At 39.5% G+C, this 225,919-nt stretch overlaps 1 protein-coding gene across 2 annotated transcripts; it reads left to right on the top strand.

Annotated features, from left to right (window-relative positions):
* The first annotated feature begins 11,370 nt into the window (after nucleotides 1-11,370).
* Nucleotides 11,371-135,945, top strand: TTC21B (tetratricopeptide repeat domain 21B). 2 transcript variants are annotated; one of them, XM_055398931.2, is made up of 29 exons: nucleotides 11,371-11,513; nucleotides 17,435-17,564; nucleotides 17,654-17,764; nucleotides 23,912-24,078; nucleotides 26,386-26,508; nucleotides 29,300-29,457; nucleotides 41,028-41,112; nucleotides 42,194-42,292; nucleotides 43,692-43,884; nucleotides 44,278-44,375; nucleotides 44,644-44,844; nucleotides 55,887-56,016; nucleotides 61,989-62,146; nucleotides 64,116-64,340; nucleotides 65,411-65,649; nucleotides 67,675-67,747; nucleotides 75,615-75,725; nucleotides 76,381-76,519; nucleotides 78,968-79,074; nucleotides 80,469-80,657; nucleotides 83,426-83,536; nucleotides 84,434-84,515; nucleotides 104,156-104,306; nucleotides 104,474-104,635; nucleotides 108,622-108,817; nucleotides 122,732-122,956; nucleotides 126,921-127,041; nucleotides 132,404-132,471; nucleotides 133,878-135,945. In XM_055398931.2, the coding sequence occupies exons 1-29, from the start codon at nucleotides 11,493-11,495 to the stop codon at nucleotides 133,953-133,955; spliced, it is 3,951 nt and encodes a 1,316-aa protein (XP_055254906.1). In that variant the 5' UTR covers nucleotides 11,371-11,492; the 3' UTR covers nucleotides 133,956-135,945. The 2 variants fall into 2 exon arrangements, with proteins under 2 accessions (XP_055254906.1, XP_088685974.1); XM_088829848.1 differs by lacking the exons at nucleotides 104,156-104,306; nucleotides 104,474-104,635; nucleotides 108,622-108,817; ... (2 more) ...; nucleotides 132,404-132,471; nucleotides 133,878-135,945 and adding an exon at nucleotides 85,993-96,563.
* The last annotated feature ends 89,974 nt before the right edge of the window (nucleotides 135,946-225,919 follow it).

Here is a 225,919-nt window from a genome sequence, read left to right as displayed (position 1 = left end):
ACAAGGAGACTGGTGGGATACAGTCCATGGGGTTGCAAGCGTCAGACATGACAGCAACTAAACCACAACAGATTCAAATATCAAACCAATGTTGAATCTTTTTCTTACAAAGCACCTTCTCATTCTCTTCAATGTTCTCAAATCTGATTCTACCTCCAACCAGTCTACAGTTACTCAAATAAATTATCTTTATTCAGCCTTTATCATATTTTTTATAGATTTTTAGAATTTGATGAAGATGGTCATCACCACCTCCTTCACTGAACTGCATCTTCCCTTGCCTTCCATAAAAACTAAGCTTTTCTAGGTCTCTTCTTTCTTTAGGATCTTTGCCTTCACTTTTTTATCTTTTCCTCTCCTATCAGATTTCTTCTGCAACATCAGCCTCTTTTTTTGAGTTACAATTCTAACTTGCTGTTGGTCTTTTATACTTGCATATTTGTCTATCATCTTCAATTTCATACATCCCAAACTGATTTAACCAAGTTCCATTCCTCTCAACCACCAGGAAAACTAGCCAGAAGTCAACCTGCTTTCTTAATCTGTTACTCTTTGGGGTCTTCCTTCAGGCTCAGCAAAAGTAAGTACAAATTACAGAATACATAGAAGAATGGGTGAGTAACTCTACAACCTTGGATTGGAGGGTTGGAAGGAGGATTCAGGGACAGTTATAACTGTAAACTCTGACGTGGATTTGATGAATGAGAAGGTGGGGCAGTTCAGATAGCAGAAATAGTACAGAATAGTGGTCAAACTGTATATTCTGCAGATTGCCAAAAAGCAGGGTCATAATTTGAGAAGTTGCTGGAAGAATGCAGGTAAGCAATGATGGAACATAATCCTTGACTGCTTCCTCATTTGTCTTTCTACCTCTGAAATCAAACCCATCCTTCAGGATTCAGTGACATTTTCCTTGTGTCTTATTACTGGAAGAGAATTTTCTCTCCTGTGATCTTCTATGGAATTTTGATGTATATGTTTACACCTGGACAGTTTTGAGAGCAAAGGGAGAGACAATTAATAATTATGCTAAAGCAACAAGCATCAGTGAGGACTTTCCTGGGCAAAGCAGGACATAGGATCACCTCCATGTTCCCTTTGTATGGACTTAAACTGCCATGACACCGTGGTTTAAAATAGTTTTCTTCCTCTCATCATCCTTCTCCTCCACTTCTGCCATAAGAATACACACACCAGAAAGTGTACAATTGGCAGAGATTGGCCTTAAATACCATTGTATCCTCTATAGTAACTTTTTACAGAGAAGGTGTTCTCTAGATATTTAGTAAATGGGCAAATTAGCTAATTTTTAGCACTGTTCTAAGTAGTTCTATTTTTGAAAGCATTATTTACCACTCTGGGATCCTTCCCTCTTATATGTTCTTTCACAGGGATATCCTTATATGCAAGATAATATAAAAGAATAAAACATCACATAAGTTACAAATGAAAACTGGCCTTGGTACTTTATAGTAATATTGGATTTATATAATAAATATTTAAACGGACATATATTACATCCATAAGAGAACATATACTGTTTTTGTTACTTATAAAGAAAGAAATATAGATATGAGTGTAGTTATACATATTTGTATATCCAGAAATGTTTGCAAGGTATAAAAGTAAAAAATAAATTGACTTTTGGCTCTCTAGAACTCAAGGATTACATAATATTCACCTCGTTCTGTGCTATGATGGAACTATTGAGCTTGCCATTTAAAATTTAATCTCTAAAAGGAATTAGGGCTTCCGGACCATGTTTTTTCTTTAATATCATTTGGCCTGACTCTTATCTGCATTATTAATGTTCCTCATTCACCAAGGATGGTGAAGAAATGTCTTATTCAGCAGTATTTCTTGCAGTCACAGAAAACACATGTTTCTAAAGGCAAACAGATTGTGCTTGTGATCAACCTCAGTCATAAATGCAGCCATTTGCCCTACCGCAGGAAAAATGTCTATTGAGTTATACTGACTGATATCCTCAAGGTGATGCAATGCTAGAGCAAAATATACTAAGTGTAAGATTTCGATCCGATAAACATGCAAGGATATGGGAAATAGATTTATGGAGAATGGCTAAATTATTATGAGACAAGGAGAGTGAGGAAGAAATTCATTCAAATACAGCAGAGGTCGTCCTATTTGTAACATGCTGCTGCTGCTGCTGCTGCTAAGTTGCTTCAGTCGTGTCCGACTCTGTGCTACTATTTGCTAAAGTAAAACTCATTAGGCAGTTAATTGCATGAAGTTTAGTGTAAATGTAGTCAGGCACATCTTAGAACTTTATGATTCTACTCTTCTTTCCCCACACCCAAATCTTGGCATTTCCATGGCATTCTCTCTGGACTATGCCTTAAATGGCGAAATCAACCCAAGGGTAACTTCAGTGTGGTGGGCTCCAAGTCTTTGGGCCTACTAGATAAACTCTCTTACCTTTCAATAATCTTAGGACATTAAAAAAATAAAAAAAAACTCATCTAAAAGCCTACCAGGACAATGGTTAAAAATTTACTTCTAAGTCTCACCTCAAATTAAATGAGAATCATCAGGAAAGGGCCTAAAAATATCTATTGAATTGTGCTGTTAGAAAGAGGTAGAAGAAAGTTATAACAAACTTCCCAGGAGGGTCTTACAAGCAGCAAGTCTGAGAAATCCTGTCTGAGTGATTGGTAGCTGGGTAAGGTTCAGGCCTTTAGGAACTCATCATTAGTTGACTGTAATACTTAACTAATAAAATACTCAAAAGTCAGAATGGACACATCACTAAGTAGCATCTCTGAGTTACAGAGTTTGATTCAGTATGGTCTTATTATGTATCTAAAGACTTCCCAGCAATCTGGGCTGAATAATAACAAGGCAGCTTACATTTCAACCTATATGATTTAGATTTACTAAAAGAAAAGGAGTTCTAACATCAGGGACACAATTAGCTCATATCAGTTCAGTGCAGTTCAGTTGCTCAGTCGTGTCTGACTCTTTGCGACCCCATGAATCACAGCACGCCAGGCCTCCCTGTCCATCACCAACTCATGGAGTTCACTCAAACTCATGTCCATCGAGTCAGTGATGCCATCCAGCCATCTCATTCTCTGTTGTCCCCTTCTCCTCCTGCCCACAATCCCTCCCAGCATCATATAGGCCTTTGTGAAAAATTAGGGGAAAATTCCCTTTTCTCCTCTGGGGGAAACAACTCTGTGCTGGGACAAGGGATTCAGTAAATGAATTTCAACAGATACTGTGTAGGAGCTTCTCTTTGAAAGGATCACAGGATACTCTTGAACTTTTCATCTCTCAACATATCTTCCAGGACAAATAATTCTACAACCATAGCATCTGTAACGGGAGGAAACGTGCTCACCCTACATGGTATGGAACAGTGCCTGTACTGAACTTTTTAAAAAGTTGAATAAATGAATAACCTACCACCTTGAATAGATATTGCAAACTGCACTAAAAGCATCCTTCACAATATCTTGAAATTTAGGATCAACCACACAAAGCCAATAATACTTTCTCTTTTTTTTGCAGGGAACCTAACACAATCAGCCTGTATGACAGTGTCATATTTCAGATGGTGGGAGCTGCATGACCTACTATTATTATTCAAAAACAATGACTGCCAGAGAATGAAAATGGGGAGGTATGCCAAATACTATTAGCCCATCTGATGGTATTTAATTCTTATATATTCTATGAATGATATACAAAGAGTGCAATTTAAATTATCTTTGAAAAATTATGTGTATATATATATTTTTTCACTGTTTTCACTAATTTTTGCATTGTAGGTGGATTCTTTACTGAGCTACCAGGGAAGTCTTCACTAAATTTTAGATGGGCATGGAACAAGAAATTTCTACCTTTTCTTTTAAATCTAGTAAAATTCAAAGCTGAGCATCAGTCCCACTGGATTGCCAGGAAATTAAATCTCATTTAATATTACAGTCTTCTCTCCCAGGACTCAACCGGAATCCCAGAGGCTTATAGAGTGTTCAGAAAATGGGAAGTCCATCATAGCTTCTAAGGGCAACCTTATTGGCCAAACTGGATCCCTGAGGTCAGTATTTTAGACTCAACTCTGCTGGGCACACCATGCAAGCGTTTTTCTGAAGCTTTGCCTCCTTCTGGGTACACTGTCACAGAAGAGGGGGTGTGGCCCTAGGAATCACAGGACCCTATTGCTTTGGGGCCCTGTCCCAGCTCCAAGGACAAACTCAAGTGCTGAGTTTTTGCAAATTCAGCCCTTGACATTAGCATGTATTGCCTCCCTCTCTTGCCTTAGATACAATTCTCTGGCTCCTCCTACCCACCAAGAAACCCAGACTCATTTCTTTAATAAACTTATTCCTCTACAGAAGACCCAAGAGCTTTTAAAGTGCCATAAAATAGAATTTCCTGAAATGATGCAAATGACCTCTGTGCTGTCCCAATCCAGCAACCACTAGCCACATGTGGCTACTGAGCATTTGAAATGTGGCTAGTACAATTGATGAACCTAACTTGTAATTTTAGTTAACCATCATGAAAATGTAAACAGCTTCATGTAGCTAGCAGCCAGCTTTCTAAAGGTTTTTACTTCCACCCTGCTACAAAAAATACTAATGGTGCAACCATCCACACAAATCAAGGAGAATGGAAAATACGAAAAGCAGTAGGATACAGCATCTCAGAAAAGTTCTGTGGTGGTGAGTAGAGGGGTGTTAATTGTGATGTTCAACTTTTCTGTATGTTTGAAAATTCTCAATAATTTGCGGACAAAATCCGGCCATAAATTAACACACAATTATCCATGGATTTATGAGCAGGGATTTTGAGGGAGAAGTTCCAGCCATTTTATTCTTTTTCAGAATTTATTATTTGTTTATTTGGCTATACACTGAGTTTTAGTTGCAGCACTCAGGATCTTTATTTACAGCATGTTAACTCTTGGTTGCGGCATGCGGGATCTTAGCTCCCGACCAGGGATTGAACCTGCATCCCTTGCATTGGGAGCGAGGAGTCTTAGCCACTGGACCACCAGGGAAGTCCCTTGTTTTAATTCAACTGATTCAGACAAGCAATAGGGCTAATAAGGAGGGCCCAGTGCCTGAGAAACCAGGAGATGGATGTAAGGAGAGAGAAAATCTGGATACTTTGAGGTGAGAAAAAATATATATTAACTGTTGCTGCTGCTAAGTCACTTCAGTCATGTCCGACTCTGTGTGACCCCATAGACGGAAGCCCACCAGGCTCCCCCGTCCCTGGGATTCTCCAGGCAAGAACACTGGAGTGGGTTGCCATTTCCTTCTCCAATGTGTGAAACTGGAAAGTGAAGTCGCTCAGTCGTGTCCGACCCTTAGCGACCCCATGGACTGCAGCCTACCAGGCTCCTCCATCCATGGGATTTTCTAGGCAATAGTACTGGAGTGGCTTGCCATTGCCTTCTCCGATATTAACTGTTAGGGAAAGCAAAAGCTCTGCCTCCAGGCTTACCTCTGAATGGAAGGGTTCTCCTCCCCAGGGAGGTGGAGGCAGTGTCTTTGGGGCGGAGGCATTTTCACGTAGTCATTGTGGGACTCCAATGAGCTTCTGGCCTCATCTGTCATGGAGAAAGAAGTCAGGCTGGCACAGGGAGAGGTTATTTAGGGGCAAGCACGTCGGAATCACAAGCTAGGAGGCAGCAGCAATGCTGTGGAACAGAGGCATCACAGTGGCTGCTAACGCAGAGATGCTGAAATTTATTCAGAGAGGGGAGAGACCAAGAGGAAAGCTGAGAGAGGAGGATGAGTGAGAATTTTGATGTACCCAAAGAAGATCATGCTACAGCAAACCATCCTGCATGACCAAGTCGACTGGGCAGGCACAAAGTCGCTATTCGCTCCTTTATCTTTGCAAACTCAGCACTTGACCTTTAGCATATTTTGCCTCCAAGGAGTGTTGGGACAGCTTGGCAACACGGCCATAAACAAAGTCCTCCAGAATCAGATTCTTAGAAAGCTAAGGCTGATTCTTCTCAACCTTAAGATAAAAATTAGAACAGAGATCTGCATCTCATATTCATAAATAACAGAGTGTCTAGGAAGATGTGCAGTGTGAATTTGATGTTGAGGAAGACTTTTCAGAAGTGAGCTTGGACCTAAGGGAGTAAAATCTAAAGCAATGTACTGTCTACCTAATGTCACACCAGGCAGAGGGAGAATGATTGCTATTCTTTGTTCTTATTCTATCAATCAGAAAAAGATTCTTTAAAGGAGTAGAAGACAGATGGCATCTTGTCAAGATATTCAGTGTATCATGGTTTTAAACATTTAAATAATTCATTGTTTCTATTTCAAAATACCAAACTCTTCTGAAATGTATTTTTCTGTTTTCTCTCTCCTACTTTTACATAGATGAAATGTCAACACATAGTCAAGAAAAAAAATAACTCCTGGTAAATCTCTGTCATGGTATTTGAGTAGAAACATTTGTTACATCAGGTGAGCCAGAAATAAATTTCTTAGCCGTCAGTTATCTGAGCTTCTCAGGTATTTTAAAAGAAAAAAAAAGTTATCATTCAGTAGTCTAAAAGAAGTTAATTGAAAGAGTTGAGTGGAAGGATTCCTTGGACTACAAGTGATGTGAGTTTCACTTCATTCTTGGTATATAAATCCCTGTAACTGCACAGTTTCATCTGTTTATTGCACTTACTAAAATAGCTATTAAAGCTGTCACTGCTTATAATTTTTCCATTTCCTTTTGTGAATATTTATTCAATATCTGTCTACCTTTCAGTTCAGTTCAGTCGCTCAGTCGTGTCCGACTCTTTGCGACCCCATGAATCACAGCACACCAGGCCTCCCTGTCCATCACCAACTCGCGGAGTTCACCCAAACTCATGTCCATCGAGTCGGTGATGCCATCCAGCCATCTCATTCTCTGTCGTCCCCATCTCCTCCTGCCCCCAATCCCTCCCAGCATCAGACTCTTTTCCAGTGAGTCAACTCGTTGCATGAGGTGGCTAAAGTATTGGAGTTTCAGCTTTAGCATCAGTCCTTCCAAAGAACACCCAGGACTGATCCCCTGTCTACCTTTACTAGATTTTAAATTCTAGGAGAAGAAGACAAGAATTTTATTCTCTGTCACTGGTATTCATTAAACATTTGGTGAAGGAATGCACGAATGATTAAGCAACACATTGTTAGAACTCAGATCACTTCCTCAACTTTCTCCATGATATCACTTAGAAAGGAAATATGAAAGATAAGTGCCTGATAATTAACATCAACTCCCTAATTTACGTAAATGAGTAAAACTGGAGAATTTTAAAGGGATGAGTTATGACAAATTTAAAGGGATGAGTGACAAGTTGTCTTATTTTTGCATCAGCAGACACCATGCTTCATGCACAATTCAAAAGAATGGTACTGTGTGTACTGTGCTAACTGGAGAAGAAAAGAGCACTAGAGAGCACACGGAAGTCTGGATCCTAGCCTCAGAGAGGCAAGACAGCTTGCCCCATAGTTAGGTAAGGAGCCTTCCTGTAACTGTGCTATGAAGTTTTCTTATAAGCGTGCTATGAACTTTCACAAGGTGCTTTTCAATTTTTGAAACACTTTCACATAATCTCATTTAGTCTACACACTAACAAAACAAATATTACAGTCCCATTCCCAATTATCCATTGCAAATGTATAAACTAAAGCAGAGAAAAGCAAACAACTTTGCCCAAAATTGCAAAGTTATTAACTTTAAGGAACAGAGCCTTAACTCAGATTCAGCAGTTCTGACTTCAGTTAACTTTTAACTTTTCTATAGTGTCACCTCTGAGACTAACTGTGTGCCGGTTTATTTGGATAGTACATATTTGTCCTCTACATTTTCTTGCTCAACTTTATAGTAAAATAGCCTTAAGAAAACACAAACACATTATCTATTATTCATAACTTCTTTGAAGGCTAGTTTGGGAATAGAAAACTGGGGGACTTTGGGTAGATTTTTCACATTTTTGGGCTTCATCTGTAAAACACAGAGATTGGATAATTGATTCTAAAGTTCTAATTTAATTAGAATTTATAATTAAATTTATAGTTCTTTCTAAAGTTCTTTCTTTCTAATTTAATAATGTCATATGTTTATCTTTTTTATTTTTTACATACTTAACCTTTACTTTTGTCTTTACCAGAACTACCTATTTTTCTTAAGCGTTTTCCTTTAATTTCTCAAATATATCATAAAATAATATAGATACAAGTGTATTGATGTAGGAATCGGGGAGAAGAAAGCCAAACAGAGGCACAACCGAAGGGCTTTAATAGTCCTATTTATTTTTTGAAGTCACTCAGTCTTGTCTGACTCTTTGTGACCCCATGGACGGTAGCCTACCAGGCTCTGGGATCCATGGGATTTTTCAGGCAAGAATACTGGAGTGGGCTGCCATTTCCTTCTCCAGGGGATCTTCCCAACCCAGGGCTATAAGATGTGCTAAATGATTATGCAATCAATACTGTGTTTGGAGAAGTTGAGAGTATAATTAATTAGAAGTTATTCAGCGACTACTATATACCAAACACTGCTGCGTTCATTAAATATTAACTCATTTAACCTTAACAGCATTCGGAGGTATTAGTCTCACTTTACAGCAGAAGCACAGGAAAGTTAAATAATTTGTCCAAGTAAACAACTAGGGAATGGTGGTATCAAAATTTGATTGCAGGGGTTCCCTGGTGGTTCAGTGGTAAAGAATTCACCTGCAGTGCAGGGGGTGCAGGTTCGATCCTTGGGTTGGGAAGATCTGCTGGAGAGGGCATGGCAACCCACTCCAGTATTTTTGCCCAGAGAATCCCAAGGACAGAGGAGTCTGGCAGGCTACAGTCCATAGGGTTGCAAAGAGCCACACACATCTGAAGCGACTTAGCACGCACACATGGCCTACTCCAGGGACCAGGGACCAGGCTGATCCCCACTTCACTATACTGTGTGGCTTTAAGGTACTCCCCATTCAGTAGAAAAGATTAAATAAACAAAAAATGCACCATAGGTATAATACAAATATATATATAAAAGTGTGTTAAGTCTTACAGAACACTACGTGTTTTATAGAATGTCTATTATGTGTCAGGAAATTTTTGTCTATTATTAGGTATTTAGTTGCTTTAGTAAATATGGAAAATTAAGCTCAGGAAATTAACCTTCCCAAGTCATGAAAATAATAGCACACCAGGAGTTTCATCACAGGTCTAGGAGACCATGTTCTTGCCACTGTACCATGCAGTCTCACACATTCAATCAGTTATGGCAATTCATTACAGGCTTTTTCAGATGGAGAAAGGGCTCAGAGCAAAGTGAAGGAAAGTATTCTCAGAAGGAATGGTTGTCCCATCTGCCTGGAATAAAGTGTTAGTCACTCAGTCGTGTCCCACTCTCTGTGACCCCATGGACTGTAGCCCACCAGGTTCCTCTGTCCATGGGATTCTCCAAGCAAGAACAGTTGAGTGGGTGGCCATTGCCTTCTCCAGGGAATCTTCCCGACTTAGGGACTGAACCCAGGTCTCCCATTTTGCAGGCAGATTCCTTAATATCTAAGCCACCAGAGAAGCCCATGTGAACAAAAGATCATGTGACCTTACGCAAGGAACAAGTTACCAGGAGTGTCAAAGCAAATTTCCAAAGCAGTTTTAATCCAAAAAACACTCATGGAGTGCCAGATATGGTGATTTGTGCTAAATACTTTAACCTTAGAACAAAATTGAATGAAGGGGATTTTATAAATTAAAATGGTCTAAGTGTGCAGCCTTCCAGTGGTCTGACAGTCCAAGTTTAGACTTTAAAGATCTCAGAAAGGTACCTTGATCATCTGCTCCTTTAACTGTAATCCTCAGAAATTTTCTTCCAGATGGACTCTTTACTTGAAACTAAAAGCGTACAGTTTAAGATTATATATGCTGACCGGGACCTTGTTGTTCAGTCGCTCAGTCATGTCTGACTCTTTGTGACCCCATGGACTGCAGCACGCCAGGCTTCCCTGTCTCTGACCATCTCCCAGAGCTTGTTTAAACTCATGTCCATTGAGAGGGTGATGCCATCCAACCATCTCTCCCTCCATCTTCTCCTTCTCCTCCTGCCTTCAATCTTTCCAAGCACCAGGGTCTTTTCTAATGACTCAGCTGTTCGCATCAGGTGGCCAAAGTGTTGGAGCTTCAGCATTATTTGATGAGGACCTTGATTTCTGGTATTCTCTGCTGCATACCAGCTATGGATTAATCCACAGACTCTGAAAATCAGACCAGCAGGTAATACCAGCTGTACATCACCACAAACATTTAGCTTGACTATAAATGATGGAAACAAACAAGAACTAGTCTTTATGAAATAACATGTGCCTCTTTGAGGAGAATGCACTCTTAAGGAAAACCAGTGAGAAATATTACCTCGCATTGGAGCCTGTTATCTTAGTGATTCTTTCCCACAAGATTGACATTACCTAAACTCCTGGCATATAAAAAGGTTAATGTTTTTTGACTGCTTAACAAACTTAAGATCTGATTAAGACAACTTTGAATTATATCAACTAAATTAAAATAATAATAATAATTAGGATTGAAATTTGGAATCCGTGTAAAAGATTCTACAAAGATTACTTAAACCTCAAATCTTACTTTGAAAATATCTTTAAGCAGAAATACGAAATCTCTTAGTTCATTATATTTCCATTTAATTCACTAAAAAACAAGAAATCTATCAGCAACTGACAGCTGCCTAACTGGTAGAAACATAAATGTTTGCGTAGGGATTAAATCTGTTCTCAGTTTAAAATCGGCAATATTATTTTTAACTGAAAAACTAGGTTACTTTATTAGTTCCTCTCATTATCAGGGAGTAAAAAAGGGCTTTTTTTTAAGGTCTAATTTAATGTGCATTCCAACAGGAAACGCGAGATTTCCAGCAACGCTTGCAAAGATGGGCCCAAGAAGCTCATCCGTTTCTGTTAAGAACTTGTGATTTTTCTGCGCCACCTTGTGGCCATAATGCAACTACTACACGTGAAAGTTAAATGCTTTTCCCTGAGCTGGTCAGGCCTTCTAAACAGCCGCACTGCGGGAACCTGCCTCTACTCCAACATGCAGAAAATGGTGTCTTTCTTTGCAGTCATTGATGGGAAACAGACTTGCCCTGACCCCTCCGTTCTCCTCCATTTCCTTCATTCTTTAATTCCTTACCCTGGGACCGCGCTCCCAGCGCCCTCCCGGGGTCGTTTCCGCGTGTGACCTCCTCTGCCTGCCGGGGCATCGGTGGGGACGGCCGCCTCCCCGGCCGCAGCCCTCCCCGCAGGTCCCCGCCGGACCCGCAATCCCTGCCGCGAGGGCCCGCCCCCTCACACGGGCAGCCAATGGCGGCTCGGACGCGCCCCGCTCCCGCCGCGTCCCGCGCGAGCTCGGGCCTGGGCGGCAGGGCGCGAGCCCCGGCTCTGCTGTCGGGCTTCGGCAGGCGCCGGGTCGGGAGGCCTGCGGCCCGGCCTTGGGGAAGCCATGGACTCGCAGGGGCTGAAGGTGAGCGGGCAGGACGCGGCCGCCTGTGGCCGGCGGGGATGGCAAGGGGCCGGGGGCGTGGGGAAGCGCGCGGGCCGACCGGGCGAGGCCGCGGTTACTTGCGGGGCCCGCTGCCGTCTGGCGGGGTGTCGGCGTGCGGGGCGCCGGCCTGTGGCTTCCGTCACCTGCCCTCCCTCCGCCGGCCCCGCTTAGGAATCTTCCCGTCGGGCAGCCTTCCCCACGCGCCGCTTTCCGAGTTGCCGTTACTGTGCTTGTCCCACCCCGTTGGTCGTGTTTACGTTTACTTTATGACACCGAGTACGACTCCGGGGTGCGATTTTTAAGGACTCCAGCAAACTAGTATCAACAATCAACCTGCGGTGGCAAATGGAGCAAAAAGATTTTATGAAATCAATTAAAGACATAGGCTTGAAAATGGAGTATTTTCGGGTGATGGTCGGACACGACTAAGCGACTGAGCGACAACTTCTCTGTTTATCAGTGATGCATCTCTTCGGCAAATATTTAATGACGATCCACTTAAGAAATGATGATACGAAAACAGATATGAGACTTGGAAATAAAAGAAGTTACTTTTTAGGATCATGATCTCCATTCATTTGTTCACGGATTCCCTTGTTCAACACATGTTAAAGGAGGGCTCACTGTGTGTCCACTGAAACTGAGGATGGTAATTAATAGAACAGGCCCCGCCTTCACCCATTTTATAGTCTATTGCTGGCGAAAACCTTAATTAAATTAATTCAACAAATGTTTATTGAATGTGTCCCATGTGTCTAGCATTGTTCTAAGCCCTGAAGATGATAAACCCTGCAGATAATAAGCCCTGCAATAATAAAGCTAAGAAAAACACTCCCAAATCTTTCTACATTTGACGGGGGGAGGAGTTAGTCCATACAGGTGATTGCAGTGTGTAGCGTATATGCTGATGATGCGTGGATGGAGAACACTTAGCCAAGTGATAGTGTCTTTTGCTTTTTTGTGTGAAACTTTATTTTCCTGTGGAGCTTTCCCCGTCCCGTTAAATTTGTTCTTCATATTGCCACCTAAATGAACTTTTCAATAAAAACATTTCTCATGCTAAAAAGTGTTGTTATTAGCATGTTCTAGTCTAACACTTAGAGTAGAGAATCAATTCAATAGGAGGTCCTTCTTGACCCCAGCTTTTTCTCCAACCTCCTCTTCCAATTATCCCAGTTCTACTCAAGCCTCTAGAAATGGCAAACTTTCTCTATAATGGGCCAGGTGGTACACATTCAGGCATTATCGACCATAGGGCCTCCGTGGTATTGAGTCTGCCTTCATAGCATGAAAACAGCCATAGACAGTACTTAAGCAAATGAGCGTGGCTTTGTTCCAATAAAACTTTACTTACAGACACTGAAAATTGAATTTCATGTAAGTTTCATATGTTATATTTTTCTTCCCTTTTTTTTCCTCAACCATTTGAACATGTTAACTTGCTGGATGTGTGAAAACAGGCAGAAGGCCAGATATGGCCCATAGGCCGCAGTGTGCCAGTCCCCGCTCTAGCATACGAGGATGGTTTAGTCCTCTCCATCCTCACTGGATCCCGCTGAGGTTCAATTCTGCCTTCTGTGTTGTTTGAGTTCCTTTTTTGGCCGACTGCCTTATGAATCATGAAAGAGAAATAGGTAAGAGTATGTATGTAGGCAGTAGGAGTTTGTGAATAGAATCAGTTTCTAAGTCCTCCCCAAGAATTTTACTCTTCCATCCTCCCATACCCCACCCTCACTCTCCTGCATTCCCAAAGCAGTTTATAAGCTCTTTTCTTGCATTTGCTGCACTACATTTCAGTCTTTTAAAAACTTTGCTTTACTGAAGTATGCTTGATTAACAATGTTGTATTTCTAGTGTACAGCAAAGTGACTCAGTTATCATTAACTGAGTTAATTCTTTATAATTAAATGAGTTAATTCTTTTTCATATTGTTTTCCATTGTGGTTTATCACAGGATATTGAATGTAGCTCCCTGTACTATAGTAGGGACCTTGTTGTTTATCCATTCTCTATAGTTTCTGCCAACTCCAAATTCCCAATCCATCTCTCCCCTATCTCCCTTCCTCCCTGGTTACCACCAGTCTCCTCTCTGTCTGTGAATCTGTTTCTGTATCATAAATAAGTTCATTTGTGTTATATGTTAATTCCACGTATAAGTGATATCATATGTTATTAATCTTTCTGACTTCACTTAGTATGATAACCTCTAGGTTTATCCATGTTGCTGCAAAATGGCATTATTTTCATTACTAATATTCTGTTATGTGTGTGTGTGTATATTTTATATACACGACATTTTCTTTATCCATTCCTCTGTCGATGGACATTTAGGTTACTTCCATGTCCTGGCTATTGTAAATAGTACTGCTGTGAACATTGGGGTATATGTACCTTTTTGAATTACAGTTTCCTCCAGATATATGCCCAGGAGTGAGATTGCAGGATCATATGGCAACACTATTTTTAGTTTTTGAGTAACCTCCATATTGTTTTCCATAGTGATTGCACCAACTTACAGTCCCACCAACAGTGTTGGAGGGTTCCCTTTTCTCCACACTCTCTCCAGCAATTGTTATTTGTAGATCTTTTTAATGATGGCCAGTGTGAGGTGATATTGTAGTTTTGATTTGCATTTCTGTAATAATTAACGGTGTTGAGCATCTTTTAATGTGTCTGTTGGCCATCTGTCTGTCTGTGGAGAAATGTCTGTTTAGGTCTTGTGCCCATTTTTCTATTTGGGTTGTTCGGGGTATTTTGTTGTTTCTGAGTTGTATGAGCTGTTTGTATATTTTGGATATTAAGCAAATATTTTGCAAATATTTTCTCCCAGTCCATAGGTTGCCTTTTCACTTTGTTTATGATTTCCTTTGCTATACAAAAACTTTTAAGTTTGATTTGGTCCCATTTGTTTATTTTTTCTTTTATTTGTATTGTCTTGGGAAACTGACCTAAGAAAATGATTGGTACGGTTTATGTCAGAGAATGTTTTGCATCAGTTCTCTTCTCGGAGTCTTATGGTGTCATGTTTATTTTTTAGTTTTTAAGTCATTGAGTTTTTTTGTATATGTGGTGTGAGGTTGTGTTTAACTTCATTGTACATGCCACTGTTCAGCTTCCCCAGCACCACTTGCTGAAGAGACGGTCTTTTCTCCAATGTATCTGTAACTCCAACATATTCTTACCTCCTTTGTTGAAGATTAATTGACTGTAGATGTGTGGTCAAACAGTCTTTAGATTATAGTCTCAGTTGAAAATTTTAAGCATTTCTGGGGCTTTTCTGGGACAAGAACCATGTCTTGTTCATTTTTATGGTCACTGTACTTTGTCCAGTGCCTGGCACTCAGTAAATGTTTTTGGACTGGACAGCCTAACCTGAACCAAGACAGTACAAATTGGTACAGGGAGTGGGAAGTAGACTAGAGCAACAGAGGAGCTTACTGATTGGTTAGACTTAGGGGGATATGCAAACAGGAAGAGAGAATTTCTGACTAGGTGTCTGGCTTGGGTGGTGGTGGAGAAACTGAAAATAGAAATCTGGAGCTGCGATGAGAGGTCTTGACACGTTTTTCTGTTTTTGTTTTTTTTTTAATATCATCAGCATATGGAGTTTGGAGGAACTTTTTTCCCACCTGAACAGGAGGAATTGAATATGATAACTCAATTAATTATGAGTTATGTAAATGGCTACCAGCATTTTATCATTTGAGCAAACTGAGGTGCTGTCAGATAGACCAGAAATTTGAAACCAGGTCTTTTTACTTTAAAATCCATGTCCTTTTTATGTTATCATGCCCCTGCCTTTCAGGAGAGTTATACAGGTGCTTAGCGATACTGAGGAGAAGGCAATGGCAAGCCACTCCAGTACTCTTGCCTGGAAAATCCCATGGATGGAGGAGCCTGGTAGTCTGCAGTCCATGGGGTCGCTAGGGGTCGGACATGACTGGGCGACTTCGCTTTCACTTTTCACTTTCACACATTGGAGAAGGAAATGGCAACCCACTCCAGTGTTCTTGTCTGGAGAATCCCAGGGACGGGGGAGCCTGGTGGGCTGCCATCTATGGGATCACACAGAGTCGGATACGACTGAAGTGATTTAGCAGCAGCAGCAGCGATACTGAATGCTAGACAGAAAATCAAGTAGATGATATTAAAAGTGTCCAATTCTTTGCTGTCCCGTGGCCTGTAACCCACCAGGCTCCTCTGTCTGTGGAATTCTCCAGGCAAGAATACTAGAGTGGGTTGCCATGCCCTCTTTCAGGGGATCTTCCCAACCCAAGGATCCAACCTGAGTCTCCATCTGAGCCACCAGGGAAGCCCCCAAAGTGTCCTTAGTTGTGGCAAACCAAAAAGTCACTTGCAGCCTTAGGGAAGAGGCTCTGGAGGAAACGGGCACTTTTCTGAGATGTGCTGTGGGGGTCTTGGAAATGGCATCTGAATCATGCTTTGAAGAAACTGTGGCTTAGAGGGGGCTGATGCTGCTGCTAAGTCGCTTCAGTCGTGTCCGACTCCGTGTGACCCCATAGATGGCAGCCGACCAGGCTCCCCCATCCCTGGGATTCTCCAGGCAAGAATACTGGAGTGGGCTGCCATTTCCTTCTCCTATGTGTGAAAGTGAAAAGTGAAAGTGAAGTCGCTCAGTCGTGTCCGACTAGTAGTGACCCCATGGACTGCAGCCCACCAGGCTCCTCTGTCCATGCGATTTTCTAGGCAAGAGTACTGGAGTGGCTTGCCATTGCCTTCTCCGGCTAGACGGGACTAGAGAACAGCAACCAGAGGAGAGAAGCATAGTGGAGGTTACAGAGGACGTTTGCCTGACTATTCTAGAAAAGCACTCAGACTGTAATCCTCCAGAGACAGTAGACTGTGCGGGAGGGGGCTGAAGCTGTATAGACACTCATTTTAACCCTGTCAGTGAGTGCTTCGTGTTTCTCACAGATGAGCCAGCTGAATAGTCATACTAGATAGGTATGGAATGGCCTTTGAATTGGTTCGTGGAGGAAATCATGTATATCTCAGTGATGGGGAGTATGGAATATGGTTTCCCTCTTTGATTAGGTTAGCAACTAAGCCTTAGATAAGATCCTGAGAAAAATGGTATAAAGCATAGCTGATAGTGGGCTTCCCAGGTGGCACTAGTGGTAAAGAACCTGCCTATCAATGCAGGAGACATTAGAGACACAGGTTTGATCCCTGGATTGGGAAAATCCCCTGGAGAAGAGAATGGCTACCCACTCCAGTACTCTTGCCTGGAGAATCCCATGGACAGAGGAGCTTGGGGGGCTATAATCTATGGAGTCCCAAAGAGGCAGACACCACTGAAGCGATTTAGCAAAGCTGATAGTTTTCTGCCTTGTATATGAATAATATAATTTTGAAAAAAGCCTGGAAAGAGTGATTTCCTTTAAAAAATAGGTTCTTTGTTTTACTGACAATTATTTATTTATTGTGGAACTCAGAAAACATAGTCTTTGACAATAAATTGCTGGGTTTAATAGGTCGTTACTTTGTGATGCTACAAAAACAAAATAGCAACAAAGTGTTGTTTGTTTTCAGTTCAGTTCAGTCGTGAATCATCTGAACTGAACTGAATGGTCTGGCGATAGAAACCTCTAGTCTTTCATTAACTTTTTTTGTAATTGAAAATACTCTGACTTCAATATTGTTAAGAAAGCGTTTAGGAGGAAAAGATTGAAATTATTAGAAAATATTGTTATTTTAGTAATCTTATGTTCATTGTGTTCTACATTTCTTAGTACTAAGTGCTAGCCTTGAACAACATTTTAAGGAACTTGGAAGAAAAAATACAGTAAGTTTTAGATTATTCAAGATCTTAGATTAATGCCCGCTTGTTAGAGTATTTCAGAACATTGGAATCTCTCTTTATCTTTATTTCCTTTTAGGCTTTGATTAATTACTACTGTCAGGAGAGGTATTTCCACCATGTGTTGCTTGTTGCCAGTGAGGGAATGAAGAGCTATGGCAGTGACCCAGTTTTCAGGTTTTATCACGCCTATGCTACATTAATGGAAGGTATGTGCTAATTATTAAGCACTTCCACAGGTTTTAAGTTCTTGTTTTGCACCAAGAATAATTTTTCACTTTGTGGTTTTGATTTTCAGGTAAAATTCAAGAAGCTCTTCGAGAATTTGAGGCTATTAAAAATAAACAAGATGTATCACTTTGTTCTCTAATTGCACTGATATACGCTCATAAAATGAGCCCTAATCCAGGTATAGTATTTAAGTATAATGCTTCCACAGTTTTTTCTACTCAGTTCAATTTGATTTTTGTCAATTACCTTAACCTTCAGTCTGTTCATACTGTATTATATATTGTCCGTGGATACTATTAATATCAATATTTGTTTTATCATCCTAACAAGACCTTAAGTTTATTAAGCACAGGAAATATGAGTCTTCTCTAGCTTTCATATTTCTTATATCCTATGGCAGAAGTTTCATTAGTCTGTAGGAATTGTTGGAATTAATGCAAAGGTGAACATGTATTAGCAATGGTTAAACCGAAAAAGGACAGCTCAAAACAGGCGTATACCTAAATTACTCTGTAGCAGCCAACTTTAACTTGTGTGCATATATAGTTAAATGCGTTTCCTCTCTTCTACTATATCATAAGCTTCTTAAAAGCTCTTATATCCCCCAAGGGGGCTAGCTCTTTTTAAGATATTCAGTAAATTTTTATCCAGTAGTAGGTTGGGAGATATGATTAGATTATATAAGGAACTTTATACGTAAACCAGCAATTAAAATTATGTGAACTGTCTTAATATTTAGTGTGTCTTTGCCAACCAAGGTCCGTCTAGTCAAGGCTATGGTTTTTCCAGTGGTCATGTATGGATGTGACAGTTGGACCGTGAAGAGGGCTGATCGCCGAAGAATTGATGCTTTTGAACTGTGGTGTTGGAGAAGATTCTTGAGAATCCCTTGGACTGCAAGGAGATCCAACCAGTCCCTTCTAAAAGAGATCAGTCCTGGGTGTTCATTGGAAGGACTGATGCTAAAGCTGAAACTCCAATACTTTGGCCACCTCATGCAAAGAGTTGATTCACTGGAAAAGACTCGGATGCTGGGAGGGATTGGGGTCAGGAGGAGAAGGGGACGACAGAGAATGAGATGGCCAGATGGCATCACTGACTCGATGGATGTGAGTTTGAGTGAACTCCGGGAGTTGGTGATGGACAGGGAGGCCTGGCGTGCTGTGATTCATGGGATCGCAAAGAGTTGGACACGACTGAGTGACTGAACTGAACTGAATTGAATGGCTGAGGCAAAACAGTATTAAAATTTTAGGTAATAACAAAGAAATAATATAGTATTCAACCATACATATCTAGTAACAGCTAATAGCATCATAAAAAGAGATCTTGTTTCAAGTAATTAGACACTTACCAAATGTCATAGAATTTTTTAAAATAATAGAAAACAGTTTTTTCTTAATCAGAGTATCACTTACATCCTTCCCACACATATACATATCAATAAAATGTTATTTAATATGTTTAGCTTGTAAGCAGATCTAACAACTAGATACTTTCTGCAAGGGACTATATCAGATAAAGCAAGGGGTTCCCAACCTTAGGGTGGTAGACCAGTACCTCCTGTCAGATCAGTGGTGGTATTCAGTTCAGTTCAATTCAGTTCAGTCACTCAGTCGTGTCCGACTCTCCGCGACCCCATGAATAACAGCACGCCAGGCCTCCCTGTCCATCACCAACTCCCGGAATACACTCAAACCCATGTCCACAGAGTCGGTGATGCCATCCAGCCATCTCATTCTCCGTCGTCCCCTTCTCCTCCCGCCCCCAACCTTTCCCAGCATCAGAGTCTTTTCCAGTGAGTCAACCCGTCGCATGAGGTGGCCAAAGTATTGCAGTTTCAGCTTTAGCATCAGTCCCTCCAATGAACATCCAGGATTGATCTCCTTCAGAATGGACTGGTTGGATCTCCTTGCAGTATAAGGGACTCTCAAGAGTTTTCTCCAACACCACAGTTCAAAAGCATCGATTCTTCGGCGATCAGCCTTCTTCACAGTATGTAATGCACTTGAATCATTCCCAGACCAGCCCCCTCCAAGTTTGTGGTAACATCATCTTCCTGGAACTGGTCCCTGGTGTTGAAAATATTGGGGACTGCTGAAGAGGAGCCACAAGAATTGTAAAAAGTGATCTGCCATATCAGTTTATAATTTAGTTGGGAAAGAAAATGTTAAACCCACTAAGATTAAATACTAATGTTATTATTAAGTAAAATGATACAAAATAAAACAGATGAATCCATAAGTAATTGAAAATGTCATGTACTGTTTATCCATAGCAGTAGGCAGAGAGGGCTTTGTGGAATTGGAGAATGATCTTGTCTTGGAAGGATAGCTAGGGTTTGAGTATAAAGCATATCTGTCAGGAGAACTTGGTGGGCAAATATGTCAAAATGGTTCAGGATTAGGATCCTCTCTGGATCCCCCTTTCTCTGTACTCCAGCAGGAGTGTGTATGGCTGGAGCAGAGTTTGCATAGGAAAGCTAATGTAGTCAGTAAGACTAAAAAAAGAAAAGTAACAAAATATTTTCTTCCTTGAAACGAGTTGTCATTTAATTGGTTATTCCCAAGAGTACTGGTTCTGTTGCAAAATGTGGTTTCTAGGACACTAAAAATATGGAGGCAGAAGTATTGTTTAGACACCTGAGTCCTCCCTCGACTTTGCATAGATGATCATGAGTGGGCTTGAACTCAGGAGAGGCCCAGAAGCCTGTCAGTCTCCCTGAGAAAGGGCCTAGATTGTTCCTGTACATTCTTCCTGATTATTGATGAAAGCCCTGGTTATGAAAAGGCTGTGATGCATTAAGAACTGGAGCTGATATCTGGCAAGAGCCAGCTTTGTGAGCTAACTGATTCTCCGCTTGATGGAAATGTAGGCAGGAAGGTGCAATGCCTGCTTCTGCCCTAATAAGTTCTGTTTCTGTATCGCGACTCTGATGAAAACTTCTGAAGGTGTTCCATGGGTGTGCTGGGCAGAAGGGATATCTTGCCAAGCAGTCTGGCCCTCCGGAATGCGATTTTGTTTCCTAAATTCAAAGAATTGTACCTTGTCAAGTGGGCCTTAGAAAGCATCACTACGAACAAAGCTAGTGGAGGTGATGGAATTCCAGTTGAGCTATTTCAGATCTTGAAAGATGATGCTGTGAAAGTGCTGCACTCAATATGCCAGCAAATTTGGAAAACTCAGCAGTGGCCACAGGACTGGAAAAGGTCAGTCTTCATTCCAATCCCGAAGAAAGGCAATGCCAAAGAATGCTCAAACTACCACACAATTGCACTCATCTCACACGCTGGTAAAGTCATGCTCAAAATTCTCCAAGCCAGGCTTCAGCAATACGTGAACCGTGAACTCCCAGATGTTCAAGCAGGTTTTAGAAAAGAAAGAGGCACCAGAGATCAAACTGCCAACATCCGCTGGATCATGGAGAAAGCAAAAGAGTTCCAGAAAAACATCTATTTCTGCTTCATTGACTATGCCAAAGCCTTTGACTGTGTGGATCACAATAAACTGTGGAAAATTCTGAAAGAGATGGGAATACCAGACCACCTGACCTGCCTCTTGAGAAACCTGTATGCAGGTCAGGAAGCAACAGTCAGAACTGGACATTGAACAACAGACTGGTTCCAAATAGGAAAAGGAGTACGTCAAGGCTGTATCTTGTCACCTTGCTTATTTAACTTATATGCAGAGTACATCATGAGGAACGCTGGGCTGGAAGAAGCACAAGCTGGAATCAAGATTGCCAGGAGAAATATCAATAACCTCAGATATGCAGATGACACCACCCTTATGGCAGAAAGTGAAGAGGAACTCAAAAGCCTCTTGATGAAAGTGAAAGAAGAGAGTGAAAAGGTTGGCTTGAAGCTCAACATTCAGAAAACAAAAATCTGGTCCCATCACTTCATGGGAAATAGATGGAAAAACAGTGGAAACAGTGTCAGACTTTATTTTTTTGGGCTCCAAAATCACTGCAGATGCTGATTGCAGCCATGAAATTAAAAGACGCTTACTCCTTGGAAGGAAAGTTATGACCAACCTAGATAGTATATTAAAAAGCAGAGACATTACTTTGCCAACCAAGGTCCGTCTAGTCAAGGCTATGGTTTTTCCTATGGTCATGTATGGATGTGAGAGTTGGACTGTGAAGAAAGCTGATCGCCGAAGAATTGATGCTTTTGAACTGTGGTGCTGGAGAAGACTCTTGAGAGTCCCTGTACTGCAAGGAGATCCAACCAGTCCATTCTAAAGGAGATCAGTCCTGGGTGTTCATTAGAAGGACTGATGCTAAAGCTGAAACTGCAATACTTTGGCCACCTCATGCGATGAGTTGACTCACTGGAAAAGACTCTGATGCTGGGAAAGGTTGGGGGTGGGAGGAGAAGGAGACGACAGAGAATGAGATGGCTGGATGGCATCACCGACTCTATGGACATGAGTTTGAGTGAACTCCGGGAGTTGGTGATGGACAGGGAGGCCTGGCGTGCTGTGATTCATGGGGTCGCGGAGAGTCGGACACGACTGAGCAACTGAACTGAATCCTGCATTTAAGTGTATATCACTAGAGTTACACTTAAGTTGTACCTTACCTTGGTAGCCATTTCCAAGGTAAGATAAGATAGTCTGTTAGAATCTTAACCCTCAACTTTCACATTTCTTTTTCCTGTTACCTGACTGATTCACACTCTGATTCAACCCAGGATTTGGATCTAACTGACATTTGTGTCCTAAGCACATATATTACAGATTAATTAGAAGTGATTAGAGTTCTAGAAGTCACTCAGTCATATTGGTCTCTTTTGTGACCCCATGGACTCTAGCCCGTCAGGTTCCTCTACCCATTAGATTCTCCAAGCAAGAGTACTAGAGTGTGTAGCCATTCTCTTCTCCAGGGGATCTTAGCAACCAGGGATTGAACCCACGTGTCTTGTTTCTCCTGCTTTGGCAGGCAGATTCTTTACCATTAGCGCCACCTGGGAAGCCCATTAAACTCTATAAGTAGCAGTAATTATACCACTTTTCATTGGCCTATGACAGCAGCCTGACATATGTTTTAGAATTTGATTAAGAATTAGGGTAATTTGACTACTAGTTCTGGATTTTCCCTTAATAATTGTCCTATATTAGAGTCATTACTAACTTATTTTTTATGTCTTAAGAATGATATAAACTGTAGAATGGCAGTGTGGTCACAGTAGTTGTTAGCTCCACATGGCTGTAGAGAATTTGAAATGTGTCTTACTTGAGGATATGAATTTTAAATTTAATTAATTTTCTTTTACTGGTAGTTGATTCAGTTGTTAGAAATATGTTTTTGATGAATATATGATTGTGTTTTTTCCAAATAAATTTTATGAAATCTAAGTATATATTAAGATTTTCTGAAGAAAATTTAGCATCTTAATTGAGGTGTGCTTTGTGTAAAGTGCATATCAGAATTTAGAAAGAAGGGAAAAAAAGGAAATTATCTTCTTAATTTCAAATCCAAATGAAATGATCATTTGGATATAATGGGTTAAATAAAAATATTATTAAAGTCAATTTTGCGTCTTTCTTTTTACTTCCCTGTAGCTACTAGGAAATTTTAAATTACTTAGTTCAGTTCAGTTACTGAATTGTGTCCTACTCTTTGCAACCCCATGGACTGCAGCATGCCAGGCCTCCCTGTTCATCACCAACTCCCAGAGTTTACTCAAGCTTATGTCCATTGAGTTGGTGATGCCATCCAACCATCTCATCCTCTGTCATCCTCGTTTCCTCCCGCCTTTAATCTTTCCCAGCATCAGGGTCTTTTCCAGTGAGTCAGTTCTTTGCATCCAGTGGTCAAAGTATTAGAGTTTCAGCTTCAGCGGAAAATCAGTCTTTCAGTCTTTCCAATGAATATTCAGGACTGATTTCCTTTAGGATGGACTGGTTGGATCTCCTTGCTGTGCAAGAGACTCTCAAGAGTCTTCTCCAACACCACAGTTCAAAAGCATCAATTCTTCAGTGCTCAGCTTTCTTTATAGTCCAACTCTCACATCCATATATGACTACTGGAAAAACCACAGCCTTGACTAGACGGACCTTTGTTGGCAAAGTAATGTCTCTGCTTTTTAGTATGCTGTCTAGGTTGGTCATAACTTTTCTCCCAAGGAGCAAGCATCTTTTAATTTCATGGCTACAGTCACCATCTGCAGATTTTGGGGCTTGCATATTTCTTGCGTTTATTTCTACTAGTGTTGCTATAAAGAGGAGAACTATATTCTCTGCCTTTAATCATCTGACCTATCATAAACTCTTGATCTAGAATTTAATTTTCACTTAATGTGTTTTTTCCCTCTCCCAGATAGAGAAGCTATTCTCGAGTCAGATGCCAGAGTAAAAGAGCAGCGTAAAGGAGCTGGACCAAAAGTTTTGTACCATGCAGGCTTGTTTTTGTGGCACATTGGTCGGCATGATAAAGCGAGAGAATATATTGACCGAATGATCAAGATATCAAATGGGAATAAAGAGGTAGCTGATTTTCATATTTTGAAATAGTATCATTAAAGAAAGCTTAATGTTATTTATATATTCAGTGATATTCTTTGTTATTGCCCACTCTATGCTCACTTTATAAGTAACAACTTTTTTTTAATATTTTATAAAATTCTGGTTTTCTTAGGTAGCTTTTTTTAATGCAGTCTGTTAGCTCTTGACAAGATCCCTTCCTGCTTCCTTCCCTCCCTTCCTTCCTGTCCTTTCACATACCCAGTTAATATTATGAGAAAATTGACAAATGGAATGAAAAGTGTGATTACAATGTGCAGGGAAATATTAATTAGCATTTATTGCTCATTTACTTTGTGCCTGGCACTGTTCACCCATTACATAAATGTTAGGAGAATGAAGAAGAATGTCTTGAAGGAAATAGTATTTCAGCTAAAATTTGAAAGATGGATACAGTTTCCACCAGCATAGATTATGGAAAAGGGAAGTAGATATCCCCAACATGGGAGATAATATGGAAATAAGGAAAATAAGGAGACGTGTAGGTTCTGGGTACAGTGAGAACCTCACATCTGACCAGAGTTTAGGGTAAACAGAAGAGAATGGAAGAAAAGGTTGGAAAAGTAGATTGGGACAGATTGAAGGATCTTGATGGATAGATACAAATATTTGTATCTAATTTGGTATGCATTAAGGGTCACTGAAGATTTTTAATCATGTCAGTGATACTTTAAAAATCAGAAAATTCAGAATATGAATTTAGGAAAGGTTTACAGGATGAACTGGCCTGGGAAGAAACCAGAATTCAGGTCCCTTTGCAAAGGTAGTACTTTCTGCAAAAGGTTTTAAGGACCTACACTAAAATTTTACAGTGAATAGGACCTTGAGAATTATCAAATACCTACAGGAATTTACAACTTATTATAAATAGTGCAGGAAAGATACTGAGGTGTCAGATATCAAGGATGTCTCTCTGAAGTTTTAAGCCTGGACAATTCAGAGACCAGTTAATGCGGATAGAAAATACATTGGGATGAGAAGGTAGTCTTGGAGAGAGGTGATGTGTTTGCCTTTAGACATTCTATATTTCAGGCACTGGTAGAACAGTGAGATGGAGACAGTAGATGAACTTTTGGAAAGAAGAGAAAAAATTAGAAGAGGTGTTGGACTAGAAATAAAGGTTGGGAATCATCTACAAGTTTGAAACAATTCAAATAAGGACAGTGATCTAGTGAGTAGAAGTAGCAGTGTTTAAGAATTCTTACCTGTCTTTTCAGGTGTAATACAGGGACATAAATATGATCTTAGTTAAAGATTTAGACGGTTTAGTAATTCACCTAGAATTTTTTTTGACAGAGGAGCAGATTTCATAATTTTTATATGGCATTAAAAAGAAAAATAATATATGAGTATCCATCTTATTTCTAATCCTATAAACCTTACAGCCCATTGGCTTACTAACATTTTTGAAGGTAAGTGTTCATGACTGCTTCATTTTTAAATGGGGTCGCGGAGAGTCGGACACGACTGAGCAACTGAACTGAACTGAGGCCATTTTATCCTTTTATTTGACTCTCACTGGACTAGTCACAGAGAATGAGATAGCTGCCAAATTATCTTAATATTTAATAAATGTGAAACAAGGAACTAATTCCTTTTCTTATTTCATTTGGTCTGTTTCCTCCAAAAAAGTAACAAATTCTTATTTATGTACTGAATTACATGTTTAACAATTATTAATAATAGTTTATTAGCAAAGCCCCATGTAAAAATATTGGTTATTTAGCATTAATGGAAGAGAAGGCAATGGCAACCCACTCCAGTACTCTTGCCTGGAAAATCCCGTGGGCGGAGGAGCCTGGTAGGCTGCAGTCCATGGGGTCGCTAAGAGTTGGACACGACTGAGCGACTTCACTTTCACTTTTCACTTTCATGCATTGGAGAAGGAAATGGTAACCCACTCCAGTGTTCTTGCCTGGAGAATCCCAGGGACAGCAGAGCCTGGTGGGCTGACGTCTATGGGGTCACACAGAGCCGGACACGACTGAAGCAACTTAGCAGCAGCAGCATTAATAGAATATTTTACAAACTTCTTCATATTAATACTGACTATAGTAGTAATCTTAAAGACTGAAATTAATAATGGTTCTCAAGACTCTAGGCTGGCAAGGGCTTGAAAGTGATTTTATTGTAGTTTTATTTTTTATAAGATTATTCAATAGAGAGATTTTTGTTACTGATTCCAAATAAGAATGATGTGGAGTTTAGCTCCAGCGTTTGTTTCTTTCATTTCCAAGAAAAAATGAAATATTAGAATTATTTGTTTTACAGGGACAGGTTTTGAGAGCATGGCTTGATATTACAGGAAGAAAAGAACCTTACACTAAAAAAGCATTAAGATACTTTGAAGAGGGATTGCAAGATGGGAATGATATTTTTGCTCTTCTGGGTAAGGTGAGTTGGAGTTAGATTAATAAAATGATGTTTTAAAATTTATTTGTAATATATCTGAAACCCAACAAAACTAAGTAGCTCAAAATGATGGTTTTAAGTGTTACTTTCAACTCTCAACTGCATTTGTATGGGATGATGAACAGTAAACGAGGGAAAAGCACTTCCAAATTCTTGAATCCTGGGTCAGTTTCAATTATTTTCGTTGTTGCTCTTGTTAGTTGTCGGGTTCCTATATTATTTACTCACCAGACATCTGTGATGTGTCTTAATATGTGTGAGGCATCACTACACACTAGGGACACCCTGAGCAAGATAAAATGTCTTTCTTTTATGAGGCTTATGTTCTACTGGTGGAGAGAGACAGTAAACGAAGTGAGTTATGTAGTATATCAGAAGGTGATAAGTATAATGGAAGAATATGGAGCAAGAAGTACAAGTGGGGTATGAAAGCAGTTTTAAATGATGTCGTCAGAGAAAGTGACATTGGAGCAAAGATGTATAGGAGGTGAGGTTTAAAGGCATGTGGACCCCTAGGGAGAGCATTACCAATAGATGAGTAGAGAGTTCATATACCTCAAGGCATGTTCCTCTAGTCTGGAGGCTGAAGCAGAATGAGTGAAGGGGAGAGGAGTGAAGGAGTGCGGGAAAGAAGGCGAGTGTCAGGGCAGGTGGGCGTGGATGGGATGGGACGAGAGGCTGGCTGCTTCTGTAAAGCCCTTGGCTCTTGCTTTGAATGGGGCAGGTTGGCAGCCAACGAAAAGAGAAATAACACGATCTCTCTTACCCATACATTGGGAGGGATAACCAAGTGGCAAAGTCATTAGAAATCATTGGGTGGAAGTGTTTAATTTGGACTCTTTTTTCAATCCCATTGATGACCTCGAATGCCTTAAATTTTTTTTTTTAAATTTCAGCAAAAAGACACTAAATTTATATGATGAAAGTGAAGTGAAAGTGAAAGTCGCTCAGTCGTGTCCGACTCTTTGCGACCCCATAGACTATACAGTCCATGGAATTCTCCTGGCCAGAATACTGGAGTGGGTAGCCTTTCCCTTCAGTCTATTAAATTAGCAACTAGGGGGAGGGGATAAAAAAGAAAAAGAGGATTATTAGTGTCTTGGCTACTGCCAATGTCCCTACATTGCTCTTGTCAATTTCCATGGCTAGTGAGCTTGTTCAGATGCTTGTCATCAGGACAACTAGAGTTCATACTGATTGGACTCCGGTTTTGCCTAATGGCACTGCTAGAGCTTATGGGTATATAGCGAGGTGTTTTGTTTTTTTTTTAAGTTTTTCTGTATCATTTCTGTTCCGCTCTAGTCCTTAAAGCAAAGCTAGTAGATAATCTTCTCAGGTAGGGCTATTTCAAGTGTTAATATAAGCAACTTAGGAGGATTTTCCCTTTTCCTCTAATACTTTTTAGACTGGTTTAAATTCTTTTTCTGCTATAACCCGTTCCAATTATGTATGTATTTTTCAGTTCATTCAGCCAGAGGCTCGCATTAGTTGAATTCCAACCAGGAATGATATAAACCAATTATATAGCAAATTTAGTTTCATTTAATATGGTATGTTGCATTCATGTGGGAGGTAATGGTCTAAGGAAGAACTAGATGTGCTCTGTTGGCATAATTTTGTTATTTTAAGTTACCAGCTATTCAGACAGATTCCAAAGGTGTCTATATATTTTTAAAAATTATCTTTATTCTTCTTTGCTATTACTGTATGCCATTGAGAAGTTTAAATACTTTATTTTGATGCAGTCAATGGCATCATTGGATGGTTCTCACACTTTTCTTTTAATTCTGTGGGAATATAATCTCAAACTGATTTCAGGAATGTATTGCAGTTATACTGTGCATCTGTTGAGGCAGATGCTCATTTTGAACTGAGATATTCTAGGACTAAATTTATTCCTGAAGGGGATTCAGTAACACGTTTTTAAAAATCTGATATATGATAAATAGGCCTCATCATCTGTTCTTAAAGCACAGACTATATTTGTAGATTTATATTTTCTGACCATGAAAGTAATTTAATGTACATTGTAGAAAAATTTTAGAATACAGTAATACCTGAATTAAAAATAAATATCAGCATTGGAGATAACCAGGTAAACTTATTATATTGTAAATGACATCTCTTTGTTTCATAAATATAGATCTACAAATTAACATAATGACCTTTAATGGTACCTGAAATCTTATTGAATAAATACGCTGTCATTTAACCCTATGTGGCCAAATTTTGGGTTACTTTAACTTTTTCTATTGTAAATAATTCTGCCATAAATATCCAGTTATGTCTTTAAGGTAATTCTTAGAAGTGAAAATATTGAGATAGTTTCGCAATTTATATTGCTTCTCTCTCAAATTTTCTTAAGGCTGAAGGTAATTTTTTTAAAAAGATAAAAATTTCTTAGTTTTAGATGCTACTGACAGATATCCTGGAAATATTTTATTCTAAAAGATAATTTTTCTGTTATTAATACATTCTTTTTGATATATGCTTCAAAATTTTTATCCTATAATTATATTTCTGTTATTTAAAAGTGAATTTTAAAACAAAATCACATTGTATAAAATATTCTGATTCTGTGTGATGTTTCAAAATTTTGTTTGATTAAAACTTACTTTTCTGAATATAGAAGTGATAACTATTCCTTACAGAAAGGTCAGAAAGCAAAAATATAGGAAATGTTAAATACTAGAATTCTACCTCACCTGCTGTGAGAACCTAAGTGTATATGATCACAGTTTTGATGTCACTTTTTACTTTTTTCTCCCATTAGGCACAATGCCTTGAGATGCGCCAGAATTATTCAGGTGCTCTGGAGACTGTGAACCAGATCATCATGAATTTTCCAAGTTTCCTTCCGGCTTTTGTAAAGAAAATGAAACTACAACTAGCCTTGCAGGACTGGGACCAGACGGTTGAGATAGCACAGAGGTTAAGTAACACAAGATCTCACAGATATCTTTGAGTCTGGTTTTAATTTCAAGAAAAAAAGAAAATCTATGTGTACTTTTCTCTTATATTTTCAATTTGATTTTTTTCAAATAATATAGAATTGAAGAAAACCTTGATATTGCATTGTTGTTAAGGACTGAATTTATTGATTTACATAAATATATATTAACACCTGAGTAGCTATTCTAAGACACTCTTTAAGGTTCAGAAGGACAATAATTACAGACCTCATGAAGCTTATATTCAAATGAGAGGAACCATGTAATAAGTAAACAAATAAGAAATTTTGTAGTGTGCTAGAAAATTATAAGCTCAATGGAGCAAAAGTAAAGCTCTAAAGTGAAACAGGGAGTTGGGGGAAGGGCTTCAATTTTATCAGCTGATCATGGAAGGCCTCTGAGAAGATGGCCCTTGATAGAGGGAGCAAGCTTGCAAACATTCCAGAGAAGGTTGCAGACAGAGGGAAACGCAAGTGCAAAGTCCCTGAGGCAAGAGTCCATGTCATATGGTTAAGGGTGGGAAGGAGCAAGATGACTAGGCGGTAACCTCAGAACAGTGGGTGGGAAGGAGAAGGGGTGCCAGGCTGTGAAGGGTTGTTCACCATTGTAAAGATTTTAGTTTTTCTTCTGAAGTCTGAGGGCCTTGGATGGTTGCCTCTCTCTTCTTCCCTCTCTGCTTTTCCTTCTTTCTCTCCAGCAGTCTCTTCTTTCTCTTCTTACTGTTAAGTTAATGAAACCAGGATTTTTATCCAGCAGGTATTCCATGATAGGAATTGTATTGATTGTGTGCCGTATTAGCGTATAACTTGTTGCTTATACTGTTTTTCCAATAAATTGTTGATGGATCCAGAGGCCTGGTTAGATTCACATTCAATACTTGTTTTTGTCTGAGTTAATTCACAAGTATTGATGTGTTCTTCCATCAAACAGACATAATCTCTGCTTGCCTCTTTTTTGTGTGATATTAGTAGCAATTCATGCTTAATACTTAGGTACTTGGTTTAGGCTTATAGTAAGATTATCTCTTTCTTTCTGCATTTCTTAGTTAGAATACTCGTATAAAGAAAAACTTCTGCTGGTTCATTATCTAATGTTACAGTTCATATAGGAAAAGTTGGATAAATGCTTGAGTCTTTGACCTCATTCCCAGGTTTCAGAAACAAGCAAAAAAGGCCCCTTGCAGACCTGGCATTCTCCAGTGGTGATTAAGGATTTGGGTTTGTTTGTTTATGTGATATAGATTAAACTTGAGTGTTTCTAACCATTTTGTTTATTGTAGTTGCTCAGATTGACTTGTCTTTGGTCATTAGTAGCTTCTTCAAGTCCTTATGACATTATCCTAGAAGTCTTTCATAGTGTCCGTACTGTTGCATATGGCGAGATATACCAGGGTTATTTTGTGTATTTACTTACCCATTATTGGTATCGGCCATTGTACAGGGCAATCTAATTCCTTTTATTGAGAAGTGGTATTTGGAGGCCACAGTTTGTGCGTAAATAAGTTTCTGATGTTTATACTTTTCAGATTTTTTTCCTAGGCACTGTTTGTGGGCTGGGAGTTGGAAGTATCTACATAATAATGTGCAGAATATATGTTTGTATCGTGGGGGCATTTAAAAAATGATAAACAGACTTGTTATATAGTTTTTAAACTTGATTTTTCTTTAACTTAGTATTTCATTAGCCATGAATGGTGTCTATAAAGTGAACATAAATATAGTTTATTTTGTCTTTCCCCATTGATAGGCATTTAGGCTATTTTGAATTTTTTGCTATTCTAATTATTGTAGTGAACACAACCACCCACTCAGCCACACACACACGCGTCTTTTTACACATGGAGAAGTATTTCTGGAGGATGGTTTCCCAAATGACAAATTACTGATTTAAAGGGAATTTTAATTTTTAGGGTAAGCTAAGCTCCTGTGAAAAGCAGATACAAACATATCTTTATTTTTGTCATCTGTAACTGTTTTGAGTGGGTGTAAGACTTGATCAGTCAGCCTTTCTCCACATTGTCTTTAAGAAACCTAAGTTCTTTCTGTTTTACAACTCTGCCTTTTCCTAAAACCTCATGATGTTGATGTACAGCTGGTAAGAGAGGGAAGAGTGTGGAGGAGTCATTCTGCTCTTCTTGAAAGTCCAGGCCCAGACATGGCACATACTGCTTGCTCTCACATTGGCCACAGCTACCTGCAGAGATGGCTGGGAGACTGGGTAACCCAGAGCCCAAGCAGATAAGGGGGAAGTGATTTTGAGGAGAGAGTGCAGTCCCTGCCTCAAATATACACATTTGACATTGGATAAATACTACTGTGTTGTGAGAAACTATACTAACTTGTACTCTCATCATTAGTCTATTGAATGTCCCCTCCCCTATCCTCAGGAATTTTGGCTATTGTCAGCGTGAGGTTTTTTGTTTTGTTTTTTAAAAAAGCAATCTAGTAGGATAAGAATGGTACCTTATTTTTATTTTCACTTCCTTGTTTGTGTTGAAATTGAGCATGTTTTTAATGCTGAAAGCTATTTTTTTCCCCCCGTATAGTCACTGGTCCTTTTTTTCTTATTAATTAGATCTGTTTGTTCCTATATTTCTAATGGATTTTGACATCTTTTAAGAAGTTCTCCATCATGTTTCTTTTCTGATGGTTTTCTTGGCCTTTTGCAGTTGACAATCAGAATAGCTTGTTAAAAAAAAATTACTAAAACCTTATAAGATGTTGGGTTGAATTGCATGAAACCTGTAGATTATTTGGGGAGAGTTTCTTTAATCCCAAATTAGTATCTTTAGGCAGCTACTGATGTGCAGCAAACAGCCACACTTCTCAGGGCGTGTGATAATACATGCTCATTTCTCACTTTGCTGTGGATCATCTAGGGTCACTGACCCAGTCGAGATGTGGCTGGGGCTCTGCTTCAAGTTTCATGTCCAGCTGAGAGGTCATGAAACCTCGCTGCAGTTTGGACTCAGGTCAGCTCTAGGGTGTTCTTCTCTGGGCTCCAGCCAAATAGCACCAGCTTCTTAGAGAAAGCCCTTCTCCTGGTGATGGCAGAGATGCAGGGGACAAGCAGAAATATGCAATGCCTCTGAAACAGGGGTGGCGCACTGCCATTCTTGTCCACATCCTGTTGGCCAAGAATAAGTACAAGTTGTAGTCGGAGGCAGTGAAGTACAAGCCTTCATTTGTAGTAGGAACTGCTCAGTTACATGGCAGAAAGCGTGTATCAGGGAAAGAGAAAAAGCTGCAGCTAATAACGTAGCATGCCATGCATTATAAGAAACCTAATGTGTTACCCTGTTTGTTCAGTTCCATCAGTTCTTCAGTGCTCAGCCTTCGTTATGGTCCAACTCTCACATTCATGTATGACTACTGAAAACACCTTGGTTTAACTATATGGACTTTTGTCAGCGAAGTAATGTCTCTCCTTTTTATTTTATTTTTTTAATTTATTTATTTATTGGAGGCAAATTACTTTACATTAATATATTGGTTGGTTTTGCAATACATTGACACGAATCCGCCCCGGGTGTACATGTGTTCCCCCTCTTGAACCCCCCCTCCCACCTCCCTCCTCCCCATATCCTCCCTCCAGGTCATCCCCATGCACCAGCCCCAAGCATCCTGTATCATGCGTCGAACCTGGACTGGTGATTCATTTCACATATGATAATATACATGCTACAATGCCATTCTCTCAAATCATCCCAACTTCACCCTCTCCCACAGAGTCCCAAAGACTGTTCTATACACCTGTGTCTCTTTTGCTGTCTCGTCAGCAGCAGCAGCATACAGGGTTAAGGTTACCATCTTTCTAAATTCCATATATATGCATTAGTATGCTGTATTGATGTTTTTCTTTCAGGCTGACTTCACTCTGTATAATAGGCTCCAATTTCATCCACCTCATTAGAACTGACTCAAATGCATTCTTTTTGATGGCTGAAAAATACTCCATTGTGTATATGTACCAAAGCTTTCTTATGCATTCGTCTGCAGATGGACATCTAGGTTGCTTCCTAGATGTCCTGGCTATTATAAACAGTGCTGCAGTGAACATTGGAGTACATGTGTTTCTTTCAGTTCTGGTTTCCTCGGTATGTATGCCCAGGAGTGCGATTGCTGGATCATATGGCAGTTCTATTTCCAGTTTTTTGAGGAATCTCCACACTGTACTAGTTTGCATTCCCACCAACAGTGTAAGTGGGTTCCCTTTCTCCACACACTCTCCAGCATTTATTGCATGTAGACTTTTGGATAACAGCCATTCTGCCTGGTGTGAAATGGTATCTCATTGTGGTTTTGATTTGCATTTCTCTGATTATGAGGGATGTTGAGCATTTTTTCATGTGTTTGTTAGCCATCTGTATGTCTTCTTTGGAGAAATGTCTGTTTAGTTCTTTGGCCCATTTTTTGATTGGGTCGTTTATTTTTCTGGAATTGAGCTGCAGGAACTGCTTGTATATTTTAGAGATTAATTCTTTGTCAGTTGTTTCATTTACTAATATTTTCTCCCATTCTGAAGGCTGTCTTTTCACCTTGCTTATAGTTTCCTTTGTTGTGCAGAAGCTTTTGATTTTCATTAGGTTCCATTTGTTTATTTTTGCTTTTATTTCCAATATTCTGGGAGGTGGGTCATGGAGGATCCTGCTGTGATTTATGTCGGAGAGTGTTTTGCCTACGTTCTCCTCTAGGAGTTTTACAGAATCTGGTCTTATATTTAGATCTTTAATCCATTTTGAGTTTATTTTTGTGTATGGTGTTAGGAAGTGATCTAGTTTCATTCTTTTACAAGTGGCTGACCAGTTTTCCCAGCACCACTTGTTGAAGAGACTATCTTTCCTCCATTTTATATTCTTGCCTCCTTTGTCAAAGATAAGGTGTCCATAGGTGCATGAGTTTATCTCTGGGCTTTCTGTTTTGTTCCATTGATCTATATTTCTGTCTTTATGCCAGTACCATACTGTCTTGATGACTGTGGCTTTGTAGTAGAACCTGAAGTCCCTGCAGGTTGATTCCCCCAGTTCCATTCTTCTTCCTCACGATTGCTTTGGCTATTCGAGGTTTTTTGTATTTCCATACAAATTGTGAGATTATTAGTTCTAGCTCTGTGAAAAATATCATTGGTAGCTTGATAGGGATTGCATTGAATGTATAAATTACTTTGGGTAGTATAGTCATTTTTACAATATTTATTCTTCCAGTCCACGAACACGGTATATTTCTCTATTAGTGTCCTCTTTGATTACTTTCACCACTGTTTTATAGTTTTCTATGTACAAGTCTTTTGTTTCCTTAGGTAGATATATTCCTAAGTATTTAATTCTTTATGTTGCAACAGTGAATGGAGTAGTTTCCTTAATTTCTCTTTCTATTTTCTCATTATTAGCATATAGGAATGCAAGGGATTTCTGTGTGTTGATCTTATATCCTGCAACCTTACTGTATTCATTGATTAGCTCTAGTAGTTTTCTGGTAGGGTCTTTAGGGTTTTCTGTGTAGAGGATCATGTCATCAGCGAATAGTGAAAGTTTTACTTCTTCTTTTCCAATTTGGATTCCTTTTATGTCTTTTTCTGCTCTGATTGCTGTGGCCAAAATTTCCAGAACTATGTTGAATAGTAGTGGTGAGAGTGGGCACCCTTGTCTTGTTCCTGACTTCAGGGGAAATGCTTTCAGTTTTTCACCATTGAGGATAATGTTTGCTGTGGGTTTGTCATATATAGCTTTTATTATGTTGAGGTATGTCCCTTCTCTTCCCACTTTCGGGAGGGTTTTTATCATAAATGGATGTTGAATTCTCTCGAAGGCTTTCTCTGCATCTATTGAGATAATCATATGATTTTTATTTTTCAGTTTGTTAATGTGGTGTATTACGTTGATTGATTTGTGGATATTGAAGAATCCTTGCATTCCTGGGATAAAGCCCACTTGGTCATGATATATGATCTTCTTAATATGTTGTTGGATTCTGATTGCTAGAATTTTGTTAAGGATTTTTGCATCTGTGTTCATCAGTGATATTGGCCTGTAGTTTTCTCTTTTGTGGGGTCTTTACCAGGTTTTGGGATTAGGGTGATGGTGGCCTCATAGAATGAGTTTGGAAGTTTCCCTTCCTCAGCAATTTTCTGGAAGAGTTTGAGTAGAATAGGTGTTAGCTCTTCTCTAAATTTTTGGTAGAATTCAGCTGTGAAGCCGTCTGGACCTGGGCTTTTGTTTGCTGGAAGATTTCTGATTACAGCCTCTAATTCCGTGCTTGTGATGGGTCTGTTAGATTTTCTGTTTCTTCCTGGTTCAGTTTTGGAAGGTTGTATTTTTCTAAGAATTTGTCCATTTCTTCCAAGTTATTCATTTTATTGCCATATAATTGCTGATAGTATTCTCAAATAATCCTTTGTATTTCTGTGTTGTCAGTTGTGATCTCTCCATTTTCATTTCTAATTTTATTGATTTGGTTCTTCTCCCTTTGTTTCTTGATGAGTCTGGCTAGTGGTTTGTCAATTTTACTTACCTTCTCAAAGAACCAGCTTTTGCCTTTGTTGATTTTTGCTATGGTCTCTTTTGTTTCTTTTGCATTTATTTCTGCCCTAATTTTTACGATTTCTTTCCTTCTCCTAACCCTGGGATTCTTCATTTCTTCCTTTTCTAGTTTCTTTAGATGTAGAGTTAGGTTATTTAGTTGACTTTTTTCTTGTTTCTTGAGGTGTGCCTGTATTGCTATGAACCTTCCCCTTAGCACTGCTTTTACAGTGTCCCAGAGGTTTTGGGTTGTTGTGTTTTCATTTTCATTCATTTCTATGCGTATTTTGATTTCTCTTTTGATTTATTCTATGATTTGTTCATTATTCAGCAGCGTGTTGTTCATCCTCCATATGTTGGCATTTTTAATAGTTTTTCTCCTGTAATTGAGGTCTAATCTTACTGCATTGTGTTCAGAAAAGATGCTTGGAATGATTTCCATTTTTTTGAATTTACCAAGGCTAGATTTATGGCCCAGGATGTGATCTATCCTGGAAAAGGTTCCATGTGCACTTGAGAAAAAGGTGAAATTCATTGTTTTGGGGTGGAATGTCCTATAGAGATCTGTTAGGTCTAACTGGTCTGTTGTATCATTTAAAGTTTGTGTTTCCTTGTTAATTTTCTGTTTAGTTGATCTATCCATAGGAGTGAGTGGGGTATTAAAGTCTCCCACTATTATTTTGTTGTTGTTAATTTCCCCTTTCATACTTGTTAGTAATTGTCTTACATATTGCGGTGCTCCTATGTTGGGTGCATAAATATTTATAATTGTTATATCTTCTTCTTGGATTGATCCTTGATCATTGTGTAGTTTCCTTCTTTGTCTCTTTTCACAGCCTTTGTTTTAAAATCTATTTTATCTGATATGAGTATTGCTACCCCTGCTTTCTTTTGGTCTCTATTTGTGTGGAATGTCTTTTTCCAGCCCTTCACTTTCAGTCTGTATGTGTCCCTCGTTTTGAGGTGGATCTCTTGTAGACAACATATATGGGGGTCTTGTTTTTGTATCCATTCAGCCAGCCTTTGTCTTTTGGTTGGGGCATTCAACCCATTTACGTTTAAGGTGATTATTGATAAGTATGATCCCGTTGCCGTTTTCTTTATTGTTTTGGGTTCGAGTTTATATACCCTTTCTGTGTTTCCTGTCTAGAGAAGATCATTTAGTATTTGTTGGAGAGCTGGTTTGGTGATGCTGAATTCTCTCAGCTTTTGCTTGTCTGTAAAGCTTATTTCTCCTTCATATTTGAATGAGATCCTTGCTGGGTACAGTAATGTGGGTTGTAGGTTACCTTCTTTCATCACTTTAAGTATGTCTTGCCATTCCCTCCTGGCCTGAAGAGTTTCTATTCAAAGATCAGCTGTTATCCTTATGGGAATCCCCTTGTGTGTAATTTGTTGCTTTTCCCTTGCTGCTTTTAATATTTGTTCTTTGTGTTTGATCTTTGTTAATTTGATTAATATGTGCCTTGGGGTATTTCGCCTTGGGTTTATCCTGTTAGAGACTCTCTGGGTTTCTTGGACTTGGGTGATTATTTCCTTCCCCATTTTAGGGAAGTTTTCAACTATTATCTCCTCAACTATTCTCTCATGGTCTTTCTTTTTGTCTTCTTCTTCTGGGACTCCTATGATTCGGATGTTGGGGCGTTTAACATTGTCCCAGAGGTCTCTAATATTGTCCTCATTTCTTTTAATTTGTTTTTCTTTTTCCCTCTCTGTTTCATTTATTTCTACAATTCTATCTTCCAACTCGCTTATCCTGGCTTCTGCCTCCGTTATTCCTCTGTTTGTTCCCTCCAGAGTGTTTCTGATCTCATCTATTGCATTATTCATTGTATATTGACTCTTTTTTATTTCCTCTAATTCCTTATTAAACATTTCATGCATCTTCTCAATCCTTTTCTCCACTTTATTTATCTGTAACTCCATTTTGCTTTCCAGATTTTGAATCACTTTCACAATTAAAATTCAAAATTCTTTATCGGGTAGGTTCCCTATGTCTTCCTCTTTTGTTTGTGTTGGTGGGTATTTATCCTGTTCTTTTATTTGCTGGGTATTTCTCTGCCTCTTCATCTTGCTTATATTGCTGTGCTTGGGGTGTCCTTGCCATCCTCTGGCAGTTTGTGGAGTTCTCTTTATTATGTAGTTACCTCGTTGTGTGTGGGGTTGGATGGGTGACTTGTTAAGGTTCCCTGGTTAGGGAAGCTTGTGTCGATGTTCTGGTGGGTGGAGCTGGATTTCTTCTCTCTGTTCTGTCCTGTTGTGGGGAGGGAGTGCTGCTAACAAATATCCCTGGCGTCTGTGGGGAGTGCTTGCAGTGTCTCGACTACTCTGGGAATGCTCCCGCTCCCGGCATGTGTGTTTTCCCTGTTTATGCTGCTCAGGCTCTAGGTTGCTCTGCTGGGAGCTGTCCACGGCTGGCACTGGGTTGCATGTGCTTCCCAGGTCTGAGCGGCTCAGTTTCAGGTCCTCGGGTACTCCACAAAGGTGCAGACTTGGCTGGGCCTTCGTTTTATGCCTTCCCCGGTCCAAGCAGCTCAGGTGACCAGGCATTTAGCAAGCACGGTCGCTGCGACTTATCGCCTCCCTGGTCCCTGCCACTCGGTTTTTTGGGTGTATAATCGGCGCACTTTCTCAGGCGGATATCGACCGGCCAGAACCGAGAAGTCTTGGTTAGCCAGGAAGCCTGCCTGCAGCTTGGTATGGGAAGCCTCTCTGCTGGGGGATGCGCCACCCGCAGCCAGCTCGCTCTGCTCAGTCCTTTGTTCTGTGAGCGGGGCTGGCGGAGTCCCAGGTTGGGGCTTTTCATGGCACAGTCTTCTTCGCTCTCGTTAGCGTGCTCAGCTTGCCCTCGGTCCTCTCTCTAATCGCTGCCCACGCCTCCCTGCCCAGCCCCCACCTGCTGGTAGCGGGTGCGGGCATCTGCGCCGCTTCTCTGCTGAGAGTTTCCTCTGGGCACTTAGTCTGTGGGTTTTAATTATTTATGTCTTTTTTCTCCCAGTTATGTGGCCCTCTGAGGTTCCAAGGCTATCCATAGACTCGCCCGTGTTTCCAGGTGTTTGGAAACTTCTCTTTTTTTTTTTTAGGCCTCCCTTCCCGGGACGGAGCTCTGTCCTTCCCTCTTTTGTCTCTCTTTTTATCTTTTATACTATTTCCTATCTCCTTTCGAAGACTATGGGCTGCTTTTCTGGGTGCCTCATGTCCTCTGCCGGCATTCAGAAGTTGTTTTGTGGGATTTACTCAGCGTTCAAATGTTCTTTTGCTGATTTTGTGGGGGAGAAAGTGGTCACCCTGTCCTATGCCTCCGCCATCTTCCCGTGCTCCTTGTCTCTCCTTTTTAATATGCTATCTAGGTTTGTCATAGCTTTTCTTCCAAAAAGCAAGCGTCTTTTAATTTCATGGCTGCAGTCACCATCTGCAGTGATTTTGGAGCCCAAGAAAAGAAAGTCTCACTGTTTCCATTGTTTCCCCATCTATTTGCCATGAAATGATGGGACCAGATACTATGACCTTAGTTATGTGAATGTTGAGTTTTGAGCCAGCTTTTTCACTCTCCTCTTTTCACCTTCATCAAGAGGCTCTTGAGTTCTTTGCTTTCTGCCATTAGGGTGGTGTCATCTGCATATCTGAGGTTATTGATATTTCTCCTGGCAATCTTGATTCCAGCTTGTGCTTCATCCAGTCCAGCATTTTGCATGATGTACTCTGCGTATAAGTTAAATAAGCAGGGTGACAATATATAGCCTTGATATACTCTTTTCCTAATTTAGAACCAGTCTGTTGTTCCATGTCCAGTTCTAACTGTTGCTTCTTCACCTGCATACAGGATTCTCAGGAGCATGTAAGGTGGTCTGGTATTCCCATCTCTTTGAAGAATTTTCCACAGTTTGTTGTGATCTACACAGTTAAAGGCTTTAGCATAGTCAATGAAGCAGATATTCCTCTGGGATTCTCTTGCTTTTTCTATGATCCAGCGAATGTTGGCAATTTGATCTCTGGTGACAGAGGCCTGGTGTGCTGTGATTCATGGGGTTGCGGAGAGTCAGATACGACTGAGCGACTGAACTGAACTGAATCTCTGCCTTTTCTAAATCCAGATTGAATATCTGGAAGTTCTTGGTTCACATATCATTGAAGCCTAGCTTGTAGAATTTTGAGCATTACCTTGCTAGCATGTGAAATGAGTACAATTGTGTGGTAGTTTGGACATTCTTTGGCATTGCCCTTCTTTGGGATTGGATTGAAAACTTGGAATTGATTTGGAATGACCTTTTCCAGTACTGTGGGCACTGCTGAGTTTTGCAGATTTGCTGGCATGTTGAGTACAGCACTTTCACAGCATAATTTTTCAGGATTTGAAATAGCTCATCTGGAATTCCATTACCTCCACTAGCTTTGTTCGTAGCAATGCTTCCTAAGGCCCACTTGACTTTGCATTCCAAGATGTCTGGCTCTAGGTGAGTGATCACACCATCGTGGTTATCTGGGTCATTAAGATGTTTTTTTGTATAGCTCTTCTGTGTATTCTTGCCACCTCTTCTAATATCTTTTGCTTCTGTTAGGTCCATACTGTTTCTGTCCTTTATTGTGCCCATCTTTGCATGAAATATTCCCTTGGTATCTCTAATTTTCTTGAAGAGATCTCTAGTCTTTCCCATTCTGTTGTTTTCCTCTATTTCTTTGCACTGTTCACTGAGGAAGGCTTTCTTATCTCTCCTTGCTATTCTTTGGAACTCTGCATTCAGATGGGTATATCTTTTCTTTTTCTCTTTTGCCTTTTACTTCTCTTCTTTTCTCAGCTATTTATAAGGTCTCCTCAGACAACCATTTTGCCTTCATAAACATATTAAGATAAAGATCCAGAGATTCTTTTGTTTTTAAATAATGAGATTGATAATTTTTATAAAGGAGATGTCATTTTACTAATGAAAATTACTTACTTAAACCATGGAGCAATCAGACCAATAAACCAAATTTGCAAGTTGTCAAATAATAATACATAATTTATTTCAACATTAACTGAAATTTTTTTACAGGTTGATGCTGCAAGATAATCAAAATTTGGAAGCACTGAGAATGCTGGCCCTTTACTATTTGTGTCGGGAGGGGGATATAGAGAAGGTAAGTTGTATTGTACTGTATAACTTTCCTGTATTAAATATATATTTAGTTACACACACATGCACATACTAAAGAGTCTTGAATTGCTTTTAGAATGTATATCATGGCAGTTTTTAGTTGAGTCCTAGAAATATACCTTAACAAAGGTGGGTATCTTAAATCACCTAGTAAAGCAAAAGTATCATATAGTTAAAATTACCCTTGAAAGCTTTAAAAATTAATTACAGCAGATGCTTTTTCTATGTAAAAGTCATGTGTCATATGATATATAATTAATGTAACAAGTGGTACTGGTTATGGAAGAGAACATACAAAATTTAATTCATAGTACTTTTATAATTTTATTGAGTTTGCATAAGTTAAATGGGTTAGGATGAAATCCCATTGAACCTTATAAGGCACACATTTCTCTGGTAGTGAACACATTGACTATGTATTTTGGTTTATGGGATGTCAAAATCCACTCTGAAGTCAGTAATATTATAACAGATAATAGATTTAGACTCTCATTTAGGGTTAAATGGGTTAATGTGATAGTACCTAGTAAGTACTTCAGTAAATACTAGAAGAATCTTAGTAGGAGCAAATCTAGGGTAAATTTTCCAGGCACTGAAATTATTTTTCAAGTACCTGATTTTTTTTGGTCTCGAAAATATTTTAAATATAAACCAGGCTATGTAGGTAATCCAAGGACTGACCTCATATAATATTAATGTTTGTAAATAAGTTATCATTCATATCTCATATGTGTCATAAATTATTGGAGAGGTGGCTTGGCATGGATAGTTAACTGGATATTATAGGTGTATTTGAATATTTGGATATCACCCAAAGGTTTCTATTCAGTAACAACTATTAAAGAAGCACATTTTATAATGCAATTTTTACTTATAATCATTGCACTTTTTATGGAAGGATCCTTTACCCTCTTGCATCATATGATTTCATTGGAAGAAGGGGAATTGATAAAAGCAAAGATTTTTTTAACATATAAATACTAATTTACTAATGTACATGTCATGTGTTACGCTATTTTTATTCTTAGTGTATTTTAAAATTATACTGAATACTTTTGTTTTAGGCTGCCACCCAGCTGGAAAACTTAGGAAATGTATTGGATGCCGTGGAACCACAGAATGCTCAACTTTTTTATACGATCACAATAGCCTTCAGCAGATCTGTAAGAGTACAGCAAAGCTCTGTTATTTGTAGCTGGAAATATAAAATTAGTCACAAATGTTGAGGCACCAAAAAGCATATGGCCTAGAGTGAAAATACTAGAAAATTCATAGATGTGCCTATGAATATGTGATACATTCTTAAGCGAGGTAGTTCAGAGGAGATACAGTTTCCAGCTATAAAAAGCCATCATGGAGGGTTCATGGAGGAAGTGGCACTTGTGAATCCTTTAAGAATAGGGAAGTGCCTTCCAGACAAAGGAAATGGAAAGTAATTTATTTTAACCAGAGCATAGGATTTATGACTAAGGTTGTTCTTTGCTTTATGTTTTTAAAACTGTTTTTTAAATGTTTTAAAGTAAGTAATAGAATATTTGGGTTGAGGAAATGGTTTCTCTCTTACTTTTTGTAATAGTAAAGAAATGAATTTTATGACAAGCACCCATAAAAAGGTAATTGGAAATGGAATAGATAAATATAGCAGAATCTTGAAACTAATACAAGAAATGAGAGGATTGAAACTATGCTAGAAAAAAATAAGAAAAAGGGCACCCTAAGTAAAATAATTATTAAAATAAAGTTGAGAGAAAATAATTAAGTTTATTAATTGTTAAATGATATGAATAAACTGAATTCTCCTAATTAAAAACAAAGGTTGTCAGATCATGTGAAATTTAGGGAAACTGCTCCCCATTACAGAAATTTGAGTTAGTGGGGAGTATTAACATCTTTTATTTACCTACTGCAGACACATAATTGTTACTAGTTTACAGCAAATCAAACAATTTAGTAAGTAACAATTCTTTCAAAGTAATGATGTTCAAAAAGTATGTACTTAATTCTGACAACATTGCCATTTCTTGAAATATTTTTGAAGGCTTTTTTTCAAGAAGATTATAAGGCGTGGTTCTCACTAGTGACACACTTGTCTTTAGGGGTAAATCAGATTCTTATCCTAGTTTTCAATGCAATAAAAAAAAAAGTTCAATAAAATATATACATCTCTATATATTATGCTATATTTACACACACACATATGTAAATATATATAAAACCTTAAATAATGATTTTCTTCTCTAATTATAAGACAGTCATAAGACAGTTTAAAAAACGAGTTATAAAAAATATACTTGTGGAGTACCATAGAAGCAATACATTTTTCAAGAGAGCTGTTTTTTAAAAGCACTACTCATTAGGATGTTTAAGTTCTGGTAGGATATAAACTCTTGATGTACTATCTAGATAGTAAATACAGTAGATTTATTATTCTTCAGTTATGAAATAATTTTCCTGTATTTTTCATCTGTGAAATACAAATTATTCATATGTACATTTAGAAAAAACAAATTCTTCCATGTTAGTAGACTTGCTTTAGTTTAACTTAATTTTTTTTCTTTTTAGTGTGGGCGTAGTCAACTCATTCTTCAGAAAACCCAAACATTACTAGAAAGAGCTTTTAGTTTAAATCCTCAGGAATCAGAATTTGCTACAGAGCTTGGATACCAAATGATTTTACACGGGAAAGTTAAAGAGGCCTTGAAGTGGTATAAGACCGCCATGACACTAGATGAAACCAGTGTCTCTGCTCTAATTGGTATGACAACTGTATCTGTGAGTGTTCCTCATACAGATGCAAATGATTGCCTTTAATACATGCCTTTAAAGAAGAAAAGACATATTTTGTAGTTTTCTACTATCTACAGCAGAAAAAAATCATGTATCTTTAAGAATAGAATTTTTGTTTCTTAAAAACTATCTGCAGGTAATAGATTTTTATGAGATAATTCCCATAAATTAAGAATTCCTTAGTAACTGATTTTATGTGGGTACAGAGCTACCCATTTCCTTTTACTCTTTTTCTTTTTTTAATCTAACTTTGTATTATGGCCCCCCAAAAAAACCTTGTTTAATATTGTTTGTGTTAACTTGAGATGTACATGCCTGAAATGATGTGGATTTTTCCCATTTTCATCTGTTTTCTTTTTAGGATTTATCCAGTGTCAATTAATAGAAGGGCAACTACAGGATGCAGATCAGCATCTAGAATTCCTTAGTGAAGTTCAGCAGTCTATTGGAAAATCAGCGGTATAGTATTTTATCAGGGTAGATTCTAACTACTTATATGAAATTTTAAATGTTTAAAAATTTAGCAATGGGATTAAAAGACTAATGCACTAATTTTAATATGTAATTACATTTATTAATTTTCCACATGATTTTAAAAATCCAGGTAAAATTTAAGTTTGAACAAATAGTGACTATAAATATCTCTTCATATACATTTGAAATCTAAGTAGAAATAAATGGCTTTATAACTGTATGGAGTAATTTATGAAAACTACTTATTTTCCAGGAATTAATCTATTTACATGCAGTTCTTGCTATGAGGAAAAATAAACGACAAGAAGAGGTTATTAATTTGTTAAATGATGTCCTGGACACTCATTTTTCACAGTTGGAGGATTTACCTCTTGGCATACAGTATTTTGAAAAGTTAAATCCTGATTTCTTGCTAGAAATTATTACAGAATATCTGAATTTCTGTCCAATGCAGGTGTGTATTTCTGGGACTTATTTTCAAAGATGCATTTACATGATGTTTTATAAAAGGTACTAATAAATTATGTTCTACAGATTAGACTATAAAATGAAAGTATTTGTATCTATATTAGTTGAAATAGTTTTTAATGAAAATATTTAATGATTACTATCAACAAATGTTTTGGTTTATAAATATTCATTTGTAATTCATAAAATCTTAAAATCTTGAATTTAAACTATTAGAAGTCATTTAATTTAGGTACCCACCTTGTATTAGAATCTACTCCGTAATATCATTAAGTGTCCCTCCCATCTTTGTTTTTTTTTTTTTTTTCCTCAGCTCCAGCACTGGAGAGCTCTCTTACTTAGGGCAAGTTTCTTTGTTTCTCCAAACCTCAGTTTATTTTTATTATTTTATTTTATTTATTTTTTTTATTGGAGGCTAATTACTTTACAGTATTATATTAGTTGGTTTTGCCATACATTGACATGAATCCACCCCGGGTATACATGTGTTCCCCTTCTGTAGCCCCTCTCCCACCTCCATCCTCCCCATATCCTCCCTCCGGGTCATCCCCGTGCACCAGCCCCAAGCATCCTGTATCATGCGTTGAACCTGGACTGGTGATTTGTATCAAATATAATATACCTGTTTCAGTGCCATTCTCCCAGATCATCCCACCCTCACCCTCTCCCACAGAGTCCCAAAGACTGTTCTATACACCTGTGTCTCTTTTGCAGTCTTGTATACAGGCTTCGGAGAAGGCAATGGCAAGCCACTCCAGTACTCTTGCCTAGAAAATCCCATGGACGGAGGAGCCTGGTCGGCTGCAGTCCGTGGGGTCGCTACGAGTCAGACATGACTGAGCAACTTCACTTTCCCTTTTCACTTTCACACATTGGAGAAGGAAATGGCAACCCACTCCAGTGTTCTTGCCTGGAGAATCCCAGGGACGGGGGAGCCTGATGGGCTGCCGTCTATGGGGTCACACAGAGTCGGACACGACTGAAGTGACTTAGCAATAGCAACAATACAGGCTTAAGGTTACCATCTTTCTAAATTCCATATATATGCGTAAGTATAATATATTGCTGTTTTTCTTTCTGACTTACTTCACTCTGTATAATAGGCTCCACTTTCATCTGCCTCATTAGAACTGATTCAAATGTATTCTTTTTGATGGCTGAATAATACTCCATTGTGTATATGTACCAAAGCTTTCTTATCCATTCGTCTCCAGATGGACATCTAGGTTGCTTCCATGTCCTGGCTATTATAAACAGTGCTGCAATGAACATTGGAGTACCTGTGTCTCTTTCAATTCTGGTTTCCTCGGTGTGTATGCCCAGGAGTGCAATTGCTGGATCATATGGCAGTTCTATTTCCAGTTTTTTGAGGAATCTCCACACTGTTCTCCATAGTGGCTGTACTAGTTTGCATTCCCACCAACAGTGTAAGAGGGTTCCCTTTCTCCACACCCTTCCAGCATTTATTGCATGTAGACTTTTGGATAGCAGCCATTCTGACTGGTGTGAAATGGTATCTCATTGTGGTTTTGATTTGCGTTTCTCTGATTACGAGGGATGTTGAGCATTTTTTCAAGTGTTTGTTGGCCATCTGTATGTCTTCTTTGGAGAAATGTCTGTTTAGTTCTTTGGCCCATTTTTTGATTGGGTCGTTTATTTTTCTGGAATTGAGCTGCAGGAGCTGCTTGTATATTTTGGAGATTAATTCTGTGTCAGTTGTTTCATTTGCTATTATTTTCTCCCATTCTGAAGGCTGTCTTTTCACCTTGCTTATAGTTTCCTTTGCTGTGCAGAAGCTTTTGATTTTCATTAGGTCCCATTTGTTTATTTTTGCTTTTATTTCCAATATTCTGGGAGGTGGGTCTTGGAGGATCCTGCTGTGATTTATGTCGGAGAGTGTTTTGCCTACGTTCTCCTCTAGGAGTTTTATAGAATCTGGTCTTATATTTAGATCTTTAATCCATTTTGAGTTTATTTTTGTGTATGGTGTTAGGAAGTGATCTAGTTTCATTCTTTTACAAGTGGCTGACCATTTTCCCAGCACCACTTGTTGAAGAGACTGTCTTTTCTCCGTTTTATACTCTTGCCTCCTTTGTCAAAGATAAGGTGTCCATAGGTGCATGGATTTATCTCTGGGCTTTCTGTTTTGTTCCATTGATCTATATTTCTGTCTTTATGCCAGTACCGTACTGTCTTGATGACTGTGGCTTTGAGCAGAGCCTGAAGTCTGGCAGGTTAATTCCCCCAGTTCCATTCTTCTTCCTCACGATTGCTTTGGCTATTTGAGGTTTTTTGTATTTCCATACAAATTGTGAGATTATTAGTTCTAGCTCTGTGAAAAATATCATTGGTAGCTTGATCGGGATTGCATTGAATGTATAAATTACTTTGGGTAGTATACTCATTTTCACAATATTTATTCTTCCAATCCACGAACACGGTATATTTCTCCATCTATTAGTGTCCTCTTTGATTACTTTCACCACTGTTTTATAGTTTTCTATGTACAAGTCTTTTGTTTCTTTAGGTAGATATATTCCTAAGTATTTAATTCTTTTTGTTGCAACAGTGAATGGAATAGTTTCCTTAATTTCTTTATTTTCTCATTATTAGTGTATAGGAATGCAAGGGATTTCTGTGTGTTGATTTTATATCTTGCAACTTTACTGTATTCATTGATTAGCTCTAGTAGTTTTCTGGTAGAGTCTTTAGGGTTTTCTGTGTAGAGGATCATGTTATCAGTGAACAGTGAAAGTTTTACTTCTTCTTTTCTAATTTGGATTCCTTTTATGTCTTTTTCTGCTCTGATTGCTGTGGCCAAAATTTCCAGAACTATGTTGAATAGTAGTGGTGAGAGTGGGCACCCTTGTCTTGTTCCTGACTTCAGGGGAAATGCTTTCAGTTTTTCACCATTGAGGATAATGTTTGCTGTGGGTTTGTCATATATAGCTTTTATTATGTTGAGGTATGTCCCTTCTCTTCCCACTTTCGGGAGGGTTTTTATCATAAATGGATGTTGAATTCTGTCGAAGGCTTTCTCTGCATCTATTGAGATAATCATATGATTTTTATTTTTCAGTTTGTTAATGTGGTGTATTACGTTGATTGATTTGCGGATATTGAAGAATCCTTGCATTCCTGGGATAATGCCTACTTGGTCATGATGTATGATCTTAATGTGTTGTTGGATTCCGATTGCTAGAATTTTGTTAAGGATTTTTGCATCTATGTTCATCAGTGATATTGGCCTGTAGTTTTCTTTTTTTGTGGGGTCTTTACCAGGTTTTGGGATTAGGGTGATGGTGGCCTCATAGAATGAGTTTGGAAGTTTCCCTTCCTCAGCAATTTTCTGGAAGAGTTTGAGTAGAATAGGTGTTAGCTCTTCTCTAAAGTTTTGGTAGAATTCAGCTGTGAAGCCGTCTGGACCTGGGCTTTTGTTTGCTGGAAGATTTCTGATTACAGCCTTTAATTCCGTGCTTGTGATGGGTCTCTTAAGATTTTCTATTTCTTCCTGGTTCAGTTTTGGAAGGTTGTACTTTTCTAAGAATTTGTCCATTTTTTCCAGGTTATCCAATTTATTGCCATATAATTGCTGATAGTATTCTCTAATAATCCTTTGTATTTCTGTGTTGTCGGTTGTGATCTCTCCATTTTCATTTCTAATTTTATTGATTTGGTTCTTCTCCCTTTGTTTCTTGATGAGTCTGGCTAGTGGTTTGTCAATTTTATTTACCTTCTCAAAGAACCAGCTTTTGGCTTTGTTGATTTTTGCTATGGTCTCTTTTGTTTCTTTTGCATTTATCTTGCCCTAATTTTTATGATTTCTTTCCTTCTACTAACCCTGGGGTTTTTCATTTCTTCCTTTTCTAGTTTCTTTAGATGTAGAGTTAGGTTATTTAGTTGACTTTTTTCTTGTTTCTTGAGGTGTGCCTGTATTGCTATGAACCTTCCCCTTAGCACTGCTTTTACAGTGACCCAGAGGTTTTGGGTTGTTGTGTTTTCATTTTCATTCATTTCTATGCATATTTTGATTTCTCTTTTGATTTATTCTATGATTTGTTCATTATTCAGCAGCGTGTTGTTCATCCTCCATATGTTGGCATTTTTAATAGTTTTTCTCCTGTAATTGAGATCTAATCTTACTGCATTGTGTTCAGAAAAGATGCTTGGAATGATTTCCATTTTTTTGAATTTACCAAGGCTAGATTTATGGCCCAGGATGTGATCTATCCTGGAAAAGTTTCCGTGTGCACTTGAGAAAAAGGTGAAATTCATTGTTTTGGGGTGGAATGTCCTATAGAGATCTGTTAGGTCTAACTGGTCTATTGTATCATTTACAGTTTGTGTTTCCTTGTTAATTTTCTGTTTAGTTGATCTATCCATAGGAGTGAGTGGGGTATTAAAGTCTCCCACTATTATTTTGTTGTTGTTAATTTCCCCTTTCATACTTGTTAGTAATTGTCTTACATATTGCGGTGCTCCTATGTTGGGTGCATAAATATTTATAATTGTTATATCTTCATCTTGGATTGATCCTTTGATCATTATGTAGTTTCCTTCTTTGTCTCTTTTCATAGCCTTTGTTTTAAAATCTATTTTATCTGATATGAGTATTGCTACTCCTGCTTTCTTTAGGTCTCTATTTGCACGGAATGTCTTTTTCCAGCCCTTCACTTTCAGTCTGTATGTGTCCCTCGTTTTAAGGTGGATCTCTTGTAGACAACATATATGGGGGTCTTGTTTTTGTATCCATTCAGCCAGCCTTTGTCTTTTGGTTGGGGCATTCAACCCATTTACGTTTAAGGTGATTATTGATAAGTATGATCTCGTTGCCATTTTCTTGTTTTGGGTTCGAGTTTATATACCCTTTCTGTGTTTCCTGTCTAGCTGGAGAAGATCCTTCAGTATTTGTTGGAGAGCTGGTTTGGTGATGCTGAATTCTCTCAGCTTTTGCTTGTCTGTAAAGCTTATTTCTCCTTCATATTTGAATGAGATCCTTGCTGGGTATAGTAATCTGGTCTGTAGGTTATTTTCTTTCATCACTTTAAGTATGTCTTGCCATTCCCTCCTGGCCTGAAGAGTTTCTATTCAAAGATCAGCTGTTATCCTTATGGGAATCCCCTTGTGCGTTATTTGTCGCTTTTCCCTTGCTGCTTTTAATATTTGTTCTTTGTGTTTGATCTTTGTTAATTTGATTAATATGTGTCTTGGAGTATTTCGCCTTGGGTTTATCCTGTTAGGGACTCTCTGGGTTTCTTGGACTTGGGTGATTATTTCCTTCCCCATTTTAGGGAAGTTTTCAACTATTACCTCCTCAACTATTTTCTCATGGTCTTTCTTTTTGTCTTCTTCTTCTGGGACTCCTATGATTCGGATGTTGGGGCGTTTAACATTGTCCCAGAGGTCTCTAATATTGTCCTCATTTCTTTTAATTCGTTTTTCTTTTTCCCTCTGTTTCATTTATTTCTACAATTCTATCTTCTAGCTCGCTTATCCTGTCTTCTGCCTCCGTTATTCCTCTGTTTGTTCCCTCCAGAGTGTTTCTGATCTCATCTATTGCATTATTCATTGTATATTGGCTCTTTTTTATTTCCTCTAAATCCTTATTAATCATTTCATGCATCTTCTCAATCCTTTTCTCCACTTTATTTATCTGTAACTCCATTTTGCTTTCCAGATTTTGAATCATTTTCACAATTAAAATTAGAAATTCTTTATCAGGTAGGTTCCTTATATCTTCCTCTTTTGTTTGTGTTGGTGGGCATTTATCCTGTTCCTTTACCTGCTTGGTATTTCTCTGCCTCTTCATCTTGCTTATATTGCTGTGCTAGGGGTGGCCTTTCCGTCTTCTGACAGTTTCTGGAGTTCTCTTTATTATGTAGTTTCCTCGCTGTGTGTGGGGTTGGACGGGTGGCTTGTCAAGGTTCCCTGGTTAGGACGCTTGAGTTGGTGTTCTGGTGGGTGGAGCTGGATTTCTTCTCTCTGGAGTGCAATGAAGTGTCCAGTAATGAGTTTGAGATGTCAGTGGATTTGGAGTGGCTTTGGGCAGCCTGTGTATTAAAGCTCAGGGCTATTCTCCTGTGTTGCTGGAGAATTTGCGTGGGATGTCTTTCTCTGAAACTTGTTGACCCTTGGGTGGTGCCTGGTTTCAGTGTATGTATGGAGGCCTTTGATGATCTCCTATCAATTAATGTTCCCTGGAACAGGAGATCTCTGGTGTTCTCAGGATTTGGACTTAAGCTTCTGCCTCTGGTGTCCAGTCTTATTCTTGCAGTAGGCTCAAGACTTCTCCATCTGTTACTTTCAAGGCCGTTCCTTCTGTTGAAAAAGCTCTTCTCTTTGCTGGTCTCTTCAGTGTCTAATTCCCGTCCTGACACAAAGGGGCGGTGGAGGACACATTTTTCAGCTCACCTGTTCAGTCCTGCCCCTTTCGAAGACAATGGGCTGCTTTTCTGCGTGCCTGATGTCCTCTGCCGGCATGCAGAAGTTGTTTTGTGGGATTTACTCAGCGTTCAAATGTTCTTTTGCTGATTTTATGAGGGAGAAAGTGGTCACCTCGTCCTATTCCTCCGGCATCTTTCTGGTCTCCCCCCTCCCATCTTTGGATGTGCTCAAAGATACAGTTCTTATGTGTAACTGTGATTATTAGACTGTATTTCCTATGTTAAGTCAGATTTTGCTTTGTGTTAAAAAAATCAGCTATTTACTGGTCCTTCTTTTGCTCTCTGCGGTGACATGGAGCAAGTCCGGTTACTTAGAACAGACCTACAGATGTTGGAAATTAATTTCATGTTTCTGAACAATTCCAGGTTTCCAGCCATTTCTTTTTTTATGACATAGTTTGAGATCCCTGGTTGTGAGTCTGAGGATATTCTTGATTTTATCAATGCCTGATTAAGTTCACTATTCCAAATATGGATTTGGCCTGCAAAACTTAGATTCTTTGCTTTCTAATTCTGGATGTCCATCAGTTTCTTTTTTGTGAATCACATTACATTATCGACCCCTGTTGATTTAACAGTTAACCATAGTCCTTAAATCTGTTGATCACTGTTACTTTGGACCAAAGTGTAGGACTCTGCATTCGTCCCTATGAAATTTTATCTCCTCATACTTATCCCATAATTCCAGATTATTGTATCCTTTGGGGTCCTAACTGTCATCTGTTTTATATGGATCTTTGTTTTCAAACATCATCTGCCTATGTGTTTCCAAGTAGAACTGGGAATGGAACCCTCTGTTGTATTACCACAGAGTTCATTCGAAGTTGACGTTATCCACTCAGTTCAGTTCAGTCGCTCAGTTGTGTCTGACTCTTTGCAACCCCATGAATCACAGCACGCTAGGCCTCCCTGTCCATTACCAACTCCCGGAGTTCACTCAAACTCATGTCCATCGAGTTGGTGATGCCATCCAGCCATCTCACTCTCTGTCATCCCCTTTTCCTCCCGCCCCCAATCTTTCCCAGCATCAGAGTCTTTTCCAGTGAGTCAACTCTTTGCATGAGGTGGCCAAAGTATTGGAGTTTCAGCTTTAGCATCTGTCCCTCCAATGAACACCCAGGATTGATCTCCTTCAGAATGGACTGGTTGGATCTCCTTGCAGTCCAAGGGACTCTCAAGAGTCTTCTCCAACATCACTCTTTTATTATAGGCAGTAAGCAGATAACATAACTTTGTTAGACTCAACTCACAATTCAGCATAGAGATATCATGGCATGTCATGCTCAAAATTCTCCAAGCCAGGCTTCAGCAATATGTGAACCGTGAACTCCCAGATGTTCAAGCAGATTTTAGAAAAGGCAGAGGCACCAGAGATCAAATTTCCAACATCCGCTGGATCATGGAGAAAGCAAGGGAGTTCCAGAAAAACATCTATTTCTGCTTCATTGACTATGCCAAAGCCTTTGACTGTGTGGATCACAGTAAACTGTGGAACATTCTGAAAGAGATGGGAATACCAGACCACCTGACCTCCCTCTTGAGAAACCTGTATGCAGGTCAGGAAGCAACAGTCAGAATTGTACATGGAACAACCGACTGGTTCCAAATAGGAAAAGGAGTGCGTCAAGGCTGTATATTGTCACCTTGCTTATTTAACTTATATGCAGAGTACATCATGAGGAAAGCTGGGCTGGAAGAAGCACAAGCTGGAATCAAGATTCCTGGGAGAAATAGCAATAATCTCAGATATGCAGATGACACCACCCTTATGGCAAAAAGTGAAAATGAACTCAAAAGCCTCTTGATGAAAGTGAAAGAGGAGAGTGAAAAGATTGGCTTGAAGCTCAACATTCAGAAAACAAAGATCATGGCATCTGGTCCCATCACTTCATGGGAAATAGATGGAAAAACAGTGGAAACAGTGTCAGACTTTATTTTGGGGGGCTCCAAAATCACTGCAGATGCTGATTGCAGCCAGGAAATTAAAAGACGCTTACTCCTTGGAAGGAAAGTTATGACCAACCTAGATAGCATATTAAAAAGCAGAGACATTACTTTGCCAACAAAGGTCCGTCTAGTCAAGGCTGTGGTTTTTCCCGTGGTCATGTATGGATGTGAGAGTTGGACTGTGAAGAAAGCTGATCGCCGAAGAATTGATGCTTTTGAACTTTGGTGTTTAGAAGACTCTTGAGAGTCCCTTGTACCGCAAGGAGATCCAACCAGTCCATTTTAAGGGAGATCGATCCTGGGTGTTCATTGGAAGGACTGATGCTAAAGCTGAAACTGCAATACTTTGGCTACCTCATGCGATGAGTTGACTCACTGGAAAAGACTCTGATGCTGGGAAAGGTTGGGGGCGGGAGGAGAAGGGGACGACAGAGAATGAGATGGCTGGATGGTATCGCCGACTCTGTGGACGTGAGTTTGAGTGAACTCAGGGAGTTGGTGATGGATAGGGAGGCCTGGCGTGCTGTGATTCATGGGGTCGCAGAGAGTCGGACACGACTGAGCAACTGAACTGAACTGAACTGAACTGAAATATCAAATACTTCATTCCTGAAAGCATAGTTTTTAGTATTCTTCCTGATTTTCCCCCTGAAGTTACAGCTTCAGTTAACAACGAAATGAGAATAATGACCTTTCCTTAGGGAGCTCACGCTGCGTTTTATTAATCATCATATCCTTTTCCAGATTTTCATGACCAATTTTTTTGGTCTAGGTAGGCCTCATTATGATGGTAAAATTTGAACAAAAACTTCAAGGTCACGTGGGAATATAGAATAGAGTGTTTCAGGCCAAAGGAGCCATTTTGCAGTGGCCCAAAGGGACAGAGGAGAGGAGGATGGCTGGGACCAAGGGAGGAGGCAGCGAGTGGTCACGCAAGGTCTCAGCACAGGAAACTGAGCTGGTGGTAACTTCTCTGACTTCAGTCCTGAGAGCAGTGGGTAGCCACCAGAGGGTTTCCCATATGATCCAGTTCAGCATTTTAAAAGGCTTTTTCTGGCAGCTGGACTGAGAGTAGACTGTAAAAGGAGCAAGAAATAATCTGTTAACTTGTAGTTGGGTCCCCTAGTGCACAGACATTCTATTTTTCCATAATGTAACCTTCATCAGCATGACAGAATCTAATTAGCACTTAAAATGCTGTTTTCCGGGGAAATATTGGAAAGGCAGACTTGTCTCTTCAGCTCTGTTTCTATTACATTGGCCCTTTTACATATACATACTTTTTTAAAAAAATCAAGCAGATATTATCTTAGAGATTGTCTTTATAAGCTCTTGATTTTTTACTATGATTAGTTCTGAAATTAGAGGAAAAATGATGGTTGTTTTCAATGAGTAATTTTTAGCAAGGGGCAGACGACATCAGAACCTTACCCTATTACCTGTGCTTTCATTATTTTCAAATTGCACTGAAAAAGTAAATATATTTTAAAAATATACACTATACTCATTAGCGTGTAAAGTTTTAAAAGTCTTACCTTTAAGACACATAAGGACCCTTGCTCTATAAAAGAGGCAAAACTAAAATATGAAACTACTGTAGGACTAATAAGACAAAGAATGCTAAAAAAAAAAAAAAAGAAAAAATTACCTAGATAAGTGCTTTAGAAATTTCAAGAAGTTGAAGTATTCTAGGCACCAATAGTTGTACTCTGAAAATTCTTTTGAGCATACATTTTTTTGGTTCCTCAACATCGAAGATACCCCACTTTTCTTGTTAGTAACAGTGGCTCCTTGTAGGGTGAGTTGTCAGTAAGAGACTATGCTTCAGTTAAGAGTCTGTGTCTGTGGAGTCTGAGGTTACGGGGATGGGAGGATCGTCCTTCAGATAAAGGAAGGAGCATTAGTAAGGTAAAGCAGGAGAGTATATGTTGGATATTTAAAATCTAATACCACATTTCTAATTTGTGAGCGGATAACTGCTGTATAAAGATTGAGTAGATAGCCATTAAAAGAATAAACAACTGGTCTGGTACTACTTTAGTTATTAAATTCATTATTAATAAAAAGAAAAAGTGAGGGCCTATAACATGTCAGGCAGAAAAGTGGGGAATATGAGAAATTTGGTGTAGTGTACATGTGTGTGTTCTGCCATTGGATTTTTACTAGGATGACAAAATACGAATTCTCTAAAAACTAATTTCGCAGTATTCTCGAGGGTGGTGCAGGTTATTGAATTGAGTAAAATCCCAAGACAGGTTTAGAATTAGAACTCACATTCCCTTGACTCTCAGTTCCAGCAAGAAATTCTACCTCTCTTGAATCCTTTGAACAGGTGTGTTTCCTTGATAAAGCTTTTGAACATAAATGCTCCTTTCATATGTAATCAAATTAGTAACTGTATAGTAATTTCACAATTATTTTGCTGAGCAAAAGCCATCATTTATATAGTCTGTTCATAGATCCCAGGGAGATAAACTAGTAATTGTTATAGTGAGAGATTGGGCAATAAATAGAATAAGAGAAGTTTTAGAAAAGCATGTGGGTTTTGCTCTTCACATTACAATTAATAATGTATTTATTTTTAGCCTAATACTGTTAAAAACTTATAAAAAGTGACTTGCTGATTTGTTTTGTTTAGCCTGCAAGTCCTGGGCAACCTCTTTCTCCACTTCTTAGACGTTGTACCTCAATCCTGGAGACGATAGTCAGAACCGTTCCTGGTCTTCTGCAGGCTGTCTTTCTGATAGCAAAAGTGAAGTATTTGTCAGGTAAGGTGTACATTAAAAGTTTAAAATAACCTTTATATTCTGATGTTGATAAGAACAAGTATGAACAAACTAAGCACTCCTCATATATGAAGAATAGTCAAACAAAATACACATTTTACATATGCACAGTTAGTTAATTTTTGTGCAGAACAATATTGTACTACTATTAACTATTTAGTTCTTTAAAAAAGTTTACCATAAACTTCTGTGAGTAAAATGAACTTCTGGAAAAATATAGTTCTACCACTTTAAAAAAAAGTCCATCAGATAGTACTAAAGCCAGGCAGTAAAAATTTATACTCTTTAATCTCTCCTTTGAACAGATCATAATCCGTCATTATTAATTGATTGGCATAATCAGTTCAGTTCAGTCGCTCAGTCGTGTCTGACTCTTTGCAAACCCATGAATCACAGCACGCCAGGCCTCCCTGTCCATCACCAACTCCCTGAGTTCACTCAAACTCATGTCCATCGAGACGGTGATGCCATCCAGCCATCTCATTCTCTGTCGTCCCCGTCTCCTCCCGCCCCCAATCCTTCCCAGCATCAGAGTCTTTTCCAGTGAGTCATCCCTTCGCATGAGGTGGCCAAAGTATTGGAGTTTCAGCTTTAGCATCAGTCCTTCCAATGAACACCCAGGATTGATCTCCTTTAGAATGGACTGGTTGGATCTCCTTGCAGTCCCAGGGACTCTCAAGAGTCTTCTCCAGCACCACAGTTCAAAAGCATCAATTCTTCGGCGATCAGCTTTCTTCACAGTCCAACTCTCACATCCATACATGACCACGGGAAAAACCATAGCCTTGACTAGACGGACCTTAGTTGGCAAAGTAATGTCTCTTGCTTTTTAATATGCTATCTAGGTTGGTCATAACTTTCCTTCCAAGGAGTAAGCATCTTTTAATTTCATGGCTGTAATCAGCATCTGCAGTGATTTTGGAGCCCCCAAAAATAAAGTCAGACACTGTTTCCCCATCTATTTCCCATGAAGTGATATGACCAGATGCCATGATCTTTGTTTTCTGAATGTTGAGCTTCAAGCCAACCTTTTCACTCTCCTCTTTCACTTTCATCAAGAGGCTTTTGAGTTCCTCTTCACTTTCTGCCATAAGGGTGGTGTCATCTGCATATCTGAGGTTATTGATATTTCTCCCAGCAATCTTGATTCCAGCTTGTGCTTCTTCCAGCCCAGCGTTCCTCATGATGTACTCTGCATATAAGTTAAATAAGCAAGGTGACAATATACAACCCTGACATACTCCTTTTCCTATTTGGAACTAGTCAGTTGTTCCATGTACAGTTCTGACTGTTGCTTCCTGACCTGCGTACAGGTTCCTCAAGAGGCAGGTCAGGTGGTCTGGTATTCCCATCTCTTTTAGAATGTTCCACAGTTTATTGTGATCCACAAGTCAAAGGCTTTGGCATAGTCAATGAAGCAGAAATAGATGTTTTTCTGGAACTCCCTTGCTTTCTCCATGATCCAGCGGATGTTGGCAATTTGATCTCTGGTGCCTCTGCCTTTTTTAAAACCTGCTTGAACATCTGGGAGTTCACGGTTCACATATTGCTGAAGCTTGGCTTGGAGAATTTTGAGCATGACTTTACTAGTGTGTGAGATGAGTGCAATTGTGCGGTAGTTTGAGCATTCTTTGGCGCAAAGAAATGCAAAAAAGTAAAATGGCTGTCTGAGGAGGCCTTACAAATAGCTGTGAAAAGAAGAGACGGGAGAAGCAAAGGAGTAAAGGAAAGATATAAGCATCTGAATGCAGAGTTCCAAAGAATAGCAAGGAGAGATAAGAAAGCCTTCCTCGGCGATCAATGCAAAGAAATAGAAGAAAACAACAGAATAGGAAAAACAAGAAATCTCTTCAAGAAAATTAGAGATTCCAAAGGAACTTTTCATGCAAAGATGAGCTCGATAAAGGACAGAAATGGTATGGACCTAACAGAAGTAGAAGATATTAAGAAGAGGTGGCAAGAATACACCAAAGAACTGTACAAAGAAGATCTTCACGACCAAGATAATCACGATAACGTGATCACTGACCTAGAGCCAGACATCTTGGAATGTGAAGTCAAGTGGGCCTTAGAAAGCATCACTACGAACAAAGGTAGTGGAGGTGATGGAATTCCAGTTGAGCTATTTCAAATCTTGAAAGATGATGCTGTGAAAGTGCTGCACTCAATATGCCAGCAAATTTGGCATAATCAAATCTGATGTTAATCAGGTTTCAGATACCTAGGAAATCTATTAATTAATTTGTATCTATTTTCTGTGATTGGTAATTCATAGCTTTAAAAAAATAACCTCAGTTGTAACCTTAGTGTTTTAGGACACACACATGTTTGGCAATATATATATAAGTAGACCATCATAAGGGCCTTATATATATCTTTGCTGGCTACATGCTATGCAGAGCAAATTAAGTTTGTAAAGTCCTGTAGGGCAGAAAACATCTTAAATGTATTCATTCTCATGAACAGTTACTTCCTATGTATAATAGAGTTAAGAGATTGACTTCACTAATTTTTTGGGTCTTGGTTTTAAAAAGAACCAAATTATCAAAAGAGTTTATTTCACCTCTAAAATATTCTAGTTGTAAGAAGATACCTTCTCCTAAGTGAGTTCTGTTGAACCACATGATATTTCTACTTTTTTTTCAGTTAGAATGGGTGTCACCTACTAGATATTCAGATGGGACTTTGAGTTCTGTGATTAATTTATTAAACATTTATTTTGAATTTTTATATAAATCAGTCTCAGTATATTAATACTTCATTGCCAAAGTCTCTAGGAATGAAGTGCTTCCCTTGTGGCTCAGCTGGTAAAGAATCTGCCTGCAATGCAGGAGACCTGGGTTCGATCCCTGAGTTGGGAAGATCCCTTGGAGAAGGGAAAGGCTAACTACTCTAGTATTCTGGCCTGGTGATAGTCCATGGGTTGCAAAAAGTGGAACACAACTGAGCGACTTTTCACTAGAAATGAAGGACTTCCCTGGTGACTCAGACGGTAAAGAATCTGTCAGCAATGCAGGGGACCCAGGTGCAATCTCTGTTTCAGGAAGATCCCCTGGAATAGGAAATGGCAACCCATTCCAGTATTCTTGCCTAGAGAATCCCATAGACAGAGGAGCCTGGTGGGCTGCATTCCATGGGGTAGCAAAGAGTCGAACACGACTAAGCAACTAACTCTTGCTGGGAATGAAAGTCTTGTACATTAACCCCATTGTTAAAAAGAGCAGCCTGAAATAATGTGAAATAGTGCTGACACAGTAGTATTCTTGCTAAGCTGCCAACTGCAGTGACTTCTGGTTCAAACTACCTGGAGTTGGACCAAACTTACAGGTTAAGGGCACAGTCTCCATCACACTGCTGCCCTAGCTGTAGACAGCAGCCACAAGCTCAGGGGTTCCCAGAGCCATTTGCATGTCTGACTTGCTGGCTACAAACTTAAGGGTTCTGACGACTCCCATCAGGTTCAGTAGTTTACTCGAAAGACTCACAGAAGTCAGGAAAGCACTATAGCTAGGATTAGAGTTTTATAGCAAAAAATATCCATCTGAACTAGCAAAAGGAAGAGATGCAGAGGTTGAGGTCTGGGAGGGTCCCTTGTGTGAAGCTTTCATTGTCGTTTCTTTGTGGAGTCAGGACACATCAACTTTCTGACACATCAACATATGACAATACCTCTAGAACATTAGCAGCAGGGAATCTCACCCAGGTTCAGTACCCAAGAGTTTTATTACACAGACATGATAATTAAACTCAGTCTCCAGCTCCCCTCTCCCCAGGTCAGGCTGGTATGGATGACTCAGAGTCCCTACCCCTCTAATCCCATGGTTGGGATGTCTGGCCTGGCCAGCCTTTAGTCATATTAGCATATGTTATCAGGGCCTACCATGAATAACAAAGACACTCTTATTGCTCGGGATATTCCAAGATTTAGAGATGGTCTCCCGGGAACCAAGGCCAGCCAAATTCTTTATTACAGAAGACCCTGACAAAGGCAGAACTGCAGGACAGAATTTTCTTTCATTTTTTCCTCAAGAGAATTTGAGCTGATCTCAGATAAGAATGTGATATTAATGTGATATTTGTCTGCATGGCCTTTTTTTTTCGCAACAACAATGACCTGTTTCTCCGCTTTTGAGTCATTGGTGGCCTTCTAAAGCTAACTGGCCATACTCCTTCTCTTTACCTTTAGAAGAAACAAAAGAGATCTCAGTTATTCACATAGTTCTCTTTTTTTTTCAGGGTCTTGTTTGCAAACCCTTCTTTTGGGAAATAATCTTTCTCTTCTTTAAAATATATTTATTATTTGGCTGTGTCAGGTCTTAGTTGCAGTATGCACGATCTTCTCTGAATCACGTGGAATCTTTCACTGTGGCGTGAGGGCTTAGTTGCTCCATGTCATGCAGGATCGTAGTTCCCTGACCAAGAATCAAACCTGTGTCCCCTACCTTGCAAGACAGATTCTTAACCACTGGATCACCAGGGAAGTCCCAGGAATAATCAATTTTTTCAGGTTATCTCCGTGATCCTTCTCTTTCCTAAAAGAATGTGGGGGTGGTAATTTGCTTGCAAATTTATTATGCTTAATCATCCTTTCTATTTTTGCCTGTAGAGTTCTGAATGTTGGATTGCGTCAGAATGAAAACTCTAATATTTATTAAGCTTGACGGTTAATTGACATATTTTGACACTTCATTTAATAAGTTATTGTACTAACTCAGACGTATTTTTGTTTATTAATCTCCTGTTTTTAAGAAGAATGTTTTCTGTTTAAATGGATATATCTGTTATAAGAAGGTTGAGCCTTTGGGACTGAAGGCCTGACTGTAAGCCTTATTTTGTTTGTTGAGGTGTCAGGTAAGGTCACAGAGTTATTTAAAAGATAATAATTTAGCAGAGTTACACAGGGCTCTAGTCTGTCTGTACCTGCTTAAGGCCAGTTTATGAGATGGCTGAATGTGAATCAATGTGGGTTATATCACGGAACTTCTAGCATCTAGAGTCTGTGCTGGTGTTTCTGTGAAGAGCCTCTTCCTCCCTTAGCTGTCAGCCCAAGGTAGAATCCAGTATTCTGATCATTTTCATTTTGATCATTTCCTTCTGTTTTAAGACTCCCAGGTGTAGTTAATATCCTATAATGGAATATAATCTGTAAAAATACTGAGTAAATACTACTTATACCTGAAACTAACACAGTACTGTAAATCAGCTACGATTTAAAAAAAAAAAGACTTCTAGATGTACAATAGATGTGTTTCCAGAACATTTGAATATTTCAGTTAGTATTAAGAGGCATTTAAAATCTGTAACTCACATTTCTAAACTTCTGGACTATATTCCTATGCTTTTTTTGTTGTCTTTTGTGCAGTAGTAACATTTCTGGCCAAGAATGATTGCTAGACTAAATCTTTCTTGTTAATGTGGCACTGTAACATTCTAGTTATTTAAATTTCTGTGTTTTACATATAAAAAAAATTAGACAAGGAAAGTAAAAGTACATTTATAGGACTGTCAGTAACAGTGGTGATGGATTCTGATCTTTTCACATACTTGCTCCTTATTATGGCTTGGCTTTGGATATATTCTTTCATGCAAACTAGAAAGAAGCGGACGGTGGCACTAGTGTTAAAGAAGCTGCCTGCCAGTGTAGGAGACATAAGAGATGGGTGTCCGATCCCTTGGTTAGAAAGATCCTCTGGAGAAGGGCATGGCAACCTACTCCAGTATTCTTGCCTGGAGAATCCCATGGACAGAGGAGCCTGGTGGGCCATAGTCCACGAGGTCGCAGAGTCAGACACGACTGAAGCGACTTAGTAGTGCAGGTAGAGTTTAAGCTGAGGACTTCAGGTTCAAACACCTGAACTATCCACAGACTACTTTTCTCCCTCTTCTCTCAGATTTCCTCTTAATCTTTTTTTTTTTTTTTTTTTTACTGTAGTAATGCTTTGTTTCCTCACCAGGTAATATTGAAGCAGCTTATAATAACCTGCAGCATTGCCTAGAACACAGCCCTTCCTATGCTGATGCTCATCTCCTGATGGCTCAGGTTTATTTGTCTCAGGAAAAATTCAAATTGTGTTCTCAGTCTCTTGAACTATGCCTGAGCTATAATTTTAAGGTAAGTGTTCCAGACTCAGGTGGATAAGTTATATCGCTGTCCTTAAACCTTTAGCAAATGTTTACTTGTTAAACTATTTTGTGTTTTAGCCTGTAACATTTTGCTAATAAATGCATTTTTTTAGTGGAAAATGTTTTGAACTCGTTAGCAATAGAAGGAAAAAATGGAGGCACCTGTGGTTTAGTTTAACAAAACTATACGGACTTGGCAACAAAAGACCTGAAATTAGTGTCTGGTCTTTCCACCTCTCAGTCTCTGAACCTCAGTTTTCTTTTCTATAAAACTTATATAATGATACCCTACAATTTTAATGAACATTAAATGTACTGTGGATATATCTAAGAGAGTCAATTATAGAACATTGTTGTTATTCAGTCATTTAGTCCTTTCCTACTCTTTGCCACCCCACGAACTGCAGCACGCCAGTCTTCCCTGTCCCTCTCCGTCTCCCAGAGATTGTTCAAACTCATGTCCATTGAGTCGATGATGCCATCCAACCATCTCATCCTCTGTCGTCCCCTTCTCGTCCTGCCTTCAATCTTTCCAGCATCAGGATCTTTTCTCATGAGTCGGTTGTTCTTATCAGATGACCAAAGTATTGGAGCTTGAGCATCAGTCCCTCTAATATTCAGGGTTGATATCCTTTAGGATTGACTGGTTTGATCTCCTTGCAGTCCAAGGGGCTGTCAAGAGTCTTCTCCAACACCACAGTTCGAAAGCATCGATTCTTTGGCACTCGGCCTTCTTTATGGTCCAACTCTCACATCCATACCTGACTTCTGGAAAAACCATAGCTTTGACTATATGGACCTTTGTCAGCAAAGTGATGTCTCTGCTTTTTAACATAGAGCATTGTGCCAAATATTTTTATGTTTTAGGATTTTTATTTTATTGTTTGTCTCTTTCTTAGACCTTGATTTTTAATAACTTTGGATACATCATCACAGAATGCCTAGTCATTTTGAAAGTTGGTATGTTGTTTGAGAACATAAAGACACTAGATTTCTATCCAAGATGTTCAGTGTAAAGATCCCATATCCCCGAGCATTACAGAAAATCCTAGGTTCAGGGGCTTCCTGAAGTCACGTTAGGAGCTCCTCAGACTTTCTCTTTGTCTGGCAGTGTCTTTGACTCTTTGATGTGAGAACCCTTTAGTTAACTGGAGAATTCAGGTTGCAGGAAAGGTTTGCAGAAAGTAACCTGGTAGTTCTTAAGTAGTGGTACATCACAACCCCGGTGCCAGCACCCCACCCAACGAATCAAGATCTCTGAGATCAGAGCATAAGCGTAATTGTTTACACAAGAACAACAGGTAAACTTGATGCCTAACTCTGGCTCAGAACCCAGCCTTAGGTGGACTGTAGCCATCCTAGAGGTTAGGTGGCTGCCACATCATCTCATTCTGTACCATATTCTTTTCTTGACTCCTTCCTCGTTGTCTGTCATTCTCTTATTTTTTCTGTATATGCTATTGGTAGCCAAACTAAAGCCAGAAGCTTCAATAGTACACATTTCAGAGTAGTATCAAAGGGTAAAAACCCATATTTGATTAACATGCCCTGAAATGTTTAATCTTAAAATTAGAAAATAAAAAGAAACTGTAGAAATCTGATAACTTATATTTCAGTAGAAGAAGTCTCAGATAAAGAAATCTCATTTTCTGAAAACTAAAATAATCTCTTCAAATATACTTGCTGGCCTTCTAAACTCTGTGTGCAGTTTCTCTCCTATCATGGTAGCAGCATCTGTTTATCAACCAGGGGAATACTAGGTAGTGGCAGGTTACCTGAATTCTGAATTTTCAATAAATGATCAGAACATGAGGAAGAGGACAGAAAAGGACCTCATGCATTCACAGGGTAGAACGCTGTCCTCACCGTTCCTATTATCATGACATTTTATGGATTGTAAACTATGTGTTGATGTTGTAAGCACTCCAAGGAAGGATTTCTGAATATTATTTTTTTAGGTGAGAGAATATCCTTTGTATCATCTGATAAAAGCTCAGTCACAAAAGAAAATGGGAGAAGTAGCAGAAGCAATTAAAACTCTGCACACGGCAATGAGTTTACCAGGAATGAGGAGAATTGGATCTTCCTCAAAGTCAAAATACAGAAAAACTGAAGTTGATGCAAGCCATCGTTTATCAGTCTTTCTTGAGTTGGTAGAGGTTCACCGTTTAAATGGAGAACAGGTAGGTCAAACTTAATTCAGTTGCTCAGATCTGAACTTTGTTATCCAAGTATATATAGCCATAGGAAATGAAAATGCAAAAATTATTCCCTTGACAAGTGGTTAAGTTTAGAAAATTTGTTTCTCATCACTTGGCACCAGATGGAAGCAAACATGAATGTAATCCTGAGAAAAGAATTAGCATCTTGTAGAAAATGAGGAACTTATCATTTATATCTGTTTTTTAGGTTACATTAGTTGCTAATCAGTTACTTCATATTTCATATTTAAGTGGAAATTAAGGCTGTGTCTAGGTACTTGCCAAATCTCAAAGAATTTCTCCTTCACTAACAAATTAACATAAAATGCATTTTAAGGAGAACCAATTCTATTATAGATTGATTCTACGATGCACAGTTTTTTTTCTTGGTTTAACATTTCTTAAATCAGAAATTTTTTTAAATCTCCTAAGTTGGGATGAATTAAAATAAATGATATTTTAGGTTCATTGAGGTACAGGTTTGGAAATTAGGAAATACATTCACCTGGGATATAACAAAAATGATGTCCTAGTGTAGGGAATAACCTGCTATGTAATGAAGAACCATCTGGTCCAGAGGGTGACTGTGGACTGGATCCCACTGAAGATGCAGTAATGAACATGACAAAGAATTTAGGCGTTGGAGTCAGGCTGGTTCCATCATTTGTTAACTCTTTAACTGTCTGAGTTTTATTTTACTTATTGCAAGCTGGGAGGTAATTATAGAAACTACCTTGGAAGATTTTCATAAGAAGTGATGGGTTAATACAATGCTGGATGCAAGGTAAATGTTTATTAAATTATAGTAGCAGCAACTTTTATGTAGCAATTGCTCTTGTTATAGTTATGAGAACACTTTTCAACTAACAAATACATCATCTTAATTTGGTCTCTGAGTTTAGTTTTAAATTTTTGTGCTTTTCAAAAATCGATCAATATATCACAAATATCAAGACTGTGCTAGCATTTATTGTTCATTCTGTATTAGAAGACCTTCATTTGTAGAGTGATTTGTTATAGTTTTGAATGTTATTTTGATGTCACCCTTACAGCACGAGGCAGCCAAAGTTTTACAAGATGCCATCCATGAATTTTCTGGGACATCTGAAGAGTTACGTGTCACTATCGCTAACGCAGATCTAGCTCTGGCCCAGGGAGATGTGGAGAGGGCTTTAAGCATGCTTCGGAATGTTACAGCTGAGCAGCCGTATTTCATAGAGGCCAAGGAAAAAATGGCAGATATTTATCTGAAGCACAGAAAAGAGAAGATGTTATATATCACTTGTTACAGGTAAATGGTTCTTTCGGCCCATTATATTTTGACACATTTATCTCCTAAAATTAATCCCCAAATTTCTTTCTTCCTTTTAACTGCTTTTCGTATACTTTATTGATCCCTTCCTTAATGTGTTCTTGCTTCCTTCTACTGCGACCAGCCACAAGCACTCTAACCAAGTTACACTCTCCCTAAAACCTAAATCACAGTAATTAGGATTTATTTCAACCTGTGACTCCCTTCAGGTTGTCAGCTCAGTCTCCCTCCTCAGGTGTTATTTTTGGACCTTGAATCTTCCTGGGTGGGAAGGAAAAGAGCAACAATTACGTGTGTTCTAATAGCTTAAAAGCATTATATAATGTAACGATTGAGGGACTAAATAGTCATGTTTAACGCTGTCTCATAGCAGAAGAAAATTATGGCTTAGTATACCTCACACTAAGGTATGGATTACAGAAATGGCAGGGGTTTAAAGTAGCATATGCAGATGCCTTAGGAGTTAGTGGGATACACAGCACACATGCACACTCAGGTTGCTCTTACACTTCTCCCCAAACAAAAAGATAGAGATACAAGCACACAGTCCATGTGAAAGAAAATCTGTGTTTTTATCCTTAAGAAAGTCATGTTGATTCATCTATATTTTGTAAATATCAAAGCCCAGAAATCTGTTCAGATTCTTTGTAGTTACCGAGTGATGCAAAGAACTGAGAAGCACCCCCTGTATAGTTGAATGGGCTGGAGTTTCCTAAATTATGTTTTCTATGATGTTTCTAAAAGATCAGCACCATCTTCTCTGATGATATGACAGTATTTTAACACTGAGTACATGTATTTGGATGCACTATAGTGTAATAGTTAGAAGCGTAGTTTTTTATTTAAGCAAATCTGACACATTAGCTATACAGTAAACTCTTAGCATTATCTGCTGCTGCTGCTGCTGGTGAGTCACTTCAGTTGTGTCCGACTCTGTGTGACCCCTTAGACGGAAGCCCACCAGGCTCCCCCGTCCCTGGGATTCTCCAGGCAAGAACACTGGAGTGGGTTGCCATTTCCTTCTCCAATGTGTGAAAGTGAAAAGTGAAAGTGAAGTCGCTCAGTCGTGTCCGACCCTTAGCGACCCCACAGACTGCAGCCTACCAGGCTGCTCCATCTGTGGGATTTTCTAGGCAAGAGTACTGGAGTGGCTTGCCATTGCCTTCTCCATAGCATTATCTATAAAGTCTTAATTCTCTTTTCTCATTAGTTTTTGGACCAATTAAATGAGATGTACACTAAAGACTTAGCATCACATTATTTGAGCAACTTTGGTATTTTCACCTTTAGCAGTTTACATTTTGTAGATAAAAAGAAGCAGCAAATATTGAAGTAGAAGATTTTGTATTTTTATTGCTGTATATGACTTATACCATGAATATCAGAGCTCGAAACGCATAGGATGACAATAAGTATTTGTCATATTTTGGAACTTCATTTCCACATCATTTTTTTTTTTTTTTACGTTAAAGCCCTATTCATCTCTATTGATGTTAGCTCCTATCAACATTTTATTTTATTTTTTTATTTATTTTTTATTGGAGGCAAATTATTTTACAATATTATATTGGTTGGTTTTGCCATACATTGACATGAATTCACCCCAGGTGTAGGAGAGCAAAACATATTTGTGGATAATGAGAGCTTACAAATTTACTATCTTGTCAGTATACTTCTACCTGCTATTCAGGAAATGGAAAAATTTAATGAAAAAAATTGTTGACCTAGAATAAACAATCTGGGTATGAGTATTGGTAGGGTTTTAATAGTATGTATTACACAGTGGGATATAAAAAGAGTACTCAAAGGCTATTCAGTTCAGTTCAATCGCTCAGTCATGTCCGACTCTTTGCGACCCCATGAATCACAGCACGCCAGGCCTCCCTGTCCATCACCAACTCCCGGAGTTCAATTAGTTTATTGAAATAAGTGAGCTTTTCTTTTGTTGGCTTAGAAGAAGAAATTTGTATTCAGTATATTAAGTAAACTTCATCTGATTTCCAGAGAAATGGCTGAAAGGATGCCCAGTCCTCGGTCTTTTCTTCTCCTTGGTGATGCATACATGAATATTCAGGAGGTAAAGTTTTTGATACTAATGTACATAGATTTAAAAACAAAACAAAAAACCCAAAATTCTTCTTTGTGATTAGTATAATATCCTACTGAAAGGAATTTGGGCTTTTTTCCTCCATTTTTAATGAGATATATTTGACATGCAGCACTGTGAGTTTAAGATACAGCATAATGATTTAACTTATATACATCATGCAGTGATTATCACAATAAGTTCAGTGACTATCCATCATCTTATATAGGTACAAAATTTTGGGGTTTTTTTTTTTTTTTAGTTTCTTATTTTTTTTTATTGCAGGCTAATTACTTTACAATAATATATTGGTTGGTTTTGCCATACACTGACATGAATCTGCCCGGGTGTACATGTGTTCCCCTTCTGGAACCCCCCTCCCTCCTCCCTTCTCCCCATATCCTCCCTACAGTTCATCTGCGTGCACCAGTCCGGAGCATCCTGTATCATGCGTTGAACCTGGACTGGTGATTCGTTTCACATATGATAATATACATGCTTCAGTGCCATTCTCCCAAATCCTCCCACCTTCATCCTCTCCCACAGAGTCCCAAAGACTATTCTATATACCTATGTCTCTTTTGCTGTCTCGTATAGAGGGTTAAGGTTACTATCTTTCTAAATTCCATATATGTGCGTTAGTATACTGTATTGATGTTTTTCTTTCTGGCTTACTTCACTCTGTATGCTGCTACTGCTGCTAAGTCACTTCAGTCGTGTCCAACTCTGTGTGACCCCATAGACGGAAGCCCACCAGGCTCCCCCGTCCCTGGGATTCTCCAGGCAAGAACACTGGAGTCGGTTGCCATTTCCTTCTCCAATGTGTGAAAGTGAAAAGTGAAAGTGAAGTCGCTCAGTCGTGTCTGACCCTTAGCGACCCCATGGACTGCAGCCTACAAGGCTCCTCCATCCATGGGATTTTCTAGGCAACAGTACTGGAGTGGCTTGCCATTGCCTTCTCTGATATAATAGGCTCCAATTTCATCCACCTCATTAGAACTGATTGAAATGCATTCTTTTTGATGGCTGAAGAATACTCCATTGTGTATATGTACCAAAGCTTTCTTATCCATTCGTCTGCAGATGGACATCTAGGTTGCTTCCATGTCCTGGCTATTATAAACAGTGCTGCAATGAACATTGGAGTACCTGTGTCTCTTTCAATTCTGGTTTCCTCGGTGTGTATGCCCAGGAGTGCAATTGCTGGATCATATGGCAGTTCTATTTCCAGTTTTTTGAGGAATCTCCACACTGTTCTCCATAGTGGCTGTACTAGTTTGCATTCCCACCAACAGTGTAAGAGGGTTCCCTTTCTCCACATCCTTCCAGCATTTATTGCATGTAGACTTTTGGATAGCAGCCATTCTGACTGGTGTGAAATGGTATCTCATTGTGGTTTTGATTTGCGTTTCTCTGATTACGAGGGATGTTGAGCATTTTTTCAAGTGTTTGTTGGCCATCTGTATGTCTTCTTTGGAGAAATGTCTGTTTAGTTCTTTGGCCCATTTTTTGATTGGGTCGTTTATTTTTCTGGAATTGAGCTGCAGGAGCTGCTTGTATATTTTGGAGATTAATTCTGTGTCAGTTGTTTCATTTGCTATTATTTTCTCCCATTCTGAAGGCTGTCTTTTCACCTTGCTTATAGTTTCCTTTGCTGTGCAGAAGCTTTTGATTTTCATTAGGTCCCATTTGTTTATTTTTGCTTTTATTTCCAATATTCTGGGAGGTGGGTCTTGGAGGATCCTGCTGTGATTTATGTCGGAGAGTGTTTTGCCTACGTTCTCTTCTAGGAGTTTTATAGAATCTGGTCTTATATTTAGATCTTTAATCCATTTTGAGTTTATTTTTGTGTATGGTGTTAGGAAGTGATCTAGTTTCATTCTTTTACAAGTGGCTGACCATTTTCCCAGCACCACTTGTTGAAGAGACTGTCTTTTCTCCGTTTTATACTCTTGCCTCCTTTGTCAAAGATAAGGTGTCCATAGGTGCATGGATTTATCTCTGGGCTTTCTGTTTTGTTCCATTGATCTATATTTCTGTCTTTATGCCAGTACCGTACTGTCTTGATGACTGTGGCTTTGAGCAGAGCCTGAAGTCTGGCAGGTTAATTCCCCCAGTTCCATTCTTCTTCCTCACGATTGCTTTGGTTATTTGAGGTTTTTTGTATTTCCATACAAATTGTGAGATTATTAGTTCTAGCTCTGTGAAAAATATCATTGGTAGCTTGATCGGGATTGCATTGAATGTATAAATTACTTTGGGTAGTATACTCATTTTCACAATATTTATTCTTCCAATCCACGAACACGGTATATTTCTCCATCTATTAGTGTCCTCTTTGATTACTTTCACCACTGTTTTATAGTTTTCTATGTACAAGTCTTTTGTTTCTTTAGGTAGATATATTCCTAAGTATTTAATTCTTTTTGTTGCAACAGTGAATGGAATAGTTTCCTTAATTTCTCTATTTTCTCATTATTAGTGTATAGGAATGCAAGGGATTTCTGTGTGTTGATTTTATATCTTGCAACTTTACTGTATTCATTGATTAGCTCTAGTAGTTTTCTGGTAGAGTCTTTAGGGTTTTCTGTGTAGAGGATCATGTTATCAGTGAACAGTGAAAGTTTTACTTCTTCTTTTCCAATTTGGATTCCTTTTATGTCTTTTTCTGCTCTGATTGCTGTGGCCAAAATTTCCAGAACTATGTTGAATAGTAGTGGTGAGAGTGGGCACCCTTGTCTTGTTCCTGACTTCAGGGGAAATGCTTTCAGTTTTTCACCATTGAGGATAATGTTTGCTGTGGGTTTGTCATATATAGCTTTTATTATGTTGAGGTATGTCCCTTCTCTTCCCACTTTCGGGAGGGTTTTTATCATAAATGGATGTTGAATTCTCTCGAAGGCTTTCTCTGCATCTATTGAGATAATCATATGATTTTTATTTTTCAGTTTGTTAATGTGGTGTATTACGTTGATTGATTTGCGGATATTGAAGAATCCTTGCATTCCTGGGATAAAGCCCACTTGGTCATGATGTATGATCTTCTTAATGTGTTGTTGGATTCTTACTGCTAGAATTTTGTTAAGGATTTTTGCATCGATGTTCATCAGTGATATTGGCCTGTAGTTTTCTTTTTTTGTGGGATCTTCACCAGGTTTGGGGATTAGGGTGATGGTGGCCTCATAGAATGAGTTTGGAAGTTTCCCTTCCTCAGCAATTTTCTGGAAGAGTTTGAGTAGAATAGGTGTTAGCTCTTCTCTAAATTTTTGGTAGATTTCAGCTGTGAAGCCATCTGGACCTGGGGTTTTGTTTGCTGAAAGATTTCTGATTACAGCCTCTAATTCCATGCTTGTGATGGTTCATTTAAGATTTTCTGTTTCTTCCTGGTTCAGTTTTGGAAGGTTGTACTTTTCTAAGAATTTGTCCATTTCTTCCAAGTTATTCATTTTATTGCCCTATAATTGCTGAGTGTGTTCATTGGAAAGACTGATGCTAAGGCTGAAACTGCAATACTTTGGCCACCTCATGCGACGGGTTGACTCACTGGAAAAGACTCCGATGCTGGGAAAGGTTGGGGGTGGGAAGAGAAGGGGACGACAGAGAATGAGATGGCTGGATGGCATCACTGACTCGAGGGACATGAGTTTGAGTGAACTCCAGGAGTTGGTGATGGACAGGGAGGCCTGGCGTGCTGTGATTCATGGGGTCGCGGAGAGTCGGACACGACTGAGCGACTGAACTGAACTGAACTGAACTGAAGATTTATGGCCCAGGTTGTGATCTATCCTGGAAAAGGTTCCGTGTGAACTTGAGAAAAAGGTGAAATTCCTTGTTTTAGGGTGAAATGTCCTATAGAGATCTATTAGGTCTAACTGGTCTATAGTATCATTTAAAGTTTGTGTTTCCTTGTTAATTTTCTGTTTAGTTGATCTATCCATAGGTGTGAGTGGGGTATTAAAGTCTCCCACTCTTATTGCGTTGTTGTTAATTTCCCCTTTCATACTTGTTAGTGATTGTCTTAACATATTGTGGTGCTCCTATGTTGGGTGCATAAATATTTATAATCGTTATATCTTCATCTTGGATTGATCCTTTGATCATTATGTAGTTTCCTTCTTTGTCTCTTTTCACAGCCTTCATTTTAAAATCTATTTTATCTGATATGAGTATTGCTACCCTTGCTTTCTTTTGGTCTCTTTTTGTGTGGAATGTCTTTTTCCAGCCCTTCACTTTCAGTCTGTATGTGTCCCTCGTTTTGAGGTGGATCTCTTGTAGACAACATATATGGGGGTCTTGTTTTTGTATCCATTCAGCCTGCCTTTGTCTTTTGGTTGAGACATTCAACCCATTTATGTTTAAGGTGATTATTGATAAGTATGATCCTGTTGCCGTTTTCTTTATTCTTTTGGGTTCGAGTTTATATGCCCTTTCTGTGTTTCCTGTCCAGAGAAGATCCTTTAGCATTTGTTGGAGAGCTGGTTTGGTGATGCTGAATTCTCTCAGCTTTTGCTTGTCTGTAAAGCTTTTGATTTCTCCTTCATATTTGAGTGAGATCCTTGCTGGGTACAGTAATCTGGGTTGTAGGTTAATTTCTTTCATCACTTTAAGTATGTCTTGCCATTCCCTCCTGGCCTGAAGAGTTTCTATTCAAAGATCAGCTGTTATCCTTAGGTAATCCCCTTGTGTGTAATTTGTTGCTTTTCCCTTGCTGCTTTTAATATTTGTTCTTTGTGTTTGATCTTTGTTAATTTGATTAATATGTGCCTTGGGGTATTTCGCCTTGGGTTTATCCTGTTAGAGGCTCTCTGGGTTTCTTGGACTTGGGTGATTATTTCCTTCCCCATTTTAGGGAAATTTTCAACTATTATCTCTTCAAGTATTCTCTCATGGTCTTTCTTTTTGTCTTCTTCTTCTGGGACTCCTGATTCGAATGTTGGGGCGTTTAACATTGTCCCATGGGTCTCTAATATTGTCCTCATGTCTTTTAATTCGTTCTTTTTCCGTCGCTGTTTCATTTATTTCTACTATTCTGTCTTCTAGCTCGCCTATCCTGTCTTCTTCCTCCGTTATTCTACTGTTTGTTCCCTCGAGAGAGTTTCTGATCTCATCTATTGCATTATTCATTGTATATTGACTCTTTTTTATTTCCTCTAATTCCTTATTAAACATTTCATGCATCTTCTCAATCCTTTTCTCCACTTTATTTATCTGTAACTCCATTTTACTTTCCAGATTTTGAATCATTTTCACAATTAAAATTAGAAATTCTTTATCAGGTAGGTTCCTTATATCTTCCTCTTTTGTTTGTGTTGGTGGGTATTTATCCTGTTCCTTTATTTGCTGGGTATTTCTCTGCCTCTTCATCTTGCTTATATTGCTGTGCTTGGGCTGGCCTTTCCGTCTTCTGGCAGTTTGTGGAGTTCTTTTTATTATGTAGTTTCCTCGCTGTGGGTGGGGTTGGACAGGTGACTTGTCAAGGTTCCCTGTTTAGGGAAGCTTCTGTCGGTGTTCTGATGGGTGGAGCTGGATTTCTTCTCTCTGGAGTGCAATGAAGTGTCCAGTAATGAGTATGAGATGTCAGTGGGTTTGGAGTGGCTTTGGGCAGCCTGTGTATTGAAGCTCAGGGCTATTCTCCTGTGTTGAGTGGTATATCTTTCTCTGAAACTTGTTGACCCTTGGGTGGTGCCTGGTTTCAGTGTATGTATGGAGGCATTTGATGAGCACCTATCAATTAATGTTCCCTGGAACAGGAGATCTCTGGTGTTCTCAGGATTTGGACTTAAGCCTCTGCCTCTGGTTTTCAGTCTTATTCTTGCAGTAGGCTCCCGACTTCTCCATCTGTTACTTCCAAGGCTGTTCCTTCTGTTAAAGCTCTTCTGTTTGCTGGTCTCTTGAGTGTCTAATTCCTGTCCTGACACCAGGGGGCGGTTGTGGACACTTTTTTTTTTTTTTTCCGGCTCACCTGTTCAGTCCTGCTGTGGGGAGGGAGGAACGCTGCTAACAAATATCCCTGGCGTCTGTGGGGAGTGCTTGCAGTGTCTCGGCTACAGTGGGATTGCCCCCGCTCGCGGTGTGTGTGCTTTCCCTGTTTTTGCTGCTCAGGCTCTGGGTTGCTCTGCCGGGAGCTGTCCGCACCCGGCGCTGGGTTGCATGCACTTCCCAGGTCTTAGCAGCTCAGGTTCAGGTCCTCGGGTACAACACAAAGGCGCAGACTTGTCTGGGCCTGTGTTTTGTGCCTTCCCCGGTCCTAGAAGCTCAGGTGACCAGGCCTTTGGCGAGCACAGTCGCTGTGACTTATCGCCTCTCCAGTCCCTGCCGCTAGGTTTTCTGGGTGTACAACCGATGCACCTTCTCAGGCGGATGTCGCCCAGCCGAACCCGAGAAGTCTTGGTTAGCAACGAAGTCTGCCTGCCGCTTGGGATGGGAAGCCTCTCTGGGGCCAGGCTGCCCCTTTCGGCACTGTCTGCTCTCCCTGCCTGTCCCGGCGGGGGATGGGGGATGGGCCACCCGCAGCCAGCTCGCTCTGCTCAGTCCTTTGTTCTGTGAGTGGGGCTGGCGGAGTCTTAGGTTGGGGCTTTTCATCTTTTCGCAGGCTTTTCACCTTTTAGCTGCACAGTCTGCTTAGCTATTTCCCCGTTAGCGCGCTCAGATTGCCCTCGGGGCGTTCAGGCCCAGTCCTCTCTCTAAGCGCTGCCACTGCGCCTCCCTGCCGGGCCTGGTTGCTAGTGGGGGGTGCGGGCGTCTGCCCTGCTTCTCCACTGAGAGGTTCCTCTGGGCACTTAGTCTGTGGGTTTTAATTATTTCTTTCTTTTTTCTCTCGGTTATGTGGCCCTCTGAGCTTCCAAGGCTCATCACAGACTCGCCCGTGAGTGTTTCCGGGTGTTTGGAAACTTCTTTTTTTTTTAGGCCTCCCTTCCCAGGATGGAGCTGTGTCCCTCCCTCTTTTGCCTCTCTTTTTATCTTTTATACTATTTCCTATCTCCTTTCGAAGACTATGGGCTGCTTTTCTGGGTGCCTGATGTCCTCTGCCGGTATTCAGAAGTTGTTTGGTGGGATTTACTCAGCATTGAAATGTTCTTTTGCTGATTTTGTGGGGGAGAAAGTGGTCTCCCCATCCTATTCCTCTGCCATCTTCCTCGAAGCCCCCTCCAAAATTTTAAAAATAGAAAAAAATATTTGTCCTGTGATGAGACCTTTCAGAATCTACTCTTTCAACAGTTTTCACATATAATGTACCTCACTGTTAATTATTATGTTGTACATCTGTAATACTTTTAACTGGAAGCTTCTACCTTTTAACCACCTTTATCCAGTCCCCCCCAGTCATTTTACTAATGTTTACTTAATAGTTGAAGATCGGGTCCTCACAGTAAAAAGGAGACAACCATGACAGTTAAAAAGTTGTAGTTATTTTTTTCAAGTGAAGATCCAGTTACTCAACACAGTCATTTGAAATAGAGATGATACCAGAAGTAAAGTGAGAGTCACCTTTAAAAGGGTGAAAAGAGATACTGGCTAAGATAGAGTTTTCTTCAAAGGGAAGCAGTCCTCTGACCCTCTGATTCTGTCTTCTCTAATGACTGCCAGATGAGAAGTCAAGAAGCTCTCTCTCAGTTCTCATGTGACTACTTATGAGGACCCGGGCCTACTTAATATGGTTGGGATTGTCCTAGTAAGTTATACCTGCACTAGTGACTGTCATTTCCCTGAAATTGGTAATGTTTCTGGAATTAATATGTGCTTTATTAGTCTTGTTAAGTTTTCCAGATAGAGAGCTTAGTTATAGAAGTGTTGCCATTTAATGGGAGCCAACTAAGCTGTTATTTCATTGCTTATTTTTTGTATCTGCCAACATTAGCCTGAGGAAGCCATAGTAGCGTACGAGCAAGCACTAAATCACAACCCAAAGGATGGAACATTGGCAAGCAAAATTGGGAAAGCTCTTGTGAAAACTCACAACTACTCAAAGGTAAATACTTCACATTTTTAGATACATCTGTTGGATCAAATGTGTGAACCCTGCTCAATGAGAGATCTTCGGCAAGCTCTATTTGTGTCTCAGATTCTCCTCTGCTTCATTTTGCAAAGGATGTTAGGACCCTAAAGTTCACGTCAGGCTTCATCTTACACCCAAATTTTGCCATCAAGTAAATTAAGATATGTTTACTGTTAACATCTCTTTCATTATATGCCAAAGCATAATAGATATCCTTTCTGTTGAACCAGTTTTGAGCCATGTGCTTTGAGAATTTTATTTTTTCTGTTTTTTGTTTTCTTGTCAGGATAATGGATTTTCCTCTAGTTATATTCTTGCTCTACTCCTTGTAACTGTTGAACATATATATAACACCTAGCAAAGAATTTTCAGTCAGTAAATTTCACTAACTTTTGGAATAAAAATTTTGAGTACTTTTATTTTGTTATTTGTTAAAAGAAATACTAGTTGCCTTCTGTGATGTTTGACTCTGAAAGAAAAATGGCATACTTAACCAATAGTGCAAGTCCATGTATAAGCTGCTTTTAGGTTACTTCCAATTGCTTTAAGTCATAATGTGTGTAGGATATATGCTTTAATGCCACTCTCACTGCCTTTTCTTTTCCTAACTGAAATGGATTCTGTTTAGGCAATCACTTATTATGAGGCTGCTCTGAAAAGTGGACAACAAAATTATCTCTGCTATGACCTGGCTGAGCTCTTACTAAAATTGAAGTGGTATGATAAAGCAGAAAAAGTTCTTCAGCATGCTCTAGCTCATGAACCTGGTATGAAAATCTAATTTGAAAAAGTATACCTGATATATCTGATCCTTTTTATTTTGATATTATATTAGTATGTATACCTCCTTAGTATATGTGAGGTTGGTTTCATTTGACAGAATGTCAATCTACTAAAATAAGATATTTAAAAATATAGACAGATTTATGAAAGTTAATCATGTTATAGAAAAACACTTTACTTTCCAAAGTGACATAAAGGAAGCTTTTTTAACTTAATTTTTATTTCTATTACAGTACAGTTGATTTACAGTGTTGTATTTTAGGTGTACAGCAAAGTGATTCAGTTATACATATATAGTATATATGCACATACAATATAGCCATTCTTTTTCAGATTCTTTTCCTATATAGATTTTTAGAGATTACTGAGTAGAGTTCCCTGTGCTATATAGTAGGTCCTTGTTGATTATGGTGATGTGTATTTGTTAATCCCAAACTCTTAATTTATCCCTCCCTCCAACTTTCCCCTTTGGTAACCATAAGTCTGTAAATCTGTTTTATAAATAAATTCATGTGTATCTTTTGTTTCCACATATAAGTGATAATCATATGATATTTGTCTTTCTCTGAATTACTTCATTTAATGTGAATCTCCAGGTCCATCCATGTTGCTGTGAATAACACTATTTCATTATTTGTAATGGCTAGTTAATAGTCCATTGTATATTTGAAGTTGATGCTTAACGCCTACTAAGTTGAATGCATTTTTTAATTCCATAGAAATACTTGCTTGAGTCTTGTCAGACCTTGCTTAAAACACTACAGATGGCCTTAAATTTGGATGTGCATTTTTAAAAAGGTTTTAGAGATTAAAGGAGTATGTTTTACTTCCATGGGCATAAGCATGTTACATTTATTCAGTATAAATACTTTCATTTAGTAATTATTTGCTTAGAACATCCAGTGGTGTACTTAGATGCCTTAGTGCTTACATTAGTTTTTGAGGCAGATAAAATTACCTCCATTTGTAAATTAACAATCTGACACTCAGTTTTCTTGATGTTTATAGGTTCACCTAGCTGATAAAGAGTAGCACCAGGGTTCTAATAAACATCTTAAATTTAACATGTCTGAAATTGAATTCCTTATCTGCCTCCCCACATCTGTTCCCTGTGCGGCCTTCATCTCGGTGACTTCATCTTTTCTTTGCAGTTTCAGAGAGCCAAAGTCCTTGCCTTCACCCTTCTTCTTGTCCATTGGAAACCCTCTTGGTTCTTCCAGATATATTAAATTCTCTTGTGTCTCCTTATTTCTACCACTGTCACCCTGTCCTTGCTTATGTAGATTACAGCAGTAGCCTCCACTCGGCTTCCCTGTTTCCACCTTCAAGCCCACACCCTGACACAGTCACTCTGAACCAGCAGCAGTATTGGACCTTTCAAACAGTGGAAGCCCGGTCCCGCCTGCTCAAGCTCCCCCTTGTCTCCCCTTTCTCTCAGAGTTAACTGGAGTCTTACAGGGGCTTACATGGCCTCCATAGGTGCATGCTGCCACCCCTCTGACCTCTCCTTCCAACCTGCTCTCACCATTGTCACAGCCTCCTTGTGGTTCCTTGTACCACCTTTTCTTACCTGTAAAATAGCAATAACAAAACTTGCCTCTCAGGTTGAAAGTTTAAAGAAACAATGTACGTAAACCACTTCAGACAGTATGGCGCACTTGATAAATGGTGGAAGAAACAACTCTGTGTTATCTAGAGTTCTTTTAATACTCTTAGATTTATAAAATATTGAAAGAGCACTTGCCATGTATAAGACTTTGTTTTAATTGCTTTTCATCTATTAACTTATTTAATAATTTATGAACCTGAAATTTTACAATAATTCTGTGTGATAGGCACTATTATTTCCCATACTTTACAGATAGATGAAAGGGAGGAACAGAAAGGATACATACCCTATTCAATTTGTATCTTGTTAACTAGCAAGTGCTAAAGCCTTGATCTGAAACCAGACAGGTTGACATCAAAGTCAGTGTTTATTATGTATATGTGTGTGTGTGTGCTTGTGTGTGTGTGTATCAGTTCAGTTCAGTTCAGTCGCTCAGTCGTGTCTGACTCTCCGTTTATTAAGTTCTACTATTAAAAAATAGCAGTTATCTTAATTGCATGTACCAAATACCCTATCTTGTCTCTGAATAACTTCGATAAACAGAAATGCTTACACACTTAATGAAAATTGAAATTCTGAGTGTGTTGTTGTAGTGTTCTTTTATATGCCTTATATGTCCAGTTGTTTTACAGTTCTTTAACCTTTCTTCAAGCCACTTTTTAATCATAAATCCTTTCCCCTCTGCCAAATTTGGCCATTCTTTAACTTACTGAACATTATTAAATTTAATTCACTATTTTTCAGAATCAAGTTTAAGAACTTGTCGGAAAATGTAAACATTTTAAATGAATCATAATTTTTCCCAATATATTTTCTTTCATAGTAAATGAACTGTCAGCCCTCATGGAGGATGGACGTTCTCAAGTTCTTCTAGCAAAAGTTTACAGTAAAGTGGACAGACCTGATGATGCAGTCACTGCATTGCAACAGGTAAGGAAAATACCTTCGTTTGTGAAGGAATGAGGGTGGGTGGTGGTCTCAGAAGGAAATATACCACATATAAAAAAAGACAGTCTTTTGGCCCAGCTGTTCTGGAAAATAAGGCAAATAGAAATAAGATTTGAGTGCCCGTGGATTGTACTGTTTAAAAATATCATTGCTAATTGTTATATAACAATTAGGGACGGTTGATATTTTTAATCCTGTTTTACAACTGAAGAAGCTTGGTTTAATAACTTGCAAGCTCAACTAGTGTCACAGGCAGGAGTTAAACTCACTTTTCTTCTTCTGTTTATTTCTTCCATTTATTTGTATCTTCTTTAATTTCCCTTAAGATTTTGTGGTTTTTCAATGTAGAGGTTTTGCACATGTTTCCTTAGATGTATTCCTAAATATAAGTAGCTGATGTGTTTTGATGATTTCTTAACTTCTAGTTTGTTAACAGTATTTTTAGTACATGACTTAAATTTTATCTAATGCACTCTCTGCATCTGTCAAGATGGTCATGTGACTTTTTTCCATTTTTTTTCTGTTAATGTGGTATATTAAATTGATTGATTTTCAAATATTAAACCATCCTTATATTCCTGAAATAAATGACACTTTGTGATTTTTTTTGAAAAAGATATTGCTGGAATTTAAAGATATTTGCTAATATTTTGTTCAGTGTTTGTGCACGTACATTCAAGAGAAAGACTGTTCTCTAAGACATGCTATTTCTTAATGTCTGGAACAGTTCAGTATTAGCATCTTTGAGACCTTGATGCTTCTTTGATGGTAGCTTTTTATATATGGATTTAAAATCTCTAGATTTCAGACTCATCATTTAAAATTTTTTTTCCTTCTAAGTGATATCCTTAATACCTTCCCAAGAATGGAACAGCTAAGTTCAATAGCCTCAGTGATTTTAGAGAGTTAGCATGTTTTACGAGGATACTCCCCTCAGAAAGACTAGACTGATATATATGCCATTGACAGTATGTGGATGTACTTACTCCCTGAAACTAGCCAATATTTGATTCAATAACTTTTAGGTACTATTTTATTAATGTAATAAACATTTATAATTTTTAATGATAGTATCTAGATATATTTTCTAAATATTTGTTCCATGGTTGCATTTCCTCCTGAGAGAGTGCATGTAAAAGACTCTCTACTTTTATTATACTTTTATAGTTTCAAAGATAATTGCATGGCTCATTTGCAGACAAGTACCTTTTGAAGACCTCAATTAAGACATTTTCTTTGGATCAGGCTTTGTTAGATTGAAGACCAATAATGCTTAAATAAATCTGTAAAATTATGTTACATATAAATTATTGAGAATTGTTTCATTTCTTTTCTACTTCTTTTTTTAATTGCTTTTTATCCTTACATTTTACTAGGCTCGAGAATTACAAGCTCGAGTGCTAAAACGTGTTCAGATGGAACAGCCAGATGCAGTTCCTGCACAGAAACATTTAGCAGCTGAAATTTGCGCAGAGATTGCAAAACATTCTGTTGCTCAGCGAAACTATGAAAAAGCAATTAAGTTTTATAGAGAAGCTCTTGTTCATTGTGAGACAGATAATAAGGTCAGTACCTTTATAAAATTTTCAGTACCTTGTATTCCAGATGTCATCTCATTTCCCCAAATGTAAACTTAACAGCTTATTTATAAAGATTTGAAAAGAAATGTACCAAAAATACAAGTTAAAATATTAATATTTGTTTTATAAATACTGTAAAATACATGATGGCTTGAATTAATGTTAGAGTCTAAAAATTATTATGGAACAAATGATAAAAAATAAATCTGTAAGCTTTTCTTTATGTTCATCTATGTTTTAATAATTACTGTAAAACAATTTCTCAATGTCAAATACCTGAATCTAGAGGATTCAGTTCAGTTAACTGAATACCTATTGTATATCCATCACTGTTTAGTGCTGGATATTCAAAAGTGGCTAGATTGAATCTCTTAACCTCAATTGGCACAATGTTAGAATAAATATAAAGATAATATTAGTGCAGAAAACATACATGGCCAGTATTTTTTGAGAATTTTATTTTATTGGCCTGTATCATTGATTTATAATGTTAGTTTCAAGTATACAGTGAAGTGATTCAGTTATACATATATTCATTCTCTTCCAGATTCTTTTCTCACATAGGTTATCACAGAATGTCGAGTAGAGTTCCTGTGCTATACAGTGTGTGTTTGTGAAAGTCGCTTAGTCATGTCCAACTCTTTGCAACCCCATGGACAATACAGTCCATGGAATTCTGCAGGCCAGAATACTGGTAGAGTATTGAATACTGGTGGAGTGGGTAGCCTTTCACCTCTCCAGGGAATCTTCCCAACCCAGGGATGGAACCTAGGGTCTCCCACATTGCAGGCGGACACTTTATCAGCTGAGCCACTGGGGAAACCCTATCTTGTATGCAGTAGTATGCATATGTTAATCCCAAGCTCCTGATCTATCCCCCACTACCTTTCCCCTTTGGTAACCATAAATTTGTTTTTGATATCTATAAATCTGTTTCTGTTTTGTAAATAAGTTCATTTGTATCATTTTTTAAAAATTAGATTCCACATATGAATGATATCATGATTTTAGTTATTCTGAGTTCACTTAGTATGATAACCTCTAGGTCCATCCATGTTGCTGCAAGTGGCATTATTTCAGCTTTTTTGTGAGTAATATTCCATTTTAATATGTACCACATCTTCTTTATTCCTCTGTTGATGGACATTTAGTTTGCTTCCATGTCTTGGCTGTGGTGAATAGTGCTGCTATGAACGTAGGGATGTATGTATCTTTTCCAGCTATAGTTTTTCCAGATATATGCCCAGGAATGGGATTGCTGGATCATATGATAGTTCTATTTTTAGTTGTTTATTTTTTTTAAGAAACCTCCATAGTGTTCTCCATTGCGGCGGTACTAATTTACATTCCTACCAAGAGTATAGGAGGGTTTCCTTTCTCTATACCCTGTACACCTTTTGATGTAGAGTTTTTTCTTTTTTGAAGAAGAATTGTTTTTACAGAGTTTTTTGTTTTCTGTTAAACCTCAGTGTGTGGCTCAGCTGGTAAAGAATCTGCCTGCAATGCGGGAGACCTGATGTAGACTTTTTGATGGTCATTCTTGACCCAGTGTGAGGTGACACCTCACTGTAATTTTGATTTGCATTTCTCTGATAAGTAATGACATTGAGCATCTTTTCACCTGCTTTTTGGCCATCTGTATATCTTCTTTGGAGAAACGTCTGTTTAGATTTTCTGCTCATCTTTTGGTTGGGTTTTTTTGCTTTTTTAATATTGAGCTGTGTGAGCTGTTAATTTTGGAGTTTAATTCCTTGTTGTCACGTTGCTTGCAAATATTTTCTCTCATTCTATGGGTTATCTTGTTTATTATGGTTTCCTTTTCTGTGCAGAACTTTTCAGTTTAATTAGGTCCCTTTTTTTTCCCCCATGACTCTAGGAGGTGGATCCAAAAAGATACTGCTGCAGTTTATGTCAAGAGTGTTCTGTGTTTTCCTCAGAGCGTTTTCTAGTGTCCAGTCTTACATTCAGGTCTTTGATCCATATTGAGTTTATTTTTGTGTGTGGTGTTGGAGAGTGTTCTAATTTCATTCTTTTACGCGTTTCATATACTTTCGCGTGTGTGTGTCTTCCTTCACACCTCTCTCTCGACTTAACCTGCCGGAAGGGAGCGGGGAATGGCGGCAGCCAGTCACCCACAGGAGCCGTCTGGTAGTGCTGGTAGTTTGCAGGCAGCATCTCTAGGATTTTCTACTCTCAGGTCTTGGTAGATGATTAATATTTTTTAAAAAACAGTCTAGTAAAAACACAAGACAACCATGTTCTAAAATTTTAAGACTGAACATTTTGAATTAATATAGCTCTTTCAGACATAAGGCAAAAATAAATGTTTATTAAGTCACAACCAAACAGGTGCCCTGTTCAGTGATGGCTACAGTGACTGAAATCATAGTTGTAAATCTGGAGCGTATCTGCTCTAATTTTATTGATATTATACAAATGAGGAAACAGGTTTAGAGAGGTAAAGGGACGTGGCCCCATCATGGAGATGCTTAGACTAGAATCTTAGCTGCTAATTTTGGACCTGTTCTTTTCACAATGCTTTGTCTCTCTCTACTTCTCAAGTGAGTTACAGCCTGTTTTTCCATAATTTTTCCAGTATAAGAGAAACTAGAGAAGAGCAAACCTATAGCTTTACCTGCCTGTCATGGTTGGCATTTTTATTGTACTAACTTTGGTCAAGTGACATCTTTGCTCTAGACATTTTCCCAACTTTCTACTCTAGACTGTTTCTGATTAACCTTGCCCTTCTATAGATAATGCTGGAGCTGGCCCGATTATACCTGGTACAAGATGACCCTGACGCCTGCCTGCGGCACTGTGCTCTGCTTCTCCAGAACGACCAGGACAATGAGGCCGCCACCATGGTTAGTCCAGGACACTTCAGTGCCAGCAAGGCGGTCGTGTCTTGTATTTATTCCACGTGGCAGTTTCAGATTTTACCTGATAAAACTAATAGTAGATGTGAGGCCTGGCTCTTGTTGGCTTTTGGAAAAAATAATATTTTTAAGATTATTAGTACATTTTTAGTTTTTCTGTATGACTAAAAGGATGCCTGGTCAGGAATGGCTCATGTGGTCAAGTTATAATTTCCTAAAGACTAAAGTATTTACTTAAATATGCTGGAGTTTTTAACAGTTTCAGTCAGACTTTCTGAATTACAGAGAAAATTCTTCATATAACATTTTAAGACACTGTGTTTTAAATAGTTTTGCTTGTCTTTCTCAATTTTATGAGGGTTGAGGTTTTTGTTAGCTTTTCAAACAGCTTCATAGATGACAGTTTATGAGGTTCATTTAATAATTTGACAAATGAGTCACCATAACTGAAAAATACAAGAACTCTCCCTTTTAAAACACATAATAAGAAAATCTCAGTGAGTCTTGCTCATTTTGAATTCCTTTGAAATATTATTTGGGGTTTTTAAAAGATTTTCTTGTTGTTTTTACAAAGTCCCAGTGAGGTGTCTTCTCTATGATAACACATAGAGTGCAGTTTCCTTCAAATTTCTGTTTTAAAAATAACTGCTTAAAATATATTTTCTGCTACAAATAGTTTTTGTGAACAGAGAGATCTGTTTCACATCTTCATGGATCTCAGTGCTAATCTGCTTAAGATGTACTTGAATTTTAAATGGCTCTGTTTTGTAGAACTTTGCCCTCATGTTTCTCCTACATGTTTTCATACCAGTCAACCTTGACAGGAATGATATGCTTTGTAAAATACATGGCTGTATTTTTAGAACCAACTTTTTATCTTTATAGATGATGGCAGATCTCATGTTCAGAAAACAGGACTATGAACAAGCCGTGTTTCATTTACAACAGCTTTTAGAACGAAAACCAGGTAAATATCCGCTGATTTTATCTTCAAATGCAGTTAACGCCCTTTCTCTTTTTGGCTGTTACACTTCTTGGGAAAACCACAACCTTGGTCAAATCCAGCACTGCTTATTCCACACCTGCCCTTGAGCAGCTCAGATGATTATAAGGAAAATGACTGGTCATAAAGTCACTGGTCTCATTTTAAGACCACCAACCCCAAATGTGCCCTCAGATGCTACCAGGCAATCCTACTGTATCTCTCTGATGAATTCACTCACTCCATCTCTCTTTTACACTTCTTCCTCTCACTTCAAACCTCCAATAACCTTTCCCCTTTCCTCATCCTCAGCTAGAAACCTTACCTCCTGGCTCACTGAGAGAACACGAATACCCAGAAGAGAAAGTCTCCCTCTTCCTGTCCCCAAGTCGGTCTGCCAGCCCACCTGCAGCACGGCTCCCTGTGGGCACTGGACGCTTCCCCTTGCTTCCTGAAGGGTTTGCCCTCTGGCGTCTGTGTCTCCTGCACCATCATTTTCTTTGCAGTTGGCACGTAAATAGGCTGTGACATCTCCCCACCTGAAGGCATCAGTAAATACATAAAAACCAGCTCCCACCTCTCCATTTACTCTCCCCTTCCACTTCCTGCTCCATTTCTCCGTTTTACTCTCAGGGATTTCTGTCTGTGCTGTCTTCACTGTCTCCTGCACTCCAGGGAGGCTGTGTCAGCCGGGTGGCCAGTGACCTCCATGTTTCCAGATCCAGGTCTAGTTCTTGTTCTCTGCTTCCCCAGGTCTGACAGTGTATTTAGCACAGCTTATCCCCACTCCTTCATCAAAGACTTTCTTCGCTTGTGGGATGCTGGGCTTACCTGGTTTTTCTTCTCCCCGCTGACCATTCTATTTCACTCTCCTTTGTTAGGTCTATCTTTATGCTTTTAATTTTTCAGAACGTTTTAGACATCTGATCTCAGACTTTTCCCCATCTTTAATACCTTCCCCACACTCTTATGACTTCATCCAGGTCCGGTGTCCTTCATGTCCGGTGTGCAGTCTTGACTCATCCACTCAATTGCCTGTTTGTACTGCCACTCGGGTGCCTGGGAGGCTCTTCAGCGTGACCTGTCCAAAGGAGAACACCGGGTCTTTTCCTTCCCTCCAGACCTGCTCCTTCTAGTAAAGGGCATTATCTATCATGCGTTTGCTCTGGTCCCCAGCCTTCTAGTTACCTTTGTCTCATCTTTTCCTCGTACACCACATCCAGTGTGTGAGCGAGTCCCTGTTAGCTCTACTTGCAGAATAATCTAGAGTCCCATCACTTTACCACCTCTGCTGCTGCCACCCTGGCTCAGCATCTCTCACATCTTCTTGTAATTCATCTGTTTCTACTCCTTGGCTCCAAATAGTTTAGAAATGCTTTCAGCTCAAAGTAGCAGAGGTACCCCATCCCCCCACTAAACTCCTAGTGACCTAAATAATTATGGCTTTTATTTTACTCTTCAGTTCATTTCAGTCGCTCAGTCATGACCAAGTCTTTGCGACCCCATGAATCACAGCACGCCAGGCCTCCCGGATATCCATCACCCACTCCCGAAGTTCACTCAAACTCATGTCCACAAGTCAGTGATGCCATCCAGCCATCTCATTCTCTGTCGTCCCCTTCTCCTCCCGCCCCCAATCCTTCCCAGCATCAGTCTTTTCCAGTGAGTCAACTCATCGCATGAGGTGGCCAAAGTATTGGAGTTTCAGCTTTAGCATCAGTCCTTCCAATGAACACCCAAGATTGATCTCCTTTAGAATGGACTGGTTGGATCTCCTTGCAGTCCAAGGGACTCTCAAGAGTCTTCTCCAGCACCACAGTTCAAAAGCATCAATTCTTCGGCAATCAGCTTTCTTCACAGTCCAGCTCTCACATCCATACATGACCACTGGAAAAACCATAGCCTTGACTAGACGGACCTTAGTTGGCAAAGTAATGTCTCTGCTTTTTAATATACTATCTAGGTTGGTCAAAACTTTCCTTCCAAGGAGTAAGCGTCTTTTAATTTCATGGCTGCAATCAGCATCCGCAGTGATTTTGGAGCCCAAAAAAATAAAGTCTGACACTGTTTCCCCATCTATTTCCCATGAAGTGATAGGACCAGATATATCAGTAAAAGAAATTTAAAAGTAGATTGTTCCAGCAGTGATTCAGACATTCCCTAGTATCATCAGGAAGTCTGAGTCCTTTTTCTTCTGCTATCATTAGCCAAACTTTCATTCTAACATTTTTATCCAAGATGACCACCACACCCCCGGCATTTATATTTCTGGATGGGGAACATGGAGGTGAGCCATAGGGCTTACCTCCCCAGTGAATCATCTTTTTTAAAAAAGAAAAATATTTTCTAGAAGCACCTCTGTGACTGCAAAAGAGTGGGAAATGTCTTCTTATAGCTGAACACAGTGTCACATAGAATAAAATCAGAACTCTGATAGTGAAGAAGAAAAGGATAGTAGATATGTGGTAAGCAACAGCCCCAGCAGGTTATGACCTTGAGACTTTTCACTTCCTGTCCCCTCTTCACAGAATACGTTCTGCTTCCTCCCTCTCAGGACTTTGCTCCCGTGCTGCCTCTTCCTGACCATACCCTTCCCCAGCCATCCTACACCACTGACACCTCATCATTCTCCATCCTCTTATCCTGTTCTTGGTTTTTTTGTTTTGTGTTGCATTTGTAGAACAAAACCAAAACTGTGATCTGTTATTTACAAGCATCAGGTGGCCAGGAACTGTGCCTTCATTGCTGTGAAGATCTAGAACAGTATCTGGCTGAGTATAAACTTTGAATGAAATGAACGAATAAATGAAAAAAGAGGGGGAAGGGAAAAGGAATGGAGGGAGATGGGGAAAGGGAGAAGGAAAGTGGGATCAGGGAATGTACGTTGTTTATGTGTAAAAGAACTTGCTAAAGAATGTGTGAACTTAGAGAAATCCTTGAACTGTCATTCAGTTCTTCCAGCCCCCATGTCTCAGGATGATGCCGTGGATGGTTAGCACTCATGACTATAGAAGTGGCTGTGCCTCAGGCAGGGCAACTCAGAGGGCCAGATAAACTCTGCATGTTGTACTTACTAATGCTTTTAGTTACTAAAAGTTTGGATTTATAGAACAATACTTTCTGCTTACAAATAAAACATTCCTTGTTAGGGCCAAGATTGAAAGGGAAAAATCTTGTTTTTATGGCGACATCAGCATTTTAATTTCGTTTTATTTTTATCATCTTTGAAAGTTTTCTGCCACCTTTGGACTTTTCAGGCCCTGTCGTTTCTCCCACTGTCTGCTCCAGCTCCTAATCAGATGGTGTTTCAAAGAGTGCTCTTAATCACTCTAACTTCATGCCCCTTCTGCCCACTCCTAAGTCCACAATATGGGCTACCCTTTCACTTCATTTGCCCAAACCTTACTCTCTTCAGGCTAAGTTGTTTTTTTTTCCCCTGCCATGGCTTCTGTCTTGGCTTCTAGACTCTCTTTTGTCTTTCCTTCTCTGAACTACTGTTTAAGGTAATATGCATAATGCTTTCATTCTGTCCCAAACTTTTCCCATATGACAGCATTTCCCTCTGAGCCAGTTATCCAACCTGATTATTTTAAAAAAGCAGACCTCTTCCCTTGTGAATATTTTTGTAAGTCTTTGGTGGCAACATTGCCACTATGTAAGATCCAAAGAAGCCCTCATCTGTCACAGGAATTTCGTATCACCCAGGTTACTTGGCACCAACACTTTTTTCAAATAGATAATAGTGTTGCTCTGGACTGTCTACTTAAAAACAAACAAAAAGTGGATTATTATAAATTCAGTCGAAGAACCTGTTACTCCAGAAATACTAAACAATATACAGTCACCAGCATCAGATATATTCCAGGTACATAGATGCTGCAGAGTAAATGTTTACTGGTTAAATGGATCAATGAATGACTGTGAAATACCAAGTTGTTTAAAAATACAAAATTTTAAGTAAACTTTTATTGTCTATGTGATATTTTATGCTTTTAATCTTGCATTCTATGCTTTATTCCTAATAGGACTTTATAAACTTATCTACTAGTCAGTTTTTTCAGAATTATTCTAAAACCTGCACAATAATTCTTGTGTGTTATAGATCATTCTCAGTAGAATGTCTTATACTTTAATGTTGTGTTTGAGCTTACTTCAGAAATGTACTACTTTGACTTAACCTAGCTAGTGGAAAATTCTCCTTACAGATCTAATTATTGCACTCTTAAAAGATTGCAAACCTTTTCTCTCTCAAAATCTCCAGATCATCCTGAGTTTTCCCCCTCCCTCACACTGATTGGTTAGCAAGTCCCATTAGTTCTCTCTGCTTAACAGTGAACTGTCACATCTATCTTCTCCTAGCCCCCTGCTCTAATTAAGGACTTTATTAACCTGACGCTAGCCAAGAAGGAGACAAGTTCAATCCCTGGGTTGGGAAGATCCCCTGGAGTAGGAAATGGCAACCCACTCCAGTATTCTTGCCTGGGAAATCCTGTAGACAGAGGTGCCTGGTGGGCTACAGTCCATGGGGTCCCAAAGGGTTGGACACGACTGAAGCGACTTTGTGCGTGCCTCTCACATGGGCTAATGCAGTTTCCCAGCTAATCTTCCAGTCTCTAGGCTCTTGCTCTTCCAGGCTATATTACAGGACTATCATATTCATTCTAAAACTATTCTTCTGCTTAAAAAAGTCTACAAGTCTATAATAGAGCATTATTTTGATAATGATATATGCCAGGGTTACCCTTCCGTCTTTATTTCATATCCCACTTCCTCTGATTCAGAATACAGCACTCTCCATTCTGTTATCGGTCCTGTCTTTGCACATGCTGTCTGCACTTTGAATAACAAGATCTCCCTCCTGCCCTTCAGGCTGCTCGAAGGTCTGTCCAATGTGAAACCTTTTCTTCCTCCCCCAGGCAATGTTAAGAATTGCACTGAAATTCCATAGCACTTCACTCCTCATTATATCACTCTGTGTGGTTTTTTTCTGTTTTTTTTTTTAGTAAGTCCTCACTATTCATAAATAATCATGAACTAACTTTTCAGAATATAATACATTTCATCTTTTGACAGATTTCTTAAGTGTACAGTTTGTCCTCTGTCAAATTTCATGGTTAACCAAAAGACAAGTTAATTCAGTCTAACCTATCAGTGGTAATTATAACTTCAACTAATAATAAATGCATTTCAGTAATATTTTAAGGTGACAGTTATTCAAGAAACCTGGCTAAGGTTGACTTTAGATTATGTCAGCAATATCATACATCACACACATTAGCAAAGTCATATAAAAAATTGGAGGCCAGAAATTTCAACCTAAATTTGCTTCTTGTCCAATCCAGTCTAGCTTTTAGATTCTATGGCTTTTTTATAGGGTAGTCCTAGTTTTTATTACAATATTTGGCATTATTTATATTACTATTGATGTTTGTAGTTATAAGCTCTGTAATACTTTTATTTTATTTGATTTCCAGTATTATAATACAATTTTAAGAAAGTGAGTGATCCCAGACTCAGAGAATTTGAGTAATTTGATTGAATTTGCATAGTCAAAGAAAGAAAGAAAGTGAAGTGGCTCAGTCGTGTCCAACTCTTTGTGACCCCATGGACTGTAGCATACCAGGCTCCTCCATCCATAGTATTTTCTAAGCAAGGGTACTGAAGTGGGTTGCCATTTCCTTCTCCAGGGGATTTTCCTGACTCAGCAATCAAACCCAGGTCTCCCACATTGCAGGCAGATGCTTTACTGTCTAAGCCACCAGGGAAGCTGAGTTTCATAGTCTAAGGACAATACAAATATCCGAATCTTCTTTCTGAAACTGTGTTCATATCATATGCTCTTTTTAATGATGCCAAAGGCAGAGGCAATAAAATTATGAAACCAAACATTATGGGTTAAGAAAGGCAAATGTGGGTGGGGGGTGTGGTCAAGATGGCAGAGTATTAGGACATGAAGTTTACCTCCTCCCACAAATACATCAAAAACATACCTACATGTGGAATGACTGTCATAGAATACCCACTGAATGCTGGCAGAAGACCTCAGACCTCTGAAAGGACAAGAAAATCTCCACACAACCTGATAGAACAAAAGAAAAGCAAAAAAGTGAGAAAGGAATTAGGGGTGGAACCTGCCCTCCTGGCAGGGAGCTGTGAAAGAGGAAAGAGTTCTTGCACTCTGGGAAGTCCCCTCACGGGGAGATCAGCTGGAACAGAGAGGGAGCTTTGGAGCCTTGGAGAATGCAGCAACTGTTTTTGCCTCAGCTAGAACGGAGAGAGACCTGCACAGTCAGTGCCACCACACTGCACTCACCACCCTGAAACACGCGTCCACCAGTGTGGGTGGGGGCTTGGTAGAGAAGCTCAGGCTTCAGAGATCAGATCCAGGGAGTAAAGTGGGGTGGGCTATGCAGAAACCTCAACATGCTAGAGTCTGCAGCTGCACCTGAGGATGTAGGCAGAAGAGGCCTGGTCTGCTTTAGAGGCTGGGCGTCACTGTGTGGATGGTGTGCAAGGGGAGGGATGGAACTCGCCATCACAGCCTTTTTTCCTTTGTGAGCTCTCAGATGTCAAGATGCAACCTGCATGAGCTCCAGGAGCAGTTGTAAGCCACTACTGCCCCTAGGGCTTCAGAGGTGGTTGTGAGCTACCACCATGCCTCCTCTGTGCTTCAGGACAGGTCTCGAGCCAATGACTCCGTCCTTCTGGACTCCCTGTGCAGTCACGAGCTGCCTCTGTTCCCATTGCGTGTTCTAGGGATGTGTATGAGCCACCACCACTGCTGAGAACCCCATGACTGGGCACCAGCAACTGCATCTGGATACCCTCTTCAAGGGGGTAATGACTAGCCCACACTAAGGAACGAGACAGCAAGCATCCATACAATAAACAGCCCTCACACCAAAAATATTAATCCCACATGAGCTACATAGGGATGCTCCCACATACAAATAGTCCTCCAAGACCACAGTACATAACTGTTTCTCCTAAACTCAGAGTAAGAGAAATAGAAGTACAATGAAGCAGAGGAACCACTCCCAGTTAAAACACTAAAAGAACTCCCCTGAAAGAACAGGCAATGCAACAGACCTCTTCAGTTAATAGACACCAGTCTCAAAAAGAAGATAATGAAAATACTGACGGAATTAAGAAAAGCTGTCAACAGAAATGCAGAGTACTGTAGAAAGGAACTATAAAGTGTAAAAAAAAAAAAGGGAAAATTAGAAAACTCATTTACCAAGACAAAAACTGAACTAAAGACAATGAATAACAGAATAAATAATGCAGAAGAATGAATAAATAACCTGGAAGATAGAATAATGAAAAACACCCAATCAGGACAGAAGGTCAATGAAAAAAAAAATGAAAGCAATATATGAGACCTTTGGATAATTTACTATGCCAATCTATGCATAATAGGGATTCCAGAAGGGGAAGAAAAAAAGAGCTCAACACCACATATGAAGAAATTAAAGCTAAAAATTTCCCAAAACCTAAAGAAAGAAAGAGACACTCAGGTCCTACAAGAAGCACAGAGGTAGGAAATCATTCACACACCAATATGATATCAAAACCAGCAGTCGTGAGGAAAGTACAAATGCAGGATATTGAAAATGCACTTGAAATTAAAAGACCAGCAACTTAAAAGCAATCTTGTTTATATACAGACTGCTATATCAGAGCCTCATGGTAACTGCAAATTGAAACTCTCTAATAGATACAGGAAAAGAAATCCAGACACTGAAGTTAGTCATCAGATCACAAGAGAAAAAAGGGGAGGGAAGGAAAAACACCTACAAAAACAAAACAATTAACAAAATGGCACCAAGGACATACATAATGATAATTATCTTAAATGTGAATGCATCAAATGCTCCAACCAGCATATAGAGACTGGCTGAAAAATAAACTTAAAATGTATTAAAGACCTAAATGTAAGACCACTTAATACTATAAAACTCTTAGAGAAAAACACATTTTTGACATAAATTGCAGCAATATCTTTTTGGATCCATTTCCTAGAGTCATAGAAATAAACACAAATAAAATCGGGTAAACTCTATGTAAACTCTAAAGCTTTTTGCACAGTAGAGGAAACCATAACAAAAAGACAACCCACAGAATCGGAGAAAATATTTGCAAATGATGCGACTGACAAGATTAATCCTCAAAGTCTATAAACACCTCATGTAGCACAATATAAAAAAAAAACCAAATCACCCAATCTAAAAATAGGCAGAAGACCTAGATTGACATTTCTACAAAGAAAACATACAGATGACCAAGAGACACATGAAAAGATGCTCAAATCTGCAATTATTAGAGAAATGCAGATCAAAATTACAGTAAGATATCACCTCACACCACTCAGAATGGCCATCATCAAAAAGTCTACAAACAGTAAACACTGGAGAGAATGCAGAGGAAAGGAAACCCTACTACCCTGCTGATGGCAGCGTGCATTGGTACAGCCGCTATGGAGAACAGTATGGAGGGTTCCTGAAAGCTAAAGATAGAGCTAGCATATATATGATCCAGTAATCCCACTCCTGGGCGTATATCCAGACAACGTCTTGGTTTGAAAGGATACACGCACCCAATGTTCATTGTAACTGTCTACAATAGGGGAAACATGGAAACAATCTAAATCTTCATTGATAGATGAATGGATAAAGAAGATGTAATACATATGTACAATGGAATATTACTCAGCCATTAAAAAGAATGAAATAATGTCATTTGCAGTAACATGGATGGACCTGGAGACTATCATACTAAGTGAAGTAAGTCAGACAAAAACATATATATCACTTATGTGCTGAATCTAATGGAGAAGGCACTGGCAAGCCACTCCAGTACTCTTGCCTAGAAAATCCCATGGATGGAGGAGCCTGGTAGGCTGCAGTCCGTGGGGTCGCTAAGGGTCGGACACGACTGAGCGACTTCACTTTCACTTTTCACTTTCCACTTTTACACATTGGAGAAGGAAATGGCAACCCACTCCAGTGTTCTTGCCTGGAGAATCCCAGGGACAGGGGAGCCTGGTGGGCTGCCGTCTATGGGGTCACACAGAGTCGGACACGACTGAACTGACTTAGCAGCAGCAGCTGAATCTAAAAGCTACAAACGAACTTATTTACGAAACAGGAACAGATTCACAGAAATCAAACTTATGGTTACTAAAGGGGAAAGTCAAGGAGAAGGGATAAGTTGGAAGTTTAGGATTGATATATATACATACTACTATACTTAAAATAGATAACTGAGAAGGAACGACAGTGTAGTACCGGGAACTCTGCTCAATATTATCTAATAGCCTAATCAGGAAAAGAATGTGAAAAAGAATGAATACATGATTATGTATAACTGAGTCACTTCACTGTATACCTAATTATACTCCAGTATAAAGTAAACATTTTTAAAAAAAGAATAGCTTTATTTTCATGTACAAAAAAGAATTTCTTAGACAAGTAGAAACTAGAAGAAACAGCATTACTAAATCCTAGAGGAAATATCAGAAGTTCTTCTCTGAATAGGAAAGAAGTAAGGATATATAGGAAAGAGAAAATCACAATTAGAAAGCAAATCATCCTAATAAGCCAGGACATGGCTTAAAAAAAAAAAAAATTCAGTGAAACTAATGATAACCACAATGAACAGTAAAAGATATGAAAGAGGACATCAAAATTATAAAATGTGTATTAGGAGAGTAAGAAAAAGTAGATCTTATTTTTTCATATCTTCAAATGTGTTTGAGCCTATATGACTACCAGTCTAAGGCAAGTAGATAGAGGATGTGATTAACATACTTGAAAAACAGGATAACCACCCATCAAAAACATAACAGTAGATTCATAGACACCAGAAAGAAGAGAACATAAGTATAATACAAGAGAAAATCATCAAGCCACAAAAGAAAACAAACAGAAAAAGGAATAAAGCAGAAATATAAAATCAACGGGAAAGTAAGGTTAAAATGGCAGTAGTTAGTTATCTGTCAATAATTACCTTAAATGTCAATGGACTAAATGCTCCAATCAAGAGAGACAAGAGTAGCAAATTGGATTAAGGAAGAAGAAAAAAACCCCAAGAGTCTACAATATGCAGCCTGCAAGCGATCCACTTTAGGTCAACGGACACACAGATTGAAAGTGAAAGGATGGAAAACATATTTCCCGGAAATGAGAAGAAATCAGGGGCAGTATTGCTTGTATCAGACAAAATAGACTTTAAAAGGAGAAATTCACTGATTCAGTTATACATATATTTACTCTTTTTTCAAATTCTTTTCCCATTTAGGTTATTAGAAACATTGAGCAGAGTTCCTATGCCGTAAAGAAAGTTAGAGAAGGACACTATATAATGACAAAAGAATCAATACAAGATTTTACACTTGTCTACATATATGCATAGGGGATTGGAGTGCAAAAGTAAAAAGTCAAGAGATAACTGGACAATTGGCAAGTTTGGCCTTGGAGTACAAAATGAAGCAGGGCAAAGGCTAACAGTTTTGTCAAGAGAACACATTGGTCATAGCAAACGCTGGTTTCCAACAAACCAAAAGATGCCTCTACACATGGACATCACCACATGGTCAATACTGAAATCAGATTGATTATATTCTTTGTTGCCAAAGATGGAGAGGTTCTATACAGTCAGCAAAAGTAAGACCTGGAGTTGACTGTGGCTCAGATCATCAGCTCCTTATTGTGAAATTTAGGTTCAAATTGAAGACAGTAGGGAAAACCATTAGACCATTCGGGTGTGACCTAAATCAAATTCTTTATGATTACACAGTGGAAGTTACAAATAGATTCAAGGGAGTAGATCTGGTAGACAGAATACCTGAAGAACTATGGACAGAGGTTCACAACATTGAGGAGGAGGCAGTAACCAAAACCATCCCAAAGAAAAAGAAATGCAGCAAGGCAAATTGGTTGTCTGAGGAGAGTTTTCAAATTGCTGAGGAAAGAAGAGAAGCAAAGGCAAAGAAGAAAGAGAAAGGTATGTCCAGCTGAATTCAGAGTTCCAGAGAATAGCAGGGAGAGATAAGAAAGCCTTCTTAAGTAAACATTGCAAAGAAATAGTGGAAGACAATAGAATGGGAAAGACCAGAGATCTCTTCAAGAAAACTGGAAATATCAAGGGAATATTTCATGCAAAGATGAAAATAGAAACGGACAAAAGCAGTAAGGACCCGACAGAAATAGAAGTGATTAAGAAGAGGTCAAGAATACACAGAACTATACAAGGAAGGTCTCAATGAACCAAATAACCATAATGGTGTGGTTACTCACACCTGGAGCCAGACATCCTAGAGTGTGGAGCCAAGTGGGCCTTAGGAAGCAGTACTGTGACCAAAACTAGTGGAGGTGATGGAATTCCAGCTAAGCTATTTCAGATCCCCAAAGATGACGCTGTTAAGTTCTGCACTCAATGGATCAACAAATTTGGGAAATTCAGCAGTGGTCACAGGACTGGAAAATGTCAGTTTTCATTCCACCCCCAAAGAAGGGTAATGCCAAAGAATGTTCAAACTACCGTGCAACTGCACTCATTTCACATGCTAGCAAGCTTTTGCTCAAAATCCTTCAAGCTAGGCTTTAGCAGTATGTGAACCGAGAATTTCCAGACGTACAAGCTGGATTTAGAAAAGGCAGAGGAACCAGAGATCAAATCGCCAACGTTCATTGGATCATGAAGAAAGCAAGATTTCCAGAAAAACATCTGACTCATTGACTGTGTGAATCACAACAAACTGTGGAAAATTCTTAAAGAGAGGGGAATACCAGATCACCTTACCTGCCTCCTGAGAAACCTATATGTGGGTCAAGAAGCAACAGAACTGGACATGGAACAATGAACTGGTTCAAAATTGGTGGAAAGGAGTATGTCAAGGCTGTACATTGTCACTCTGCTTATTTAACTTCTATGCACAGTACATATTGTGAAATGGTGGGCTAGATGAATCACAAGCTGGAGTCAAGAATGCTGGGAGAATATCAACAACCTCAGATAAGCACATGGTACTGATGCTAAAGCTGGAACTGCAATACTTTGGCCACCTCATGCGACGAGTTGACTCACTGGAAAAGACTCTGATGCTGGGAAAGGTTGGGGGTGGGAGGAGAAGGGGACGACGGAGAATGAGATGGCTGGATGGCATCACCGACTCTGTGGACATGAGTTTCAGTGTACTCCGGGAGTTGGTGATGGACAGGGAGGCCTGGCGTGCTGTGATTCATGGGGTTGCGGAGAGTCGGACATGACTGAGCGACTGAACTGAACTGAACTGACTGACTACCCTAATGGCAGAAAGTGAACAGGAACTAAAGAGCTTCTTGATGAGGGTGAAAGAGGAGAGTGAAAAAAAACATGGCTTAAAACTTAGCATTCAAAAAACTAAGATCATGGCATCCAGTCCCATCACTTCATGACAAATAGAAGCAGAAAAGATGGAAACAGTGACAGATTTTGTTTTCTTGGACTCCAAAATCACTGCAGACAGGGACTGTATCCATGAAACTAAAAGACACTTCCTCCTTGGAAGAAAAGCCATTACAAACCCAGACAGTGTATTAAAAGGAAGAGACATCACTTTGCCAACAAAGGGCAAACGATAATCAAAGCTATCATTTTGCCAGTAATCATGTACGAATGTGAGGAGTGGACCATAAAGAAGGCTGAACACCAAAGAATTGATCCTTTTGAACTGTGGTGCTGGAGAAGACTCTTGAGAGTCCCTTCGACAGCAAGGAGATCAAACCAGTCAATCCTAAAGGAAGTCAACCCTGAATATTCATTGAAATGACGGATCCTGAAGCTCCAATCATTGGCCACTTGATGTGAAGAGCCCACTCATTAGAAAAGACCTTGATGCTAGGAAAGATTGAAGGCAAAAGGAGAAGGGGGTGGCAGACAATGAGATAGTTAAATAGCATCACTGACTCAATGGACATGAGTTTGAGCAAACTGGGAGATCATGGAGGACAGAAGAGCCCAGCATGCTGCAGTCCGTGGGGTAGCAGAGAGTCACACACAACTTAATGACTGAACAGCAGCAGCAGCAACATATATGCACTTAATATCAGTTCAGTTCAGTTAGTCGCTCAGTCGTGTCCGACTCTCCGCGACCCCATGAATCACAGCACACCAGGCCTCCCTGTCCATCACCAACTCCCGGAGTTCACTCAAACTCATGTCCACAGCATCGGTGATGCCATCCAGCCATCTCATTCTCTGTCGTCCCCTTCTCCTCCCGCCCCCAACCTTTCCCAGCATCAGAGTCTTTTCCAGTGAGTCAACTCGTCGCATGAGGTGGCCAAAGTACTGCAGTTTCAGCTTTAGCATCAGTCCTTCCGATGAACACCCAGAACTGATCTCCTTTAGAATGGACTGGTTGGATCTCCTTGCAGTCCAAGGGACTCTCAAGAGTCTTCTCCAACACCACAGTTCAAAAGCATCAATTCTTCGGCGATCAGCTTTCTTCACAGTCCAACTCTCACATCCATACATGACCACTGGAAAAACCATAGCCTTGACTAGATGGACCTTGGTTGGCAAAGTAATGTCTCTGCTTTTATATTAAAAAGGTTGGTCATAACTTTCCTTCCAAGGAGCAAGCGTCTTTTAATTTCCTGGCTGCAATCAGCATCTGCAGTGATTTTGGAGCCCCAAAAAATAAAGTCTGACACTGTTTCCACTGTTTTCCATCTATTTCCCATGAAGTGATGGGACCAGATGCCATGATCTTTGTTTTCTGAATGTTGAGCTTCAAGCCAACCTTTTCACTCTCCTCTTTCACTTTCATCAAGAGGCTTTTGAGTTCCTCTTCACTTTTTGCCATAAGGGTGGTGTCATCTGCATGTCTGAGGTTATTGATATTTCTCCCAGCAATCTTGATTCCAGCTTGTGCTTCTTCCAGCCCAGCGTTCCTCATGACATACTCTGCATATAAGTTAAATAAGCAAGGTGACAATATACATCCTTGACGTACTCCTTTACCTATTTGGAACCAGTCTGTTGTTCCATGTACAGTTCTGACTGTTGCTTCCTGACCTGCATACAGGTCAGGATGACCTGCACACAGGTCAGGATGACCTGCACTTAATATAGGAGCACCCAAATGTCTCAAACAATACTAACAGACATAAAAGGAGAAATCGACAAGAATACAATAATAGGAGACTTTTACACCTCATTTAAGTCAATGGACAGATCTTCTAGACAGGAAATGAATAAGGCAGCAGAGATCCCGAGTGATACAATAGTACAGTTAAGACTTAATTGATATGTTCAGATCATTAAAACCCCTATCCCCCCAGAGTACGCATTCTTTACACGCACCTGAAACGTTCTCTAGAATTGACCACATACTAGGGCACAAATGGGCCTCGGTGAATTTTAAAAGTATAGAAATAATCTTAAGCATCTTTTCTGACCACAGTGGCATGAAACTAGAAATCAGTGACAGAAAAATAAATAAGAAAAAATTATTCCATGGAAACAAAAGAACATACTACTAAAAAAACTAATGAATGAATAGTAAAACAAAGAGGAAATTAAAAAATACCTTCAGGCAAATGAAAACACAGCCATACAAAAATCTATGGGATGCAACAAAAGCAATTCTTAGAGGGAAGTTTATAGCAATGCAGGCCTTCCTCAAAGTAACAGGAAAAATCTTGAACAACCTAATTTGCCACTTAAAAGAATTAGAAAAAGAAGAACTAATAAAACCTAAAGTCAGCAGAAGGAAGGAATAATAAAGATCAAATAGGGAATAAATAGAGATTTAAAGCAATAGAAAATATCAATAAAACTAAGAGCTAGTTCTTTAAAGAGGAAAGCTTCTGCACAGCAAAGGAAACTGTAAACAAACTGAAAAGATTCAAAGAATGGGAGAAAATATTTACAAATGATGCAGCCAGCAAGGGCTTAGTTTTCAAACTATACAAGCAGCTCATACAACTCAACAGCTAAAAAGGAAAAAAAAAAAAAAAAACACTTTAAAATGGGCAGAAGACCTAATTTGACATTTCTCCAAAGAAATATAAAGGGACTATAGGCACATGAAAAGGTACTCAACATAGCTAATTAGAGAATTGCAAATCAAACTGCGATGAAATACCACCGTACACCGGTCAGAATAGCTATTATTAAAAACTCTACAAGTAACAAATGCTGGAGAAGATATGGAGAAAAAGGGACCCTCCTACACTGTTGTTGGTGGGAATGTAAGTAGGTACAGCCACTATGGAAAACCATAATAAAAGTTCCTAAGAAAACTAAAACTAGAAATACTGTTTGATTCATCAATCCCACTCCCGTGTATATATGCAGACAAAACTCTAATCTAAAAAAGAAATGTGCACCCTTATGTTCATAGCAGCGCTATTCACAATAGCCAAGACATGGAAACAACCTAAATATCCATCAACTTAGGAATGGATAAAGAAGTAGTAGTACATATATACAATGGAATATTACTCAGCCATGATAAACAGAATGAAATCATGCCATTTGCAGCAACATGGATTAGGGATTATCATAATAGGTGAAGTAAGTCAGAAAGAGAAAGACAAATAGCATATGATATCACTTACATGTGAAGTCTAAAATATGACAGATGAACCTATCTACAAAACAAACTCATGGATGTAGAGAAGAGCTGTGGTTGCTGTGGGGAAGAGAGTTCAGGGAAGGATGTAGTGGGAGGTTGGGATTAGCAGATCTGAGCTATTACAGAGGGAATGGACAAACAACAAGGGTCTGCTGTATAGCACAATATTGTATATTCAGTATCCTGTGATTAACCGTAGTGGAAAAGGATATTAATAAAAGTGTATATTTGTATAACTGAATCACTTTCTGTACAGCAGAAATTCACATACCATTGTAGGTCAACTATGTGTCAATAAAAACTTTTAAAAAGACAAATGATTACATTGTAACCTGGATTGTGTTCAGTTCAGTTCAGTTCAGTCGCTCAGTCGTGTCCGACTCTCCACAACCCCATGAATCACAGCACGCCAGGCCTCCCTGTCCATCACCAACTCCTGGAGTACACTCAAACTCATGTCCACAGAGTCGGTGATGCCATCCAGCCATCTTATTCTCTGTCGTCCCCTTCTCCTCCCGCCCCCAACCTTTCCCAGCATCAGAGTCTTTTCCAGTGAGTCAACTCGTCGCATGAGGTGGCCAAAGTATTGCAGTTTCAGCTTTAGCATCAGTCCCTCCAATGAACATCCAGGACTGATCTCCCTTAGAATGGACTGGTTGGATCTCCTTGCAGTATAAGGGACTCTCAAGAGTCTTCTCCAACACCACAGTTCAAAAGCATCGATTCTTCGGCGATCAGCCTTCTTCACAGTCCAACTCTCACATCCATACATGACCACGGGAAAAACCATTGCCTTGACTAGATGGACCTTGGTTGGCAAAGTAATGTCTCTGCTTTTTAATATACTGTCAAGGTTGGTCATAACTTTCCTTCCAAGGAGCAAGAGTCTTTTAATTTCATGGCTGCAGTCAGCATCTGCAGTGATTTTGGAGCCCAAAAAAATAAAGCCTGACACTGTTTCCACTGTTTTTCCATCTATTTCCCATGAAGTGATGGGACCAGATGCCATGATCTTTGTTTTCTGAATGTTGAGCTTCAAGCCAGCCTTTTCACTCTCCTCTTTCACTTTCATCAAGAGGCTTTTGAGTTCCTCTTCACTTTCTGCCATAAGGGTGGTGTCATCTGCATATCTGAGGTTATTGATATTTCTCCCAGCAATCTTGATTCCAGCTTTTGCTTCTTCCAGCCTAGCGTTCCTCATGGTGTACTCTGCATATAAGTTAAATAAGCAAGGTGACAATATACAACCTTGACGTATGCCTTTTCCTATTTGGAACCAGTCTGTTGTTCCATGTCCAGTTCTAACTGTTGCTTCCTGACCTGCATACAGGTTTCTCAAGAGGCAGGTCAGGTGGTCTGGTATTCCCATCTCTTTCAGAATGTTCCACAGTTTATCGTGATCGACACAGTCAAAGGCTTTGGCATAGTCAATGAAGCAGAAATAGATGTTTTTCTGGAACTCTCTTGCTTTCTCCATGATCCAGCGGATGTTGGCAATTTGATCTCTGGTGCCTCTGCCTTTTCTAAAACCTGCTTGAACATCTGGGAGTTCACGGTTTACATACTGCTGAAGCCTGGCTTGGAGAATTTTGAGCATGACTTTACTAGCGTGTGAGACGAGTGCAATTGTGTGGTAGTTTGAGCATTATTTGGCATTGCCTTTCTTTGGGATTGTGTTGACATCATGTAAAAGAGTGGATGCAAAGCCCACAGAGGTTCCTGTTTTTTAATGATTTTTTTTGTGTGTTCGTTAAAACATACATAACATAAAATTTGCCATGTTAGCCATTCTTCAGCGTGTGGTTTAGTGGCATTAAGTACACTGACATTTTTGTGTAACCATCACCATCATCCATCCTGAGAACTTTATCATCGTTTCAAACTGAAACTCTATACCCTAACTCCCCATTTCCTGCAGGCGCTGACAATCACCATCTACTTTTTGCCTCTGTATTTGATTCCTCTGGATACCTTTTATAAATGGAATCATACAGTACTTGTTCTTTTTTTGTTGGCTTATTTCACTTAATTCCTGTTTTTAAGGGTTATCTATGTTGTGTGGGGCACATCAGAATTTCCTTCCTTTTTAAGTTGAAATAATATGCCTTTACATATATATACCATGATTTGTTTATCCATGCATCCACTGATGGACATTTGGGTTATTTACACCTTTTGGCTGCTGTGAACACTGGTGTACAAATATTTCATTAGGTCCCTGCTTTCAGTTCTTGGGGGTAGATACCGAGAAGTGAAAGAGCTGGATTATATGGCATGTTCTCTTTCCTTAGAAAATAGAATCAGGATAAATTGCTTTTAAAAGTCTTTATTTGTATGTGTGTACTTTAATTCTAGGAATTCAGTGACCCCATGGGTATAGTCCATGGAATTCTCTGGGCTAGAATACTGGAGTGAGTAGCCTTTCCCTTCTCCAGGGGATCTTCCCAACCCAGGTATCGAACCCAGTCTCCCACGTTGCGGGCAGATTCTTTACCAGCTGGGCCACAAGGGAAGCCCAAGAATACTAGAGTGGGTAGCCTATCCCTTCTTCAGCGATTCTCCCCAACCCAGGAATCAAACCAGGGTCTCTTGCATTGCAGGTGGATTCTTTACCAACTGAGCTATCAGGGAAGCCCCATCAAAATGATCAGAGTAGCTTTTATAAATAAGGAATTTTATAAATCCCCTGCTGTGCGTCCTGTGCTAACAGATACTTATAAGATCCAATACCTAAAAAACATAACTATACAGAAATAAAGTATGAGCCATCGGTGTGATAGACAAGAGTGCAGTGACTAAAATGTTTCTGAATACCATTTTGTGACAGTTGGGAAATGTTTACTATACAATGTTGAGTCAAAATCAGAATCCCAGACATGACTCTAACTTTTATATATGTAAGCAACATATTTGTTTGCATTTAAATATTTATAAATTGATTTCCACTCATAAACATAGGAAATGTACCAAAATGTGGTAATCTCTAGTTGGTGGGAATATGAGGGATTATTTTTCTCCTTTATACTTTTCTATTGTTTTCCAAATTTTCTGAAGTGTCCATGCATTATTTTTATAATCTTAAAAAATACGTATTAAAATGATTCTCAAAATTTAGTATTTTAGTGATTAGAAAGGACTGAATAGATTTAATTTCTGGCAGAGCGTGCCAGAAAATTATACCCAAGACTAAATAACTCTTTTTCCTTAGAAGAAGATAAAATAGGATTAAAATACTGGGATTAATATGTTAAGGTTATAATACGGCAAGTGGATATCTAGTGTTTCAGGTACATACACACATTAAGGCATGTCTGGAGTAAAATTCCTAATTGTCCACCCGAAACGTTATCATCAAGATGTTCTCACCTGCTTCCTAGCTGCCTGCCTGTTAAGTCTCTTCGTTCGTGTTCAACTCTGTGCAACCCTATGGACTATAACCTACCAGGCTCTACTGTCCATGGGATTCTCCAGGCAAGAATACGGAAGTGGGTTGCCATGCCATTCTCCAGGGTATCTTCCTGACCCAGGGATCGAACCCACGTCTCTTACTTTTCCTGCATTAGCAGGCAGGTTCTTTACCATCGGCACCACCTCAGAAGCAGAAGTCAGAAAGCAGACCTCAGAGACGGACTTGTCCTGTGCAGTCAAATTGATCCTCCTGAATTGTACCTCTAAGAGTTTAGATTGTGCAGAGGCTGTTTCTTTCTAGAAGGTTTTGGTCCAAGGAATAATGACTGAAAAGTAAGTCAAAACGAACATGCATTTTATAGATTTGCCTATAATGAACATTCTCTCACTGTGACCAGACCAACCCCACCTTTATTGTTTGAGAAATCATCCACTGTCCATACCGTCTCTTTAGGGACTTAAAACCCCTAAGGCACTTCTTTTGTTTAAATTGCACTTCATTTGAATCAAACTATACTTTAATAAAGTAAGATTTCAACCATCAAAACAAAAGCTGTAAAATATTGTCCGTAACTGAAATGTTCTTTGTTTCTAGATAATTATATGACGTTATCTCGTTTAATTGATTTCTTAAGAAGATGTGGAAAACTTGAAGATGTTCCACGATTTTTCTTAATGGCTGAGAAACGAAACTCCAGAGCAAAACTGGAGCCAGGATTTCAGTACTGTAAAGGATTATATCTTTGGTAAATCTATTAGCAAATAAACTCTATATAATGTTTTTTTTCTCATTGAATTACAAAATTTCTGCATTTTAAAGTGATAGTTTTATTTACTAAATAAAATAAATTATAAATGATTTAAAGTTTGTAGTGATTGAAATAAGTAATTTTTTTTTTTAACATCTAACAAGGTATACTGGAGAACCAAACGATGCCCTTCGACATTTTAATAAAGCTCGGAAAGACAGTGACTGGGGCCAAAACGCCCTTTATAATATGATAGAAATCTGTTTGAATCCAGATAATGAAACTGTTGGAGGTGAAGTATTTGAAAATCTGGATGCAGATCTAGGGTGAGTAGTAGTTGATAAGATACACTTTAAAAAAAAAAAAAAGAAACACTTGTTGGGGCAAATAAGCAAGGGTATTTTATAAAGGAGAACTAAATTCCAGGATAGCACTAATGAAAGTTTAGTGAATAAATCATCTGTAATAACTCTTTTCTGAAACAAGTATGAAATGCTTATGGAACGTTTCCTAAATCAGAATCAGTTCAGTTCAGTCGCTCACTCGTGTCCGACTCTTAGAGACCCCATGAACCATAGCACGCCAGGCCTCCCTGTCCATCACCAACTCCCGGAGTTCACTCAAACTCATGTCCATCGAGTTGGTAATGATATCCAGCCACCTCATTCTCTGTCTTCCCCGTCTCCTCCTACCCCCAATCGCTCCCAGCATCAGAGTCTTTTCCAGTGAGTCAACTCATCGCATGAGGTGGCCGAAGTATTGGAGTCTCAGCTTTAGCATAAGTCCTTCCAATGAACACCCAGGATCGATCTCCTCTAGAATGGACTGGTTGGATCTCCTTGCAGTCCAAGGGACTCTCAAGAGTCTTCTCCAGCACCACAGTTCAAAAGCATCAATTCTTTGGCGATCAGCCTTCCTCACAGTCCAACTCTCATATCCATACATGACCACGGGAAAAACCATAGCCTTGACTAGAAGGACCTTGGTTGGCAAGGTAATGTCCCTGCTCTTTAATATGCTATCTAGGTTGGTCATAACTTTCCTTCGATGTTATTAAAGAGAGCCCCCCAGTTACTCTGTAAAAAATGGGATGAATTGTAGAGTTTGATTACTTTGGAAAAAATTGTCCACATAACAGAAACTTCCTAACGTGATAGCTATCTGCCAAACCCTGTGCCCTATACTTTATTAACGCACTGTCTTATTAATATTTATTCCCTATTACAACATTGTGAAAAAGCTCCAAGTTAACCTGTCTGATGTGATGGAGTTAGAATATGGCGGAGGCAAGGTCTAGGTTGAGTCCTACCTGGCCTCAGCACATCTGCTGCCAGCCTTGTGGTGCGCCACTGGTCAGTGGCTATATTTCTCTCAGGGTGTGTTTGTTGCTTGTCCTTTCCTCAGAATCGAGGAGGCAGGGAGGGGAGCGTATAAGGATGTAAAGGGAATAGAAGAGACAGTTTCTGCCTCCAGGAACATGCATTTGACCTGGTAGGCAAGACAGTATCTGAAACCATTCAATCTCCAACAAAACAGAAATGGGTTAAGTTGATGTTAAGTATTGGAGGAATTCGTAGAAATCATAGCAGTTGGGGGAAGCTGCATAGAGTGGAAGAAAATAGGACCCAGTTGCTGAGATGTGTCAGGGACAGCTTTGAAGGCTTGGATCATAGAGGCCCATGGAAGGATTTACAGGAAGGGAGAGGTTTGTTTTAGAAAGGTTAGAGTATCCTACTGTTGTTATGAAACTAAAGGCTGTCCACATGGAAATCTTCAGCCATGGGTTGAACACACCAAATTCAGAGTACAGAACTCAAAAGGGAAGTCAGAGCTGGAGATACAAATTTGGGGGACCAGTGCTGAGTGGGTAGTCGGGACCCCATGAATGACCTGTTTTCAAGTATAATGCAGTAATGGAAGTCTAAGAACTAAATTTGGGGTGTGCTAACACAGCAAATTTGGAAAACTCAGCAGTGGCCACAGGACTGGAAAAGGTCAGTCTTCATTCCAATCCCAAAGAAAGGCAATGCCAAAGAATGCTCAAACTACTGCACAGTTGCACTCATCTCACACGCTAGGAAAGTCATGCTCAAAATTCTCCAAGCCAGGCTTCAGCAATATGTGAAGCGTGAACTTCCAGATGTTCAAGCAGGTTTTAGAAAAGGCAGAGGCACCAGAGATCAAATTGCCAACATCCGCTGGATCATGGAGAAAGCAAGAGTTCCAGAAAAACATCTATTTCTGCTTCATTGACTATGCCAAAGCCTTTGACTATGTGGATCACAATAAACTGTGGAACATTCTGAAAGAGATGGGAATCCCAGACCACCTGACCTGCCTCTTGAGAAACCTGTATGCAGGTCAGGAAGCAATAGTTAAAACTGGACATGGAACAACAGACTGGTTCCAAATAGGAAAAGGAGTACGTCAAGGTTGTATATTGTCACCCTGTTTATTTAACTTCTATGCAGAGTACATCATGAGGAACGCTGGGCTGGAAGAAGCACAAGCTGGAATCAAGATTGCCGGGAGAAATATCAATAACCTCAGATATGCAGATGACACCACCCTTATGGCAGAAAGTGAAGAGGAACTCAAAGGCCTCTTGATGAAAGTGAAAGAGGAGAGTGAAAAGTTTGGCTTGAAGCTCAACATTCAGAAAACGAAGATCATGGCATCTGGTCCCATCACTTCATGGGAAATAGATGGGGAAACAGTGGAAACAGTGTCATATTTTTTTGGGCTCCAAAATCACTGCAGATGCCGATTGCAGCGGAAATTAAAAGATGCTTACTCCTTGGAAGGAAAGTTATGACCAACCTAGATAGCATATTAAAAAGCAGAGACATTACTTTGCCATCCAAGGTCCGTCTAGTCAAGGCTATGGTTTTCCCGTGGTCATGTACGGATGTGAGAGTTGGACTGTGAAGAAAGCTGATCACTGAAGAATTGATGCTTTTGAACTGTGGTGCTGGAGAAGACTCTTGAGAGTCCCTTGTACTGCAAGGAGATCCAACCAGTCCATTCTAAAGGAGATCAATCGTGGGTGTTCATTGGAAAGACTTATGCTAAAGCTGAAACTGCAATACTTTGGCCACCTCATGCGACGAGTTGACTCACTGGAAAAGAGTCTGATGCTTGGAGGGATTGGGGATGGGAGGAGACGGGGACGACAGAGAATGAGATGGCTGGATGGCATCACCGACTCAATGGACATGAGTTTGAGTGAACTCCGGGAGTTGGTGATGGACAGGGAGGCCTGGTGTGCTGTGATTCATGGGGTCTCAAAGAGTCAGACATGACTGAGCGACTGAACTGAACTGAACATTCAAGGAGATTAGAGGAGGAAGAGAGGTAAGGAAAGGACAATGACTTTGGTGGAAAGAGAAGGAAAACTCTAATCTTAAAAAACAAAGAAGAGGAGCTTGGGAGAAGGTTACCAACAGTGTAAAACGTTTTAGAGAAGGTAAAAGCCTGAGAAGATCAGGGGCTTCAGTCATTATTAGGCTTTGAGAATGTAATTTCCTTTTGTTCATTGATTTACTAATACATTATATTCAGGTGTGGTTCAGTATATAAGAAAATTGCTATTGCACAAATTGTTATTGCACTTAAAATGTACAGCCTTTTGACAAATACAGAATTTATTTTCTTAAAAGTCTTAATAGGCAACAGGGTGAGGAAAATTAAGTACACTTTATATGTCTGGCAAACTTAGATTCAAATCCTAGGTTTAATATAGATATGTGACCTTTGGAAAATTATTAATACTTTCTCTGTTGGAGCCTTGGTTTTCTCATATATAAAATGGATTCAGCATTGATTGAATGAAGTAATACAGTGCTTGGCACATAGTAAGAACTTTAACATAGTTACTTTCTGCTCCCTCCTTTTTAAAAATTAATTTTTTTAAATTGAAGTACAGTTGATTTACAATATTTTATTGTCTTGTTTTTTCAATATCTGAGCGAATATGCTATTTGATAATTGGATGATTCTACTTATCCTAAATTCAGTTTTGTATTTGTGAAATGAATACACTTAGCACAGGTGGATAGTATCCAGTTTTTGTTTTCAATTTAAAGTGAATAAATGTCTAATGATGTTTGATTGAAGCTATGTTAGTTTTGTTTTTTAAAACTAAGTGTGCTTTAATTTATATTAGAAAAGAATAAATGATATTCTTCAATAGGATTAGTTTTAAATTAGTTAGAAAAGTAGAAACCAGTATACGCTCAAGCTCATTCTAATCTCAATGAATTTTGTTTCATGAGTAATAGATATTAACAGATTTATTTTTAATTGTATACAGTAAATCAACTGAGAAGCAAGAGTCTGTGCAGTTAGCAGTGAGAACAGCAGAAAAGCTCCTTAAAGAACTAAAACCTCAGACTGTTCAGGGTCATGTACAGCTTCGCATAATGGAAAACTATTGCCTAATGGCCACCAAACAGAAATCTAATGTGGAGCAGGCACTGAATACCTTCAGTGAAATAGCAGCATCTGAGGTTAGTAGATTTTCTTTTTCAACTTCACATGTTACCTTTCCTTGCTGTGTTTAGTCGCATAGTTGTGTCCAGCTCTTTGCAACCCCATGAACTGTAGGCTACCAGGCTTGTCTGTCCATGGGGATTCTCCAGTCAAGAATACTGCAGTGAGTTACCATGCCCTCCTCCAGGGAAATCTTCCCAACCCAGGATTCAAACCCAGGTCTCCCACATTGCAAGCAGATTCTTTACCACGTACTCCACCAGTACCTTTCCCTGGTGGTGTAGATATACGTGTTTTTATTAGTTGTTTATTTTCTGAAGATGGACTTCATTATTTACAATTATTAAAAATTAGGAATACAGCTTGGTATGATTTTCCATCAGGCACCTTTGTTTTCAGAGGAGGCATTGTTAAATGCGCATTGTTAAATGCTGATGTGTTGCTATCAGTTCAGTTCAGTCGCTCAGTCATGTCCAACTCTTTGCAACCCTATGGACTGCAGCACACCAGCCCTCCCTGTCCATCACCAACTCCCAGAGTTTACTCAAACTCATGTCCATTGAGTCGGTGATGCCATCCAATTTATCTCATCCTCTGTCATCGCCTTTTCCTCCCACCTTCAGTCTTTCCCCGCATCCGGGTCTTTTCAGATGAGTCAGTTCTTCACATCAGGTGGCCAGAGTATTAGAGTTTCAGCTTCAGCATCAGTCCTTCCAATGAATATTCAGGACTGATCTCCTTTAGAATGGACTGGTTGGATCTCCTTGCTGTCCAAGGGACTCTCAAGAGTCTTCTCCAACACCACAGTTCAAAAGCATCAATTCTTCGGCAATCAGCTTTCTTTCTAGTCCAACTCTCACATCCATACATGACTACTGGAAAAGCCATAGCTTTAACTAAACGGACCTTTGTTGGCAAAGTAATGTCTTTGCTTTTTAATATGATGTCTTGGTTGGTCATAACTTTTCTTCCAAGGAGCAAGCATCTTTTAGTTTCATGGCTGCAATCACCATCTGCAGTGATTTTGGAGCCCCCCAAAATAAAGTCAGCCACTGTTTCCCCATCTATTTCCCATGAAGTGATGGGACCAGATGCCATGATCTTAGTTTTCTTACTGTTGAGTTTTAAACCAACTTTTTCACTCTCCTCTTTCACTTTAATCTAGAGGCTCTTTAGTTGTTCTTCACTTTCTGCCATAAGGGTGGTGTCATCTGCATATCTGAGGTTATTGATATTTCTTCTGGCAGTCTTGATTCCAGCTTGTGCTTCATCCAGTCCAGCATTTCTCATGATGTACTCTGCATAGAAGTTAAGTAAGCAGGGTGACAATATACAGCCTTGATGTACTCCTTTCCCGAATGGAACCAGTCTGTTGTTCCATGTCCAGTTCTAACTGTTGCTTCTTGACCTGCATACAGATTTCTCAGGAGGCAGGTAAGGTGGTTTGGTATTCCCATCTCTTTCAGAATTTTCCATAGTTTGTTGTGATCCACACAGTCAAAGCCTTTGGCATAGTCAGTGAAGCAGATGTTTTTCTGGAACTCTCTTGCTTTTTTGATGATCCAGCAGGTGTTGGCAATTTGATCTCCAGTTCCTCTGCCTTTTCTAAATCTAGCTTGAACATCTGGAATTTCACAGTTCATGTATTTCTGAAGCCTGACTTGGAGAATTTTAAGCATTACTTTATTAGCATGTTAGATGAGAAAAATTGTGCAGTAGTTTGAGCATTCTTTGGCATTGCCTTTCTTTGGGATTGGAATGAAACCTGACCATTTCCACTACTGTGGCCACTACTGAGTTTTCCAAATTTGCTGGCATATTGAGTGCAGCACTTTCACAGCATCATCTTTCAGGATTTGAAATAGCTGTGGGGGAGCCTGGTGGGCTTCCGTCTATGGGGTCACACTGAATCGGACACGACTGAAGTGACTTAGCAGCAGCAGCAGCAGCAGTACTGGAATTCCATCACCTCCACTCACTTTGTTCGTATGATGCTTCCTAAGGCCCACTTGACTTCACATTCCAGGATGTCTGGCTCTAGGCGAGTGATCACACCATCCTGATTATCTGGGTCGTGAAGATCTTTTTGTACAGTTCTTCTGTGTATTCTTGCCACCTCTTCTTAATATCTTCTGCTTCTGTTAGGTCCATACCATTTCTGTCCTTTATTGTGCCCATCTTATATGAAAATTCCCTTGGTATCTCTAATTTTCTTAAAGAGATCTCTAGTCTTTCCCATTCTATTGTTTTCCTCTGTTTCTTTGCACTGATCACTGAAGAAAGGCTTTCTTATCTCTCCTTGCTGTTCTTTGGAACTCTGTATTCAAATGTGTTGTTATACTCTGTATTCAAATACGTTGTTATATTTATCTCTATTACAATGGTGAGTTCTTGAGAAGGGAAATTCTACAGGAGGGCAAAAATTAATTCTCAAGGGAATGATTTTATCATGTGTTATAGGTATAGCCTAGGTTAACCTACTAAGTGGAAATAAATACCAGAGTGCCTTGATATCACCTTTTCACTTATGTGAACCTGAAATTTTTCCAGCTCTAAGGACTAAGTGAGATCAGTACTGACAACTTGTAATTCAATCATGCAAATAATATTATTCTTTAGCAAGACTGTAATCACCCCCTGCAACAGTAATAATAATATTTAACAATAATGAATTTTTATTGTTAAATCAAAGGCTTTCTCTTTTCACCCCATTCAAACCCACCACCCTCATTACCCTCTGGGCCATCTATTTACCCTTCGCTGGTACAATGCTCTACTGTCCAATTACTTGTTATTAAGGAAAGAATCCTAGGTACCCACTCCATCAATGGGCTTCCCTGGTGTCTCAGTGGTAATAATCCACTTGCCAATGCAGAAGACATGGGTTCGATCCCTGCTTCAGGAAGATCCCCTGGAGAAAGAAATGGCAACCTACTCCTGTATTCTTGCCTGGGAAATCTGATGGACAGAGGAGCCTGGTGGGCTATAGCCTGTGGGGTCACAAAGAGTCCCACATGACTTAGTGACTAAACAATAGCTCCATCAACTGTTGGTAATAGCTAGTTCTAAGTATACTGGCATGTTGTGATTCATGGGGTCGCAAAGAGTCGGACACGACTGAGGGACTGAACTGAAGTATACACTAGTTATGTTCTTCCACCATGAAAGACTAATAATTTGGGAACTCTCAGAGGATATACAGAATTTTGCTGTGTTTTCTTCTGGTTCAAAGATCACAGTGACAACAGTAAATCAAAACCCTATGCTGAAATTGTCTTATTTTTCTCTCTTATTTTGGTTCATTTTGTTTTGTCTTATTAAAATTTGGGGCTCTTTCAGTTATCCTAACCCTTATGAACTTTTCATTTTAAGAACTTTCTTTGGGGAAAATAAAATCACAAAGCATCCAAAAAATTACTATATATTTTGTAAAATATATACAAAATATGAAAAGTAAAAAAAAAACAAAACCCTATGCTGACGCCTTCCCCTGCCTCTCAGGATGCTAGAGGGCTTTGGAAAACCTGCAAGTCCTGTTGGTGCTTGGGTGCAGGTATCCCTGGTGGCATTTGGCCACCACCGCCAGCCCTCCTGGGAACAAAACAGCAAGGCAGCAGCTACGAGCTGCTGCTGGCATTGAAATAGTGTTCTCAGGAGTTGTGCTCAGTAGAATCGACTATGTGGGAGCAGATGGATGACAGCAGCTGATCCAGAAATAGGACTGTCCTACAAGTCTAAGACAATCTGCAAGAACATGATGAAGCACCATTTCAAGTAAGGTGTCATAGCTACTGAATGTTGTGAAGTAATGTTCAATCATGTAAGGTGGTTTTGAACTGTGAGGCTTAAGAGAGAACCTTAAAAAAGCACTAAGTGATATCACAGCTGTTTCCTTGAAAGACTGTGCCAGTTTTTTTGGGTTTGTTTTGGTGAGACTGCCTCATGTTTTGTCATTCTCACACGTGTGGTTAGTAATATTCTGTCCTCAGATCTGCTTGCTGACCACACTGTCCAAAGACTGCTATATGAATTGAAGTTTCATAAGTGAATTTTATCTTGCATTTTTCCCGTGTAACTCATAGGCTGTATATATTAAAGATAATGAATATTCATTGAGTAACCAGTGGGTGCTAAGCATAGACTCACAAAGAGAAGCCACATATAGTTCCTGTCTTCAAGTTTCTCATAACCTACCGAAGAAGAGGCGAGCATGCTGACAGTACTGTAAAGCAAAACCTGTTACATTCTGTTCTAAAGTTGCAAATAAAAGTGCTATAGGGGACAGTATAAGAGAGCTGAGAGACCTTTTCTGTGGAGGAAGTTATGATATAAGAAAAACCAGGATAAACTGCATTTTCACAGGCAGAAATGGGGAAGTATATGCTAAGTTAAGGGGAAAATGTTAACAAAGGCAGGGAGGCCATGAAGCTTGGCACTCAGGTTGATTGAAAAACAGGGATGTGACTGGAAGACATGGGAGGAAACAGTGGAAGATGCATTAAGCCCTAGCTGAAATGGTCCACTTCCTTTCTTTCCCTCCTCTTGGACTATAAAGGTACATCATTTATAACAGAGCTATAGCGCCTTTTGTGCTATAAAGTTGTTGCACTTTAGAGTGATAGAGAGAGAGAGAGAAGGTGGTACAGACATCCTAAGAGAGAACATCTTACGGTGTCTGCACCAGAAAAGGCATCATGGGTCCAGTGCAGGGGTTGGAATGCAGGTGTGCAGTATTAAAAACCATTCTTCAGTTCACTCAGGAGTGATCAAGCTGTGAGGAATTGATTGCTTCTAATTAAACTCAAGGAATGTAAATTTTAAATCAGGGAGCTTACTTTAAATGTTAGTATGGCATATTTTTAGTATGTGAATAGATCTCGGCATTTTTTCAGGGCCCTTCTCTTTGTGAGCTGTCCTAGGATTTGACTGACAAATACATATTAAGTCTCTATTATACTTTCCTATCTAGCCCACCTGGGATAAGGGTACAGTTCAGTAATTAATAATATCCCACATGTCTTCAAAATCCTTACCAAATTGGTTATATTTGGCATTCAAATAAAACCCTTTCTGTCACTCCTTAATTAGAACAAATTACACATTGGAACTTTAACAGAGTGTCTGAAGAACTATGGAGGTTCATAACATTGTACCGGAGGTGGTAACCAAAACCATCCCCAAGAAAAAGAAATTCAGCAAGGCAAAATGGTTGTCTGAGGAGGCCTTATGAATAGCTGAGAAAAGAAGAGGAGCAAAAGGAAAAGGAGACAGGAAAAGATGTACCCATCTGAATACAGAGTTCCAAAGAATAGCTGCTGCTGCTGCTGCTAAGTCACTTCAGTCGTGTCCGACTCTGTGTGACCCCATAGACGGAAGCCCACCAGGCTCCCCCGTCCCTGGAATTCTCCAGGCAAGAACACTGGAGTGGGTTGCCATTTCCTTCTCCAATGTGTGAAAGTGGAAAGTGAAAAGTGAAAGTGAAGTCGCTCAGTCGTGTCCGACCCTTAGTGACCCCACGGACTGCAGCCTACCAGGCTCCTCCATCCATGGGATTTTCTAGGCAATAGTACTGGAGTGGCTTGCCATTGCCTTCTCCGAAAGAATAGCTAGGAGAGATAAAAGAGTGTTCTTAAGTGAACAATGCAAAGAAATAGAGGAAAACAATAGAATGGGAAAGAGTAGAGATCTCTTCGAAAAGATTAGTGATACCAAGGGAACATTTCTTGCAAATATGGGCACAATAAAGAAGAGAAACAGTAAGGACCTAACAGAAGCAGAAGAGATTAAGAAGAACTGACAGGAAAACACAGAAGAACTATACAGAAAAAGGTCTTAATGACCAAATTAAGGTCATTAAGATAACCACGATGGTGCGGTTACTTACCTAGAGCCAGACACCCTAGAGTGTGAAGCTAAGTGGGCCTTAGAAAGCATTACTGTGAACAAAGTTAGTGAAGGTGAAGGAATTCCAGCAGAGCTATTTAAAATCCTGAAAGACAATGTTGTTGAAGTGCTGCACTCAATATACCAGCTATTTGGAAAACTCAGCAGTGGCCACGGTACTGGAAAAGGTGTGTTTTCATTTCAATCCCAAAGAATATTCAAACTACCACAGTTGCACTCATTTCACATGCTAACAAGGTAACACTCAAAAACCTTCAAGCTAGGCTTCAACAGTACATGAACTGAGAACTTCCAGATATACAAGCTGGATTTAGAAAAGGCAGAGGAACGAGAGATCAAATTGCCAACATCTGCTGGATTATAGAAAAAGCAAGAGAATTCCAGAAAAACATCTACTTCTGCTTCATTGACTATGCTAAAGCCTTTGACTGTGTGGATCACAACAGACTGTGGAAAATTCTTAAAGAGATAGGAATACCAGACTACTTTACCTGGCTCCTGAGAATCCTGTGTGCAAGACAAAAGCAGCACATGGAACCAGACATGGAGCAATGGACTGGTTCAAAATTGGGAAAGGAGTGCACCAAGGCTGTATATTGTCACCCTGTTTGTTTAATTTATATGCGGAGTACATCATGTGAAATACCGGGTTGGATGAAGCAAAAGCTGGAATCAAGATTGCCGGGAGAAACAATCTCAGATATGCAGATGACACCACCCTCATGGCAGAAAGTGAGAGGAACTAAAGAGCCTCTTGATGAAGGTCAAAGAGGACAGTGGCTTAAAAAAAAACCTGGCTTAAAACTCAACATGCAAAAACCTTAACATCATGGCATCTGGTCTCATCACTTTATGGCAAATAGAAGGGGAAACAATGGAAACAGTGACAGAGTTTATTTTCTTGGGCTCCAAAATCACTATGAACCATGACTGCAGTCATGAAATTAAGATGCTTGCTCCAGAAGAAAAGCTATGACAAACCTAAACTGTGTATTAAAAAGCAGAGCCATCACTTTGCTGACAAAGGTCTGTATATGCTTTGGTTTTTCCAGTCATGCACAGATGTGAGAATTATACCATAAAGAAGGCTGAGCACCAAAGAATTGATGCTTTTGAACTGTGGTACTTGTGAAGACTCTGAGAGTTCCTTGAAGAGCACGGAGATCAAACCAGTCAATCCTAAAGGAAATCAACCCTGAATATTCATTGGAAGGAGTGATGCTGAGGCTGAAACTCCAGTACTTTGGAATCAAACATGTCCAGGAAGCACAGAGAGTCCAAGACAGAATAAACCCAAGAAAAATACACCAAGGCACATGATAATCAAACTGACAAAAATTAAAGACAAAGATAAATTATTAAAAGCAACAAAGGAAAAAAGACGAATAACATCCAAGGAAAAACCCATAAGGTTATCAGCCAATTTCTCAATTAACATCCAACATAGGAGCACCTCAATTTGTAAGGCGAATACTAACACATACAGGGAGAAATCGACAATAACACAATAATAGTGGGGGACTTTAATACCCCACTTTCATCAATGGACAGATCATCCAAACAATAAGGAAACACAGGCCTTAAAATTATACTTTTCACGAGTTGGACTTATTGATATTTATAGACTATTCTATCCAAAAGCAGCAGACTACACATTTTTCTCAAGTGCATGCAGAACATTCTCCAGGATTGAGCTCATGTTGGGCCATAAAGCGAGCCTTGGTAAATTTAAGAAAATCAAAATCATATCAAGCATCTTTTCTGATCACAATGCTACGAGATTAGAAATAAATTACAAGGAAAAAAAACTCTAAAAAACACAAACAGGTGGTGGATAAACAGTATGCTACTGAACAACCAGTGGATCGCTGAAGAAATCAAAGAGGAAATTAAAAAAAAAAACTAGAGACAAGTGAAAATGAAAGGACAGTGGTCCAGAACGTATGGGATGCAGCAAAGGCAGTTGTAAGAGGGAAGTTTATAGCAATACAGTCTTACCTCAAACAAGAAAAATCTCAAATAAACAACATAACCTTATGCCTAAAACAACTAGAGAAAGAAGAACAAACAAAACCTAAAATTAGTAAAAGGAAGGAAATCATAAAGATGAGAGCAGAAATAAATGAAACAGAAAAGCAAAAAGCAATTGCAAAATTCAGTTAAACTAATAGCTGGTTCTTTGGAAAGGTAAATAAGATTGATAAACCTTTAGCCAGACTGATCAAGAAAAACAGGAAGAGGACTCAAATCAGTAAAATTAGAAATGAAAAAGGAGAAGTTACAGTTGACTCCACAGAAATACCAAGAATCATGAGAGACTCCTGTGAACAACTGTATGCCAAACAAATGGACAACCTGGAAGAAATGGACAAATTCTTAGAAAGGTAGTCCCCCTAGACTGAACCAGGAAGAAACAGAAAATGTGAACAGACCAATCACCAGCCTTGAAATTGACGCTGTGATTAAAAACCTCCCAACAAACAAAAATCCAGGACCTGACAGCTTCACAGGTGAATTTAGAGAAGAGTTAACACCTATGCTTCTGAACTGTTCCAAAAAGTCTTGGAGGAAGGAAAACTTCCCAACTCATTTTATGAAGCCACCATCACCCTGTTAGAAAAACCAAAGATACCACAATAAAAGAAAATTACAGGCCAGTATCACTGATGAACATGGATGTAGAAATTCTCAACAGAATACTAGCAGTCCATATCCAGCAATATGTTAAAAGATCATACACCATGATAAGTAGGATTCATTCCAGCGATGCAAGGATTTTTCAACATCTGCAAGTCAATCAGTGTGGTACACTGTATCATCAAATTGAAGAATAGAAACCATATGATCATCTCAATAGATGCAGAAAAGGCTTTTGACAAAGTTCAGCACCCATTTATGATAAAAAATACTCTTCATAAAGTGGGCATAGAGGGTACATATATTCAACGTTAAGAAGGACATATATGACAAACCTACAGCTAGCATCATACTCAGAGATGAAAAGCTGAAAGCATTCCTTCTAAGATCAGGACAAGACAAGGATGTCCCCTCTCACCACTTTTTTAAAAATTTGTTTATTTTAGTTGGTGGATAATTCCTTTACAATATTGTGATTTTTTTTTCCCAAAAGTCTGTTCTTTACATCTCTCTTTTGCTGTCCTGCATATAGAATCATCATTACCGTCTTTCCAAATTCCATATATATGTGTTAATATACTGTATTGGTGTTCTCTTTCTGACCTACTTCACTCTGTATAATGGGTCCAGTTTCATCCACCACACTGGAACTGACTCAAATGCATTCTTTTTAATAGCTGAGTAATACTCCATTGTGTATATGTACCACAACTTCCTTATCCATTCGTCTGCCGACAGACGTCTAGGTTGCTTCCATATCCTAGCTATTGTAAACAGTGCTGCAGTGAACACTGGGGTATGTGTGTCTCTTTCAGTTCTGGTTTCCTCAGTGTGTATGCCCAGCAGTGGGATTGCTGGGTCGTATGGCAGTTCTACTTCCAGTTTTTTTAAGGATTCTCTACACTGTTCTCCATACTGGCTATGAAAAGTGAAGTGAAAGTCAGTCACGTCCAACTCTGTGACCCCATGGACTGTACAGTGCATGGAATTTTCCAGGCCAGAATACTGGAGGGGTAACCTTTCCCTTCTTCAGGGGATCTTCCCAACCCAGGGATCAAACCCAAGTCTCCCACATTGCAGGCAGATTCTTTACCAGCTGAGCCATAAGGGAAGCCCAAGAATACTGGAGTGGGTAGCCTATCCCTTCTCCAGTGGATCTTCCTGGCCCAGGAATCGAACTGTGGTCTCCTGCATTGCAGGCAGATTCTTTACCAACTGAGCTATCAGAGAAGCCCATACCAGCTTGCGTTCCCACCAACAGTGTAAGAGGGTTCCCTTTTCTCCACACCCTCTCCATTATTTATTGTTTGTAGACTTTTTGATGGCAGTCATTCTGACTGGCATGAGATGATGCCTCATTGTGGTTTTGATTTGCATTTCTCTAATAATGAGTAATGTTGAGCATTTTTTCATGTGTTTATTAGCCATCTGTATATCTTGTTTGGAGAAATGTCTGTTTAGTTCTTCAACCCACTTTTGGATTGGGTTGGTTCATTTTTCTGGTATTGAACTGCATCACTCTCACCATTTTTATTCAACATAGTTTTGGAAGTTCTAACCATAGCAATCGGAGAAGAAAAAGAAGTAAAGGTAATCCAGGTTGGAAAAGAAGAAGTTAAACTGTCACTGTTTGCTGATGACATGATACTATACATATAAGATCCTAAAGATGCTACTGGAAAATAACTAGAACTCATCAGTGAATTTGGTAAAGTTTCAGGTTACAAAATTAATACACAGATATCTGTTGCATTTCTATACACTAACAATGAAAGAGTGGAAAGAGAAATTCAAGAAGCAATTCCATTTACCATTACATCAAAAAGAATAAAATATCTAGAAATAAGCCTACCTAAGGAGACAAAGGATGAAATGGTTGGATGGCATCACCAACTTAATGGACATGGGTTTGGGTAGACTCTAAAGCAGTTGGTGATGGACAGGGAGGCCTGGCGTGCTGCAGTTCATGGGGTCACAAAGAGGCGGATATGACTGAGCGACTGAACTGATGATGATGAAAGAGACAAAAGACCTGTACTCCAAACACTAGAAGATTCTGATGAAATCAAAAAAGACATAAACAGATGGAAAGATGTACCATGTTCGTGGATTGGAAGAATCAATATTGTCAAAATGACTATGCTACCCCAAAGGGAATCAACAGAGTCAGTGCAGTCCCTGTCAAATTACCAATGGTATCTTTCACAGAAATAGAACAAAAAAGTCTCAAAATTTGTATGGAGACACAAAAGACCCCAAATATTCAAAGCAATCTTGAGAAAGAATAACAGAGCTAGAGGAATCAGGCATCCTGACTTCAGACTATAATACAAAGCTACAGTCATCAAAACAGCATGGTTGCTGCTGCTGCTGCTGCTGCTGCTAAGTCACTTCAGTCGTGTCCGACTCTGTGTGACCCCATAGACGGAAACTCACCAGGCTCCCCCTTCCCTGGGATTCTCCAGGCAAGAACACTGGAGTGGGTTGCCATTTCCTTCTCCTATGTGTGAAAGTGAAAAGTGAAAGTGAAGTCGCTTTCGACTGGTAGGACTGCAGCCTACCAGGCTCCTCCATCCATGGGATTTTCTAGGCAAGAGTACTGGAGTGGCTTGCCATTGCCTTCTCCAAACAGCATGGTACTAGCACAAAAATAGAAGTACAGATCAATGGAACAGCATACCAAAACACCAGAGATAAGCCTATGCACCTGTAGTTAATTAATCTGTAACAAAGGAAGCAAAACTACACAATGTCAGAAAGACAGTCTCTTCCACAAACGGTGCTAGGAAAATTGGACAGCCACATGTAAAAAAAAAAAAAAAATGAAATTAGATTATTCCTTAACTCCATACACAAAAATAAGTCAAAATGGATTAAAGACCTAAATGTTAGACTGAACATTTTAAATCTATTAGAGGAAAGCATAGGCAGAATACTCTCTGACATAAATCACAGCAATATCTTTTTCAGTCCATCCACCAGAATAGCGGAAGTAAAAGAAAAAAATAAGTGGGACCTACTTAAACTCAAAAGCTTTTGCATAACAAAGGAAACAATAAAGAAAATGAAAAGACAGCCCACAGATTGGGAGAAAATATTTGCAAATGATGTGACTGATGAGGGATTAGTGTCCAAAATTTGTAAACAGCTTATGACACTTAATAGCATCAAAGCAAACAACCCACTCAAAAAATGGGCCAAAGACTTGAAGAGACATTTCTCTAAAGAGTATATACAGTAGACCAATAGGCACATGAAAAGATGTTCAACATTGTTAAGTTATTAGAGAAATGCAAGTCAAAACTACAATGAGATATCACCTCACACTGGTCAGAATGGCTATCATCAAAAAATTCACAAATGCTGGAGGAGCATGTGGAGAGAAGGGAACCCTCCTGCACTGTTGGTGGGAATGTAAATTGGTACACCCTCTATAGAGAACAGTATAGAGGTTCCTTAAAAAACCAAAAACGGAGCTACTATATGACCCTGCAATCCTATTCCTGAGCATATATCCAGAGAAAAATGCACCCCAGTGTTCTTTGCAGCACTGTTTACAATAGCCAGGACATGGAAACAACCTAAATATCCATCAACAGAAGAATGGATAAAGAAGATACAATGGAATATTACTCAGCCGTTAAAAAGAATGAAATAATGCCATTTACAACAACATGGATGGACCTAGAGAGTGTTGTACTGAGTAAAGTAAATCAGAAAAGAAGAAATATCATATGACATCCATTATATCTGGAATCTAAAAAGTAATGATATAAATGCACTTACTTACCAAACAGAGACTCACAGATTAGAAATGAACTCATGGTTGCAGGAGGGGGAAGTGATAGTTAAGGACTTTAGTGAGGTCATGTACACTCTGCTATATTTAAAATGGATAACCAACAAAGTATAGCACATGCGGAACTCTGCTCAATGTTATGTGCCAGCCTGGATTGGGGGAGAATGTGTCCGACACTTTGCAACCCCACCAGGCTTCTCTGTTCATGGGGATTTTCCAAGCCAGTATATTGGAGTAGGTTGCCATGCCTTCCTCAAGGGGATCTTCCCAACCCAGGGATCAAACCCAGGTCTCCTGCCTTGGAGGCAGATTCTTTACCATCAGAGCCACCAGGAAAGCCCAAGAATACTGGAGTGGGTAGCCTATCCTTTCTCCAGGAGATCTTCCTGACCGAGGAATTAAACCGGTGTCTCCTGTGTTACAGGTGGATTCTTTAGCAGCTGAGCGATGGATCCATGTATATGTATGGTTAAGTCCCTTCACTGTTCACCTAAAACTATCACAACACTGTTAGTCAGCTATACCCAATACAAAATGTTTCTGGTGTTAAAAATAATAATAATGAAATTTTTTAAAAAGTTAAAGGGAAAAAAAGAACTGGCAAATTTGTGCACACACATACAAAAAAAAATCATCATCATCCCTCTGCTGAAATTTAAGAAGCACTTTAGCTTTATCATATACATACTCATTATTATTTTGGTATGTTAATTTTCTGCATAGATGGCTAGAGCTGAAATTCTCCAGGCAAGAGTACTGGAGTGGGTTGCCATTTCCTTCTCCAGGTTATCTTCTCAACCCAGGGATCGAACCCTGGTCTCCTGCACTGCAGACGGATTCTTTACCAACTGAGCCACTAGGGAAGCCCCTCTCCATTTTATACCAGTTTTTATTAGTTTGTTGATTTCACAGAATGACATTTTCTAACTTTGAACTCAGTCTTTAAAATGATAACATCTCTCTTACAGTCAATGTTAAGGATCTGCAGAGTCCAAATCTAAAGGCATCTTTTAAGGCATGAGTTTATTTCATATAATTTCCAAGTGATTAATTCATTGCATGCCTTAATAACATTTCACTGGTCACACTTTATTGGAAGATAAGGCTTTTGAATAAAATGAAAAGGGATAGGGAAAGGAGCAATAGAAGTCAGTGTAGGTAAGGAATATCATTTGTAGGTATATCATTCTGTTGGTTATGTGATTTACAGGTGAAATAACTAAGGAACCAGAATGATAAATGTACAATTAGGACTACATTGAGATAGAATTTTATTTTTTTCTATTTCTGTACAAAACCAAAATAGTCAATCCCATTAAAGATCAAGTTGTCCTTATTGCCTGGGATTGTGTGGTTATGGCACTTGCCTTCTTACTGAATTCCCTTGACCAGATGGTTCTTCCTGGTAGCTTGAGGTTAGTTGATGGGCTAAATAATGGCCATATCACAGTATTTAAGTGAAGCCAGAGATAGAATCCACAGGCTAGTCCGTATATTATGTGGCACTTGCTACTTTCCATGTGTTTCTCTTTGAAACATGAGACATTTTATGTTTGTGTATCTGGGGGTCTAAACGCCTGTTTTCTTACAGAAGGATCATGTTCCAGCACTTTTGGGAATGGCAACAGCTCATATGATCTTGAAACAAACTCCCCGGGCCCGAAATCAGCTGAAGCGGATTGCAAAAATGAACTGGAATCCTATTGATGCTGAGGACTTTGAGAGGAGTTGGCTGCTGCTTGCTGATATTTATATTCAGTCAGCAAAATATGACATGGCCGAGGAACTGATAAAACGGTGCCTGCGGCATAACAGGGTAGGTGCTGTGCTGCGCTTAGTTGTGTTCAACTCTTTGTGACCCTGTGGACTATAGCCTGCCAGGCTCCTCTGTTCTTGAGGATTCTCCAGGCAAGAATACTGGAGTGGGTTACCATGCCTTCCTCCCGGGGATCTTCCCAACCCAGGGATTGAACCCAGGTGTCCTGCATTGCAGGTGGATTCTTTACCATCTGAGCCACCAGGGAAGCCCAAGAATACTGGAGCAGGTAGACTGTCCCTTCTTCAGGGGATCTTCCCGACCCAGGAATTGAACCAGAGTCTCCTACATTGCAGGCAAATTTTTTACCAGCTGAGCTACCAGGGAAGTCTACAGGGTAGGAGACTGAGGAAGAAAGAATGATTGTTAGCCTTGGTTGTATAAACATTCTATAATAGTCTTTAGAGAGGTCCATTTCTAGAAATTTCTCTGTGTTTTTGGAAAATTAAATGTTTATTTCTACCACAATCAGGATATAAACATTAATAATAAAAAAGCTATTTGCCCTTGAAAATAAAGATGTATGCAGTTTCAAGTTTCAGCTGTGGTTTGCCCTACTTACCAAAAGTGTTTTGGAATGTCAAGCATTTGCCTGTGATTATCCATCTCATCCCAGAACTAATGAAAATTACTGAAGAACATTAATTGCGGACGTCTGTCCCTCCTAGTAAATACTCCTGATGAATTTACTGCAGCTGCATGTTGTTTTCGCATTATTAGAATACACTCTGCATAATATATTTTATGGGGGGAAGTCTTTTCAGTATTTAATTTGATTTGTTTAATAAAATGTTATCATTAGGTATAAAATTGAAAATCTTGAAGTCCTTAGAATTTAAGGCTCTTTACTAACAGTGCATTTTGGTGTTTAATTGCCCCCAAAAGGATGTCTTTTTATGACCTTTGTTAAGAATGTTCCTATTTACTGAGAAATAATTGTGCTCAACTTAGAAACTTAAGGGTATTTATCTTTATGGACTCTTATCAGTTACTTCAAAATCTTAATCATAGTAAATCTACGTTTTATTCTCTTTGAGCCAATTAGAATTCAAAATGGATCATTTGTTTTTTAAAGAGATGTCATGATCACCTAATACTATTAAGTTACTTTTTTAGGGACTTGAAAAACTGAAAGTATTAAGACATTTATCAACTTATGGTTTGTAAATGTGATTTAAGTTACATTGGCCTTAAGAAAACACAATACTTATTAATAGACTTTAAAAAATCTAAAGTGCCAAATAACTGACCTCTGTAAGTAATTAATTCATGGGAATTAAGGTTTCTATACATATAGAATTTCAATTTGCCAGAACTCAGACAGCAGTACCTTGCATGGTTGAATATGATGGCTGCTTTAGAGGTTGAACATGATGGTTATTTAGGCATATGGGAAGCATGAGATTCAGGAACTGGAGCTTAGAAACTTTGAATTATATAATTTAAAAATGGAGATCATCCAGATCTGGGGCAGGAAATGTGCAAGATGCAACTAAACCATCCTGTCATACCAGATGGCGAGGAAGCTATCAGAGATGATTGGAGTCATGTCAGGGACTCAAGAGCCAACTTGAGGACATTCCCACTAGCCGAAGTTGAGATACTTCAGCCATCAATAACGACTGCATTAAATAACACACCAAATATGTTTAAATCCATGAGTTTACAAAGATATAAAAAATAAAAGAAAAAAAACCTAATTGGTCACCACTGAAATATGCTAATAAACTTATCTAAAGCTGGCAAGTAAAGGGAAAGAAGTATCTCTTCTGCCTTTTCTGTGTGAATAATACTGCTGGGAAATGAAATGATGGAAAAAGAGATGTTTCTCATTATAGATGTTGTCCAGCTAATGAAGAAATGAGGAGAGAATGATAGAATGCCACTATTTTCCAACCATTATGATTTAATGAATGGGTATAACATCACGTTATGTGCCTCCTGAATGAAGAACACACTATCTGACAGAGTCAGACTGGGGGTGAGACAAATGAAACACTCACTCTGGGTCCAAACTTTAAAGGGACACTTAATGTAATTATCTTAAGTGATCCTGCTATAACAAAGTATCAGAGACTGGTTGACATATAAACAACAGAAGTTTATTCTCACAGTTTTGTTAATAGATGCTGGAGTCTACGATGAGGGTGCCAGTATGATTAGGTTCTGGTGATGGCCCACTTCCCTGTTGCAGACTACTGAGTTCTCATTGTGTCCTCACAGGGCAGAAAAAAGAGTAGGAGCTCTCTGGGCTCCCTTTTATAAGGGCACTAATTCCATTCAGGACTGCTCCACCCAAATGACCCTCCCCAAAGCCTCACTTCCTAATACCATCACATTGGATGTTAGGATTTCAGCATATAAATTTAGGGGGACATAAACACTCAGTGTTGTCCCCCTAAATTTATATGCTGAAATCCTAACATCCAATGTGATGGTATTAGGAAGTGAGTGGGCTTCCCTGGTGGCTCAGAGGTTAAAGCGTCTGCCTCCAATGCGGGAGACCCGGGTTCGATCCCTGGGTCGGGAAGATCCCCTGGAGAAGGAAACGGTAACCCACTCCAGTATTCTTGCCTGGAGAATCCCATGGACGGAGAAGCCTGGTAGGCTACAGTCCACGGGGTCGCATAGAGTCGGACACGACTGAGCAATGGAACGGAACGGAAACACTCAGTACATCACAGTAATCAAGATGAATGACATTTATATGCAATATTTTTTAAAAATTTTTAAAAAAGTATTAAAATGTGAAACAGGATTTTACAGTGCTGTGTTGAGCTATATGGAGGCCTTAAGCAAAAGGGTAAATGTGTATGTACCCTGATCCAGTGTTTATATTTTTTAATGGTTAATAGTTTTCATGAAAATATTAGTGGTGTATCTTCTTAAATTAAAGGAAAGTAAAATTACAGTAAATAGAAAAATAACATATAAAAATAAACAACATATGAGTTTTAATATACCTATTTTTCTGTTTTTCAAATTTTTTAAAATTAACATTCTGGGGAAAAAATAGCAATTATAAGATACCGAAAAACATGTATACAGCATTGTGCATTTTTGCTTTTTCCTGAGGAGCAGTGTGGCTTGGCAGAGCAGTGATCTATGAAGTAAGTAGCTTCATCTCTTTCTCCCAAATCAAAATCAGATCCAAACCTCTAGATCTAATACAATTTCCAGGAAATATCAACGACATAGGAATGTATTATATAACTACCACAAGGATGCACTCAACTAAATCTGGGCTGTAAGAAAATCTAGGATAAACATTCATATTTTTTCTACATTTAATTGCAAGGAAAGAGAGAGAGACAGAGGAAACCTCTAGATCAAAAGGAAGCTTAGGGACATTTCAAACCAGTCACAGTGTCTGGGCCTTATTTAGATCCTCATCCTGACAAGCAAACAAAAAATTATGTTAAGGCTATTTGAAATTTGATTAGTGACTATATATTTGGTAATGTCAAGGAGTTGTTATATTTTAGGTATGATAATTTGTGGTTATGATTAAAGAAAGTCCTTAAAGAGATAGACTAAAATATTTATGAATGCAATGATATAGTATCTGAGGATTTTTTATCTGACAATACAGAGGGACAAATATGGGGTAGAAGTGAGACAGTATTAGGTGTTAATCGTTAAAGAAATGGATTCATGGGGTCCATTATACTGTTTTTTCTATATCTGTTAAAATTATTTGTAATAAAAAGTGTTAAGTATATGTATAAAACATGTCCTTCCCTCTCACTCAGAAATCCTGATTCTGTAGGTTTGGGATAGGGGCTTGGCATCAGAATCTTTTTAAGTCCCATAGACGATGTGATTGCATAGCCAAGATTGAAAACCACTGTTTTATGGGCCATTTAAATAAGTTAATATGATTGACCTCTATAGTCATGAGCACTCCATAAAATCTTAGTGATATCAAGCTTAATCTATTGACACAACCTGTATTTATTTTTAGTCATGCTGCAAAGCTTATGAATATATAGGCTACATTATGGAAAAAGAGCAAGCATATATGGACGCTGCCCTAAACTATGAGATGGCATGGAAACATGGCAACCAGACAAATCCAGCAGTAGGTGAGTTTAAAATTTGAACACATGGTTTTCACCGAAAACGTGGGTTTTATGTGTAAAGGTTCATTTAAATGAATTTGATTTTCTTGTTAAGGACAAAATATACATTAACAGCCAACATCCTTTGTCATTCCTAAGAAATAAATTTTACATTCATAATAGATTATTGGCTACTAATGTATTAGGTATAGTTTGCTGAGATTCAAACTCGACCTCAGTTGCCTTCAGTTCAGTTGCTCAGTCATGTCGGACTCTTTGCGACCCCATGAATTGCAGCACGCCAGGCCTCCCTGTCCATCACCAGCTCCTGAGATTCACTCAGATTCGTGTCCATCGAGTCGGTGATGCCATCCAGTCATCTCATCATCTGTCGTCCCCTTCTCCTCCTGCCCACAATCCCTCCCAGCATCAGAATCTTTTCAAATGAGTCAACTCTTCGTATGAGGTGGCCAAAGTATTGGAGTTTCAGCTTTAGCATCCGTCCTTCCAGTGAAAACCCAGGATTGATCTCCTTTAGAATGGACTGGTTGGATCTCCTTGCAGTCCAAGGGACTCTCAAGAGGCTTCTCCAGCACCACAGTTCAAAAGCATCAATTCTTCGGCGATCAGCTTTCTTCACAGTCCAACTCTCACATCCATACATGACCACTGGAAAAACCATAGCCTTGACTAGACGGACCTTTGTTGGCAAAGTAATGTCTCTGCTTTTTAATATGCTGTCTAGGTTGGTCATAACTTTCCTTCCAAGGAGTAACGTCTTTTAATTTCATGGCTGCAATCACCATCTGCAGTGATTTTGGAGCCCAAAAATAAAGTCTGACATTGTTTCCCCATCTATTTCCCATGAAGTGATGGGACCAGATGCCATGATCTTAGTTTTCTGAATGTTGAGCTTTAAGCCAACTTTTTCACTCTCCTCTTTCACTTTCATCAAGAGGCTTTTTAGTTCCTCTTCACTTTCTGCCATAAGGGTGGTGTCATCTGCATATCTGAGGTTATTGATATTTCTCCCGGCAATCTTGATTCCAGCTCGTGCTTCCTCCAGCTCAGCGTTTCTGATGATATACTCTGCATATAAGTTAAATAAGCAGGGTGACAATATACAACCTTGACATACACCTTTCCTGATTTGGAACCAGTCTGTTGTACCATGTCCAGTTCTAACTGTTGCTTCCTGACCTGCATATAGGTTTCTCAAGAGGCGGGTCAGGTGGTCTGGTATTCCCATCTCTTTCAGAATGTTCCACAGTTTTTTGTGATCCACACAGTCAAAGGCTTTGGCATAGTCAATAAAGCAGAAATAGATGTTTTTCTGGAACACTCTTGCTTTTTCCATGATCCAGCGGATGTTGGCAATTTGATCTGGTTCCTCTGCCTTTCCTAAAACCAGTTTGAACATCTGGAAGTTCATGGTTCACGTATTGCTGAAGCCAGGCTTGGAGAATTTTGAGCATTACTTTACTACCATGTGAGATGAGGACATCTAATCTAATTCTGCCCCTTTTTCTCCCTTCACCCTCTAATTGAAAAATGTAATACTGTGGGAGAAAGTGTTCATTGTGAAGAAATGAGAAAAACATTGCATTAAGTCAAGTTCTGCTTGTTGCTTTACTGCAGAACTTCTCGAAGACTCTAAGCCCTAATATGCATTGTGGCAGATATCACGTAGAGAACATGTTTCCCACGATAAGTTGACTATGGAACTTTTTTTCCCCTGAGCATCTGGAAACATCATCCTGTCCCAGTGGTAGACTACTGGTTTGAGGAAGGCTAGTCGCCAGCGTCCCTAACAGATGGGCAGCACCTGGAATATACTTAGTGACCACTGACACCCACGTTGTGAGCGAGCTCACCCCTAGGCCTCTCTTTCTTTGTGTTGAGCTGAAATCACCTTCATTGACACTGCCCTGTCTGTTCTCTGGAGCAACCCACAGAGTTCTTCCCCGCTTATACATAATAGCCCTCAAACTGCAAACTCTGTCATGTCTCTCCAGACCATTCTCAGGCACTTCTTCATTCTTCCCAAGACTTGCTTTCAAGTCTTTCACCCTCCGTGCTGTCTCCTGGAAACTCTCAAATAGTATTTCCCAAACTTGCCTTGGAATGCTGCGTGAGATACTGATACTTACTTCTTTAAAAAAGAGAGTTGACTGTGAAGAGATTAGATTTCATGGCCAAATCAGTTTGGAAAAGGCTATTATATTTGTCCATGTCCCTCCTGATCTGTTGTGAAAGTGAAGTCGCTCAGTCGTGTCCGGCTCTTTGCGACCCCATGGACTGTAGCCTACCAGACTTCTCTGTCCATGGGATTTTCCAGGGAAGAGTACTGGAGTGGGTTGCCATTTCTTTCTCCAGGGGATCTTCCTGACCCAGGGATCGAACCTGAGTCTCCTGCATTGCAGGCAGACACTTTACCCTCTGAGCCACCAGGGAAGCCCTGATCTGTTGTACTAGAAATGAAAAAGTTGTTAAGTGTGATTTAAGAACGAATTGTATGTATAATGAAGCTTTTTTTTTAAATGATGCATTGAGTAGTTGATAATTCAACTCAAGATGACATCTGTCTTTTTGCATCTGTGTCACAGTAATGACTCAGATGTAATTTACAGTCAGATGGGTCATCTTTAAACTTACTGCTGTCAGTTCAGGACTTTCCCTACCTTTTATTTTTCTCAGGTCTGTTATTTTACTAGACTTCTTCAGAGCACAGAAACTAATTTGTAGATAGTATTTTTCCTTTTCGGGTTTTGTTCATGTTACAGAATAAAGTCAGCTTGTAATGTGAAAATTCCTTAAAATCCTTAAAATATATGTAACTCCGATGCTTCATTCCCCAGAAGGAATGCAATTAGAAGTTTAATTATTAAAATATTCTGTTCCTTCAAAGACCAGCAGATAGGTTCCAGGTCACTCGTTCTTTCACTTTGAACTTTATAGGTGATTCTCTTTGAACTTTATAGGTGATTTTATCAGCTCCTCTGACCTCTCTTTAACAGACATTTCTCTGAGGCTCTCAATTAATTCTTATCATTTCTTTTTTTAAGATTATCATTGCATCCAATACTCCCAGGCTTTCTGGCAAGTTTCATGATGCATTTTTTTTCATTTGTCAGGAAATCCTAAAAACCATAGCTGTGTTCTCTTCATAGAATTCAGGCTTGAGCACTGTCACTGTGAAAGACGCCAGGAGCTGAGATCCACTGCGAGACCAGCCGTGTTTCTCTTCACAGCCGTTCCCGGGTTATGCAACAGTCACTAGGCTGTTTACACTGTTCGTGTTTTTGTTTTTTCGCTTTCACGAGCTCAAGCTCTCTCCCCTCATTTTCTTTTTTCCTGATTACACAAAGAGTTGACTTCTTAGAAGCCTGACAGGTGTGATGACTGTGGTACACATGTTCTTTGCCTTGTGTAGCTCTTCATTTCCTCTCTAAAGTTTTTTTTTTAAGGAAATGATCGATCGAGTTTGTTTCAGTATGACAACTTTGTGCTTCTAATTTAGTGTTTACACAGTTTAAAAAAAAAACATTAGTATTTGTGTGGTACTCTGAAATTTTTTAAAGCATTTCACAAGTATTTCATTTGATCTTTAAATTTACGTTAAGAGATAGCAGGGTTATCTCCCCATTTTAGGGTGTAGAAACTTGAAATTGATAGCTATTGGTGACTTGCTTAAGGTCTCAAAGCTAGTCAGGAATCTGGAAACCAAAAGTTATATCCAGGTTTTTTTGGCTTTAGTTTCCATATTTGGCATGACATCTTTAAGTTGTTTTCCTTTTTAAATGTCACAAACTATTTATTATTCTGTTTTATAATTCCTTCCTAATGATATCAAGTTTACCTCTCTGATACTATTTTCATCTTGGACATTTCTAATTGTGTATGTGTTTGTGTGTGTGAATTGAATACTGTGAATTTTAGATAATTTCTATTCCTTCCTTCTTGCTACCATAATTGCATTAGCCAATAATTCTTTTAAAACATTGTTTTGAAATTCCAAAAATTTTCTTCAAGGGTCCTTTGATTAAAGTCCAAGAGCAGCATTCAAATTTCCTTCTCATATTTTTAAGTGGTAAAGCAAAATATATTATTTATTAGTTACATATTATTTTACATTGTGTTATATCTTATTTATTGAATCTACTTTTTCATCTCCTTAGTTTGCTTACTACTGAAGAAACTAAGGAGATGAAATTGGCATTCTTATTACAGAACAGTGGTTATTTAAGAATGTATTAAAACTTTCTTCAAAAATGTTAGTATTTGGACTTCCCCGGTGGTCCAACTGTTTAAGAATCTGCCTGCCAACGCAGGGGACATGGGTTCAATCCCTGATCTGGGAATATTCCACATGCTGTGGGGCAACTAAGCCCATGCACCACAACTTCTGAGCCGGCGCACCTAGAACCTGTACTCTACAAGAGAAAACACAGTGAAAAGCCCACACGCCGCAACTAAAGAGTAGCTCCTGCTCATCACACCTAGAGAAAGCCCACTCATTGCAGTTCCTAGGGAAAGCATGTGCACAGTAAGACCCAGTGCAGCCAAAAATAAATAGCTAAAATTTTAAATAAATAAATAACCCTTGCAATGTGCCATTTCAACATCACATGTGGCTGACGTGGCCATCTGGTGACTAATCCTCTGCCTTCTGAGTCACCCCCCGCCAACCCTGCACTGCCCTCTGCTCCTCCTGCACTTCAGGTCCAATTGGCTGCTGTGTCTCCCTCTACCACTGGCCTTTCCATGTGCAGTTCTCTTTGCCTAACAGAATTCTTTCTCCCCACCCCCTTGGCCTACATTATGCCTCTTCCTTCAGGTTTCACACATTGCCTGACATCCACCCCAGATTTCTTATTACAGTGCTCTTGGCCTGTGCCTTTATTTCATAGCATTTATCTCAGTTTTGAAATCATTCACATACTTCCATAATTATTTAAATAACGTGCATTCTTTCCTAACAGAATGTAAACCTCAGGAACCAGTTTGCCTGATGTGTTAATTAAGTACATCAGTACTGTGTAAAGGAATAGCTGTGTTATCACTTACCACTCTATGATCAGTTTTTACTGTAATCTGAAACAAATGGGACTTTTCTAGTAAGTTGCAAAACCGTATTTGTAGGATGGCCAGCCATCTTCTAGCCCAGCAGTGGTCTTGCTCCAACTCCAACTTTTCTTTGGTGCCTGTTCTTTTATATCACCCCACCTTCTGTTATCATTTCTATCATAGTTCAGACATCACCCTCCACTAAGATTCTCTAATATTAGCATAAGCAAACAAAGGAGGAAGCCAAGAAAGGGAATATTAACAGTGTGCTCTATAAATAAATAATACTGTATCATTGCTGGGGGTTTTGTCTTTACAGGATACAAACTGGCATTTAATTACTTAAAAGCAAAAAGATATGTGGATGCAATTGACGTATGTCACCAGGTAACACTTAAATTTATATTTCTTAAAATTTTTCAGATGTGCTCTTTCCTACTTTTGTTTAATATCAAGTTGTGCATGAATAGAGATAGAGGATGTACTATTTTGGTTCAGTGCCTCGTCGGATACACCCGGAAGAAATTACTGGTTTTCAAAGTTTAGAAAATAAAGTTTACTTAAAAACATGTTTTTAATTAGGACTCAAATAAGGTTTGTCAATTTAAAGGAGGAAGCTAAAGGAGAAGCATGTTAAACAAACTTAATCCTTGAATCAGAAAATACCTGAAGATTATTATAGATTCTCCAGGTCATTGTTCGGAATAGGAGTTCTTATGTTTGTGTCCAAGTCTGGTTATTAGAGGATTCAGATTTATAAATTAAAGAGGTATTTTTGTTATTTAGAAGCCAATCAGTTACATTTCTGTAACTGATTTCTGGGCTTCCTTGATGGCTCAGACAGTAAAGACTCTCCCTGCAATGCAGGAGACCGGAGTTCAATCCCTGAATTGGGAAGATCCGCTGGAGAAGGGAATGACTACCCACTCCAGTTTTATTGCTTAGACAATTCTATGGACAGAGGAACCTGGCAGGCTATAGTCCATGGGGTTGCAAAGCAGCAGACATGATTGAGCGACTGACAATTGATTTCTGACTAGATGATCCCTTGCTAAATGACAAATTTTTGAGTTGCAGTTTTAGAATTTGCAATTTCTTTATATATACATTGTCCCATTGATATTCATACAAGGCATTGTACTAAATGTTGTTGGGAGCTCCAAGAAAAGCACGTTAGCAGAGAATAATGTAGTGTACCTTATCCCAGATAACTGTGTCAGCATCATTATAGTGAATACTTGGCTCCAGTGATTGCTATTGATTACTGAATCTCTGTGTAAGGCAATGTTTCACGTTAAGGTTAAGGTTATATATTAGAGTCATTTGTGGAGTTTTTATTTTTCTTTCTTTATGACTATCACCCTACTCTTCAACTCACTAGACCTGGAAATTTGTATGTTTCAAAATCATTCCAGGTAAATCTTATGTGTACTCCTGGGTGAAAATATCTCTAAGGATTTGTTAAATATCATGCATAAATAGCTAAATTTTAAAAAGTATCTTAAATCATTGATCATAATTGTTTTCTATAACTGATTTATTAAGGAAATAATTATATTTGTTGTATTTTCCACATGTAGTGGTACATTTTTACCATTTTCATCTATTTACTGTTAATAGAAATAAGTCATCATGTCACATCTCAGATGTCACCTTTAAAAGGTGTTGTTGTATTTGCATTATTATTATTGTAATGTAATCTCAACTGTAATGCCATTGCTAGTAAGTTTTGTGGCTCCCCAGTTCTTGATAATGAATTATAAGTTTTTGTTTTATTTTGTTTGTGTTTGCAGGTTCTTGAAGCACATCCAACTTACCCCAAAATCAGAAAGGATATACTTGATAAGGCTCGCACATCTTTAAGACCTTGAAAATTATTTTAACTTTTCAAAGCAAGAAATGGAAAGAATCTTAGTTCTTCCAGTCCAAAATAGATTTAAGCTAATACTTTGTATTATAAAGCATACTTTCTCCAGCAGAGGCTGCTGTTGCATATAAAGAGAAACACTCTGTTAAATGGATGTCTTTCAGTGGAGAAAGTGAATGAGAGCTGGTTTATTTAATTGATTCTCTTGATTAGGTGCAGATTTGGTGTTTCTGTGGTAAAGATTATAACCCATTTCTATAAAGAATATTTTGTTAAAATCTAGGTAGGTAAGTACCCTATATCTTTTCTAAGGAATATTGTTTCTTTCAGGAAATACGTTTAAAATCCTATTGGTCTCTGTTAAACATTTTTGTGATATTCTCTGTTATTTCAAAGGTTTGAGGAAGTTTCCATGTAAATATTTATAAAAAAGAAAACATATTTTTAATAAACATTTTATGAAATTCATGAACTCAAAACACATGGTGAAGTTTTGCAACTTCAGGGTAAACTACCCATGTTAACGCATAGTACTACAGAAACTGACTTTCTTAGAAGAATCTTTTGGAAAAGTATAAATAGTGTTTGTGAGTTCCCCTTCTTTGTTGAATTGATTCTTCCTGCTTTTAATGCCAGTGAGGTTCTTTTAAGAAATAACCATTACCTGAAATTAAATAGGTAGACCTTTATAACAATATTTAACCTTAGCCCAAAAACAAGGTCTTTTGGTGTAACTTTAGACACTGTGACACCTGGTAGAGAATATTTTCAGTCAGCAGGGACTCACGAAGCACACCATGTAAAAAGCAACCGCATACCCCACTATCCCTAGCATTTCTACCCCCAACCTGCGAGAGTTACTTACTGTTCACACTGAATTGAACTTAACCTTTCCAGATGGCACTAGTGGTAAAGAACCTGCCTGCCAATGCAGGAGACTCAAGAGATGCGGGTTCAATCTCTGGGTCAGGAAGATACCCTGGAGAAGGGAATGGCAGCCCACTCCAGTATTCTAGCCTAGAGAAGCCCATGGACAGAGGAGCCTGGTGGGCTACAGTATCTGAGCACAGCAGCACAGCATAAACCTGATCTTCATAAACTCAATTCTTAGCATCATTTTTAGTGTATCTACATCTTTTTTCAGTTGCTTTAAAAAATACAGTAAACAGTCTTCCCTTTTAACTGCATTTTCAGTTTTTAAAAGTCACTTCCTTTTCCTAAAGTACTTCATGTTTATTTCTTTTGAGTTACATTCTTATTTCAAATCACTTCTCTAAGTTTCCAGAGTCCTTTTAATTCCAATTATGTGTTATAAGATTTCTAATCATTTTTAGTTATGGTGTTTCATGGAAATGTTTCATAATTAGAGCATTTATGAAATATTTCATGTTTGTTAAGACACTCCCATGTCTTATTACATTTTGTCCTCACAGTCCTATAATACAGATATCATTATCGCTGTTTGACAAATCTGGCACTGTGACACATTATCTTTGTCTGTAATTTAGGGGGAAGAAACTTTCAACCTGAATGGACATTGTTAAGGACATAATACAACAAAATACCCTTAGCAGTTCCAATGAGCCTGCATTGTAGAATGCTAGAAACATGGAAATTGGATGGAGAAAGTAGAACATCTGTTTTCCCAGCAAGACATTTCCAAATCTGTTGTCCTATCTATTGAATGAGGAGTTTGTTTTTGTTTCTTAAGCAGCCACTTATCCTGCCATTTGTTAGATACTATCCTAGGAACTTTCTTTAAAGTATGTCTTTTATTTCTCAATAAACTCTCTAGAGAAATCATATTTTTCAGATAATGAGATGAAGCTCAATCTAAAATTGGCCCAAGCTCACAGAAAAATTGTCAGAACCTGGATTTCACACCAGCCTTTCCTAAACTGAGATGCTTTCCATAACTAAGAGAGACTGTGTCTGAAAGAAACATTCTCTTATCTGCACCCGGCTAGCAGATGAAACTGAGTGTTCTATCCCAGAGATGGCTAGGTAATGAGGAACAAGAGCTGAGTGGAGGGAACGTTTGTAAGATGTGGAAACTACTAAAGAGAAGCCTGAGCGAGCAGCAGTGTGGTGCAGCGGTCAGGAAAGTGGACCTGAAGCCAGGCCGTCCTAGGTCTAAAGTTTGACTCTGCTACTTACGAGATGGTTCACCTTGCTCAAGCTACATCGGCTCTCTGAGCCTCGGTTTTCTTTATGGTTTTCTCATCCATAAAGAAGCATGTCAGGATAATAACCTTCCTTGGGTTGTTGTTAAGAATTAAATGAGAGAACTCACATAAAACCTATAATGAATCTTACTCACTTAGGCTCTTAATAAATAGCAGCTCTGTTATTATAAACTGAACAGGGTCAAGTAGTAGTTGCAACTGAGAAGAACCTTCACAGGAGAAAAGAGCCAACAAGGACAAAGGTGAGACTGACAGAACCAGTCAGGCCCCGAAGCACAGGCACACAGGAGTCAGGAATTCTCATGCATGGTCTCCCCGTCCCTTCTTGCCTCTTTCTCTCTCACTCTTCCAGCCCCAACCGGAAATTATGTTGCACTCTACATGTATAAATCTCACTTCATCTAATTTTTGAACAGACTTACCCTTCCCTCCTCTACTGGAATTCTCTCCCAGCTCTCCTCTCCCTAATCCCCAACTCACTGTCTCCAAGCTTCCCTCTCTAGGCTTATTCTTTCTTTCACTCGGTTATCAGTTTATTAATCACCTGCTCAGAGACGCTGTCCATGTCCCCTGATACTCTATAAAGTAGCTGTCATGTCAGTCTGTACTCTGTCACCATATTTAAACCCTCTATTTAGCACTTGCTAATCTCTGATGTTTTTCTTGTTCACATGCCCGAGATCACACATCCAGGAAAGCTGGAACTCGAACTGAACTGCTACTTGAAGGAATCAGTTCCCATAGCATGTTCAGTGAGAGTTTAGGGTCCACACGTAAGATGGAGAAGGAAGGACACAACATGAATGAAAGAATTTTCTGTGAATCTGGGGTTTGAATACCACCGCCCTCTTAATAAGGAAGCAGTCGTAAGTTCAATGTCCTTTGACCTCAGGTCAGGTAGTATGAAGAACTAGATCCCAAAAGGAAATAGCTTTCTTTTCCAGAAGTCAAGAACCTAGAGCAATTCTGGAAAGAAGGGTTTTATGCATGGACAGCTGAGGAAGCTAGGTTAAACTTTACACTAGGGTAGATAATAGAATCACTATGGAAACCAAAAGACCAGTTAAAACTGAGAGGAACTCTCTCCTAGTTTGGGTCTGGTGATAAGTGAAGAGCCTTTTAACAGGATCATGGACCCTGTGCTAGTGCTGATAAAGTAGAAAATGCAATTTTGTTAGTTTGTTTTTAGTGAAAGATTGGCAACAGTGCAAGAAGAACAGCACATTCATCCTCTGTTGGTAGAAGTGTTATGCCCCCTTCTGAAGGGCAATTTGGCAGTATGAATTAAGGTTTCATCCTTTGACCAGGAAATCTCACTTAGAGAAATACATCCTAAGAGACAGTCAGAAATCTCAAGGTTTTTTGGTTTAAAAACTGGTAAAAGCAAAAAGTTTAGGTTTTATGGTTATTGTCAAAACATTCAACATAAGTGGTTGAAAATATTAGTTTATCTGATAATGGTAAACTATATGGTCATCAAAAGCCGTTTTCAAAGGTGGGTTTTTTTTGTTTTGTTTCTTTACTACTTATGTTTTAAAACTTTTTTCAAAGATTTTTAACTGCTGGGTGTCTTACAAAATAACAAGTGAAAATTCACGAAACATAACCATATAAAATTAATTTGCTTAATAATAATAAGTATAGTGAAGTGAAAGTCACTCAGTCGTGTCCAACTCTTTGCAACTCCATGGACTGGAATTCTCCAGTATTCTGCAGAATACCGGAGTGGGTGGCCGTTCCCTTCTCCATTGGATCTTCCCGACCCAGGAATCAAACCAGGGTCTCCTGCATTGCAGGCAGATTCTTTACCAGCTGAGCTACCAGGGAAGCCCAAACAGATGTATACATAGATATATATATATACACACATAGACAACACACAACTAATGCAATTTTAATGGCAGTTATATCTGCGTGTGATGAAATAGTAATGAGAAATGTGCCATTTTTGAAGTTAACTGCAATGAACACATGTGAAGTGAAGTCGCTCGGTCGCGTCCGACTCTTTATGACCCCATGGACTGTAACCTACCAGGTTCCTCCACTCGTGGGATTTTCCAGGCAAGAATACTGGAGTGGGTTGCCATTTCCTTCTCCAGGAGATCTTCCCAACCCAGGGATTGAACCCAGATCTCCCACGTTGTAGGCAGACGCTTTACTGTCTGAGCCACCAGGGAAGTCCCCTACCTCCCCACGAAAAAGGATTTTTTTTCCTTTTTAAAAAAAGCATATCTTTCTCAAAGATGAATAGAAAAAAACTAAACAAAAGCTGACACTGACATTCTTTCAACTCTTAACACCCACACTTTACTACTAATGGTTTGAACAAAATGTAATCTGGTTTATTTCATTTGTCAGAGAAGATTCAAGAAGTCGAAGTTAGACAAATACTCTGCCAGAAAGTGGAAACAGGAGAGCGCCGATAGCAGCGCTGATAACAAGCACCCCGGAGTTACGGGAGATGTGAGCCCCATCCAAATGAGTGCAGAGCACACTCCTGCAACCACAGGGGAAGCAAGTGAGAGGGCTTCCCTGGTGGCTCAGTGGCGAAGAACCTGCCTGCCAGCGCAGGAGACACAGGTTCAACTCCTGACCCAGGAAGATTCCACATGCCTTGGAGCAACAAAGCCTGTGCCCTACAGCTATTGAGTCTGTGCTTGAGAGCCCAGGAACTGCAACTACTGAGACCACGTGCCGCAATTACTGAAGTCTGTGTGCCTAGAACCTGTGCTCTGCAACAGGAGAACCCAGTGCAATGAGAAGCCTGCACCCTGCAACTAGAGAGTAGTCCCCATTGCCACAACTAGAGCAAAGTCCATGCAGCAACGAAGACCCAGCACAGCCAAAACTAAACGCTAAAAAATAAAAAAGCAAAACCCACTTTCTGCACTTCCCAGGATTCTATCAACAGTTTTAATGATGATCCTACCAAACGTAATTAGTATGAAGCCAGAGGAAATAAGCGAAATCATACACGGCCACAATGGTTGTGTGGTGTGAGACCTGGGCAGGGTGACCCAGCTGACCGGGGAGCAGAGCAGAAGCTAACATGCTGGGTCACACACCTCCAACCGCTCCCCTTGCAGGAAGAGGACCCCTTCCTAATTTGGGCAAAGTATAGAAGGGGAGGAATTAGAGACAAGAGAAAAGTGCTTGGCTGTAGGGCTGAGGGTAAGGGAGCAATAGAGTGATGGCTACAGAAGTTTATGAAAAGATTTTTATTTTCTGTTTTTTAAGACAGGAGCTATTATACTAGAGTATCTTGGAATATTTATGGGAGAAAGTAGATACTGAAAGTATAAGAGAAGAGGAGGAAGCCTGAGTAGGAAAAGGGGTCCAGGGGGTGGTTTAGGGGAGTTAGAATTTAGAGGGATGTATGATTTTTGTAAAGGGAGTAAAAGAACAAAATCACTGTAGAAAGAGTTATTATGTATAAAGGTGGTCCAGGAGCCCTTATGCTAATTGGCTCCATCAGTTTTATAATAATTGAAATGGACTTTGACCTAGAGGCAGTACCATTCCTTCCTATGCATGGAATTTGGGGGCCTCCGTTTCCCTTGGGCTCCGAAGTATTTTTCACTTACTTCCAGGTTCCTGTTTGTGGTTGCTGGGAGTTTGCCTGCCAGATCAGAGGAGGGTTACTGTAACATCGTAAATCATAGTTATGAGCAAAAAAAGTTACCCACCTTTTAATACTCTTTAAGAACCAGATGTTTTCCAGAGAAATGCTTGACTCTGCAATCTGCCTTGCAGTGCACATAAATGAATCTGGCACGCTGCCCATAAAAGCAATTTGATCCCATAAATGAGGAAAGCTGAGTAATGAGCAGGTTCTAAATGTCTTCCTTCCGAGTGGTATAACCTTAGAGTCTATGGCAATCTTTAAACCAGGCTGTTTTCAAATAGTGTGTATGTTATTTTTATCTTCAAACAAAATTCTTTTGGCAACGTAAAAGAAACTCTGTTTTTAAAGAAACAAGTATATTTTGAGAAAGTAATTACTGTTTGCTCCAAAGCCAGGCTAGTTTTATTTTTAATTGGTAAATGATGTAAGATGCTCCCCCCGCAAAAAAAAAAAAAAAAAAAAAAACACTTGAAACACTAAGAACAGGGCTGTGAAGTATGAAGTAGTATCCTCACTTATAATGGTTAATAGGTCCTGTTTCACAGATAGAGATTAAACTTTTTTGAAAAATACATTAAGCTTAACACTGAAGGGAAAAAATGTGCTAAAATGCTAAGCAGTTACATAAATGTTCTTTTTAAACAGTTTAAGTTAAATACTTTAAGTTACTCTAGTCAATGAATGAAAACTCCCTGACATATACTTCCTTGAAAACCTGTTGGCAAATTTTTCACATTAACTTAAGTCACAAGCTGCAAAGGATAGTTGGAGGGGGATACAGGGATTGGGAAAAGTCCAGAATATTGAGAGCACCCAAGAGCACAGTTAAAGTGATGGAACACTGACCACACAGATGCTAGGGGAAGAAATGGGACCAATGAGATGTGTCTAGATCCTGATGTCACTTCTCTCTTCTAAACAAGTGACTCTACTGTTGCTTCAGTTCAGTTCAGTCGCTCAGTCATGTCCAACTCTCCGCGACCCCATGAATCACAGCACACCAGGCCTCCCTGTCCATCACCAACTCCCGGAGTTCACTCAAACTCATGTCCACAGAGTTGGTGATGCCATCCAGCCATCTCATTCTCGGTCGTCCCCTTCTCCTCCCGCCCCCAACCTTTCCCAGCATCAGAGTCTTTTCCAGTGAGTCAACTCATCGCATGAAGTGGCCAAAGTACTGTCGCTTAAGAAGTGTAATATCTTTTTGCATTAAGTTACTGCTGTTGCCATAGATCTCTTAAAATGTAAATATTATTTTCGTTCCAATAAAAATTGGTTTTTTTCCACAGAAAGAAAGAAAATTTGATTCTTTTTAGACTTTTCACTTGGAAATCATTTCAAACTTAAAGAAGTTTCATGAATAAGAAAAGTACAAAGAGCACCCACATTGCCATTTATCCAGATACTAAAATGTTGTTAATATTTTATCTCATTTGCTTCATCATTTGTGTCATCTCTGTGTGTATACAAATTTTATACATATGTTTCCATATGCACATATACACATCTATGCATAAATTTTTTTTTCTGAACATTTTGAGGGAAAGTTTCATACATCATACATGCCTCTTTACTCCTAGGTACATCACTCATATTTCCTGAGAATGGGGATATTCTCCAATATAATCACAGTACACTTATGAACATCAGTTCAAGATAAATACAAAACTTTTAATCTGCCACTCTTCACTGCCAGCTGATCCAGGATTAATCCCTTACGGCATCTTTTCCTTCCAGCTGAGTTACATTCTGGGATTGGATATTACATGTCATGTCTTTAGTCTTGTTTAATCTAGAGCATTTCCACAGCCACCTTCTGAAAATACAGTTCTCTGACCCCCCCTTTTTAAAATATGAGTGTTCCTCTGTTTTGTGTGTGTCTGATATTTCCCTGAGATTGAATCTGAATTGAACATTTATGGCCATAATATTGTGTAAGTGAAGTGATGTCCTCAAGGTGTCACATCTGGAAACATACATGTCCATCTGCCCTCACTGGTGACATTAATTTTGATTCCACAAGTCACATTTTTCTACTATATAGTTGTTTTTTCCCTTGCAACTAATAACCAATTTTTGAGGAGACATTTTCAGATCATACAAATATTCTGCTCCTTCAAAAATTTCCCCTAGATTAGTATGATTCCTGCTTGATCTGATATTCACCATGATGATTACAAATGAAGATATTCTAATATCACTACTTTCTTTACATATTCCAGTCAGCCCTTAGCATTTACTATAAACAAGAGCCCATTCCTTATTATTTTTTACATATTTAATTCATCTATTTAATATCATGTGTTCATGAGTTCCCATTTTTTCAGTGGTTCATAATTCATTAATGCCTTTAATTATTTTGGTGCTCAAATGGTTTCATATTTGGCCAACAGAAGCCACATCATTTGCCTTTTTTTTTTTTTAAGAACTTTCCTACTTTCTAACAACAAAATATCCCAGCTTCAACTTCTAATTACCCTGTCCCAGCCCTGCAATCAGCCATTTCTCTAAGAAGCCCTGGTTCCCTTGAGTGAGGCAATGTATTAGAAATCAAGATCTTAGTGCAAAGTGTGCTCACTGCCGCTTTGGATGAAGTGCTTCTAAACCTGAAATAGAAAACGTATGCATGTATGTATGTGTATACATGTATACATGCATATACAGGTGTAAAACACACATACTGAAACACTTTAGAAGTCACAGAATTATACTAACTCTTCCAAATCCAAGTTATCAGCATAGTTCTTTCTGTGTTCCCCAAATTTTCATTTGCATGTCCTTTCTTCCAGTGAGACCCTGAGTCCCGACAACTTCATCATATTTGTTCATTTTTTCAATCGAAATAATTTCAGAATGGCTTCACCCTAAGACTCACAAAAAACAAATGTACTGAAAATAACTCAGAATTTTCCCCCCACTTTTCCTAGTACCATCAATTTTGATTGGTTTTAATGTTTATAAATTTGACAACATATTTTAAAATGTTACCATAAGCATTCCCAGTGGTATGAAGTATTTTAAAAATCAAACTGAATAATTTATTGATGACAGGAGGGTGTGCTCAGCTCCATAGATCAGCTTTGCAGATTCCTTCCAAATATTCATCTACTTTCAAAATAAATACTATCCCTTCCCACACCAACCAGTGTCATATTAATGATCCCTTGGCAGGAAAAAGAGTATGAGACGAGCTTAAGCAAAACATCATGTGCTGAGGATTGAGAGATGAAGTGTTTTTGTTTTTCTTTTTTAATAAAATATGTAGTAGATATATATGACCATAAATAGATTTATTTTTTGTTTGCCCTTAGGTGTTTTCAGACCCTTTGCTCTGATGGTTTACATGGCAGTTATAAACATCTCTAAAAACAGGAAAATTTTCTTCTGAGACTGTTAAACAAAATACTAGTTTCTGGTTTATAGCAACTAACACCAATTTCCCTTCAACCTGCTTTTTCAAACTGCTGCCTTTTTTCATTTTTTCATTGAATGAATTGTCATTTCTTGAAAAAGTCAGATTCATTTCCCCTATTCTTTATTTTTGTATTTACATTTCATATCTATTTTCTTGAGTCCTACGGCCCCACAAGATATTTTCGAATAGCAGAGCTGCAGAGATGATGGGGAGGTCAGCTATGTTAATTTCAAAGCGCCCCAGTCTTCCATGTGGGGTTGCCTAGCAACCCATCTCTCAGGCCCCCTTTGTGGCTGTGAGAAGAGGAAGCAATCCTCCTAGATGCTCTCAAACCGAGATGGTTTCATAAAGTGAAAAACCTTTTGCAAAGGCTCCAGCACAACCCCTGTCTCCTTTTCGGCCCACTTTGTACACTTCACACCTGATGAGAGAAATACTCCACCTTTTGATGTTTTAGATCTGACACGTATAAAAAAGAGCCACACATGCTATGGTCAAACAGTGAAAGTGACCTGTATCCCTATGTTAAATTGAAGCACATTAATTAAATCGCTCATCGTCCCCTTTCTCTTACATGAAAGCATACTTACCCCTCAAGTTCTAAAAGCCAGTTATGTTAAATGAAACTGCAACTGCCTGCTGAGCATCAGTTACCATAGCGACGTGAGGCGGGAGTGTTTTCCTCCTTTAGGCACAGGATGGCTGAAGTGTGTTCAACCAGGGACTCAAGCAGCATGTTGACTAGAAATCAGACATCTGGGAAGAAGCTCCTCTATTCCCTTTTCTCCACAGTAACTTGAAAAAATAACTAACCCCTCTGCTATTCCCTAAAGATATTAGCCTTTTAGAAGCAAACTTCAGTGGGTGGCAGAAGTGTCCTACCTTAGGGCATACAGGAGAAGGGAGAACAATGACACATGCCAGGAAAGCCCACGTGAACAGCTGAGCCACGCTGAGACGAGTGCTCTATAAGATATGCTGACTTTTCAGACACTCTGAAAATACACAGCAAAAATAACAGCTAGAAATCCATGCATTTCCACATTGTAACAACAATGACATACAATTTTAAAACCATTTATGATTTCCTAATCTTATTTTGTGGACTTCCCAGGTGGCTCAGTGGTAAAGAATCCTCCTGCCAACACAGGAAATGAGGGTTTGATCCCTGGATTGGGAAGATCCCGTGAAGAAGGAAATGGCAACCCACTGCAGTATTCTTGCCTGTGAAATCCCATGGCCAGAGGAGCCAGGTGGGCTACAGTCCATGGGGTTGCAAAGGGTTGGACGTGACTTAGCAGCTGAGCACATGCATAACCTTATTTTCTAGGCTACTGATGCTATTCAGGAGAACAGTATGATTCAGATCCATATTGTTTTGTGAAGTCTTTATAACTGAGAGTTAAATCAGGTATAAAGCAAATGTCCCATTCTCTCTTGCCTCCAATTATGGCTGAGGAAAGAGAGGCAGTAGAGCATTTGAGGCTTTGAGGTCAGACAACCTGACTCTGTATCCTTTGCCACTTATCAGTGTGATTTGGGAAAGTTTCTTTCATTCCTTAAGTCCCAATTTCCTAACACTTTAAAAGGGAATGAAAAGACAATTGTTGACAGTATGAAATAAGAAAACATATGTAAAGTACCTGGCATTGATAAGGGGTTAAACACTGATAGCAGGTGTGATGAACTTAGCTTATCAAACACAGCATTCAATCATCACTGAAGACCTGGGCTGCACCCAGCAGTCTGTTTGATGTGTGATGAATACTAAGGTCCAGTCAAAAAGGAGGCAGCCAAATTGGGGATGCCTACTGCTGGTTATCCACCCTGTGGGCATTCCCATTTGGTGCAGCATTCCCACCAATATTCTGTCCATACTAATATGGCACTCCTCATAGTTTGCATCCAGGGCCAGTTTTCTAGGGTAAAAAGTCTTGCTACTACTTTACAGTTAAATTTTGCCTTTCTACCCAAACAGGTGTTTCCAGCACCTTCAGTCACCATATTCCTCAGACTGGAGATTGCCTTCCATGGGCAAAGTTAAAATAACGTGTGACCACCAAAGAAAAACCTCCAAAAGATCTATCAAAGTGCCTGTTCTTGGGCTCTCTTATCTGGCAACAGAATATCTTCTGGTGATTTATTGACAAATTATTGACATCATTCTTAGAAAACATAACCTGTTAACAATTCAAATCACTTAGTCTTACTCCTTTATTCTAGACATGAGGCGCAGAGTTCAGGGACATTGATGAATTTATCTAAATCATATGCAGATATACCTATACACATGCTCATACACACATGACACAATGCAGACACGCACACACACTGGTAAATACACATATATAAAGACAATAAATTCTATAGACTTTTTTCATGTTTATCTCAAAGTTAATTCCAAGCTCCTCATTATTAACAGTGATCACAGTTTGCTAGAAATAGAAACCAATATAAGCTGTCCTGAGTTAAGGGTAAAGTTCTAAGGATCATGAGGCTTACTAAGGTCAGCACTGAAGCTAAGAAGCAGGAAGCAACTGGAACCAGGGACTGAAATGCGGGCAGGACTGCCAACCTCTGCTGCTTTGGCCGTGTCTGTATTCACCTACTTCATTACTCACTGGAGACCGATTCTGCACCGGGCAAATTGAACCCTCACTACACAGACATTTTCTTCAGCTCTCACAGACATTTCACTACTCCTGTCCAAGTTACAGATTTAGCCACATGCAGAGAATCAAGTCTAAGTCCCTTAACCCAGCCCCTACCCTACTCTGGTGAAGAGGGAGGCCACCCAGTACAACAGGTCACACACCATGCCCAATGGATCAGAACACTGCTGAGCAGACAACCCCACAGGCTCCTCAACACTCACGTCATCTGATCCTTTTGCACCTCTCACTCCACAGTACTTAAGCCAATATTCAAAAAATAAATAAATAAAAACGTACCCAGGCACTAGCATAGATGACCAACTGTACAAAATAGCACAAATTTTAGTTTTAAAAAGTGTAGAAAATAACGCTAACAAAATAATTTTCAATGTGATGAATTACTTGTTCAAAATCATAATTCTTCCACCTGTTTTCTTTCTACCAGATTTATACTGTACCAGGCTGTACTATTTCAGTTTAACCGGGAGATTAGTGGAGCCTGTACTGCTGAGAGTCTCAGCAACATAACTGCCCAGGCCAGTATGTTTCCAAGTCAGGGAGAAAGCCACCATAAAGACCCCTGCTTCTCTAAATTGATTAGTATGCAATTACAAATATGTTGATGTATACCAAGACTTCTGACCTTTATATTCCTTCCTCTGTGCAAGGTGACTCTTACATTTACACATTATACTATTATCAGGTAAAAGGAAGTCATTAACTACTATCCCAGCTCATGGGAAAGACAGGGAGATGCTGGAAGGGGAATCAATCAGGCTGGCTCCATTTAGGCCTGAAGGATTCCTTGTTATGCTACCCCATTATGTCCAGGACTCCCTCACCCCTGCCCCACCACCTTTTTTCTCTTGAGCTTGTAATTGTCCTGGGGCATTGTAAGGTGAGCAGAAGTTAGAGAGATAGCAAAATTTAAGGAAATGGATAGGAATCCTGTTTTCAGGGAGGACCCAAACAAGATGTTAGCTGATGGAGTGAAAATTTCAGGAGAAGCAGAAAGCAAGTACAGCTAACTGAGCTCTCAGGGACAGGAGATGCACATTTGGATGAAAGCTAAGGTTTGCCGGTGATGTCTCTGCTCCCATGAGTAGAACTGTATCTTGAGAGCACACACTTGGGCAAGAATATTACAAGGTTGCCCAAGGTCCCATCTGCATAGCTATAACCACCTCCCCTGGCCCCCTTTCCCTCACTCCCCCTCCTCAAGGTCCACTGGAAAAGGGAAGGGCAAACCACTTCAGCATTCTTGCCTTGAGAGCCCCATGAACAGTGTGAAAAGGCAAAAAGATACAACACTGAAAGATTAGCCCTTTAGGTCGTTAGGGGTCAAATATACTACTGGAGAAGAGCAGGGAAATAGCACCACAAGGAATGAAGAGGCTGAGCCAAAGTGGAAACAACAGCCATTTGTGGTTGTGTCTGGTTGTTAAAGTAAAAACCAATGCTGTAAAGAATGATACTGCATCGGAAACCGGAATGTTAGGTCCACGAATCAAGGTAAAGTGGAATTGGTTGAACAGGAGTTGGCAAGAGTGAACATCAACATCTTAGAAATCAATGCACTAACATGGACCAGAATGGGCGAATTTAATTCAGATGACCATTATAGCTACTACTGTGGGCAAGAATCCCTTAGAAACATTGGAGTAGCCCTCATAGTCAACAAAACAGTCCCAAATGCAGTACTCGGTGCAGTCTCAAAAAAGAGAGAATGATCTCAGTTTGTTCCCAAGCAAACCATTCAGTATCACAGTAATCCAAGTCTATACACCAACCACTAATGCTGAAGAAGATGAACAGTTCTATGAAGACCTACACGACCTCCTAGAACTAATACCAAAAAAAGATGTCCTTTTCATCATAGGGTACTGGGAATACAAACGTAGGAAGTCAAGAGATATCTAGAGTAACAAGCAAATTTGGCCTTGGAGTACAAAATGAATCAGGGCAAAGGATAACAGAGTTTTATCAAGAGAACACACTGATCACAGCAAACACCCTCTTCCAACATCACAAGAGAGAACTCTACACATGGACATCACCAGGTGGTCAATACTGAAATCACATTGATTACATTCTTTGCAGCCAAAGATGGGGAAGCTCTGTACAGTCAGCAAAAACAAGACCAAGAGCTGACTATGGCTCAGATCATGAACTGCCTATTGCCAAATTCAGACTTAAATTGAAGAAAGTAGGGAAAACCACTAGACCATTCAGGTATGACCTAAATCAAATCCCTTAGGATTATACAGTGGAAGTGACAAATAGATTCAAGGGATTAGATCTGATAGAGTAACTGAAGAACAATGGACAGAGGATCATAACACTGGATAGGAGGCGGTGATCAGGACCATACCCAAGAAAAAGAAATGCAAAAAAGCAAAATGGTTGTTTCAGGAGGCCTTACAAATAGCTGAGAAAAGAAGAGAAGCAAAGGCCAAGGAGAAAAGCATAGATACACCCATCTGAATGCAGAACTCCAAGAAAGCAAGGAGAGATAAGAAAGCCTTCCTCAGCGATCAGAGCAAAGAAATAGAAGAAAACAACAGAACAGGAAAGACAAGAGAGCTCTTCAAGAAAATTAGAGATTCCAAGGGAACATTTCATGCAAAGATGGGCTCGATAAAGGACAGAAATGGTATGGACCTAACAGAAGCAGAAGATATTAAGAAGAGGTGGCAAGAATACACAGAAGAACTGTACAAAAAAGATCTTCACGACCAAGATAATCATGATGGTGTGATCACTCACCTAGAGCCAGACATCTTGGAATGTGAAGTCAAGTGGGCCTTAGAAAGCATCACTACGAACAAAGCTAGTGAAGGTGATGGAATTCCAGTTGAGCTATTCAAATCCTGAAAGATGATGCTGTGAAAGTGCTGCACTCAATATGCCAGCAAATTTGGAAAACTCAGCAGTGGCCACAGGACTGGAAAAGGTCAGTCTTCATTCTAATCCCAAAGAAAGTCAATGCCAAAGAATGCTCAAACTACCGCACAATTGCACTCATCTCACACGCTAGTAAAGTCATGCTCAAAATTCTCCAAGCCAGGCTTCATCAATATGTGAACCGTGAACTTCCAGATGTTCAATCTGGTTTTAGAAAAGGCAGAGGCACCAGAGATCAAATTGCCAACATCCACTGGATCATGGAGAAAGAAAGAGAGTTCCAGAAAAACATCTATTTCTGCTTCATTGACTTTGCCAAAGCCTTTGACTGTGTGGATCACAATAAACTGTGGAAAATTCTGAAAGAGAAGGGAATACCAGACCACCTGACCTGCCTCTTGAGAAACTTGTATGCAGGTCAGGAAGCAACAGTTAGAACTGGACATGGAACAACAGACTGGTTCCAAATAGGAAAAGGAGTACGTCAAGGTTGTATATTGTCACCCTGCTTATTTAACTTCTATGCAGAGTACATCATGAGGAATGCTGGGCTGGAAGAAGCACAAGCTGGAATCAAGATTGCTGGGAGAAATATCAATAACCTCAGATATGCAGATGACACCACCCTTATGGCAGAAAGTGAAGAGGAACTCAAAAGCCTTTTGATGAAAGTGAAAGAGGAGAGTGAAAAGGTTGGCTTGAAGCTCAACATTCAGAAAACAAAGATCATGGCATCTGGTCCCATCACTTCATGGGAAATAGATGGGGAAACAGTGGAAACAGTGTCAGACTTTATTTTTGGGGGCTCCAAAATCACTGCGGATGCTGATTGCAGCCATGAAATTAAAAGACGCTTATTCCTTGGAAGGAAAGTTATGACCAACCTTGATAGTATATTAAAAACAGACACATTACTTTGCCAACAAAGGACCATCTAGTCATGGCTATGGTTTTTCCAGTGGTCATGTATGAATGTGAGAGTTGGACTGTGAAGAAAGCTGAGCGCCGAAGAATTGATGCTTTTGAACTGTGGTGCTGGAGAAGACTCCAACCAGTCCATTCTAAAGGAGATAAATCCTGGGTGTTCATTGGAAGGACTGATGCTGAAGCTGAAACTCCAATACTTTGGCCACCTCACGCGAAGAGTTGACTCACTAGAAAGGGCTCTGATGCTGGGAGGGATTGGGGGCAGGAGGAGAAGGGGACAACAGAGAATGAGATGGCTGGATGGCATCACAGACTCGATGGACATGAGTTTGTGTGAACTCCGGGAGTTGGTGATGGACAGGGAGGCCTTGCGTGCTGTGATTAATGGGTCGCAAAGAGTCGGACATGACTGAGAGACTGAACTGAACTGAAGATAACCATGATGATGTGATCAGTCACCTACAGCCAGACTTCCTGGAGTGTGAAGTCAAGTGGTCCTTAGGATACATTACTACAAACAAAGCTAGTGGAAGTGATGGAATTCCAGCTGAGATATTTCAAATCCTAAAGATGATGCTGTTAAAGTGTTGCATTCAATAGATCAGCACATTTACAAAACTCAGCAGTAGCCACAGAGCTAGAAAAGGTCAGCTCTCATTCCAATCCCCAAAAAGGGCAATGCCAAAGAATGTTTAAACTACCATATACTTGCACTCATTCACATGCTAGGAAAGTTATGTTTAAAATCCTTCAAGCAAGGCTTCAGCAGTACATGAACCAAGAAATTCCTGATATATAAGATGGATTTAGAAAAGACAGAGGAACCGAAGGTCAAATTGCCAACATCCATTGGATTATAGAAAAAGCAAGGGAGTTCCAAAATATCTACTTATGCTTCATTGACTGTGCCTTTGTGTGGATCACAACAAACTGGAAAATTCTTAAAGAGATGGAAATATCAGACCACCTTACTAGACTCCTGAGAAACCTGTATGCAGGTCAAGAAGCAACAGTTAGAACCAGACATGGAACAACAGACTGGTTCAAAATTTGGAAAGGAGTACATCGAGGCTGTATATTGTCACCCTGCTTATTTAAATTCTATGCAGAGTATATCATGTGAAATGCCAGGCTGAATGAAGCAGAATCTGGATTCAAGATTGCTGGGAGAAATATCAATAACCTCAGATATACAGATGATACCACCCTAATGGCAGAAAGTGAAGAACTAAAGAGCCTCTTGATGAAAGTGAAAGAGGACAGCTAAAACTTTAAAACTATGAAAAAACTGGCTTAAAACAAAACATTCAAAAAAAGATCACAGCATCCAGTCCTATCACTTAATGACAAATAGATAGGGAAACAATGGTAACAGTGAGAAACTTTATTTTCTTGGGCTCCAAAATCACTGTGGATGGTGACTGCAGCCATGAAATTAAAAGATGCTTGCTCCTTGGAATAAAAGCTAAGACAAACCTGCTGCTGCTAAGTCACTTCAGTCGTGTCCGACTCTATGTGACCCCATTGACGTCAGGCCACCAGGCTCCCCCGTCCCTGGGATTCTCCAGGCAAGAACACTGGAGTGGGTTGCCATTTCCTTCTCCAATGTGTGAAAGTGAAAAGTGAGAGTGAAGTCGCTCAGTCGTGTCTGACTCGTAGCGACCCCATGGACTGCAGCCTACCAGGCTCCTCCGTCCATGGGATTTTCCAGGCAAGAGTACTGGAGTAGCTTGCCATTGCCTTCTCTGAAGACAAGCCTAGGCAGTGTATTAAAAAGCAGAAATACCACTTTGCCAACAAAGGTCCGTCTAGTCAAGGCTGTGGTTTTTCCAGTGGTCATGTATAGTTGTGAGAGTTTATAAAGAAAGCTGAGAGCCGAAGAATTGATGCTTTTGAACTGTGGTGTTGGAGAACTCTTGAGAATCCTGGACTGCAAGGATATCCAACCAGTCCATCCTAAAGGAAATCAGTCCTGGGTGTTCATTGGAAGGACTGATGCTGAAGCTCCAATACTTTGGCCACCTTATATGAAGAGTCAACTCACTGGAAAAGACCCTGATGCTGGGAAAGACTGAAGGCAGGAGAAGGGGGCAATAGAGGAAGAGATGGTTGGATGGCATCACTGACTCAATGGGTATGAGTTTGAGCAAACTCTGGGAGATAGTGAAGGACAGGGAAGCGCGGCATGTGGCAGTCCATGGAGTTGCAAGGAGTCGGTCAGGACCGAGCAACTCAACAACAAAAATAGCCCCTACTCATATATACATGGTGGTTTCCTCTCTCTTCTTCTCTGCCCCCATCCTGGAACTCCTTTCTTCCCTGGAGTGAAGCCCTGTTCTTTTCTGTTTCTGTTCAAGATATTTTCCTGATGCCCCAAATTCTCTTGTTTTGGCTTCTAGCCAAAGTATTTTGTCCTCTTTCATCTGAAAGAAAGTGAAAGTGTTAGTCGCTCAGTTGTGTCTGACTCTTTGTGACCCCTATGAACTGTAGCCTGCTAGACTCCTCTGCCCATGGGATTTTTCAGGCATGAATGAGTGGGTTGCCATTCTCTTCTCTAGGGGGTCTTCCTGACCCAGGGATCAAACCTGGGTCTCCTGAATTGCAGGCAGCTTCTTTACCATCTGAGCCACTAAAGAAGCCCTCTTTCATATAACTAATCTAAAAAAGAAAATCTCTTCAGTATTCAGATTTTCATGTTAAGCCTTGATGGCACTTCAGACCTCAAATCTAATCAATGACAAGAACAACAAAATGTCTACTTTTGCTCAAATAGCAGGAGGATCTTAAACTCTCAACTCTGTGAGTAAAGCGAGGAAAGAGGAAAAACAGAACAGTTGGTTCTGAACTAAAATTGTAATAGGAAAGGAATATCTACAGTTCAAGCAAAAGATATCTCTAAAGAATCAGAGAAGTAAAAAGTGTGCTTTGAAGAGTTCTTGTGTCATTCTGGCCTTGTTACATCAGTCATTCCCCTCTTTTCATGTGGATTGATGGGCGCTGCCTGTCCTGGACTTCCATCTGTCACCAGGAGAATAGGACCATCTGGAGTCAGAACAGATCATCAATCCTTGCACACATTCAAGTTATTTTTTCAATTTAAAACATGTTATACAACCGAGAAGATATTATCAGATTCCTTTGTGGTTCTGTCTAATTTCTGTTTGGGATCCATGACAACTCAGAGTGATGTGAGTGATGCCATGATGTCAGGGCAAAAGCCGTGCCTTAGGAGTCTATTAGATTCCTATTGCTGTAGTAACAAATAACCACAAACTGAGGGCTTGAAACAACACACATTGATTTTCTTACACTCCTGTAAAGTCAGAAGTCTAAAACAGGTCCTATAGAAGGGGTTAAAATCAAGTTGCTAGCAGAGCTGTGTTTCTTTTGGGAGGCTCTAGGGGAGTTGTTCCTTGAAGTTTCCACCTTCTGGAGACTGCCTGAGTTCTTTGGCCCATGGTCACGTGACTGACCTTTGCTTCTATCGTCATATCTCTTTCTGACTTTCCTGCCTCCTTCTTGCCCTAATAAGGACCCTGATGTTTATGTTGGGCCCACCTGCAAATGCAATAATCTCCACATCTCAAGATCCCTAACTTGACCACATCTACAAAGTCCCTTCCGCCATGTAAGCTAACATATTCGCAGGTTTTAGGGTAGGATATTGGTATCTTGGAAGGGCGAGGGTGGACTTTTCTGCCTGCCACGTGGTCTGACTATCAGAAGCTTACTTCCTGAAAATCAGAAAGCATGATTTCCAGTCCATAATTAGGAATTTCAGTAGAAGAGTGCATGGGGGTTGTTAGTGTCTGAGTTTGACCTTAGCTTACTTGACTATTGTCCTAAATCCTGGCCTAAGGATGTTACAATGAGGAGCACTGGCTTTCAATTATACTAACCTGGGTTCTCATCTCCACCACTTAGGAATTCTGAGAACTTGGGCAAGTCCCTCAGCCTCTCTGAGCTTCCATTGTCACCTGTCCTCTGGGATATTTTAGGAAAAAAGACTCTGACACTTGCCTGCAGGAGTCCTCTTGAGGATAACACTGTTAAGGGATTGAGGGAAGCAGGACTGGACTGGGATGAATTCACCAGACAGGTCTTAGCTGAGCTCACAGGGACTGTGGTGCTAGGTGACCCTTCAGCATTATCTCCCTGTGGGGCAAACAAGCCAGGCATTGATACCATTTACCATGGCTTGAACTAGGGTGAGTCGAGGGAGGCCCTTGCCCCAAGGACAAAATTTAGGGTTGCCAAAAAACTCAGTAACTGAGGTAAATAATATTTTATTGCACTATTAAAAAAAAATCTAAACTAATGCAAAATTCTGCAATGAACATATTGAATAAAGACAGAATAAGTAAGGGAATTCCCTGGTGGTCCAGTAGTTTTAGGCTTCCCTGGTAGCTCAGATGGTAAAGAATCTGCCTGCAGTGCCAGAGACTCGCGTTCAATCCCTGGGTTGGGAAGATCCCTAGAGAAGGGAATGGCTACCCACTTCAGTATCCTTGCCTGAAGAATTCCATGGACAAAGGAACCTAGTGGGTTACAGTCCATGGGGTCACAAAAAGTCAGACATGATTGAGCAATGAACATTTTCACACTAGTGGTTAGAGCTCCACACTCTTATTGCCAAAGGAAGGCCTAGGTTTAGTTCCTGGTGAGGGAACGAAGGTTTCACAAGTCATGTGGTATGGTTCCTCCACTCAGAAAAAGGGAAAAATAAAAAAGAATAGGTAACAGAGCTCTCCAGGGTTATATTGAAGCCTCAGGTAAAATGAGGAATTGGTTACTGCTGATACTGTCTCTATTTAAAATTGTGATATTTTGAGTAGTATGGATTCTTTTCATTCTTGATTTTTAAAAATAGTTCATTAAAATATCATTTATCTTGATTTCTGAGTTTTTTAAACTCTATTAAATCTAGCATTGAGTCTTATTCATCACTTTGTTTCACACTCCTCCTGGCCCTGTGTTGAGTGTGGGCTGCTCTTCACCTCCCCTTAGGAAGGGAGACAATCTTAGGTCAAGGATAATTCCTGGAGAGGGGCTTAGCTGTGAACCATTTGCAGCCACCACTCCTGGCACCTGGGGAAAGAAATACCTAGATTCTGAATAGGGAGAGGGAAACTACTACAGCATCCACTGGTAGGATAATGACTTCTATCTATAAGGAGACTGCATTGTCATATAGTTTTCCTTCACTGGGACAGAAAGACAATCAGGCAGCAGTTGTTTGATTACTAAAGCTAATTGTTTCAGGTGCTAGTGGATATGTTCACAACCAAATTTGGCCTGACCTTTTCCTTCTACCTTCCTATGAGCCAACCATCTGAGTGAAAGGTCTAGTTTATTTACTTGGACCTGAGACTCCAATTAATACTACTGTAAACATACAACTTTGATTTTTGGTTTATTATTTTTGGTTAGAATTGCTGAGCAAATATACCAAAATGAAACTTCTCTATCCTGTGACCTGACCAGACCCTTAGCCCCTGGACAGCCTTCTTAGGCTGGTGATCACAACCAAGTGGTGACTAGGGATAACTCTTTCATTGTTACAAGGAAAAATACAGAGAGAGATAGACAAACATATAGATACAGCTATCCCTCAAAGCTCTACCAAATGTAGGATCATGAATGCCATGTGAATGTAGCCTATAGTCACCGTGTTCTTGAAGTTTGTTAACCTGGCATGAAGTAAATACATAGATTTTTATCTTTATCCAAAGATTGCATGCGTGCTAAGTCACTTCTGTCATGTCTGACTCTGTGCAGCTCTATGGACCTATAGCCTCCCAGGCTCCTCTGTCCATGGAATTCTCCAGGCAAGAATACTGGAGTAGGTGGCCATGCTCTTCTCCAGGGGATCTTCCTGACCCAGGGATCAAACTCACATCTCTTATATCTCCTGCATTGGCAGGTGGGTTCTTTACCACTGGTGCCATCTGTGAAGTCCTTATTCAAAGATTACTGATTCTCAAAACAGTAAGAGTTTCATAACCCCTGGGGGTTATCAGAATCCCCTGAGGAAGGTGTTAAACTGAAGTCCCTTCTCAACTTCCCACTGGACTAACAGCCATAAAAGGAGAAATCAACAGTAACACAATAATAGTGGGGGAATTTATAACACTCCATTTTCATCAATGGACAGATCATCCAGACAGAAAATCAACGAGTAAGACTTCCCTGGTGGCACAGTAGATAAGAGTTCACTAGCAAATGCAGGGGACACGGGTTTGATCCTTGGTCCAGGAAGATTTCACATGCCGTGTGCTCCACAACTACTGAGCCTGTGCACTCTAGGACCCATGAGTCACAACTCCTGAGCTTATGTGCCCACATGCCCTAGAGTCTGTGCTCTGCAACAAGAGAAGCCACTACAATGAGAAGACTATGCACCACAATGAAGAGTAGCCCTTGCACATCACAACTAGAGAAAGCCTACGCACAGCAGTGAAGACCCAATGCAACCAAATACATTTTTAAAAGAAGAAAATTACAGAGGAAACACAGGCCTTAAATGACACATTAGATTAGATGGACTTAATTGATATTTGTAGAGCATTCCAACCAAAAGCAAACATGTTCTTCTCAAATGCACCAAGAACATTGTCCAGGATTGATCACATGCACAGCCACAAATTGAGTCTCAGTAAATTTAAGAAAATTGAAATCATACCAAGCATCTTTCCTGACCACATGCTAGGAGATTAGAAATCAACTACAAGGGAAAAAAAAACTGTAAAAAGCACAAACAAGTGGAGGCTAAACAATATGCTACTAAACAACTAATAGATCACTGAAGAAATCAAAGAGGAAGTTAAAAAAATACCTAGAGACAAAGGAAAATGAAAGCATGACAACCCAAAACTTATGGGGCACAGCAAAAGCAGTTCTAAGAGGGAAGATTAGACTAACACAAGCTTTTCTGAGAAACCCAGAAAAATCTCAGATAAACAACCTAAAGCATAAAGAAGAACAAGCAAAAACCAAAGTTAGTAGAAGGAAAGAAAACATAAAGATCAGAGCAGAAATGAATGAATTAGAGATGAAGAAAAGAATAGAAAAGATCAGTGAAACTAAAAGCTTGTTCTTTGAAAAGATAAACAAAACTGATAAACCTTTAGCTAGACTCATCATGAAAAATGAATGAATAAAAAATCAGTAAAGTTAGAAATGAAAAACGAGAAGTTACAATGGACACTACAAAAATACAAAGGATCATAAGAGACTGCCACAAGCAACTATATGACAATAAAGTGGACAACCTAGAAGATATGAACAAATTCTTAGAAAGGTACAATCTCTGAAGAATGAACCAGGAAGAAATATAAAATATTAACAGCCCAATCACAAGTACTAAAATTGAAACTGTGACTTAAAAACTTCCAAAGTCCAGGAAAGGACCAGATGGCCTCAGAGGCAAATTCTGTCAAACATTTAGAAAAGAGTTAACAACATTCTTTCTGAAACTATTCCAAAAAATTGCAAAGGAAGGAGCACTCCCAAACTCATTCTATGAGGCCATCGTCACCCTGTTACCACAACTAGAGAAAGATAACATGAAAAAGATAATTACAGGCAAGTATTGCTGATAAACAGACACAAAAAGCCTTCAACAAAATATTAGCAAACTGAATGTACTGTACTGTACATTAAAAGGATCTTACACCAGGACTAAGTGGAATTTATCCCAGGGATGCAGGCATTTTTCAATATCCATAAATGAATCCTGTGATATACCACATTAACAAATTCAATAATAAAAGCCATATCATCTCTATAGATTCAGAAAAATATTTTGACAAAATTCAACACCCATTTATGATAAAAACTCTATGGAAGTGGGCATAAAGGAAACTTACTTCAACATAATAAAGGCCGTATATAACAAACCCACAGCTAACATCATTCTCAATGGTGAAAAGCTGAAAGCATTGCCTCTAAGATCAAGAACAAGACAAGGATGTCCACTCTCACCACTTTTATTCAGCATAGTTTTGGAAGTGTTAACCTTGGCAATCAGAGAAGAAATAAAAAGAATCCAAATTGTAAAAGAAGTAAAACTGTTACTATTTGCAGATGACATGATACTATACATAGACAATCTTGAAGATGTTACCAGAAAACTACTATAGTTCATCAATTAACTTGGTAAAGCTGCAGGACACAAAATTAATACACAGAAATCTCTTGCACTTTTATACACTAACAAAAAAGATCAGAAAGGGAAAGTAAATAAACAATCCCACTTACCATCATATCAAATAAAATACTTAAGAATAAACCTAGGTTTCCTAGGTGGAGCAAAGAATCCACCTGCCAAAGCAGGATATGCAAGACATGCATGTTAGATCCCTGGGTCAGGAAGATCCCCCTGGAAACCTTTCCACTTCAGTAGGAAACAGCAGCCTGCTCCAATATTCTTGCCTGGAAAATTCCATGGAGAGAGGAGCCAGGTGGGCTACAGTCCATGGAGTCACAAAGATTCAGACATGAGTGACTCTTGTCTCAATAACAAGGAGGCAAAAAAAAAAAAAAACTGTACTTCAAAAACTATAATACACCAATTAAAGAAATATAATATTAAACAAACAGATGGACAGATACACCATGTTCTTGGATTAGAAGAATCAATATTGTGAAACTGCCTATACTACCTAGGGCAATCTACAGATTCAATGCAATCCCTATCAAACTACCAATGGAATATTTTTTGCAGAACTAGAATAAAAATTTTAAATTCATATGGAGACACAAAAGACCCAGAATAGCCAAAGCAATACTGAGAAAGAAAAACAGAGCTGGAGGAATCAGGCTCCCTGACTTCAGACTACACTAAAAGCTTACATCATCAAAACAGTATATTACTAGCACAAAAACAGAAATATAGATCAATGGATAGAAAGCCCAGAAATGAACTCATGAACCTATGGTCAATTGTTCTATGACAAAGGAGACAAGACTACACAAAGAAGAAAAGACAGTCTCTTTAATATGTGATGCTGGGAAAATTGGACATCTACACACGTAATAATCAAATCAGAACATTTTGTAATACCATACACAAAAATAAACCCAAAATAGATTAAAGACCTAAATGTAAGACCTGATACTATAAAACACAGGCAGAACACCCTTTGATGTGAATCACTGCAGTATCTTTTTTGACTTATCTCCTAGAGTGATGGCAATGAACAAATGAGACCCAATTAAACTCAGAAGCTTTGACACAGCAAAGGAAACCATAAGCAAAAGAAAAAGACAACCCACAGAATGGTAGAAATTATTTGCAAACAACGTGATCATCAAGGGGTTAATCTCCAAAATCTACAAACAGCTCTTGCAACTCACTATCAAAAAACTAATTCAACCAAAAAATAGAAAACCTAAACAGACATTTCTCCAAAGAAGACATACAAATGTCCAAGAGGCCCATGAAAAGATGCTAAACATAGCTAGTTATTGGAGAAATGCAAATCAAAACTACAATGAGACATCACCTCACATCAATCAGAATGACCATCTCATCCAAAAGACTGGACAGGGTATATATGTCCATAAATGCTGGACAGGGTGTAGAAAAAGGAGCCTTCTTACACTGATGGTGGGAATGTACTGGTACAGCCACTATGGAGAACAATATGGCAGTTCCTTAAAAAACTAAAAATAGAGTTACCATATGATCCAGCAATCCCATTTCTGAGCATATATCCAGAGAAACCTATGATTCAAAAGGATACACACACCAATGTTCACTGCAGCACTGTTCACAATAGCCAAGACATGAAAGCAACTTAAATATCCATCAACAGATGAATGGATGCAGAAGATGCATGACATATATACAATGGAATATTACTCAGCCATTAAAAAGAATGAAATAATACTATTTGCCACAACATGGATCAACCTGGAGATTATCATACAAAGTGAAGTCAGAGAGAAAAAGACAAATATTATATGATATTGCTTATATGTGGAATCTAGAAAAACGATACAAATAAACTTATTTACAAAATAGAAACTGACTCACAAACTTAGAAAACAAAGGGGAAATATGGTGGAGGGGATAAATTGGGAGCTTGGGATTGACATATACACATCACTATTTTTAAAATAGATAACCAATAAGAACCTGCTGTATAGCAATGGGAACTCTGCTCAACATTCTCTAATAACCTAAACAGGAAAAGAACTTGTAAATGAATAGATACATATGTATGTATAACTTAATCACTTTGTTGTATGCCTAAAACTAACACAACATTGTCAACACAACTATTTTTAAAAAAAAAATAAAACCTTTCCATTAGAGAGGGGTTCTAGTATAGTACTTAACATGGTCTCCTAGAAAAGATTTCATGATTACTTAGTGAGTCATTGTCACTGATGGGAGAGTAACATGTACATCAGGTTTCAGTTCAGTTCAGTCGCTCAGTCGTGTCCGACTCTTTGCGACCCCATGAATCACAGCACGCCAGGCCTCCCTGTCCATCACCAACTCCCAGAGTTCACTCAAACTCATGTCCATCGAGTCAGTGATGCCATCCAGCCATCTCACTCTCTGTCGTCCCCTTCTCCTTCCGCCCCCAATCCCTCCCAGCATCAGAGTCTTCTCCAGTGAGTCAACTCTTCACATGAGGTCGCCAAAGTATTGGAGTTTCAGCTTTAGCATCAGTCCTTCCAATGAACACCCAGGACTGATCTTCTTTAGAATGAACTGGTTGGATCTCCTCGCAGTCCAAGGGACTCTCAAGAGTCTTCTCCAGCACCACAGTTCAAAAGCATCAGTTCTTCGGCGATCAGCTTTCTTCACAGTCCAACTCTCACATCCATACCTGACCACGGGAAAAACCATAGCCTTGACTAGACGGACCTTGGTTGGCAAAGTAATGTCTCTGCTTTTTAATATGTTGTCTAGGTTGGTCATAACACTGAAACATAAAATGACAAGAACCACTCTTATAAATTGTTGGCACAAGTGTGCATGAAACAAAAGTGGCAAAACTTTGCAGGATTAACTGACATGCATAGTAGCATATGAGAAATACAACTTTAGCTTTTTCATGAGCCAAATTTAAACAGCTATTACTGGTATTGAGAGAGCACATGGTTTGTGGAAACAACCTTTTTTCCCAGGCTTAATGAGATTTCTAATTTTTATATGTGAGCTGAAGGATATATTTTAATAATCCCCCTGCCACATTGCGAAATGAACATTGTTGACACTGCCTTTTGCTTCTTGACTTGATACTAGTTCTGTCGCTTTTTACCTTCTCCTCCTCCTCCTCCTTTAAATAACTTTCCATCCTTACTAAAGCAAACATCACATTGATTGTGATGGAAGAAGCAACAGAATTTCTGGACACTGTGTGCTCTTCAGATAATGCATCTCTACAATGAATCACTTTTTCTAATTTTGCAGATCATTTAGCAAAGTGCACATCCTAAAATGGATCCTATGAATGGTTTTTCATCTGTGAGCTTATTGTATTTCCTTTAGACACTTTTCTACGTGGTTTTAACATCTTCTGGGGTAGGTGGAAATAGTTTATATTCACTTTAAAATATTCTCTGTGATTGTTTTTTAAAATAACCAGTCACTTCTCCTTCCGTGTGATAATCATTTCTTTGATGAGCTGAAAGGGATTTTTGTTTGTGGTGTTTTTCTATAATCCTAGTTGATAATACAGTATCTTCATTGTTGCTTAGTGCATGTCTTTGAGGTTTCAACTACAGTCAAATCATGAGGAACTTTCATCACGGCCAGTGATGAAAACTCCAGCTTTTTAGGTGATCTTTGGAACAACGTTATATACTGCCTTTATTATAATGTTGGGTCTTTCCTGGTGGCTCAGATGGTAAAGAATCTACTTGCAACGCAGGAGACCCAGGTTCAATCCCTGAGTTGGGAAGATCCCCTGGCATCACAAAGAGCTGGACGTGACTGTGACTAACACACACACACACACATTATATTGTCAAGTGATGTGTACCTAGGTGATCTGATGATGGAGGTTACAGTTGATAATCATCCTTGGAATGCCAAAGATTTATCTTCTACTTGTTCATTAGAGAGGATAAAAGAAAATATAAAATGAACTAATTGAATAGTCTACGTGACAGTTATCTTTTTGTATTTTTCTCTCTATACCTTTAGAATTTAAACCAAGATAGTATAAAAGCCCACTCACATTTCACATGTACTTTTTTTTTTAAAAAAAGCAGCTCCTTTCATACATCAAGGGAAAGAAAATTCAGTGTTTTCAGAAACCTAGCAAGAAATTTGAAACTTAAAATATTAAAGAGAAGTTTCAGATAAGTTAATCTTGCAAGTATTAAATAGAAATAAATTACAAAATAAATTATGATAACATGGATTAATTGTTGACTTTTAAGGTAGAAAATGTAAGGAGGATGGTTTGAATTTAATGAAGTATAGATATTTTCATTATTGTCATATTATGCTTTAATAGTGGCTTTTCACTGGACATTCTTAAATCAAGTTTTAAAGATTACTTTAAATTTTTAATTGTCATTATAGTCCTTCTAATAAGTATATCAGAAAAAATGTTTAGGTATACATTTATGTTTGCATATACCATCATTGAAAAGTTTTTTATAATTACCACAGAATGTATCAAGGATAGATTATTTACCTTCTGTTACAGATGACAAACCGATCTGATTATGTTTGACAGTTTTCTTCTTGAAAATTATCACCTATAAATTTATTACTGATCTTGTCTGAATGTGGCTCAGAAATATGCCTAATGGCTTGTCACTTTTAAAGTAATGGGGCTATCTAAGGCCTATAAATTTATAATACAATATATGTGACAAGTGTAATGAAGATGTTAAATTTACACAAAAAGTATCATCTCAGTATGACATCAGGGATGACCTCCCATTATTACTTAATAACACTGAAGAAATGAAGGTAGGAATTAGAAGATTATCTTCCAACATTTTGTACCCCTTTCAGGAAAATAACCTGAAAAATGAAAAAGGATCTTCCATTAAAACTGGTTTTAAGACATTATTGGGTTAGAAGAGAGTGATTGTAGGAGCCCAGCATACTGCAGTTCATACTTTCTAGACTTTGTGTCAGTCTCCTGTGTCCCTTCTCATTGTGTTTACACAGTGAGAACTGGTGAAGGCATTCAGTGGTCCTCACACTGTTTGAATGGTCTTTGGATTGAATGGACAGTGCATGACACAGTGCAGAACCCAGATGACTCAAACCTTCCTTAACTCTAACCTTTGCATTCCTGCATAGAGCGATGGTAGCTGATGCTTAAGGGAGACTAAGTTGGGAGAATGCAGACCAGTTCAGAAATGGTTTCACCACATGGTTTGTTTCCAGCCTGAGTAGGCAGTTACATCTTCTTCCATACTGACTGAGTGGGACCATGTGGTTATTACTATTATTTTTCTTTTATTTGTAAAAATGAGATAAAAATGTTTACTAGTTAAGGCTCTCTTGAGAATTAAGGAAAGGGAAATTGTGTGTATTTACGCAATAACTACCAGGGATAGAGTACTGTGTTTGGTATATGAAAGGTTTCTGTTGGCAGGTTGACTTTTAAGTACTGCCAGCAGCTTTAGAGGATGTCCAAGGAAAATTAATGACTATGATTTTGATACAATTCTGCTGCTAAGCCTATGGATGTAGTCTCATTCATAACACTCTGTATCTGGAGAGTAGCATTCTAATGAGAAAAAAATCTGGAAGTTCTATTGCTATCTCTTCAGATTAAGTAATACTTGTAATTTCCAATGCTAAATTTGCCTGTTGCTGTAACTAGGAGAAAATAATATTCAGATTTTGGTAGCCTCTGAAAATTTTGGCATTAGCAGAAGACAGAAAAGAAAAAAATTTACTTTGAACTCACTAGTAAAATACAAGAACTGTAGAATAAAATAAGTACTACTAAAATTCTAATGCTTTTTGGTTGATCACTTTGTAGAATGAAATAAACTATGAACTCCAAATGGGATACACATATCTATTAGTAGACAGAAAAATCCTTAATAAAAATTGTGATAGTTTGATTTAGCTAATTTTGAACAGAAAGGATACCGTGAAGCTTTTAGAATTTTCCTTGGGTGTTTGGGGACACACACACACACACACACACATGGAAACAGGGAGAAAATAACCTCTCTCCGTGGTGGTCACGAAGTCCATCAGTTCAGTTCAGTTCAGTTCAGTCGCTCAGTCGTGTCCGACTCTCCGCGACCCCATGAATTACAGCACGCCAGGCCTCCCTGTCCATCACCAACTCCCGGAGTACACTCAAACTCATGTCCACAGAGTCGGTGATGCCATTCAGCCATCTAATTCTCCGTCGTCCCCTTCTCCTCCTGCCCCCAACCTTTTCCAGCATCAGAGTCTTTTCCAGTGAGTCAACTCGTCGCATGAGGTGGCCAAAGTATTGCAGTTTCAGCTTTAGCATCAGTCCCTCCAATGAACATCCAGGATTGATCTCCTTTAGAATGGACTGGTTGGATCTCCTTGCAGTATAAGGGACTCTCAAGAGTCTTCTCCAACACCACAGTTCAAAAGCATCGATTCTTCGGCGATCAGCTTTCTTCACAGTCCAACTCTCACATCCATACATGACCACGGGAAAAACCATTGCCTTAACTAGACGGACCTTGGTTGGCAAAGTAATGTCTCTGCTTTTTAATATACTATCTAGGTTGGTCATAACTTTCCTTCCAAGGAGTAAGCGTCTTTTAATTTAATGGCTGCAATCAGCGTCTGCAGTGATCTTGGAGCCCAAAAAAATAAAGTCTGACACTGTTTCCACTGTTTTTCCATCTATTTCCCATGAAGTGATGGGACCAGATGCCATGATCTTTGTTTTCTGAATGTTGAGCTTCAAGCCAAACTTTTCACTCTCCTCTTTCACTTTCATCAAGAGGCTTTTGAGTTCCTTTTCACTTTCTGCCATAAGGGTAGTGTCATCTGCATATCTGAGGTTATTGATATTTCTCCCAGCAATCTTGATTCCAGCTTGTGCTTCTTCCAGCCCAGCGTTCCTCATGATGTACTCTGCATATAAGTTAAATAAGCAAGGTGACAATATACAGCCTTGACGTACACCTTTTCCTATTTGGAACCAGTCTGTTGTTCCATGTCCAGTTCTAACTGTTGCTTCCTGACCTGCATACAGGTTTCTCAAGAGGCAGGTCAGGTGGTCTGGGATTCCCATCTCTTTCAGAATGTTCCACAGTTTATTGTGATCCACACAGTCAAAGGCTTTGGCATAGTCAATGAAGCAGAAATAGATGTTTTTCTGGAACTCTCTTGCTTTCTCCATGATCCAGCGGATGTTGGCAATTTGATCTCTGGTGCCTCTGCCTTTTCTAAAACCTGCTTGAACATCTGGGAGTTCACGGTTTACATACTGCTGAAGCCTGGCCTGGAGAATTTTGAGCATGACTTTCCTAGCGTGTGAGATGAGTGCAACTGTGGGGTAGTTTGAGCATTCTTTGGCATTGCCTTTCTTTGGGATTGGAATGAAGACTGACCTCTTCCAGTCCTGTGGCCAGCGCTGAGTTTTCCAAATCTGCTGGCATATTGAGTGCAGCACTTTCACAGCATCCTCTTTCAGGATTTGAAATAGCTCAACTGGAATTCCATCACCTCCACTAGCTTTGTTAGTAGTGATGCTTTCTAAGGCCCACTTGACTTCACATTCCAAGATGTCTGGCTCTAGGTCAGTGATCACGTTATCATGACTATCTTCTCATGAAGATCTTTTTTGTACAGTTCTTCTGTGTATTCCTGCCACCTCTTCTTAATATAGATTTTTTTCCCCCCCACAGGAGAGAATTTGACTGCAACAGTCATGGGGATGGCCAAGGAAAGGGGGAATAGCTAAAAGCATCGTGGCAGAAAGAAGTAAGAGAAGGCAGAGAAAGAAGATACCAATGAGAGGCACACTGAGTTTATAAACATGTCGAAGTTTAGGGCTTTCATTATCTCCTAAAAGAATAAACAAATGAAGTAACTTCTCATTCACTTTATTTTTTTTTCTTGTTTATCTACCTGCTACTTATCAAAACAGGTAAAAATACTTTGAAATGATAACATTTATTATGGGACATTCTTCCTCAAATGTGTAGCCAAGGGTGATAATTATATTGAAGGCAAGGTCATGCATCCTATATTTTCTGTTTTGTTTGGTTTGCTTTCATTTGTTTATTTACTCATTTATCATTTCTAATTCATCTAGAAATTCATTTACAATTCCAGTCTAGTGTTTCTGAAACACTAGATTGAAATTATATTCTGAGCCTGATATCTAAATAATGTTAAATGTGTATGACTATTTGGAAGGGAATGCTGCTGTGAAAGTGCTGGACTGAATATGCCAGCAACTTTGGAAAACTCGGCAGTGGCCACAGGACTAGAAAAGATCAGTTTTCATTCCAATCAGAAAGAAAGGAAATGCCAAAGAATGTTCAAACTACCACACAATTGCACTCATCTCACATGCTAGCAAAGTAATGCTCAAAATTCTCCAAGCCAGGCTTCAGTAATACGTGAACCGTGAACTTTCAGATGTTCAAGTTGGTTTTAGAAAAGGCAGAGGAACCAGAGATCAAATTGCCAACATCCGCTGGATCATGGAAAAAGCAAGAGAGTTCCAGAAAAACATCTATTTCTGCTTTATTGACTGTGCCAAAGTCTTTGACGGTATGGATCACAATAAACTGTGGAACATTCTGAAAGAGATGGGAATACCAGACCACCTGACCTGCCTCTTAAGAAACCTGTATGCAGGTCAGGAAGCAACAGTTAGAACTGGACATGGAACAACAGACTGGTTCCAAATAGGAAAAGGTGTACGTCAAGGCTGTATATTGTCACCCTGCTTATTTAACTTCTATGCAGAGTACATCATGAGGAACACTGGGCTGGAAGAAGCAGAAGCTGGAATCAAGATTGCCGGGAGAAATATCAATAACCTCAGATATGCAGATGACACCACCCTTATGGCAGAAAGTGAAGAACAACTAAAGAGCCTCTTGATGAAATTCAAAGAGGAGAGTGAAAAAGTTGGCATAAGCTCAACATTCAGAAAACTAAGATCATGGCATCCGGTCCCATCACTTCATGGCAAATAGATGGGGAAACAGTGTCAGACTTCATTTTTGGGGGCTCCAAAATCACTGCAGATGCTGATTGCAGCCATGAAATTAAAAGATGCTTACTCCTTGGAAGGAAAGTTATGACCAACCTAGACAGCATATTAAAAAGCAGAGACATTACTTTGTCAACAAATCCATCTAATCGAGGCTATGGTTTTTCCAGTGGTCATGAATGGATGTGAGAGTTGGACTATAAAGAAAGTTGAGTGCCAAAGAATTGATGCTATTGAACTGTGGTGTTGGAGAAGACTCTTGAGAGTCCCTTGGACTGCAAGGAGATCCAACCAGTCCATCCTAAAGGAGATCAGTCCTGGATGTTCATTGGAACGACTAATGTTGAAGCTGGAACTCCAGCACTTTGGCCACCTGATGCGAAGAGCTGACTCATTTGAAAAGACCCTGATGCTGGGAAAGATTGAGGGCAGGAGGAGAAGGGGACAACAGAGTATGAGATGGTTGGATGGCATCACCGACTCCAATGGACATGAGTTTGAGAAGAGTCCAGGAGTTGGTGATGGACAGGCAGGCCTGGCGTGCTGTGATTCATGGGGTCGCAAAGAGTCAGACACGACTTAGTGACTGAACTGAACTGATATCAACTATTCCTAGTAATTTATTCCTTGGGAAATCAGACTGACCACATAAAGCAAAACAACTTCAACGGTGTGTCCTGCCTTGTTGAGCTGGGTATCCACAGGGACCTGAAAGCACAGGTTCCATAGCTTTGGTTGGAGAAAATGAGTGGGATGCATCATGAAATCCAGGCTGAAGGACTCTTTGGGCTGTTTATGCAGAATAATGATCTACCACAAGATTGCTTAGCTCAAATGGAAAATTTTCATCAAAAAGATTCTCTTCCATTAAGACAAGACTAATGCACAATTTTAACACCTTGCCAAAACATTAGTCATTGTTTTCTCCAAGCACAAATCTAAGAAATTACCCACTTTATTTTTAGAAACAATTTCCCTCTATTCCCCTCAGCTTTTGAGAGTGCCATTATGATGTGGCTCCTCTCCCAATAAAAAGTGCCCATATTTTTTTTAATTGAAATATCCCAGATTGATGTAGATTCTTTAGCCAATAACAATAGAGCTTCATTCCATAGAATTTTAGTTCTTTTGAGCACCTCAAGGGCTGAGAGATGAGTTAAACATACCCTTTAGTTCGTAATGAACAACCATTAGTCTGGTCAAGGGCCCTTGCTTGCTTTCTTCTACATGTGTGTTCAATTCATTCCTGATTACCCTCCCCTTCAACCTCACATCCACTTCCCCCTCGCATCCACTTCCCCCTTCCCTGCTGCTGCTGCTGCTGCTGCTAAGTCACTTCAGTCGTGTCCGACTCTGTGTGACCCCATAGACGGAAGCCCACCAGGCTCCCCCGTCCCTGGGATTCTCCAGGCAAGAACACTGGAGTGGGTTGCCATTTCCTTCTCCAATGTGTGAAAGTGGAAAGTGAAAGTGAAGTCGCTCAGTCGTGTCCGACCCTTAGCGACCCCACGGACTGCAGCCCACCAGGCTCCTCCATCCATGGGATTTTCTAGGCAAGAGTACTGGAGTGGCTTGCCATTGCCTTCTCCCCCCCTTCCTACAGATGGCTATTTTAATGAGTTTGATGTTATTAAATATGTAAATATCTTTGAAAAACACAATATGCATGTTTTAATTTATGTAAGTGGTTTTATAACAACAGACCTCGTTCTGTCATACTTTTCATTCACTCAGTGCTATATTTTTTAAGATGGTGCTATGTATACCAATTCATTGCTACTAATCACTCTGTGTTATTCCACAGAATGTATCTAACACATTTTACATATTCATTCCTCTAATAATAGATCTGGATTGACACCTAGCTCCCAGCTCCTACAGACTAGGTAGTAGAATCTAGTGCTGGGTCTGGAATATGCACATGCTAAATTTCTCCAAGTATTGCAAACGGATCTCATCAGTTCTGAACAAATACTAACCTAACACAAAGTTTCTCACATCTACCTAGCACTTGGTATCTTCGAAAGTTCTAATTTTTACCAATTTGATGAGTATAAAGGGATATCCCATTTTGATTTGTGCTTCTCCAATTACTAGTGATCACTGGAAAAGACTCTGATGCTGGGAAAGGTTGGGGGTGGGAGAAGAAGGGGACGACAGAGATTGAGATGGCTGGATGGCATCACCGACTCTGTGGACGTGAGTTTGAGTGAACTCCGGGAGTTGGTGATGGACAGGGAGGCCTGGCGTGCTGTGATTCATGGGGTCGCGGAGAGTCGTACACGACTGAGCGACTTAACTGAACTGAACTGAACTGAATTACTAGTGAGGATGGCCATTCTACTCTATAATTTTTTTTTTAGTTTTATTTATTTTTGGCTGTGCTGAGTCTCCATTGCTGTGTAGGCTTTTCTTTAGTTGCAGTGCACGGGCTTCTCATTGCGGTGGCTTCTCTTGTGGAGCACAGGATCTACGATACACAGTCTTCAGTAGCTGCAGCCCCTGGGTGCTAGGGCACAGGCTCAGTGGTTGTGGCACATGGGCTTAGTTGCTCCACAGCATGTAGGATCGTCCCAGATCAAGGATCAAACCTGTGTCTCCTTCGTTGGAAGGCAGATTCCTTATCATTGAGCCACCAGGGAAGTCCTCTACTGTATACTTATTAACCATTTGGAGTTCTCATCTGCATATTGTCTTTTCACATTTCCCAGTATTTATATACATTTTTTTCCATAGCATACTTGGGCTTCCCAGATGGTGCTAGTTGTAAAGAATCCACCTGCCAATGCAGGAGACATGAGATGCGAGTTTGGTCCCTGGATGAGGAAGATTCCTTGGAGGAGGGCATGGCAACCCACCCCAGTATTCTTGCCTGGAGAATCCCATGGACAGAGGAGCCTGGCAAGCTACAATCCATGGGGTCGCAGGGTCAGACACAGCTGAAGTAACTTAGCAAACAAGCATAGCATATTCACATTTCTAATATGATAGAAGTGAATCAGGACAGTTGTCTGTGTATCCCTGGGCTTAAAATATGGCAAGGAAGTTGGAAGTCAGATTGTTAGGGGGAATTTCCAGATAGTGAAAACTGTTAAATATAGATTTGAATCACAATTTCACAACTTAATTGCTGGCTGACTTGGACCAAAGTACTTTCTCTGTGTGTGTCTCTGGTTGTGAGCATGTGTGCTTGTATGTGTGTGTGTGTACACAAGGGGAGTCTTATATAAAGGTAACATAATCACAGGAATGATACCTCTTTACCTTCGCCATATTTGTTGGTTAGAGACAGTTCCCAGGTCCTGGGCACAAACTAGTGGTAGGAAGTACAATACATGAAGGTGTGAACCGCTGGGGACAGGAATCCTGTGGGGGTCACCTTAGAGTGTCTGTCACCTTAGAGTGGCAGACACCCCACACGCAAACAGACACATGAAGTATACATGAGGAACTCTCTTGGCTTGTATTACATACTCTGTCACACTTACATGGAAACCTTAAAACTTTGTAAATTAGGGAACTACTTAATTGTTTACATTCATTTTTAGCTTTAATTCTTGTCCCTGAACATACTTTTAAAAAATTCCATTTTGTCATCCCGATTTATTCACGCATCCCTCTGTTTTTGCTCCCTTTCATCTTTCATTTCTCAGACATTTATTTAGCCCTCTTAATAGTTCCAAACACTATTTTAAATACTGGGGATACCATGGTGTAGAGAAATATCCAATGTCACCTTATGTTCACAGAGCTTATGGATTATAGGAAACCAAAATTATAAATGACAACTATAAGATAGTGTCACAAATGTAATCAACCAGAAAGCTCAAGGTCATGGGCAGGCATGTAGGAGGAATACCCAAACTATTCTGGGGGGAAAGGAAAAACTTCTCAGAGCAGGTGATTTTAGTTAAAAACCTAGAACAGTAGTAAAATAGCAGGATGTCAAAGTCTATCAGTTCAGTTCAGTTCAGTTCAGTCACTCAGTCATGTCTGACTCTCCGCGACCCCATGAATCACAGCACGCCAGGCCTCCCTGTCTATCACCAACTCCCGGAGTACACTCAAACTCATGTCCACAGAGTTGGTGATGCCATTCAGCCATCTCATTCTGTCATCCCCTTCTCCTCCCGCCCCCAACCTTTCCTAGCATCAGAGTCTTTTCCAGTGAGTCAACTCGTCGCATGAGGTGGCCAAAGTATTGCAGTTTCAGCTTTAGCATCAGTCCCTCCAATGAACATCCAGGATTGATCTCCTTTAGAATGGACTGGTTGGCTCTCCTTGCAGTATAAGGGACTCTCAAGAGTCTTCTCCAACACCACAGTTCAAAAGCATCGATTCTTCGGCGATCAGCTTTCTTCACAGTCCAACTCTCACATCCATACATGACCACGGGAAAAACCATAGCCTTGACTAGACGGACCTTGGTTGGCAAAGTAATGTCTCTGCTTTTTAATATACTAGGACCAAACATTCTTAATGACCTAAACAGCAAGCTGAATTGCTGTAGTTTCATCCATCTGTTTGAAATTATAGCTTAAACCTCAAACTTTCTTAAGTATATAAGATAAAATAAAAATAGAACTACCATATGATCCAGCAGTCCCATTCCTGGGCATACACCTGGAGAAAATCATGATTCAAAAAGATGTATGCACCCCAGTGTTCACTGCAGCACTATTTACAACAGCCAATACATGGAAACAACCTAAATGTCCTCCAACAGAGGAATGGATAAAGAAGATGTGGTACACACATATATATATATAAAATGGATTATTACTCAGTCATAAAAAAGAATGAAATAATACCATTTGCAGCAACATGGATGAACTCTGGCAGGCTACCGTCCACAGGATTGCAGAGTTGCACACAACTGAAGTGACTTAGCACAGATGGACCTAGAGATTACCATACTAAGTGAAGTCAGGCAGAGAAAAACAAATATCATAGGATATCACTAATGTGTGGAATCTAATGTTTTCACATGATACAAATGAACTTATTTACAAAACAGAAACAGACTCACAGATGTTAAAAACAAACTTATGGTTACCAAACAGGAGGAATCAAAGGTGTGGAAAGATGAATCAGGAGCTTGGGATTAGCATACACACATGGGTATATGTAGGCAACCAACAAGGACCTACAATAGGGGACTCTACTCAATATTTGATGATAACCTATACGAGCAAAAAACCTGAAAAAAATGAATATATGTTCAGTATATGTACAACTGAATCACTTTGTTGTATACCTGAAAGTAATACATCATCAATCAGCAATACTCCAATAAATTTTTTTAAGATTAAGTACATCAGCTTTTGTGATGCATTAGTAAAAGTGAGTCTATGAACAAACTCATAAAGATTATAATATTGTTGAATAAAAGTTATTATTATCTAAACTTAGTCAAAACTCTTTAATTTTCTATGGCTCAGTTCTCTCATTTATAAAACGATTTGGGGTTAGTCATTTCTAAGATATTTGTGTATGTGTGTGCTTGCTAAGTCGCTTCAGTCATGTCTGACTCTGCCACATTACAGACTGTAGCCCATCAGAATCCTCAATCCTGGTTCTAAATTCTGCGATTCCATGAGTCTGTTGGCTTTATAATGGTGCTAGAGGACACTTTAGCTGAGATCCAAGCCCATGTCAGCCAGTCCAGGTAAGATCTCCACTAGCAACATCTTTGTGTGAATTATCATAAGGCTCCCCCTTCTGGTGGATGCTTTATAGAAAGGTGTCCTTTCTTCAAGGCACAGAGCTTTTTGAGAGCAGTAAGGGTTGGGTTCAGGGCCTCAGAGGCTCTTGGTGGAGTGGAAGAAGTATATGATGGTACTGCTGCTGCTGCTGCTGCTGCTAAGTCGCTTCAGTTGTGTGCAACTCTGTGCGACCCCATAGACGGCAGCCCACCAGGCTCTGCCGTCCCTGGGATTCTCCAGGCAAGAACACTGGAGTGGGTTGCCATTTCCTTCTCCAGTGTGTGAAAGTGAAGGGGCTCAGTCGTGTCCGACTCTGTACTGAGTTCAGTGTTATTTCTGACCCAGTTAGAACCATTCAAAGCTCCAGCTTCACAAGAAGTCAGAGATATAGTGGAAGAAGATTCGATGGTGATTTGTTGCCTGTCACAACCCACCTCAGATCCATGTAAAGTTCCTGAACACTCCAGTAGAGGAAGTAAAGTATACTTGGACTTATTTTTAACAAGGGCACCTAATGTTTTTGAAGGTAGAATTATGTGTTTGCATTTAAAAAAATCTATTTCTGTAATCCTTACCTAGTCTTTTCTCAGGCTCTAGTGTTATCACACTTAAAAATCTGTAATGGCAAAATTATGAGATTTACAATGAGAAGGGTAGCATCCATAAAGTAAATTTATCATTTTCCCCTTCTGAGTGACAGTTCTGGTCACAGCCCCTCCTCTGGCCCAGAGGCCTCAGTCAGCTTCAGTCAATACCCTTCTTAAAACACTTGTCAGCTCCTCCTAGGGACTTGTTGCCCACCACACCCTGTGATTTCTCTCTCCAAGGCAGGTTGTGTCACTGATTGCCTGGTAGCTATTCAGGAGTAATTAGGTTCATTTAAATGGTGTCACAAAGAGTCAGACATGACTGAGCTGAACTGAACTGAAATCCTCACTGGTCTCAAAGGCCCTGTAAGACCCACCCAGCAAGTATCTCTCCTTCCTATTAAGGGTTCATTCAGGTTCTCAAATGCCCTTAGAAGCTAAACGCCTTCTTAGGTGCCTCAGTTCAGTTCAGTTCAGTCGCTCAGTCATTGGCAAATGGATGGACTGTGTTTTATGCTCAGTTTTGGTACAAAACTGGGTAGTCATGGCCAGGGTGACCCTGGACAGTCTGACAATCCTCTCAGAACATGACACCCATTCCTCCATAAAACAGAGCCCAGGTGAGGTCTTTAAAATGAACGTATAAGATGAGGAATATTATATATAGCGAGTAATGTTTTATATATTTATATACGGGATAAGAGATCACTTCTCTGACAATATCAATTTATTAAGATTGAGGTAGGAAAGATTGTCAACTTCAATTATCATCATTATTGAGCTTAACAGATTATATTTATTGCTCCCTCACTGTGTACCAGACATTTTACAAAGTACTTCCCTGAATTACCTAATGACATCTTCACAATGCCAAGAAGTTGCTACTACTACTATTTTAAGGACAAACTCATATGTTTTACAAATAATTTTACAAAAATTAGTTAATAAAAATGTTTAAAAGACTTCCAGTGCTCAGTTGCTCAATCATGTTCAACTCTTTGCAATCCCATGGACTGTAGCCTGCCAGGCTCTTCTGTCCATGGAATTTTCCAGGCAAAAATACTGGTGTGGGTTGCCAGTTCCTCCTCCAGGGGATCTTCCCAACACAGGGATCGAACCTACATCTCTTGCCTCTCCTGCATTGGCAGGTAGATTCTTTACTTCTAGCACCACCTGGGAAGCAAAATTGACTTCCTAGAAGTTATTTAAAAATGAGCTAAATGGATATATATTGTCACGGACAGATGTTCAAGAGATATTAAATTGGAAAAGAAAATGAAATCAAGCTGTTGCAATTTTTTTCCATTTGAACTTCCTGAAAAAATAATTCCATCTTTTTTTGTAAAGATAAATTGTATATCTATCTGACTGCACACACAAAAAGATTTACTCACAAGAAATCATTAACTAAAATTTTAATGTAGTTAATTCTAAAAATGGCATGGAAAAGATTAGGAAGAGGAGGGACTCTCCTCTTTTAATTTACTCAAGTCTTGTAATTTAACTACAAAAACTACATTGATTTTTGTAACAAAGACCTTTTTTAAGTTAAAAATAAATGAATAAAAGATGTATTAGTCAAGTTCTAAGCATTTTCTTCATACAACCCAGATGAGAATTTCTCTAAGTTTTAAAACATCAATATGATAAGGATATAAATATTCACAATTGATATAAAGCTAACTAAATCTAACCAAAGAAGTCTGCTTCTATTTTTTAATTGGCCTAAATAAATTGATCCAAGCAGAGTTTGCTGGAAGTCATCTAATTCTCTGTAATAATTTAATGATGATGATGACAATTAGGATCAACATTTATACAGTGATCTTCAGATTTACAGATTAAAAAATCACATTCCCTTGCATTTTATTCTATTAATAACAGCAGTTATCTTGTATTAGGTTCAGCAACAAGTTTCAAAAAATAAATAACAACAGTAGCTCAAACAAAACAGAAATGCAAGACTTCCTTAGTGATCCAGTGGTTAAGAATCCTCCCGCCAAATGCAGAGGACATGGGTTCAATCCCTAGTCCCAGAAGATTCAACACGCCACTGGACAACTAAGCTTGGCCCCTAGAGCCTGGGAGCCACAACTACTAAGCCTGCAGATCACAAGTACTGAGGTCTGGGTGTCCTAGAGCATGTGCTCTGCAATGAGAGGCCACAACAACAGAAAATCCCACGACTAGAATGGAGCCCCTGATTGCTGCAACTGGGGGAAGCCTGGGCACAGCAGCGAAGACCCAGCTCAGCCAAAAGCAAATAAATAAATAAAATAAAAATGTAAATACATTTCTGTTCTAAAAGCCTGGGCAAATAATCTAGGGCATCTGTGGTGGTGATCATAAGAGACCCTGATTCCTGTTCTTTCTCCGCTATCCTCAATACACAGCTTCTGTCTCATTGTTTAAAATGACTGCTTCAGTTCCATCCATCATGCCTGAATTCCAGCTTGCAGAAAGGAATAAAGGGAAGAAAAGGGGCATCCTCCCTTTTATAAGGATACTTTCTGGAAGTTTCAGATACAACTTCTACTTTTACCCATTTGGCCAGAAATCAATCAGATAAACATACCTAGCAGTAAGGGAGGCAAAGGACTTTATTTGGGGCATCCTGGTATCCAGCTAAATTTTAGGGAGTCATTATTGACAAAGAAGGGAAGAAAGGAAATTGGGGTAAAACTAACAATTTCAGTCATAGTATGTTATCATTCTCAAGCTACCCTCATTCTGCAGATGAAGTAAGAGAATTTAATAAATACACAAAATGTTACACAGCTAGTAAGCAATAGAGTTGAGTTTGACTCTGTTGCCTGTGCTCTTTCCATGGTGGCTTAGACGGTAAAGAATCTGCTTGCAATGCATAGATTCAGGTTCAATCCCCGGGTCGGGAAGATCCCCTGGAGAAGGACATGGCAACCTACTCCAGTATTCTTGCCTATAGAATGCCATGGACAGAGGAGCCTGGCCGGCTATGGCCCATAGGGTCTCAAAGAGTCAGACACGACTGAGTGACGAACACTTGCCCTTTTCAACATTATCATTCTCATGCTACTCTCATTCTACAAACAAGTACAGAGAAGTTAATACTCTGAATGCTACACAGCTAGGAAGCAGTAGAGATCAGTTTGTTTGAGGCTCTTTCTCATGCTACACTTTCTCTTGTTATCTCAGCTAGTCTATTTCTCAAGATGGTTAAAATCCAATTAATCAGATAAAAACACTTTTTAACCAAAAGGTCAACTAGCAAACTTTGCTTTTGAACTGAATGTTCATTTGCTGCATTAGTTATTCTGCTTACCAGGCATAAATAAACACTCCATACATGTCTACTTTTGGTCAATACATAGTTTAAAAGTAGGAGCTTCTAAAATGAATTATTTCCATCTAATATCAATAAAAGTGATATTCAGTAAAGAATAATAGGGAAATCCTTGGATAAAGAGAAATAGCCTCCTCCAAATCTACTGAGAAGATTGGCTTACAGTTCTTTATTAGAAATTATGACATACATAAAGTTGCGTTAGATCAGAAAAAAGGGATGGAATGACATTAGTTTAATGATGATTGCAATGACAAGATAATACAATTACTTAATCAAGTATGTCTTGGGGGTGAAACAGAAATAAAGGAGATTCATGTCTAGTTACAGCTGCACTTTCTATTGAGCACCTAAAATGTGGCCAGTCCAGATTGGGAAGAGCTGTAAATATAAAATGGACATAGAATTTTGAAGACTTGGTATAAATGTAAGAATGTAAAATAACTCACCAATACTTTTATATTGAGTATATGTTTAAAAAATGTATATATACACACATACATTTTTTTCCTTTTTTTTTTCTTTTTGGCTGCTCCACAAAGCTTATAGGATCTCAGTTCCTTGACCAGGGATCAAACCCACACCTCTTGCAGTGGAAGTGTGGAGTCTTAACCACTGAACTGCCAGGGAATTTCTATGAAAAGATATCTTAGATATTTGGAATAAATAATATCTATCATTAGATTTCATTTCACCTATTTCTTTTTACTTTTAAAAATATGGCTACTAGAAAATTTTGCTCTTGCATGTAAGGTTCATGTAATTCTTTTAGACAAATGATTTCTACAAACAGCATCAAAGGAAAGAACAAGGCCAGAGGGTCTTTACCATTGTCCGAGAAGGGAAAAAAGTCTTGCTCTGGAGTGAACTGAATCTTCCAGTGACAAGGGTGACACTCTCTTCTGAGTAGCAATATTTTAACAGGATTTCTAAACATGTAGCTAAAATCATCTGGAAAATAATTCTATAACTATCCTATTTCCCTGTAAAGGATTCCACCCTTAGGGAGGAGGAGAGAGAGAATCATCTGATGACTAATTGAGCTTTCCTAGATCTTCCAGTATAGGAAGGAGCATCTGGAGTGGGAGATAAGTGCATTTCTGGTTACTGGAAAGAATATGCTTTAGTGGAAGTAAATGCATTGATGTACAGCCAGTTATGAGGCTTTTGCAAATAATAGAAAAACTGATTTCAGTCAAAAGGAAATATGTTATCTTAACACCAAGGCCAGAGATAAGGCGAGCTCTTCTGGGTGATCAGGCTCCATTTGTCAGCAGGCTTCTTAAACTCTGCCTTCCCAGCTGTGTTGGCTTCTCTTCAAATTATGTTTAATAATGTAACAAATAATGTTACATTGTATTTAATAATGAAAATAATGTAAGAAATGTGGCTTCATTTCTTCTTATTCTGTTTAATTCTTACTACAGTCTTCATCATTCAAAATTCCCCAAATATAATCACATTAATCTTGCCACAGGTTTTTGCCGGCATTCACTTATTCATTCATTCATTGAGCACCTGTGATGTATCAGGCAAAACACAGCTCTTGCTCTTATGGACTTTTCATCTCTTTTCCCATTAGACACAAAAGACAAATGCATACAAGTCATATCCTCAATTTTGTCAAAATGGTAAGGCTGTTCAATATGCTTGAAGTTTGTGTTGCTGTTATTGTTGTTCAGTTGTTAAGTCATGGCCAACTCTTAGTGACCTCATAGACTATAGTCCACCAGCCTCCTCTGTCCATGGGATTTCCCAGTCAAGAATACTGCGTTGCCATTTCCTACTCCAAGGGATCTTCCCAACCCAGGGATCAAATCTGTGTCTCCTGCCTAGGCAGGTGGATTCTTTACCACTGAGCCACCAGGGAAGCCCTGCTTCAAGCTACACATGATCTAAACATACCCCTAAAGCTTACATCTTTGAGAATCAGTAGCCAAATTAGGTGAAAGAGCCAGACAGGTCAGTCCAAGTCACTCTAGGTCTGAAACTTGTATCAACAGGTTTTTCCATTCTTCAGTGACTTAAATCCCTTAATGACTAATGCCTGTGGAACTATATGATGATGTTTGCCAAATGTCTTAATCAAATGAGGAAAGTAAGACTTTAGTTCTCCATGAACTTGTTTCTGACCAGCAGACACACTGGGGGTGGGGGTGCAGAATTTCTAGGGCTTGACTCTAGGAAGAAGGCCAGGCTGAGCCATCTAATTTTATTGCCATAATATCATTTCTCAAAACACCTGAGTGGTGGGGAGCTCCAGGGAGAAACAAATCAATTCACCTTTTGAACTGGTGAAGCATTTTGTCAGCACTTGAGATGGATTACAAACTGAACTAGACAGAACTTGGTTCGAGTTTCTGAGTTAGTGACTTTGGATGTGTTATCTCACATGTGATGATCAGGTTCTGGGTGGAAGGTATCTCTGTGAAGTTGGTTCTGTTTTGTTGTGATGCCCATTTGAAACCTGAGGAAATTGAGGCTCAAGGAGTAAGTTCAGTTCAGTTACTCAGTTGTGTCAGACTCTTTGCGACCCCATGGACTGTAGCCCTCCAGGCTCCTCTGTCCTTGGAGATTCTCCAGGCAAGAACATTAGAGTGGGTTGCCATGCCCTTCTCCAGGGGATCTTCTCAACCCTGGGATCGAACATAGGTATCCCTCATTGCAGGCAGATTCTTTACCAGCTGAGCCACCAGGGAAGTCTGCTAAAATATTAGGAGGAAACAAAAACCAAACCCCATCTACATTTTGATTTTCCGTTTTTTTACTATTTCTAGGTATTGAGTTGTCAGAGTTAGGCTCCCACTCACTTTATACTCTAACATGAAACAAAAAGACATGGAAGTGCTATGCCACCTCCATGTTCATCAGTTAGTATTTATTGAATAAATAATGAATTATGTTGAATAAAAAAGGAATGAATGAGCTCAGATTTTTCTCATCTTGAAGATTGCAATGAAGTTGTCTTCAAAGATAAGTTTATTCACAGGCCAATCACAGAAATAATAACCAGCTGGTGCTAAAAAGTTTCATGTATTGGGTTTCATCCTAAAGCCTTAATAAGTTTCATTCTTTTACCATTCCTCCATAGCAGATAATTTTATCCCGAGATAAGGAAAAACCAAATGTCTTTCAGTTCAGTTCAGTTCAGTTGCTCAGTCGTGTCTGACTCTCTGCGACCCCATGAATCACAGCACGCCAGGCCTCCCTGTCCATCACCAACTCCCGGCGTTCACTCAAACTCATGTCCACAGAATCGGTGATGCCATCCAGCCATCTCATTCTCCGTTGTCCCCTTCTCCTCCCACCCCTAATCCTTCCCAGCATCAGAGTCTTTTCCAGTGAGTCAACTCGTCGCATGAGGTGGCCAAAGTATTGGCGTTTCAGCTTTAGCATCAGTCCTTCCAATAATTTTCCAACTTCTTTTGATTCGGAAGACAGAAAACCAAGTATAGGGAGAATGACTGGCCCACTCTCAGCTGGCTTTCTTTGGGTTGGGGAGGAAGATGCTTCTTTTCACTGAGAGCAGGTCTTTGGGCTCAGCGCATCTCAGAGAGATGTAGAGGTGTTTTCCTTGACCTTCTAAATGGAATTACCCCCTGAAGCCGCCAAATCTCAGATGGCAGACTCAAAGGCGTCAACCACTCAATTGAAAGTGGTTGTGTTATGGAAGCAACTCAGTTTAGGACCCTTCATCAATGATGAGCGTTCTTTCCTGCTATTCCATGAGGACATCCCACTCCATTACCCAGCACTTCAGGCCCTTTGCCTTGATAGTGATATTCTACCTAGTGAGACAGACAACTATTCCCATGGATGCTTGATATTTTTAGTGGCAAATTCATAACACACATATACCTAAATGTAGGTAGATATGCATGCAAAAAAGCAAAATGGCTGTCTGAGGAGGCCTTACAAAGCTGTGAAAAGAAGAGAAGCGAAAAGCAAAGGAGAAAAGGAAACATATAAGCATCTGAATGCAGAGTTCCAAAGAATAGCAAGGAGAGATAAGAAAGCCTTCCTCAGTGATCAATGCAAAGAAATAGAGGAAAACAACAGAATAGGAAAAACAAGAGATCTTTTCAAGAAAATTAAAGATATCAAGGGAACATTTCATGCAAAGATGGGCTCGATAAAGGACAGAAATGGTATGGACCTAACAGAAGCAGAAGATATTAAGAAGAAGTGGCAAGAATACACAGAAGAACTGTACAAAAATGATCTTCACGATGAAGATAATCACGATGGCATGATCACTCACCTGGAACCAGACATCTTGGAATGTGAAGTCAAGTGGGCCTTAGAGAGCATCACTATGAACAAAGCTAGTGGAGGTGATGGAATTCCAATTGAGCTATTTCAAATCTTGAAAGATGATGCTGTGAAAGTGCTGCACTCAATATGCCAGCAAATTTGGAAAACTCAGCAGTGGCCACAGGACTGGAAAAGGTCAGTCTTCATTCCAGTCCCAAAGAAAGGCAATGCCAAAGAATGCTGAAACTACCGCACAATTGCACTCATCTCACACGCTAGTAAAGTCATGCTCAAAATTCTCCAAACCAGGCTTCAGCAATATGTGAACCGTGAACTTCCAGATGCTCAAGCAGGTTTTAGAAAAGGCAGAGGCACCAGAGATCAAATTGCCAACATCCACTGGATCATGGAAAAAGCAAGAGTTCTAGAAAAACATCTATTTCTGCTTCATTGACTATGCCAAAGCCTTTGACTGTGTGGATCACAATAAACTGTGGAACATTCTGAAAGAGATGGGAATACCAGACCAACTGACCTGCCTCTTGAGAAACCTGTATGCAGGTCAGGAAGCTACAGTTAGAACTGGACATGGAACAACAGACTGGTTTCAAATAGGAAAATGAGTACGTCAAGGTTGTATATTGTCACTCTGCTTATTTAACTTATATGCAGAGTATATCATGAGGAACGCTGGGCTGGAAGAAGCACAAGCTGGAATCAAGATTGCTGGGAGAAATATCAATAACCTCAGATATGCAGATGACACTACCCTTATGGCAGAAAGTGAAGAGGAACTCAAAAGCCTCTTGATGAAAGTGAAAGAGGAGAGTGAAAAGTTTGGCTTGAAGCTCAACATTCAGAAAACGAAGATCATGGCATCTGGTCCCATCACTTCATGGGAAATAGATGGGGAAACAGTGGAAACAGTGGCTGACTTTATTTTGGGGGGCTCCAAAATCACTGCAAATGCTGATTGCAGCCATGAAATTAAAAGACGCTTACTCCTTGGTAGGAAAGTGATGACCAACCTAGATAGCATATTGTAAAGCAGAGACATTACTTTGCCAACTAAGGTCCGTCTAGTCAAGGCTGTGGTTTTTCCCGTGGTCATGTATGGATGTGAGAGTTGGACTGTGAAGAAAGCTGATCGCCGAAGAATTGATGCTTTTGAACTGTGGTGCTGGAGAAGATCTTGAGAGTCCCTTGGACTGCAAGGAGATCCAACCAGTCCATTCTAAAGGAGATCAATCCTGGGTGTTCATTGGAAGGACTGATGCTAAAGCTGAAACTGCAATACTTTGGCCACCTCATGCGACAAGTTGACTCACTGGAAAAGACTGATGCTGGGAAGGATTGGGGGTGGGAGGAGACGAGGACGACAGAGAATGAGATAGCTGGATGGCATCACCGACTCAATGGACATGAGTTTGAGTGAACTCTGGGAGTTGGTGATGGACAGGGAGGCCTGGTGTGCTGTGATTCATGGGGTCGCGAAGAGTCGGACACGACTGAGCAACTGAACTGAACTGATGCATGTAAAGACTAATGCACTTCTATTTCCTCACAACAATCCACATTCAAAAAAACTTTTTCACAAAATTCACAAAATAGGTAGAGTTTTTTTAAATACAAATAAACTGGGGGGCCTATGGCAAGAGAGGATTTCCTTTCCTTCAAACTACTCTTTATCTCACAGCCTACCATCCTATCCCTGTCTCCTTTCCTTTCTCTAAAAGGAAGGAAAACACAAACGTTCTCCTAAGGATACTTGTCAATGATTAAAATTCCACCAGTGGAAGCATATATTCCTTTGATAAAATGTGTGACTGCTTAATGATACATAGATTACTCTGGAGTGAAGTTGCGGGTTTGACTTCATCATCTTAACCTTTTATATTGATAGGGCAAAGATTTGGCTCCAGAAACCAACTCCGAGATCGGTAGAGGTAGCTAAGTAGGAAAATCTCTGAGTCCTCTCACAAACACACCAAGATCACACCGATCTGCAGAAGAACCATCAATGAGAAAGACTGGAGCCTGCCAGAAAAAATCCACAACTAACAACATCAAGAAGAAACTACGAGATGGGGAGGAGGAGCAGACTGGCAGCATACAAGCCCCACATGCCCAGGTGTGTGGCTCACAAACTGGAGAATTATATAGCAGAGGTTCTTCCTAAAGAAGTGAGAGTCCTGAGCCCCGTGTCAGGGTCCCTGGCCCAAAGGTCTTGCACAGGGAAGATGAGCTGCCAGAGTATTAGACTTTGAAGGCCAGTGGAGTTTAATTTCAGGAGTCCCACGGGACTGGGGGAAATAGCGATTTCACCCTTAAAAGGCCCACACTAAATCCCACATGCCCAGAACAAAAGCAGTAATTTGATAAAACTTTAGCCAGTCCTACCTGCTGGTCTTGGCGAGTCTCCTGGAGACGTGGAGGTCGCCTGTGGCTCGTGCTGGGGACATAGGCCCTGGCAGCAACTGATCCTGGGAGCGAAACCTGGCATGGATGCTGGTGCATGCAGAGGCTGACGGGCGAATTTCGAAACCTTCCCTCCAGTTCATTAGTGTCAACACCTGGCCCTACCCAATAACCTGTAGGCCCCAGTGCTGAGAGACTTCAGGTCAAGCAATTAACACAGTGGGAATACTGCTGCTCCCATCAGCAGATAGGCTGTGTCCAGAACTGGCTGTGGGTTCAGGAGGTCTTAACTAGTTAAGACTCTGAACTTCCACTGTAGGGGGCTTGGGTTCGCATGCTGTGGTGTGGCCAAAAAAAAAAAAAAAAATGCCTGATGGGACTTGGGCTCCATATTTAAAAAAAAAAAAATTAAAGTGATAGAAAATACAATTAAAAAAAATAAAGAGTTTATTGCCCACCTTAAATTTAAAAAACAAAAAAAGGTGGCTGAATTATTTGTCGGCAGTGTAAGATTTTAAAATGTATAAACCTTTTCTTTAAATATAAATTACTTACAGAATAGATTTTCACCCTCTGCATGTTCTTACACACAGCAGTTGACTGCTGAGGCTTAAGGTTTACACAGTGAATGGTGATGACAGTAGTCTCAGTAGATAACTTCTGGACAACTTAGGATAGCTCCCCATAGTTCAATGTAATTGAATAAGATTAGAATAGATAAAAAATTTTCCCTGCTAACCTACTATGATATTTATCTTAAACTCAGAGCTCTGAAACAGTTCAAATAAACACAGTAAAATTTTCTTTAAGTGTAGCTGAATCTGACAGTTACATTATGAATGGCTGATTTCAAAGTTTATAACTATTTAAATTTGTGTTTCATTTTGGATGTTTAGTTACCTTCTTGCTTGTGAGATCTTTCCTTGACTACTATCTGCTTTTACCCATCCTTGTAGCAATGGCTTCTTTCAGTTCAGTTCAGTTCAGTCCAGTCTCTCAGTCGTGTCCTACTCTTTGCGACCCCATGAATCACAGCACGCCAGGCCTCCCTGTTCATCACCAACTCCCAAACTCAAAGTTCACCCAAACTCATGGCCATTGAGTCAGTGATGTCATCCAGCCATCTCATCCTCTGGTGTCCCCTTCTCCTCCTGCCCCCAATCCCTTCCAGCATCAGGGTCTTTTCCAGTGAGTCAACTCTTCGCATGAGGTGGCCAAAGTATTGAGTTTCAGCTTCAGCATCAGTCCTTCCAATGAACACCCAGGACTGATCTCCTTTAGGAAGGACTGGTTGGATCTTCTTGCGGTCCACCGGACTCTCAAGAGTCTTGCTGCTGCTGCTGCTGGGTCGCTTTAGTCGTGTCCGACTCTGTGCGACCCCATAGATGACAGCCCACCAGGCTCCCCTGTCCCTGGGATTCTCCAGGCAAGAACACTGGAATGGGTTGCCATTTCCTTCTCCAGTGCATGAAAGTGAAAACTGAAAGTGAAGACGCTAAGTTGTGTCCGACTCTCAGCGACCCCATGGACTGTAGCCTACTGGGCTCCTCCGTCCATGGTATTTTCCAGGCAAGAGTACTGGAGTGGGTTGCCATTGCCTTCTCAAGATTTTTAGGGAAGCCTAATCTTGTTCTCAGTGAGAGAACAAAATGAGCAGTGAAATGTAACCTCTATTGACTTGAAAGAAATACATTTAGACACAAGTCTCTGTCAAGGTATTCAAAGTCCAAAAAATCTCTCTTCACAGAGTAATAGCTGCACCAAGGTTTAAGCAAATATACTCTTAGCAGTTATGTTGCACATCATTTAATTCTGACTATCTGTGTGTAAAAGTCAAGCCAGTTTTGGTGGGCATCTCTTTTCAAAGGATTCTCTTACCTTCTGAGAGGATTTCTCTGGCATTCTCATCTCACTTTCCTTTTCCTTAATTTTAAGTACTTTTTGAGTTTGCAAGAAATCTCTTTCCTGAACTCCTGTTTCTGGCAGAAGAATGAATTTAGATGAATAAGAAAACTGATAAAATGAAAAGTGAAAAAGAGTGTTGTGTGTCTAGGTACCAATTACACTGCTGCAGGTTGTCTATTATTATGCATTATCTCAGGACTTTGGCTTCCCTGGTGACTCAGATGGTAAAGAATCTGCCTACAATACAGAAGACCTGGGTTTAATCACTGCATCGGGAAGATCCTCTGGAGGCTTGGCAACCCACTCCATTATTCTTGCCTGAAGAATCCCCATGAACAGAGGAGCCTGGCGGGCTGCTGGCCATGGGGTCACAAAGTCAGATATTACTGAGCAACTAAGCACAATACATCTCAATACTTAGAAAACAAGTGATTACTATGTCTTAGAGGGGCATCTCCTATTGTACCCCAGTCATGATTCTATGACTATTTTGAACTGAATAGAGAGATAAGCAGTTTTACAGTCTATAGAGAATCAGACAAGGATGTTGTCTAGTAAACTTCCAGAGAATAGAGATTAAGATGCTGTTTCTGAACAACCAGTTGAAACTTAGAAGTGACAGGATCTGATCAAAGGTGGGTCTTTATTCGTGCCAGAGCCTGTTCCCTTCTATGTATTATTTCTAAATTGTATAACTTAAGATAGGCACATGTATGCTCAGTTGCTCTTTGCAACTGTAGCCTGCCAAGCTCCTCTGTTTATGGGATTTTCCAGGCAAGAATACTAAAGTGGGTTGCCATTTTCTCCTCCGGGTAAGTCATGCATAGGTTATTGCATAACTTAGTGATGTAATCAACAGCAATCACTTATTTTTAGGATTTCTCACGGTTTTGGAGGTTAACTGAACTCAGCAGGTGGTTGTCACTTGGGGTGTCTCATGTGGTTGCATGTGGTGATTCTGACAGTTGGTGCTCCTAGGACATCTCTGTCATTATGTGGCCTTTCCAGCAGGACAGCTTCAGGGAATCAGATTTGCAACACGGAGATTCAGGAGCCCAAAGGCACACAAAGAGCTTCCAGTCAGCTTTTTAACTCTTCATTCTTAAACATGATCACATTGCCAAGGTTTATCAGGTATGGGAGGAAAGCAACACAAAAGATAGAGCCTAAAACAAAACAAATAAAAGTGGGGAGGGGACTCAGAGGAAATAGATGAATAACATATAGGCTTACCATTTTCCAGGTACTGTTCTAAGTGAGTAGTACATATTAATATCATTTGAACCTCCAAACAACTCTATGCAGTGAGTACTCTCATTAACGCTCTTTTGCTGAGGAAACTGATGGAGGTCAGGTAACTTGCCTACGTTATTATCATAGTCCGTGGCAGTACTGGCATTTGAATTGGTTGCAGAGCCCAAGTCCCTAACCATTACATCACATACCAGAAACCATTCATGGAAGAGCAAGAAAAGTCTCTATATGTAGTATCTTCAGAGACAAAAGTAGGTTTTGCACTTATGAAACAAGAAAAGAGTGCTATTTTACAAAGAACATTTAGGGGGAAAAAAGAGATTTTTAAAATGAAAAAGAATGCAATGATACAAATAAAAACAGAGGGATTATAACACAAATTTTGAGGGAAACTTTCAGAAATTTAAATAAAAAGCTGAGATGGAAAATAAGATAGTAATAGAAGTGACAGGAAAATGAGAGGCTTAGGGGCTTCCCTAGTGGCTCAGATGGTAAAGAATCTACCTGCAATGCAGAGATCCAGGTTCAATCCCTGGGTCAAGAAGATCCCCTGGAGAAGGGAATGGCAACCCACTCCAGTATTCTTGCATGGGATATCCCATGGACAGAGAAGCCTGGCAGACTACAGTCCATGGGGTCGAAGAGAGTTGGACACGACTTAGAAACTAAATAGCAACAATCAAGGGTCTAGCATAATGAGTGAGAAGAAGATCTACATCAAGGCTCACCATTGAAAGCCAGAGATAAAGACCTTAAATGTTTCCAGAGAGAAAAATCAGCTCTTAAAAGGATTTAGAATCCACTGAACTTCTCAACAACAACATGGGCCATGTTCCAGTTGGAGCACTGCCTTCAACTCTGAGGGAAAATGATTTCCGATCTTGAATGCTGTACGGTGCCAAACCACAACCAGACCAGAGCACCCAGTAAAGGTATTTTCTTACATGTAATCCCTTGACATGTTTATCTCTCAAGTCCCCGTTCTCAACAGACCACTTTGCTTCTTCCAAATGACAGAGGAAATAAAAAAAGAGGAAGGCATGAAATTCAAACACTGAGGGGTAGATTGCAGATGAGAATGGATGCTCATGTTCATCCCTTTCCAGGGTGGAGGAAATTTCCAGGACTGCTGCAATGTAGCAGGCCTGGAGCACAGAAGGACAGAGAATCCCATGGAGACCTTTACCGTGAAAAAGGCAGCCCTGATATGTCACCTAATGGGTCTGATTTTACTAGAAGTTTAACAGCAGTGTTAGAAAATTTGAGGATGTGTGAGTAATAGGTACATGGGAGGCTAAGGACACAAAATAGTGTAGGGCTTTGTTAAAGTCCAGGAAAAGCAAAAATTACTACAAGGAAAGAGAAGAAAGCTACAAAACATGGCGTGGCCCAGCTGTGACTGGTATATGAAGTTAGCAACATAAATATTAAGCAATGAATTAACTCAAAAGTGTGCTATAAATACAGTGGGAAGTTTGAAAAAGGGACCTATATTTGTGGGGTGTGCTGGGACACCCCTTGATCATCATTTTAAACGCAGGGAAATCAATCAATAATGATATCTCAAATTTAAAAGTCAATACAGTGAAAATAGGTAAAAAAATAAATTGGGGGATATGTATTATCATGGACAAAAAATGTTGCCTACCATCAAGACTTCCACCACTATAGTTGCCCCCTGCCCTCTGACAGGAATTCAGGATGGAGAAAAACAGGATACTGGCTCTAAAGAGTTAAGATCCATGTGTGCGTGCTAAGTTGCTTTACTTGTGTCTGACTCTGTGTGACCCCACTGACTGGAGCCTGTCAGACTCTTCTGTCCATGGGATTCTCCAGGCAAGAATTCTGGAGTGGGTTGCCATGCCCTCCTCCAGGGGATCTTCCTGACCAAGGGATCGAACCCGTGTCTCATTGGAAGGCAGGTTCTTTACCACGAGCACTACCTGGGAAATCTAGTTAAGATTCATATCAAGGAATAATCTCAGTGAACCCAGTGTCTCTTGCGTCTTCCTACATCTCTCTATCAGCGTCTGTAAATGTGAATAGAAACCAGGAACTGTTGCCTCATTTGGCAAACTTAGACATTTACTTGAAAACATTCTGTTACAAGAAGTCTGAATTCTCTTTATGGAACATATTTTCTTTCCACTGAGGCATGAAGGGTCCCTGTTAAATTTCTCTGGCTATCTGGAGTAGTAATAGAGCTGAACTATCATCAATCATTAATTTTGAAAGAAGTTCATCTGATAAGTGAGTAACATTTAGGAGTGCCTTGAGGAAATAAGGACTTCCCTGGTGACTCAGACTGTAAAAAATCTGCCTGCAATGCAGAAGACATGGGTTTAATCCCTGGGTTGGGAAGATCCCCTGGAGAAGGGAATCGCTACCCACTCTAGTATTTTTGCCTGGTGAATGAATGCTATGGACAGGGGAGCCTGGCGGGCTACCGACCATGGGATCACAAAGGGTCGGACATGACTGAATGATTATCACTTTCACTTTTGTCAAAAACTAAAGCGTTCAGTGGGTGTAAAGACTGAGAAAAATATGATCCCCACCTGAACAAAACAAGCTGGACTGGGAGAGAAGAGGTCTACAGGGGCAAAGTGGTGTCAACTGGTGAGTTTGGACATCTGAAAAAGGATAGAAAGATTGAAAAATAGTTTCCAAAAGGATCTATTTTTCTAGCTCATGGGTTTGCTGAGAGCTTGTTTTAGGAAGCTAGTAACTTCTATAGTTTTTAGCCATTTAATAAACACATCTGGATTTAAATACTAGAAGACGTTTGAGAAGTATCTTAATTCACTTTGGAATATTTTCAAAATAAATTCTATTTCTAGATGTATTTTCTCCTAGAGAACATTTGTTAATTAGATTTAACTCAGTACCTTCTGGTCCAAACTGAAGATGTGTGAGGGAAAAAGAAGACAATGCATTTTTCAAGTAAAATAGGAAAAGAGAGACTTGGACTTGTTTTTATGGCTCACCGAAAAATTGGGAATATTATAATCTGAAAATAGATGTAGGCAAGATCTGCTATCTTATCCAATCTCCAGAGCAAAACAGTAAAATTTATGCTCATTAAAGCTAAACATTTTGGGTTTCTCTCCTTTGAGTAACTTGGCTCGCAAGAATGTTCTCTCAGCAACTTCTCTGAATTTGTTGCCTGACTTCATGTAACTCATATCTTTTTCATGATTTTTAAAGAAAATCTCCAAACTATACTCATTTTTCTATCTTCTCACAGATGACTTTTCTTTAAGAAATGCATCTCTTATTGTCTTCATCTCTTAGAGCTCTTTCCCTCCTCACCACCTGTCACCCAAAGGCTCTTTTCATATAACTTTCCTGTGAAAGCAGAAACTACTCTTTAAGGATGTTAAAATCACACTTTGGGTTTTAACATGTTTGGAGGGAAAGCTGAAAATACATTTCAAACATTTTAAATATTCATGGTCAGTGATCTTCTAAAAGAGATATCAGACAAACACACGTGGTTATTTCTATTATTTAAAATTTAATTGAAATTACTTAAATATTAATAAATAGTGAATTGGCAAAATAAGTGCAGTAGTACTATGCAGTGTTATAAATAGTGATGTGGAGATAGTCAATCTATCTAATCATCTATCTATCTTTATGTATTTTAAATAGCTCAGAGTATATTGTTACCTGAAAGAGTAGAGTATGACCTCATCTTTGTCTTTAAAAAATGTGTATGTATTTAATGTCTATCGACATAAATGTCTGAAAGAAGGTACATGAAAATAGTGGCTTCTTTGGGTGCTTATGAATATGGGTGAATTTCTTTTTTCTTTTTTACATTTTAATGAATTGTCTGTTTTACCATAAATAGGCATTACTCTTTAATCACAGAAAGAACAAATCATTTTCATTTAAAAATGCATACTATGGGAAATTATGATTTAAGTTCTTTAAAAATCCTTTCAGTAAGAGGTTATTCCATTCTTAATATAACCAAAATAACTATTGAGGAAAATAGATAAATAACTTTCAAATCATAAAACTATAAACAATAGTTCTGGAAGTAGGACTAAGAAACTGTGTGTGTCTATCTTTGAGCAAGATAATACTCTTAAGTATTTTAATGGGAATATATTTAGGGGCAATATCGGGAGTATAATTAAAAAGTGTTAGTTGCTTAGTTGTGTCCGACTCTGTGACCCCACGGACTGTAGCCTGCCAGATTCCTCCGCCCATGGAATTGTTCGGAGAAGAATACTGGAGTGGGTTGCCATTTCCAACCATGAATCTTGACTGGGGACAGCTATACCCTTTGGGCAGAAGTAACTGCTTTCATCAGCTGAGTGAAGATCACTGGTAAAATCTTTTACTATACGTGCATAATGGAAGTCAGAATCTCACCGCGCCATTAATGAATTGTGAAATAAAGTATGATGCCTTGTCAGAAACCCTAGAAATGCAATTGTGAGTTATTAGAGTTTCCAGAGTAAAACAGAAGCCTGTACAAAAGTTTTGAGGATACCACACAAATAGTACCTGCTTAATTGGCACAAGGCAGAATAACTTAATTAGGGTAATTGACCACAAGGAAACTGGAGCCACTAGAATAAAAAAGAAAGGTTCCATTGACCTGTAAGCCTCAAACCCATTGAAATGAAAATGAAGTACATCTCAGAATTTTCAGAGCCCTCAATGTCAGTTTCTAGTTTTAGCCAAATCCCTATTCCTGGTAGTTAATACATATTATCTCTGTAATTTTTTTTACTTTTATACAGGGGTTCATCGTTATTGCTCTTATTACTAATAAGGACAAGAAGCTTGGTTTAGGTCCAATTTAAGGTCTGTGGAAATTAGTTTGGTTTCCTTCCAGACCAAGCCAATGAAAATAACTGGTTCCATTCATTTATTAGTCCAGATAAACAAAGCCAGTTTTATTCTGGGCATAATGCTTATCTGTGTGAGTGACCTGCACTGAAGCCCAGGGGAGGACAGAAACTGAAAAGTTGGCCTTTTTCCCCAGGAGCCAACTGTGTTCCAGAGCAAGGAGAAGCTGTACTTAAATGAGCTGAAGAGCAACAGGCTCTTTTGACCTTTGAATATAGGAAAATAAAAGTAATTTTACTGTGTAGTCTGGAAGAACAGTTTTTCCTAGCTTGTACTCAGTTTAACAAAACATAAAAAAGCAAATGGATTGCTCTTTAGGGCGCTGCTCTCTCTCTCTCCCAAAGTGCATAGAATATGTTTCCTTTTAAAACAAAAGTAAATTATCTTTATTTTGAGATCTTTAAGATAATCCTATATATATACTTGAGCTATTTGGAAATGCTCTTATAATGAAACCAAGTATATAAATATAGACATTCATATCAAGATTGCATATTACTTACTCTCCAGAAAGCTGCCATAGAATTTACCAAAAATGGCTTTTTTCCATTTCTTCAATTAAATAACTTTTAATGGCAAACACATTGGCATTGCAAAAATGCAGAATACAAAGGATTTTCAATAAAAGTATACCTGCTTCCCAGGTTCCCATCCAGAAGGAATCATCCTTCGTATTTTTTTGCTTATCTTTTCAGAAATTTTCTGTGCACACACAGCATTTGTATGTAATAAATTAACGTATAAAAAATATTTATGTTTCACAAATGGGAATTTTCTCGCTTTTAACCAGTTTTACTTTTTCTTTATTTCTTTTATATTAAAATTAAATATATTTCCTAGAGATCATCCAAATAAGCCTATGTAGGTCTGCATTATTCTTTCTAATGAATGCAAAATATTTAATTACATGAATGTACCATAATCTATTTGATCAGGTATCTGTTGAAGGATAGAGAGTTGTTACTTGCTTCTTTCTTTTTCTACAAGCAATGCTTCAATAAACATTCAGATATATATGTCTTTGCATGCACATGTAAGAATGGGTAGGTAAGTTCTAGAAGTACAGTTGTTAGGTTGAAGTCTGTACCTCATTTTAAATTCTCCCTATTATAGTAAATTTGATAAAACTTTGATTTTCACTTGAATCATTTCCCAATAAAAATGTGAAAAACCAAAGAATTTACTATATAAAATGGAAACAGTAATGGGTGTTGATTTAAGGTCAACAGAACACTCAGTTTTGAATGTTTGTTGTTTAGTCGCTCAGTCGTGTCCCACTCTTGCAACCCCATGGACTGTACCCTGCCAGGCTCCTCTGTCCATGGGATTTCCCAGGCAAGAATACTGGACTGGATTGCCATTTCCTTCTCCAGATCTTCCTGACCCAGGGATCAAACCTGCAACTCCTGCATTGGCAGCCAGATTTGTTACCACTGAGCCACCCAAGAAGCCCTTTGAATGTTCAATACCCCTGAAAATCATCATGTAGATGCTACTAAACCAGAGAGACAGAATCTCTACAAGCATACACTCCCTTAATAAAAAATCCAGCTTTTGGTTCTGAAAGAATTTGGCACTAAGTTGTGAAGAGGATAATTTTGAGAGCATTTAAGGTCTCAAAGCAATTCAATTCAACACTGCAAGTATTTATTGCCTGTCTATTCGTTATAAATCCCAGTGGACTGTCAAAAGACTTGTATGCTGTCCCTGCCCACCAGGAACATGAGAGTATGATCACTGCATAAGCAAGATATTTAGTGAAAGAGACTCATTTTGGGGGGAAAAGGGGATTATTGTAACATGGAAAAATCTTTATCATATCATATCAGGTCTCACATAACAAAGTTATGTCATGTCAGCAGTGATACAAGGGAAGACATATTCCTCTAGCACATTATGGGTGTTAATTTCAAATATTATAAAGGAAGAAAGAGTGGAGGAAGGCAAGGAAAAAAGAACATGAAAATCAAAATCAGTCTCCAGCATGCATCATCCAGAAAGACTTCTTTTCTTTGTATCTCCATCAGTCAAGTGATGGCCCCGAGCTCACACCTTATGACTCATCTACCATGAATTATTTGCTTTTCTCTGCAACCCACACAGCACTCTCCTATTGCTTTGCCTTTAAATGTCTCTCTTATGTTAGTCCACCCAGCAATAGCCTGTTTATCCTTGCATTGCTAACTCAAGGATCATTATTTTCTCTTCCACCCAGGAAAATATACCCCTTTCTTCCCATACACTCTTATGCTTCTAGGGTAATATCTCCATCATAGTTTAAGTGTGTGTGTGTGTGTGTGTGTGTGTGTGTGTATTGGCCATGCCACGTGGCTTGTGGGATCTTAATTCCCCAACATCCCCAACCAGGGATCAAACCTAGGTCCACAGTCATGAAAGCGCCAGGTCTTACCCACTGGACCACCGGTGGATTCCTTCTTTTTTTTTCTTTTCTTCCTGACCTTTTCTTTTTCTGAGCTATGTGTTCTTTCTTTCAATATTTTCACATACTGTCTTTGTCATGGTTACCTGTGAATATTACAGCTAGGCTATTATTTCTTTCTTTGTCTTCTCCCAAAAATACAAGTTTATATCTCTCACAACTTTCAGCACACTGCTCTGTATTTAATTTTCAAAAGCTTACTGGGTGTCTGCCATCCAGTTAGGATGCTAATTTAATAGCTCATGTTGCATCATTAGGGTTTCCCTGATCGCTCAGTTAGTAAAGAATCTGCCTGCAATGCCGAAGAACTGGGTTTGATCCCTGGGTTGCATCATTAAACACTTGGTAATAATAGCAAATGATCATAGTGCTTACAATGTGTGGGCACTCTCTTAAGCACTTTATATGATTAACTTTAATTCTCCCAGCAATTGCAGGAAGTAGACTTGGTAATACTGTGGAAACCGAGGCACTGACAGGTTTGATATCTGCCCACGTTTAATGTTAAGTGTTGGCACCAGATACTCTGGGCCACTGTTTGAAAACGACTAGAGGTTTGAGTAGACATTTACATTAACACTTAGAGCTAGGCATCACAATTCCTGTTTTGGAGATGAGGTTCAGAGAGGCAAAATAGCTTGTTCAAGGTCACACAGCTTGTTAGAAAAAACAGGATCCAAATTATGTTTAATTCCAAAATCCATGTATTTTTCCACTGCCTGTGCTTCAACTCAGCCTATCTCTTCCTGGGGCATGACTCAAGTTTCAGATTGTATTTTTCAGCAGTAGTTTTTGCCCTCCAGCATCCATATTCCTTTTCTCTAGTAACACCATGTTATTCCCTCAAGGATCTATCCCATCTTACCCTCAGTACATGGAGGCAGCACATGAATTACACTCCTGTTATGGTTACATGTCTTCTTCCCAGGAAGAGTTGAAGTGTCTTGAAAGCAGGGATAGTTTCCTCTTTTTCCTCTTCCTCTTCCCTCTTCTTAACTCGTTCTCTTCTTTTTCTTGAAGGTACATCTCATATGCATAATCCATAGTAGAGGCTGAAAATATTTTCTGAATGAATGCCTTGCACATGGTACTTGCTTACTCAGTATTTGTGAAGTTGGATTGTTTGACAAGATTGCAAATAAAATGAGCCTCAGCAAAGTTTTAGAATCTCAGCAGGCAGAGAAAGGTCAAATATATGCCCCAGGCATATTCTACTTCCTTGTACCATTCAAAAACAGACCATTTGAGCTACTGGAGGTTTCTGAGATGGTTTTCATGGGAAACGCCATATAGAATTCTTAAGCATAATCCAACCAGTTAGACATGAAGGAGCAATGAACCTGACAAATTCCATATCTTAGAAGAAAAAAAAAAAAATCAGCATTCTCCAGATAGAGAAGTAAAGGAATCATGATACCTATATCTCAATGGCAAAAGGCAGATAATCCCTATGTGGCATTAATTTAAATTTGATTAAGACATTTAGAGTTTCTAAATTAAAAAAAGATTATTATGTCCACCTATCCTCTACCTTTCTAAAACTAGAATTCAAAACAAAATGAAACTGTACACTCTAAACCAAAAATAAACATAACAAAGTCTTGTAGAATTCTATTTTTTTTCTCCTACTGATGATCACTTTTAGGTTTTCCAAAAAGGATCACTGTCTATCAAAAAAATTTTTAGAGGAATCTGCTCTGTTGTGCCTCAAGCATGTTGCTGATTTTTCTTTAGAATAGTCATGTGTTGCCTCTAAAGATGAAGGCAGCAGTAATCAAAGTGTTGATCCAGGCATGAAAAGAGAATGTCTCTGCTCTGTACAGTGACCCTAACTTGAGACTTAACTGGTCTAGATAGCCTCTCTTTTCCTTGTTCAACAGTTTGACATGTATTATTCCTGTACAAAAACCACCATTCATTTCCCATTACCCACAGCAGCATTGCCTGAGCATTTTCTGAAGAAAATCATTTTAATAGATGTAATGCAAAAAGTGCTTTGAGGTCACACATACATGGGGCTTTCATTTCATCCACTGGGGTTATCACACTATCATGTCACCTATTATCATATTAAGATCTTAATGGGGAAAAAAAGATGCACATAGTGACAATATGGGGTCTCCAAAAAGATGGCACTGGATACCATAATGACTGTGGAACAAAAGCAAAGTGAAGGAGGCTAGCATAAATGTGCAAGTTAGAAAAGATGCAAACAGTTAAAATGCATCTTCTTAGTACTACACTTGAGTTCCTGCTTTTGACTAAAGACCCTAATACTTTAATCAGCTATTCTCCAGACTGCTAAGTCTAGTATAGAAGGGCTATGTTTTTAATTGTACATAACCTATATGCAGAGTACGTCATGAGAAATGTTGGGCTGGATGAAGCACAAGCTAGAATCAAGAATGCTGGGAGAAACATCAATAACCTCAGATATGCAGATAACACCACCCTATGGCAGAAAGAGAAGAGGAATAAAAAGCCTCTTGATGAAAGTGAAAGAGGAGAGTGAAAAAGTTGGCTTAAAACTCAACATTCAAAAAACAAAGATCATGGCATCTGGTCCCATCACTTCACGGCAAATAGATGGGAAGACAATGGAAACAGTGAGACTTTATTTTCTTGGGCTCCAAAACCACTGCAGATAGTGACTGTTGCCATGAAATTAAAAGACACTTGCTCCTTGGAAGAAAAGCTATGACCAACCTAGACAGCATATTAAAAAGCAGAGACATTGCTTTGCCAACAAATACTTTGTATAATCAGAGCTATGGTTTTTCCAGTAGTCATGTATGGATGTGAGATTTGGACCATAAAGAAGGCTGAGTGCTGGAGAATTGATGCTTTTGAACTACAGTTTTGGAGAAGACCCTTGAGAGTCCCTTAAACTGTAAGGAGATCAACCAGTCAAATCTAAAGGAAATCAGTCCTGAATATTCATTGGAAGGACTGATACTGAAGCTGAAACTCCAATACTTTGGCCACCTGATGCGAAGAACTGATTCATTAGAAAAGACCCTGATGCTGGGAAAGTTTGAAGGTAGGAGGAGAAGGGAACTACAGAGGACGAGATGGATGGATGGCATCACCGACCTGACATGAGTTTGAGCAAGCTCCGGGAGATGGTGGAGGGCAGCAAAGCCAGGCCTGATGCAGCCCACGGTGCTGCGAAGAGTCGGACACAACTGAGCGACTGAACAACAACAAAACATAAAACTGTGGGCGTTCAAGGAGGGGGATAATGTGAAAGTGGAAGTATTTGCTAAGAGAAAATGTGGCTTAGATCATCATTGTTTCCTTTTGCAGCCATCATGCTTCTCTTTTTGCTAATTTTAGTTTAAATTTCCCGTTTTCCAGCTCTGTTTACCGAAAGACAACACTGAGAAGAGCTAGCACTGAGAAGGAAGTAGCTCAAAGGATAGTTTCAATAACGGCTAATATTTTCATTTAATAATGATTCAGTTCAGTTCAGTCGCTCAGTCGTGTCCGACTCTTTGCGACCCCATAAATCACAGCACGCCAGGCCTCCCTGTCCATCACCAACTACCGGAGTTCACTCAAACTCACATCCATCGAGTCGGTGATGCCATCCAGCCATCTCATTCTCTGTCGTGCCCTTCTCCTCCCACCCCCAATCCCTCCCAGCATCAGACTCTTTTCCAGTGAGTCAACTCCGTCGCATGAGGTGGCCAAAGTATTGGAGCTTCAGCTTTAGCATCAGTCCTTCCAATGAACACCCAGGATTGATCTCCTTTAGAATGGACTGGTTGGATCTCCTTGCAGTACAAGGGACTCTCAAGAGTCTTCTCCAACACCACAGTTCAAAAACATCAATTCTTCGGCCATCAGCTTTCTTCACAATCCAACTCTCACATCCATACATGACCACAGGAAAAACCCTAGCCTTGACTAGATGGACCTTGGTTGGCAAAGTAATGTCTCTTGCTTTTTAATATGCTGTCTAGGTTGGTCATAACTTTCCTTCCAGGAGTAAGCGTCTTTTAATTTCCTGGCTTCAATCAGCATCTGCAGTGATTTTGGAGCCCAAAAAAATAAAGCCAGCCACTGTTTCCACTGTTTCCCCATCTATTTCCCATGAAGTGATGGGACCAGATGCCATGATCTTCATTTTCTGAATGCTGAGCTTCAAGCCAAACTTTTCACTCTCCTCTTTCACTTTCATCAAGAGGCTTTTGAGTTCCTCTTCGCTTTCTGCCATAAGGGTGGTGGCATCTGCATATCTGAGGTTATTGATATTTCTCCCAGCAATCTTGATTCCAGCTTGTGCTTCTTCCAGCCCAACATTCCTCATGATGTACTCTGCATATAAGTTAAATAAGCAAGGTGACAATATACAACCTTGATGTACTCGTTTTCTTATTCGGAACCAGTCTGTTGACATGTCCAATTCTAACTGTTGCTTCCTGACCTGCATACAGGTCTCTCAAGAGGCAGGTCAGGTGGTCTGGGATTCCCATCTCTTTCAGAATGTTCCACAGTTTATTGTGATCCACACAGTCAAAGGCTTTGGCATAGTCAATAAAGCAGAAATAGATGTTTTTCTGGAACTCTCTTTTTCCATGATCCAGCGGATGTTGGCAATTTGATCTCTGGTGCCTCTGCCTTTTCTAAAACCTGCTTGAACATCTGGGATTTCACGGTTCACATATTGCTGAAGCCTGGCTTGGAGAATTTTGAGCATGACTTTACTAGCATGTGAGATGAGTGCAATTGTGTGGTAGTTTGAGCATTCTTTGGCATTGCCTTTCTTTGGGATTGGAATGAAGACTGACCTTTTCCAGTCCTGTGGCCACTGCTGAGTTTTCCAAATTTGCTGGCATAATGATTACTATTTCCCAAGTGCTGATATCATATCACTGTACTAAGACTTGTATCATCCCATTCAATCAAGTTCCTCCTGAAATAGGTACTATTGTTTACTTAGGTTTACAAATGAGGAAATGGAGAGGGACAGTTAGAGAAGTTTAAACAAACAGACTTGTCCAAGGTCCCATGCTGCTGCTGCTGCTAAGTTGCTTCAGTTGTGTCTGACTCTGTGCGACCCCATAGACGGCAGCCCAGCAGTCCCTGGGATTCTCCAGGCAAGAACACTGGAGTGGGTTGCCATTTCCTTCTCCAATGCATGAAAGTGAAAAGTGAAAGTGAAGTCACTCAGTTGTGTCCCACTCTTAGAGACCCCATGGACTGCAGCCCCCCAAGCTCCTCCGCCCATGGGATTTTCCAGACGAGAGTACTGGTGTGGGTGCCATTGCCTTCTCTGCAAGGTCCCATAGGTGTGCTTTAATTACTGTCCTGAAATGACCAATGAATGAAAGGGTCATGCTCTAGGAATTAAAAGCCCCAGACTGTTTTTCCACCTTCTCAAATTTTCTGTGTCTCAGAGCTTCATCTGCCTAAGTTATGGGGTTAGTGAAGATCAGTAAGATAAAGTTTACTTGAAGGACTTTGTAAATACAGACAAACCATAATGCATTACTATATTATACATAAGAGAATGGATCTTGAGTTAGGAAGTTTCTACCTCAGGACTGAAGTTGGGAAAGACCAGACTGAAATGTTAGAAGGAGAAAGGTGACTATGTGGTGAAGAATTCTGATATTTGGGACGTTGGGGCAGACTGAGGAAGATGAACCCAGGATGCCTTCTGGGAGAGGGAAAGGGGAAGTGCCCAACGGAAGATGAGTATGTGACAACCAGCATGGGACTGTTAGAGCAAAAAAATAAATTTTTAAAGACAGCCGAGAGAGAGAGAGGATGTAAAGCCCAACCCAAAGCTACATACATACAGAATGCCTGTGTGTGTGCTCAGTTGCTCAGCCGTGTCTGACTCTTTGTGACCCCATGGACTGAAGCCTTCCTGGCTCTTCTGTCCATGGAGTTTTCCAGGCAAGAATACACAAACAAAATAGTACAAGAGAAATAAAGATATGGAGTCTTCTCTGGCTTCTGGATTGCCTACTTTTGCTTATTGTAGCTGCTGGAACAAAAGGTAACCTATTCTGAAAAAGAAAGAACTGCATCCTTGCTCTTCTGCATATTTGTTTTGGGGACTCATGGATATATATGTTATTTCTATGGGTTTGTTTCATTCCTACTTTTTCCTTTTAAGGGGGAATGTAGAAAATTGAATTTGACATTTTTGCCAAACCTCTTAAGCCAGTGGTCCTCAAATTTAGTAAACGTCAGAATCCCTGGGATAGGTTTGCCAGATTTAGCGATTAAAAATACAGAACATGCAGTTAATTTTAAATTTCAGTTAAATACTGAAGAATTTTGTTATAAATATGTCCCAAATAGCTCATGGGACATGTCTTTACTGAAAAAATTTACTCCTTGTTAATCCAAACTTCAAAGTTAGTTGAAAATTTTGTATTGTATCTAGCAGCCCTACCTTGAGCTTGTTAAAATTCAGACTCACCTGTTCCATATTCTAATTCTGGAAGTACATCTGAAGTAGGGCCAAGTGATCCTCCAGATGATTCCAACGCAGTTTATGCTTAGCTAACATTCTGAGAGATACTGGGTAAGCTTGGATAATGCCAACATGGGAATGAGAGGTTTCAAGAGGCCCAGAGGACATCTTCAGGAGAGGATGGAGGTACATGTACAGTGCTAGGGGATGCTGGAAGACCTGTTCCTTGAGTGCAGCAGAGAGAAATCTGAGTACTAGGACCCCAGTGTGGTAACTGGGGTTCCCACTGTTGTGTCATTTAGTCCTCTCAACAAACCCCGGCAGAAGAAAATCTATTATCTCAATCTCTTTACATGAGGAAACAAAAGCTCAGGGTGAAGTAACTTGCCCAAGGTCACATAGGTAGTATTTCATGGTGTCGGGTTTGATCTAACATCAATCGTTTCCATAGTCCACATTCTGAATCAGTCCTGTGCAACGACAGGAAGTTTGGGCAATTTTGCCTATGCAACTTCCCCCCCACCGCCCCGCCCCCGTTTACAGCCTTCTTCAAATTGCTGAGTTAACTATAGTCAGGTATGTGACATCTGTTCTCCACAAGTACTCAAAGATCTCCACATTCTAATGTATAATAGCCAAAAGACCTGGGGGTTTGTGAAAAGATTAAGGGTCTAAGCTGATGAAAAAAATGAAAGAGCCATTAGATACGATGTTGTTTGAGGCAAGGTGTTTTTTGTCTAGAATGCTCAGCACCAGTCAAAACTCATCACCCCAAAGTGGAGTGTGTCTGGCGATGCCCTCCTCTGGAGCATCAACCAACAGTTTTCTCACCAGGGGACCTAAGTTTAATAGTCTCTGAAGAGGACGTTGGCAGAGGCCATTAGATATAGGGAATAGGTTGATGAAGAAATTGGAGCTGATAAGACTAGAAAGGAGACAACTCAAAGAAACCATGGCTACGGTTTTCTAATATTTGTAGAACTGGTAGGAGGCAAGGGCTATGAGCAAGGACCATAGGTTAGATGTTAGCAGGAGAAGGATTTTGACTCCACATATGTGGTAGAGTACACTATTATTCACAAAATATTTGCTGTTTCTCTGGGGCATTTCTTTTCCTGCCTTGTCCCTTCCTGGGTGAGGTTTTCACATGATTCGTGTTAAAAACTTTAAGGTCCAGCATGGGACTTTCCACCCTCTTTTCCTGTGCCATGAGATCTGCAATGTCCCTGAGAGGGACATTAGCCTGAATCCCAGATGGAAACTGATATGGGGCAGAGCCAAGCTGACCTGTGGTAGGCACCCAGTATAAGCAAGAAGTAAGCCTCTGTGGTTAAAAAAAAAGTCACAGACATTTTCCAGCTTTTTATTTCTGTGGGACACCTCGCTTTTGCTGACAGGCAAAATGAGAAAGCACTCTCTTGAAGTCAGAGTGGTCCAAGAAGGGAATGGACTACCTGGAGAAATGATGAGTTTCCTGGACTAGAAGTATTCAAAAAAGCTACAGACAACTCAGAAGGATGTTTGAAAAGCAGGGTGGGGTGGGGGGAGGGAGGTGGGGGTGGAGGCTGGGAGAGGTGAATTGAAGTATTGGCTGAGTGGTTAGGACATTAGACCCCTTTCCATATCTGAGAGTCTGTGCTACATGAGTAATAAGGAAAAAGTAGCTGCAAAATGGGCAAGGCCTTTTGCACAGCCAGGCTTTAAACACACTTGAGGAGGAACACAGTGACACTAGGGCAGATGAATATCAGCTAGTGGTTACTGAAATTTAGAATATTAACTTGTGCTTTGTTTGAGAACAGGCTTCTGGAATGTAACTAAAAAGAGAGTTAAATACTTATGTGGTTTGAGATTAACCATAAAAGACCTTCAGGGGAAGCTTAGAACACAAGAATAACTCCGGAAAGTGTAATTCAGTCACTAACATGGGCCTCTCCCAGAACCCTGCTAACTGTTAGATGTTCAACGCCAAGCCACACGCTTGGCCAGAGATCAGAGAAAGCAGAACCATGAGTGGGATCCTGCCGTTTCATCGATCTGCAGCCCAGAGAAAGGCCAAGTTGGGATTCACTCCCTTCTCTCTCCCCTTTCCTGTTTTGTCCCTTCATAATCCCAAATTTTTCTCTTGGCTCTTCTTTCACCCTTCAATTCCCCTCTTAACATTCTATCTCAATAATCTGATCTGTCGTTATTGGCTCATCTCTCTATAATCTGATCTTGATTCTACCTATCATTTATTTACCTCAGTCACCAGTGAGAAAGGTAGAAATGAAAAGGTAAAACAAAGCAATATTGTAAAATTAGGAAAGTGTTCATTTTTTCAATGAATTAAGCAATATGTGGTGGGGTGTGTACTATGTGCAAGCATGGCTTTGGGGGGAAGAAAAGATATATTCCAAACTTCAGATACATTGCTTATGACACAGGGGACCTTGAACAAGTTCCTTAAACTCTCAGTGTTTTCAGTTCCTAATCCTTAAAATGCTGAAGCCTGGTTTGGAGAATTTTGAGCATCACTTTACTAGCATGTGAGATGAGTGCAATTGTGCGGTAGTTTGAGCATTCTTTGGCATTGCCTTTCTTTGGGATTGGAATGAAGACTGACCTTTTCCAGTCCTGGGCCACTGCTGAGTTTTCCAAATTTGCTGGCATACTGAGTGCAGCACTTTCACAGCATCATCTTTCAAGATTTGAAATAGCTCAACTGGAATTCCATAACCACCACTAGCTTTGTTCATAGTGATGCTTTCTAAGGCCCACTTGACTTCACATTCCAAGATGTCTGGCTCTAGGTCAGTGATCACGTTATTGTGACTATCTTGGTCGTGAAGATCTTTTTTGTACAGTTCTTCTGTGTATTCTTGCCACCTCTTCTTAATATCTTCTGCTTCTGTTAGGTCCATACCATTTCTGTCCTTTATCAAGCCCATCTTTGCATGAAATGTTCCCTTGGAATATCTAATTTTCTTGAAGAGATCTCTTGTTTTTCCTTTTCTGTTGTTTTCCTCTATTTCTTTGCATTGATCACTGAGGAAGGCTTTCTTATCTCTCCTTGCTATTCTTTGGAACTCTGTATTCAGATGCTTATATCTTTCCTTTTCTCCTTTGCTTTTCACTTCTCTTCTTTTCACAGCTCTTTGTAAGGCCTCCTCAGACAGCCATTTTGCTTTTTTGCATTTCTTTTCCATGGGGATGGTCTTGGTCCCTGTCTCCTGTACAATGTCACGAACCTCCATCCAGAGTTCATCAGGCACTCTATCTATCAGATCTAGTCCCTTAAATCTATTCCTCACTTCCACTGTATGATCATAAGGGATTTGATTTAGGTCATATCTGAATGGTCTAGTGGTTTTCCCTACTTTCTTCAATTTCACTCTGAATTTGGCAATAAGGAGTTCATGATCTGAGCCACAGTCAGCTCCTGGTCTTGTTTTTGCTAACTGTATACAGCTTCTCCATCTTTGGCTGCAAAGAACATAATCAATCTGATTTCGGTGTTGACCATCTGGTGATGTCCATGTGTAGAGTCTTCCCTTGTGTTGTTGGAAGAGGGTGTTTGCTATGACCAGTGCGTTCTCTTGACAAAACTCTATTAGCCTTTGCCCTGCTTCATTCTGTGCTCCAAGGCCAAATTTGCCTGTTACTCCAGGTGTTTCTTGACTTCCTCCTTTTGCATTCCAGTCCCCTAGAATGAAAAGGACATCTTTTTTGGGTGTTAGTTCTAAAAGGTCTTGTTTTATGACCAACCTTGATAATATATTAAAAAGCAGAGACATTACTTTGCCAACAAAGGTCCGTCTAGTCAAGGCTATGGTATTTCCCGTGGTTATGTATGGATGTGAGAGTTGGACTGTGAAGAAAGCTGATCGCCGAAGAATCGATGCTTTTGAACTGTGGTGTTGGAGAAGACTCTTGAGAGTCCCTTGTACCACAAGGAGATCCAACCAGTTCATTCTAAGGGAGATCGATCCTGGGTGTTCATTGGAAGGACTGATGCTAAAGCTGAAACTGCAATACTTTGGCCACCTCATTCGACGAGCTGACTCACTGGAAAAGACTCTGATGCTGGGAAAGGTTGGGGGCGGGAGGAGAAGGGGACGACCAAGAATGAGATGGTTGGATGGCATCACTGACTCTGTGGACATGAGTTTGAGTGAACTCCGGGAGTTGGTGATGGACAGGGAGGCCTGGCGTGCTGTGATTCATGGGGTCGCAGAGAGTCGGACACGACTGAGCGACTGAACTGAACTGAACTGAACTGAATCCTTAAAATGAGGTCAATAATCTCCTGGCAGGGTAGTTGGAAAGATTAAGCAAAGTACTTAAAGAAAAATACTTTCTACTGCAAATACATAAAAGATACCAGGTAAAAGGTTGATAAATGTCATAACACTTTAGTTCAGCTTTAGTTTATTTATTTAATTTCAGGTTTAATACCTTAAAAGCTAGATCCATTTTCTGTTAGTATATTTCAATGTCTACCATTTGGTTGATCACAGTAATGTATAGTAAGTACTTGAAGACATGGGACCAAAATCTACATATATATGTAATATTATGAGGGATTGACCAAATTTTTGGCCAACCCAATATATAATTATATATGCAATATTGTATATTTCATATACATGCTATGGATTGAATGTTTTTATCCTTCCCACAAAATTCACATGTGGAGTTCTAACCTCCAGTGTGATGATATTTAGAAGTAGGGCCTTTGGAAGATAATTAGTCTTAGATGAGGTCATGAAATGGGGCCCTCACAGTGGGATCATTGTCCTTATAAGAAGAGGAAGAGAGACCAGAGCGCTCTCTCACCATTACATGAAGACACAAAGGTGGCAGGCCATCTGCCACCAGAAAATGCTTTCTCAGCAGGAATAGACTCCAACAACACCTTGATCATGAATTTCCTGCTTCCAGAACTGTGAGAAATAAATGGCTGCTATTTAAGTCACCCAGCCTATAATGTTTTGTTATAGCAAGCTGAGCTAAGACTATATACACACACACCCATATATAAGCCTCCAGCACCGGGAGATAGTGCAGGACAGAGGAGCCTGGCGTGCTGTAGTCCGTGAGGTCAAAGAGAGCCGGGCACAACTTAGTGATTGAAAACTAACAAAAACAACAAAGTTTTGTATAGTACCTCTCCTATTAGAACAACTGAGTGAGGTTTGGAGATGCTGCCTTAGTATATAGAATATAGTTTATTTATCATATGAATGTCTATATCTAATAAAGGATTTCAGTTCAGTTCAGTTCAGTCGCTCAGTCGTGACCAACTCTTTGCGACCCCATGAATCACAGCACACCAGGCCTCCCTGTCCATCACCAACTCCCACAGTTCACTCAAACTCATGTCCATCCAGTCGGTGATGCCATCCAGCCATCTCATTCTCTGTCATCCCCTTCTCCTCCTGCCCCCAATCCCTCCCAGCATCAGAGTCTTTTCCAGTGAGTCAACTCGTTGCATGAGGTGGCCAAAGTATTGGAGTTTCAGCTTTAGCATCAGTCCTTCCAATGAACACTCAGGATTGACCTCATTTAGAATGGACTGGTTGGATCTCCTTAGTGTCAACTATTTTTGTTATGATGTAGGTCCCATACAGAAGGAAGAGAATAGACCCAATCCCACTCTTTAAGAATTTTACATTTGTCCAAATGATTTAGGGCATTTGAACAGATCCTTTTTGTTCCCTTCTTTACTTACAGGTTTATGATTTTCTTTGAAGTGTCAATGTAGTCACCCTTGCAGTGTCTCACTTAGATCACAGTGATCTAAGTCAATCATGAGAATCTTGTTTCCTGCTTTCCCAGCCCCCTTTGAAACTTGTGGTGTTCTTGAGACATAAGGAGAAGTCCCTGAGGGGGCTTCTTGAGAAGCTTTTGCCTTTGTGACAAAAAGAGACAAGTAACTGGGAGCCGCTTTCACCATCCTGTTCTGGCTTAAGTGCTGGCTGGCATGACCATTTTGATTTTGTGTTCCTGACATGACAAGCAAGGGTAGAAAAGTTGACATGCCAAAGACGGTGGAGCAGAAAAATACAAAAAAGTAAGTTATTGATTATACTGTTGAGTAACTAAACCAAAGATAGTAACCATCTATTTCTAGACTTGTTACATCAGGAAAATAAAAAACTATTTGTTAAGTCACTATTAGATATGGGGTCACACAGAGTCGGACACGACTGAAGTGACTTAGCAGCAGCAGCAGCAGATATTTTTGACAAATTGCAACCGAAGATGATATTATTTTTAAATTTTATTTTTTATTTTTGAGTGTGCTGGGTCTCTGTTGCCGCCCACAGGCTTTCTCTGGTTGCGCTGAGCAGGGGCTGCTCTTAGCTGCAGCACGTGTGTTTGTCATTGCAGTGGCTTCTCCTGTTGCAGAGCACAGGCTCTAGGGTGTACAAACTTCAGTAGCTGAGTGCACAGACTTAGTTGCTCCGTGGCATGTGGTATCTTCCCAGACCAGGGATCAAACCCTTGTCTCCTGCATTGTTTACCCCTGAGCACCAGTGAGGCCCCAAAGGTATTCTTGATAGATATCAGATAAAAGGATAATATATAGTGGAATTTCTGCTGCTGTGAAATTTCAGGACAAATGAATAGTGGAATGAAATATTATTGGTATTTGATATTTGATATCATTGGTATAATGATATTTCCAAATATCATTGGAAACAATAAAAAAAGGTTTTGCTGAGGAGCTCTTTCACTTGAGAATACAATTTATTTGAGTAAACAAAATCTTCAATTTTTATACTATCTTAAAGTAGATATAGTAGGGAACATGAAAATTTCTATTGTGATCCTGAAAAGAGAAAGAATATATATATATATATATTTCAAAGCATGAAGAATGCTAGATGTATATGACTATCTGATGATGAAAGAAAATTATTTGAGGGAAATTTTTATAGTAAATAGTAATTATATAATGTTGGCAATTAACACAGTTTGCCAGCTGTCTCCACATTTGTCAATACCATGTGTTGAGATGTTTAAAGGAAGCTAAGCATCAGTATATTCTTTTTAAATTTTTTGAAAGTTTGGCTGCAGTCTGATTTTCTTACTCTTAACTAATCCTTCCTCACCACTGCCACCACATATCAGTCTGTGTCCTAATGCCTATTTGATGGTTTTGGAGTGTTTACCTTACTGCAATTTTCTCCTGAGAGGTTATTACCTCAGGATAAATTCAGTAGTCTTTTATACTTTCTCAGTTTCAAAAACATCTGAGTTTTACATTTTGAAGCCTATAAAAACTTCTAATAGAAGTAGGTCTTACCATAAAAATTTTTTTCATAAAGGCATTTGATCATAGTTGGACGGTCAGTTTTATATACTTTTCCTGTTGACCTCTTTTAAAACTGACTTTCCTATATTTGTAATATTTGGTCATTACAAAATTTTCCAACTCAAAACCTTGTGATTTACTGCTATGGTCAGAGGGATCAGAGTCAAATTTAGAAGTTCCAAAGACATCCCTTCAACATGTATATCTATTTAGTCACAGTAGCAGTTTGTATTGTATAACAAATCAATGTATAAAAAATAGTCTTTCTGAAATTTATCTCACAGAGTTATGACATGGAATGATATCCTTTAAAAGATCAAATAGCAATTTTAATACTGGTAGAGATGGATTTTGAAAATCCTTTACTAGCCAAGAAAAAAAAAAACCCTTTATTAGACACCATTATCAAGAAAATATTTTGCATGTCTGTGAATATACTCAATGAAGTTCAGATCTGTTATACAAACTCTTTTTTAAAATAGAAAAGATAATTACATAATACTATTTAAAATAAATTTTAATAGATTCTAAAATTATTTTTTAAAAATTAATAGAGAAAATACAAACCAAAACATTAAAATTAGGTTCTGCTCGAGTCTTCTTGTTTTGTACACAAGTCATCACTATTTCAGTTAAAGTGAAAATTAGCTTCTTTCTCCCCCATTAGCCTGTCAAGGGCAGGAAATGAAAGTGAAAGTGTTAGTCACTCAGTCAAGTCTGATTCCTTGTGACCCCATGGACTGTGGCCCACTCAGTCTCCTCTGTTCATGGAATTCTTCAGGCAAGAATACTGGAGTGGGTTGCCATTCCCTTTCCAGTGGATCTTCCTAACCCGGGGATTGAATCCACATCTGTATTGCAGACAGATTTTTTACCATCTGAATCAACAGGGAAGCCCATCAAGGGCAAAGAATGGTCTGGTCTTACTCACTCTAGCAACTAGCAGAGTGCCTGGTACATACTGACAAATATTCATAATATTTGTTGAATTAATGATATCCTTCTTGCTTCAAACCTTCATGACCTTCCCTTATCTAATAATTTAGCATGAATTCTTTTTCCCCAACAGCTAGGTCTTTATACATAACCTGTCAGAGCCCAACCACCTTTAACTGGAACAGTGTATGCCTACAACATGCCTTAAGCTTTTAGCTTCAGGGTCTGCTTTGTCCAAAATCTTGACTTTGTACTTCACCGCATCTCAAAAGATTCATATCACTTGCTTTACAAAGACACTTCTTGTCCCTCTTAACCAACAGGGTTTCTTTCCTTTGTGCATCACTACAATATGTCTTTTATGGCACTTGTCATATTTTGCTTTTGATTATATGTATTTGCATTTACAATCTATCCTATCAATGCTGTAAGATCCTTGAATAAGTTCTTTTATCACTCCCCACAGCACAGCATACAAAGTAGGTATTTCCTTCAGACATAAGTGTATACACCTACTGTTTGGGCCATCGGAGTTCTTAGCTGTGAGAAGGAAGCTACTAATGGAAAACACATATTATTAGAGTATTCCAAATTACACAGTGATTAAGGATGAAAGCTTCTGTAACAGCTTACATGGGTTGAATCCTCATTCTGCTGCTCAATAGCTTTGTAGCCTACATAATCTTCTAAATATCAGTTTCCTCACCTGAAACATGGTAATACTACTACCTGCCTCACAGGGCTTTTGTTCAAATTAAATGAAATAACGTGTGTAAAATGTTTAGTATACATAATACACACTTGTTACTATTCCCTCTTAGTATTATTATTATTTGAGCTTAGGATGTTTGATTTTTTGATGGCTGATATGCTTGCACTGCAATATTAGATGGTAGGTTAGAAAGCATCTCTGCACTGAGTAGCCCTTCATCAACCAAATAATTTAGGGCCCATATATATTTTGCTTAGAAATCTCAAAAAATTTCTACAATTGTCCATTTAATTTTTGTGGAGACCTTTGATGGGCTTCCCTGGTGGCTCACACAGTAAAGAATCCAATTGCAATATAGGAGTCCCAGGTTTGATCCCTGGATGGGGAAGATCCCCTGGAGATTGAAATGGCTACCTGCTCCAGTATTCTTGCCTGGAGAATTCCATGGATAGAGGAGCCTGGTGGGCTACAGTCTGTGGGGTCACAAAGAGACCTTTGATATGCTTCTTATCATGATATTTAATGTCCAATTATTCCTCATTGGGTTAATAGCAATGATTTCTTATTAATAACTGTTTACTTATTTAGTATTTATAAAGCATATTATAAAGGCTTTTTAGGAATACATTAGAGAGTAACGTATATTACTGAGTATATTGCCCCACTGGAATGAACCCATTATGAACTATATAAACCACTGCACGTTCATTTTAAAATAGGGCTTTGCAGCTTTCTTGTCCTAGCACAGGAGACCATCAAGGGTACATGCATTAATCAACTGAGCAGAAGATCTGGGAGGATACCACTCAAGGAATCTTCAAGATACTATTACCATTTGCTTGATTCTAATTTAAATAATTTGGAGTTCTTATAAGATTAGGAAGTTTTGAAAAGTAGAATGTCAACACAAAGAGAGTGAAAAGAAAATTTGGGGGAGCATTTTGCACAATGTTTCTTCTAAAGAACAACGTGCTTTTATAGGTCTGAACTGATTTTAAAAATCTTATTAGATATAAATGAGAAGCATGTGCTTCTGGTGGTATTATACTCAAAGGATTTTAGTTAAGTAACGTCTATTTGAAATATACCCAGTTGAACCCTCTTCAACTTAAAGTAGAGAACTTATACAAGAGAAAACAATGCAGAAAAAATTTATGGAAGAGACAAGTGGATATTGAAATCTTTTCCAGTGTTCCCATTCCGATGATTTTTAGGAGTTAAAGAAGTGCCGCTTTCCTTCCATCCCTGAAATTGGTTTCTTGCATAACACATTATTTTGAATGTCAGCAATCAGTCCTTGCACTTCTTTAGACCAAAGACCAAGATTGAGAGTAGAATGAATGCCTATTTCAGTCCTAGAAACGAAGACATCGGTAGTATAATAGAAGGCAAGTGAAAGATAAATACATTTGCTTTTCCATCTGCTAAGACATAACTAAAACATTCTTCCCATTTTTTCCTTAATATTTTGTTTCCTGGCAACTAATAACAAAAATTCCCAATCAACCACATCTTTCACAATTCTTGGTTCTTTAAAAAAGCAGCACTAATACTGTTATTTAGATTTCTAATATATAAAATTATTTTCAAAAAAGAAGTACTATGGGAAGATCCCCTGGAGAAGGAAACGGTAACCCACTCCAGTATTCTTACCTGGAGAATCCCATGGACAGAGAAGCCTGGGAGGCTACAGTCCACGGGGTCGCATAAAGTCGGACACGACTGAGCGACGGAACGGAACGATATATTAAAAAGTTATATATATTATATACATAGGCATACATACATAAAATTATATGTGTATGTATAGTTCAGTAAAGGAGCCATAGGGATGTATTATACAACCATTCTGAAAAACAATGGGGCACTATTTGGTAACTTGTCTGTAACCCAGCTATTTTACTCCTGGATGTTTATTCAAGGGAAGCTCTTTCACATGTACCAGAAGGAACTAGAAGAATACTTTTAGCAGCACTGTTCCTGATCTCTTTATCTCTCATACGAGCACTTGGAAATTTTCCCAATGTTTATCAAGAGCAGAATGGATTAACCTGATACAGTGTGAAAATTAATTATAGTTACATGCAAGGCTGTATATTGTCACCCTGCTTATTTAACTTCTATGCAGAGTACATCATGAAGAACGCTGGGCTGGAAGAAGCACAAGCTGGAATCAAGATTGTTGGGAGAAATATCAATAACCTCAGATATGCAGATGACACCACCCTTATGGCAGAAAGTGAAGAGGAACTAAAAAGCCTCTTGATGAAAGTGAAAGAGGAGAGTGAAAAAGTTGGCTTAAAGCTCAACATTCAGAAAACTAAGATCATGGCATCTGGTCCCATCACTTTGTGGGAAATAGATGGGGAAACAGTGGAAACAGTGTCAGACTTTTTTTGGGGGGGCTCCAAAATCAGTGCAGTTGGTGATTGCAGCCATGAAATTAAAAGACGCTTACTCCTTGGAAGGAAAGTTATGACCAACCTAGAAAGCATATTAAAAAGCAGAGACATTACTTTGTCAACCAAGGTCTGTCTAGTCAAGGCTATGGTTTTTCCAGTGGTCATGTATGGATGTGAGAGTTGGACTATGAAGAAAGCTGAGTGCCAAAGAATTGATGCTTTTGAACTGTGGTGTTGGAGAAAACTCTTGAGAGTCCCTTGGACTGCAAGGAGATCCAACCAGTCCATCCTAAAGGAGATCAGTCCTGGGTGTTCATTGGAAGGACTGATGCTAAAGCTGAAACTCCAATACTTTGGCCACCTCACACAAAGAGTTGACTCATTGGGAAAGACTTTGAAGCTGGGAGGGATTGGGGGCAGGAAGAGAAGGGGACGACAGAGAATGAGATGGCTGGATGGCATCACCGACTGGATGGACATGAGTTTGAGTGAACTCCGGGAGTTGGTGACGGACAGGGAGGCCTGGCGTGCTGCGATTCATGGGGTCACAAAGAGTTGGACACGATTGAGCGACTGAACTGAACTGACATGCAAAAATACATAAGAATCTTGTCTAGACAGCAAAAAATTAGCATAATCTTACACCTATATTTCCATAGTATGCTGCTACTAAGTCACTTCAGTCGTGTCCGACTCTGTGTGACCCCATAGACGGCAGCCCACCAGGCTCCCCTGTCCCTGGGATTCTCCAGGCAAGAACACTGGAGTGGGTTGCCATTTCCTTCTCCAATGTGTGAAATTGAAAAGTGAAAGTGTATAGAAAGTTCAAAAATGTATACAAAATTAACCAGTATTTTGTTTAGGCATACAAACATATGAGGCAAAACTAAAGAAAAGCCGGACAATGATTAGCACAAAATTCAAAGCTTTGATTAAGACCTGACAGGGTCCCACAGGGGATATGAAAGTAATTCTTTCTCTTCAAGTAGGTGGTGGGTAGAGAGTTGTTCATTGCACTGTGATTCTTTATATATTGCACATATTTAATAAATGTTCTTTTGAAACTGCTCAATATTTGGTTCAGTTCAGTTCAGTTCAGTCGTTCAGTCGTGTCCGACTCTCCGCGACCCCATGAATCACAGCACGCCAGGCCTCCCTGTCCATCACCAACTCCCGGAGTTCACTCAAACTCATGTCCACAGAGTCGGAGATGGCATCCAGCCATCTCATTCTCCGTCGTCCCCTTCTCCTCCCGCCCCCAACCTTTCCCAGCATCAGAGTCTTTTCCAGTGAGTCAACTCGTCGCATGAGGTGGCCAAAGTATTGGAGTTTCAGCTTTAGCATCAGTCCCTCCAATGAACATCCAGGATTGATCTCCTTTAGAATGGACTGGTTGGATCTCCTTGCAGTATAAGGGACTCTCAAGAGTCTTCTCCAACACCACAGTTCAAAAGCATCGATTCTTCGGCGATCAGCTTTCTTCACAGTCCAACTCTCACATCCATACATGACCATGGGAAAAACCATTGCCTTGACTAGATGGACCTTGGTTGGCAAAGTAATGTCTCTGCTTTTCAATATACTATCAAGGTTGGTCATAACTTTCCTTCCAAGGAGCAAGCGTCTTTTAATTTCATGGCTGCAATCAGCATCTGCAGTGATTTTGGAGCCCAAAAAAATAAAGTCTGACACTGTTTCCACTGTTTTTCCATCTATTTCCCATGAAGTGATGGGACCAGATGCCATGATCTTTGTTTTCTGAATGTTGAGCTTCAAGCCAACCTTTTCACTCTCCTCTTTCACTTTCATCAAGAGGCTTTTGAGTTCCTCTTCACTTTCTGCCATAAGGGTAGTGTCATCTGCATATCTGAGGTTATTGATATTTCTCCCAGCAATCTTGATTCCAGCTTGTGCTTCTTCCAGCCCAGCGTTCCTCATGATGTACTCTGCATATAAGTTAAATAAGCAAGGTGACAATATACAACCTTGACATACACCTTTTCCTACTTGGAACCAGTCTGTTGTTCCATGTCCAGTTCTAACTGTTGCTTCCTGACCTGCATACAGGTTTCTCAAGAGGCAGGTCAGGTGGTCTGGGATTCCCATCTCTTTCAGAATGTTCCACAGTTTATTGTGATCCACACAGTCAAAGGCTTTGGCATAGTCAATGAAGCAGAAATAGATGGTTTTCTGGAACTCTCTTGCTTTCTCCACGATCCAGCGGATGTTGGCAATTTGATCTCTGGTGCCTCTGCCTTTTCTAAAACCAGCTTGAACATCTGGGAGTTCACAGTTTACATACTGCTGAAGCCTGGCTTGGAGAATTTTGAGCATGACTTTACTAGCGTGTGAGATGAGTGCAATTGTGCGGTAGTTTGAGCATTCTTTGGTATTGCCTTTCTTTGGGATTGGAATGAAGACTGACCTCTTCCAGTCCTGTGGCCAGCGCTGAGTTTTCCAAATCTGCTGGCATATTGAGTGCAGCACTTTCACAGCATCATCTTTCAAGACTTGAAATAGCTCAACTGGAATTCCATCACCTCCACTAGCTTTGCTAGTAGTGATGCTTTCTAAGGCCCACTTCACTTCACAGTCCAAGATGTCTGGCTCTAGGTCAGTGATCATGTTATCGTGACTATCTTGGTCGTGAAGATCTTTTTTGTACAGTTCTTCTGTGTATTCCTGCCACCTCTTCTTAATATCTTCTGCTTCTGTTAGGTCCATACCATTTCTGTCCTTTATCGAGCCCATCTTTGCATGAAATGTTCCCTTGGAATCTCTAATTTTCTTGAAGAGATCTCTTGTTTTTCCTATTCTGTTGTTTTCCTCTATTTCTTTGCATTGATCACTGAGGAAGACTTTCTTATCTCTCCTTGCTATTCTTTGGAACTCTGCATTCAGATGCTTATATCTTTCCTTTTCTCCTTTGCTTTTTGCCTCTCTTCTTTTCACAGCTATTTGTAAGGCCTCCTCAGACAGCCATTTCGCTCTTCTGCATTTCTTTTCCATGGGGATGGTCTTGGTCCCTGTCTCCTGTACAATGTCACGAACCTCCGTCCAGAGTTCATCAGGCACTCTATCAATCAGATCTAGTCCCTTAAATCTATTTCTCACTTCCACTGTATTAACATATAAACAATAAAACAATAAAAAGCAAAGGTCTACACAACTACTGCCATTATTATATCTAAACAAAATATTTTAAAAGTAATATATTGTTCAGTCATTTATAATCATCTACTTTTGTGTGGTCTGGCACATTATTTCCTGATATCTATGAGACTATGGCAGCGTTTAAATACTGCTAAAAATAAAAAGATGGCAGAACCAGTCAGTCTAGTTCATTTTATTTTGTGATGCTACAAAGGGTCAAATTCCATAAAACCAACTGGCAGGCTGTCCCAGGACTTTTGCTTTAGACAATCTTTAATAATGAAAGGTTATTTTGAAAACTCACTGAGATGTTGTAAAATACATTTTTGCATGAGGATTTTTATTTTCTTGTACCTTTTTACTGTATAGTTTTATGTTACACATTTCTAGAATGATCCCTTAAACATGATCCATACACCGCGATTCTATCTGTCTAGTGTGTTTATATGGGGTCCAGTACAGATAGATTACAAAATTCAATTTAATTTTTTAATTGATGAATTTCATTGTATCTTCTCACTTTATGAGAAGAGATAGATTTAGCCAAGAATCATTGGTCCAAAAGTATAAGTATTTCACTTACAACTAAAGTATACGTATTACTTAAAAGTGAGAGAGACTCTTACCTTTAATGTGAAAATAGAACTGTCAGTGACTGCAGATACTGAGTTATTCAGCCTCGGACTCAAGCAAAATGATTTCACAACTTCTCTCATATGATGTAGTTTATAGAACACAGGTATTTGGGTCTGACAGACCTGCTTTTAAATCCAGCTCTCTCAACTGTGCATCTTTGAGCTATTTCCCGAGATCTCCTCACCTGAAAGACAACAGGGATTTTATGGAGACTAAATTAGATAATGTAGGAACAATTCCTGGTACAAAACTATTACTGAGTAAATGTTATCCTTTCCCCACATTGCAGGTCAAAATAGGAGATAAAATGTTTTCAGTACAAGAACATCAAGTCATTGCAACAGATTATACACAAATTCCTTATCATCCAAAGCACTTACCAGTGTGTTTTTTTAAATTTATTTATTTTAATTGGAGGCTAATTACTTTATATTATTGTATTGGTTTTGCCATACATTGATATGAGTCTGCTCCAGGTGTACATGTGTTCCCCATCTTGAACCCCCCTCCCACCTCCCTCCCCATCCCATCCCTCTGGTTCATCCCAGTACACCAGCCCCGAGCATCCTGTATCATGCATCAAACCTGGACCGGTGATTCGTTTCACATATGATAATATACATGTTTCAATGCCATTCCTCCAAATCATCCCACCCTCGCCCCCTCCCACAGAGTCCAAAAGACTGTTCTATACATCTGTGTCTCTTTTGCTGTCTCGTATACAGGGTTATCATTACCATCTTTCTAAATTCCATATATATGCGTTAGTATACTGTATTGGAGTTTTTCTTTCTGGCTTACTTCACTCTGTATATTAGGCTCCAGTTTCATCCACCTCATTAGAACTGATTCAAATGTATTTAAATCCCAGTGTTTTTTGGTATGTGACATAAACCACAGACTTATGGATTCCTGCCCCATTATCTCCTCCCACTCGTGGCTTCACACATGATTTCCTATCCATCATTCTCTTTTATTTGGGGAGGTGGGGGTTGGGGATAAGAGAGAGAAATGCCATCTCAGGAAATGGAAAAACTTACTGTGAAGGGATGTACATCATCATCATCATTGCTGAAGAAAGCTTATAAAAGACACGAGTTGTGAATAACATACTTTTTGATATGAATTGGCAATGACAGCATGCAGTTTTGTAACATAAGAGACCAAAGAAAATCCCATGGAGGCTGAACATTCAATATAGATTTCTGTTACATCATTTTATGCTTATTACTATGAAGGCTTTGTAGTGGATGCTAGTTCTGAAGACAGTCAGATACGTAACAAGCAATGTAAAATTATTTTTCTATGTCTGTTGTTGCCGTTGAGTTGCTAAGTCGTGTCTTTTTTTGACCCCGTGAATTATAGCGCTCAAGGCTCCTCTGTCCGTGAGATTTTCCAGGCAAGAACACTGGAGTGGGTTTCCGTTTCCTTCTCCAGGGGATCTTCCTGACTCAGGAACAGAACCTGTGTCTCCTGCATTGGCAGGCAGATTCTTTACCACTAAGCCACCTGGAAAGTCCTTTCCATGTCTGTACCTAAGTAAGGATAATTTCTTTCTCACATCCATTCTTACTTACACTGAAAAATGTTTTATGGCCTCTCTGAATCTTTCTGGGGGCACTAGAGGGCTTTGGGGCTGTCCTACCTCTGACTGCCTCAAGAAAGTTTTTGGAAACTGTTTCTGTTCTAACTCAACATTCCGTTCCGTTCAGTCGCTCAGTCGTGTCCGACTCTTTGCGACCCCGTGGACTGTAGCCTACCAGGCTTCTCCGTCCATGGGGTTCTCCAGGCAAGAATACTGGAGTGGGTTACCATTTCTTTCTCCAGGGTATCTTCCCGACTCAGGGAACGAACCTGGGTCTCCCGCATTGGAGGCAGACGCTTTAACCTCTGAGCCACCAGGGAAGCCCAACTCAACATTAGGTGAAGAATAAACTTAGGGTCTTTCTGCTCTCCACGTTAGAGCCTATGAGGCCAGGTTCTTTTCTGCTCTCAGAGCTCCCTCAGCAGTCTGGCTCTGAGTGTCAAGTCTGATTCCTGCACATCTTATTCTGCACATCGTTCTGTGAATGGTGGCCCATGTAGTTGAGCAATATGGCATTCCTGCACAGCGAGGTTACAGGACTTCTTCTCAAGCATCCTTTCAATGCCCTCATCCCCAGCCCCCCTTGATTCTCTTCTCTTTCCTCACTTTTAACACACTTTATTAAGATTTGGGGTGGGGAAGAGAAAACTGTCTCTGACTGAGCACATATTTTTTAAAATATATAGTTTATGGTATATGTTTTGTGCAGTCATTTTAAGCTTAGACTTCAAAGTTCCAATAAATCCAAATTTTGCGTGTCAGAAGTTTTTTCTGTATGATCAGGGAGAATACAAAGGGAGCACAAACATAAAATAAAAGGTGCTTGCTCTTGTTGAGAGACCAAATTTAGATGAAATTGTTAAATAAATTAAAAAACTCCCCCCAAAACTTAGTGACTTAAAAGAGCAAATTAACCCTTTTCATAATTTTGTGGTTGGTCAGGAGAGTAAAAAGGCTGACGTAAAACTCAGCATTCAAAAAACTAAGATCGTGGCATTCGGTCTCATCACTTCATGGCAAATAGATGGGGAGACAGTGGAAACAGTGACAGACTTCATTTTGCTGGGCTCCAAAATCACTTCTGATGGTGACTGCAGCCATGAAATTAAAATATGCTTGCTCCTGGAAGAAAAGCTATGACAAACCTAGATAGCATTTTAAAAAGCAGAGACATTACTTTGCTGACAAAGGTCCTTCTAGTCAAAGATATGGTTTTTCCGGTAATTATGTATGGATGTGAGAGTTGGACCAAAAAGTAAGCTGAGTGCTGAAGAATTGATGATTTTGAACTGTGGTGTTGGAGAAGACTCTTAAGAGTCCCTTGGACTGCCAGGAGATCCAACCAGTCAATCCTAAAGGAAATCAGTCCTGAATATTCATTGGAAGGACTGATGCTGAAGCTGATGCTCCAATACTTTGGCCACCTGATATGAAGAACTGACTCATTGGAAAAGACCCTGATGCTGGGAAAGATTGAAGGCAGGAGAAGAAGGGGATGACAGAGGATGAGATGGTTGGATGGCATCACTGACTCAATGGACATGAGTTTGAGCAAGCTCTGGGAGTTGGTGATGGACAGGGAAGCCTTGCATGCTGCACTCCATGGGGTCACAGAGTCAGACATGTCTGAGTGACTGAAATGACTGACTGACTGAGGTGATTCTTCAGCTGGTATCTACCTGGGCTCCAACACAGAGTTGCATTTAGCTGATGGATGGCTGGGTCTGAGCTCAGCTGGGCGTCTAGGGTATTTGGGCCTCTCTCTCTCCCCATGGCCTTCCATTTCAGGCTTCTTCATGATATAAAGAAGCAACATTCCAAGAGACTAAACAGAGAATGTAAAAAGTCTCCTAACGCCTAGTCTTAGAAGTCACAGAACATCACCTCCACCATATTCTGTTGGTCAAAACAAGTGGTACAATACTCCATATTCAAAAGGTGAGAAAACAGATTTTACCTGATGGACACCAGGTTATGTGTGCTGAGCCCTGCCTGCATCGTGGTATCCTGTCAACAGACAAGTGGGGCTGAATGCACCCTGGGCTCTATTCAGCCACCTGGATACCCTGGACTGAATTTACATCTACTGGGAGGATAGGGTCACCCCCTTGGCTCATCACAAGCCATGAGCCTGTGAACTCTCTCTGCCCATTAGTGACATTCTCTAATCCACACTCGCGCGCACACACACACAAGACACTGTTGAGGCTGGTAGAGGCCCAGCTGAATATCATCTTAGTTTGAATCGGATACACGCTAGGTCTTGATGAAGGCTAAAGGCTTCCCTACAGAATTTAGGTAGTTATTTTAAAGCTGCATAGAGTTTGCAATCAGGGGAGAAAGGGAGAGGAAGAGAAATTGGACGTTGTTCCTGATTTACCTCCTCTGTTCCCTGTTCATTCCCAGGAGTGAAGCCACATTATTAGGCCTTGGGAGGAACGTGTCCCCACAATTGTTCTTAAGCCTTCAGAGGATGTCCCACATGGATGAGTCCTTTGTCCTCTACTGCTTCTTTATCATGTCCAAGCTATTTAATCCCTTTCTGCAGTATCTCCATCCCCCCTTGCCTTTTCTCTGTCGTCCATCAACTCTTCTAACAGAAATAAACACATTTCCTTCCCTAGCAGTGATTTTGTGTGTGTGTGGCCTCAAATGGCAGCTGCTTGTCAGGGACTCCTGTTGTTGAAGTTTTGCTGAAGGGAGGATCGGGCTGCTTTAGAGTTGTCTGACTCCCTCAGGAATAGAGAACAGGTGCATTCCAACTCTGTGATTGGACACAAGTAAGGAGCAAATGACTTTTCTGTTAATCAACTAAAAACAAAGCCACTGAAAAATATAATTTCCTTCAAAGTTTTCCTTCTAGTATGCATGAAAAATCAATATTTATCTCTTAAACTTAATTATAATGATGCTATTTCTTTTTGGTATAATACCTTAGACCTATTATGCTAAAAGAGCATCCCTATCTTCAGTGATTAAAATTATTTAACAAATTTTATAACTTTTTAGCAATAAATGATACCACACTTAGGTAGCGTCTCTCAACAATTCTCCCTTCATGATACTGGAGTAAGGAGGAGGGAAGGACCAAGGGAGAAGCAACGTTTATTTTATGCCATTGCAAGGAATGGAAAAATATCAAGGTGATTTGGATTGATTTTGGAGGCTCACTAGTAGACCAGAGTCTTCAGCTGTGTTCAAGAGTCTTTGGAAAGATGGAGGGAAGAATACTGTATCAAAAGATACACAGATTTTCAAAACTGGGAAGCTAAGGGTGGTATGATCAGGAGACAGTAAAAGATTTGACTTATTTAAAATAAGGGAGCACTTCCGTATTTCTAAAGTAATAAGGTTTTTATTACAATGAACATCCTTTACATAAAGGCTTGGTAACTAAGATTCTTAAAATAGAAAATGCTAATTTGTTTCTATTTTTTACTGTTTGGGATGAGATTCTTCTAGTGATATCATCATTGTTTAGGATCTTGAATGGCTGATATAAAATAAAAGTCAGAAGAAAATCATTACAAATGTTTCCACAGATGAAGACAGTAGTGACTAGATGAAGAGCATGACCATCACAGTACTGTTTGCAATAGCAAAATTTGGAGACAGTCTTCACTATCCAGTAATAAATGACCGATTAAATACATCTACACAAGAAGAAACAATGCTGCAATTTAGAAATAATGCTGTAGAGAAGTGAATTAATTGACGTGGAAGTATATGTTAAGCAGAAAACTTTGGATACAGAACAAGATCCCAAAACAATCTGGATTTTATTTTAAAGACATGTCTCTGTCTCCCTTCACATCTCACATCCTCTCCCCTAACTTTTTCCATTAAAATATCTTTGGAAAGATATACAACAGAAACAGGTCTGGTAATTAGTACTGATTTATCCTCATGACGGAAATTTTGGATTTTCAAAATTCACCTGCATTTTCTGATATTTCTATAGTGAACATGAATTGCTTTATAATTTAATCAATCATTTTCCAGAAAACAGATAAATTGTGGGGAAAAACAGATCAAGGATACTTAGAGTACTTCTCTGAGGTTAACATCATGCAGGACTATCACCATCTTTTCCCACAAAACATCCTTTGGTGCCACTGTCAGAATTGCAAACTGGCTAGACTGAATTTAGCCTGACTCAGCATAGCATTTTTTTTTTTTATCTTATGCTAATGCTTGAAAGCTTGAAACTCTGCACTCTATTCAATCCATTTCATCAAATATTTATTGAGCACCTACTATGTGCCAAGCATTAAGGACACAAGATTAACAAGACATAATTCTGTTGCAACTTAAGTCAGTAAGTGCCCTCATAGAAATCTGTATGTCTTGGAAAGTCCCAGATGGTTGTTCTAATGATATTCTTCAGGGGAAAAATCATAAGCAATCCTCATACAAGACAATGTCCAAGAGACTTCATACTAAAAATAATCTATCCATGTTTTTCATAATATTTTAAGCACAATGTGAAATTATGCTGAATCACTATTTAAAAAAAAAACACTCACATATTTGTGGCTCTTCACTATGATACCAGCACCATTCTCCATTTAAATCAATAGCTTTTCAACTCTTTTAGTAGAAATTATTTCAATCTTTTTAGTCTTTGAGTCAAAACTCTCAGTTTGACTTTGAGATCCTGAACTGGAGACTCCAGTTTCCACACAAGGCAAAACTGTTTTTAAAGTTTAAATCAGGCAGTATGTTTCAAACTAAAGTTGCTAAATCCAGGATAACCAAAAATTAAACAGTTAGCAAATACAAAACACTTAAAGTTGGACTTAGTGAATCTGAACAATTTCACTAGTTATATTACATAATTAATTTTTGAATTAAAATTCCAGTCTCAGTTAAGTAATTTATGTGTTTTCATTTTTGTTTTCCATTTTTTTTTCCTTTAGAGGTTTTTTCCCCCCCTGACAATTTTCATGGCATTTACATGAATCAGTGTGTAAAGGAACTTGGCAATCACATTATACATTGTCTTATTTTGTGGAAAAGAAAATGTAAGCCCAGAAACAAGTAGCTCATAGGAGTGTAAGTTTCTTTGCATAGTGCCTTTGAAATATAACTGTGTGATAACTGGTAACTACTGTTATTAGAAACTTGTCCCTCAGATTCCTAGTCCATTACCCTTACTTGCCTAAATTATTTCTCCAAACTGGTTAAAGCATTCTTTTGGGCTCATACCCAGCTCAAGACACTCTGATTATCTTTTTTTTTTCATGATATTTCAGTTCAGTTCAGTCGCTCAGTCATGTCCGACTCTCTGAGACCCCATGAATCACAGCACGCCAGGCCTCCCTGTCCATCACCAACTCCCAGAGTTCACTCAAACTCATGTCCATCGAGTCGGTGATGCCATCCAGCCATCTCATTCTCTGTCGTCTCCTTCTCCTGCCCCCAATCCCTCCCAGCATCAGAGTATTTTCCAGTGAGTCAACTCGTCACATGAGGTACCAAAGTATTGGAGTTTCAGCTTTAGCATCGGTCCTTCCAATGAACACCCAATTTAGTGGACCTATTTATTAATTTAACAAATATTTATTGAGTTCCTATTAAGTTTCAGATACTGGTCTTGTCACTACTTTATATATTAACAGAAATTATTAAATAGTGAGTATTATTTTGGGAGTGGTTTAGTTGCTAAGTGCTGTTTGATTCTTGCAACCCATGGACTATTGCAAACCACGGACTGTTGCCCACCAGGCTCCTCTGTCCATGGGATTCCCCAGGCAAGAATACTGGAGTGAGTTGCCATTTCCTTCTCCAGGGGATCTTTCCAATCTAGGGATTGAACCCTCATCTCCTGTACTGCAGGCAGTCTTCTGAAATGCAGGTGGATTATTTACAGATGAACCACCAGAGAGGCCCGAGTATTATTTTAAACCCATATAAATGAGCATTTTGTGGTTAGTCTTGTGTGTGTGTATGTGTGTTTTCCTGTGGCAGAGGGGAGTGGAGGTGAGAGAATGTCTGTCTTCCTTCCTGTGTAAAATCTGCTTGGTTTTCTATCTTAACTGTCATTTCATGCCAGACATGTAGTGTTAAGATAAGCTTGTTTCTGGAATTTCCCTGGTGGTCCAGTGGTTAGGACTCAGTATTTCTGGTTCAGGAGATGCAGGTTCAATCCCTGGTCTGGGAACTGGGGTCTGCCTGCTTAAAAAAAAAAACAAAAAGCTTATATATGTATATATAAAAAATGCTTGTTTCTGAGAAGCATGTCTACAGTAAGTCTCCTGGGTTTTATTTTATGATGAAATACTGATTTCCTCTTTATAAAACAAATTCTTTATTCCATAATTTTGAATAACATGATACTTTCCAAAACCCTTTGTCTGATTGGATTTAGGACATTAAACATTTCAGCATAATGATATTTTCCTCTGGGCCTGCGGCATTTTAATTTTATTGTTAAGGAATAACTTTCATTAATTTTAAGACTTTGCTTCAGAATGAAATGAAACAGTATGTGTAATGCTAATAGTTATGCCAGACAAAGAAATATTGTTTTTCTTATTTAAATGATTTGTCTTCATTGTAAAAGTGACAATCAATTTTTAGTTCTTTCTGATTTTTCCTGGTCTTTTTTCACTCATGCATCATTTTGGTCCTATTCACTTGTTCTCTCTTTTTATAGGTCTCCCCTAGCTTCTCTTTTCAGAGAAGGCGATGGCACCCCACTCCAGTACTGTTGCCTGGAGAATCCCATGGACGGAGGAGCCTGGTAGGCTGCGGTCCATGGGGTCGCTAAGAGTCGGACACGACTGAGCGACTTCACTTTCATTTTTCACTTTCATGCATTGGAGAAGGAAATGGCAACCCACTCCAGTGTTCTTGCCTGGAGAATCCCAGGGACAGCAGAGCCTGGTGGGCTGCCGTCTCTGGGGTCGCACAGAGTCGGACGCGACTGAAGTGACTTAGCAGCAACAGCTTCTCTTTTGGCTTCCCAGGTGGCTCAGTCAGTAAAGAATCTGCCTGCAATGGAGCAGACTGCCTGGAGTGCAGGGGACAAGCGTTCAATCCCTGGGTCGGGAAATTCCCCTGGAGTAGGACATAGCAACACACTCAGTTTTCTTGCCTGAAAAATCCATGAAGAGAGTAGCCTGGCAGTTTTTATTTGACTTTTTTAGTATTGCTATCAAAGAATTTCAGTCCTTGGATTCCACGTTGCTTTTCTATATTCATCTGCTCTATCCTGCCCTGTTAGTGAAAATTGCTTGTTGCTTGGTGGGACATCAAAAATCAGATAGTCTTTGGCTCCTGCCTCATTTAGGGATGAGGAGTACCAGACAAGAAACACAGACTCCTTAGTTTAGGATTTCTTAGTTTATTAATTTCTCGGTTCAAGTTTCTTGGCTTCGTATTTCTCCTAAATTTCCCAAAGGCTAACACTCTAATATCTGCTTAAAAGCAAACAACAAAGAAAGTAGCAGAATTTTTTAAAAAGAAGCTGGGTGATATGGAATTTAGGTAGTGTTTTTAGCTCTGGATCTAACAACAAATATGATCAAGTTGGTATGGTAATACACATGAGTAGCTCCCAAACTTTTGTGGGAAGAGAGGGAGAACTTAAAAAATTGCAGGCAAGTACTGATATAAAAGGGGATTTCCAGGTGGTGATAGTGGTAAAGAACCTGCCTGCCAATGCAGAAGACATAAAGAAACAAGGGTTTGATCCCTGGACAGGGAAGATTCGCTGAAAGAGGACACGGCAACCCATTCTAGTATTCTTGCCTGGAGAATCCTTTGGGCAGAGGAGCCTGGCAGGCTACAGTCCATGGGGTCACTAAGAGTCAGACATGGCTGAAGCAACTTAGCGTGCGCGCGCGCACACACACACACACACACACACACACTGATATTAAAATGTCATAAACTTATAATGGTTTCTTGATGCTTGCAAGATAATAGTTCAGTTCAGTCACTCAGTCATATCTGACTCTTTGCGACCCCATGGACTGTGGCACGCCAGGCCTCCCTGTCCATCACCAACTCCTGGAGTTTACTCAGACTCATGACCATTGAGTCGGTGATGTCATCTGATCTCATCCTCTGTCGTGCCCTTCTCCTCCTGCCTTCAATCTTTCCCAGCATCAGGGTCTCTTCCAATGAGTCAGTTCTTCACATCAGGTGGCCAAAGTATTGGAGTTTCAGCTTCAGGTAACCACAATATACAAAACAAACAAGTAACTAAAGTTTTAAACCCGATTTATGACTGTAATATAAAATAGTACTGTGGATGTTAAAACCAATGTTAGATTAACCAAGTCCTAAAACTACACCTGTTGATACTGTGCTAACCAGTATTTCTAAGCCTTTACTTTTCAGTTCAGTTCAGCCACTCAGTCGTGTCTGACTCTTTGTGAGTAAACCTTTACTTTAGTAAAGTAAACCTAGTAAATTCCTTTAGGTCACACATAACACTAATGTACCAATAAATAGGAACCATAAGAGTATGTGCCAAAATGTTGGAGGAAGGCCACAGGTAAACTTTATGGAAAAACCTGCCACCAGGTAATTAAGCATGCCACTGAAACATTTTCAGCTGTTTTCCTCTTAATATTCCCATGTACATTCAAGATAGAGCTAAATAAATGAGTAAGTTCATAAGAAGGCAGAAAGGTCATTTTAAGTCCTGGTTTCGGGTGTGTCAAGGCTTGTCACAACAGCAGCAGGAAAACTGAAACAGAAAGTTATATCTATCATAGAAGGATTTAAAATTTTTCTTTTTTTTTTTTTTGGTCTTGGGAAGAACAGCAAACCCCACCAGTTCCCTAGAGGCTGCGTTCTCACTTCCCAATAGATGTTAAGTTTAAGCAAAACTGCAGGAGAAGCAAGCCCTCTCTAGGAAACCTCAGCGTCTTTGCCAAACAAGGACAGCGGGTTGTTCTCTACTGTCGCTGCTTTCCCTCTCATCTGGCAATCAGTTCGCCTTTCGATAGCAGCCCAGGAAGGAGTGGCGCGCCCCAAATTCGCCAGGCTCTGCCAAATACCAGAAGCTCTTCTTTGGAAGACAGAGGCTCCTCCTTTGGACGTGAGGCGCCCCTACCAGAGCGCGCGCTTGCAGAAACGGAAACCACTAGCTGCGCTGAAGTGAGTCAAGTGATGAAATCAAGACTGCATGGGAAGGAAGCTCACCCGATAGCTCACGAACCTA

The sequence above is a fragment of the Moschus berezovskii genome, chromosome 2 (genome assembly GCF_049115385.1).
Source record: "Moschus berezovskii isolate FMDL1 chromosome 2, NW_MosBer_1.0, whole genome shotgun sequence".
NCBI classification, from domain to species: Eukaryota; Metazoa; Chordata; class Mammalia; order Artiodactyla; family Moschidae; genus Moschus; species Moschus berezovskii.
This window is presented reverse-complemented; position numbering and strand designations above follow the sequence as displayed.

What these genes read in the sequence shown, in the direction of transcription:
- TTC21B (XM_055398931.2), top strand. Translation starts at nt 11,493, where the DNA reads ATGGACTCGCAGGGGCTGAAG. An exon ending in GCCTGAGCTATAATTTTAAG is followed by an intron (nt 62,147 to 64,115) that starts GTAAGTGTTCCA and finishes TTATTTTTTTAG; the next exon opens with GTGAGAGAATATCCTTTGTA. An exon ending in AAACTCACAACTACTCAAAG is followed by an intron (nt 75,726 to 76,380) that starts GTAAATACTTCA and finishes GATTCTGTTTAG; the next exon opens with GCAATCACTTATTATGAGGC.